The 288,358-nt window shown below is 39.6% G+C and overlaps 2 protein-coding genes and 1 non-coding gene across 3 annotated transcripts; all 3 read left to right on the plus strand.

The window, feature by feature from the left end:
- Positions 1–34,616: 34,616 nt before the first annotated feature.
- On the plus strand, positions 34,617–34,688 carry TRNAG-GCC (transfer RNA glycine (anticodon GCC)). The gene has a single exon. It is a non-coding gene; the product is annotated as a tRNA-Gly (tRNA).
- Positions 34,689–99,392: 64,704 nt separating this feature from the next.
- On the plus strand, positions 99,393–238,085 carry UBR5 (ubiquitin protein ligase E3 component n-recognin 5). The gene is made up of 59 exons (XM_052651971.1): positions 99,393–99,484; positions 144,200–144,244; positions 144,847–144,928; positions 145,405–145,481; positions 146,182–146,301; positions 157,148–157,337; positions 157,901–158,060; positions 158,667–158,816; positions 160,558–160,751; positions 173,085–173,201; positions 173,286–173,396; positions 173,988–174,142; positions 175,698–175,815; positions 180,289–180,473; positions 182,644–182,753; positions 183,888–184,000; positions 185,307–185,450; positions 185,545–185,656; positions 185,825–185,979; positions 186,233–186,430; positions 190,651–190,861; positions 191,851–191,977; positions 195,903–196,054; positions 196,482–196,577; positions 196,950–197,073; positions 202,430–202,527; positions 203,166–203,314; positions 203,632–203,723; positions 204,566–204,712; positions 204,806–204,924; positions 205,015–205,141; positions 205,224–205,353; positions 206,249–206,409; positions 206,528–206,767; positions 208,459–208,582; positions 209,198–209,309; positions 210,324–210,455; positions 210,826–211,083; positions 211,623–211,891; positions 212,065–212,276; positions 213,051–213,281; positions 213,778–213,851; positions 215,024–215,196; positions 215,287–215,400; positions 216,290–216,510; positions 217,959–218,079; positions 218,203–218,301; positions 220,568–220,811; positions 222,175–222,286; positions 222,894–223,038; positions 224,277–224,407; positions 226,243–226,303; positions 228,179–228,354; positions 228,552–228,636; positions 229,969–230,124; positions 230,474–230,587; positions 231,984–232,128; positions 233,672–233,757; positions 237,011–238,085. Exons 1-59 carry the CDS (start codon positions 99,423–99,425, stop codon positions 237,221–237,223), a joined length of 8,379 nt encoding a protein of 2,792 aa, XP_052507931.1. The 5' UTR covers positions 99,393–99,422; the 3' UTR covers positions 237,224–238,085.
- Positions 238,086–246,343: 8,258 nt separating this feature from the next.
- Positions 246,344–276,881, plus strand: RRM2B (ribonucleotide reductase regulatory TP53 inducible subunit M2B). The gene is made up of 9 exons (XM_052651826.1): positions 246,344–246,400; positions 255,331–255,486; positions 260,449–260,565; positions 261,308–261,441; positions 262,014–262,108; positions 265,634–265,767; positions 269,206–269,310; positions 271,066–271,179; positions 276,636–276,881. The coding sequence occupies exons 1-9, from the start codon at positions 246,353–246,355 to the stop codon at positions 276,786–276,788; spliced, it is 1,056 nt and encodes a 351-aa protein (XP_052507786.1). The 5' UTR covers positions 246,344–246,352; the 3' UTR covers positions 276,789–276,881.
- Positions 276,882–288,358: the final 11,477 nt, after the last annotated feature.

The following is a 288,358-nucleotide window of genomic DNA, read 5'->3' on the forward strand; positions in this document are numbered from 1 at the left end:
AGTGCTGCATGGCTAACTGTCCTACTGCAAGCATCTCGGGCACCTCCAGCCCAAGCTCTGACCGCGGAGGACCGCTCTTGGCCGTGGGCGTGGCTGTGGGCGTGGCCGCGGCCGTGGGCTGGTCATAGGGCGGCACCGGATCAGGGCCCGCCCCTCCTCTAGGCGCTTTTGGCTTCGATTTCCCCACCCTCTCCCTACCGTGTGCTCCCGACCCCAATATTACCAACTGAGACGCCTTGGTGACTCCGACAGACGTCAGTCTGGGACGGAAGATACCAACGAATCGTGACTCTGAACCGTGAGTCCCTCCCGACTGCCGGTCTCTAAGAGGAAGGAAGCAGTGAAGGATGCTGGCTCTCTGGGTAGGCAGGAAAAATCCCGCCCCGCCGCTCACCTGCCAGCTCTGACCTTTGGGGCACTCGTCTCCACGTGCCTCAGTTTCCTTATATACAAAATGGGGGTGGTGCTAACATTTAAGAGGGTCGCTGACAATTAAATGAATTAAATACAGAAGAGTATGTTTGGACTTGGTCGTTGGCAGAAGTTTCTTAGATTTAATCTGTTCAAAGTGCCTAGAATATTTGGCACAAAGTAAATACTATTAAATATTAGCTGTTTTTCTCCGTAAATATGCATACACCCTCACCTTCATCTCCTAACCCCACCCCACCCCATGAACATGCAGGAACAGCTATGGTCCACTTGGTTTTGAATTATATATTTTTATCTGTTGTTTTTGAGTGGCTGGTGGTGGTGGTTTAATTGCTAACTCGTGTCCGACTCTTGCGACCCCATGGACTACAGCATGCCAGGCTTACCTGTCCATCACCAACTCCTGGAGCTTGCTCAAACTCATGTCCATCAAGTCAGTGAAGCCCTCCAACCATCTCATCCTCTGTCCTCCCCTTCTTCGCCTGCCTTCAATCTTTCCCAGCATCAGGATCTTTTCCAGTGAGTCAGTTCTTTGCATCAGGTGGCCAAAGTATTGAAGTTTCTGCTTCAGCATTAGTCCTTCTGATGAATATTCAGGACTGATTTCCTGACTCTCTCTCAAGAGTCTTCTTCAACACCATAGTTCAAAAGCATAAATTCTTTGGAGCTCAGCTTTCTTTATAGTCCAGCTTTCACATCCATACATGACTACTGGTAAAACCGTAGCTTTGACTAGATAGACCTTTGTCAGCAAAGGTCTGTCATTGCTTTCTAATATGCTGTCTAAGTTGGTCATAGCTTTTCTTCCAAGGAGCAAGTGTCTTTTAATTTCATGGCTAGCCATGAAAATCTTGGGATTTTGGAGCCCAAGAAAAGAAAGTCTGTCACTATTTCCAGTTTCCTTATCTATTTGTCATGAAGTGATGGGACCAGATACCATGATCTTAGTTTTTTGAATGTTGAGTTTTAAGCCAGCTTTTTCACTCTCCTTTTTCACTTTCATCAAGAGGCTCTTTAGTTCTTCTTTGCTTTCTGCCATAATGGTGGTGTCATCTGTGTATCTGAGGTTATTCATATTTCTCCCAGCAGTCTTGATTCCAGCTTGCACTTCATCCAGCCTGGCATTTCACATGATGTACTCTGCATATAAGTTAAATAAGCAGGGTGACAATATACAGCTTTGATGTACTCCTTTCCCAATTTGGAACCAGTCTGTTGTTCCATGTCCGGTTCTAACTGTTGCTTCTTGACCTGCATATAGATTTCTCAGGAGGCAGGTAAGGTGGTCTGGTATTCCCAACCCCTTAAGAATTTTCCATAGTTGGTTGTGATCCACACAAAGGCTTTGGCATAGTTAAGGAAGCAGATGTTTTTCTGGAACTCTCTTGCTTTTATATATATATATAAATATTTATATATATATAAGTATATCTTTTATATATGGCTATACGGATAGCTATGTATCTGTAGCTATATCTAAAATACCAGGAGAAAATATTTTAATATGTTGGAGGCGGATTAAGGCACTTATTTTCTCCTTTTATTTTCTTTTGTGCCTATTCAGGTTTTCCAACTTTTGTACATTGAGCATTTGTTGTTTTTGCAACTATGAAAAGTGCAAATTTCTTTTTGAGAAGAAAGCCAAGAGAAGCCCTTTGGGATGGTAATGGTGTAGGTTAGGCGAAATCTTCCCCTTGTGTGTCAGTGGATTAAACCCTCAAGATCAGGCATGGCTCCTTGGGAAATGCGTGGATCTTTAAAGTTAATGATTCCTTGCTGTTTGCACTTCAGAAGGAATCTGTGATTATTTCTTGCTCTTCAGACCTGCCATTTCAGCATCTAAAAAGAAACCAAACAAAGAGAAATTAAAGTTTGTGACCTGAGTCCTTCCTACAAACCTAATTGTCCTGAAAATTTCCCCTTGGATTCCTAGATTTTAAGAGACTTAAGTGGCTTCCTGGCCCCTAATTGCTCTATTAATTTAATCTGCTCAAAATCTCCCAAGGGTCTAATCATCAGCCTTCAGGGCTGGTTCTGGCTGGTCTGGTCTCTTCCACAGAGCTGTGCGCAGCTATTTTACATGTCATTCTGAGTTCTGTTTTGCCAGCTTTTTCCTTCTGAGAGGGTTTCTCTTGACCTAATTAAACAAGCTCTGTTATTTGTGAGAAGGAACACTCTAAGTGAAATGGTATGATTCCTCCAACGGAGACCCGGAACTGCACATTTGTGCTAATTTTTCTCTGTTCGCTCCTGATCGTTTCTCTTTAGCAGCAGCAGTAGCAGCAGCTGCTTCATGTTTACCCACTCCAGTGTTCTTGCCTGGAGAATCCCAGGGACGGGGGAGCCTGGTGGGCTGCCATCTATGGGGTCGCACAGAGTCGGACACGACGGAGCGACTTCACTTTCAGTTTTCACTTTCATGCATTGGAGAAGGAAATGGCAGCCCACTCCAGTGTTCTTGCCTGGAGAGTCCCAGGGACGGGGCAGCCCAGTGGGCTGGGGTCGCACAGAGTCGACTTGGCAGCAGCAGCAGCTTCGTGTTTATCTAGTGTAATTTGGCGTTTTGCATAAAAACATACCCTAAGCAAGTTAGCTCACTTTCATTTCCTCATCTGAAAAGTCAGGTGATAACATATGTATTAGTTTCCCAGGGCTGCTGTAACAAATGGCCACAAACTCAGCCCAAAACAGTAGGAATTCATTCTCTTCATATTTCTAGAGGCCAGAGGTTAGACTTGAGGTGTCAGCAAAGCCATACTGCCTCCAAAGGCCTCAGGGGAGAATCCTTCTAGCTCTGAACTTCTTGGTTTGTGGCAACATAAGTCCCATCTCTATTTCCATCGTCTCATGGCCATCTTCCCTTCTCTGGGTCTCAAATCTCCTTCTCGTTTCTCTTATAGACACCCACCATGAAATTTAGGGCCTAAAGTTAAAATGATGTCATCTCAAGATCCCTAACTTAATTACATCTGCAAAAAAAAAAAAAAAAAAAAATTACATTACAAAAAAAATTACATCTGTTCCCAAATAAGGTCACTAGTCACAGGTATCTGAAATTCTCATTTGGACATCTTTGGGAGGGGGGTTTGGATACTATTCAACCGCTGCAGCTTATCAACCTCATTGAATTGGTGGGTGAAGATTAAGATATCATATTAATGATATGAAAATGTGTGTAATACAGCTACCACTGAGCCTGATGCACGCACAGTAGGTCCTGAACCAATCCTCACCATCATCATAGCTATTACCACCGAGGAGTGCTTACATTGGGCCAGGCCTGATACCCAGCCTAACTGTGCCTCAGCCCACTTTCTCCACATAGTATCTCTCTGAAGGGGATAATGCCCCATTTTGTAGGTTAGCAAACTGATGCTTCAGAAGCTAAAGGGGGCTGATGACAAGAGGCAGAGCTAAGACTCAAACCCAGGTTTTTGTGACTCCAGAGCCTGTGCCCTTCTCCCCTGCCCTTGGTCCCCTGGGTATTGATTGTCTGTGTCTCCTCGGCTGTGACCCAGCGCCTCCCCCTGCGCTGACGCCTACCACGCTCTGCACTGTAAACCAGAACTGTATCTGGTGGGAGGAATTAGTAGTGGCGAAAGAGAAGAGTGAGGTTTCTCTTGTGTGTCCTTTGACATGGCAGGCGGCCTGGTCCAGGGTGAGTGAGCTGAGAGGGAGGAGGAAGCCACAGAGCCTTTTATGTGCTCACCTGGGAAGTCGCGTGTCCCTTCTGCCACCATTTCATTCCTGGGAAGTGAGCCATCGGATTTAGTTCCCACTGCCGGGGAGGGGAATTAGGTTGCCAGCCCCTGGAAGGAGAGGTCTCAGAGGGTCTGTGGACGCCTTTAGAAAAGACTGCACCAGTCAGTCCATGGCAGGAAGACAGTGTCTGAGGAAGCACTTGACTTGGCTGTGTCAGCCAGGTCCCTAGCAGTGCACCAGGAGGCCAGGCGCCAAGTTTAGGGGCGGAGGAGAGCTGCATTTTCCCACATAATCAAATGGGATGAATTTGAACTTTAGGTCAAAAGAAGGAAAGAGGGGAAGTGAGAGAGGAGAGGAAGCAACGAGCCTGGCATCCCAGGCCCCTGGAAGACTTGTGGAACAGGTCCCCCTGGTGTCATCTGCTGTCATGTAGGGCGAGTGTTAGAGTCAGACCCGTCCATTTTACCAAGCCACCAGCAGACTCTGCTACACACACCCATGCAGGCACACCCACACACACACACTGTGAGAGAGGCTTTCAGTAGTGGCTATGGAGAGGGGCAGAGTTTCAGGTCTGGTTTGCTAATCTAAACAGGGACCACGTGGGATAGTAGTGAGCCCATCTGTGAATCCACCCTGTTTCAGAAGCACAGGCTGGAGACAAGGAGCCCCTGGGGATTCTCAGAAATCTCAAAAGAGGCAATGACATCTCCGTGAGCCTGGAAAGGGAGACAACTTAGTTCTTGCTGTGGTTTTGGCACCCAGCACAAGGCAGGTGTGGAAGCAGTGACAGGTTTTATTTTGGGGGGCTCCCAAATCACTGCAGATGGTGACTGCATCCATGAAATTAAAAGGCACTTGCTCCTTGGAAGGGAAACTATGACAAACCTAGACAATGTATTAAAAAGCAGAGACATCACTTTACTGACAAAAGTGTCTGTATAGTCAAAGGTATGGTTTTTCCAATAGTCACAGGCGGATGTGAGAGCTGGACCATAAAGAAGGTTGAGCAGTGAAAAACTGATGCTTTTGAACTGTGGTGCTGGAAAAGAATCTTGAGAGCCCCATGGACTGCAAGGAGATCAAACCAGTCTATCCTAAAGGAAATCAACCCTGAATATTCATTCATTGGAAGGACTGATGCTGAAGCTGAAACTGCAATACTCTGGCCACCTAATGCGAAGAGCTGACACATTGGAAAGACTTCAATGCTGGGAAAGATTGAAGGCAAAAGGAGAAGAGGTTGGCAGAGGATGAGGTCATTAGATAGCATCACCAATTCAATGGACATGAATTTGAGCAAACTCCAGAAGATAGTGGAGGATGAGGGAACCTGGCATGCTGTAATCTATAGGGTTAAGTGGAGGAAAGAGTGGTATAAAGCTTGAATGTGGAACATTTCTCCAAGACTCTGTTTCACCAGGTCACTATATTTAGAAGTCATGCCTAGGTTCTTGTGAGTCACTGTCAAGAATGAGTCTAGGTCTTGGCTCTCTCGGGAACCCTAGTGCCTGCCATGGTCAATAAACATGTATTGACTTGGTCTTTCACAGGAGATCATTAACACTGAGAGATCAGTTTGATCTAATTCTAAAAAATACCCAAAGATAAAAATATTTTAAAATAATGATGTCCCTGATCAGAAGGTCCTGGATTTCCTTATTCCTTATACTAATTTAATCAATAATCAGGAAGGCAGAGGGGGCAGTTCCAAGGGGAGGATTTGGAGGGATTATGGGGGGAAATGGTGGCTGCAGATGGCTGGTGCATTTGTTCATGTGGTGTACACACATCAAAGATAGTGGTCTTACCCATCTTTTTGACTACTTTCAGAGGCTTCACTACTAAATGTCATTCAGCACAACTAAATGGTGAGTAGACTTTGAAAGGGATCCACCACCCACTGAATGAGATACTAGCTCGTATTCCTCTCCCCTGCTTTTATCTCTACATTTTGGACCCCCAGATATATGTTGATGCTATTTAATCAGTTGATGAGGATGGGGACTATATCTCTCCCATCTTGACCTCCTACAGCAGTCCACCCTAGCCCCACCCTCCAGGCACACCTTACTACCAGACTTTCCCCTAATTCAGCTCATAGCTCCTGCCTCCAGGCTGAGTACACTCACCCAAATCTTTAAAAGGATGAAAGTGTCAAATGCAGCCTTCTTGCCCCTTAAGATTGTCTCAAATGCCTCATCCCACAGACTCTGAGAAGCCCCGTGCCTTGTCTAACATTTCTACAAGTTCCCAGGGGACCTAAGTTCTGAGTCACGTCTTATTTTGACCTTCTGCTTCCGTTAGTTAGTTCGGTTTTGGGCTCATCTCACAGTTTCGTATAACCCAGACTCGAGACTCAGCCATTTCCTATAGATTCACACTGACACATCTTTGTGACTATGGCAGACATTTGTTTTTATTAAAAATTCAGGAAGATGGAAGAATTTGTATCACAGAAAATTGGACATGTTTTAAGTAAACATTAGCCATCCTTCATGGCCTCCTTGGTCATGTTCTTAAAAAACACTCATCAGGCATTTCTGCTGCTTTGTGCCAGGTTATGTAACCTCCTCTCCACCTCCTTCTTCTTTTTCATCTCTCAGGAAAAACAAAGCAGTACAATGCAGAAACCACCACCACCTCATGCCTCTCTCTCTTTCCCTCCTCCTGTGCCAGGCCTCCCTTGTATATTCAAGATCACACCAAAGTTTTGTAGTTATCACCCCTAAGGCAGCGCTCTTCTTGAATTCTAAGACAAATCAAACCCATCACTAGTTTCTGTCTGGATATTAGTAGGGGAATGTGGTCATGGGTTACCCTGATTCCCAGTTTCCCCATCTATAAAATGAGGATATGATAACACTGGCTTCATCCAGGTGATGTGAGAATGAGTAAGTTAAGTCATAAAGTCCTCATTAGCACAGCGCTTGGCACCTAATCCCCAGATAAACATCACCGGTTTTTGTTCCCTCTCTTCCTGCCCACTCAGGTTCCGTTCATACATTTAGGCCCAAGTCAAGTGCCAATGCCTTAACTCTGAGTTCTCCCTTCCAATTTATTCCCTCCTGGTGTTGGGTTTACATTTCACTTCAGTCAAAGAGGAACATGACAAGCCCCTGGATGAATTTGGGCTTCCCTGACGACTCAGTAGGTCAAGAATCTGCTTGCCGTGCAGGAAGCGCAGGAGATGCAGGTTCGATCCCTGGTCGGGAAGATCCCCTGGAGCAGGAAAATGGCCACCCACTCCAGTATTCTTGCCTGGAAAATTCCACGGACAGAGGAGCCTGGCAGATGAGTTTACAGTCTGGAGGGAAAGATAGATGTAGGCGTATAGAAAGGGAATGATCCAAGCTTGTTAGGGGTGGGATGGAGGAATAACAAACAAAGAGGTGAGTCAGCCAGCTTCAAGGTCTTAAATTCGAAATCAGCCTTGTGATCACATTGCCCGTGTTGTCAGCCCAGAATCCCGTCACGCAGTTCTTCAGTTGGTTTTCCATCAGTTGCAGATTTTACCAAGTGCAAATTTCAGGCTTGCCTCTGTTATGTTGTGTTGATTATTTCAGCATATGTGGATCAGTCAGGGTTCCATCAGAAGAAGCACAATCTCTGTGAGCTATGGGATAAGGAATTTATTATAGGAACTAGACCTTACCCAATTTGGGGAAGAGCTGGGGAAATAAAGATCTGGAGTGGGGAGCTGAAGAATCAGAGGAAATCACTAACCAGCCCCCGGTCACAGGGAAGTCTGGAGCTCAGGCACGTCCAGCTGCTGGAGTGGGATGGGGTGGGGTTGGGGAGCTGGAGCTGAAGTCTAGGGAGGAGTCCGAGATCTTCATGACACACCTCTGTGTGTTCACAGCATCTGCTGGCTGGCCTGGGGGTGCTGCTCTTGGCAGAGTCCCAGGCAGGAGGGAGAGCTGGATGCAGAGTCGGGGAGAGTGGGGCACACTGGAGCCTGCTTGCACATCTCGGCCGGCTCTCGTCGTCTCTCCCCATTGTTGACCTTGAGGCCATAATGGTGCCTGCTTCATTTCTGCTCCCTGAATCTCTCACAACTTCACTTTTGGCTGACTCCACCCAGAATCACACAGAGAAAAGAATTCTAGGAAACACAATTCCCAGTTGAACAATCCAGCATGTAACATTTATTATAAATCTCAGTGTTCATTGAAAATTGGAAGCATGACTGATTACTATATCTGCTTCTTGGAACAGAGAATGAAAAATTTTAAGAGAGAAAAGCTGTAAGACTGGGGTAAATGACAGGGTCAAAATTTTAGAACAGATAGCCCATAATCAGACTTATACATAAACATGCAATATGTGTTAGAGACAGTTCTGCAGAACAAGGGGAAAGGAAGCATTGTCTCTAATAACTGATGCTGGGCCAATTGGATGTCCAAATGGAATACACATTAATCTTGAGCTCCTACTTCAAAACGTGTATAAATATCAACCCCAAGCATATTGTTGATCTAAGTGAAAGATAAAACAATAAATCTTCCAAAATAGAAGACTAGCTCCATGATTTGAAGTTAGGTAAGATTTCTTAAACAGAACATAAAAAAAGCGCTAATCCTTTTTGGAGAAAATACAGAACAACTGTCAAGTACAATTACTGGATGGAGTACAGTCATTGTTTAGTATCCACAGGGGATTGGTTCCAGGAGCCCCATGGATACCAAAATCTGTATTTGTTTACAGAGGACTGACTATATAAATTAGTCCAACTACTTTTGAAAGCTGTTTAATGGTATTTACTAAAACTGAATATATTCAGAACCTATATTCCAGCAATTTCACTTCTAGATATGACTTAAGATAAATGCAGAGGTAGGTATTCCAAAAGAGCTACATGAGAATGTTTATAGTTGCTTTATTAATCATCAAAAGCAGGAAGCAAGCTAAATGTCCATCAACAATAGAGCAGATAAACCATTTGGTACATTCACACTGTGGAATACTATACGGTGATGAAAAGGAATAAACCACTGCCACATGCAACAACATGGATGAATTTCACAAACATAATTTTGAGCAAAAGAAGCCAGGCACAACTGAATATACCACATATGACTCTATATGGAGCACAAAATGAGGACCTTCCTGGCAGTCCAGTGGTTAAGAATCCATAGTTCCATTGCAGAGGGCAGGGGTTCTAAGATTCTATGCACCATGCAGTGCAGGCAAAAAATAAAAATAAATGAAAAGCTCAAAACGGGCAAAGTGAATCTATAATGTTAGCAGTCAAGACAGTGGTTTCCCTTATAGTGAAGGTTAATGATGGTGAGTAACGTGAAGTAAGTAATGAAGTTAGTGATGGTGAGGGAGGCTTTGGATATGCTGGGAATATTCTGGTTTTTGATCTGGAAGGTGGTTGCAGCCTGTAATAATTCACCATCTATACATGTATGATGTGCACTTTCTGCATGTATGTTTTTCTTCATTTTTTTAAGAAGCCTTATTTTTAGAAAAAGTTTTAAATGTCTTGTTTTATCCATCACCAGTTGTCATACCTGGTGGGTTTTTTTTCTTACTTCTCAACCTCTTTTATCCCTCCTACACTATTTCCTATCCTCATTCTCTAAAAATGTTTTCTTTCCGTAATTCTTATTGCACTTTGGATCCCTAACCTGGCTACCCAGCAAATACTTCTTGAGTATCTATGATATTTCAAGCACTGAGTCAGTCCTAGAGTTTATGTTGGTAAGTAGACTAGCAAAGATTCTGACATCTTGGAACTCCAGCTTCCACTGGAAAGAGGCTTCTCAACAGGTGATTCCATCCTAACCAACTCTTCTTCCCATTTCACCAAATTTAAGTGAAAGTGAAAGTTGCTCAGTCAGGTCTGACTCTTTGCGATCCTATGGACTGTAGCCCCCCAGGCTCCTCTGTCCATAGAATTCTCCAGGCACGAATACTGGAATGGGTCACCATTCCCTTCTCCAGGGGATCTTCCCAACCCAGTGATTGAACCCGAGTCTCCTGCACTGCAAGTGAATTCTTTACTACTGAGCTATCTGGGAAGCCCCTCCCTAAATTTAGGTCTTCCCCAAAGTTCTAGGTTAGAGTCAGCTTCTCCAAATCTGGTGTTTAGGGCTGTTAATGACCCCATCACTCCCCACATCACTGCATGAAACTTCGGCATCAACTCTGATGATTTCCTCCAATCCCAAGCCCAAAGATCTATCCCATCCTGCCCATTTCTACCTCTGAAATGTGTGCAGTCACTCCTTCTTCCTTCCATTCCTGTTGCTTCCATCCATCTTATTTATTGAAGTCAAGTTATTGCCATCTTATTTAGGGTTTCTATGCAGACATGGAAGCCACTCAAGCTAGTCTGAGCGGAATTCAGGTGTAGGTGGCTAACGAAGTGTTGAAAAACCTGACAAAGACATTAGAAACAGAGCTTCTGGGAACAACACCCAACTCCTGGAATCCTCCTAACTCTGTCAAGAATTAGAAAGTGGTTTCTTTTACTGCAGAAGTCCTCCAACCAGGAAGCAAGTGACCCCAGTCCCACGCTGTCTCTGTGCCTTGTGTGTCAGCAGAATGGATCCTTGTCTAGAAGCTGAGCTCCTGGGAAGCGTGTGAGTTGTTGTCTCTAGTTTTCCAGTCTCGTGGTTCTGGTTAGAATGGATGTGAGCGTGTGAGTCCTCAGCGTCTCCCTGCCCTCCCAGCTCCTCTCCCACGGTCTTTGGGCTTCCCCTACAGTTCCATTCTTTTTATTGCTTCTAACTGATCGCATCAGTCCGCAGCTCAAGCCTCCAGTGACTCATCCCCTACTGTGATCAGATCGCAGCCTGTTTTCCTGGTTTACGTCCGGCTCCACTCCTCCAGTTTCCTCTGCTCCAGTCGTTTCCCATTCCCCAAACACATGCTTCTTTTTCCCCCCTCATATCTGTTCACCCGCTATGCATCCCACCATCCTTTCCCAATAAAATATGAAGCAGCCTTCTAGACCTTCTAGCCCTCCAATGGCACTTCCTTTCTGCCTTCTCTTCTCTTCCCCTTAACCAAAGTGACTTCTCACCCCAGCTCCACAGAGAGCTCGTCCTACCACTTTGGTGACAAAGAGATGTGGGCTGGAATCCTAGCTATGCCTGGACACATGAGGTCATGCTGAACTCAGAGCCTGCGTGTCCTGCCCTGTAAAAAGGAGATAATAACAGTACCTTCTTCATAGGCCTGCTGGAAGGACTGGTTAAGATAAGAACCTGAGCTGCCAGTACCTGCCCAACAGATGGCAACCATGTTGTGTGGTTTATCTGTGCTCTCTCATCCAGGTGCTCCATAAATACTAGTGTGATAAACGGACAAGCCGGACCAGGAAGCAAGATTGACCTTAGGTAGTTGAGGTCAAACCAGCGTCATCCTTGGTCCTTCTCTGGGCATGTCAGGCCCGTGGGTCGGGTCAGCTTAGGGCATAGGTATGAGTGGATGAAGAGTTCTCACTTGTTTTATCAAGTGAGGAGAAATAGAAGCTAAAACATCTAAACAGAAAGGCTGAGGCATAACCCCGATTCCCGCCCCCAGGCCCCACCCCACCCTGCCACAAAGCCTTTATTTGGAAGGCTCTCATCTCCATGCTTGGAGACGTCTGAACACAGAAAGGTGGAAAGAGACAGGTGTCAGACCAGGAACATTCCCATCTGAGTCCCCAGTGGAAAATATTCCTGCGATCTCAAAGGCTGCTGGAGGAATGAAATTGCTCTCCTGCACTTTGGAGACCCGTTGGGCAGTACTTTATTAATTCACAGAGGCACATGCCCTATGGTTCAGCAGTTTTGCTTCTCAGTCTCCACCCTAGAAAGACACTCTCACAAGGAGATTCATTCAAGGAGATGCAGTGCCGCATTGCTTATGAGACCAAGAAATTAAAAACAATCTGAGTATCTATCAGTGATGAATACATAAAATGTGGTACATTGAAATGTTAAAGTACAAAACAGCAAATGCAAATGCATGAACTAGATTTTCGTATGTCAGTATGGATAGGTTTTAAAGTATAATTTTAAGGAAAGAGAATAAGTTGCAGACTGATGCATTCAGGATGATACCATTTAAAATATAAAAGGAACGCTATTAATATATATTGTTCAGGGCTACATTGAGGTACAAACTTTAAACAATGAGCTGAAGGGATACATGTTATATTCATCATTGCAGTTACTTTTGGAAAGAATTTGACTAGGAACCAAATTTTATCTCTAATAGTTTTTCTCTTTTATTTGAAAACAAACAAACAAACCTTAAAAGGACTTCCCTGGTAGGCCAGGGATTAAGACTCTGTGCTTCCAATGCAGGGGGTGCAGGTTTGATCCCTGGTTGAGGAACTAAGATCCCATATGCCTTGGAGGATGGCCAAAAAATTTTAAAAAGAAAGAAAAAAAACCTTAAAGCCTTAAGGGAAAATGTTAATAACTAAGTAGTGATTGGGGTATAAGAACATTATTCCATATTACAAAAATTTTTCTCAGAAAACAAAAATATTGCTTATGAGTCTGATTTTCGATATATGCATGTGTTGTGTTTTTCTAGATGGGGAGACATTGGTGAATAACCTTAACCATCATCCTTCAGGAATATTGCAGGCAACAGAAGTTAATCCCTGCCACAGCATCTAAATTTCAACAGCTTGCTGAAGCTCTTCAGTTCAGTTCAGTCGCTCAGTCATGTCCGACTCTTCGCAACCCCATGAATCGCAGCACGCCAGGCCTCCCTGTCCATCACCATCTCCCGGAGTTCACTCAGACTCACGTCCATCGAGTCAGTGATGCCATCCAGCCATCTCATCCTGGGTTGTCCCCTTCTCCTCCTGCCCCCGATCTCTCCCAGCATCAGAGTGTTTTCCAATGAGTCAACTCTTCGCATGAGGTGTCCAAAGTACTGTAGCTTCAGCTTTAGCATCATTCCCTCCAAAGAAATCCCAGGGCTGATCTCCTTCAGAATGGACTGGTTGGATCTCCTTGCAGTCCAAGGGACTCTCAAGAGTCTTCTCCAACACCACAGTTCAAAAGCATCAATTCTTCGGCGCTCAGCCTTCTTCACAGTCCAACTCTCACATCCATACATGACCACAGGAAAAACCATAGCCTTGACTAGACGGACCTTAGTTGGCAAAGTAATGTCTCTGCTTTTGAATATGCTATCTAGGTTGGTCATAACTTTTCTTCCAAGGAGTAAGCGTCTTTGAATTTCATGGCTGCAATCACCATCTGCAGTGATTTTGGAGCTCAAAAAAATAAAGTCTGACACTGTTTCTACTGTTTCCCCATCTATTTCCCATGAAGTGATGGGACCAGATGCCATGATCTTCATTTTCTGAATGTTGAGCTTTAAGCCAACTTTTTCACTCTCCTCTTTCGCTTTCATCACGAGGCTTTTTAGTTTCTCTTCACTTTCTGCCATAAGGGTGGTGTCATCTGCATATCTGAGGTTACTGATATTTCTCCCGGCAATCTTAATTCCAGCTTATGCTTCTTCCAGCCCAGCGTTTCTCATGATGTACTCTGCATAGAAGTTAAATAAGCAGGGTGACAATATACAGCCGCGACGTACTCCTTTTCCTATTTGGAACCAGTCTGTTGTTCCATGTCCAGTTCGAACTGCTGCTTCCTGACCTGCATACAGATTTCTCCAGAGGCAGGTCAGGTGGTCTGGTATTCTCATCTCTTGAAGAATTTTCCACAGTTTATTGTGATCCACACAGTCAAAGGCTTTGGCATAGCCAATAAAGCAGAAATAGATGTTTTTCTGGAACTCTCTTGCTTTTTCCATGATCCAGCGGATGTTGGCAATTTGATCTCTGGTTCCTCTGCCTTTTCTAAAACCAGCTTGAACATCAGGGAGTTCACGGTTCACGTATTGCTGAAGCCTGGCTTGGAGAATTTTGAGCATTACTTTACTAGCATGTGAGATGAGTGCAATTGTGCGGTAGTTTGAGCATTCTTTGGCATTGCCTTTCTTTGGAATTGGAATGAAAACTGACCTTTTCCAGTCCTGTGGCCACTGCTGAGTTTTCCAAACTTGCTGGCACATTGAGTGCAGCACTTTCACAGCATCATCTTTCAGGATTTGAAACAGCTCTACTGAAATTCCATCACCTCCACTAGCTTTGTTCGTATTGATGCTTTCTAAGGCCCACTTGACTTCACATTCCAAGATGTCTGGCTCTAGATTAGTGATCACATCATCATGATTATCTGGGTTGTGAAGATCTTTTTTGTACAGTTCTTCCATGTATTCTTGCCACCTCTTCTTAATATCTTCTGCTTCTGTTAGGTCCATACCATTTCAGTCCTTTATCGAGCCCATCTTTGCATGAAATGTTCCCTTGGTATCTCTAATTTTAAATACCTTAAAACCCTTTGACCCCTTGACAGAAGTTGTGTGCTCTTGATCCATGGGTGCAGAGATGCACAACTGGTATGCAGTTTCACAAGTGTTACAGCCCTGGGGTTGAGTCTGCATAACTGCAGCATATCCAGAGGTTGACTTCTTTCGACCTCCAGAATAGCTAACTTAAAAATGCATGGCAGAGAGACCAGGGAGACTTGTTAAAAATATATGAATACAACGTTCTCTTTGCAGAAAGATATGTGCTTGTGTGGGTATGTGTGTGTAAAAGCTGCCGAAACCCTAAAAAAAAAAAAAAAAAGCACAGCTTCTCAGGCACTCTCAGTTTGCATACTGAAGTGTAATGTCAATAAGTCAGATGCTTCTGGGAAACCTGATACTTAGGAAGCTCAGCTCCTGCCAGTGTAAATGCCAGCACCCTAGTCCCCCGGATCAGCTTCCCTTAGCCTGGAGCAGAGAATTCAGAGAAGCCCGTTTAGCCTTGCAGGACTGTGAAGTCAGTCGCTCCACCCACCCAGGGACCACATGGTGCAGACACCTGTTTCGCATCCAACCTCTGTCTCCTCTTGCTGGAAGGCCTCAGGGTTTCACCCAACATTCTTGAAGGGACAGAGCCTTCCTATTCAGGGCCCATACAGCCCCTTTTTGCCTCTTGACCTCAGGCTGGGACTAAGATGGCTTTTTAAACTAAACCTTTCTTAATCATTTTGATATTTGGATTTTTTTCATTTGACTTCTAGCTTTCGAAGGAAAAAAAATAGAGGGAATGTAACTGAAAGATAGTTTTGCAAATATTTCGAATTTGCAGAAAATTGCACCTTTTCCAGTGGATGCAAAAGTCTGTTAAGTGGGGTGGGGGTGAGGGTGACAAGCTGCCAGCACCCTGGAGCTCATAGCTTCCCGTCAGCAGCATTCACACTGGCAGCGCTGTGGCCAAAACCCTAGAGAATGCATCAGACATTAGAGGAAACATAATCTCTCCCAAAGACCCAAAGTCAGATGGAGCCTTAAATATTTTATAGGAAAACATTTGCCAAAAAATGTGACTTGGTGGTAAATTACAAGATGGTACTCATTAAGGTTACTTGCTGACAGAGACAGCTGAAATGATAATCCACGATGCAAATTATTTTGGAGCCATGAAAAAAAAAATCTGTCAATAGTTTATATATTCTTGTTCTTCCATTTTGCCAAGATGAAGTGTTTTGGGATTGGCTAAGTAAAGCCCCATTAGCTCAACTCTGAAATCCAGAGAGGTGGAGTGACTTGAGAGAGTGCACGCAGAGCCCCCGCCCTGCTTATGTGCAAGGAAGAACAGCCTCCCCTGCAGTTAACAGTTCTTCTTAAAAACCCCACCTCTGCAGATGGGGACGGAGCTTTAAGAATTCCTTGCCTGTAGACTAAACATGGTTTCAGAGCCTCCCCTCAAACCTCCGGCAGGAGGTGCACTTCAGAAAAACCACCCGGCACTCTGGTGCCAGCTGTCTGGGGAAAACATTGCTTCCCCACAAGCACTCAGCCGGAAGTTTTAGCATCCAGATGGTGTTTGTAACTGTGTCCCCCTACCCCGGAGAGTATCTGAGTGCCTCTGCTGCCCTTGGCACCTTCTTCTGGCCTCTCGGCTCCTCTCTGCTCTCTCGGATGCCATGGCAGGCGGCGGCGGCTCTGACTGACAGCAGTGGTTCCGTAGGTGTAATGTCACCTGCAGGGCTTATTAAAACACAGACCATTAGGCCCCGTCCCCAGAGTTTCTGATTGTGTGGGTCTGGAGTCAGTCAGTTCAGTCGCTCAGTCTTGTCCGACTCTTTGCAACCCTATGGACTGCAGCACACCAGGCTTTCCTGTCCATCACCAACTCCTGGAGCTTACTCAAACTCATGTCCATTGAGTTGGTGATGCCATCCAGCCATCTCATCCTCGGTCGTCCCCTTCTCCTCCTGCCCCCAATCCCTCCCAGCATCAGGGTCTTTTCCAGTGAGTCAGTTCTTCGCATCAGGTGGCCAAAGTATTGGAGTTTCAGCTTCAGCATCAGTCCTTCCAATGAATATTCAGGACTGATCTCCTTTAGGATGGACTGGTTGGATCTCCTTGCAGTCCAAGGGACTCTCAAGAGTCTTCTCCAATGTCACAGTTTAAAAGCATCAATTCTTCGGGTCTGGGGTGGGATCCCAAGAATTGGCATTTCTAAATTCCCAGGTGATACTGATGCAGCTGGTCCTACGACCACACTTTGAGAACCACTGGTCTGGGCTTTAATCTAAGGTGCCCCACCTTCCTCAGTTTGGGCTCAATCCCAGAATGTAGCACTCAGCACAACCCTACACAGACATCTTGGTTGGGAGAGGGCTGGTGCAGATAATTAGCCAGACACAGTGTCCAAAGTTACATATAAAACAGCCCTTTTCTTAAAAAAAAAGTATTTATTAATTTGGCTGACTTAGGTCTCAGCTGTGGTGTGCAGGATGTTTCTTCGTGGTGTGAAGTCTCTCTAGTTGTGCCATGCGGGCTTAGTTGCCCTACAACCTGTGGGATCTTCGTTTCCCGATGAGGGATCGAACTCGCATCCCCTGCACTGCCAGGCAGATTCTTAACTACTGGACCGACAGGGAAGTCCCCCTTCTCATTTCATGTTCAGTGAAGATGCTGATCTATTCTAGAGGCCACTACGGGGCGGAGATTCTGGAGTCACTCCTCTGCCCCCTCCCACCAGCTCGCCCTTCTTGGGGTACTTGCACTAAAGAGGGCCTGACAGCGACCCTCAGGCTCCCAGATGGCAGCTCCCTCCCTGTGGAAGAAAAGCCTTTTCCTCTGGACATCCTGCCCCCAACTCCCCCAGCCTCTCTCTTGGTTCCTTTCTTCTGCTGGGCTGTGATTCTTCATTTCCACCTTGCTATTAAATGGCTTCAGGACCTAGGAGTGGAGATAGAAAAGAGGAGAAGCCTTGTCTGCCCTGCAGGATGTATTGTGTGTAAGATAATCAGAACTTTTATACAGCCTGATGAACAGTGCCGTGGCTGTGCCCTGTGGTATTATGCTAGCAGGGTTTCCCTCTGTTATCCTGGTCTGAACTGTATCCAGTCCCAGGATACAAGACCGGGTAGGGGGAGGGGCAGGCTTGCTATTGCACAAGAATGGGTCACTGTGCTGCTCACCTCCCTGGTAACGCTGCCTTATGCCTCAAAATGTAGGTTTGACACTAAGAATCTCTGCTCTTAGCAGCGGAGATGTTTTCAGACAGGGATTCTTTTTTTAATATAAATTTATTTATTTTAATTGGAGGCTAATTACTTTACAATATTGTATTGGTTTTGCTATACATCAACATGAATCCCAGACAGGGATTCTTGTTGCCCTCAGACCACACCTGGTAGGCAGCAGTTTGCAGTTTACCCTTACCCATGCCAGGAGGTGGCACACACATGGGACATATTAACCCTGATTAATAAATTCCCTAGCAGTGGTTCCCCTACCTGGCTGTCATCAGAATAACCTGTGAGACTTTTTTTTAATATACAGTATTCAAAAAAATATGTATAACACAGAAAGCAAGAGTGTCCTTGTTTTCTTAATATATAAAGAGCTCTTATGAACCAATAAGAGAAATATTCATAACTCAATAAAAAAGGACATATGGTTTGTATAGGCAGTTCATATACAAACAAAAATTCTAAATTCTTTTATACATATGCAAAGACAGTTGATGTCATTCATAATTAAAGTCATGAAATTTAAACATTTGAACATTGAGGTATCACTTTTCACCTATCAGATTTGTAAAAAATAAAGTTTAATAATACACTTTATTGTCAATAGTGTGGACAAAAGATATTCTTATACATTGTTGGTGGGAGTGTATGTTGCTAAAACCTTTTTGAATTGCAGTTTGTCAATATCTATCAAAATGTTACAGGCATATACCTTTGACTCAGTGATTTCACTGCTCTGAGTTTAGCATAGTGATGTCTTAAAACATGTATTGAAAAGTATATACAGGAATTAAACATGTATTAAAAAGCATATATAGCATTGCTTGTAATGGCAAAACTCAGAGACACCCTAAATGTTTATCAATAAACAGTGGGTAAATAAGTTTTGTTGTGGCTACCCACTGAAGCTCCCTGCTACTTTGAAAAGGATGATGTTAATCTGTGTTCGTATGACAATCTCCAAGATATGTTAAGTGAAAACAGCAAGGAGCAAGAACGTGATAGTGTACTATCGTTTCTGTAAACATATGGGTGATATATATGTATGCACTTACATTCATATGCAGAAATGTGTATAGCTTATTTTTTAAAGAATTTGTATGAAACTGATGATAGATTGCCTTTGGGCAGGCAGGCCAAGACTCTCATTTTAATATATATTCAATATATATCCCCTTTGCATTGTTGGAGTTTATTTTTGCTGTGGGTATGTTCTACTTCATTTAATAAAAAAATATATATATTCTTGGACTCCCTTCCTGAACCAGCTGGGTTTGCTTCTCCAAGGTTGGGAGGCAGAAATTTATGTTTTAGAAAAGAACTCTACCTGAAGAAATGCCTGTGTGTAGTCTGGGGTAGGGAATATACAAGAGGGGCTTGGAGCATCTTGTTTTGTCTAAAAGCAGCGAGCAAAGTGGGGGTGTGTCAGAGGAACCCAGGAACCAGCCTGGAAAACCTTCCAATGGCCAAAGCTGGAAAGCTCGAGCAATAAAATAAATAGCATACTGTTGGATTGTAACCCAGAGTGTAAATATCCATGAGTCCATTTTGGTATGCATAAATGATTAAATAAATAAATGGGGAAAGAGAAACCCATCTCCCTTGCAGAATAATTCCAGGAATTCCAAATTATTTATGTAGATAGTCTCCACTCCAGGAAGTGAAGCTTAATTTCCACCTCTTCCTTGACTGTGTGTTGGGCTCAGGGAGCGATTTACAGTGAAGAAAACTGGTCAACACTACCTCCAGGCCGAGTAACCAAGATTAGCATCAATAGTGATAAATCTTGTTGAGAATATCTACCTTTGATAAGAATGGTACTTCATCTCTGTAGTATTGTTCCCTAAAACCCATAACCATGAGAAAAACAGCACAGAAACCCAAATTGAAGAGAATACCTGGCCTCTACTATTCAAAGCTACCAAGGTCATAAAAAAAATAAACCAAGGAAACTCTAAGAAACTGACCAAGACTGCTGCTGCTGCTGCTGCTGCTGCTGCTGCTAAGTTGCTTCAGTTGCGTCCGACTCTGTGCGACCCCAGAGACACCAGCCCCCCAGGCTCTGCCTTCCCTGGGATTCTCCAGGCAAGAACGCTGGAGTGGGTTGCCACTGTCTTCTCCAATGCATGAAAGTGAAAAGTGAAAGTGAAGTCGCTCAGTCGTGCCCGACTCCTAGCAACCCCATGGACTGCAGCCCACCAGGCTCCTCTGTCCATGGGATTTGCCAGGCAAGAGTACTGGAGTGGGTGCCATTGCCTTCTTCCTGACAAAGACTACAGGAGACGAAAGAGACATGATGATTAAGTATAATGTGGTATTCTGGATAGGATCCTGCAACAGGAAAAGGATGTTAGTGGAGAAACTAGTGAAACCCAAATAAGTATAGAGTTAATAATTAAAAACAACAATAAAAGCCTGACTCCAGGCTGCCATTAGGTACTTGAGAGTCCCTTCAGTTGAGGAACAAGAGACTTTATTGACCTCTCTCCCCTTCCCTCTCTCTTTCCTCTCCTTAACCCTTCCTATCCTTCCCTGTTTTTCTAGTCCCCTGGTCCTGGATGCAGAAATCTGGTCGAAGGGCCCTCAGCATGAGCTGAGGATTGGAGACTGATCACCTCCTCTTGGCAGAGAACTCGAATTCTGGTTCTGGTCTGGTCTGATTTCTGGTGGGGCCGAGTTCCAGTCTTCCCTTCTCTGGAGGCCCAGAGAAAAGTCCCATAATGCCTGGGTATCTGTAGGTGGCAGGAGACGTCTGTAAGGCCACCCCTTTCGCCTCCCCTCTCCCACCTCCTCCCCCTTCTTCTTTCAACCTGGCTTCCTTCCTCCCTTGATTCTTGTATTTAAGGGCTTCCCTGGTGGTGCAGAGGTTAAAGCATCTGCCTGCAATGTGGGAGACCTGGGTTTGATCCCTGGGTTGGGAAGATCCCCTGGAGAAGGAAATGGCAACCCACTCCAGTATTCTTGCCTGGAGAATCCCATGGATGGAGGAGCTTGGTGGGCTACGGGTCGCAAAGAGTCGGACACGACTGAGCAACTTCACTTTCAATTTCAGTTGAATGGAAGTGGCCTCCCTGGTGGCTCAGATGGTAAAGAATTTGTCTGCAGTACTGGAGACCAGGGTATGATTGCTGGGTGGGGAAGATCCCCTGGAGAAGGAAACGGCAATCCACTGCAGGACTCTTGCCTGGAGAATTCCATGAACAGAGAAGCCTGGTGGGCTGCAGTCCATAGGGTCACAAAGAGTTGAGCACGACTGAGTGGCTAACACTTTCACTTTCAATCGAATGGACTTTTTCACTTTGGTGTGCAATAAAAATACCCAGGGAGTTTGCCAGCCCTGTGTGTGTGTGTGCATGCTCAGTTGCTTCAGTCCTGTCCGACTCTTTGCAACCCCACGGACTATAGCCCACCAGGCTTCTCTGTCCATGGGGATTCTTCAGGACAGACTTCTGGAGTGGGTTGCTATGCCTTTCTCCAGGGGATCTTCCCAACCCAGGGATCAAACCTGCGTCTATGTCTCCTACATTGGCAGGTGGGTTCTTTACCACTAGCACTGCCTGGGAAACCCTGTAAGCCCTATAGACACCACCAACTCTGATTCACTAGGTTCATGGTGGGCTTGGGGATATGCATTTTTAAAAGACAAAAGCCATGTTTTTTATTCTTTTTTTTTTTTGGTATTTGGAATACTCTTTGATGACATCCTTGGGATTCTTTGCATAGTCCTTTACTTAAACCACCTATCTGCAATCAACCTTTCTACAGGAATTTCCATCATGAATCTCAGGGAGGTTGATTTTTGTTAGCACAAAGGTCCTCCACCAACTTGACATAAACAGACTCATCACAATTGGATGGAAGCACTCAAAAATGGGCTTGGCACTAAGAGATGGGCAGCTTCACAAATGCCATGTGCTGGGTCATCATGGAAGAAGGCAGTCTTCTGTACCTTGTAAAGGAGCAATGCTGTGGTGGTGGGTTATGGAGTCAGATCTTGAATGTGCTTGAGCCCCTGCCTCTGCCCAGGGGATGGCAGGGAAACAGGACATGCATTTTAATTATTTATAATTTTTTTTTTGATGTATAGTTGATTTGCAATTTTGTCTTGGTATTAGGTATATAGCAAAGTGATTCAGTTATATTTTTTTCAGATTTTTTTCCATTGCAAGTTATTACAAGATACTGAATATAATTCCCTATGCTATATAGTAAATCCTTCTTGCTTATCTGTTTCATTTATAGCAATTTGTTAATCCCATACTCTTAATTTATCCCTCTTCCCCTCCCTCTCCCCTTCAGTAACTTTAACTGTATTTTCTATGTCAGTGAGTCTGTTTCTGTTTTGTGTATAGATTCATTTTTTTTTAGATTCTATATATAAGTGATATAGTTTAATATTTGTTTTTTCTCTTGTTTTACGTAGTGTGATATTCTCTAGATGCATCCATGTTGCTGCAAATGGCAATATTTCATTCTTTTTTGTGACTGAATAATAGTCTATATATATAAAAATGCACACACCATATATATTTATACCACATCTTCTTAAACGCATTGTCTGTTGATGGGCACTTGAGTTGTTTCTATGTGTTGGCTATTGTAAATAGTGCTCCTCTGAACACTGGGGTGCATGAATCTTTTCAAATTGGAATTTTCATTTTTTCCAGATATATGGCCAAGAGTGGAATTGCTCAGTCATAAAGTAGTTCTACTTTTAGTTTTTACTTGTTTACTTTTAAACTTTTATTTATTTAGTTTTGGCCATGCCACACTGCTTGCAGGAACTTAGTTGCCCACCCAGGGATCAAATCCATGTCCTTTGAAGTGAAAGAGTAGAGTCCTAACCTCTGGACTGCCAGGGAATTCCCCTATATTTTAGTTTTTAAAGGAACCTCCATGCTGTTTTCCATAGTGGCCGCACCAGTTTATATTCCCATCAACAGTGTAGGAGGGTTCCCTTTTCTCCACACTCTCTCCAGTATTTATTATTGTAGATGTTTTGATGATAGCCATTCTGACCAGTATGAGCTGATACCTCACTGTGGTTTTGATTTGCATGTATGTAATAATTAGCAATGTTGAGCATCTTCTCTTGAGCCTGTTAGTCATTTGTATGTCTTCTTTGGAGAAATGTCTATTTCGGGTTTTTGCCCATTTTTTGATTAGGTTGTTTGGGTTTTTTTAATGTTGAGTTATATGAGCTGCTTGTATATTTTAGATATTAGCCCCTTGTTGGTTGCATTGTTTGCAAATATATTTTCCCAGTTTGTAGGTTGTTTTTTCATTTTGTTGATGGTTTTCTTTGCTGTGCAAAATGTTTGATTAGGTCTCGTGTTTATTTTTGCTTTTATTTCTTTTGTCTTGGGAGACTGCTCTAAGAAAATATTGCTAACATTATATCCAAGAATGTTTTCCCTATGTTTTCTTGTAGGAGTTTTATGGTGTTATGTCTTATATTTAGGTCTTTAAGCCATTTTGAGTTTATTTGTATATATGGTATGAGGGGATATTCTAATTTTATTGATTTACATGTAGCTGTCCAGCTTTCCCAACACCAATTGTTGAAGAGACAATCTTTTTCTCCATTGTATATTCTTGCCTCCTTTGTTATATATCAGTTGATCATAGACGTGTGGGTTTATTTCTGGGCTGGGGATATGCATCTTTAATAAGTGCTACAAGAACTTTTCAAATGCCACAATTTGGACACACTGCACTGAAAACCCCAATCTGATATTCTGTTCATAATTACTATGTCTGTCAATAAGATGTGAGTTCAGTTGGGACAAAATCTGCTGAAAATAGAAAGATCATGAACTTCTATTATATAACATCCCCAGTCTATCTGGGGCTCAAAATGAGTTTCTATAACATCCCCAGTCTATTTGGGGCTCTCAATGAGTTTCCTAATAGAATCTTTACCACCATTTGAGATGTGATAAGAAACACATACTGAACATGAGGAATTAACAGGAAACTTCCTGACACATCACTCTTTCTGATCATCCTGACCTAGCATAGCTGGAAGAGTTTATTTCCTGTGGCACTTAATTCACATTTAAGTCATATTCTTTAATTTTTCAATGCAGGTACAATGTCAACCATGAAATTTGTTTGCAGAATTAGAGATGATGGATATGTTGTACTTCTTCCAAAGGCATCCTGTGCCCTCTTTCCTTAGGTTCTTTCTGCCCATAGTTTCCTCTCCTTGGAACTGTCTTTCCAAACCAATCCATACCCCTACTTCCTGCTTCTCCCCCAACACCCACCAACACATTCCTAGGTAATTCCTACTCAAGTCTTGGCTTAAAGATCATTTTCTCATGCAGCCTCCCACACTGGTAAGGACCTCTCCAACGTGCTCCCAGAGCACTTAGTCATTCCAGCACTACCACCATTACTTAAAAGGAAAACAAGGCCAGAATTCCTTTCTTAGTGCTTTGCTATGGGTTGTTTTTTTTTTTTCTTTTAATCTATTGCTTGCATTTTCACAAGTTCTGGTACTATCCAATAGAACTTTCTGTGATAGTGGAAATGTTCTTTATTTGTGCTTAGGTTTCAGTCCAAGAAATTGTGCCTCTTGACAACAGATAATTCATAGCTTCATAATAATGTTGCTTTTCTATTGTGTATTTCCTTCTATTTCTATCAATTTGACTAAGAGAGCAGGAAAGGCTAGAGGAAACTCTCACACAGGAGGTGATATTAGAGAAAGTCAAGAGCAGTGAAGAGGTGTTTTCCTGCAGGACAGCAGAGACTGGTCCTGTGGCAGATGGAATGCCACGGACAAAGTTTCCAAAGCATGAAACAGTAAGACAAAATTCAGGAGGTCTCAAACACAGCTAATCTCTAAGGAGGACATACAGGGAACCCAACACAGACATTTCATATAAGACATGGAAAAAAATTGATTAGAATTTGATCTTGGCAAGTGAAAAGAAAAATTATAAGAAATTTATAGTGTTATTTATAAACATTTTTTTAAAGTTAGGTAATAATTGTAAGTCTTCCCTAATTTGGGGAATAAAAAACAAAGTTCTATCATAGGATTTGGAAATCTACTTTTTAAAAAATGTGTCTGAGAGCACATCTGACAAATAGATTGAAGTCCTTCATTTTTCTCAGCTGCTCCACTTAATCTGTGACTTTCAAATATTTCTCTTTTGAAGATCCATTTTTTCCTCTTTAATTTTTAACTGCTCTAACTCTGTAACTCTTATTTATCAGTGTTCGCCTGTGGTTCTAGCATTTCTTCAACATCATCTCCATGAATTTCATGAAACACTGCATCAAAGTTATTCATATTACAATAATTTTTGTGTCCTAAACTAACCAGACAGATTTGGATGTTGTTCAGTCACTAAGCTGAGTCCAACTCTTTGCAACCCCATGAACTGCTGCACGCCAGGTTTCCCTGTCCTTCACCGTTCCCTAGAATTTGCTCAAACTCATGCCCATTGAATTGGTGATACCATCCAACCATCTCATCTTCTGTCGTCCCCTTCTCCTGCCTTCAATCTTTCCCAGCCTCAGAGTCTTTCCCAATCATTATTTGGATCATGATTACCAGCTTAAGAAGAACCTCCTACAGTTCAGTATAGCTGATGTGTTGGATATGGGATAAGGAGCAGTGGGAAAACCCTGACATTTACCAGCTTCAGCAAGTAATTCTGACTTTCTGACTTCCAGATTTCTCATTTACCTTGAGGCAGCTGTTGCAAGAGCTCAGTAAGACTGCACAGTGGAAACACCAAGCATTGTGCCAGGAACATGACCATCCCTCAGTCAGTATTCATGGTCTTCTTCTGCAATGCTTTGGATATCCCATATTGTATTTGATTGATTGATTGATTTGTGCACTGATCAGATTTCTGTCTTGTCACTGTTGTCAGATGCACTCAAAACCTGATAGATGAACTTGTGTATTGCAGAGGGACAAAGCAAGGAAACATTTGTCAATTTTTAAGACAGGGGTTCCCAAGAAGCTAGCTTTGTAGTGCATAGAGAGAGAAAGCAGAACAGGAATTTGAGACGCGACATATGCTGAAAATGACATTGCTGAGACTAAGCAGAGTTCACATTTGCAAAATATGCAAAGATTCTTATTCCAGGGCCAAGGGATTCTGGAATCTAGCCCTTCCTACGTGTCACTCATTCTAGAGGAATAAATAAATTAGGCAGGGAAATAGAAGAATCAGCATGCTTCACTGCAATCTTAAAATTGAATTTATAAATAAAAATTAGAAGATGGAGCACATCCTGGGAATTATTGACAAATGTGAGACTCTCCTGACAGCTAATCTGAAATGCAATTTTTCTGTCTATTGTTCTTAAAATAATTTTTCAGTTCATATTTTAATGTATTTGTTTTGGAATGTTTTATTTCCCTCAAGAACAAAGGGATTCTTTGGAAAGAATTATGTGCAAAAATTAGCCAAGTGGTTTGCAACCATTTGCTATGAAAATTTATATGCAGTGGTGGTGGTCTAAAGTATAATCTTCACTTTATCATATAATTCCCATTCTTTGGAAATACCTCGAAGACTAAATCTCATGAGACAGTTAAGGAGCAAGGCTCTGATTTTTTAATGAGAAACTAAAAATAATAATGAGACTTGTTATCAGATTGGAATAAAAAACTCATGAATAAAGAAACAAATTTGAGATTTTAATCTTTGTGTTCCATGATCCAACCACATAATAATAGTATCTTAAGAGAAATTTATCATGATTTCTTTGAGGTAATATTTGCAGCTATTTTCCTGGTGTGGATTAATTTCATGGAAATAAATCCCAAGGATGAATGATCTTGTCTACAGGAGAAAAATGCTGATGGGCTGTGTCTTAATCATACACATCCTTCTTCAGAAATGTTTAACCAAGAATTGTGCATGTAAGCATTAAAAGATGATTTAAGTAAGCTATTGATTTAAGAGAATTTGTTTTGGAAGAGCAAGACCAGATCTTAACAACAGCACACAGAGAAAAATCTAAGCTTCCCAGCACAAATGTCAGAAAACTTCTACTTATCCTCTGTTACTTGCCATTTCTAATTTCACAGAAGAGTGTTCTTTTAATTTCCTTATTATATAAATAAACTTTAATAAATCAGGCCTAGAAAGCTCAACAACCCAATAGAAGACATGAATAGGCAGTTCATAAAGAAACATACTGGGTTGGCCAAAAATGTTCATTCAGGTTTTCCATAACATCTTATAAATATGAAAAATACTTTAACAAGGCAATTATTAAGTCAAATTAAAAATAGAAAGTTATATAAGAAATGCAATCTTAGTTCCCAACTTGGCTCAGCAACAAATAATATTTATGTAGAAATAATAACCTAAATGCTGAACCTAATATACCTGTAAGTAGCTTATTGAACAAGAGGGACTTGGAAGGTTCCAGCTGCAAGACTCTGTTATCTCACTTTTTCAGCCCCATGGCTGAACTTTCAGACGGTATCTATCATGTTTCTAAGTACTTTGAGGTTATTCATGAATAGTCTCCATTTTTTCCAGGTTATCCAAAGTCCAGTGTCATCTAATATCAGAACACCACGCTCTTATCCAGTTTCTGCTTCTCCTGTCCCACAGCTTGGGCCTAACACAGGCTTGAAAGTCTACAGTGGGCAAGAAGTATGGGGAGGGCTGCCAAATAAAATACGGAACGCCCAGCTAAATGTGAATTCCAGAAAACAACAAATGCTTTTAGTAGAATTACATCCCAAATATTGCATAGGATGTACCTAGACTAAAAAAAGCATTCATTGTTTATCTAAAATTCAAATTTAACTGGGCATCCTGTACTTTTATTTGCTAAATCTGGCAACCTCAAGTAGAAGGTCAACATCACTTTATTCCATCTTGCTCACTGATGCTGCCTCTGGCTCCTCTGGGGTTAGATGAAGACACAGAAAGGGTAGAATGAAGGGGAAGAAGAGCTGTTGGCCTGCAGAGTTGTCATCTGCCACGAGTACGCTCTTTGTACATCAATATACCCAAGGTTGGTTCATGGGAGAACCTTCATCACTGGGATGTTTTTGCAATAGTCTCCTTGACCTAGAAGATGCCTCATTTGGCTGACCACTGACAGCTGTCCACTCAACACCTGGTTTCTGCCTGTCCACTCTGTTGGGGTCATTTTTCATCCCTCCTGATGGTACTGTTGGTTGAGAACTTTTGAAAACATACCTATTGACAGCTCTCTTGCACAGAATCTGATCGGGCCCACTGAAAACCAGATCTCTGTTCCACCAGTCCCGGGAAATGCTGGCCAGCCTTGACTCCTTGTCCTGCTACCACGTAGACTGCTCTAGCCAGCTTCTGGCTTCGGATTTTTTTTTTTTTTTCAGGTGTCAGTCATCAAGTATGTGACTGTTCCTGCAGACGATCAGTCTCTCTGAGGTTCCTTGTGAAGTCCCCCTTACTCAATTCCAGATGAGTGGAAGAAGGTGTCCTCTCCTCCAGCACTAGGGGTGGGGCAGGAAGAGCAGCACCCTGCTGACTCTCTCCAAAGCAATGCCCAACAGAGGCTCCTTCAGTTCCTTGGTTAATTTTTAAGACTGGAGGTAGTTAGTGGTGAAGACTGGAAGAATCACGTTGGGGCTACCCCATTTGCAAGCAGTGCATGGATTTCTAGAATCTCTATTTACAAAGGGGAGCTTTGTACCTTTTGTTCTCAACTTTGGAGTCTCAACTGAATTTCAGAGACTTAGGAAGTCAGTTTTGACAATGTATGACATAACTAAAAATAATTATATTGTGAAGATGAGAGGAAAAGTCTGTGTGCATATGTTCTGTGTGTGTGTGTGTCTGTGTGTGTGTGTAGGGTGCAAGGGATTGTCATAAATCCAAATCCTCTTTTATCATAATGGGAAGGCAGAAGAGTGTGTCTGAAACTGATAGATCAAGAAGTAACGGTATAAGCGCACTATTTAGAAATATGGAGATAAATACCAGAAAGAAGATCCAAGTATATCAGAATGCTTGTTTTGGGGGAGTGGGACTGGGGATTTGAAGATGGGGGAGACAAAATACTGCTATTTTTCATTATATGCCTTTAATACTATTTTAAAATTTTTTATTTTGTTTTAATTTTTTGGCCTGTGTAGTGTGTAGGGTCTTAGTTCCCCCCCATAGATCAAAGCTGCACTCCCTGCATTTGGATGCAGCAAAAGCAGTCTTTAGAGGGCAGTTTGTAGCAATGAAATATTTCAACTAAAAATGAAAGAAATAGGAATGTCCTTTCACTAATGCCATCTCACCAAGTTAGAGGGGCGACTTGGATAATATGCTGTGGAAATGTGTAAGCAATCTGTTTGGGAGGAAATGATCTAAGCGATGATTCCCAGACATCTTCTTTAAGAAAGACAATGGCTTTGAAAGACCATTTTGGTGGCTGTGTAACTTTGGATATAACTTTTAGATAGAATAGATTTAGACCATATAGAATTTATGGTCATGAGAAATAGACTTATAAAATGTTAAGAGAACTTGTGTAGATAGATATTTAGCTCTCTTTAAAAAGAATGCTGTATAGAAAAAGCTAGAAAGAAATACACCCAAATATTAACCGTGATTATTTTGAGTGAGAATGAAAGAATTACGGATGATTTTTATTTTCTTATTTTGCACTCAAGTTCAAATATGGAATTTAAAACATTTCTTAAAATGTGCTAGAAGTATTTATAGTGAGCTGGATCCACTCCTACATTGACTGAACTGCCTGCCCCAAAGAGATTCCACGATGACAGTGTGTGCCCCAGAGGTTTCTCTCCTTCAGAGTCAGCCTGGGAACCTGTCTTCACTTGAATAGGCACTCCTACCCTTAAACGACCATTTTCCTAACTTGATTCCCCCAAAGATTTTGTGAAAGGAGAGCCAGAGGTAGGAGGGTGGTCTGCAGGGTAACGGCTATCATCCCTGTAGCTCTGATAGGTGTATTCTCTTTCCGTTGGCCACAGGATGTCACCTTGCCCCGCAGGCCTAGCCTCGGCTGACCAATAGCAGCCACCACTCAAGGCTGCTCACTGTGTAACTCAAGGGTGTCATTCACGGGGATTGATGTGAGTCGTGTCTCCTGGTGAGCGGTGTGGGAACAGTCCTTATCATAAGGCTTATCTGGTTTCCTGGAGATGTTTGGACTTCCTCCCTCCCTGGCCCGTCACTTATCAGCAGACTGCTATAATAACAATCCAGTGACAGCGCTCAGCTCAGCTTCCCCACTGAGGTTACATGTCTGCGTGTTGGGCTTCCCTTGTGCCAGCTGGCACATGACTCAGACATCATTAAACTATCCTCAGCTCAAAGCCGGGCTAATTCTCCAGAGGGCTGGGGGGTAGCGGGAGGGTCAGGCCTTCAGGTCTGAGTCAATGGCCAGCAGTACTTTTTGGCTTATATTCTAGAAAAGATTTTTGATTTTTGTGGCCTTCACAGGGATGACTATATTAAACATCAGATGAAAATAAAGCCTGCTATGAAGTAAGGTAAGAGTCCTTCAGGGACTGCTAACACCCTGATCTTGAGTCCTTTCTTCTGATTGGGCCAGAAGACTCCCCTCAGCCCTGATTATTCTATTAACCAGAGACTGACGTAGCACTTAGATGTCTACAAAGGGCTGCTGACGTCCAGGCCTTGGAATGGAATGGAAAAAGTAAATTACAGAAAAGTAATTACGTGCTTGATCCCATTTATGTAATGATACTCGTAAATCAGTATGATCCTAAAGATATAGAGATATTTAGAGGACGTTCACTTAAAAATGATCAGCGGTTATCTCTAGGTAGTAGAATTTGGGGGTGGTTTTTTAGTGGGGTGTGTTTTTTTTAGCTTTTTAAATTGTAATTCTGTCGTAGAAGAATTTTGTTAACCATAAGCATGTGTGATTTTTATAGACTAAAACCAGTAAAACCATTTTTCTAAAGAAAATGTCTTTTTTTTATGTCTTTTACACATGTCTCTTTTTTAAAAAATAATTTTAATTAGTTTATTTATTTTTGGCTATACTGGTGAAATGAAACTATTTATTTTTGCCCATGTTGCTGCATGGGCTTTCTCCAGTTGCAGCACGAGGGCTTCTCATTGTGGTGGCTTCTCTTGTTGAGGAGCACAGGTTCTGGGGTGCACAGGCTTCAGTAGCTGGGCTCCTGGGCTCTAGGGCAGAGGCTCAACAGCTGTGGTGCATTTAGTTGCTCTGTGGCGTGTGGGATCTTCCCAGGCCAGGGATCAAACCCATGTCTCCTGCATGGGCAGGCGAATTCTTTACTTCTGTACCACTGGGGTCATCCATATACATCTCTTTTGACATGAGTATAATCTGGGACAATTTAGCTAACTTCTCTGTTCCTCAGTTTCCTCTGTTATAATATGGAGATAATAATACCTCCTACCTCATAAGACTGTAAGGATGGAATGTGTTAATATACCAAAGTACTTAGAAAAGTGTTCAAAACATTGAAGTGCTCAATGTTATTATTTTGGTGATAGTGGTGGTTGATGTCACTTTTTTTTTTTCCTATTATTATAACTTCACATTGTGCAATAAGGTCAGCAGGACAGGAAATACTCAGAAGCAAAAAGCCAAATTATTTCTGCAGGGCTACGAGACAGATGAGTGATAGTTGAAAAGAAAGACGTTGTTGCATTGACATGTTTCCATGGGGAGCCAAATGGTTTGTACAACTGATGATCAGTTTGCTAGTAATTCTTCAGTCAGGTAACTTTCTAGGAGACAACTTTCCAGGAAAAAAATGCAGTGATTTTTGGATTGATGAACTTCAAAGAAATGTATGAAGGTTATAATGAGACCGGAACTTCTGTATGAAATTCCTTTACAACATAGGCTCCCTGCAGCTACTCAGTCCATTTCATCAACACAGAACCTTCAGGAAGAATTTGGGAGGGATGATGAGCTGATGCTATATTAACCTCTTGGGTTTTTATTTGCCAGGGAGTGGGGGGAGGGTGGTGCAGTGGTGTCTGCCTGGCAGGTGTATGTTATGAGAGGCCGGAAAGTTATGGTTTGTAAGTGTGCATGGGTCAGGGCACCAGGCTCCCTAACCCTGAAATACTTGCTCTGAAGCTCTCCCTAGGTCGGTTCATGGCTCAGATGCCTCTGGCTCTAGCTTTCTCGTGATGGGAGCACCTAGACTTGAATCTGTCATCCAGGCTCTTTTCTCTGATGACAACTGATAGAGGGTGTGGCACCAAAGGTATGTCATCATTCAAGCTGATCTGAACTGGGAACCCAGGAGGAGGGACCAGTGTGTGTATCCTTATCATTGACAAACAAACAAAGCCGCCTGCCCATTAAGAAGGTACCACCACAAAAACCCATTCATTATCATTCCACTTAGAGGAATGCTGTGCTTAAAATTCCACAATAAATGTAAGCACGTTCACTAGCCATGTCATGGCTGGAAAGAGACATTCTTGTGAGCAGCATAACTGGATAATGGTTATGAATGCAGCCTCAAGAAGGGCGTTCGTTCCTGGTTTTGGTACGTGATTTACTTTGTCACACCATGACAAAAGTAAGACATCAGAACCCCTGGTAGAAAACAGACAAATGCAGACTCTTCAGAGGGGGATAAAACATTATCTGTGTATGTATGTGTTAGTTCTTATAAAACAGACACTAAATAACACATATTTTGAAGTGATAACACATAGCTTAGTGACCTGCATGCTATATTATTTTGTTTATTTACATCATACTGAGGATAGAAGTGCTTACTAAGAAAATAATTTGGAACCTGGTCTAATATAGACCATGGGAAAAAGCCCCAGGCCTCTACTCCCTTAGCAGTACAGAAATTATTTTGACCTTGAAGGGTTTTAGAGCAGTTATACCAATGACCACCTGGGTCAATAAAAGAAAAATCTTTATTGATTTGAGGCATGTAGCTTCTTGGAGTAGGTTCCAAGACAAACAATTTGCAGATACTTGCTTGTCAGTGTTAGTAGGCTATTATTTAACTTATATGCAGAGTACATCATGAGAAATGCTGGGCTGGAAGAAGCACAAGCTGGAATCAAGACTGCCGGGAGAAATATCAATAGCTTCAGATATGCAGATGACACCACCCTTATGGCAGAAAGTGAAGAGGAACTAAAAAGCCTCCTGATGAAAGTGAAAGTGGAGAGTGAAAAAGTTGGCTTAAAGCTCAACATTCAGAAAACGAAGATCATGGCATCTGGTCCCATCACTTCATGGGAAATAGATGGGGAAACAGTGGAAACAGTGGCAGACTTTATTTTTGGGGGCTCCAAAATCACTGCAGATGGTGATTGCAGCCATGAAATTCAAAGACACTTACTCCTTGGAAGGAAAGTTATGACCAACCTAGATAGCATATTCAAAAGCAGAGACATTACTTTGCCAACAAAGGTCTGTCTAGTCAAGGCTATGGTTTTTCCAGTAGTCATGTATGGATGTGAGAGTTGGACTGTGAAGAAAGCTGAGCGCCAAAGGATTGATGCTCTTGAACTGTGGTGTTGGAGAAGACTCTTGAGAGTCCCTTGGACTGCAAGGAGATCCAACCAGTCCATTCTAAAGGAGATCAGCCCTGGGTGTTCTTTGGAAGGAATGATGCTAAAGCTGAAACTCTAGTACTTTGGCCACCTCATGCGAAGAGTTGACTCATTGGAAAAGACTCTGATGCTGGGAGGGATTGGGGGCAGGAGAAGAAGGGGAAGACAGAGGATGAGATGGCTGGATGGCATCACTGCCTTGATGGATGTGAGTTTGGGTGAACTCCAGGAGTTGGTGATGGACAGGGAGGCCTGGCGTGCTGCGATTCATGGGGTCACAAAGAGTCGGACATGACTGAGCGACTGAACTGAACTGAAGCTGAATCCCACAAGTCTGGAGTAAGATGGTCCTCTGAGAGCTAAACTATAATATCAACACATAATGAACTGAAGTACAAATACCCAAAATCACCTTAAAGAAAGAATGCTACCCAGACAGAGCTTTACTATCATAGAAAAAGCATGAAGGGAAGTGTGTATCCAGCTAAAGGGTGCTGCCTAGGGGATCAGAAACCTTCAGTTCAGTTCAGTTCAGTTGCTCAGTCGTGTCCGACTCTTCGCGACCCCATGAATTGCAACACGCCAGGCCTCCTTGTCCATCACCAACTCCCAGAGTTCACTCAGACTCACCTTAGACCACAGTTTTTGAATCATGCCTTTTTTTCTCCTTTGGTCTGTAAAGGACATTCCCCAGTAGGGGTAGAAGCAGAGGACTGTCACCAAGTGACTGTAAATGTTCAGATCCCTAGGTTAGAACCTCCCTAATGTGAGCAGGCTGTATTGTGCTGCTGCTGCTGCTGCTAAGTAGCTTCAGTCGTGTCTGACTCTGTGCGACCCCATAGACGGCAGCCCACCAGGCTCCCCCGTCCCTGGGAGTATTGTGCTAGGTGTGCCTAACACCTTGAAATACTCTAATGATCCCAGTCCTCTTGCTCTGATTCCATGTTTATAACCTCTTGCTTACTCTGGCTTCTCAGGTCAGTGTTCCTACAGAGAAATTTTGTATGAAGAATATGAATGTCATGTTTTCCCATCATAACTGCTATTTTTGATATTGCCAATGAATTTAATTTTTAGGAGGTGGCTTCCCACACAACTTGATTAGAGGGAGAAAATGCTGCCCAGGCCCACTTAGGGTTCCAGTCTACAGTCTTTATCATGTTTTGATTGTGTAGCTTGAGTCACAGTGGGCACCTTCATTTCCTGGTTCTCAGAGAATAACATCTTCATAGGCTCAAAACACTGATGAAAGCGTGTATGGAACAGGTCTCTCAGTCAGTCAATGCATTGTTGTTTAGATTTTACGTCTAATTGCAGGTACCTGATTAAGGTGAGTGTAACTGACAAAATTAGGTTTCTAAGCCTGTAAGACCAAGGGCCTTCCCTGGTAGCTCAGTTGGTAAAGAATCTGCCTGCCATGCAGGAGACCCTGGTTCGATTCCTGGGTTGGGAAGATCCCCTGGAGAAGGGAACGGCTACCCACTCCAGTATTGTGACCTAGAGAATTCCTTAGGGTCGCAAAGAATCAGACAGGACTGAGCGACTTTCACTTTCAAGACCAAGGCCCACCCAGCAGACCATGGGAAATTGCCAAAGGTGACAGGTGTGACAGCCTGGATAACAGCCTCCCAAACAATCTGACTGTCTTGCCTGGAAAGGCACACCTGCTTGTCTCTGGGCCCAGCAGATCATGCCCCCTGTCACTCTGCTGCATAAATCTTGGACCTTATATAAATGAGCTTACCAGTTTTATGGGATTACTTAGACAAGCTAGTAAAAAAGTTGAGGGATATCTACTCAAAACAGTGAATTTGGCTTTTGAATAATTGACCTGAAGCTATTCTTTTGGGGAATAATTAGCCATTAGGACCAAATGCCTGTTAAGACTACTCCTGGGTCATGGTTAACGCACGTGTGTAATCTGCCTGTAAGAGAAATGTGTCTTTCATTCTCTACAACCAGCAGTGATGCATCCAGCTGACTCAAAAGCAGTAAAATATGATTATGATCTGTGTCTAAAGGAGGAGCGGACAAACTTCAGTTTTATCCTATCAGAGATTATTAACTGATGTTTAAACTTAGACTGGACACAGTTGAAGTCCATAAAGTCACAACCCAAGGAAAAGCCTGTAAGAACCATCGTTTATATTGCTACGGGTAGATCTCTCCTTCAGGTAGCAAAGAATCTAATAGTGGCTTATAGTGGAATATTTAATAGTTAGTCCTGAACCCGTGGTTCCTCATGTTAAGTTCTGGCCTGGAAATCCCAGATTTAACATTCTTTTTAAACAATGATAATGAGATATTTGATTTCCTTCAGTCATTTGTATTATTACTGTGGTGGAGTAGATACATAAATACTGATTTGTTCTCTTTAAAAAAAAAACTTTAAATTTTGTGTTGGGGTACAGCTGTTTAACAGTGTTATGATTGTTTCAGATAAACAGAGAAGGGACTCAGCCTTATATATACACATGTATCCATTCTCCCCCAAATTCCTTCCCCATCCAGGCTGCCACATGACATTGAGCAGAGTTCCATGTGTTATAGAGTAAGTTCTTATTGGTCCTCCATTTTAAATATAGCAGCGTGTATATGTCAGTCCCAGACTCCTGAACAATATTCCTTCTCCTCAACCGTAAGTTCATTCTCTTGAGTCTCTTTCTGTTTTATAAAGTCAAAACTGGCCACCTTTTGCCTGCAACATGTAACAAATTAATAGATCTGTAATCAAGCAAAGAAAAGAGTTTTCCACTTTTTTAACTTAAGCTTTATGTTTTGAGACAGCTGTAGATTCATATGCAGTTTTAAGAAATAATATTGAGAGATCCTGTGTCCCTTTCCCCAGTTTTCCCCAGCGGTAACATGTTGCAAACTTATAGTGTGAGATTGCAACCTGGATATTGACATAAATAAGTCAGGAAACGTTTTCGTAGCCACACCCACATCCCCCCACTCCCGCCACTCCTTAATTCCTGGCAACCAGTAATCAATTCTTCATTTCTATAATTTTGTCCTTTCAAGAATCTTATGTAAATAGTCATACCGTACGTAACCTTTAGTTAGTGTTAGTCGCTCAGTCATGTCTGACTCTTTGTGACCCCGCGGACTGTAGCCCCCCCAGGATCCTCTGTCCATGTGATTCTCCAGGCAAGAATACTGGAGTGGGTTGCCATGCCCTCCTGCAGGGGATCTTCCCGACCCAGGGATCAAACTCATGTCTCCTGTGTCTCCTGCATTGCAGGCAGGTTCTTTACCTGCTGAGCCATCTGGAAAGCCCCATGTAACCTTTGGGGACTGACTTTTTTTCACTCAAACGTAATCCTGTGGAGATTCATCTAAGTTGTTACGTCTATCCGTTTTTTTTTGTTTTTTTTTTCAGTTGCTGAGTAGTATTCCATGTCATGGATGTATGTACCACGGTTTGCTGAACTGTTTACCCATTCAAGGACAAAGGAGTTATTTCCAATTTTGAGTGAGTGAGTGAAGTCGCTCAGTCGTGTCTGACTCTTTGCGACCCCATGGACTGTAGCCTATCAGGCTCCTCTGTCCATGGGATTTTCCAGGCAAGAGTGCTGGAGTGGATTGCCATTTCCTTCTCCAGGGGATCTTCCCAACCCAGGAAACGAACCCGGGTCTCCCGCATTGCAGGCAGATGCTTTACCGTCTGAGCCACCAGTTGGACAGCTATAAACAAAGCTGCTAAAAATATTTGTTTCTAAGTTTTTGTGTGAATATACATTTTCGTTTCTCTGGGGTAAGTGCCCAGGAATGCAGTAGCTGGGTCATATGGTGGTTGCATGTTTAGTCTTTTAATAAACTGCCAAATTGTTTTATAGAGTGGCTGTACCGCTTTGCATTCCCAGCAGTAGTGATTGAGTTTCTGCACATCTTTGCCAGCATTTGGTATCGTCACTATTTCTCATTAGACATTTTGATAGGTATTAGCAATATCTCATTGTAGTTATTTTTTTCATTGTGATTTTAGTTTGCATTTCTCTGATGAATAATGATGTTGAACATCTTTTCAGGTAGTTATTTACCATTTGTATATGCTCTTGAATGAAATGTCTCTTCATATCTTCAGCCCTTTTTTTTCTAGTTGAATTGCATGGTTTTCTTTATTGTTGTTGTTTTTAATTAATTAATTTATTTTAATTGGAGGCTAATTACTTTGCAATATTGTGGTGGCTTTTGCCATACATTGACATGAATCAGCTATGGTTTACTGTTGTGTTTTGAGAATTCTTAGTATGTTCTACATCCTAGTCCTTAGTCAGATATGTGGTTTGCAAATATTTTCTTCTTGTTTGTAGCTTCTCTTTCCATCCTCTTATTTCACAGAGCAAAATGTTGAATTTTGATAAGATTCAATTTTTAATTTTTCATTTTACAGATCTTGGTTTTGGTGTCAAGTCTGGATACTCTAGTTTTAGATTCTGAAAATTTTCTCATATTTTCATTCTGAAAGTTTTATAGCTTTACATTTTAAGTCTGTGATCTATTTTGAGTAATTTTTTCATATAAGGTGTGACATTTGAGTCCCATTTTTTTGGTCTATGACGTCCAATGCGCTCTAGAACCATTTGCTTAAAATCTTCCTCCCATTGAATTCTACCTTTGTCAAAATCAGTTGGGCATATTTGTGTGGTACTATTTGTTGCTTCTCTAGTCTGTTCCATTGATCTAAGTCCCTTCCTCTGCAATGCCACACAATTTTGAAGTTGGGTAGAATGATCTTCCCAGTTGATTCTTCTTTATCAAAATTGCTTTAGCTATTTTAGCGCCTCTGTCTTTCCACATAAATTTTATAATAACCTAGTAAAATCTGCAAATCTTTCTGGGATTTTGATGGGAATTGCATTAAACCTGTCTATCAATTTGCTGAGAATTGACCTCTTTAATAGGTCGAATCTTGCAATCCATGAACACAGTATGTCTCCATTTATTAGATCTTTGATTTCTTTCATTATCATTTTTTCATTTTCAGCACTCAAGTCCTGTACATGTTTTATCAGATTTATAGCCAAGAATTTCATTTTTTAAAAATACTCATTTATTTATTTAATGGCTCTGTAGCTCTTCGTTGCAGCATGTGGACTCTCTAGTTGCGGCACACAAGCTCAATAGTTGTGGTCCACGGGCTCAGCAGGTGGGCATGCGGGATCTTAGCTCCCTGACCAGGGATCTAACCCTCATCCCCTGAGTTGCAGGGTGGATTCCTAACCACTGGACCACCAGGGACATCCGAAGAATTTCATTTTTTGAGTGATCTTAAATGGTATTACATTTTTAAATTTTGGTTTTCACAAGTTCATTGCTGATGTATAGAAATGCAATGATTTTTGTGTTTATTTTACATCTGATAGTTTTTTTTAAAATGTATGTATTTATTCATTTTTGGCTGTGCTGGCTGTTTGTTGCTGTATGGGCTGGGCTTTTCTCTAGTTGCTGAGAATAGGAGCTACTCTCTAGTAATGGTGCACGGGCTTCTCATTGCGAAGGCTTCTCTTGCTGTGGAGTGCAGGCTCTAGGGCACATGGGCTTCAGCAGTTGTGGCGTGTGGGCTCAGTACTTGCGAATCCCAATGCTAGAGCACAGGCCCAGTAGTTGTGGCTTATGGGCTTACTTGCTCTGCAGCATGTGAGATCTTCCCAGACCAGGGATCAAACTTGTGTTGCCTTTACTGGCAGGCAGATTCTTTACCACTGAGCCACCAGGGAAGCCCACACCTGGCAATCTTGATGAATTCACTTATTATTTCTAGGAGTTTTTGGGGGGTGGGGGTCCAGGGATGAATTCCTTAGGATTTTCTATGTAGGTGATTACATTATCTATAAATCATTTTGTTTTTTCCTTTCAAATCTGTATGCCATTTTTCCCTTCAGTTGCCTTATTGCACTGGCTAGAACTTCTACCATTATGTTGAGTAAAATTGGCAAATTAGATATCTTTGCCTGTTTCTTATCTTAGGGCAAAAGTATTTAGTCTTTTACCGTTAAGTATGTTAGCTGCAGATGTTCTGTTGATGTTCTTTGTAAGTTTTAGAAAGTTTTCCTCTATTCCTACTGCTTTTTTCTGAGAGCTTTTTACCATAATGGATACTGACTTTTGTCAGATGCTCTTTTCACATGAGTTTATATGATCCTGTGATTTTTGCTTCTTTAGCCCATTAATATGGTAGATTACATTGATTGCTATTTGAGTATTGAACAGCGCTGCATTTCTGGTATTACTCCATTTGATCATGGTATATCAATAATTTGGGGGGCATCCCTCGTAGCTCAGTTGGTAAAAAATCTGCCTCCAATCCAGGAGACCTGGGTTCGATCCCTGGGTTGGGAAGATCCCCTGGAGAAGGGAATGGCAACCCACTCCAGTATTCTTGCCTGGAGAATCCCATTGACAGAGGAGCCTGGCAGGTTACAGTCTCTGGGGTTGCAAGAGTCAGACGTGACTAAACCTCCACCATATAAATAACTTTATATGTAGCTGGATTCTCCTTGCTTATTTTTTGTTAAGGACTTTTTGTGTCTATATTCATAAAGAATTTTATATTTTCTCTCTCTTTTTTGTACTGTCTTTGTCTGGTGTTATACAAATGAGTCAGAGATGACCTCTGTGTATTGGCCCCATAGGCTGTTAATTTCTTCACTGCAGGCTGAGACCAATTAGTTCAAAAGCCGATTTGCACCAAACTCAAAGTTTTACACATCCAATATCCAGTTATCTTAAAAATGGTTCCAGCAAGCAAACATTAGGCCATTTAGGGCTTCTCTGCTTTGCATATCCCCTGAAACCTAATCTGGCATCTGCTGGCCTTTGATAAGATACAGCTTTGTGGTTATAAGACTGCAAGCTGCTGCCTTTCAGAATTCTCTGACCCAGACACTCTCCACTGTGTTGCTGAGTGACATCATGTAGACATGTAAGCCATTCTGTTCACCTTTTCCTCTGGGAGTTCCTTTGCCCCCCTCCCCTTCTGGATGGTGGGCCTCTTGCCATAAGCCTCTGGTTGGTCTCATACCGAGACCCTCACATGCAATCCTGTTCAAGCACAGCCTAAAAAAGCTTACATTGTTGTTATCTTTGTGATTATATCATTTTTCTTGATCATCCCTCAAATCCCCTACAGATATCAGGGTAATACTAGCTTTATAAACTGCATTGGGAAAAGCTCAGTTTTCTAGAAGAGATCATGTAGAACTGATGTTAATTTTTCCTTCAACGTTTGGGAGAATTCTCCAGTGAAACTCCATTTGTATCCAGAGATTTCTTTGAGGGATCTTTTAATTAAAAATTCCGTTTCCTTGATGGATATAAAGTTTTCCCAGTGATCTATTTCATACTGGGTATAGTGATGATGTGTTTTTGTTTATCAAACAATCCAATACTTTCTCAGTGCTGTTCTGTTTCTCCTCTTCTAAGAATCTGATGGTACCAATATTAGATCCCTTGTAACAGTCCCACGGGTCCCTGAGGCTTTGCTCATTTTTTCCCCCTCCGGTCTATTTTCTCCCTGTTGTTCAGATTGGGTCATTCCTATTTTCCTAACTTCAAGTTTACTGATTTGTTCCTTTATTCCTCATCCACTGAGTTTTTTCTTTTCTGTTACTGCATTTTTCAATTGTAAAGTTTTTATTGGGTTCTTCTTCTTTATGTCTTCAATCTTTTGATAAGATTTTCTCTGTCTTGGCTGAGTTGGTTTTGTTTGTTTGTTTGTTTGTTTCAAGACATTCTTCATTGCTTACTGAAGCATTTTATCGTGGCTTCTTTAACACCTTTGTCAGACCATTTGGACATCTCTGTCATCTTGATTATCTTTTTCCATTCAGTTTGGATCTTCCTGTGTTTTGGTGTGATGAGTAGTTTTTATTTGTTTGTTTAAACCTGGTATGTGCGGATATTTTGAGACTTTGGGTCTTATTAAACCTTCTGCTTTAGCTGACTTTTTCTGACTTTGTTCTGTCAGGGGCATGAGGGTACTACCTCATTACTGCCAAGTGGGGGTAGAAAGCCATATTTCCCACCCAGCTTTGTTGACACCTGATGAGGGAAGGTGCTCCTCAGTTCTGCTGGGGTGGGGAAGGAGTTCAGCTTTCTACCAGGCGCACACTGGAACCTCTCTTTCTGGGAGAGAGAGAGGTACCTCAGTACTGCCCCATGTGTGGCCTCCCCTGACACCACGGGGTGGGGAGTGGTCTTGTTACAGCTGGGCAGTATGACATTTCTGACTCTCCCCCAGGCCTCCCCTGACATCACTCCATTGGGAAGGAAAGGGTGGGTAGGGTATTACGGTCAGTAGGGATGTCAGTCCCGGCTCCCCAAGTGATCTCTGTTGATTCCACGAAGGGGGTCTGCCCCCTATTCTGCCCTCTCTCACACCACCCTGGCAGTGACGTTTACATTTTACATTCACAGTTTACATTACCAGCTTGTGAGGGTGGACATCTAGGTTCCCCATGTAACCTCTGCTGTCATTGGTGGGGATGGGGATACAATTCTATGAGGTTTGGCCGCAGCTGAGTAGTTTTCAACTGAAATCTTTCTCTCCCTACCAGGCTGCCTCTTTTCTGGTTCTTTGACTAGAAGAACAGGCTTTTGTTGGGTTTGTTGTTGTTGTTGTTGTTGTTTTTCTTCAGATTGTTGGCATTTCTACGTTGCTAGCTTCTTTAGCTTCATGTCTGAGATATTCGAGGCTAAGAGGAACTCGGGAAGCTCACCACGACGGTGTTCTTTGGGTCTCAGTGTCCTCAACTGGTCTGCCTTCTGCTCTCCATTTCTCAGTCTTCTTATACGTGTTTCGCATATAATGTTCAGGGTTTTGCATTGTCCTTAGTGGGGAGAATGGGGGCTTCCCAGCTGGCACAGTGGTACAGAATCTGCCTGCCAAGGCAGGAGACTCAGGACATGCAGATTTGATCCCTGGATTGGGAAGATCCCCTGGAGGGGGAACCCATTCTAGTATTCTTAAATTCCATGGTCTGGGGCTTACTCCTTGGAAGAAAAGCTATGACCAACCTAAACAGCATATTAAAAAGTAGAGACATTACTTTGCCAACAAAGGTCTGTCTAGTCAAGGCTATGGTTTTTCCAGTAGTCATGTATGGATGTGGGAGTTGGACTATAAAGAAAGCTGAGCACTGAAGAATTGATGCTTTTGAACTGTGGTGTTGGAGAAGACTCTTGAGAGTCCCCTGGACTATAAGGAGATCCAACCAGTCCATCCTAAAGGAAATCAGTCCTGAGTGTTCATTGGAAGGACTGATGTTGAAGCTGAAACTCCAATACTTTAGCCACCTGATGCAAAGAGCTGACTCATTCAGAAAGACCCTGATGGTGGGAAAGATCAAAGGCAGGAGGAGAAGGGGACAACAGAGAATGAGATGGTTGGATGCCATCACTGACTCAATGGACATGGGTTGGGTGGACTCCGGGAGTTGGTGATGGACAGGGAGGCCTGGCGTGCTGAAGTCCATGGTGTCACAAAGAATCAGACCCAACTGAGTGACTGAACTGAACTGAACTGAATGGACTGAGGAGCCTGGTGGGCTACAGTCCATGGGGTCGCAAGCAGTTGGAACACGAGTGGGAAGAATAGGAAAAAGTACATTTATTTTACTTTCCTGGAAGCTGAAGTCACTCATTTGCCATTTTGAAAAATGAACAAAACCCACGTGCTGGGTCAAAGCAGAGAGTATCATTTCCATGGCACTCACGAAGGTGACTAGGTTGATAATCATCTGAGTCTACTGTTTTGGTGTCCCTCCAGGTAACTCTGGAAGCTGGGAATCTCCTTTAAGCATTTATTCAGCTTGAAATTTTTGACCGACTATTTAAAATGAGGCACAATGACCAGGTTGCAGTCAGAGAAGGATCTGAGCAAGTTGACTTGTTTTGGAAATCTGTGGGAGTCACCCGCATCTCAAGTGGGAGCTTTGCCTTCACAACCTCAGTCATTGAGTTTATATCCTTGCCTACTGTCCTCAGAATCTACCTTCATCCTTGTCTCTGACAGCCAGATTCACATCCTCCCCCTGGGATTTATAATTCTTACTTTTTTTAGGTGAGGGGAAATTTATAATAAGCTTCAAATCTGGTGATATTTTAATCATGTCTGTATCCTCAGGCTAGGTGTCGTAGATGTTTGGAGTTGTCAGTTGTAGGTGTTTGGAGAGTGTCTGCCATCTTTACCAGAACACTCTGCAGGTAGAACTGTTTTTTATCTTATCGGTGATTCCTTGGTAATTGGTAAGAGAAGAAATTTCACCTTCAGAGGCTGAGTTTTAAGTAGATCTCAGCCGGTAATTGGTCAGCAGTTGCACTGAAAGTCCTTGAGTCTGGCCTCCCCATCCTGAGTTCATGTGTATTAGGAAGAGAGAAAAGCTCTCTCTCAGCCTCATCCAAGGCATTCATTCTAAAGATGGGGACTTTATCAGGATTAGAGCAGCTGCAAGTGACTGAAAAATCAGAGTTACAGTGACTTAAACAAGATAGTGATGTATTGCCCCTCTGTATAAAAGTCTGGAGGGGCCGTCCAGCACTGGCATGGCGGCTCTACGCTGAGCAGGCATCTGCGTTCCTTTCATCCTCTTGCTTTTCCATTCTCAGCATATGGATTTCGTGTTATGGTTCAGAAAGAAATAGGATATGCTGCAGCTGCTTAGTCGTTTCAGTCGTGTCTGACTCTGTGCGACTCTGTGGACTGCAGTCTGCCAGGCTTCTCTATCCATGGGATTCTCTAGGCAAGAATACTGAAGTGGGTTGTCATGCCCTTCTCCAGGAATTCTTCCCGGCCCAGGGATCGAACCCAGGTCTCCTGCATTGCAGGCAGATTCTTTTACCGCTGAGCCACCAGGGAAGCCTGAAGTAGGACATATCCTTCACCCATATTAGAGTGAAAATTGCTCAGTTGTGTCCGACTCTTTGCAACCCATGGACTGTGTCCATGGGATTCTCCAGGCCAGAATACTGGAGTGGGTAGCCATTCCCTTCTCCAGGGAATCTTCCCAACCCACGGATCAAACCCGGGTCTCCTGCATTGCAGACAGATTCTTTACCAGCTGAACCATGAGGGAATACCTATATTGAGACTTCCTTGAAATTGTTTGTGACTGTTCCTTCCCTCCAGCCTGACCTGGAAGTCAGTCAGTAAGTGAAGTTACGTGGCTACTGTTAATTGCAAGGAAGGCTGGATAAGATAGTGGTAGTTCTAACTGGCCAAGTGTCCATTTGTTCTATCACTGAGAAAGAAAGGGAGAATGAGTAATAAGGGGGAGAGAGCAATTTCTGTTACTGGAACTAACAATGAATAAAGATCTGTAATACTAATTATAGGTGACCACCCCAACTCCTGACTGAGCTCTACATGCTGTCATTTTTAAGTATTTAGAGATTTTTTTATTTGATGACTATATCTGTCTGTAAGAGTAGGATCCATAAGGAAGCAACCCTCTGCATTTCCAGCATCTCACAAAAAATGTGATCTGACTCACCAGCATGCTTAATGTTCAGGTCCAAGAATGATTAATTCATCCATGGAGTCTGTGTTTTAATACAGAATAAATATTATGGCAAAGAGATCACAAGTCCAAGCAAATAGCATGCCCTTGGCAGGGGAAGTATAAATATTAAAAATAAATCACATCAATTTGCCAGAGATCAAAACGGTAGGAGGCTCCAGTGTCTCTGAAGCTAGCAGAGATTCTAGTTACCAAGCCACTCTTCTCTTAATTTCCGCCCAAAATATGGAGAGAAATCCATGAATGTGCGGAGATTCATTCTAAAGTCCGACTCAGTTGTAACCATATAGTGTGAAAGTGAAGTGAAGTCGCTCAGTCGTGTCCGACTCTGCGACCCCATGGACTGTAGCCTACCAGGCTCCTCTGTCCATGAGATTTTCCAGGCAATAGTGCTGGAGTGGGTTGCCATTTCCTTCTCCAGGGGATCTTCCCGACCCAGGGATCGAACCCAGGTCTCCTGCATTGTAGACAGATGCTTTACCGTCTGAGCCATCAGGGAAGTTTCCACAGTGTGAAAACCCACCAGCAAAGCCAGGGTTAAAAGTTTTCTTAGTGTACCCACTTGCTGTGGCCCCCAAGGACTCAGAACTAAGTAACTGCATCTGTAGTTTCCAAAAATCAAAAATCATCTGCCGATATAGCCCTACTTTAAAATAAAAATTTTACCTGTTTACAACTTCTCACTTCTCCAGAGACCAGCAATCTGTAACCTCTTAGGAACACAGCTAAGAAACACACAGCTTTGACAAAATAAAATAGTTATAAGAAGTCGGGTATTTTTATTCCCTAAGGAAGTAAAGATTATCTACTGGGTCCTGACTCACAGCACATGTAGTCTTGCACTGCACACAATTCTAACAAGCGTGTTACCTGGCTTCTCATTTCTGAGCATATTGGAACTACAGGCATGCATTGGAGATGTTGTGAATTTGGTTTCAGATCCTGGCGATAAAGTGAATATCACAATAAAACAAGTCACACAAAATTTCCGGTTTCCCAGTGGATATAAAAGTTATGTTTATAACATATAGTCTTTTCAGTGTACATAGCAATATATCTGAAAAAAAAAATAGGTCCCTGAATGAAAAAGACTTCATTGATAAAAAATTCTAACCATCATCTGACAAAGCAGAGTTGCCACAGACTTTCAATTTGTAAGAAATGCATTATCTGTACAATGAAGTGAAGCACAGTAAAATAAGATACGCTGCACAGAAGCAAGACGCGGACTGTGCGGACTGGTACATGCATAGCAACAGGAAGTGATCAGCGTCAACCTACCAGCAAGAGAAGAGACAAGAATCTACAGAAGATAGAAAGGAATTCCAGTAAATCTGGTTTCCACAAATACGTAATGCAAGGACAAAGAGCCGCTCTCCTTAGCAAGCCCTGGTTACAGCACCATGTCTTTCCTCAACAAATGTCCAAATGCAGGGGACTTCCCTGGACGTACAGTGGCTAAGACCCCATGGTCCCAATGCAGGGAGCCCAGGTTCCATCCCTGATAAGGGAACTAGATATCACATACCACACCTAAAGATCGCACATGCTGCAACTAAGACCTGGCACAGCCGAATGCATACTTAAAAAAAAAAAGAAAAGAAAAGAATGCTTACACGGTTCCCCTTGCACCAGGACATGGGAATGAATTCTAGTTGATGAAATGTACATCAGAGTGCTATGTGCTGTGTTCAGATATGGCCTTTAAAATATCTTGTAAACTATTTCAAACCCTCTCTCTTATATGTCCCCAAAGGCAGAGGACTCAGGGATGGAATGTGAGGCCCTAGAAGACGGCTGTTGGAGTCCCAGACAGAAGGAGCCCACTCCCTGAATAACTGCCTGGTATGGAGAGCACCTCTACTAACCCACACGGGACGGTGGTGTCAGCTAGAAATATTTTATTGGGTCAACTCACTGAGTTTTGGGGGTTGTTTGTTATAATTACCAGCATTTCTCATCCCAGGTAATACAGACTTGGAAATATTCTTTTTAAAAAAACCTCAAAACTGTGGCATCACATAGCAGGCAGCAAGAAACAGATATGGCATGCTGATGTCTAGAAAGCCATGTCTGACAATGGCAAAAATTTTGGTAATATGACATCTGTTGTATCTTGGAGGCAGACGGTGTGCCTGTTGAACTTGCAGCTCTGTGGGAAGAAATTGGAAAATGAACATTAGTAATGTCTATTGGCTGATTGGTAGTGTCTATTGGCTGCTTAGTAGTGTCTGTTGGCTGATTAGTAGTGTCTATTGACTGTTACTGGCTGCATTTAACAGACTATCGCAAGAAAGAGATGAGCAAAGGGAAATAATGGCCAGTTTGTAACAAAAAGTGAAAAGGAATAGAGAAAATCCATAATTTTAATGTCTTACAGACTTGGAAAACCCAACGTTTTTAGGCAGGATCTTCGATCCTGGTTGCGGCGTGCAAGCTCTCAGTTGCAGCATGGGGGTTCTAGTTGCCTGACCAGGGTTTGAACCTGGGCCCCCTCCACTGGGAGCATGGAGTTCTTAGCCACTGGACCACCAGAGCTGAGATTTCTTCTTTGACCAGGTGGTATTTAGAAGCATGTTTTTTTACTCCTTGCATATTTGGGGATTTTCTTATAATCTTTCTGTTGTTGATTTCCAGCTTAATTCCTCTGTGGCCTGAGAGCAAACGTTGTATGATTTCTGTTCTTGTAGATTTCAGATGTGTTTTATCGCTCAGAATGTGTCTATCCTGGTGAATGTTCCATGTGAGCTTGAGGAAAATGTGTGTTCTGCTGACGAGGTAGATTTTAACGCTTTTTGTGTCTTGTGATTCTGCCGCCTTTTAGGGTCTGGGAGCCATCCACAGCATTATTTGTATCTGATGATAATTACACCAAAGATTTTAGGGACCAGGCCTGAAGATCCCACATGCCATAACTAAGACCTGGCACAGCCAAATAAATAAATATTTAAAAAAATTTTTTTAACTAAATGAAAATGAAAACACAATTTATCAAAATTTGTGGGTTGCAGAGAAAGCAGTGCCTAGAGGGAAACTGATTGAATTAAATATATGTATTAGAGAAGAAAATCGAAAATCAATATTCTTCTACCTTAGGAAACTAGAAAAAGAGCAGTCAAATCCAAAATAAGGAGAGGAAAAGAAATGATAAGAATTAGAGCAGAAATCAATGAAATTGAAAACAAGAAATCAGTAGAGAAAGTCAATGAAAACAAAAGCTGATTGTTTGAAAATATTCATAAAATCAATATACCTTTAGCCAGGTGAGCTAAGAAAAAAAAAAGAGAGGACACAAATCACTAATATCAGAAATGAAAAAAAGACCTCACTATAGATCCCATGTAAATTAAAAGGATGATAAAAGAATACTATAAACAGCTATGCCTACAAATTTGATAATCTAGATGAAACTGACTAAGTTCTTGGAAGACACTATCTGCCAGAACTCATAGAAGAAATATAGGATCTAAATAGACCTATATCTATTAAAAAAATTGAATCAACAATTAATAATCTTTCAAAACAGAAAACACCAGACCCAAATAAGTTCACTGGTGAATTCTACCAAACATTTAAGGAAGAAATTATACCAATTCTCTACAATGGTTTTTAGAAGATAGAAAGAAGCAGAAGGACTACTTCTAACTCATGCTATGAAGCCAGCATTCCCCTGATACCAAAGCCAGACTAAGACATCACAAGAAAAGACAGCTACAGACCAATATCTCTCATGAACATAGACACAAAAATCCTCAACAACATATTAGCAAATATAACACAAGTATAAAAAAATTCTATGCTATGACCAAGTAGCTCATAGTATCCCAGGCATACTAGTCTGGTTCAACATTTAAAAATCAACTAATGTAATCCATCACATCAATAAATAAAAAAAAGACAAATCACATGCTCATATCAATAGATGTCCCTTTCACTCCTTTTAAACATTATACTGAAAGTCTTTGCTATGCATAAAGGTAAGAAAAGAAAAAGTATACAGATTGGGAAGGGAGACATAAAGCTGTCTTTCTATTTGCAGTTTGAAAAACTGTTCACAGTTCAAAAAACTGCAGACAATAATTTATGATTATCTATGTAGAAAATCTGAAAGGATTAACAAGAACACCTGAAACTAGTCTAAATATTATAGCAAGGTTTCGGGACACAAGGTTAAATATACGAAAGTTAATTGCTTTCTTATATGCCAACAACAAACAAGTGGAATTTGAAATTAAAAATACAGTCCTGCTTGCATTAGTACCCGCCCCCTCAAATAAATACTTAGATATAAATGTAAAAAGCTGTGTGCAGGATCTATATGAGGAAAACTGCAGAACTCTGATGAATGAATTAAAAGAGAACTAAATAAGTGGAGAGACATCCCATGTTTATGGATAGGAAGATTCCATATGGTCAAGATGTTAGTTCTTCCCAACGTTCTCTGTAGAGTCAGTGTAATTCCAGCAAGTTACTTTGTGGATATCAACAAACTGATTCTAAAATTCGTATGGAAAGGCAAAAGACCTAGAATAGCCAACACAATACTGAAGAAGAATGAAGCTGAAGGACTAATACTACAGACTTTAAGGCTCAGTGTAAAGCTACAGTGATCAAGACAGGGTACTGTTGGCAGAGGGTGGGGGAGGGGAATTTGGATGAAGGCAGTCAAAAGATTTGAAAAGACCCCGATGCTGGGAAAGATTGAAGGCAGGAGGAGAAGGGAATGACAGAGGATGAGATGGTTGGATGGCATCACCGACTCAATGGACATGAGTTTGAGTAAACTCTGGGAGTTGGTGATGGACAGGGAGGCCCAGTGGGCTGCAGTCCATGGGGTAGCAAAGAATTGGACACGACTGAGTGACTGAACTGAACTGAGTCAAAAGATACAAACTTCCAGTTTTAAATAAGTTCTACAGATGTACAATAATAAGTACAATAATGTACACATGATAAGTATAATTAACACTTCCATATGTTATATATGAAAGTTGTTAAGAGTTCACATCACAGGGAAAAAATTATTTTTTCAGTTTCTTTTATTTTGTGTGTATATGAGATGACAGATGTTCACTGTGATAAGTTTTCATGATGTTTGTAAGTCAAATCATTATGCTGTATAACTTAAACTTATATAGTACTGCATATCAATTATATCTCAAGACTGGAGAAAAAGACAGCATACTATTGGTGAAAGAATAGATAAATCAATAGAAGAGTAGAGACACAAAAATAAACCCCCATAAATATATTGATCTTTGACAAAGAAGCAAAGATAGTCTCTTCAACACACGGTGCTGGAAAACTGGATATCCACATGCAAAATAATTAATCTAGACACAGACCTTACACCCTTCACAAAACTTAACTGAAAATGGTTCTTAAACGTAAACATAAAATGCGAAACTGTAAAATTTTTAGAAGGTAACATAGGGGAAATCTAGATGACCTTGGATAAAGTGATGACTTTTTAGATATAAAACCAAAGGCACCATCCATGAAAGAAAATAATTGATAAGCTAGACTTCATTAAAATTAAAATTTCTACTCCATTGAAGACATTATCAAGAGAATAAGAAGACCATCCACAGACCTGGAAAAAATATTTGCAAAGGTTATATCTGATAAAGGGTTGTTATCCAAAATATGAAAAGAACTCTTAAAACTCAAAACCAAAAAAAAGAACCCATTTAAAAATTACCTTATCAAATAAATCACCAAAGAAGATACAAAGATGGCAAAAAAGCTTATGAAAAGATGCTCCACATCATGTCACCAGGAAATGCAAATTAAAACAACAGCAAGATGCCACTGCATACCTATTAAAATGGCCAGTATCTGGAAAACTGACAACACCAAACGGTGTTGAGGATGTGACCCGGAAGAACACTCATACACTGCTGATGGGCATGCAAAATGGTGCAGCCACTTTGGAAGACAGTTTGGTCGTTTGATGGTTTCTTACAATATTAAACATGCTCTTACCATACAACCCAGCAATCATACTCCTTGGTATTTACCCAAAACAGTTGAAAACTTATATATACATAAAAACCTGCACATGATGTTTATGGCAGCTTTATTAACAGTTGCCAAACTTTGGAAGCAACCAAGATGTCCTTCAGAAGGTAAATGGATAAACAGTGATACATCCAAACGATGGAATATTATTGAGTAATGAAAAGATAGCAGGTATCGAGCCATGAAAAGACATGGAGGAACCTTAAACATATATTACTAACTGAAAGAAGCTGATATGAAAAGGCTACATACTGTATGATTCCAATGGTATGACATTCTAGGAAAGGCAAAACGATGGAGACAGGGGTTAGAGAGGAGGGAGGCATGTTAGGTGACGCACAGAGGATTTTTAGAGCAATGAGAATGTCCCATATGGCATTATAACAGTGGATACATGTCATTATGCCTTTCTTCAAACACATAGGCTGTACAACACCAAGAGAGAACCCTCATGTAAACTGTGGACTTTGGGTGATGATCATTTGACCGTGTAACTTCATCCTTAGTAACAAATGTACATATTGGTGAGTGATGTTGATAATGGAGGAGGCCACGCATGTGTATAGAAGAGGGTATATGAGAAATCCCTTTATTGTCCTCTTAAGTTTGTTACAAACCATAAATGGCTCTAAAACAAATAATCCTTTTTTAAAAATCTATGTTATTGGAAGTGATACATCTGTGAAATGCAGTGTTGTTGAAAATGCTGTCTTGGATGAGCTGCTGGGGACAGACAATGAAGGAAACTAAGGAAGAGTCAGGAGAACTAAGAAAATGAAAATCTTGTCATTGTCACAAATAGTTTGAAATTTGTTCTCTCGGTTGGGCAGGACTACACAATCAAGGCTATGATCATGGAAGAAATCTTCCTGTGGGCCTGTTGGTTTTCTTGTTCCAGTCCAGATAAATCCTGCCTGTACAGGCCACAGACTGATAGCTGTTGATAGATCAACACGAAACAGTCTCTCGTACTGTTAAAATCATACCGCAAAGCACACGTACCCTTGATGATCTGTGGTCGTGGTGCCCCCATACATAAAGCACTGTTTTACATAATAAAATTTTTTCAATGAACAGTAGATGAATCACAGAAGTACTTTTTTTAAAATTGAACGTATCTCAGTAATATCTAAGTGAGAAGTATTTGGTCATTATCTGCACAAGAATATCTTACAAATACTTTTTTGAAAGTCTTTATCTCTGTCCATCTCTCTCATTAAAAATATATCAGAAATGAATAGAGCTGGATATCCTACATGTCTTGCTTTCATTTAAAAATTATCCTTAATTCTTCTTGCCCCTGTAAATAGGAAAGATGAAAGAATAGATAAGATCATTTTTAAAAATTGCCTTACATTCCCCAACCACTGATAAAAACAAAAAGCAAACATTGAAATCCAGTTGCTAGGAGAGGAAATGGAGTAAGGTTTAGAGTTGGGGACAGTAGGTATATATGGTGCATATGTGTTCCCACTCAAAGAATTCGAAGAAATCTATGTTGATTCTTACTTAGATTTTGAAAGCTGGGATGTGACTTCTAGTTATGTCTGTGATTTGAAACATTTTTTGAATCATGGGCCACTCTTGAGAATTTAATGAGAGCAATGGACTTCATTTCCAGAAAAATGCATGTAAACACAGACACAATAATTGCATATAAATAACCTGCTGCCTTGAAAATACTCTTCTTCGAGAATTACCCCCCAAAGTTAAGCTTTTCTAATCTGAATTTTCAAGTAAACTTAATGCCCTCTTGAGTGACTTTCACTTTCACTTTAATGCCCTCTTCTTGAAAAAAAAGTTACAATAAATAAAAGTTGTACACACATAGAATAAAAAATAAGTTAGTTCTGTTTGAAAGTAATTTTAATGAGGATGATGCTGCTCCTTTGGGTTTATTTTTTGTTTATTTTGTTCTTTGTTTTCCCAAAAAGACAGCCCGCATTTATTATTTCAAGATTTCTGTCGGCCAGAAGTCTGGGCATGGTAAAGCTGAGAATGCTGCAGTGTCATCTAAAGTTTAGGGTACCCTTCAAGGCCCATTCAGATTGTTAGCAGAATTCCAATATAGGATTGCTGGAGAAGGAAGTGGCAACCCACTCCAGTACTGTTGCCTGGGAAATCACATGGACAGAGGAACCTGGTGGGCTACCGTCAATGGGATCACAAAGAGTCAGATGCAACTGAGTACTATAGAATTGAGGTCCTTGTCTTTTCAATAACTGTCGGCTGGAGACCACTCTCAGCTCCTGAATGCTGTCTGCAGTCCCTTGCACAGGGCTTTTATAGGCAGTTCTTGGCATGGATGTTTGCTTGCTTCCAGATTAGCAGGAGCATGTGTCTCTGATTTTTGGAGAGGCTCAGTTGCTTTTAAAGACCCACCTGATAAGGTCCGACCAGCTGGATCGTCCCCCTTTGGATTAACTCAGTATTACACAGGGAATTCTGCTCAATGTTATATGGCAGCCTGAATGGGAGGAGAGTTTGAGGGAGAAGGGATACATGTATAGGTATGGCTGCGTCCCTTTGCTGTCCACCTGAAACTATCACAACATTGTTAATTGGCTCTTCTCCAAGATAAAATAAACAATTAAAAAACAAAAACAGACTTCCCTGGTGGTATAGCAGATAAGAATCCTCCTGCCAATACAGGGGACATGGGTTCGACCCCTGGTCTGGGAAGATTCCACACATCATGGAGCAGCTAAGCCCGTGCACCACAGCTACTGAGCCCAAGTACTGCAACTACTGAAGCCTGCGCACCGAGAGCCTGTGCCCCTCAACGGGAGAAGCCCCCGCAGTGAGAAAGCCGTGCACTGCAGCCAAGAGGAGCCCCCACTTGCCACAACTAGAGGAAGCCTGTGTGCAGCAACAGAGACCCAGCACACCCAAAAATAAAGAAAAATAAATTAATAAAAAGCAACTGACTTGAAACCTAATCACAGGAGGGATATCCTGTCAGTCACAGGCTCTGTCTCCACTCAAGGCGGGAAGACTATACAAATTGGGTACACACCGGGGCTGGGATACTTGGGGGTCATCCTAGAATTCTGCCTTCCGTAGCTACATTCCCACCACTGCCTCCAGGGAGGCTCCTTTGGTTTAGTAAGATGCTGTATGGATTTTGAAGAGACGAGACAAACATTCTCATACGGTTGACTTGAAGTTTTGCTTCAATGGACATGAAGGCTTATACCCTGACTCACTCAAGTCTGTGGTAGCCAATGGAATCATGGTCAGTTAAGGATGGGCTGGGATCTCAAACACCAAATTCTCAACCATTCCTCAAGTTGAATTCTTGTGACTTCATTTCCTTTGTTCTGGAGTCACGGAAGTCATCTTTGGCAAAGTCAACCTCACTACTGCCATCTGTCAATAAGGAAGGGATTGTAGATTTACTTTCCACTTGAAGATTATTTGAGCAGAAGTAACACTCAAAAGTATTCTGAGGGCTTTCAGGTCACTACCATTTTCTGACTGAAGCTTTTGTAAAAGCGTCTTCTTTGTCACTTGCACTGCCAGCCCGTAGAAGCATTTGCGTCAGTGATGGAAAGTCTGAAGCTTCATCCCTCCCAAGTTTTTCTTCCAAGTGTATAGGCTTGGCCAGAAAAGCTTGTTGTGTTTGTTTTGTTTTTCAGCAGAATGAGGTTGGTGACTCCAGGACCTTGAATTGAAAGACTTACCTCATTTACTAAATTTACCAAAACTGTGTAATAAACCACACTGTGAACAAACCCCTCCTGGTAGAATTGTTTGGATAATTGACTTTCCTTTTCTTTTCCTCTTGAGTGCACACACAACTTCTGCTTCAAGTTCAGTAAGCACTTCATGATCTGTTGATAATATTCTGCTGTTGTTATTTGACAAAATCTCTTGAAAAGATGGTGATTCAAGGCCCTGGCTTGGAAGAAGATAAAGATATTCAGAGCTTAGGCAAGGCTGTTCTCAGGGTCTCTAGCACTGATGCCAAACTCCCAGCCAACATGCAGAGCTACTTCCTTCTAAAAGGCAGTGTCACCAGATGGGCAGCTGTACTTCCCAGGACACCGCTTAGAAACTGAGCTGGGAGTCCTTTTCATCAGTTTCTTTGACAAAGCCTTTTCACAGTTTTAAAGGAATTCGTGGTATCTATCTTTTAAAAAGTGGACTCAGAAAACATGGTTTTTTTTTTTTTCCCTCTGATAGTCCTGGTCAATAATAATGAACAAAACCCAGAGAAATGTTTATAGTTCCATTCTTTTCCATGCTAAAGAGAAATGTTACCACTTTCAATTATTCAAAGATCTCCTTCAAAATACAAGAAAGGAATATGACACATTTTGGAGTGTGGTCATCGACTGACACATTCCCCCTCAGCTTCAAGCCCCTAGATGGACCAGTTTCAGGGCATGTGGCTTTACCGAGGTGTCTTCAATCCCAGGGGGATTCTTGGATTCTGGCATGAACAATGGATTTTCATGAGTGATCATGCAGGATACTTCAAAAAAAGCCTTCTGATTTGAGGTGAATCCACTTGGTAAGATGCTGACATTTCCAAAAAAGGATTCTTCTCATGAATTTAAGTCCGAGATATATTTTAGGATGTAGAGTGTCAGAGCTCCTTCAGCTCCTCCAGCCTTAGGTTTACGTTGGCCGAGTCATGTTTCATCCAAAGCACCAAGGCTTGATGTCTGATTGTGCTCAGCAATGAAAGTAAACGCCACAAGCACAGAAATTTGGTCTTACTGTACTTTCCTTCAACAGTTCCAGTTTAAGCTAGACATATTAAAAACAAGAGCAAAGGCAGATATTTTTATTCAGAATGATAAAGGGTATTTTATTCTCATCAGTGGTAAACTATTTTAGAAATTCTAAAATTGGCAACAGTAACAATGGTATGTTACCCAACCACATACTCACTGAGCATGTGAAAAGATAATTTAATCAAGCAGAAAGTCAAATTTGGAAATTTACACCTGCCAAATGCTCCATTCACTAATCATCTGTGTAATTAAAGAGCCAATTGCAAAAGGTTTTTGAGTCCTTCCAGAAATCCTCGGAAGTTTCTCCCTACTGATAATGAACGATGATGTCCAGTTTTACAGGTTTAAAAAGGATCACATAGCTTCCAGTGTGTTACACTGTCCACTGCATTTATAGACATTTTTATATTGCCATTATTTTCACAGACACATGAGTAGTAGAAAACAAAGAATTGACAGTGTTCAGAAAACTGATTTTGTTTCTCTCCAGACTCATGACTAATCTAGAGGATGAGCATGGCATAGGCACATGGGGAAATGGTGGCTTTTCTTACTTACACTGCACCGCAATCCTTTGTTAACTTTCCATTCTGTTAACCTTCCATATACAGCATCAGAGGCATAGTTTTGCTTTTTATTCACATAGACTCTGATTTACTGCAAATAACTTGACAACCATGGAGGGCTAGTTTTGGCCATGTCTTTATCATGAATGAGACTCTTTAAATGTAGACTTTGATGTTTTCTGTGATCGTCTTGCATAAATCAATAATTGTTTTTTCTTTGTATCATCAGTCTTCTTGTAAAATAGAATTGGAATAAGCTGAGAAAAATGATCTTCTTATCACATCTTGCAACTGTCCTGTCATTATTATCCCAGTGATTGTGAATTGGTACATTAATAGAAATCAACTCCTGAGTGCTAAAAAATTGCTTTTATGTATAGATAAAATAAGATCCTAAAAGTAAATGCTATTTTCTAAGAAAAATAAAATGATTTTTATTTGAGCATGTCAGATATGTTATACTCTTTTTAACTTGTCTTAAATGAGTGGAGATAATCTATTATCAATGGTTTTACCATAAAAATCAGCATTCAGTCTTGAGTTGCAGTGTTTTCAAATGTTTTTTAAACTTTTTCATGCTTTATGAAATTTTTCAAAGCTACTTTCCATCTGAAATTCTTCATGACTGATTTTTTTAAGTGAGCTATATCAATTACTGGTCTTCCCTGGTGTCTCAGACAGTAAAGAATCCAGCTGCGATGCGGGAGACCTGGTTTCAATCCCTGGGTCAGGAAGATCCCCTGCAGGAGAACACGGCAACCTCCTCCAGTATTCTTGCCTGGAGAATATTGCCATGGACATGGGCTACAGTCCGTGGGGTTGCAGAGAGGCTGACACGACTGAAGCGACTAAGCACAGCACAGACCAGTAACTATAACAGAATGTTGTGTTCTTTGCAATAGCATATTCCAACCATTGAACAATTTTCTTAAAGCTTTGCAGTTTACCTGGGATGTTTTGTAATCCTTAGGTAAATTTGTGTTGATGCTGCCAATCATGTAAAGTCATGGACTTCAAACTATATATAGGATCCTAAGTGGAAGCTGACTCATTCTCTGGCCAGTAGGTAAACTGAATAATTACTGGTGACCATAAAGCCCTCTGTTGCATGTTGCTGTCGTTGGTGTTATTCTTCAATTTACAATGGAATATTAGCACATTTTGTAAATGGTTGCCAAAAACTTTTGTTCAGTTAATGTTTTAAAATAACCGCAGCTCCAAAACAAACAAAACACACACAGGGATATGCAATTGACCACAGGTGGAATAATCATGCTGCTAAAGAAGAAGAACAACAAAATGTGCATACTGAGCCTTGCAGACTGTACAGTGTTGGCAGGAACAAATAAGTCCACATGAGGACATAGGCGAAACATCAACAGCAAAAAAGATGCCAGGACTCACCATTGTTTGAGGTGAGATGCTCAATAGCACCCTGAATCCATTCAGGCTGTTATAACAAAATTATCAAAGGATAAAAATGGATGATTATAAACAGAGACATTTATTTCTCATAATTTTGAAGGCTGGAAATCCAGGATCAAGGCACCATTTGATTCAGCGTCTGGTGAGAACACACTTCTTGGTTCATTAATGGCTAATTTTTTATTGTATCCTCACTTGGCAGGGAGCTGAGTGGGGAAGCAGGCTTTCTCATGACTGGTATAAGACCATTCATGAGGTCTTCACCCTCATGACCCCATCTAATCTTAATTACCTCCCCAAGGCCCCACCTTCTAATAGCATCACACTGGGAGGTAAAGTTCCAACATGTTAATTTTGGGTGGACATTCAGCCCCTAAGACGTCCTTGGTTTTTCTTTCTTTCTTTTTTTTTTTCTTTCGTCGACATGAAAAAATGTACGTGTGCATGCGTGCTGTTGCTTCAGTCATGTCTGACTCTTTGCGACCCTGTGGACTATAGCCCTCCAGGCTCCTCTGTCCATGGGATTCTCCCGGCAAGAACCCTGGAGTGGATGGCCATGCCCTCCTCCAGGGGGTCTTCCTGATCCCAGGGATCAAACCCCGGTCTCCTGTGAGTCGTGCATGGCAGGCAGGTTCTTTACCTGCTGAGCCGCCAGGGAAGCCAAAAACCATGTATAATTTTACATTTTCACAAGACAAATAGGACCGTGACTTACATTTTGTAATTCTCATAGCTGGTTTGAAAGGTATAATTATTGTTCCATCTGGAATGTTGGGTGGGCCCATCCTCACTGCACCCCAATCTCCACCACTGCCCCCTTCTTGCCCTACATTATATTTATGCAGTTCTTTCAGAAACTGAACAATACCCACTTAGACATAAGCCTGGTTTTTAGTGTATGACATTTTTTTAATAAAAGCTTAGGTATTGTATCATTCCATGGTTAAGAAGGGGAGGCCTTGGTGTTCTCTTTTGAGGAGACAGTGAGATTTTAAAATATGTTTTCAAGTGCATTAGACAATGATTTTAGAGAGGAAATGACAGGATTATTAAAGGAGCTAGAAAGAAAGCAAAGTTTAGTAGCAAAATATCAAGTGTCTTTATTTGCCATCAATCCATAAATGAGTGGGGATATCACAGAGGCCCAGAGAACGGTTTCACAGACAATTGTAGTTAAGAATTTTAAGAGATGAGCTTCAGACAGCATGAATCATTTCACGTGCAAATCCAGATCTCAAAGCCAGTGTGTTACCCTCATAGAAAAACTGAGGAGGAGTGGCCGTGTGATCAGCTTAGATGGCCACTGTTGTCTGCTAATGACACCTCGTAGTGAGGACTGGGAACACAGCAATACCCACTAGGGCTTATAGTCCCAGGTTCCGAGGAAGAGCTCCCTGACTGGTAGTATTCCTTGCTTCATACAGTCGCACCCTTTGGGGCTTGGGCACCCATTTCTTACACAAAGGTTGTGCTCTAAATCTAACTAAGAGCTGATGTAACCAAAATGAAAAGCAGATATCTCAAATATGGACTGAGGATTCATGTTGGAAAACAAAGATGAATGAAACAAACTTTATTTTCACAGTTCTTGCTAATTTTATTTATTTTAATTTTAATTGGAGTATAGTTGATTTATTGTGTTAATTTCTGCTGTACAGCAAAGTGACAGTTATACACATACACGCATTCTTTTTTATATTATTTTCCATATGGTTTATCCCAGGATATTGAATATAGATCCCTGTGCTATACAGTAGGACCTTGTTATTTATCCATTCTATATGTGGTAGTTTGCATCTACTAACCCCAAACTCCCAGGCCATCCCTTCCACTCCCCTCCCTACCTCCGCCTCTTTGGTAAACCACGAATCTCTTCTCTGTGTTTCTGAGTCTGTTTTTGTTTTGTAGATAGGTTCATTTGTGCTATATTTTAAAATTCACATATAAGTGATATCATTTAGTATTTGTCTATTTCCGACCTACTTCACTTAGTATGATCATCTCTAGTTAGTTCCATCTATGTTGCTGCGAACGGCATTCAGTCAGTGACATCATGTCCGTAGTATGAAATGGGCCATGACAACTGACTTCATTTGCACCACAGAAATAGACGAACATAATATCAGTACTTGAGGGCTTCCCTGGTGACCTAGTGGTTAAGAATCTGCCTACCAATGCAGGGGACATGGGTTCAATACCTGGGCTGAGAAGATTCCACATGCCATGGGGCAACTGAGCCTGCAGTGAAGAGTAGTCCCTGCTCCCCACAACTTGAGAAAGGCTGCACGCAGCAATGAAGACCCTGTGCAGCCAAAAATAAATAAACAAATCTTTAAAAAAAAGTCAGGACTTGAGCTTCATTGATTTTTCTAGACTTAGGAAAGTAATGGAGAAAGTATTAATAATTCAGATTGAACTTAAAAGTACATCAAGTGTGTAGCCATTACATTGTAAATGGAACAGAAAAATGTGGAAATATTCTTCCAATATTTAAGAACTATTATCTAATTCAGCAAAGTTGTTCACATCACTGACAAATGAGTCGAGTTCAGACACACCTCTTCATTGTTTCACTTTCAGCTTACTCATTAATATAAAGAAAAATATTAACTAACATTCAGGTTGAAATTATAGTCATTAGTTGCAAATTGCTGTTGTCTACTGGTATGAGAATTAAGCAAAAATCAATTTTTTCTCATCATCTCCACTGTTTTGATTCTGTTCTTTTTTCCCTATACTCTAATTAACACATTAATGGAATATGAGGCTTTGTTACTCTCGTGTTCTCTGTCTCTCTGTCTAGTTTTTATACTTTTTGAGTGATTTCTTCAACTTCATCTTCCTTCTATTGAATTTTTATTTTTTTCTTTTATTATTTATTATTATTATTTTACTTTACAATATTGTATTGGTTTTGCCATACATCAACATGAATCCGCCACGGGTGTACACATGTTCCCCATCCTGAACCCCCCTCCCACCTGCCTCCCTGTACCATCCCTCTGGGTCATCCCAGTGCACCAGTCCCGAGCATCCTGTATCCTGCATTGAACCTGGACTGGCGATTCATTTCATATATGATAGTATACATGTTTCAATGCCATTCTCCCAAATCATCCCACCCTCTCCCTCTCCCACAGAGTCCAAAAGACTGTTCTATACATCTGTGTCTCTTTTGCTGTCTCGCACACAGGGTTAGCGTTACCATCTTTCTAAATTCCATATACATGTGTTAGTATACTGTATTGGTGTTTTTCTTTCTGGCTTACTTCACTCTGTATAATAGGCTCCAGTTTCATCCACCTCATTAGAACTGATTCAAATGTATTCTTTCTAATGGCTGAGTAATACTCCATTGTGTATATGGATCACAGCTTTCTTATCCATTCATCTGCTGATGGACATCTAGGTTGCTTCCATGTCCTGGCTATTATAAACAGTGCTGCGATGAACATTGGGGTACACGTGTCTCTTTCAATTCTGGTTTCCTCGGTGTGTATGCCCAGCAGTGGGATTGTTGGGTCATAAGCAGAAGGCAATAGCACCCCACTCCAGTACTCTTGCCTGGAAAATCCTACGGACAAGGGAGCCTGGTGGGCTGCAGTCCACAGGATCGCTGAGAGTCGGACAGGACTGAGCGACTTCACTTTCACTTTTCACTTTCCTTCATTGGAGAAGAAAATGGCACCCCACTCCAGTGTTCTTGCCTGGAGAATCCCAGGGACAGGAGAGCCTGGTGGGCTGCTGTCTGTGGGGTCGCACAGAGTCAGACACAACTGGGGCGACTTAGCAGCAGCAGCAAGGCAGTTTTATTTCCAGTTTTTTAAGGAATCTCCACACTGTTCTCCAGAATTTTTAAAATTTAATGATCATTTAAAATTGCCAAGATTTCTTTCTTGTTCTCTAATTCTACCACATTTGCAGCATCCTTTTCTTGTTTTAGAGGTATAATTTTGATTTTTCAGATAGTTCTGAATATGCAAAGGGGTATTCTTTTAATTTGTCCACCGTTCTCTGAATTATTTGTCTCTTGTTGGATTGATTTATCTGTTTAATTTGGTCCTTCTGTTTTCTTGTTACAGTCTCTTCTCCAGTCTCTAGTGGTCTTTGGTTGCTCATTTATATTTTAAAATGAGGCAATAGGAAAGCCTGTTACTTGGGAGCTTGGCGGTGTGAATGAACTTGTTGAACGACAGTCTTTGTCTTCAGGTGAGCAGTTGGAGATCAGCCAGTTCGAATTGCGGGGATCCTGCATTGTTATCTTCTTGTCTCCAGGCAGGTTAGTCAATTTCCTTAAAGAAGTAGCTCCCTTTCTAACCTTGAGGTTAAACACCGATATTCTATTACCAGGGGCAGGCAGGGTGATGATTCTACATGCAGACTCCTGTTTTCTGCCAAGCTTCATTTTTGCCCTCTTGTGCTATGCTCAGTCACGTCCAACTCTTTGCAGCCCCATAGATGGTAGCCCCTCAGGCTCCTCTGTCCTTGGGATTTCCCGGGCAAGAATACTGGAGTGGGGTGCCATTTCTTACTTTAGGGGGTCTTCCCAACCCAGGGATCAAACCTGTGTCTCTTGAGTTTCTTGCATTAACAGGCAGATTCTTTACCACTAGCTGCACTTGAAATCTCTCAGTTTCTCCAAACCTATCAGTTGCCTCCTCGTTGCAGGCCACATGTTGGATATGTCAAGAAACAGTTTCCTACATCCTGCTTCATCAGTTACTGCTCTATTTCCTGGTTTTTATCTACAGAAATTTCTGGAAATTCTCATCACTTCATGGCCTTCTTCATGTTCACTACCTTGGAACAAAAAGTTCAATTCATTTTTAACACTGTTTTAGACTTCATGCATAAGGCTGTTTCCTTTGGGAAGGGTAAGAAGAGTTTTGGGTATAGGAGTGTTGTCATTTTTTTTTAAAGACCTGAGCTAATATTACTGTAAGTATTGGTTCATGAAAGCCTTCTCTCTTGTTTTCTTAAATGTATTTATTTCCATTCCTCACTTCTCTTCCTCTCCTTCCATCAGGCAGTCATTTTACTTCAGTATATTACCATAAAATAACAATGTATGTCTCCCAGTAAAATATGTTTTATTATTCTTTGTGAACTTTTTTTAAATTTGTACAAATGATGCTGTGTTGAAGATCTTATTCTCATTTTTACTTTTTTCGGTCAGCTCAGGCTTATTAATTATATTTTCAGAAATGCTTACATCTCTATTATTTTTTCATCTGCTTGATCTATCAGTTAAAATCTCTAACTATAGTTAGTATCTATTTCTGTTAGTTTAATATATATTTGAGACTATTTTATGAAGTGCTTATATGTGAATGGTTGTATCATTTTGTATTTATTGATATGTCATTCCTTACTAATTTTAATTCCATTTTTATTTGAATTTTTATTTTGTCAGATATTAAAATTGCTGCCTCAAGTTTCCTTTAAATTTGTATTTTTGCCTGGTATATCTTTTTCTATCCTTCTATTTCTAACTTTTCTGTGCCTTTCTGTTTTGTTTTGTTTCTCAAGAAATGATCATTTATTCCTCTTGTTCTTTTCCTTCCCACTGTGTGACATGTTTGAATCAGCCTCTAGATATTCAGAAAGGGCTTAAAGCCGGGGGGAAAAATGATTTATCAGAGTAAATTCACTGCACTGACCTCTGGTGTTCCTGACCTTTGTTTGATAACCATGGGATGTTTTCAAAATTGTATGAGCAAAACACTAACAAAGAGATCATGCCCATTTGGATTCAAGTTGAAAGATGCTTTTCTGTGTAAAATGTGTATTTTATATATGATGTCTTTCTTTTAATCCTCTCTGTTTTTGAATTAGTAACTATGATGGCTAATTCATGTGTCAACTTTGATTAGGCTACAGAGTGCCCGGATGCTGACCAAACATTATTCCGGATGTGTCTGTGAGGGTTTTTTTCAGACAAGGTTAATATTCGACTCAGCAGACTGAGTAAAGCAGATTGCCCTCTGCGGGTGGGTCTCATTCAATCAACCCTCCAGAAAGTGAGAGGGAATTTCCTTCTGTCTGACTATCTTGAGCTAGAATTTTTTTTTCCCCTGCCTTTGGACTGGAACTGAAATAATGTCTCTTCTTGGGTCTCATAACTACTGAATCTATTCTAGAGCTACATCATTGGTTCTCCCGGGTTCTTGGATCACTGGCTGTAAATCTAGGGACTTGTCAGCCTCCAAAATCACACGAACCAAGTCCTTACAATCAATCTATCTATATAGCATCTATCTATCTGTCTGACTTCCCTGGTGGCTCAGATGATATAGAATCTGCCTGCAATGCAGGAGACCCAGGTTCAATCCCTGGGTCTGGAAGATCCCCTGGAGAAGGCACTGGCAACCCACTCCATTATTTTTGCTTGGAGAATTCCGTGGACAGAGAGACCTGGTAGGCTACAGTCCATAGGGTCACAAAGCATCAGACATGACTGAGCGACTAACACACACAGCTGTCTGTCTGACCTATTTATTCTGTTTCTCTGGCAAACTCTAACTCAGTAACTTTACCATTTACATCTACCTTAATTAATATTACATTAGGATTTGTTTCTTTCCTGGCATTTCTACTATTATTTTTTTTTCTTCTCTCCTGCTTTCCTTTGAGTGGAAAAAATTTTCTTCTCGTGAAGCAAGTATATCCTACAGACTGCCTCTCTAGTCCATGATTTATCAATAGAATGCTTCCTGATTTTTAATATCCAAATGTTACAGTACATAAATATATAACAATACAACTTTGGGGGGGCTGATGTTTATGTAGGAAAAAAGATTGTATTTAATTCCCTAAATTCAGTACAGTATTTTTTAACATGGAAGGAAGTAGTGAGTTGTGTTCCCAATAAGTAAGATGTCCAAATCATGTGTAGACATTTTGAAAAGTACGCTAAGTGCCAAGTAAGGGTACATGTGTTCCAGATGTTGCAGAAACAGAAAAGGAAACACAAATTTCAAAGCTGTAAAGCATATGTTGGAGTGTGAGACCTAGCAGAGAGGAGAGAGGTCATTTCAGGCAAGACACACAACCAGCAGAGCTCAAGAAACTGGCATGAGGTCATCCTGGACACAGGATAAAGCTCAGGCTGCAGACGATGGCAGAAAGAAGTGTAAGAGTCTACGTTCTGAACCATTGACCTCATGCCCAAGCTTGGCTCTCATAGCACTGAATGCTGGGCTTTTTCATATCACAGTTCCACCCTGGAAGGTTCTGGAAGATTACCCTCCAGAGAAAGTGATCAGCCACAAAGAAGAAATTTCAGACACTTTAATTGGGGAGGGTTGCCAAAAAGAGGCTGGGACCCCATTCAATTACCTTTCAGAAAATACCATCAGGACAATCCTCAGCCACTCAGAGCTTCCAATCAGTATTTATCAAAATGATCATATGGCTTTTCACCTTTCGTTTGTTACAATAGAACTCTTTTAACCAACTTATGTATAACTGACCAATACTCACCTTCTCTCAGGAAAAACTGACAGATGTTTATAGTATATTGTCTCCTCATGGCTGATAGGCTACTTTCTAATATAATCGCATACCTCTGTTGCTACAAATTGAGTTATTTGCTTGTTTCCTGTCCCCAAATTGCCTTTTGCCACCTGTGCTTGTTAGTTTGAATATTTGATTTAATAAAAAAATTTAATAATTTGGCAAGATATAAGTATGAAACAGAAGAGCTATTGATATTGTTTGGTGTAGGTAGAATTCTAAAGATTTTTTCCCCAAGATTCTCATCCCCTGATAGTCAAACACTAATCTAGGTACTGTTTTATAGGGGCTTCACGGATGGAATTAAGATTATTAATCAGCTAACCGTAGAATAGGCAGGTAGGGACTTCCTTGATAGTTCAGTGGCTAAGACTTCATGCTCCCAATGCGGGCAGCCCAGGTTAAACCCCTGCTCAGGGAACTAGATCCCACAACTACAAGTCCGCATGCTGCAACAAAGATGGAAGATCCCATATGCCACAATGAAGACCTGACACAGCGAAATAAATAAATATATATTTTTTAAATAAGCAGGTTATCTTGGATTTTCCAGATGGCCCAAGGTAATCTCTACTGCTAAGCTGCTAAGTTGCTTCAGTCGTGTCTGACTCTGTGCGACCCCATAGACGGCAGCCCACCAGGCTTCCCTGTCCCTGGGACTCTCCAGGCAAGGACACTGGAGTGGGTTGCCATTTTCTTCTCCAATGCATGAAAGTGGAAAGTGAAAGGGAAGTCACCCAGTCGTGTTCGACTCCCAACGACCCCACGGACTGCAGCCCACCAGGCTCCTCCGGCCATGCGAGTTTCCAGGCAAGAGTACTGGAGTGGGTTGCCAGTGCCTTCTCCAAAAGTAATCTCATGAACCCTTAAAAGCAGAAGAGATGAGGTAAAAGAGGAGAGCAGAAAGACTGGAAGTGTGAGAAGAAGCCCTCACTATTGCTGGCTTTAAGACTGAGAAGAGACGTTGAGAGCCGGGGATGCAGGCAGTCTCTAGAAGATGAAAATGACCCCAGTCAACAGACCACCAGGAAACAGGACTTCAGTCCTACAACCTCACAGAAGTAAATTCTGCCAATAACACAAATAATTCTGGAAGTGATTCACCTGTAAGAGCCTCCAGTAGGGAATGAAGATCTGCCAACACTTCGATTTCAGTTTTGTGGGGCTCTGAGCAGAGCTTAGTGAGCTCTGCCCAAAGACGTATGAGACAGTAAGTGGGCCTTGTGCAAAGCAACCCCGGTGGGCGTAATTTGTTTCAGCAGCAATAGGAACTAATACACTATTGATAACTAAATGAATGACCTTGAAAAGGTAAGTTGGTGAGATGAGATGCTGAAAAAAGTTTTTTTTGAATGTGATATGACCGTGACAATTGTAGAAGACTGGACAGTTCAGTTCAGTTGCTCAGTCGTGTTCAGCTCTTTGGGACCCTACGGACTACAGCATAGAAGACTGGACAGAAGATTGTAAAGTCCTGCAGAATAATACATTACATCTGCTTCACAAATGCGCTTTATGCTTTGTTCCACTTTAATAGCACCCAAATTAGAATTTGAGGGCAATAAGTGATGTGTATGGCTTATGTTGGAGAAGGCAATGGCAACCCACTCCAGTACTCTTGCCTGGAAGATCCCATGGATGGAGGAGCCTGGTAGGTTGCAGTCCATGGGGTTGCTAAGAGTCAGACATGACTGAGCGACTTCACTTTCACTTTTCACTTTCATGCATTGGAGAAGGAAATGGCAACCTACTCCAGTGTTCTTGCCTAGAGAATCCCAGGGACAGAGGAGCCTGGTGGGCTGCTGTCTATGGGGTCGCACAGAGTCGGACATGACTGAAGTGACTTAGCAGCAGCAGCAGCAGCATGGCTTATGTAGGATGGACAGCTCAGAAATCCAGTGATCTATGCTAAAAGAAAAGGACTTACTTTACATGTAAAGACTGATGTTAAATATATGCAGTTTCAAATCAGCCATATAAATTTACCTCTACTAAAAGATGATGCTGTTAAAGTGCTGCCCTCAATGTGCCCGCAAATTTGGAAAACTCAGTAGTGGCCACAGGACTGGAAAAGGTCAGTTTTCATTCCAATCCCAAAGAAAGGCAATGCCAAAAAATCTTCTCATCTCATGTGCTAGCAAAGTAATGCTCAAAATTCTCCAAGCTAGGCTTCAACAGTACATGATCCAAGAACTTCCAAATGTTCAAACTGGATTTCAAAAAGGCAGAGGAATCAGAGATCAAATCGCCAACATCTGCTGGATCCTTGAAAAAGCAAGAGAGTTCCAGAAAAACATCTACTTCTGCCTTATTGACTATACTAAAGTTTTTGACTGTGTGGATCATAACCAATTTGAAAAATCCTTGAAGAGATGGGAATACTAGGCCACCTTACCTACCTCCTAAGGACTCTGTAGGCAGGTCAAGAAGCAACAGTTAGAACTGGACATGGAACAACAGACTGGTTCCAAATTGGGAAAGGAATATGTCAAGGCTGTATATTGTCACCTTGCTTACTTAACTTATATGCAGAGTACATCATGAGAAATACTGGAGTGGATGAAGCACAAGCTAGAATCAAGTTTGCAAGGAGAAATATCAATAACCTCAGATACCCAGATGACACTACCTTTATGGCAGAAAGTGAAGAGGAACTAAAGAGCCTCTTGATGAAAGTGAAAGAGAAGAGTGAAAAAAAAAAAAAAACTGGCTTAAAACTCACCATTCAAAAACTAAGATCATGGCATCCAGTCCCATCACTTTGTGGCAAATAGATGGGGAAACAATGGAAACAGTGAGAGACTTTATATTCTTGGGCTCCAAAATCACTGCAGATGATGACTGCAGCTATGAAATTAAAAAACGCTTGCTCCTTGGAAGAAAAGCTATGACAAACCTAGACAGCATATTAAAAAAGCAGAGACATTACTTTGCTGACAAGGGTCCATCTAGTCAAAGGTATGGTTTTTCCAGTAGTCATGTATGGATGTGAGAGTTGGACCATAAAGAAAGCTGAGCACTGAAGAATTGATGGTTCTGAACTGTGGTGTTGGAGAAGACTCTTGAAGGTCCCTTGGACTGCAAGGAGATCCAACCAGTCAATCCTAAAGGAAATCAGTCCTGAATATTCATTGGAAGGACTGAGGCTGAAGCTGAAATTCCAATACTTTGGCCACCTGACGTGAAGAACTGACTCATTGGAAAAGACCCTGATACTGGGAAAGATTTAAGGTGGGAGAAGGGGACATCAGAGGATGAGAGGGTTGGATGGCATCACCAACTCGATGGACATGAGTTTAAGCAAGCCCCAGGAGTTGATGATGGACAGGGAAGCCCAGTGTGCTGCAGTTCATGGGGCTGCAAAGAGTTGGACATGACTGAATGACTGAACTGAACTGAACTCATGTATATGTGTTAAGTTAAAGCAAAATGAATAAGGTGTCTATATGTCATTTATTAAAGATTCCATGCTCGAAGCAAGATTTTAAACTGGCAGACAAATTCTGACTGCCTCTGATAAGAGAAATTCTCCTGTAAGCCAATGAATCATCAACTGCTTTCCTAAAGTTCTAGGCTTCTGTTGTTACTGGCTATACTGCTGCTGCTTCTGCTGCTAAGTCGCTTCAGTCATGTCTGACTCTGTGCGATCCCATAGACAGCAGCCCACTAGGCTCCCCTTCCCTGGGATTCTCCAGGCAAGAATACTGGAGTGGGTTGCCATTTCCTTCTCCAATGCACGAAAGTAAAAAGTGAAAGTGAAGTCGCTCAGTCGTGTCTGACTCCTAGCGACCAAATGAACTGCAGGCTACCAGGCTCCTCCATCCATGGGATTTTCCAGGCAAGAGTACTGGAGTGGGTTGCCATTGCCTTCTCCACTGGCTATACTAGGTGTGTGTAATGATGTTTTTCAGTATGAACTCTCTGCAGAATGATACCTGTTATCCTGGGGGGAGGGGGAAAGAGCAGAGGGGGTGCTTTCCTTTTCTGTGGCTCCATCTGCAGGTCCCTGTGCTGTAAGTGTGAGATAGTTTCACTGGATGCCATGAATTTTCAGTTGCTAAACTGGATAGGACCTGAAGTAATTTCCCCACTGCACAGTCCTTGAATTACTGAGATGACACGTTCCTGGCTTCAGCATTTCAGGTTTTTACTGTCTCTGGGACTGCAAACTGAAATGCTTTTGGGGTGAGGCAGGTAACCTAAATAAGAAAACCAGGAGAGAGAGAGTGACATGAACGGGTGTAAGTAACAGGGAATGGGAAGTCCAGCGCCAAACCAAAGTGAGCGCTAAAAAAGGCGTAAAGTGCCTGTTATGACTGTGTTATTGTTGTTGATTTGCTAAGCTGTGTCCGACTCTGCAACCCCATGGACTGCAGCACACCAGGCTCCTCTGTCCTTCACTATCTCCCAGAGTTTGCTCAAACTCATGTCCATTTGAGTCAGTGTTAGTGATTGTTGATGCTAATTTCATGCCCACTACCAGTTGCCTTTTTATCTCCTTTTTAATTTTCATTTTTAATGGGCATTTTACATACAAAAGTATAAACAATTTTGTGAATGACTAAAAGGTATATTAATTACAAGTAGTTTCTTAAAGTTGTATTTTGTAATATAGCAGAACATTTCCCCCAACATTTTAGTAAATAACTAATAAGCTATTTTGTCACTATACTGTACTGTCATACAGAGAAGGAACTAGAGTGTCTGAGAGGACTTACATATTTTTGTAGAGAGAAGGTTGAGAAAAGGAAAGATAAGGGGAAATTGAAGAAGGTAGAAATAAAAATTAAGAAACAAGAGCAAAATAAGAATTTTGAGAGGCAATTAGAAAAAAGCCTGGGAGGCGGGTTCAGGATGGGGAACATGTGTACACCCGTGGCGGATTCATGTTGATGTATGGCAAAGCCAATATAATATTGTTAAGTAATTAGCCTCCAATTAAAATAAATTAATTTATATTTTAAAAAGCCTTTGAAATATGAAATAGGCTTCCGCAATGGCTCAGCAGGTAAAGAATCTGCCTGCAGATTCATGTTGATGTATGGCAAAACCAATACAGTATTGTAAAGTAAAATAAAGGAAAAGAAAAAAAAAGAATCCGCCTGCAGTGCAGGAGATACAGGAGGCACAGTTTTGATCTTTGGGTCAGAAAGATCCTCTGGAGGAGGGCATGGCAACCCACTCCAATATTCTTGCCTGAAAAATCTCATGTACAGAGGAGCCTGGTGGGCTACAGTCCCAAGGGTCTCATAGAGTCAGATAAGACTGCGTGACTAAGTACACACACAATTTGAAAGAGAAAGGAGGCCTTTGACATTTGTTTTCACTAACTTGGAAATACAGTTTTCTAGATTGTAGATACACAGTCTGCTCAAAAGTAAGTTCAAATTATATTCAATGACTTTTTAAATACTGTTTTATACCCTGCAGAGGGTCATGAAAATTTTTCATGTGCTTTTGAAGAATTCTTCTTAAGAGATTCTTTTCTAATCATTGATGAGAAATTAATTTTAAATGACTTCTGAATCCCTTTGAGGAAAAGCTGCATATATTCTTTAGCACAGCTCAATTGCATTAGAACATTAGCACAGAGATTTTTGGCAGAGTAAAAATCTAGTGTATTTTGACTACTTCAGTGTTAAAAGTTTTAAGGTGAGGTTTCATTTTGTTCTACAAAGTCTGCCAAACCCCAACTAAAACAAAGCAAATAGGCCAGCAGTATAAAATTAGATACTAGTTATATATCTTTTTTTCATGAAACCTACTGTAAGTAGATAATTGTATAAGAAAATTACAGAGTTGCAGTGTTGATAAGAAATTTAAAAATATGTAACTAACTTTCTGAAATGCATCAGAACCAAAAGTCCAGAAAGAGTTCATCTTCACAGTTCAAAGCAAACAATAACCAAAGGATCTAAAAGTTAATTCACTTATTACATTATGTTTTGGAGAGTTACTGAATTTTCTGAAGATTAAAGATATTGAAACAAGTATTTCAGGCGCTGTCTTGTGATGTTATGTCGTTCGAAGCGGGATGTGATTAGGAGGGATTTTTTTTTTCACTAATAGGAAACAGAGGCAAGAATATCTAGAAAGACGTTAGAATTATTGAAAATTGGCAACTTATTCCTGAATTGATTATTAATATTGAGGATAAAAATATTTGATAGTGTAATCTTTTACCAAGGTGAAAATGAAATGTCGCTTATAGTGGGGGAGTTTAGATTTTGACATTTTGTAACTTGTGTGCATGTAAACAAGACTGTTTCACCATAAGTATTGGGTTGTTGAGGACTTATTTTAGGCAGTCAGCCAGGACAGGAAATAAAAGATTAGAGTCATGTCAACGTCAAATGCCTACAGGGGCCAGGCAGAGGACACAGTAGATGAGGGTGACCTGGTGTGAGAACAAGGGGAACTCTGGAGAGGGACCACCTGGGAGTGTGTGTTTCATCTGCAGGAGACAGCTATTGACATCTGGGAAAGCGGGTGACAGGATCTTCAAAATTTTTAAAATGATTTTAGATGTTTGGATTTTATGTGACATCTCTTGATGTTTAACTCAGCAAATAATGTCATCTATAATCAAGCCCTGGGTAGCCAAATGTCAAATAGCAAAAACGAACAACTCAAGGGGTAGATGGACCACAAATGACCTAGCATATATCTGTTGTTTAATAATAAGGGGGCGGGGATCAAGCGTGAAACTGGTCATTTAACCAAACACAAACCTGCAGAAGATTGTGTGAATAAAGTCATGTTTTTACTTAGCCTTCCTTGAGCAATTTGAACATGGAGTGAAATCTCAGCATTTGTGAATTTGATTTCCTGTTTCAAATACTTGGGTTTTAGAAGACGGCTCCAGCCTCTTTCTCTGAGTTATGATCCTGCTTTTCCTGCATTTCCACTCACAGTAGAAGAGAGGGGAATGGACCTGCAGAGATACTGTGACTCACTGCAGGAACATCCTCTCACAGCGCCTTTGAATACAAAGATACAAAAGGGAAAGTTTTCAAGGACCTCTATCTGAGTTGTTAAATACAGCACTTGAAATATATAGTAGGGATGCTGTAATCGTGGGCTTCCCAGGTAGTGCTAGTGGTAGAGAACCCGCCTGCCAATACAAGGCATAGAGACGTAAGATTGATTCCTGGGTCAGGAAGATCCCCTGGAGGAGGGCATGGCAACCCACTCCAGTATTCTTGCCTGGAGAATTCCATGGACAGAGGAGCCTGGCGGGCTGCAGCCCAGAGGGTTGCAAAGAGTTGGATACTACTGAAGTGAGTTAGCACACATACAGTAACCATAACAACATTGCATTAAGAAGTTGAGTTCTTTGCACTTTCTGAATTTTAAACATATTATTCTAAAATCAGAAATAAATGCTTATTTTTAAAGTGTAATCGGTAGACATACATACTATCCAAGCACATACAGCACAGACAATCCAAGCATTAAGTATGTAAACAGCTTAGAGAAACGGTTTTCCTGGACACTCTGGCCACTAAATGTTCCTTTATCCCACCCTTAACCCCTGAGCTTCTCAGATTTCCTGAATTCCACTGACCTTGGTCTCTTTGCAGACCTACTCTGGATGCCTTTGTCATCTGAGAACAAGTTTCCTCTCATCTTGGGCCTGGATTCCTCCATGAGCTCTGGCCAGTGTGGGTGGGAAATTCCTTCAAGATCCGCCCTAGTGATATTCCCTGTCTCCTCTCTGAGACCTCTGTGCATTTTCTTCTCTTCTGATGTAAGAATCATTCATTCAGTTTCTGTTATTATCCTGGTTATTCTTCAGTTTTTAGTTAAGCGTATGTAATTTGGCAGTCTGAGTTCATAAACATTGCCACATCTTTCTCACTGTCTTGACTCTGACCGTTCTGTCCCCAGCTTACATATTGCCTAATGTTTTAGTCTCACTTTTTAATACACCCCAAGTAGTTGCTGTTATCATTCTTATTTTTTTTCTTAATACTTATTTATTATTTCTTTGGCTGCCTTGGGTCTTAGTTGTGGCATGCAGGATCTTCATTCCTGTGCGTGGACTCTGGTCGTGGCTCGCAGGCTCGGTAGTTATGCTGTGCTGGCTTAGTTGGTCCCCGGCATGTGGGATCTCAGCCCCCTGACCAGGGATGGAACCTGGGTCCCCTCCATTGCATGGTGGATTCTTAACTTCTGGACCACCAGGGAAGCCCCTATTGTTCTTATATGATCTATACAATCATATAAAATTTGATTGTTTGGATTTTCCCCTGTTTACTACTTTTTTTGTTCACCATTACTTTAAAAAATTTTTTAATTTACTTGTTTTTAATTGGAGGAGAATTGCTTTACAATATTGTGATGGTTTCTGGCATATATTAATATGAATTGGCCAAAGATATGTGTATGTCCCCTCTCTTTTAAACCTCCTTCCCACCTCCCATCCCATTCCACCCCTCTAGGTTGTCACAGAGCACTGGATTTGAGCTCCTTACATCATACAGTAAATTTCCACTGGCTGTCTAGTTTTACATAGGCTAATGGATATATTTCAGTGCTACTCACTCAGTTCATCCCATCCTCTCTTCCTCCCCCAGCCTCTGTGTGCACAAGTCTGTTCTCTCTGTCTGTGTCTCTATTGCTGCCCTGCAGATGGGTTCATCAGTACTATCTCTATAGATTCTATATACATGCGTTAATATATGATATTGGTCTTTCTCTTTCTGACTTACTTCATTCTGTATAATAGGCTCTAGGTTCATCCACCTTATTAGAACTGAGCCAAATGCATTCCTTTTTATGGCTGGGTAATATCCTATTGTGTATATGTACCACAAATTCTTTATCTGTCCATTTGTTGATGGCCATCTAGGTTGCTTCCATACCCTAGCTATTGTAAATAGTGCTGTGATGAACACTGGGGTACATGTGTCCTTTCCAATTACGTTTTTCTCAGGGTATATGCCCAGTAGTGGGATTCCTAGGTCATATGGTAGTTTTATCCCTAGTTTTTAAAGGACTCTCCATACTGTTCTCCATAGTGGCTGAATCAGTTTGATTCCAAACAATAGTACAAGAGGGTTCCCTTTTCTCCACACCCTCTGCAGCAATTATTGTTTGTAGATTTTTGTTGATCCCTGTGAATTGATATCTCACTGTAGTTTTGATTTGCATTTCTCTAATAATGAGTGATGTTGAATATCTTTTCGTGTGTTTACTAGTGATCTGTATGTCTTCTTTGGAGAAATGTCTATTTAGGTCTTCTGCCCACTTTTTGATTGGATTGTTTGTTTTTCTGGTATTGAGCTGAATGAGCTGCTTATATATTTTGAAGATTAATCCTTTGTCAGTTGTTTCATTTGCTATTATTTTCTCCCATTCTGAGGGTTGTTTTTTTACCTCATTTATAGTTTTCTTCACTGTGCAAAAGCTTTTAAGTTTAATTAGGTCCCATTTGTTTATTTTTGTTTTTATTTCCATTACTCTGGGAGGTGGGTCATAGAGGATCTTGTTGTGATTTAGGTCAAAGACTGTTCTGCCTATGTTTTCCTCTAAGAGTTTTATAGTTTCTGGTCTTACATTTAGGTCTTTAATCCATTTTGAGTTTATCTTTGTGTATGGTGTTAGGAAATGTTCTACTTTCATTCTTTCACACTTAGCTGTCCAGTTTTCCCAGCACCACTTATTGAAGAGACTCTCATTTCTCCATTTTATATTCTTGCCTCCTTTGTCAAAGATAAGGTGCCCATAGGTGCGTGGGTTTGTTTCTGGGCTTTCTGTCTTGTTCCACTGGTCTATATTTCTGTCTTTGTGCCAGTACCATACTGTCTTGATGACTGTAGCTTTGTAGTATAGTCTGAAGTCTGGAAGGTTGATTCTTCTTTCTCAAAATTGCTTTGGCTATTTGAGGTCTTTTGTGTTTCCATACAAATTGAAACTTCTGTCATAGGTAGCGTGGTAGGGCTATGCTTGAACCTGTAGGTTGCTTTGGGTAGGATAGTCATTTTCACGGTGTTGTTTCTTCCAGTCCAGGAACATGGTGTATCTCTCTCCACCAGTCTATGCTGTCTGTAGTTTCTTTCATCAGTGTCTTACAGTTTTCTGTATACAGATCTTTTGTCTCTTTAAATAGGCTTATTCCTAGGTATTTCATTCTTTTTGTTGCACTGGTGAATGGGATTGTTTCCTTAATTTTTCTTTCTGATTTTTTATTGTTAGTGTGTAAGAATACAAGGGATTTCTGTGTATTAATATTATATCCTGGGATTTTGCTATATTCATTGATTAGCTCTAGTCATTTTCTGGCAGCATATTTAGGGCTTTCTATGTATAGTATCATGTCATCTGCAAACAGTGAGAGTTTTACTTCTTTTCCAATCTGGATTTCTTTTATTTCTTTTTCTTCTCTGATTGCTATGCTAGGACTTCCAAAACTATGTTGAATAATATAGAGTGGGCACCCGTGTGTTGTTCCTGATCTTAGAGGAAATGCTTTCAGTTTTTCATCATTGAGAATAATGTTTGCTGTGGGTTTGTTGTGTATGGCCTTTATTATGTTGAGGTATCTTCCTTCTATGCCTACTTTCTGGAGAGCTTTTATCATAAATGGGTGTTGAATTTTGTCTAAAGCTTTCTCTGTGTCTATTTAGATGGTCATATGGTTTTTATCTTTCAGTTTGTTGATATGGTATATGACACTGATGCAAATCACTGCAGATGGTGACTGCAGCCATGAAATTAAAAGACACTTGCTTCTTGGAAGAAAAGCTATGGCCAACCTCAGTTCAGTTCAGTTCAGTCGCTCAGTCGTGTCCGGCTCTCTGCGACCCCATGAATCACAGCGCACCAGGCCTCCTTGTCCATCACCAACTCCCAAAGTTCACTCAAACTCATGTCCATCGAGTCAGTGATGCCATCCAGCCATCTCATCCTCTGTCATCCCCTTCTCCTCCTGCCCCCAATCCCTCCCAGCATCAGAGTCTTTTCCAATGAGTCAACTCTTCTCATGAGGTGGCCAAACCTAGACAGCATATTAAAAAGCAGAGATATTACTTTGCCAACAAAGGTCCATCTAGTCAAAGCTATGGTTTTTCCAGTAGTCATGTATGGATGTGAGAGTTGGACTATAAAGAAAGCTGAGTGCCAAAGAATTGATGCTTTTGAACTGTGGTGTTGGAGAAAACTCTTGAGGGTCCCTTGGACTGCAAGGAGATCAGACCAGTCCTAAAGGAAATCAGTCCTGAGTATTCACTGGAAGGACTGAGGCTGAAGCTGAAATTCCAATACTTTGGCCACCTGATGTGAAGAACTGACTCATTGGAAAAGACCCTGATGCTGGGAAAGATTAAGGTGGGAGAAGGGGACGACAGAGGATGAGAGGGTTGGATGGCATCACCAACTCAATGAATATGAGTTTGAGCAAGCTCCAGGAGTTGGTGATGGACAGGGAAGCCTAGCATACTGCAGTCCATGGGGTCACAAAGAGTCAGATACAACTGAGTGACTGAACTGATGACACTCATTGGTATGTGTATGTTGAAGAATCTTCGCATCCCTGGGATGAAGCCCACCTGATCATGATGTATGATCCTTTTGATGTGTTGTTGGATTCTGTTTGCTAGAATTTTGTTGGGGATTTTAGCATTTATGTTTACAGTGATATTGGCCTGTAATTTTCCTTTTTTGTGGTATCATTGTCTAGTTTTGATATCAGGGTGATGGTGGCCTCATAGGATGAGTTTGGGAGTTTTTCTTCCTCTGCAATTTTCTGGAAGAGTTTGAGCAGGATAGGTGTTAGCTCTTCACTAAACTTTTGGTAGAATTTGCCTGTGAAGCCAGCTGGACCTGAGTTTTGTTTGTTGTAAGATTTTTTATTACAGTTTCGATTTCTGTGCTTGCAATTGGTCTGTTCATATTTTCTGTGTCTTCCTGGTTCAATTTTGGAAGGTTAAACTTTTCTAAGAATTTGTCCATTTCTTCCAGGTTGTTCATCTTACTGGCATATAGTTGCTCAAGCAGGTTCTTATGATCCTTTGTATTTCTGTGTTGTCTGTTGTAACTTCTCCTTTTTCGTTTCTAATTTTATTGATTTGTGTCTTTTCCCTTTAATTCTTGATGAGTCTGGCTAATGGTTTGTCAATTTTGTTTATCTTCTCAAAGAACCAGCTTTTAGTTTTATTGATCTTTGCTATTGTCCCCTTCATTTCTTTTTCATTTATTTCTGCTCGGATTTTTATTATTTCTTTCCTTATACTAACTTTTGGGGGTTTTGTTCTTCTCTTTTTAATTGCTTTAGATGTAAGGTTAGGTTGTTTATTTGATGTTTTTCTTGTTTCTTGAGGTAGGCTTATATTGCTATAATCTTTCCTCTTAGTACTGCTTTTAGTGTATCCCACAGGTTTTGAGTTGTAGTATTTTCATTTCATTCGTTTCTAGGTATATTTTGATTACCTTTTTTATTTTGTCAGTGATCTGTTGGTTATTTAGAAGTGTATTGTTTAGCCTTCATGTGTTTGTGCTGTTTGTAGGGTTTTTTTTTTCTCCCCTGTAGTTGATATCTAATCTTATAGTGCTGTGGTCTGAAAAGATGTTTGAAATTATTTCAGTTTTTTTTAATTTATCAAGGCTTGGTTTGTAGTCCAAGATGTGATCTATCCGGGAGAAAGTTCCACGTGCACTTGAGAAAAAGGTGAAATCTACCGTTCTTGGATGAAATAGATACCGATTAGGTTCAGCTGGTCCAATGTATTGTTTAAGGCTTGTGTTCCCTTAGTAATTTTCTGTCTGAATGACTGGTTCACTGGTGTGTGTGGGGTATTAAAGTCCTCAACTATTATCATGTTGCCATCGATTTTCCCTTTAATAGTTCTTAGCATTTGCTTTACGTATTGCTTTACGTATTGAGGTGCATATATAATTGTTATATCTTCTTCTTCGATTGATCTCTTGATCATTATCTAGTGTCCTTCCTTGTCTCTTTTAATGGTGTTTATTTTAAAGTCTATTTTATCTAATATGAGTACTGCTACTCCCACTTTCTTTTGATTTCTGTTTGCATGGACTATCTTTTGGTTTCAATCTATCTGTGTCTCTAGGTTTGAGGAGAGTCTCTTGCAGACAGCATATATAGAGGTCTTGTTTTTGTATCCATTCAGCCAATCTGTTGGTTGGAACATCTAGTCCATTTACATTTAAGGTAATTATTGATATGTACAGTGCTATTACCATTTACTTTATTGTTTGGGGTTTGTTTGTGTAGGCCTTTTCTTTCCCTTGTGTCTTCTGTCTAAAAAATTTCCTTTAGCATTTGTTGTAAGGCTGGTTTGGTAGTGCTGAGTTCTCTTAACTTTTGCTTGTCTATAAAGTTTTTGATTTCTCCTTTGAATCTGAATGTAATCCTTGTTGGATAGAATAATCTTGGTTGTAACTTTTTTTTCTTTCATCACTATAAGTATATCCTGCCACACCCTTCTGGCCTGCAAAATTTCTGTTGAAAGATCAGCTGTCAGCCTTATGGGGATCCCCTTGTATGTTATTTGTTGTTTTCCCTTGCTACTTTTAATATTTGTTCTTTGTGTTTAATTTTCATTAGTTTGATTAATATGTGTCTTGGTGTGTTTCTCCTTGGGTTTATCGTCTATGAGACTCTCTGGGCTTCCTGGATTTGGGTGGCTTTCATTTTCCATGTTGCTGCTGCTGCTGCTGCTGCTGCTAAGTTACTTCAGTCATGTCTGACTCTGTGCAACCCCATAGACAGCAGCCCATCAGGCTCCTCTGTCCATAGAATTCTCTAGGCAAGAATACTGGAGTGAATTGCCATTTCCTTCTCCCTTTCCCATGTTAGGGAAGTTTTGAATGACATATTGAATGCAGTACTTTAGCAGCAGCATCCTTTAGGAATTTAAATAGCTCAGCTGGAGTTCTGTCACCTTCACTAGCTTTGTTTAAAGAGCTGCAAATCACAGAAGTAGAAAACACACACTGGAGCCCCAGACTCCCTGGTGAGATAAGCCTCCTTGAGAATTGACCAGCTCTGCCTTTTTTTATCCCCACCCAGAGCCTTGGACTGAAACCTATACGCTTCCTCATCTCCCCCCACTGCTGGGTGGATGTTTTCTAGTTCTTCCCTTCCCCAAGGACATCACCCTTCAAGGTTGTAGCTATAGGCAGGGCTCCCAGTTCCAACTCTCTGCTGACTCTACTGTCCCCTTGTGGCCATCAAATCCCAAGGGTCCCAGTGTCCTCTGTAGGGACAGATGCCCCCATCCCAGCTACTGCAGCAGCAGTCTCAGCACTCACCTTGTAGTTTCAGATCCATCTTTCCTTTGGGCCTTTGGAGATTTCTCTAGCTTTCTCAGGAGTTCAGCTACATATTCAAGAGGGTGTTTGTTGCATTTTATCCAACAAAGGAGTTTGTAACAGGAAGGTTTTGATGTTTTCTAACCCCCTCAACTTTGACCACCTGATATGAAGAGCCGACTCAATGGAAAAGACCCTGATGCTGGGAAAGATTGAGGACAGGAGGAGAAGGGGCCAACAGAGGATGAGATGGTTGGATGGCATCACTGACTCAATGGACGTGAATTTGAGCAAACTCCAGGAGATAGTGAAGGACAGAGAAGCCTGATGTGCTTCAGTTTATGGGGTCTCAAAGAATCAGACATGACTTATCAACTGAACAACAACAGACCTCCTCAGTGGTTCTGGAAATGGAAGGTCACACAGTTTCTCTATTCTTCCTTCTTTTTCTCTTTCTCCATAGGCTCTTTCAGACCAAAGACTCCCAAGTCTAGACTATGGACAGGAGTTCCAAGCTTGGTTTGGCATCGTTCTTACGCAGTAAATCCACTGCCGATCTCCTGGATTAAATATGTTATACCAGCTACAGTTAATCAGAGAGAACCAGAAGCCACCCCAGGGAACAGATTCCAGAGAAAGTATCCCAGTACTTCTTTTATTCTAATTCTCACAGGTTCATTTAGAATTTTTTAAAAGTCTTTTGAAAAATTCATATGCCCCCTATTAGGGTTCTATCTCATCCATATTTTAGAGATTTCCGGGAGGTGGGAAGGCATATTAAAGTGAGAGGTTTAGTTCACAAAGCTGCCCTTTGACATACTGCTTTGATTTGCTTACATTTACCTTGGCTGAGATTCATTATAAAAGAGAGCCTGACAATCCTGTTTGAGGGAATTTTGTTGTTATTATTGTTGTTAAGGTCAAGAAACATTGCCTTAGGGTGTTTCACTTTCATATAGATAAATTGGAATGACCCAGCTGAACACTAAAGACAAGGAAAAATATTGGGAGCTTTGAATTCGTAGGGTGAGGAACAGAGGAAAGAAAGAGGGAGATGAGGTAGGATTTCAGCCAAGGGGCTGGCAGTGGACGGACGGGCTGAAACCTTAGGAGGAGCAGGCTTTGGGACATATAATGGTTAGGGGCCTGCCTGCAAATGGATGACACGCTCAGAAGAGCAATTACATTTAATGATGGGACTGTTTAGAAAAACCAACAAGACTTGGTGAAGGCCCTGAGGGTAAGCAAGAGCTAAATGCTGTGTCACTTGCAGCCTTGAAGAGTCAAGGGAGGGGAACAGTGGCTAGGATCTGGGGAAAGCTGGAGCTAGAGGAGAGGGCCTTCTGCCAGGAATGCAAACCCTGGGAGGGACTGTAGGCATACATGCCTAAGCTCTCTCTCCTTTGATCTCTTGCTAGTGCCACCCATTGGCCTAACACCACTAGAGACAGAGGGCAAGGGAGCCCCATGGATGCAGTCAAAGGAGGTGGGCCTCTGAGGGCAAGGGGACTGCGGAGAAGGGTGGAGAGTGGCTGCAGAGAGGGAGACTGCCCAGCTCAGGCGGGACTGCCCCGCTGGTCGCTGGTCGGAGAGCATGAGGGTTAGCATGGGGGCAGGGCAAACACATGGAGCCCCGACGCATAAACACATGGAGTCAACGCTCTTTGACTTCTTTCTTCCTTCTCCTGTTTCACAGCCTTGTTTCACACTGCATTCTGCTAATGCCTTTTCATGTCAAAAGAGTACTTTATTGACTGTTGAAAAGGCCCCAGTTGGGGAGCCTGTCTTCAGGAGGTGTAAATGCTTTCCCTGGTCCCCACTTGCCCCTCCCAGCTCCACTTCTCATGGAAAGATGGCAAAAATCAAGCTTTGGTGACATCAGAGTGGCACTGAACAGTAGAGACAGTGGTGAATTGCCCTCATAAGGGTTAAAATATCAGGGCAAATCTAGAACTCCACCAACCTGGTCATTTCCCCAGTGTCCGGAAGAATCGGGAATGTGAAAACCATAGGCTCTGACCACAGAATCAAGTGTATCCCAGGCCACCCGTGTCTAGGACACCCTCTCCAGTTTAATCTCTTGTGTCTCCCTTTTATCACTGACCTTTCCTTATCTGGTAGCTATCGAGGAAAGACAGCAAAAAGAAGAGGAAGAAGAAGAAGGAAAAGAAAGTGTGTGCCCTCGTCCTCTTCCTCTCTTAATCATTAAAATAATGTGCTTTGCACAGGGCCGTGATCGCTCGGATTGGTCAGTGCAGGGCTCCAGAGCCAACTTTCCATCACTTGTTGATTCAGTAACCATGGCCTGTAATGTTATTCTCAGCATTTGACAATGACATTACGCATAGTGATTGGTATCTTTGTGTGTGGCCATGGCGTATAGACTAAGGCTACGCTGCTGTCCCTTTTGTAGGCTGCTCATGTAAAATCTAATTTCTAGTCTGTGGAAACAGCCACTAATTGAAGCATCTGGGGCAATTGGAGAGGCTGTCTCTTGTGCCCTGTGGGAGATTACTTCCCTTTACCCCATTTCTGGTTGATCTACCTGCCCCCACTGTCATTTCACAGCTCATCACAGCTATGATGTTCCAATTCTGGTAACAATATATTAGTAGGATCAGGAGTGCAGAAATCACCGGCTCTGGCCCCAGGAACCAGTGCAGGGTCTTATACATAGGTGCTCAAAAACATCTGTTGAAAGCATAAATGGATGTTCTTCAGGTTCGCATTTACTCCCCCGAGGTAAAAGGGTATAATGATAATACGAGAATTTAAAAGCAATATTGGGGTAATTAATAACAGTATCAATTTACAGGGGTTTTTGAAAATGAACTACTATTTGTGAAAATGCCTGATAAAACCTACACACATGTTAATTATTATCATCATATATAGATTCTGTGGATAACCAGTCTTTCTGAAAAGAGCATAAGATTTGGAGTCAGAACCTGCTTCCCCTTTCAGGGTCCCCAATTGTTGGACCTTGAAAATTTGTTCAAATTTGCTTTCTGAGCTTCATTCTTATTTTTTTTTAATGTAACGTAATTGCTTTACAATGTTGTGTTAGTTTCTGCTGTACAATGAAGTGAATCAGCTATATACATACTATATCCCCTCTCTCTTGGACCTCCTTCCCTAGGTCATCACAGAGCACGAAGCTGAGCTCCCTGTGTTACACAGCAGCTTCCCACTAGCTATCTATTTTACACATGGTGGGAGAAGGCAATGGCAGCTCACTCCAGTACTCTTACCTGGCAAATCCTGTGGACGGAGGAGCCTGGTGGGCTGCAGTCCATGGGGTCGCTAAGAGTTGGACGCGACTGAGCGACTTCCCTTTCACTTTTCACGTTCATGCATTGGAGAAGGAAATGGCAACCCACTCCAGTGCTCTTGCCTGGAGAATCCCAGGGACAGGGGAGCCTGGTGGGCTGCGTCTATGGGGTCGCACAGTGTCAGACACGACTGAAGCGACTTAGCAGCAGCAGCAGCAGCAGCAGCAGCAGCAGCAGCAGCAGCAGCAATGTATCTACATCAATCACAATCTCTAGTTCATCTCACCCTCCCCTTCCCCTGCTGTGTCCACAGGCCCTTTCTCTATATCTGCATCTCTATTTCTGCCTGGGAAATAGGTTTATCTGTACCGCTTTTCTAGATTCCACATGTATGCGTTATTATGCAATATTTGTTCTTCTCTTTCTGACTTACTTCACTCTGTATGACAGACTTTAGGTCCATCTACATCTCTACAGATAACCCTATTTCATTGCTTTAGTGACTGAGTAGTATCCCACTGTGTAGATGTACCGTATCTTCTTTCTTCATTCATCCGTCCTTGGACGTTTAGCTTGCTTCCACGTCCTGGCTATTGTAAATAGTGCTGCCTCATTCTTCTCATCTTTAAAGTGGATATTACTATTGTTCTTTCCTTCCATATACAGCTCAGAGAGTTGTTGCAAAATGCTTTGAAAGTTGTAAAGCACTGCTGCTGCTAAGTCGCTTCAGTCGTGTCCGACTCTGTGCGACCCCATAGACAGCAGCCCACCAGGCTCCCCCGTCCCTGGGATTCTCCAGGCAAGAACACTGGAGTGGGTTGCCATTTCCTTCTCCAATGCATGAACGTGAAAAGTGAAAGGGAAGTCGCTCAGTCTTGTCCGACTCTTAGCGACCCCGTGGACTGCAGCCCACCAGGCTCCTCTATCCATGGGATTTTCCAGGCAAGAGTACACAACTTAACTTAAATGTTGCATTTCATTTGTTTGAATAGTTAGCTCTGTGATCCAGTGGACAGAATGTCAACAGGATACATACTATTACTCCTAGGTATGATAATAAATTTGACACTATACATGTCTCATAAAAAGTATCCATTTGGGGCCAAGGCCATACGGTTGTTGAAACTATGGACCACTCAAGGGTGGATGCCACTGCCTTGCTGCCAAAATGGAAAATTCCAGCCAGCAGAGCCAATGGAATTAAATCTGTGCATAACTCCTAATGTACCATCAGGAAACCACTCTCCCATCCAGCTCTTTCCGTGACTTCTAATGGATAGCAGAAATTTGCATTCCCTGAAGGGTTTAAAAGTAACAACAGCAGACAGAGAATCAGAAGCTGGGTTCAAGACCCAATTGTTGTATTTTCTGGCTGTGTGAGGCAGACAAGTCATTTATCATTGCTTAGCTGGAAATAGAGAATAATGAAATTTATTCTGCTGGACTGTTAGGAGGCTAAAATAAGTTTGTGTATGTAATGTCATTTTGTAGACTGGAAAGCACTAAACAAATGTGAGTATTAGTATTCTTCCCAGACACTGAGGGAGATGCTACTGGGTGGTAAAATCTCCTCACACTTAAAAAGCAGAAGCAGAAAAGAAAAACAAGCAAAAGTCCTAGGTAATTGGCAAACTGGTTTTACCAGCTTCTGAATCACATAGACTTGGTCAGGCCAGGTCCAATATAGAGCCCCTCTGGCCCCTTCAGTAGCTGGGAAAAGGGGTCTAATGAGGAAAACGGAAGGGGTTATTTCCTCTAGAGAAAAGATCCATGGGAGGGAAGCTAATGACCTCCAAGTACACACAGGACGACTGGAAAATGTGGCCAGCAGCTGTGTGCCATTTTCACAGAAAACAGGACTTGCAGGTGGCCAGGATGAGGATCTATTGGGGTCAGCAGGATGGGAGATCTCTGTACCTGGGGCGAGGGGGCAGGCCAAAACCAACACCAGAGGGACTGTGACATGGTTATGTCTTCAAGCTGATGGCCGCCCCCAGACCCAGTCTAGGGGGCAGACGCTGTCATGGGGTTTAATCGTGTTGTGCCCATGTGGGTCAACCTCTAACAGGGAAAGGTTGATCTTCGTGAGACAGAGCTTAAAGGTGCCCCTAGGACAGGGACCTTGCTTTGATAAGTAGCTCACCCCAGACCTGAACTACATTTGAATCCCTCAATTAGTTACTTGGAACAGTTTACTGTAGCCTTATATCACCTTCAAAACAAGCAAATCCAGTCGTTCATTTCTTCTCCATTGACTGGTCCTAGCTTCCCTGGTGACTCAGATGGTAAAGCGTCTGCCCGCAATGCAGGAGACCTGGGTTCGATTCCTGGGTCGAGAAGATCCCCTGGAGAAGGAAATGGCAACCCACTCCAGCACTCTTGCCTGGAAAATCCCATGGACAGAGGAGCCTGATAGGCTACAGTCCGTGGGGTCGCAAAGAGTCAGACACAACTGAGCGACTTCACTTCACTTCACTTCAGTGACAGTCACACACCAGCAGAAGAACCCAGGAACCAGTCCATCCTAAAGGAAATCGGTCTTGAGTATTCATTGGAAGGACTGATGCTGAAGCTGAAACTCCAATACTTTGGCCACCTGATGCGAAGAACCGACTCGTTGAAAAAAACCCTGATGCTGGGAAAGATTGAAGGCGGGAGGAGACGGGGACAATAGAGGATGAGATGGCTGGATGGCATCACTGGCTTGATGGACATGAGTTTGAGTAAGCTCCGGGAGTTGGTAATGGACAGGGAGGCCTGGTGTGCTGCAGTCCATGGGGTCACACATGCCTGAGCAACTGAAGTGAACTGAAATGTGACAGTCCTTTCCCTAAGGAGCCCATTCAGTGGAAAGAAGTTAAGCCTGGAAATTCCTGTGGTAGGCGGAGATGATGGTAGATGGAGAGAGAAGTATAAAGAGTGAATGGTGAAGGTTCTGGGGAAGGGAGCAGTCTCCCCTGACTGAGGAGGTGATGGATAGCATCACAGAGGAAGTGGCATTCAGTCAGGGACTGAGGATGGGCAGCTCTGGGCAGCATGTTTGCAGCAGTGGGTAGAGCATGAGTCTTTGTGGCAGTATTTGATATTTTTTTATTATTCAAGATTTTTATTGATTGTGTCTATAATCAAAGAGTGAATAAATGTTAAGAATAGTGATCATACATTGCCCTTCTTTGACGGCTGTGCCATTTCTATACACTGCCCCCTACCCCCTGCCCTGCTATGAAATGAATGTCCCTTCTCTCCAGCTTCACTGCCACAATTTCTCCTCAGAGACTCTGCTCTAAATAAAAGCCTTCCTCTAGGCTTTCATCTGTCATTCTCATGATCAAGTCATATCCATCCTGTGAGACTGCTTTTCCTCTTTTTTTTTTTTTTTTTTGCCTGGGGAAAAAGGGCTCCACCTCTAACTTCTGTTTATAAACCAGAACCACATGAAACTGTTGTTTCTGTAGATCAAAAATGGTCAGATATGGTTCAACCTAACGAATTCTCTTCTGCTGACTTGGCGCTGACGTGGCACTCACTTGACCTCACTTCTCATTATTAGAGTTTAAATGATCTGGTTTCTTTCTTTCTTGGCTTTCTTCCCGCTTCCCACCCCCATCAGGACAACTGTAAGCCCAGTCCAGCAGGAGCTGTACTGTCTTATCTCTGCTGTATCCCTCCCTCCCAGTAGATTGCGTGGTACATAGTGGAGGCTCAATATTTGCCTAAGAATGAATAAGTGCTTTGCCCAGGGATGGGTGTTAAACACATTTTCTCTCCTTGTGGAATTGAGTGAGTCTCTCCAGGTCTCGCTTCCTCAACTGTAAAAGCCAAGTCGTGAGGTACACTAGGTCAGTGGTCCCAAAACCTGACTGCTCACCAGAGTTGCCTTGGGAGAGTGTTAAAATGCAGATCCCAAAGGCCCACTCCAGGCCCATGAAACCACAGCCTGTGGCATTTTGATTTTGACAGTTTCCAGAAATCTGTAGGTGTCTTCGCCTCCTGTGATGACTCTCAGGCAGTCACTGAAACAGCTGTCAACTTGCACTTGAGAACTGCCAGTGTCCATGAAGCCACGGGGAGAGGACGTCATCTGTCTTGCTCGCTGCTAGGCTCCCAGGGCGTGGCACAAGGCCTGGCATGTGGCCGTCAGCAATGAACAGTTGTTGAATGCATGTGGGAAGCTCTCCCATTTCTGAGGGGTGTCTTAAACTGCCAAGGCCTGTTGCGTTATTGGAAGTTTTCTAGGTCCCCCTGGACTCCTAAACTCGTATCACTGTTTGCAAGTGTCACTGGGCAATTTAACCTCTCTGAGCCTCAGATTTTTCTATAAAATGAGGGCATCGGGTTAATGACCACTCTGTCTAGTCAAGGCTATGGTTTTTCCAGTAGTCATGTATGGATGTGAGAGTTGGACTGTGAAGAAGGCTGAGCACCGAAGAATTGATGCGTCTGAACTGTGATGTTGGAGAAGACTCTTGAGAGTCCCTTGGACTGCAAGGAGATCCAACCAGTCCATTCTGAAGGAGATCAGCCCTGGGATTTCTTTGGAAGGAATTATGCTAAAGCTGAAACTCCAGTACTTTGGCCACCTCATGAGAAGAGTTGACTCATTGGAAAATACTCTGATGCTGGGAGGGATTGGGGGTAGGAGGAGAAGGGGACGACAGAGGATGAGATGGCTGGATGGCATCACTGACTCGATGGACGTGAGTCTGGGTGAACTCTGGGAGTTGGTGATGGACAGGGAGGCCTGGCATGCTGCGATTCATGGGGTCGCAAAGAGTTGGACACGACTGAGCAACTGAACTGAACTGAACTGAAGGTGGCTCAGATGGTAAAGAATCTGCCTGCAATGCAGGGTTTGATCTCTGGGTCAGAAAGATCTCCTGGAGAAGGAAATGGCAGCCCACTCCAGTACTCTTGTCTGGAAAATGCCATGGACAGAGGAGCCTGGTGGGCTACAGTCCATGGGCTCTCAAAGAGTCAGACACAACTGAGCGACTAACATTGTCTTTCTTGCAAGGTCTGGTTAGCACAGCCAAAATAAATAAAAATAAAAAATACACTGCGAAGGTAGAAGCTAGCTTAGCTAACCAAAAACTGTATAAACCAATCTGAACTGAATACACTGTTAGTGGAAGTATGAAGTCATACAGCCACTTTTCTTCCCTGTTTTTTGAATAACAAATTTATTAAGATACAACTCATACCATAAAATTAATCCTTTTAAAGTATATGACTCAATGGTATTTAGTATATTCACAGAATTGTAGAGCTATCACCACTATCTAATTCCAGAACATTTCTTCATCCCCTCGAAACAATCCAGGCCTGTTAGCAACCATGTCTCATTACCTCATCCTTTCGCCCTCTGGCAATTGATAACCCATTTCCTGTCTCTATGATTTGTCTCTTATGGATACATCATATAAATGGAAACATAAAATATTTGGTCTTTTGTGTCTGGCTTCTTTCACGTAAGGTTCATTTATGCTGTGGTGTGTATGGGTACTTTATTCTTTTCTATGTTAAATAATAGTCCGTTTTATGTATCAGTTTATAGACATTTGGGTTGTCTCCACTTTTTTCTCTGTTGTGAATAATGCCTCTATGAACATTCATGTACCAGTTTTTTTCTTTGTTGTGTTTTTGTCTTGGCTGAGCCCCATGGCATCTTAGTTCCCTCACCAAGGATCAAACCTGGGCCACTTGCAGTAGAAGTGTGGAATCTTAACTGCTGGACCACTGGAGAAGTCCCTGTGTACCAGTTTTTATGTAGATATGTTTTCCATTCTCTTGGGTACACACCGAAGTGTGGTCTTATAGTAACTGTATGACATTTTGGAAACTGTCAAAAAACATTTTTCTGAAGTGTCCCCTTCATCTCACAGTCCCATCAACAATGTATGAGGGTTTCAATTTCTTCACATCCTCTCCAGCATTTGTTATTATCCATCTTTTTTTAACTTTAGATATGCCAATGGATGAGAAGTAGTATCTAATTGTGGGTTTTATTTGCATCTCCCTAATGATGTTGAGCATCTTTTCATGTGCTTATTGGCTATTTGTAAGAATGTCATTCAAATCCTTTGGCCATTTTCCCCCTCTAGGATTTTAAAACTTCATATAGACACTATGGCATATAGTTTATCTGGGGCTGAAAGCCTCACTTTATTTACAACAACCCAATGCTCTCTAATAGTCTTTTCATGTAATAGGAGCTTTAATTTTTCACCTTCACAATATTTATTTTCCTATATTTTCTATACTGCACTCTCACTTTGCTACTTGTTAGCACATTACAGCTTCACAAACTGGAGGTTTACTACTTCTTATTTCTACATTCATAAGCTTTAGCTCATTCCCAGCCTCCTCTTTCTCCTTTACTCATGTTTGAGTTGGATGTTTGTCTTCTTATTGAGTTGTAAGATTTTGTTGGGACCTCTCTGGTGGTCCAGATGTCATGAATCTGCCTGACAGTTCAGGGGACACAGGAGTGATCCCTGGTCCTGGAAGATGCCATGTGCCATGGAGCAACTAAGCCCGTGCGCCACAACTCCTGAGTCCATGCATTCTAGAGCCAGAGCTCTGCAACAAGAGAAGCCACTGCAGTGAGAAGCCTGGCAACTGCAACAAAGAATAACCCTGCTCACCAGAGTTTGAGAAAGCCCACGTGCAGCAACAAAGACCCAACACAGCCAAAATTAAAAAAAAAAAAAATAGAGTTGGTTATATATCCGGGACACTAGCCCCAGTGGCAACGCACTCCAGTACTCTCACCGGGAAAATCCCACGGACGGAGGAGCCTGGTGGGCTGCAGTCCATGGGGTCACTAGGAGTCGGACACGACTGAGCGACTTCACTTTGACTTTCACGCATTGGAGAAGAAAATGGCAACCCACTCCAGTGTTCTTGCCTGGAGAATCCCAGGGACAGGGGAGCCTGGTGGGCTGCCGTCTATGGGGTCGCACAGAGTCAGACACGACTGAAGCGACTTAGCGGCAGCCCCATATCAGATATATGATTTGCATATTATCTCCCATTCTGTTATCAGTGCTATGGCCCCAGAATCCTACTCTTGCCCCTCCCTCAAGTGGAAACCAACTGTTCTTATCTAAGTTTCAGGAGGAAACTGCAAAGAGAAAAACAAGAGCTGGTTAGAACCAACTAGGGCCAAGGTGACAGATCATCTGACTTCCGGTAGACTTGGAGCATGATTATGCATCCATTGTAATACCTTAGCATGCTAAATGACACACCCACCTGTACCAGGACCATTGACAGTTGCCATGACAGCAATCAAAATAGCCCATACAGGGAAAGGAGAATTGCATTAGTTCTGGGTCCAAACCGCACTCCTGTTCTGGATGAGTCATGAATATTCCTCCTGCTCATTCCGTTTCCCTCACGTTTACCTGTGCTCCTCCTGTATTGTTACGTGGTATCTCCACTGAGCTGGGTTGAGAAGTTGACTTACAAGCTAAGTTCCCTCTTCTCCATTCTTTGGCCATTGTATAAAGTTTGTGCTGTTTCAGTCTCAGTATTGATTTTTTATTGACTGGGTAAACCCAAGTAGGAAAAGAACCTCCTTGACCAAGACAAGGGGTCTTAGCCCTGGGCTTGAACCCTGACAAGGGTCCACTCGACTAATTCAGTAACAATTCCATGGGTTGCCTTCCTACTTTGCTAGTGGTGTTCTTTAAAGCACAAAAATATTAAATTTTGATGAAGTCTGATTTATCTATTTTCTTCTTAGTTGTATATGTTTTTGTCTTTAAGAAATGATTGGCCTATCTGAAGTTAGAAAAATTTTCTCCTATGTTTTCTGCTAAGAATCTTAAAGCTTTAGCCTTTACATTTAGGTCTATAATCCATTTTTAGTTAATATTTTTACATGACGTGAAGTTGAGCCACTTAAAAAAAGTCTAGCCTACCAGGCTCCTCTGTTCACGGGATTTTCCAGGCAAGGGTACTGGAGTGGGTTGCCATTTCCTTCTCCAGTGAAATACTGTGTAGAAAAACACACAATAAAAATGTGTAGCTAAGCTAAATAGATTATCATAAGACAGACACACTGTAACTAACCCCACAGCAGAAAAGAGAACTGTCAGCATTCAGCAGGTCTCCTGGCTCAACTTCCTGATTTATACACCTCCCTCTTCATGACGTATCTGCTACCATCTTGGTTTGCTTTCCTTAGTTTTACTACCTAAACATGCATCCCTCAAAGTATAGTTTCACTTTGCTGGTTTTTAAAGCTCCTATCAATGGATTTGTGCCATCTTTGACTTCTTTTATACTCAATATTACTTTTTGAGATTCATTTAGGTTTTGCAGGTCACTATAGCTCATTAAAATTTATTGTTGTATAGCATTACTTTGCATAGACATACCATGATACTCTACTTTTGTTGGTCATGTGGACAATTTACAATTTAGAGCCTTTATAAATAGTGCTGCTGTGGTCATTCTTTTCCTTGTCTCTTGGTACACTCTGTATGCCCATCTATTTGCTGTACACTTCAGAGTGGAATTGTATGTTTCACTTTAGTAATAAATAGCAAAACTGTTTCCAAAGTGATTGTATTGGTTTAAGCTCTCACTAGCTGTAAATAAGTGCTTGTTCCACACACACCAACATTTTATTGTCAGTCTGTTTGATTATAGCCATCCTGGAGGGTGCACAGTAATATCTCATTGTGGTTTTAATTTATTTTTCCCTGAGGATGAATGAGGTTGCTATACTTATCGGTCATTTGTGTATCTCTTATGGAGTGCCTATTCTAGTCTTTTGCCCATTAACATTTTTTTAATTTTGGTTTTCTTTTTCTCCAATACATAATATTGAAGGATATGTAATATGTAATATTCCTAGGCATTTAAAAATGTATTCAACCATTAAAAAAATGAAATTTTGCTCTTTGAAGCAACATGGATGAACTTGGACAGTGTTAGGAAATAAATCAGACAGAAAAAGACAAATACTACATATATTGCTGATATGTGGAATCTAAAAAATACAACATACTGGTGAATATAATAATAAAAAAAAGAAACAGACTCACAGATAGAACAAACTAGCAGTTGCCAGTTGGGAGAGGGGACAAAGGAGGGACAATATAGGGGTAGGGGACATTAAGAGTGACAGGCCACTAAGTACAAAATAAGCTACAAGAATATATTGTGCAAGATGGGAAATACAGCCAACATTTTGTAATATCTATACATGGAGTATAACCTTTAAAAATTGTGAATCACTGTATTGTACACTTGTAACATATAATATTGTACCATTAACTTAAATAATGCAAAAAAGAAAAAATTAGTTTTTTCTTTAATGTGTAATTTCTAGGAATTTGAAAATATGTTTTGAATGTGAGTTCTTTTTCAGTGATACGTATCTTCTATTCTGTAGCTTATTTTTTTCAGTTTTTTGTTATTTTTTTTTAACCATCTAAAAAATTAAAGTATAGTTAATTTACAATGTTGTGTTAGTTTCAAGTTCATAATAAAGTGATTCAGTTCTACATATATATATATTATTTTTCAGATTCTTATCCATTATAGGTTATTATGAATATAGTTCCCTGCACAATATAGTAAGACCTTGTTATTTACCTATTTTATATATAATAGTGTGTATATGTTAAGCCCAAATTCCTAATTTATCTCCACTCCCCATACCCTTTGGTAATCATATTTTTTTTCAATTTTTTTTGGGGGGGCCACATAGCGCAACATGTGGGATCTTAGTTCCCCAACCAAGGTTGAAATCTGTGCCTCTGACATTGAAAGCATGGTGTATTAACACTGGATCACCAGGAAAGTCATTTTCAGTGTTTTAACGTTATGTTGTCATTTTGATGAATAGCAATTCTTGTTTATAATATAGTCTAACATAGTGATCCTTTTTCTTTATGATTAGAGCTTTTATGCCCAGTATAGGAAGTTTACTCCTGTCCTAAGATTATATACATATCATTTTATATTGTCTTCTTAGAAATTTTATTATTTGCCTTTTACATGTATATCTATAGTTTGCCTGTGGGTAGGGGTTAAGTTTAATTTTCAAAAATAATGATATCTAGTCATCCCAGCACAACTTATTGCAAACATCTTCCTTTCCAAATTGCTCTTAGGTGCCTATGTTATCAAAGTCATGTGTTCATAAACTTTTGGTCTATGCCTGAGCTGTTTATTCTATTTCATTGATCTTCTTGTCTCCTCTTACATTTCCATGTAAGTTTGAGAAACAACTTGTGAATTTCTACTGGAGTGGAAGAGTTTTGATTAAGATGGCACTAAATCTATAGATCAGTTTAGGGAGACTTTACAACCTCACAGTATTAGTTGTACTAGTCCATAAACATGGTATATTCCTTCATTTATTTAGATCATCTTTGATTTCTCTCAGAAATGTTTTAAAGTTCTCTGGGTAGAGGTTTTATACATCTTTCATTGAATTTGTTCTTAGATATTAGAAGCTTTACAGTTTTTATATTACTTTAATTGCTATAATTTCTAATTCTAATTCATTTTCTAACTTTTTTATATATTAAAAGTGAAGTTGCTCAGTCGTGTCCGACTCTTTGCAACCCCATGGACTGTAGCCTATCAGGCTCCTCCGTCCATGGGATTTTCCAGGCAAGAGTGCTGGAGTGGATTGCCATTTCCTTCTCGAATATATTAAAGACAATTGTTTTTTTGTTGGACATTAACTTTACTTCTACTTATTTTGCTAAACTTGTTCATTCTAATTTGTATATATTAAAATAAGTCCTGTGAAAATAATGATGTTTTTATATTTTCCTTTCCAAAGCCTATATATATATTTTGAGAGATAAACAGTTTTTTACTGGACTCAGAAGTCTATTAGTCTTGAGGACCTCTCTTTGTTGGTTTTGTTCCCCATGTACTTCTTGGCCCATTTGAGCTACTTCTTGCTATAGTGAATCTTGGCCTCATACTTCTTCTTTTCCAGGGTGTTTGTCACTACCTGGTACTTCCAGCCAAATTCACAAGTCAGGTAGCCCAGGTGGGCAAACCTAGAAATGGCTTCAGACACACAAACTTGAACAGAAATGATCATCTGCTTTGTCTTATCAAACTCCTTGAGGTGCTTTAAGAGTTTCCTGGTCACGCTTGATCTTGTGGGGCAGCAAGCCTTGCACAGTACATCTGAAGATGTGCTTGGGGACCCAGAAGTGGAAAGGACCATTGGATGGGTTGGTGTCTATGGGCCTGTGGAAAGGGTCAAGGCCTGGCACCTCCATTTAATTCTGTAGAAGTTTGTGAGAAATGTTAATGTCCTCTCAGTGCATGACCACTGATTTCTTAGATGAGCAGTACTTGCCTGTTCACCCTGGCCTCCAGTAGCTCTGGAGCTGATTTCAACCATTGATTAGCATGAGCTGTCCCTCTGACAACTTCGGCAGCTGCCTCAGAAAATTCATCCCTTACCTTTAAAATTCATTTTCCTGTTTTATTGCACTAGCTAGAACTCTTGTGCAGTGCTGAAAAGGAGTGCTTAGAATAGGCATCCTTGTTTCCAGTCTTAGGGTAAAAGCTTTCAACATTTCCCCATTACAAAAGATACTTCCTATAGGATTTTTAAAAATACTCTTTATCAAATTAAAGAAGTCCCCTTCTATTCATAGTTTGCTAAGAAATTTTCTTCATGAATGCTTACAGAATTTTGTAACATTCTTTTTCTTATTCAATTAATGATTTTTCTCTTGCATTATGTCAATATGGTGAATTACATTTTTTGATTTCCATATGTCAAATCATCCAACTTGTTTGTGATCTACTCCTTGTTGTACATCCTGTTGAATTTGTTTTGCTAATACCTGTTTGTTTGTTTTCCGTATCACGCAGTGTGTAGGATCTTAGTTTTCCGACCAGAGATTGAACCCAGGCCCTTTGCAGTGAAAGTGCACATTCCTAACAGCTGCCAGTGAATTTCTTGTTTAAGATTTTTTAAACAGACTTTGTTTTTTAGAGCAGTTTTAGGTTCATGGCAAAACTGAAAGGAAGGTACAAAGATTTCTCATATACTCCCTGCCCCCCTGCCATAGATAGTTTTGCCCACTATCAACATCTTCTACCAGAGTGACCCAATTGTTAAAACTGGTAAACCTACATCGATAAATCATTATCATCCAGAGTTCATGGTTTACATTAGGATTCACTCTAGGTTTTGAACATTTTATTGGCTTGCACAAGTTTATACTGATATGTATTCACTGTTATAGATCATACAAAGTATTTTACTGCTTTAAGTATCCTCTGCTTTGCCTGTTCTTCCCATCTCCACTAACCTCTGGCAGTCATGAATCTTTTAGCCATCGCCATAGCTTTGCCTTTTCCAGAACGTCATATAGTTGGGGTCATCAGTATATAACCTCAGATTGACTCCTGTCACTTAGTAGTAGCAGCGTTAGTCGCTCAGTCGTGTCTGACTCTGTGACCTGACGGACTGTAGCCTCCCAGGCTCCTCTGACCATGGGATTCTCCAGGCAAGAATACTGGAGTATGTTGCCATTCCCTTTTCCAGAGGATCTTCCTGACCCAGGGATCAAACCCGGGTCTCCTGCGTTGCAGGGAGATTCACTTAGTAACATGCATTTAAGGTTCCTTCATGTCTTTTTATGCTTTATAGCTCATTTCCTTTTTGTACTGAATAATATTCCATGGTATGCATGTAACCACAGTTTATTTACACATTCACCTACTGAAGGACTTTGTTGTTGCTTCTCAGTTTTAACAATTGTGAATAAAGCTGGTGTGAGCATCTATGTGCAGGTTTTTGTGTGGACATAAACTTTCAACTCCTTTGGGTAAATATTGAGGAGCATGATTCCTGGATCACATGTTAAGAGTATGTTAGTTTTGTAAGAAACCATAAACTATCTTCTAAGATAGCTGTACCATTCTGCATTCCCACCAGGAATCAATGAAAGTCCTAATTGTTCTACATCCTTGCCAGCATTTGGTATAGTCGGTGTTTTGGAATTTTATGCCCCGTTGTTTATTCAGTCAACATTCATATACCTACATATTTTCCCTTTTTATTTTTCATCATTTTATGCCTGTCTGCGCTTATACCAGGAAATCAGTTTCCTTTTACCTGACTCATACCTTTTAGTATGGGTCAACTGCTTAAAGTTTCTCACATTTCTTTTTTATTCTCACTTTGCCCCCCTCTTCCCTGCCCCACCCCCAGTATCTTTATATTTCTTTCATCCCTTTTTTGTCTGTTTGTTTCATTCCTGATGCTATATTTTGGCCTTAGGAGTGTGCTTTGCCCACAAGTGGGAAAAGCTTGAAGTGTAAGGGGATTCACATCCCAGGAACAATCTTCAACTACTGAGAGGTAGAATTAATGGATAAATACCTCTAGCTTCCTCTCCGCTCAGTAGGCTAATTCCAAGATATGTCCTAACAGTCTCTCTGATGACCCCCAGTGGGACTGAGTTCCAGTTGTCCACAGTGGGATTGAATTCTAGTTGTCTACAGTGGCAAAACGTTCATCAACCCACTTTTATTGACTTTTCTCCATTCGCTGTCTCATTTCTCCGTTTCCATATAGTGCTTCCTGCAGTCACTTCCTAAATACTTGTGGCCACATCCTTGACTCAATGTATGTCTTGGGGGAAACCAACTCTAAGACATGGCTTATTTCAGAGCTGCAGTCCTTTGGGCTCCATACAAAGGGAGAGGAGTTCATTAGTACTCACTCACTATTGCATTAGGGAACCTTGGACATCAGTTCCTGTTGTCTTAGCTCTGAGAATTTGTCAGAACTGCTCAACTTCTTGGCTTCTTACTAGGTCTTTCTGGAACTGGCATTCATCCCAGGGGGAAAAGTGGCTCTAAACACAGGACTCACTTCTTTGGGTCTTATTCATCCCTTGGATCCTAGTGTGGTAATTCATCATTATTTTGTTAACTCTCCTGTTCCTTTAAGCAGGTTTAAAGAAATATTGTTGGTTAACTTTTTAGCTGTCCTCAAATAAATTAGTTCAAATTGTTAGAAAAGCAGCTCACTCCAGCCTTCTTTTCTCAACTTGTATTGTACTTTGGCTTTTCAAAGAAGCTTCTGCTTGAACCTTGCTTATTTCCCTTCCTTATCTGTATTCCCTCCTTCCCCATCCATGTGATGCACAACTCTGTGTCTTTATTCTTGCTCTTCCGGGTTCAAAGTGTGACCCACCATAGTGTTAGGGAGATGAATGTTCTAACACAGCAGCCTGGACAATGCCAAGATAGTTGTCAGTCAGAGACCCAGTGGGTACTTTGAATGGGCTGCCGAAGAGTGATGAGACCAGCCTTCAACCAGGATAGAAAATCTCAGTTGGTAAATCAAGTTGAAAGCAGGATGGAAGCACAATGAAAGGATGAAGGAGGGCAGATATGGAAGAAAGAGAAATGAAGCAAAGTATAGCATGGACTTTGGAGTTTGTCCAGGGGCACAACTAAAATGACCAAGTTTAAACTGGATGTTCTGTTTTCCCAGAACATTCTTGAAAGCTTAAATGAAATGACTTTTCTTAATTATCTTGGCTGGAACCACTTCCTCCTTTAACTTTCATAGCACTCTTATTGCATTTATCATATCACATTTTCCCATTGACTTTGAATAGTCTGTTCCTTCTAAATTAAGTAGATGACAGTTGTGGTATAGTGGAAAGAGCAATGGAACCAGTTTCAGCACTTATAAGGTATTTGGGCCTCAGTATCTTCATCTATATAATGGGGATAATATTATTTACTCCATAATGTGATTTGAGTAATGAAAGACATAAGTGTATAAAGTGGTATGTAGTCAAGTGGTATATTTGTCAAGTGGCACACAGTGAGCAACTTGACAAAAACACTTCTGCTTGCTGACATTACTAAATGTTATGAAGTGCTCTAGGTACTTGACATACATTATCTTATTTAGGCCTCACCAAAACCCTACATAGATCTATTACTATGGAATATTTCACAAATGAGGAAAAAAAGATGCTATGATAGGTTAAATGATATAATCAAGTCCACACAATTAATAATTATTAGAAACGGCACAAATCCAAGTCCGTCTGGCTCCAAAACTAACAGTGTCCATTGGTTTCCTCTGCTTCCCTGTGGCTCCCACGAATTTCTAATAAATAGAGGCTTTGAAATCACTTTTTAGTCTAATCTGGGCCATTTTGGAGCTGGTGACCTACAAAAGTGTTCCATTATCTGTCTCAAGGGGTACCTACTCTATCCTGATTTATAGTCATATATTTTGTTCAAAAGAACTTCTAAGCAAGTGCGTATGTGTAATGCAGTAACAGAAGAAAAGTGATATTTAAAATTAAGAACGTTTCACAGGACCCTTAATTTAACCGAACATACTGGAGAAAGAGGCTTCGTGTTTTCACTTTTTTTCTCTTGAAAGAAGTACTTGATTTTTTGAAGGGGCCAGAGAAGCCTTTGAGAAAGAAATCTATTAACTGGTTCCCTAGAAAAAGGCAGATCTATTCAAGAATTAGCCCTTATGATCCCACTGATCATAAGCTGAAGAACGAACCATCTTCGATGAAATTGATATTTCATCTTTCATTTAAAAGAATTAAAAATTCATGAGTCATTTAAATCAGGAAATCGGTGGAAATTTCCACATTTTGTCTTTGTGTAGATACGTGATGGTGGCGGTTGCGTGGGGGTGGGGGGTGGAATTGGGGAAATCAGGGTGATAAAAAGAAGTTGCTGCAAAGTCAGCTCTATAATCCTACGATTGGACCTTCTGGAAAGGCCCTTACATAACTACCTTACTTCTCCAATAAAACGCTGTCCGTTTCTTGCTCCTTAACAGATTTCTACACTTCCACTTTAAATATAACTGCGGATGTGAAGGACGAGAAACAACAACAGAAAACCCCTAAGGGTCCGCAAAATAATTAGGGCTGCCCCAAGAGAAATCAGAGCGCGAGACTGGAGGAGCCCCTGTTCCCTCCCACCACCGCCGCGCCGGGGACACACACTTAGCCTCTCTCCCGGACTCCCCGCCCCAGCCGGCTCGCCCCTCCGCCTCATCTGTCCCGAACACGTGCTCTCCGGAACACTCACTCGGGAGCGAGCCCACCCCCCCGGGGGGGGGGCCGGGCTCGGGAGCCGAACGGCCCAATCGGCGCGCGCCTTACAGCGCCGTGGCTGAGCCGCCCAATCGGCAGGGCCTCGCCGCCCGTTTCCCGGAGCCCCGCCCCCTCGCGGCCGTGCCCCACGCCCGCCGGTCTCCTCCCTCCTCCTCCTCCTCCCGTTCGCCCCTCCCCCTCCGCTCGGGAGCGGAGCCTGCGAGACGGAGAAACTGGGGCAGAAGTGAAGATGGCGGCGGCGGTGCTGGTGGCGGCGGCGGCGGCTTCTTCTCGCCAGTGACGCGCCGAGCGGGCTCATTTCCCTCCCCACCTCCCCAGTCCGGACCCGTCCGCCGCCGGGACCACACACCGGCCCCACAGCCCGCAGCCCGTCCCCCTCCCCTCCTCAGTCGGGCCCCTCTCTCCCGACGTCCGGCTGCCGGTGGCGGCGGCAGCGGCGGCGCGCCCCGGGTCCCGGCCGCCGGCCTCGCACTCCTGCGCCCTGTCGCTGAGGGAGCGGGGTGGCGTGTTGATCCGCCCTCCTGCCCGCCCCGCCGGACCGCCGCGCCTCGGACACACGCCCGGCAGGGAGGCGGCGGCGGCCCCTGCGCATTTGCTTCTCTCATTTGGGGACCGGGAGGCGGCGGCGGCTGTGGCTGTGGGTTTTGACGAGGGGAAGGGGTTCGGGGGTGGGGGGAGCCGAGCGGGAGGGGGCCGTCCTCGAGAGGACGACGAGAAGGAAGCACCATGACGTCCATCCATTTCGTGGTTCACCCGCTGCCGGGCACCGAGGACCAGCTCAATGACAGGTAATAGGGCCGGCGGGCGGGCCGGCCGGCGGGCGGCGGGGGGAGGGGCGCCTCCCCGCCCTCCCCTCCCCCACGGGGCCGCGCCGGACCGGCGGCCGGTGGGGAGGGCGGGGGTCCTCACTGCCCCCCGGCTAGGCCCCTTCCGGGGCAAACTTCTGGTCCCAAGGGCCGGGGCCGCGGGGTCCGGGGGGTGTGGGGGGAAGCGAGCTGTGGACGGGGAAGCGCACTGCACCCTCTAACGCCCCCCGGTCCCCCCGCCTCCACGGAGGAGCCGCGTTCAACTCGGTGGGGGCGGCGGGTGGGTATCCATCCAGCTCCCGGTGCGGGGAGCTTCCTCACCGCCCGGGCCAGGCCCGAGGAATCCATATTAGTCAAAGTTGAATTGAGACAGACAATGCGGATGGGGGATGGTGGAGGTTGAAAAAAAAAAAAAAAGAGGGAAGCGGAGAAGCCGGGCGAGGGGCCCCGGGGTAGGCTGGGTTCGCCCGGGCTCCCGGGAGCTGTGTCCGGTGGGGTGGTCGGACCGGCGGGGGCCTGGAGCTCCTGGGGGAAGGGGAGGCGGGGCGGGGTGGGGTCGGGGGACCTGGGTGGGAGAAGCTGATTCCCTGCAGATCGCGGGTGGGGTGGCGGGAGGGAGGAAGCGCCATGATTATTGTTATTATTATTAAATTTGAGCCCCTGCAGTGAGGTTTGCCGGTCCGGGGAGGGGATGAATTTAGGCGAGGGTGGGGGGGCGGGGAGGGAAGTGGATTGGGTTCCCTTTGCTCTGTTTTCCTGGAAACGGTGCTGGCAGCTCCTGTTTCCCAGTCCCTGTGGTGCGAGCTTTTTTGTTTCCTTTTTTTATTCTAATGATAGTGTTTTCCTGAGTTGTAATTTGACAGCTGAAAACCGTGCGTAGAGTCAAAGGAAAACTCTTACGTTTGCAGTTCGCAGTGCTGGCTTTTCTTAACACTCTGTAAATTTCTGGGATGGGTTTTGCTATGGGCGGAGGAGGCATTATGATTTTTTTTTTTTTTTTTTTGGTCTTTCATAAGGAGGCTGTTTTGACTCTGGATTCCTCCCCTTCCCTCCTCCACCGTTCCCTGCCAGTTTAGGATATTGAATTGCAAGGCCGCATGCTCTCAGGGAACTGAGATAAAGCAGGAAAAGTTCCTTCACTGTTGCAAAACAGAGATTCCGAAAAGGTTGAGGGAAACCTCCATTAGGCAAGGCTGAGAATCTAGGACTCAGATCGAATGATGGGCTAAATGTTTTATAGGGTCAGAAAGTGGGGCATTTGAAGTTTCTATCCCAACACTTTCGCTGCTCTCTCTTCCTCATAAATATAGAAGGCCGTCAGGGCCCACGTTTAGAAGTTAGATATGATTTTTGTTAAGTGACCGGGTGACATAAATTGCATGAAGCCCTGTTTGTCATGCACTTCCCTGAGGGAGGAAGAGGCCTAACTTGCTGCTGAGATACCGGCCTCTGTTTCGGGGTATCTAACTGCCTCAGGTGGGGCGGACAGCCTTTCAATCCGGGAAGCTGGAGGCTTGGTTTCTGGCATTGGGTTCGGATTTGTCTAATCTTTGCTGTTGTAGCCATATTGTATTTCACATGTTCGTAGAACTTTTGGAATACTTTCTCAAAATACTAATCATTTGGAGTGGTCACATAGTTTTTTTAAGTACGAAAATAAGTTTTAAGTCATTTATTTTATAATGCAGTCTTACTCCGATTTTATTTCATTACAAATCTTTTGTTAAGACTTTTACATAAGGTGTTTTTTTTTGGGGGGGGGGTAAATTTTAGAACCAAGCTAGTAGTGAGGATAGCTGTACTGTCTGTCATTCATAGAATCCAGTTGGCCCTGCTTGTGGGGGAACTTGTTACATTGCACCAGAAGAGACATACACGGTGTATTTTTTATACTAGTCCTAACTTTATATACCAGGAATCCTAACTAATTTACTCAATTGATCATGCATGCCAAAACCTATTTTGCGGTTTTGTTAGGCACTTTGAGCATTCTTTTTTCAGCTAGTCTAGAAATTTACATGTATCCTTTTTAAAGCTACCTTTTCTTTTTTCATTCTTGGTGTAAACAAATAATCAGCTTTGACTCCTGTACTCTCAGTATACAATATTGAGACTGTTTGGGTCATTTTCAGTTTTCATGAGAAATAAAGACAGGTGGTTTCGAAAATGAGACTGTAAAATATGTGCATCAAGAATGTAGTAGATATTAAAAAAAACAGCTGTAGATAAAATTTTAGGAACCTGTAGTTGTATCTCGTAGCAGTAGAATGTCTGGTCTGTTTTATGAAAGCAGCATTTGAAATAGTCATGCTTTCCAGTTTTGAAGTAGTTGACTTGTGGAGCTGTTCTGTGTCTCCCCTTCAGAAGAAGATCCTGTATGCATACCTAGTTGCAAAATACTAGATCAACCCTTTGCTGCATTGTTTAAGGGAAATCTTTCCCCACACGAGACTCTTTCTCTGGAACCTTTTAACTTAACTAGAATGAGCCCAGAAAACTTTTGCCTTTAGATAAAAATCTAACGAAATGATAATTGATAGTTTTGGTGAAAAAAAAAAAAATATATATATATATATAAACACATAGACGTTAGTATTTACCCGAAAAGCAGTAAGATTGGACTGGCAGCATGGTATTGAAAATAAATTGCTTAGTCAAATAAAATGCCTCAAAACACCAATATTGTGCTATACAAATAAAGTTTTCTATTTAAAATGGCTGCATCCTATTAAAAGTCATATATTTTGTTTACTGTAGAAATGTGATGTCAGCATTTAAAATGTACTCAGTATTAAAAAATCTGATTTTTTCCCTCTGTGTTTTTTCTTTTTTAGCAGGAGGAATAAAAGAAGCAGGCAAAACAAAACAAATGGTAAACAGAAGGCAGAACGATACTAACAGGGTGATGTGGAGGCAAAAAAGCTAAAGCTAAAAAATTGTTGTTTAGTCTCTAAAGTCAAGTCTGACTCTTTGCCACTGCATGGACTGTAGCTCACCAGTCTCTCTTATCTATGGATTTCCCAGGCAGGAATACTGGAGTGCGTTTCCTCTGTGTTTTTATGCTTGTTATTTTTGTGATGGGCTTCCCAGCAGTAAAGAATCCTGCCAGTGAAGGAGACATGAATTCGATCCCTGGATTGGGAAGATCCTCTGGAGAGGGAAATGGCAACCCACTCCAGTATTCTTGCCTGGGAAATCCCATGGACAGAGGAGCCTGATGGGCTACAGTCCATGGGGTTGCGAAAGAGTTGGACGTGGTTAAGCACGCACTCATGCATTTCTGCGACAGTCTTGGTATATTGGGTTAACATCTTTAATTATTGGCCCTGGGAGACCAAATAATGCAGTAGTTGAATACAGGTGGGGATGGCTAGGCATTCCTAGAGCCTAGGATATAGGTTGTGGATTTCCAGAGTGATTACAAGGTCCCTGGTGCAGAGAGCTGGCCCCTCAGCAAATATTCTTTGTATGGAATTGAAACCGCTCGGTGCTCAGATACTTGTGTAACATTTGGATTTTCTTTCTAGCAAATTCCTTGAGTTAGTGCTATGTTCCTGCTTAAAACATCTCAAGAAATAATCAGTAGTAAAAACCATACCAAGAAAATGGTACTGCATTTTGAGATTGAGAGGCGAGCTGGAAGTGCAGCTCAGCAAATCCTGGGAAGTGCCGAAGAAGTCAGTAGACCATTCTTTTCACAGATGCGCTGGAAAACCAGGCCTGAGTTTACCGACTTTATCCAGGGTACTGACAGATGAGGGCCACAGGATGGGTCTTCTAATTTTTGAAGTCCAGGTCTCTTCACTGTCCCACATGGCCTGTATTCTAGGAAATCTCTGCTTTCTGAGGTGTCCCAGCCTTTGTGCAGCCACCTGTCTTAGAGTTTTGATTTCTTCTCCCCAACGCCTCCCTCCTGCACTTCAAATTGATTTAGGCCTTTTGTCAGAGCGCGGAACCTCTTAATGCTTTCCTAGTACTAGGTCAGGAGAGGCCTTTTAAGGTGATATGTGTTCCTGAGATTAGTCCCTGTCTTGAATTACTCTTTGGGATGCAGGTTGGCTACATTGCAACGCAGTTCACGTTGTTGGTCTGGATGTGGAATTTTCCTGTGAGCTTTGCTCTTAGGCATTATAATGTGCTGTGTGACCAGAAACAATCTGGGTTGAGACTGTTACATTGAAAAGGTTTTTCTCCAAGGAGCTCCCCCTTTAGAAGCTATAAGGCTACAGAGTAAGGTAGTGTAGATAGGAGTTTAAAATTAAGAATTCCTAAATCTGGTTTGTCTCAGCCCTGCTAGTTATTAACTATGTTGTGGTAGGCGAGTCGTTTAAGCACTTACAGTCTCATTCCCTGCCGCTCCTCCCCACCCCTACAGACTCAGTTTCTAAGTCAGGTATAGTAGTACCCTTGTTGGTGAAGAATAGTTGAGATAGCAGGTGGGAAAGCACAATATTATAGGTTCTGTGGAAAATATTATAAAGAGATAGTTACTTTTTACAGCTTTTACATTTTGTCTGGTTTCCAAATAGGAAAACAGGCACTAGAGGAATTGCACTAGAATATCCTTAGCATTGAGTGCAGAATCCAGACTGTTAGTCTTAGACCAGTGGTTCTCAATTGGGTGTAGTTTTTGCCCCCCTGGGGATGTTTGCCGTGTTTGGAGACATTTTTTGGTTGTCCCAGTTGGGGCATTGTTACTGGCCTCTGGTTGGGTAGACATCAGAGGTGGTGCTCACCACCCTGCAATGCACAGGACAGCCCCACAGTAAAGTATGAACCTATCCATGATGTCAGTTGTGGTGAGGTTCAGAAACTCTTATCATAGATCATCTTGAATATATACAGATGTAAAACTAAAGGGAAATTTATGAAAAATTCAAGCAGTAGAAGTTAGTCTCAAGACATGACTTACTTAAATTGAAATTAGTTGAAAAGAAATAAAATTAACAAGTCAGTTCCATAGTAACAGTAATCACATTTCAAGTGCTCTGTACCCACATGTAGCTAGTAGCATGGTATTGGACAGTGCAGATACAGAACAGTGCCATGATCACTGCACATTCTGTTGGGCAGGGTTGACACAGAAAGAGCTTTTTGCACAATACCTGGCCTTTAGTAAGTGCATCTTATTTTATTAGGAACTGTTGGGTTTTAAAGACTCAGCCATATCCTCATCCCTTCAGTAGGATCCAGAAAAGAGGCCTGGGAGCTGAACAAAGATTGTGGTGGGTAGAGGTTATACTAGTTGAAAGCTGCCTAAAGTTTCATTGTGCTACACCAAAACACAGTATTAGGGTGGAATAGAGCATCACGTCACCAAACCAGTGGGAAATCTGACTATTTGATTATTGAGATAGTTACCTAGAAACAATAATACTAGAGTGACTTTACTGAGAAAGTCCAGGCAAGCCTCAAAAATGATTAAGTTGTTTAAGGAAAGTAAGATTAAAGACAGGGTATGGAATAGCCAAACAAAAAATTGAAAATGAAAACAAGGGAAGATTAGTTTTATAAATCAAAAAATCAGTGAGTAAATTGTAGGTCTAGGAGTAAACAGATACTTGGGAAGGCAATTACATAGTACACAGGAGTACAACTAGGAATCATGGGATGAACTTTAGAAAAGGTGAGGATTTTTCCTTAACAATGAACATTATTTAGGAAATAGTCTTTAAAGGAAAGTTTAGTCACTGAGGACTGTGTCAAATTACACGTAAGTAGATCTTGCAGAGTGTATTGAGGGGAATAATCTTATGTGATAGAATGTATTTATGTCCTTGTGCCCCATTTTCATCATACATACACTAGGCCCTTGGTATCCACAGGTTTTATATCCACAGATACCAAGTGCTAACTATTTGTACTAGTTATTTTATAAAGGGACTTAAGCAGCCAAGGGTTTTGGTACCCGCCGGGACTCTTGGAACCAGTACCCCTTAGAGACACAGGACCAACTGTATTTCTAGTTAAGAAAACAAACTCTAATTATAGTCTGTTTCTGTCATTTTGACACCTTGGCATTCTGAGCAAATGACAACAGCCTGTCTCCTGGCTCACTGTAATTTTGAAATGTTGATTTGTTTTTATAATGATTTTTAAGTTTTATTCTGAAAATTATTTTAAAGCTTTTTATTATGAACTTTAAAACATATACAGAAGTAAAGAGGATAGTATAGTGAGCACCCAATTTCAACAACCTGATTTAAAGTGTCTTCCCTCTTATTCCTTTCCCTCAGATCATATATTTGATACACATTCATTATATATCTCAAAGTTGAAAGCTTTAAAAAAATTATCTTAATCTCAGAGTTCAGTCTGTTTAGATTTTTCCTGTTGTTACATGAAAGCTTATTTTTGATGATTGACCGTTTTGTGACTTTATATAATAAAACCAATTAAATTTTAACATGTTATAAAATTTGACATTCTTAAGAGAAATTTGTTGGATAATAGCCTTAGATGGATAGGCAACATTACATTGGAAATATTCCTGACAGATGTTGTCACATCTTTAACCTCTAGTGTGATAACATTTGATCAGCAAGTTGCTTGTAATAATGATGGAAGGACAGAGTTCTTGAAAGTGGGGCACATTGAGGCAAAAGTCATGTGAAAAGTTCACTGCATTCTTCTAACTTAATATAGAGGTAAGACTTCCCTGGTGGCTCAGATGGTAAAGAATCTGCCGATGATGTGGGAGACCCAGATTCTATCCCTGGGTTGGGAAGATTCCCCTGGAGAAGGGAATAGCAACCCACTCCAGTATTCTTGCCTGGAGAATGCCATGGGCAGAGGAGCCTAGTGTGCTACAGTCCATGATGTCACAAAGAGTTGGACACAACTCAGCGACTAACACTTTCATAGAGGTAAGATTACTGGTAAATTGAATTTAGCTATTAGAAATTATTCTCTAATGAGATCATATTTTATATTATTTTCTTGATACGATCACTGTAGTGGTAATAAACCCCTTCAAAATGAGAAATATGATAAATTCTTAGGTAACTGTGGTTTCTGATATCCTGATTTTTGTCAGGATATTGAATAAAGTGTTACAAATTAATGTTACTTCACATGTAAATAAAAATATAAGCTTAAACAGCAAAGTAATGTTATTTGTTCAGTTTCCAGTGGTATCATTCACCTTAATAAAATGTTTCAACTTTCTCTATTATTTAGTTTGTAACTCAGCTTTATTGAAGTTTCACTTACATACAGTAAAATTCACCCATTTTTAGTGTACAGTTTGAGTTTTGACAAATGTGTATAGTTGTGTAACCATGATTACAATCAAGATACAGAATATTTTCATGATCCCAAAAGTTCCCTGGTGCCCTTTTGCTTTCTGAGCCCCTTCTTCCCACCACGCTCCTGAAAACAGCTATTCTTTTTCTCACTGTAATTTGGCCTTTTTTAGAATTTCGTGGAAAAGGGATCATATGTCTGGGGACTTTTCCTTAGCACATGTAACAGTTTTTTTTCTTTTGTTAATTATGGTGGTTGTTGTTTAGTCACCAAGTCGTGTCTGACTGGGACCCCATGGACTGCATCACACCAGGCTTCCCTGTCTTCATTATCTCCTGGAGATGGCTCAAACACATATCCATTTGAGTCAGTAATGCCATCCAACCATCTCATCCTCTGTCATCTCCTTCTCCTCCTGCCTTTAGTCTTTCCTAGTATCAAGGTCTTTTCCAATGAGTTGACTCTTCGTATCAGGTAGCCAAAGTATTGGAGCTTCAGTATCAGTCCTTCTAGTGAATATTCAGGACTGATTTCCTTCAGCATTGACTGGTTTGATGTTCTTGCAGTCCAAGGGACTCTCAAGAGTCTTCTCCAGGACCACAGTTTGAAAGCATCATTTCTTTGGTGCTCAGCCTTCTTTATGGTCCAACTCTCACATTCACAACATGACTACTGGAAAAACCACAGCTTTGACTGTACAGACCTTTGTTGGCAAAGTGATGCCTCTGCTTTTCAATATACTATCTAGGTTTGTCATAGCTTTCCTTCCAAGGAGCAAGTGTCTTTTAGTTTCATAGCTGCAGTCACTGTCCACAGTGATTTTGGAGCCCAAGAAAATAAAGTCTCACTGTTTCCATTTATTCCCCATCTATTTGCCGTGAAATGGGGGGACCAGATGCCACATTGATTGTGGTAGTAGTATTTCATTGTTTGGATAATCGCTATATTGTCATCTGTTTTCTAGCTGATGGAAATTGGAGCTGTTTTCAAGTTTTTGACTGTTAATAGTTTTAAAAAATTGCTTACTATTAAAAAGCATTCTCACTACAATATTGTAAAATAATTAGCCTCCAATTAAAATAAATAAATTTATATAAAAAATAAAAAGCATTCTTATACAAGATTCAGAAAACACAGTTTATAAAGTCTAGCAAGGGTGCCATCACTGGTAGTGTTTTGGTGACTTTCTGGTCTCTTTTTTCCTATACATGGATTTTTCTTTTAAAATACAGTTGTGATCAAGCTGCATATAATTTTATGTATTTGAAATTTTTCTTGACTCCAAAATGTTACATTATTTTTCATAGGAAAAAGCTACTCAAACGTACATTTTTCTTGATAGCAAATTTTCATGTTAATATATATATGTATATATATATACACATATATAAAAGATTATGTAGTCTGGAATTTCATTAGTAATAGTGGTATTCTAGATCACCAGTTATATGACAGTGTCCAGTCTAGGGAGCACTGTGAATTGAATGAATAGATAGAATTTTATTTCCTTTTTCATCAGTTCAGGCCCCATTCTTTTTTAGTACAAAAGGAAAAGTGTTGAGAAACTACCATTTCAAGAAACGGGCTCTGCCCCAGCATGAATATGCCATTCCAGAATTCATATGACAAGGTGGTGTAGCTCTTTATGACCTGCTCTAAGACTTGCTCAGAGGCCTGGTGGAGGTTCACCTGAGTGTTTTCCTGTGGAGAAACAGCCTGCTGCTGTGATGTGAAAAGTGGAGGATGATGGGTTTTTGTAAGCTTTTAGAAAAAGCCAAATTTGAGATCAGGAAGTTAACTTGATGAAGAATGTCAAAAGAGCAGAGATAATATGGTAGGGTTATTTTGATGTCTCAGTGATGAAAATAGGGTTTTATATGAAAAGCTTTGAGGGGAGGAGTATATGAACTTGTGTAGTTCATTGTCTACATTCTTCTGTTGTGGGAGTGACTTTGCTTCCTGTCCAGAGGGAATTTGACCTAGTCCAGTTGTTGCTCTGTGTCATCATCTGTATATGGAAACTTTAAGGGAAGCACCAGACAGGTGATTTTTTGTGTGTGCGTGCAAATCTAGTTTAAACATTCAGTCTCTTCGTATGCTTTTATTTTTAGTAGTTTTTAAACTTCACTTAAAACTTTTTCATTTTTAAACTTCATCTTTGAGAAGTCCCTGGGTGTTTTCCTTAAGTAACTGCATTTTTCTGCTTATCAGGTGTTGTGATCATTATAGATCAAGAATGTTGAGGGGGAAGGAGTCCTTGGATGCTGTGGATAGTGAGGGAGTCCTTGGATGCTGTGGACAGTTGCTGTGGTGGTTCTTTAGGAGAGTATAGGAACTACTTTTTCTTTGCTTCCTGCAGTTGCCAGCAGGGATGAATCCAAATTGCTTCCACGTGTTTCTACTGATTTTCTGTTAGGTTTCTGTCACTGCCGAAGGGACACAGAACCAGGAATGGCTCTCTTCTATAGGGGAGGTTGGCAGCCCGTCGTCTGCAGGTCAGAGATGGCATGGGGGCTGATTTTGTTGGCAGTTGCTCATCTTTCTGCCATTTCGGAGAGCAGAGAGATACTGAAAAAGAAATACAACACCTGATTCCAGAGACAGGAGTCAGTGTGTCATTAGCAGCCTCCCCATACCATCCGGAATGATTTTGGTTTCATAAAACTCTGTGGAATGGTAGGGATTCTAGGCCAGTTGGTCTTTTGCTTTTCTTCTCCAGGGTCTCTTGATTCCTCAGAAGTCTCTTTGGAAATGTAAAAAGCTTTCAGTTGACATGAAGATTCAATCTTCTCTTTTTTTTTTTTTTTGTAAATTCAAGGGCATTCTTGAGGGGTGATAGCATTTATCTTTGAGGATGATATATTTAAAATCTTTTTTTTAATAGAAAGTTTTTCTGGCAATAGTGTTAAAGTTTTGTAAGTAATATAACCTAACCAGATGTAGTAAAAACATTTATTCTGGTAGCCTTTTCTGATTAAGAGGTTTTTTGATATAAAGCAGTTTTTCTCATAGTATCTAAATGGACTGCCATCATCAGGAACAAAAAAGTATGAAGATCCTGGTATAAAAGGCTCTTATCCACATTTCTTTGTTTTAAAATTCATCAATGACAGCAAAACCAGTCAGTCCAAAGGAAATCAACCCTGAATATTCATTGGAAGGACTGATGCTGAAGCTGAAACTCTTAATACTTTGGCCACCTGATGTGAAGAGAATACTCATTGGAAAAGACCCTGATGCTGGGAAAGATTGAAGGCAAAAGGAGAAGAGGCTGGCAGAAGATGAGATGATTAGATAGCATCATCGGCTCAATAGACATGAATTTGAGCATGCTTTAGGAGGTAGTGAAGGAGAAGGATGCCTAGCATGCTGCAGTCCATGGGGTCGCAGAGTTGGACACGACTTGGCGACTGAACGACGACGACGACAGCAAATAGGGCCAAACTTGCCAGTTCCTCACTGCCCCCAGCCATCCTTTCTCCATCAGACCATAGGTTCTCTAACCGTCTGTCTGAGGCTAGAGTAATTTTTGTTTGTTTTTCTGTTTTTACAAATGAAATTAAAAAAATTTGAAACAAGTTACATAAAAATCAGGTCTTCCCCAGAACTGTGAGACACTGAGAGGATAGCTTTTTAAAAACGCATGCCAGTGCTTATAGGCTTACAGTCTTAGGGGAGTGACACTGACCCATGGGCGAGTAGCAAACTGTGACAGACTGGCAGAAGAGTTTGGCCTGTGTCAATATTTGCTGTGTGTTGCCGGCACAGAGTCGAGAACAATGTTAGGTGAGTTTCCCTTGTTCAGTAAACGTTTGTGTGCTTCTCAAATGTTGTGCTAGGCTTGGGGTAGCTGCACCAACCCTTCCTGGAATTTGGGTTGAGAAGCAGTTGGAACTTTTTCTAGCTCTTTTGGGAAAGTTTGTAGAAGAGTGAGGTGATAGGTTAGTGGGTCCTGGAGTGGCATCAGGTAGGTGGGCCATGTTTGTTGATTTATTTTTAACTTTTTACTTTGAAATAATTATAGACTCACAAGTAGTTGAAAAAATAATGCAGAAAAGGACCCATGTACTCATAACCCAGCTTCTCCCAATGGTAATATCTTGATTGTGCCAAGTATTTTTCACATCCTTGTCAAAGTACTAGAAATGCAAAGATGTATTTTCTGCATATGCATTTTTGAGAAGTCTTTTGTCTGTTAAGAAAATATAGATTAGAAGACACAAACAAAAGACACAAAGAAAACTTGGTATTCTTAGATGATTTTGAATTGATGGGACATTCAGTAGGCAATCCGGGCCTCTCTGGTGGCTCAGACGGTAACGAGTCTGCCTGCTGTGCAGTCTGCTGCACAGTGGTCTTTGGTTCTGTCCCTGGCTTGGGACAGATTGCCTGGAGAAGGGCATGGCTACTCCAGTATTCTTGCCTGAAGAATCCCATGGACAGAGGAGCCTGGAGGGCTGCAGTCCCTGGGGTTGCGAAGAGTCAGACACAATTGAGTGGCTAACACACACACACACAGTAGGCAATCAGTCTGTTTTTGATACAATGATAATGGGATATAAATTGGAGGAAGCAGTTGGGGATTTGTTGGTTTGCGTGTGTGTCTGATACTAATTGGCTGTGTGACCATGAATAAATGCTGTAACTCTCATTTGTAAAATGAGAGAATTGGACCAGATTATTTAGGACTTTTCTGCTCCAGTTTCTGTGCTCTTAGGATTGTGATAGGGAAAAGGATTTTTGTATTGTAGAATGGCTCAGAGGAAGAAAGGACTGTGGGTCTAAGGTTGTCCATGGTTTCTTTTACTTAAATTTTGTTGATAAATGGAAAAAATAAAGAGGCAAAGTGGGAAGATTTTACTCTTTCGCTCAATTCAATGACTATTTAAATTATATACATTGTGATGCAAAGATGATGGCCTCTGCCCGCTTGGAGCTTTCAGTTTAATGGGGAAACAGGCATGTAAATAAAGAATTAAGTGCTAAGGGAGACTGTAAGTGACAGAGAAGAAGGATCTGATGATTAAACCTCGTGCTTGCAAAAGGCTTTGAAGACAAGGTTTCGGGGTGTGGGTACTGGTTCAACCTCCATTCTCTTGAGCCTAAAGAGTTTTCATTTATAGTCATTGAAGATGCCGGTAGCAACCAGAGGTTCATCATAGATGTCTGTATTTGATACTGATAATAAGAGTTTAAATAGTAGTCCAGAACTGTCGAATTGTTTTGAGAACAGTTTACATACAGACAGTGGGGTGTTTTTTTTTTTTTTTTTTTTTCAGTTGTTGTTGTTCCTTTGCTTTTTGTTTGCAAAAGATCTGTCTAGGGATTAAAAACATAAGAGATTAATGGCCCGTTGGGGTGTGAAAACAAGTTTCTAGTGTTTTGAATTAGTTGTGGAAGAGATATTGGAAAGTGGCAGGGAGGGTCTAGGGGACGCTTGAAGAGCTTATGTGGGGAGTCTGTGCTCCTTTGTTTGTGCCTACACAGGCTGGGCTTGATGCTGTTGCTTAGTCGCTCAGTTGTATCTGACTCTTCGCAACTCCATGGACTGTAGCCCTCCAGGCTCCTCTGTCCATGACATTTCCCAGGCAAGAGTACTGTGGCTGCCTTGAATGCTGCCAGGAGAGCAGTGTCGGAGCACAGAGAAACTTCGGAATGCAACCTGGTGTTCCCTGATGCTTTCATTGTTACTGTCATTTAAGATGACAATCTCATGTAGTACACTGCCAGTGAATATTTTAAGATGATTTATGGTTCTAGATACTCGTGATCAGTTTTACGGGCTTTGCATTTCACATGGGATTTAAGACCTGAAGGTGAGATGAAATAATCAAAAATGCATTTCTGAATTTGGATGTATGTGCTTAATCTTTTAAGTTTTCTAATTTTTATCTGTTTTCAAAAGGTTTGTTTTGTGATAAAGACATTCATTATCAAGTGTTACAGTTCTTACAGTGTTATGTATCTCTGAAAGACTTTGTGTTTGATAGGCATGCCCTTTTGGGGAAGGAGCTCTGAAAACTGAGAAGACACTAAATTTGGAGTCAGGAGACATTTGGTTCTTCTATTATCAGTCATGTAATCTCGGGCAAGTCATTTCCTTGCAGGGAGTTTTAGTTTACTCATTTGTAAGATGAGGGGATGGATGAATGTGACGTCTGAAAGTTCATCTCTTTGAGTCTGTGTGGTTGTTGGTCTTTAGATACTGTTTTATAAATTGTATTTAATATGTATTGGTCAGCTTTGCTCTTCTAAGATTTCATTTTTATTTCCTGCCTCAGACCTTCTGTTCTGTTCTTTCAACTCATTCTAATGGGTATCTAGAAGCAGTGCTCAGTTGTTTGAGTCATGTCTGACTCTTTGTGACCCTGTGGACTGTGGCCTGCCAGGTTCCTCTGTCCGTGAGATTCTCCAGGCAAGAATGCTGGGATGAGTTGCCGTTCCTTCCTCCAGGGGAGCTTCCCAACTCAGGGATCGAACCCATGTCTCCTGCATTGCATTGCAGGCGGATTCTTACCCACTGAGCCACCTGGGAAGCCTCTATTTAGAAGCAGTGGACATTCTAAACTCTGAACACCTTGTTTGTTTAACTGGAGTGGATCTCTTGAAAATCAGCCCAACTCTTCTGTTTTGTTTTTTATTCCCCTCAGTTTTTTAGCTGATGGGGCTTGTGTATTTGATTTGACATGAGTAAATTTAATTAGTATAAAATTACATTATCTTTTCATTATACTTTCCATATAAATTTCATGGGGGAAGGTTCTGGGTAGCAAAAGATTATTTGAAATAACGTGTGATAAAGCAAAAACTCATTGATGGCTTATACCTCCTGGGCTTGGGAGTGTGTGCTCACCTTTGGTTTGGGGTGGGCTGAGGCTTTTCTCTTTGGGGAGGCTGTTTGAGCAGTCCTGCTACCTTTTAAGTGCTCAGTGGGAATTTATCTTCTGTTTTCTGAGGTACCTGTTATGCTGTATGGTAGGCTATAATAATTGGTCCTCCCTTTTGACTTGAGTAGATTACAAGTCTACTTGACTTTGCTGAGTAGAAAGTCATTTTTGAGATGTTCAAAATTTTACATCAAGGAGGATTTTAGGATTTTCATATTTTACAGCTGAGGGAATTGAGTGCTAGCATGCCCAGATGATTAGTGAAGTGGCAGACTAAACGCTACAGTAATACAGTAATGTATTGCTTTTTATTTTCTTCTTGGAATGGGCATGGGAAGTAACTTATTTTTCTGATACACACATACCTGTTAGTATACATATACACACACGCACACCTTTTAGTGTGCGTGTGTATATATATGCACATATGCAATTAAATATTAGTATGTATACACTGTATGTTTGCACATGTGTGTCATTAAATAGTATCTTATTGTTTAATTCAGCAGATTTTGTGGGGCTTCTGCTACATGCTGGTTCTAACCTTGGGTATATGGTGGTAGAGCTTAGTCTATGGTAAAAACAGGCCATTATAGTGCAGTATGATGATACGGGGAAAGACGAAGTAAAGGATTCCTCACCAAAGGCACATGGCCCAGTCTTGCAAAGAAGGAAAGCTTATTGGAAGGAGAAATGTTTAACAGGAGGACAGGATTCTGAAGATGGGGTAGGCTGAGGAGCTGGTGGGGATATGTGTGATGTAGGATATGGCCTGGAGGACTAGAAGAGCTTCCTAGGTGGAAGGAACAGCATGTGTGAAGCCCCTAAGGTGAGAGAATGATCAGAGTAACTACATAGGGATTCACATCAATTGAATAGTTTTCTTATATTTATGTAATGGGTTACACATACAGCAACTAAACCAGTTCAGTGCAGTTAAGGGTGTGAATTCCATCCTAGTTTTGGCCAGCTGCTTGATTTTGTGGCTACAAATAGCACCCTTAAACCTCTCCCCAGCCAAGTTGTTGGTATTTGTTAATGTTAATGGGAACAAACAAGCTTGGATAGGTGGTTTAGTTCAAATGCCTTAATGCTGTTGGGAAAATCCTGTAAACAGACCAATAATATCACTGAGATAAATAAAAGACTGCATTTTTCTATGTTAAACAGTTCATGGTCTTAACCAGGTTAAAAAATAAAAGTTTCATAAGAAGTGGTGGAAGAAAAAGACAGCGTGCTTGTTTACGGGTTAGGAGCGATTGCTTTGATGTCTTTTCAGTATGTTTTAGTGTTGTATATATTTCTGTGTGAGTATATATTATTTTAATAATAGAAAAAGAATAAATCCCTAGGAAAGTGTTTTAGTTAGCTATTCATGTAAAGCAGGAAATTTCACTGAAGTTTGTTTTTTCTTTAGAAACTTCTTACATGAAGTATAATTTCTTTGTGTAAAACTGAGGAATGATTCTACAAATAATTATTTTTAAAACTTGTTTTGAACTTTGATATTGAACAGAGCCATTAATATATGACATATATGTTATGTCATATATAATATATGTCATATATATGACATCAGATATATGGACATAATTTCTGACTTGAGTTTACAGAATATTTATTCACAGCCATGCCTCAAAGAAGTTGTATGTGTTGAAAGACTTTTGGATTTGGGGCTAAAGCTTACCATTTCCATTTTATATTCAGATATCACCCAGGGAGAAGATAGGCAAAAACATTGTGATAAAAAATTTAAGCACTTTTTTCCTCCTAGTAAATTGACCAGAATTTTCACCATAATTTAACTATAAATGAACATGAAAAGAAATTCAACTTCATTTCATTCATTCATTCGTTATTAGTCAACAAATATGTACTGAGGGCTTGTTTTGGGCCAGATGCTTGGGCTATATCAGTGAACTAAAGAGGCCAAAAGTCTTGCCCTTGAGGAGCTTACATTTTAGTGACACACTTTTTGAGTTATGAAACACTTCTTTTGAAATGTGTGGTGTTTAATTTCCACGTGTCACATCTATTTGAAATGTATTTCTGTTAAAAATGTAATCAGTTAGGAATGATGGGAAAGCCCACCAAATTATTCTTTGGGGTATCCCTAAATGGTTTCTTTAACATTCTCATTATCCTGCAGAACCACTCTTTAAATTGTCCTTCCTTCAGTTTGAGCCTGTGAGTGCCATCCGGGGAGCTGAGTGATCATCTCTTTGAAGACAGGCTGATTGTGGTCTCTGCATTCCTAGTGCTTGACATATGTTAGTACATATTTTTGTTAAATTAATCTGAACTTCAAAGTAAGCAAAATAAAGTACTTTATTTTAATAAAAATTAGTGTAGAACTGTATTCCAATCTCTAGAATAAGGAATGAATTTAGTGTATGGATTTTTTGAATGTACTGTTTTAGTAACATTGAAAGATACCACAGTATAACTTCACTTGACACCCCGTTCCGCCACCCTCCCCCCATATTTCTTTTCATGTAGGAGACCTTCCTTCAGTGAGGAAGTCTTGACTGTATATGTGTATGTAATTTTGGTGAGGCGGATATTCTTTTTCCCACCCAACATTCTATTGTAAACATTTTCAGATGTGCAGAAAAATTGAAAGAAGGTAACAGGGAGTTTTTACCTTATCCATTCAGTAATTGTTGTTTTGGTAATTATTTTTTCCAGATTTGCAGAATACACATGTATATATAAATGACTTTGTTGAGCTGTTTAGGAGTTGCAGTCATCATGGTGCTTTTTTAAATTTTAAATACATGGTAGACTTGCATTACTAACAATATGGATCTTCTTCTGTACAACCATCATTCTCACTTTAGAAAATTAACAAAGATTCCTTTATACCTTAGCTTTTCTCCACTTGTCTTTAAAATGTCTGTATAGTTAGCTTAGTTTTTTCAAACCAGAATTCAGTCAAGGCCCAGGCATTGTATTGGCTTCATTTGAATTTTGTCAGGAGTCATTAAAAAAAATTGTGATTTTTTTTTTTCCAAGGGCCTCACTTAATTATTGAAATACTAAAATTATTCTGTTTATAGCTGTGTCATTGTTTCCAATTTTTATGAAGTTTTAATTGGTCTGTGTATATAATTTTCATTTATCAGCAGTGTGTATTTTAATGAATTTTTCAGTGTTGCTTTCTGTAGATCTGGTGCAATCATGCATTTTTGCAAGATTTGCAGTTTCACTCTGCACGTCTGGCATTGGATTACATTTTGTTTGTCAGGGAACATCCTATGATTAGCACCAGCTTGACTTCAAAAGGTGTGGGCGTTGTGCAGTTGTAAAACTTGCAGGGGTTTTTGGAGACCACTTTAATAAGAGATCAGTAGATGGTGAAGGTTTTGGCCTTGCCCACTTCTGTTTCCTTATGTGGTCTCTGAACTGTAGGAATGAGGACATGAGAACATTCTATCAGTATATGTTACTGGGTGATTGACAGGAGAGTTGGCTCGTCAACATTGTATTAGTTACTAGAGTGTATAGAAGTATAGAATTTTTATTGATGTTATGTAAAGATTGGCTTTTGAGAAAAGATTTACTATTAAGGTGAGTCTAAGATCAGCCCTGGGATTTCTTTGGAAGGAATGATGCTAAAGCTGAAACTCCAGTACTTTGGTCACCTCATGTGAAGAGTTGATTCATTGGAAAAGACTCTGATGCTGGGAGGAATTAGGGGCAGGAAGAGAAGGGGACGACAGAGGATGAGATGGCTAGATGGCATCACGGACTTGATGGACATGAGTCTGAGTGAACTCCGGGAGTTGGTGATGTACAGGGAGGCCTGGCGTGCTGCGATTCATGGGGTCGCAAAGAGTTGGCCACGACTGAGCGACTGAACTGAATTGAACTGAACTGAAGGTTAAATAGATTTATAAATAAGATAGGTGATATAAACATTTAAGACAGTTCACAGGTGTAGGTATATAAAGTTTTGGTTTTTAAACTTGGCACAGTTAAAGGAAACTGGTAGGAAGATTATCAGAGATGAATAAAAAACGAGGCTTTATTCATATACTAGTGAAACTAGGACCAAAGAAAATGCTGAGATTTCTTTTGATCATCATTCTGGTTTTTTATTTTATAATCACTCCAGACTTAATGGTGTGAAACAGTGCTCATTTATTATTATTTCTGGCGATTGACAGTACTCAGCTAGGTGGTTCTTAACTAGATTTATGCAGCTGCTATCAGATGGTAGCTGGAGTCATCTGGAAGACTCAGATGGCTGGGATGTGGAATACTGATGTTTCTCAGGCATCTCTACCTTTGTGAGGTCTCCCAGGTAGTGCAAAGTTTAACAGACACTTGTCCCAAGAGACAGAGAGCCAGGCTAGAATGCCCTTTCCTGACATAGCCTTAGCAGTCATGCAGTATTTCTTCAGCCCAGATGTTTGTTCAAGAAACAAATCATAAGGCCCATATTTAAAGGAGAAGGATTAGACTTCACCTCTTGATGGCATGAGTACCAAAGAATTTATGGATTTTTTTTTTTTAAAGACTACCACAACCATTAAAAATAATGATAAACTAATAGTAAAGTGTAATTGTTCAGGAGGAGATTTGGGTACATTGGAAGTTTTAGGAAAGATTGATACCATGTATTTGACAACAGAAACAATGAAGATTTGATATTTATAGTGCTGGACAAAATGCATTTTATGGCAGTAGTAGCTGCTAGTGCACATCATATTTCCAGACCGAAGTATTAAACTAGACAGTTAAACAGCTTAATATCATACACCTCTCTCCGGAAATATCCAGGTCAGAATCATAAGGGGAACCAAGGTAAATGTATTTCTTTGACCTCACTGAAAGTGAAAGTGAAAGTTGCCCAGTCGTGTTCAACTCTTTGTGACCCCATGGACTATAGGCCAGAATACTGGTATTCCACTTAGAGTCAGGTGGTTGACTAGGTGCATTGTTTAGGAAATGTGAAACATTTGCTGTGTCCTGAGACTTTAAGATTGAAATGTGGGCCAGTGATAAGTTGTTCACTGTGACTGCTCAAATGCAGCGGTATTTCCTGTGAAACAGAAATTTCTTAGGACAGAAACTACTCAGCTTTACCATCCCTTTGATTAGTCAGCTTTAGGACTGAATGTTTTTCTATATCCAGAGGCACATCTGTCTTGAAATGACTAGGTATTGCTGCAGAATCTATTTATTTTAATAATCATTTATTTGCATACCTACTACGTACCAGGCCTTGTACTAACTACTGCCTAGTTAGTGGCATTTAAAAGAAGCTTTACACAGTTTCAGAGGAGAGTACTAAGTCTTTTGGGTAGGGTTATTGTTGGCATAAATGTGTAGGCTACCAGTAAGGTTAATATGAAGGTGACATCTATTTGTATGTAAAATTTGTTAGAAATAAATCTTGTTATTAGGTGTATTATTTGTGGTCAGTTTTAAAGTGATATTGGTCATGTACCATTTTTCTTGGTGTTTTGCAGTTTTTATTAAATAGAATATGTGAGGAAATTGCAGCAACTTTTGTGTGAATGTGAAAAAGAAAGACCCTGCATCTTATTTTTGTGCCTGCAGTACCTTTTGTTGTTTTTTTCTGTTTCGAGCCAGAAGAGGCTTTATTGTTGTTATTATAAAATGAAGATGTGGGGTTGGACAGTTTCTAAGGGCCTTCCCAGGGCTAAAAGCATGGAGGAGAGTGGGTGGAAGTTTTAGATGAGAAAGGTAGTAGGAAATGTCAGTGAAGTGTCAGTTTGAGTTGAATCATATTTTGTACTTCCTGCAAGCCACGATTAAAGCAGTGGCTAAAAAATTAACTTTTATCATGTTACATCAGAGAGAAACTTTTTCTTAATCATGCTCTAAGATACATTTTTACTGAATCTTTTTTACATTTAGGGCTACTAAAAACCCAATGAACAGTGAATTTTATAGTACACACAGAAGTTTTCTTTATAACTAAAGTGAGCACTCGTAAAATCTGAAGTTATAATGAGAAATCCTTGTTTTGTGGAGGCCCCTCTATGGGAATTGAGGATTGTAACTTTCTGGGTTAGAATTATGTAATATTTAGAGGCTGATCTCGGAAAATTATGCAGTTTGTTCATTTTAAACATTTTTAGCATTGTTACTCCTTAGCCATGTATGAAGCACTGCATTTTGGAAACATCATCTCGTTTAGCAGCTCTGAGATGTTGGCAGCCTGGCAGCGCTGTTGCAGAGGCGGTTTGTGCTGAAGGCGTTTGAGCGTGGCTCTTAGGCCGCACAGCTGTGGGGTGGTAGGTCTGTGAGCACAGGCCCTTCCTTATTAAGGCCCATTAACAGCGTCTGCTGCAGAGGCTCGTGGGTTATGTGAACTGAAGTTTTAACATTTGTAGATAAAATCAAAGTGTCATAGTAAAGGACTGTGCTCCAGGATTTGAAGGCAGTACATTAATGTTATCTTGTGCCTGCATGAATGCAGCTTTTTCATGGCTTTGAGATCTTGATCCGTTTGCAGAGGATGTAGGCTCTTCCTCCTGTGTCTTTTCTTCCCTCTGCCTGGGGTTTCATGGAGGAACGAGGGCCATCAAGTGACAGATCGTGTCTGTGTTAAGTGTGGAAACTAGGACTGTTGTTCATTTGTGAAGCCAGTATGCTGGTTCCTGTTGAGTCAGCTTTTGTTCCTTTCTCCATCTGGACACACTAGGGTGTGAGATGGTGGACTGGGGACACATTAGAATCATTACCATAGTGACAGTAAATCGTTTCCATCCTTGGTGTGTTGTTTGGCTGAGAAGGGTTGTGAACCCTTAGTCTCTGCTTTTGTGTAATATGCTAGTATCTTAGGTCAATCTGTGTGATATCTGTAATGTACTAAATACCCAGATGTGCAAAAGCTAAGTCACAGGTTTTTATCATTAAGGTTATTATTACTGTGTCATTAAAAAAATAGAAACGTAAAAAGTAGGATAGCGGTATTAGAGAGAAAGCAGTAAATGACTAATTGCTAAATTGAGTAGAACTGATAGGAAGTTCTGGAGAGAGTCAAACAAAGTGTCCACTGGGCTGTAGTATCTTAATTACACTTTCTGTAGCTGCTTGATGTATAACTGGCTAGGATAGAGGTAATTCTAAATGTAATTTGGAAAGGTTGAGATAACCAGGATTTTAATAGATGCTGTGGATTCACATGGTTTTTGCAGTACAGGTGAGCTAAGAAGTACAGTTTCATCCATGAACTTCAGTTTATGTCTAGTTGGTCTTTTGTATTAGTTACAAGATCTGTTTCAGATGTCTTTCAGTGTTTTTTAATGGGGTACAGCGGTCAATATTTGGAGTCATTCTTTGCTGTCTTCGAAGTGGTGCACGCATGCTCAGTCGCTCAGTTAGACTTTTTGCGACCCTATGGACTTTGGCCTGCCAGGCTCCTCTGTTCATGGGATTTCCCAGCAAGAATACTGGAGTGGGTTGCCCTTTTCTACTCCAGGGGATCTTCCTGACCAAGGATTGAATCTGCGTCTCCTGCATTGCAGGCAGATTCTTTACCACTGAGCCACTGGGGAAGCCCTCTTCACAGTGGTACTGCCTGCCAGTGGCTCTGGTCCCCAAATTCCTTTTCCACCAGTTACCTAGCAGCTCCTTTTCTTTCACGTTCAGTCAGAAGTGGTAATGCCAGCAAAAAGAGCAGGAGCCTCTAATATTTTGCACCAGGCTCTGTACTAAGCAGATTGTATGCTATGGTACCCTGTTGGTTCAGTGTGTAAGTAAACTTTACCATCATGGAAGTGAATTTATGGTTTATATTATTTACTGGATGTGTTGAGGGACTCAAGTCTTTTCTGGTATTTCAGATCAAAAATTTTGATTTAGTTTAAAGGTCAGGCTTTTAAGTTCTGATTGTTGTGGTTAGGTTTTTCCGTCTGGCTTGACTACTTTATATACTGTGGGCAAGCCAATAACTTGAGACACCATTAATAGAGTTTGAAAAATTAGGGTCAAGGCCCTTTAAACTTGCTGGCTTCAGGGAGAGCATGCAAGAAACGCCTGCACAAGCTCAATAGAGTGTCCCTTAGATTTTTAAAAAGAAAATTTTGTCCCTAGGGGGTCTGTTCACACACACACACACACACACACACACACACACCCCCATCCACCCACCCCAGCATACACACACCATTTCACACACACACACACACCATTTCACACACACACACCCAGCACACATAGCATTTCACACATACACACACCCCCAGCACACACACCATTTCTTTACTTGCTGTTGGTCTTTTCTCTGTTACCTGCCCTTCTCCCTCATCCCAGTCTCTGTCTCTGGACATTGAGTAATCTTGAGAATATTTAAAGATGTTTCAAGTTGCATGTATACTTTTAAAACACAAATAGTACCTTTATTTTTCTATCCACTGCTGTGAGGTTGATTGGAGAAGTGAGTCTGCATACTTTCTGTATCCCAAAAGGCAGGAGAGGGTAAATTGCTTTTGTTTCTAATTTAGTTAACTGTTTTCGTGAAATTTTAAGATTTTTGGATCTAGCTTTGATAGTTTGTTTTAAAAGTTAGTTTTTAAAAGCTTATCCCTCTTCTGTCTTTGGTGTGCCATTTTGTTACTGTATTTAGTTGAAAGCACATTTAATTTTTGACCTCACTATTATATGCTAGGTATAAAATTTCTGGCTGGGAATAATTTTTCTTCAGAATTTTGAAGGCGGTGCTTCATTGTCACATAGCCTCCAGTCCTCCGGGGTTCATTTTGAGGAGTTCAGTACTATTTTGACTCCTAATCCTTTTACATGACCTACCTCCATCCTCCCTGCGCACCCCCCCCCCCCGCCCCCACCTAGAAAATCTTTCTCAGTTTATGGTGCTGAGAAATTTCATACTGAGGTGCCTCTTCGTAGTAGGTCCTTTTCTCATTCATTGTATTTTGGGCCCCAGACACTTGGAAGGCACCTTTATTCTGGAAGTTCCTGTCATTTAGTTTTAGGAAATTTTGTCACACATTTTTCCTCTCATCTATTTTCTCATTTTTCTTTTCTTTCTTTTGAAACTCCTAGGAGTTGGATGTTTGACCCCTCTGTTGCCACTCTGATTTATTTATCGTTTCTCTTTTGTTGTCTGTCGCTTTGACTTTTTGTTTAATGTTGTGCTGAAGATTCTTTTTTCTCCCTTTGGGCCAGTTTCTAGGGAAAGGAATCCTGAAAGGTAAGAGCATGGCTGCGAGCATTGTAGTCTGGGGACTGGTCGACTCCTTATTTCAGCAGACAGCTTTTATGGTTTCCAGTGTGCCCAAACCTGCCTGGCCTGATATCCCTAGGCTGTTATTCTGGTTGAATTTCTCTAAGTACAGAACAGTTCTGTCAGGGTCTGGGAGGGGCAGTCTCCTGTCTATAGAGTGGGGATCTTAACTGCTCCTTATGCAAACTTCCTGCTTGGGATCACCCCCAGGCTTCAGAGGTACCTGGTGCCTCCCAATTTCTCAGAGTTAACCTGTTCCTTTTTGGCTTCTACTTCTGCAGACTTTCGCTTTCAGCCTTCTCTTGTTGGTTAAGTCATTTGCCACTTCTCTGTCTGCGTTCCAGATTTTGTTGGCATCTCTTGCTTTTAAGTGCTGTAGCCTTCAGACGTTCATTTGTTGTCATTTTAGGAGGTTGTAGGAGGTGATGGAGGTACACACATGTTTAACTAGAAGTCATGTACAAGAACATTACTTAATTCTGAATACTCTTGGTTCTCCATACCAGTTGTCTTAACCTGCCTGGGCTGTTGTAACAAAATACTATTAAGTGGTACATTTATTAGGTTGGTGCAAACGTAATTAGGGTTTCAGACCATAAATTTTAAATCATTATAGCTAGGCACAAACACATCTTGATTAATCAAAATAGGAACCATTACAATCAACACGTTTTTGCCAGTGAGAAATAAGTTTATTTCTGTAGTGTAAAAATCCATGCCTCAGGATTGGATGAACTCTTGGAAAGCATTTTCTGTATCCTGCTGGGTGTGGGATCATTTTCCCTGCAAGAAGTTGTCAAGATGCTTGAAGTGGTAGTTGGTTGGCGAGAGGTCAGGTGAATGTGGCAGATGAGACAAACCTTTGTAGCCCAGTTCGTTTTACTTTGTTGTGCGCTGGGTGGTCTGGTGTTGTCATGGAGAGGAATTGGGCCCTTTCTGTTGGTCGGTGCTGGCTGCAGGCATTGCAGTTTTTGGTGTGCATCTCATTGATTTACTGAGCATAAATCTCAGGTGTAGTGGTTTTGTGGGGATTCAGAAAGCTGTAGTGGATCAGATGGGCAGCAGACCACGAAACAGTGTCTATGACTACTTTTTTTTTTGGTGCAAGTTTGGCTTTGGGAAGTGCTTTGGGGCTTCTTTATGGTCCAACCACTAAGCTGGTTGTCGCCGGTTGGCATATAAAATCCACTTTTCATCACACATCACAATCCTATGAAGAAATAGGATTCATTGTTGCATAGGCTAAGAGAAGATGTCACTTCAAAATGACCATTTTTTTTGATTTGTCATCAGTTCATGAGGCACCCACTTTTCGAGCTTTTTTACCTTTCCACTTTGCTTCAAATGCCACATGACCGTAGAATGATCAATGGTGAATTCTTTGGCAACTTTTCATGTTGTTGTAAGAGGACCAGCTTCGATGATGCTCTCAATTGGTCGTTGTCACACTCTGATGGCCGACAGCTGCCCTCCTCATCTTCAAGGCTGTTGTCTTCTTTGCAGAAGTTCTTGAACCACCACAGCACTGTATGCTTGTTAGCAGTTCCTGGGCCAAATGCATTTTCAATGTTGGAAGTTGTCTCTGCTGCTTTACAGTCCATTTTGAACTCGAATAAGGAAATCTCTCAAATTTGCTTTTTGGGTAATATTTCTGTAGTCTGAAAGAAATATAAGCAATAAAGTCATTAGCAAAAAACATAAAGCAAGAAGTGTGCATTAAAATGATATATAATATAGCCACATTTATGAAGAATGTATTTCAATATCAGATGACAAATTTCACACTGCAAAAACCATTACTTTTGCACCAACCTAATAATATTTTTCACAGTTCTGGAGGCTGAAATTCCCAGGCCAGGGTGCCATAGTGGTCAGGTTCTGGTCACAGCCTGTTTCTTGACTTGTAGATAACTTGTTGTATTCTTCCATGGAAGAGGAAGCAAGCTCTTGTCCTGTTTCTTCTCTTCTCTTATTTCAAAATTTGATTAAACTTAATTTAATATTTTATTGAAGTATGATTTACAATGTTGCATTAGTTTCTGGTGTGCAGCAAAGTGATTCAGTTATACTTTTATGTATGTATGTTCTTTTTTCATGTTCTTTTCCATTATGGTTTATTGCTCTCAGGGGAGGTTTGAAGCTTGCTATTGGCTTAGCAGTGATCCTGCATTTTCCTCCTGAAAATGAATGTCCCAGGATGTGCAGGTTTGACAGCTTTCCAAAAGGGACTAAAGCCTGTCTCAAAATTTAATCTTTGGAAGCCTCTGTTGTTCTTCAGGCATGGGGAAAGTTCTTTAAAACTTACTGTAGTCAGGGCTTGTGTTTTCTTTTACTACCTTTGTTGAAATGTTTTCTCCCTCATTTTCTTCTCCGTCTAGTGAAGAATAGGGAGAAAGGTGTCTTTTCACTGTGCTTCCCCATTTATTAAGGTTCTCTTCTGGGTGCTCAGGTTCTTCTCTGAAGCCTTCATTGAGTCTGATTTGTCCACAAGAGGTAGCAAAGTGGAAAGATTGTCAGATCTTGTATCTGCTGTCCAGTTAATGAGATCTGCATCTGTGAAGTATGTTGGACTTTCTTTTTTTTCAGTTTTCATATCAGTTTTCTTGCAGCGCATGCATGCGTGCTCAGTTGCTTCAGTTGTGTCCAACTCTTTGTGACCCCCATGGACTGTAACCTGCCGATCTCTGTCCATGGGAGAGAGGTCCTTTGCCCTCCTACAGCGAGGGGATCTTCCCAACCCAGGGATAGAACCTGGGTCTCTTGCATTGCAGGCAGATTCTTTACCACTGAGCTACCAGGGAAGTCCATTTTTATATTTATTCACCCTTCTTGGAAGGGAGATTCAGTTCCTAAAAGAATAATTGATCACAGGAAGTGGTATACAATTCGTTGTTTTTTGCAGACACTCTGGCACTATCGACTGTTTAGATAATTTGTAAGAAAAATAATTTCAGTTTCTTAGGATCTTTTTCACTTTTTTGGTAACCATAGCCTTTTTATTTGTATAAGAACCATTTCTTTTTAGTTTAGTAGACAAACACTTATGTTTTCATTGACATGTGTCCCCTTTTCTGAGATGATGAATCTCAACACCCTTCAAGGCCCATTTCAAAATCCTGACTCCCCAGAAGCCCTGGCATTCACTGATTCTTCTAACCTGAAATGAATGCCGCCTTCTCTTAGTAAGTTTTGGTTGTAGCACTTATCTTGGCCCCCAGTTCAGTGTTTTATTTGTTTTCCTATGTATGCCTTTTGTTTTTACAAGTAGATTATAGTACACTACTTGAGATGTGTGGATTGAATTAGTGGTTCTCAACTTCTCTTTCTTTCCCAGGCTTCCTAAGGGGTGGATGGCACAGTTTTCCATAGCTGTGGTTCATAATTAAGGTGATCTTCCCAAGTGTGTAGAGACCCCCTCAGGTGGTGCTTTTTGTCTCCCCTTTCTTCCCAGTGTATCATGTAGTGCAGCTTATTTCCTGTAATACTTACCTCTGGGCTGTCAGGAGGTATTTGTTGATTGAATTGGACCCATGGCAAGTGTCCATGCCAAGAACAGAGGCTTCAAGAGGTTTTTCTCCCCTCTTCTCTTTCACCTCTTATTTGAGTAATTACGGGTAAATCAACCTCTTATAGTCTTTTGTTTTCTCATGGAAAACAGAGACTATTACATCAAGAATTTGATATTAAATGAAAAAAATCTGTATACTTGTTATTATGACATCAAATAAAACAGTATCAAATTAAGTACACTTGTGTTGGTGCCAGTTTCTAAGAAATTTTTCACACTGTGTATTAGAACATTTTTAAATTTCGATTTGTCTTTCTTACTTTTTAAATTTTAAATTTATCTTTCAATAAAATATTGGTACCACTAGTTTGTTGCTTTTTCCTTTAATCTTGGCAACATGAAAAGTTGGCAACCTTACATTTATTCCTTTAATTTGAAGGAGATTTTATTTGTTAAGTCTAGAAGTTAGGATATTCTTTATGCCTTAAAACCTGTGGCAGCCCGGTTTGGGGACAGATTTCTGTATATTTATTTGTTAGACTAACCTTGTTAATGTTCCTTTGCAGTAAAGTTCCAGTAAAATTTCTGTCTTTACTGATATTTTTTTCTGCTTGAACTATCAGTTTCTGATAGAAGTGTATTTCTCATTGGTGTTGACATTTCCTCAAATGGTCAGTTTTTACTAGAGATAATTTTTGAGATGTAGTATTAGGAGCATTCAGATTCTTGCATGTTACTTGTTCTTGGTGGATGATTCCTTTTAATGTTATATAATGTCTCTCATCCCTTCTATCATACTTCCTCTTCCTCCAATCTGATAATATTTGACTTTTAATATATGTGATGAACCATTTTAATAAGCAGGTTTATTTCTGCTGTCTGAATTTTATATTTTCTGAACCTTTCATTTCGCTGCCTTTTTTCCTTTGTGAGATTGCTAGTTTCCTGCATTTCTTTCTTTTTTTTCCTCTGCTTTTGACTGGAAACCATAGATTGTTATTTCTCTTCTAGTGGCTGCTATTAAGCTTTTCCGTCACAACGTTTATAACAAAACCATGAGTCTAACTCCAGCTTCCAGGATGAACCCAGTCTCTCACTGGGGAGCACTTTGAGCATCATTTCCCATCTGTGGAGGTATTTGTCTTTCATTTGATCTCAGCTATGTCTTTTGAGTTTCTCTTTTTCACAGATGTCTTTCATGGCTGTATGTTAAGAGTGGGAGAGGTTTTTCAGAGAGAGCAAAGTACACCAACTCTATTGCAGCGATTCTTCTAGCCCACTGATACGCATACCTGCACAAAATACTCAGTCAGTGTTTGTTAATTGATGCATACCTTACACATTTCTTCCTTCTGGTTTAGTTTTACTCGCTTTATTCTTTTCGGCTTTATATGGAAAGGAAAGTAGAGGGAACAGTCCCACCCAAGCCTGTGGAAGACCTTTTCATTGGCTCCCCACGCCAGATATGATGGAGTGCTCAGTGCTAAGAGAAGAAAGGAGGCGTTGAGAACGTAGTTAGTCTGGGATGAAGCATCTTTCGAGTCCTGCTGTGAATTGGTGATATTTATTGATAGTAATCTCATTGTTAGGCTGGTTCCATTTTGTTATATTTGTTAACTCGTCTGCTCCGTCAACACTACAGATGCCAGTTACTTTGTGGGAACCAGGAGAGCTGCGCTATATGTAGCTGTGTTGCCACTATGATAACGGTGACTGAGTTTGGGAAGCACTCCTCTTCTGCCTAGTGTTTGCTAGGACAGTCCCTGAGATGGTGCCTGTTACAGGAGTGCCCGGCTGGAGATGAGGCTAGTGTTGGTCTCTGCCTCGCTCTCTGCTCCACCATCTTCCTTTTTCAGGAGGTTGAAGTTAAGTTACAAAGAGAGAATTAAACCAGTAAACTTGTTAGTTCTGGATGCTGCAATATTGAGAATATTGTATCTGTGACTAGGAAGTGATTTTTGAGTGTTTTTTTTTTTTTGTTTAAAACCATGGGAAAGAAACTAGCACTCTAGGAGTGATAATTAAGGATTGACAGTTCGATAGACTGATGTCCTTCATGGTCATTCTCAGGATTAGCTCTCTACCTTTAGTTATCCACACACTGTCTAAAAGCACCACATTTGTGTGTGTATGTGTGTGTGCGTGTTTGGCTTTTGTTTTTTAAGTGGTTGGAGGTTGAGATGGGATGAGAGCCCTCTCTATCTGTGATGTCAGTCTGTAAATCAGAGACTGCCTATTGTGTCTGCTAATATTGGGTTGAGTATTTATTGTTAGATGGAGAATTGGAAACTTTTATTGGTAGATCTCTGGAGGCCAAACAGGGGTGGGGAGGCAGCCCTTTGCTGTGTTGCCAGAGAGGAGAGATTTGTGTTCATTAGTGCTCCATGGAGAAGGCAAAGGCAACCCACTCCAATACTCTTGCCTGGAAAATCCCATGGACAGAGGAGCCTGGTAGGCTGCAGTCCATGGGGTTGCTTAAGAGTTGGACACCACTGAGTGACTTCACTTTCACTTTTCACTTTCATGCATTGGAGAAGGAAATGGCAACCCACTCCAGTGTTCTTGCCTGGAGAATCCCAGGGACGGGGGAGCCTGGTGGGGTGCCATCTATGGGGTCGCACAGAGTCAGACGCGGCTGAAACGACTTAGCAGCAGCAGCAGCAGCAGCAGCAGTGCTCCATAGTGATAAAAGAAATCTGGTAGAGCTCTTTAATTTGACTGTTGTGGCTTGTAGTTCTGACCTTTTTTTTAAAATAATTTCAGTTTGTATCTTTGAATTTCTAGTTCAGAAAACCTTCCTTCAGGTTTTCTGAGCTTGAGACCCAGTGTTAAGAACCGTAGTAGGTGCAGATTTCAAAGAAGCATTCGATACAACTTTCAGACCCCCTCTGGGTACACTGATGATAATGCTTCAGGTAATAAGCAAGGTTGTTGTGTAAAGCCCACTTGGTTAGTCTGGCTTCATGAGAATAAAGATGCCCAGCATGGTCTACTTACGCTGCAGAAGGAAAATAATGAAATCTATTGCTGTCTCCTAGAAGTAGATTCGTTTGAATCATAGCTAAATATCTTTAATTTTTTCTACTTAGAGAAATAGAAATGCTGTTGCCATGTTACTTGGATTTAAAAAACTGTCTGCTGTGATATATGTTGATGTAATTTTATGTAGAGTAAGATTGTTTATGCTGTTGCTCTTTTTAATCCTTGAAGTTGCTTAAAAAGTAAGGAAATTGGAAAATCACTTTTGTTTAGATAAAGAAAAAAGGAAAGGCAGTTTGTCACTACTGAGCCGTAGCTTTCGTGGGGGTAGAGATGAGTAACACATGGTCTCTGTTTCTGGGAGTTTAGATATTAAATTAGTGTCCTCTGGTTCCCTAAAACCTTGCTAGAAAGAATGGCCTGTTTGTGTTCCAGGTTTAGTGTTTCCCAAACAGTGCTCACTTCAGTTTGGAAAACACAGGATTAAGCATAGTTAATCAGGTTTCTTTATTTTAGGACTTACTCTAATAGAGGTATGTGGATTGTGAATTTCTAAGGAGGGACTTTGCTAAGCAGCATTTCCAAAACTTGAAATAGTAGGGTCCTACATGGACTATTAATCTTGGGACTATTTTAAGCAATGCTTACATGTATTTGTGGTTTCTTAGAGTAGTGATTTCCAAACTTATTTTATCATCAGCATCACTTTGGGTTTCTTAGACCATTTTTTTTTTTTTTTTCAATTTTGAGTTGATAAAATGTTTATGTGATTTAAATTTAACCAAGTGTATATTGGCACTCAATGAAAAACTTCCCTTCCTGCTCTGTTTCCTAGCTGCCTACTTCCTTTCCTCATAGATGACTAATGTTATTCCTTCCAGAGATATTTTATGAATGTGTCATAATTTATTTAGCTAGAACATAAATTACTGAGTCTTGTATTTGGAGATTTCTGACTTAGTAAGTTTGGGTGGGGTCTGGTACTATGTCTTTTAAAATGTTCCTTAGAGATTGGATGATTAGCCAGGTTTAGACACTATTATTTTAGATGGTACACATTACTTTTGCATGTGACATATTTTCCAGTTCTTAAAATGACTCGGAGGCAGCTATGGTAGGCACCATTTCTGGCAGAGGAGGAAACATGAGAGCAGATTTTTAAATGACCTGCTCAAGGTCATGCTCCTCTTTTAATGGTGGAGCAGAGACTCAAAAAAAAAAAAAAAAAAAAGCAGGGCTTTTTTGGTATCTAGGTAGGACTTGGGTTGGCACTGATTTTGCCTTTTCATGGCTACAATGCAGATATTTGGCTAAACAACCCCCCTTCCCCCCAAAAAACCCCAAACAAATAAAAAAATAATATGAATATTTATATCCAATTCTTATTTTGGCACAGCATTAAAATGTTAAAATTTTACTGCATTACTTGCCAAAAAATAGCTAGGAATTAGACTTTCTCTGGTTTGGTTTTAAGGCGCTTAACCAGTTAGACTCAGGTTATCAATTTCAGGCACTTATATTCATGTGAGTTGCACACAGACTTTTATCTGTACTTTTACTTCCTGATGGCTGACCTTCTCTCTTCCCTTTGTTTCCAGCTTCCTTTTGGCCCCTTCAGTACATTCCTTTATACCAACCAGAATTACACTGTGGAGGAGGGAAAGATGGAGGGAGAAAGATAGAGGGAGAAAGAAGACTGTTCGCTAAGTGGAGGGATTAGGAGAAGATCCCTGGCTTACAGTACCAAGTGGTTTTCCTGTCTGGTAAATTCTTTCTGGGGATGATTCTCAAAGAAAGAGTTTAGACAAATTCTTCAGAGTATTGTAAGACCATGTGAATTAGGGCAGAGCCCCCATAGGTTTATTTTATAGGACAGTATTCCTCAGTGTGTTTTAAAAAACCTAGTCGCATACTATTGTTCTCATAGCAGAAAAGCTAAAATCTTTGAAGAACGACTATGAAAAGAATTTTAAAAGCTATGAATTCACCATTTTGAGTCAGCGTAGGACTTAGCGCAGGGATATGAACGTCTACTCATTTGTTCAGCAACCCATCCATCAGCGCACAGAAGGGTTTTACTGTGTGTTGGGTGCTGAGGGTTTAGAAATCAGTGGAAACATGATTCTTACCTTTGTAGAGTTTCAGGCTTGGAGAAGGAAATGGCAGTCCACTCCAGTGTTCTTGCCTGGAGAATTCCACGGACAGAGGAGCCTGGCGAGCTGCAGTCCATGGGGTCGAAAAGAGTCAGACACGACTGAGTGACTAACGCAACAGGCTGTTCAGTTCAGTTCAGTCGCTCAGTTGTGTCCGACTCTGTGACCCCATGGACTGCAGCATGCCAGGCTTCCCTGTCCATCACCAACTCCTGGAGCTTACTCAAACTCATGTCCATTGAGTCCATGATGCCATCCAACCATCTCATCCTCTGTCGTCCCCTTCTCCTCCCGCCTTCAATCTTTTCCCAGCATCAGGGTCTTTCCAAGAAAGTCAGCTCTTCACATCAGGTGGCCAAAGTATTGGAGTTTCAGCTTCAACATCAGTCCTTCCAATGAGTATTCAGGACTGATTTCCTTTAGGATGGACTGGTTGGAATTGCTTGCAGTTCAAGGGACTCTCAAGAGTCTTTTCCAACACCAGAGTTCAAAAGCATCAATTCTTTGGTGCTCAGCTTTCTTTGTAGTCCAACTCTCCTATCCATGCATGACTAGGGGAAAAACCATAGCTTTGACTAGACAGACCTTCGTCTGCGTAGTAATGTCTCTACTTTTTAATATGCTGTCTAAGTTGGTCATAACTTTTCTTCCAAGGAGCAAGTGTCTTTTAATTTCATGGCTGCAGTCACCATCTTCAGTGATTCTGGAGCCCCCGAAAATAAAGTGTGTCACTGTTTCTATTGTTTCCCCATCTATTTGCCGTGAAATGATGGGACCAGATGCCATGATCTTAGTTTTCGGAATATTGAGTTTTAAGCCAAGTTTTTCACCTCTTTCACTTTCATCAAGAGGTTCTTTAGTTCTTCTTCGCTTTCTGCCATAAGGGTGGTGTCATCTGCATATCTGAGGTTATTGATATTTCTCCCGGCAATCTTGATTCCAGCTTGTGCTTCATCCAGTCCAGCATTTTTCATGATGTATTCTGCACATAACACATAGGCTGGGAAAGAGATATTTCACCAAACAAGTAGTTATACAGTATAAGTACAGTGGAGGAAGTATGCCACAGGGGGTCAGAAGAATACCTAGTATAGCTTGGAGTGAAAGATGAGTTAAGGTTTCCCATAGGTTCTTTCAGCCACCCCTTGAGGGATTAGTATCTATAGATGTGTAGAGGGCAATAGAGTATAGTTTATTCTAGACTGAAGGAATGGGTGAGTACAAATAAAATAAAGTAAGGAGCTCCCTGGTGGTTTAGTGGTTGGGATTCTGTGCTTCCGCAGTTGTGGCCTGGGTTCTCTCTCTGGTCGGGGAACTCTCATAAGCTACACAGAGTGCCAAAAGGAAAGAGAAAAATAGAGTAGTTTGTGAATATAATCTGGTTAAGAACTTGGGAGAGCATAGTGATATCTGGAGTATGCAGTGCTCTGGAAGTGTTAGGAGATGAGACTGGAAGTAGTAGGGGAGAGAAGAGAACGAATCTCTTACTGTTGTGAAATAAAAGCCCAGGCACAGGACACAAAGAGTTAGTGTGCCTACAGATTTCTGATTCCAGGAATTCCCAGACTTAGTTGTCATTCCCTGGTTCTTCGGGTTCCTACCAGATCTCCAGATTCAAATTGGGCCTTGTTTAATTTGGCAACCGGTTCAAGCTAGAAGTTGGCTGATTTGAAACAGCAATCTATAGAGCAAGCTATCCAAGGGTGAAAAATATATTTCAGTGATAATGATAATGGCTGCCATTTATTGAGCATTTAAGTGCTTGGCTCTTTCCAGAGTACATTACAAAATTACCTTTAATCCTTACAGCAGCACTACCAAACAAGTGGCTGATCTTCATTTAACAGAGCAAGAAACCTTCCATGCTCTGGGAGGTTAAAGTAAACTTGCCCAAGGTTGCAGAACCAGTTAATGGAAGAGATGGAATTGAACCCAGGTTGATTTGTTTGACAGCCCCTTCTTTCCCTACCACCATGCTGCCCCTCAGGACTGCAGGATGGCTCCTGGAGCAGACGGAATGGCAGCTCAAGAATGTCCAGTGACCGTTTCAGAGGCAGTAAAACTACTATTTCACTAAAAGGGCAAACAAGAAGCCATCCCATTATCTGTTATTTAAAGAAGCTTTCCTGAGTCTAATGGCATCAGGATCCTTGGTCAGGAACCTAACCTCCTGATAGTCTTGTTTTGTGAAAAAATCAGATTTAATCATAGGTATATAGCTCTATTTAAAAAACTGAGTACCTTGCTGAACAGCAGTGTTTATATTATGAAGTGCATTAGTTTCTCATGAGACGTTTGATTTGTATGTGGAGTTAAAATGGGGTTTGTAACAGTTCGAATACATTATATGCATTTGGCAGATACTTTATTGAATGATGTTGCAGTTATTCAGAATGTGGATATGGCCTAAGGGTGAAGAAAAACCAAGACTTTTCTCTTAAAATTTTGGCTGGATGCTACATTTTTGGAACGGAAGCACTAAAGAAGTCTTCTTACTCTGTTAGCATGCAAGTTAACACAAGTTTGACTCTTGTATGTATATATAGTCTTACTGTTAAGAAATTGATATTAGGTGAGACAAAGACACAGGAAATTATAAAGAAGAATTAATGTGTAAAGGCCAAATCTTTATCTTTTCCTACCAAATTTCTTGTCCATTTGGCATGTGTATTTCCCTTTTCCTGTTTTGAATGGAGCTGAAAATAAAGTGGATGGTTTTGCTTTAAAGGAAAATGACTCACTTTCTTGTGCTAGTTTCTCAGAGATGTGTTTATCTTTTGAATGGCACAGTAAAAACTTTGGGATTTTGGTCTCCTTTTCGTTTTGTTATGAAAAATGTTATTTATGGCATTATATAGGAATTTCTAACTAGAATATTTTCCTATGTTAAGGGAAGAAATTATTTGTAAGTATAATGTCTTTTTCTTTGTTGTAGTTGCAGAGTATTTCTATAACGTGGGTTTTTCTCATCTTAGTTGTATAGAAATGTTTGAGCTGTTTCAACTGAGAACCATTTTAGGAGTAAGAATTAAATTTCCCACTTAAAATTTGTATCATTTTCTGTATTTGGAAACTTTTTTTTTGGTCTTGAATGTATCTTGAGGCTGAATATCTTGTGTTTATTTATTTAAGGTAAAATGAACACATTATATAAACAGGCATTCGTTTTCTCCATAAGCACAAAGTGTATAGAAATCCTACCTATAACTGGTTACTCGGGAGCTGACAGAAGGGTTTTTTTCCCCCCTCTATAAAAGCCATCATTTGGGTGATTTGTAGTCTTTTAAAAGTCAGGGGACTTCCCTGGTGGTCTAGCGGCTAAGACTGCTCCCGGTGCAGGGAGCCTGGGTTCAATCCCTGGTCAGGGAACTAGATCCCATGTGCCACAACTAAGACCTGGTGCAGCCAAATTAAAAAAAAAAGTTAGGTGTTTGCTGTCTGGCACCATTTTCTTTGGTCGGCAAAAAAGAGAGAAAAGTCAACTCAGATCTGAAGAAAACGTGGCTAAGACTTATGTCTAAGCAAAGATATATTATGGATCAAAGTACAAGCTGAGATTTGCATTATAAAACTGAACAGAGTACTCTTCCCGAGGAAATACCCTCTTTTAGAGGGTGGGAGGAATAATCTTCTGTGTCAGTGGTCTCACATGTAAACGCCTCCAGGTGCTAGGCAGGTAAGGGCACCTCTTGTCACCACTAGTCAATAGGAGCTTGGTTGTTAGATCTCATTTTTCAAGAGAAGCTAGAAATCTGAGTACCTGTCTGAAATTTTCCAGTTTTACATGTTGGCCAAGTTCTTTAAGAGTCTTTTAAAAATTTAAACGGCCATGTGATTCAACATCATGTTTACACCTGTAGGCTGGCAGTTTGTGACTTAGACTTAAAGCCTTCCCCCTCCCCACCCCTTTTACTGATTGACTATAGCTTTTGCATGTAAATCTTAGAAGTTCTTTCTGATCCTTGCCTCTACTGCCTCGCCTTCCCCTGTTGAAATAAGTCTTTAGTACTCATGAGAAGTTTAATGCATGGAGGCAGGGTTACATTTTTCATATGCTTTATGCTGCATTACCATGTTATTTTATATCTAGAGAATCATGCATGGACACATTTATTCTGAGTGCACAATAGACCAGTGGATTTTTAAAAATTAGTTGATTAACTGATTTTTGGCTCTGCTGGGTCTTTGTTGCTGCCCGGGCTTTTCTCTAGTTGCAGTGCGTGGGCTTCTCGTTATATTAGCTTCTCTTGTTGTGGAGCATGGGCTCTAGGGTGCTGGCTTCAGTAGTTGTGGCTCGCGGGCTTAATTGCTCTGCAGCATGTGGGATATTCCCAGATCAGGGATGGAACCCGTGTCCCCCGCATTGGCAAGTGGGTTCTTTACCATTGAGCCACCAGGAAGCCCCTGGGTTTTAGTTTTAACAGTATTAAGAGTTCATAAATAGTGTTTCAGACCCTCCATTGTAACCAACCTTTTAGAAACCATCACTTGTTGAGTTTTGGTGTAGTGATTTTTTTCTTCTATGTATGTATTGTCTAAATACCTGTACTGCTTCTCTCATTATCCACCCCTCCCCCCTCCCCACCCCCAATTCCTGAGAAATTCTGAAGCTAGGAATGCATGATCAGGGTTAAATTCAGATAGAAGCAGTACAGAATGAATTTTTAAAAACTGTATCTGAAAATTGAATGTCTTGAAGTCACATTTCAGACATACAGCAAGAGAGTCTTTCATAATCACAGAGATGAAGGGAATCACCCCTAAGTGCTGGTGCTTCTTGTTTGGGCCAAGTGAAGTGAAGTCGCTCAGTCGTGTCCAACTCTGCAACCCCATGGACTGTAGCCTAGCAGGCTTCTCAATCCATGGGATTCTCCAGGCAAGAATACTGAAGTGGGTTGCCATTTCCTTCTCCAGGGGATCTTCCTGCTTGTTTGGGCCAAAGCAACCCTAATTCTGCTAAGCTGTTCTGAGGCCCACAGGTCAAGGTAGCTCCGAATATTTTAAGTCACAACACAGTGAGCAGGTAGGCTGAAAGACTTCATCTCCTTCACCCATAAACAAATCCACAGTGCAGCAGGAGGAGGAGACTTGGTTATCCCTTCAGTCTTGACACCCAAAACTCCCTGAAGGGGCTCCCCTTGAGCAGTGGCCTGCTCCAGGACTGTGTGAAAAGGGACTTGGGATTGGGATACCCACTGTACAGGATTGAAGAAGCTAACTCCAGGCCTTCGGTTGGGGGTGGGAATGTACTTACTAAATGCTGGCACAAATAAATGACCGTCTCAAAATGCTCCCTGCACCTTTGCCGAAAGTATATTCTTTTTTCCCAGTTACAGTCCTGCTGCCAGGCAGCACCACCATATAATAGCTTGAATTTATTATTATTATTGATAATGTGAACAGTTGGCATGCAAGGAAGCATTTCACAGGTGGCAGTGTATATGGTGTGGTGCAATAGTTGTATAAAATAACTGTGTTGTGGAGGGACTCCCAATACTCAGGAAAGTGTGTGATGATACAGTGCAAAGACCATGTTCTGTGGTAGGAGGAGGGTTTGACTCCTCTCTCTGCCATCAATCTGGTAATACAGCCATTGCTGCAAAAGAAAAAAAAAAGTGCGCTTTGATTGCCTCTTGAATTTTAAGCTTTAGAGAGTTTGCTTTTGGAGAAATGCCAGAAATATTCCTACAGTATTTATTTTTCTACAAAAAGCTTATCTGGGTGCATTTAAGTTTTGGCAGTATCTGCCTTCTCTGACGTGGATGACAGGTATTCTTTAAGACATTTTCTGTAGGAATCTTATGATTTAGTGTTGTAAGTAGCCTTTCACTGATTTACTGTTGTTTCTTCATATGGATTATTAAACCCTATATTCCAAAATAAAATTATATGGATAGGTAAAAGTTTTATTTCCATGAATGGATATCTAGAGAGTGGAGTGAGATCACTTTAAAGGTAGTTTGCTAATATGATTATTGGGTAACTGATGAATTATCAGATGTTTTCACTGTGTTAACTGGTCTGTTAATGAGTTAATATGGGCAACCTTCCTAAAAAAAATCTGTATATTCATTCACACTTTTCTTGCTTGTTCTAAACTTCAATTTGAGGTAGAAGACCTGAGGAGTAGTTTTGTTTAGTTTAAGATCAGGAATCTTTTCTGCTCCTGAAATGTATTGTAACAAGTTTTATTGTACATTTTCACTGTTGGAAAGAAATGGAAGAGTGGGGAAATATACTTGGTAAGTTTTATCTCTTCTTTGCTTAAAGTCTGAAGCCAGTTTAGATGGAAACATAAATGACTGTAGAATGTCAAATAGACCATTAAAGGGTCCTGTATGAGGAAGAAGCTGTAGGTTTATCTGGGAGGAAAATTAGAGCCACTAGAAAACTTCACGGAGAGGAGGTAGTGTTTGAGCTGGGCCTGAAGAAATAAGAGCTAGACCAGAGGAAATGTATGGGTGGCAGAAGAATTAGGCCACTTTCCACCACTAAAGTGAGTACTGATAAACGTGAAACATGGATAGGTATCCCTGGTCTTACAGGTCCAGGTAAAGAACATCATCTTGTAGAAGGTGGACTAAGGGAAATACATGCTGGAAAATTGGAGCCTTTTAGGGGTCCAGACACACCTAAATTTTTTACATTTAGAAATGTAACTAGGAATCTAGCAGGTTTCATTCATTTGGGGGATGTGTTTATTGAACAGGTGGCAGGGGATTCAGGATTAGGGCAGAGAATTATAAAACTGAAGACCCTACATTAAGTGCTACTGTCAGCTGTGGGTTGTAGAAGTTATAATGTTAAATTTAGGGGAGATGAGACTGAAATTGTAGGGAATTTCAAGGTCAGCTATGAAATATGTTACTTTCTAGCAGGTACTGTTATACTTATTTCTCTTTTAATACTGGTTTGCTGTTACCTTACCTTGGTGCTTGAAAATTTTCCAGCCTGTGGTTCTGTAAATCTGTCTATAAATCTGAAGGAATAGAATAGATTATTGATTCGGAATACAGAATAAATCTTTGGTGTTGGAGTACTAAGGATTGTCAGAAACATACTGCTAACCTATCCATTGTGTGTTACAGCCACCTCACAAAGACTTTCCTGCCTGTCTCCAAATGAGATTAAATGCTGAGTTATGAGGTTATTTTGTAATGTTATGCTGTGTTCTTAAACTTGTTTCCCATCACAATCACATGTAAAGATTTATTCTGAAATGGAAGTTGGTAAGCTCTAAGGTGACCTTCCCTGGTGGCTTAGCAGTAAAGAATCTGCCTGGTGAGCTCTAAGGTGGCCTTCCCTGGTGGCTTAGTGGTAAAGAATCTGCCTGCAATGCAGGAGATTGCCTGCAGTGCAGGAGATGTGGTTTTGATCCCTGGATTCAGAAGAATCCTTGGAGAAGGAAATGGCAACCTGCTCTAGTATTCTTGACTGGGAAATCCCATGGACAGGGGAACCTGGTGGGCTACATACAGTCCATGGGGTTGCAAGAGTCATACTTGACTTAGCAACTACACTACCACCACCAGGGTGGCTTATCTTTTCTTTTAAAAACAGAAAACTTGTGTTAATATTACAATGGGAAGAAATACAGAAATGCAAAGAAATAGAGGAAACAATAGAATGGGAAAGACAAGAGATCTCTTCAAGAAAATTAGAGTTACCAAGGGAACATTTCAGGCAAAGATGGGCTCGATAAAGGACAGAAATGGTATGGACCTAACAGAAGCAGAAGATATTAAGAAGAGGTGGCAAGAATACACAGAACTGTACAAAAAAAGATCTTCTGACCCAGATAATCATGATGGTGTGATTATTCACCTAGAGCCAGACATCCTGGAATGTGAAGTCAAGTGGGCCTTAGAAAGCATCACTATGAACAAAGCTAGTGGAGGTGATGGAATTCCAGTTGAGCTGTTTCAGATCCTGAAAGATGATGCCATGAAAGTGCTGCACTCAATATGCCAGCAAATTTGGAAAACTCAGCAGTGGCCACAGGACTGGAAAAGGTCAGTTTTCATTCCAGTCCCAAAGAAAGGCAATGCCAAAGAATGCACAAACTACTGCACAGTTGCATTCATTTCACACGCTAGTAAAGTAATGCTCAAAATTCTCCAAGCCAGGCTTCAGCAATATGTGAACCGTGAACTTCCAGATGTTCAAGCTGGTTTTAGAAAAGGCAGAGGAACCAGAGATCAAATTGCCAACATCCGCTGGATCATGGAAAAAGCAAGAGAGTTCCAGAAAAACATCTATTTCTGCTTTATTGACTATGCCAAAGCCTTTGACTGTGTGGATCACAATAAACTGTGGAAAATTCGGAAAGAGATGGGAATACCAGATCACCTGACCTGCCTCTTGAGAGACCTGTATGCAGGTCAAGAAGCAACAGTTAGAACTGGACATGGAACAACAGACTGGTTCCAAATAGGAAAAGGAGTATGTAAAGGCTCTATATTGTCACCCTGCTTATTTAACTTATATGCAGAGTACATCATGAGAAACGCTGGGCTGGAGGAAACACAAGCTGGAATCAAGATTGCCAGGAGAAATATCAATAACCTCAGATATGCAGATGACACCACCCTTATGGCAGAAAGTGAAGAACTAAAAAGCCTCTTGATGAAAGTGAAAGAGGAGAGTGAAAAAGTTGGCTTAAAGCTCAACATTCAGAAAACGAAGATCATGGCATCTGGTCCCATCATTTCATGGCAAATAGATGGGGAAACAGTGGCAGACTTTATTTTTGGGGGCTCCAAAATCACTGCAGATGGTGATTGCAGCCATGAAATTGAAAGACTCTTGCTCCTTGGAAGAAAAGTTATGACCAACCTAGATAGCATATTAAAAAGCAGAGGCATTACTTTGCCAACAAAGGTCCATCTAGTCAAAGCTATGGTTTTTCCAGTCGTCGTGTATGGATGTGAGAGTTGGACTGTGAAGAAAGCTGAGCGCCAAAGAATTGATGCTTTTGAACTGTGGTGTTGGAGGACTCTTGAGAGTCCTTTTGACTGCAAGGAGTCCATCCTAAAGGAGATCAATGCTGGGTGTTCATTGGAAGGACTGATGTTGAAGCTGAAACTCCAGTACTTTGGCCACCTCATGTGAAGAGCTGACTCATTTGAAAAGACCCTGATGCCGGGAAAGATTGAGGGCAGGAGGAGAAGGGGAGGACAGAGGATGAGATGATTGGATGGCATCACTGACTCAGTGGACATGATTTGGGTAAACTCCAGGAATTGGTGATGGACAGGGAGGCCTGGTGTGCTGCAGTCCATGGGGTTGCAGAGTCAGATACGACTGAACTGAACTGAACTGAACAGTTAATAACTTTAAGCATTGTAAGCTTTTGGACGAGGATCCTTTGATGTAGATGAGTGCCTGATAATTTTGGACAAACATTCAGTAACTTAGTAAATTTAAATGAATGTGATCAGTGGCCTGCAGTGATTCTGAGTTTTGCATGTCTGCCCAGGATTCTGTAATATTAAGGGGAACAAAGTATTCCATATTTTGTAGTTAGTACTTTGGTTTTTTTTTGCTTTGAAGATTTCTTTGTTACTGTTATCTGGGATCCATGTAGAAAAAGGTTTATGGGGCCAATTTAGTTAAAATAACTATCTTGAAATTTTGAAAAATGATATATATTTTCTATAAATTTGGGGGATTGAATTTAAGAAATTAAACAAATTTGATATTTAGAGACGCATTCTTAAGTGTCTATGTAAAATCAGTTTGTGTATGAAAGTTTCAAATGGGTAAGATGAAATTGAATATGACAGTAAATACTGTTTCAATATAAACGTTAACATAAATATCTTCCGCTGATGTATTTGCTTTTCATACCTTCTTAACAGTTTCAAGATTAAAAAGAACTAGAGAGGACTGATTAGTCTTCCTTCACATAGATGAGACCAAAAACTTAATGGGCTACTAGTGGTAGATGAGCTGGGAGTAAAGCCTGGATTTCTTGTCAAGCAGTGGGTATCATTTCCAGTACAAATGGGTGTACATTTCAGATACAGTTAGGAGTCCACTATGATTTTTGATAATAGAAAGTTTTATGTCTGTAACCATTTCTTCTATCCCCTTCCTAATGTGAAATTTGCTTTTGAGTTATTGAATTGTTATTTTATTTCTCTTTATTTCTAGCATTTTGATATCCTCAAACCCTACTTTAGTTTTATAGATACTACCTGTGGTGGTATTTGGAGCCGTGAAAGCATCATTTAATTCTTAATCTCAGTTGTCCAGTTTTGAGAACACTTGCTCCCCTGTGCTTTGTGAAAACTCTGGAGAGTTTGGCTAACAGTGTTGGGCTAAGAAAAAAGGAATGGAAATGAGGGGTTTAGTTGTATGCTGGCGAACAAGTATCTTTTGACAGTGTCACTACTGTGGCTTTTGGGAAGTAAAGCCTTCCTTGGCCTTATCTCACAGTCTCTCTGCTCTGTTACCTGCTGAAGAGTTTTATACATGGCTCAAAGTGAATGTGGGCTGAGGAGAGAGAGCTCCTGCCTCCCTGCCGGGTCTCCTCGAGCCTGTGGTTACTGCCCAGAACAGAGCCTCCCAGTTTATTTTCTTCTCCCCATTTTCTAGTCAGCTTTCTTCCAGAGCTCATGAGTTCCACAGTGCGTTACTCTTCCGTTTTCTCTTGTCTTGGAGCACAGATATGTGCATTGTAAATGACCAGACTGAGATATGGTAAAAAAAGCTTGACTTCAAAGGACTGAAGAAAACATTTTTTGTTAATGAAAGACTAGGAAAATGAAAATTATTTTATTGAGAGCCAAATCAGAGATGATCAGATGCTATTTGGGAGTGAAAATTAAGTATGACATCATTCCAAAGTTACTTTTGCTTGAAAGTGTTAGTCACTCAGTTGTGTCCAACTCTTTGGTACCCCATGGGCTATAGCCCACCAGCTTCCTCTGTCCATGGAGTTCTCCAGGCAGGAATATTGGAGTGGTTGCCATTTCCTTCTCCAGGGGATCTTCCCAACCCAGGAATTGAACCCTCATCTCATGTCTTCTGCATTGGCTGGCGAGCTCCCAGGCGCTGCCTGGGAAGCCCTATTTTTGCTTAGGAATATGATTTAGTGTTGGACATTTGGTTATACTTAGAGGAGGGCATGGCAACCCACTCCAGTATTCTTGCCTGGAGAATCCCATGGACAGAGGAGCCTGGGGGCTCCAGTCCATAGGGTTGCAAAGAGTCGGACACGACTGAAGTGGCTTAGCACAGCACCATTTGCTTATACACATTTTAGTGTTTCAAAGATGCTCCTCGTAAAGAACAGAGGATAGAACTTTACTAGATAAAGTTGAAGGACAGTTGGTACGTAGTAGAATCTCTTATCAGATAATTAGCTTATTTGCCCACACATTGTATGATTTGTGGTAGCTTTTAAATCCTAAACTAGCTTTAAGTATGTTTAATTTTGAGTATCTATACCACTTTCATCAGTTGTTAGTACGAATGACTGAAATTTGATTTTATGTATTTTTGTCACTCTTTACAAAGCAAACTTTATGAAATTTCCTGTTGATTTACTGTTCTGTTCTTTTCCTGTTTTCTAAAATTCTCAGTTTATTTTTAAAAGAATAATTTCTGAAAATTATTTTTCAGTTATTATTAATAATAATAAAACAAATACTGTTTTCAAAGATCAGGCATTTGTTTAGGTAACTTAATAGAACTGAACTCTTAAAATCTCTACATTTGATTACATCTTTCTATTATAAAATGACTTCCTTAGGTTGACAGAAGTACCTAATTTAAATGAATATTACAGTTCTTTATATTAACTCAAGACTGTTTCTTTGAGAGAAACAGCAAAATGGTAATAAATAAGATGAGTTAATATCTCTGTTAGATAGCCCTTTGAGATTTTTCTAAGCATATTCAATAACTCTTAAAAATGTCAGGTGTTGTCCTTGTTTTACAGATATGGTCACTAAGGTTTTGTTTTGTTTTTTTTTTTTGCAACTCCACAAGAACACGAACCTGGGCACCAAGGTTTTAATTTGTACAATCGTGTGTCGCAAGGCCCTTCTTCCAGAACTTTTGAGACTATTCTCACTTTAAGTCAGTTTGGCTTCTGGATTGCTTCTGCCTTGTTATATTAAATTCTTTAACAGTTACATACTTTCCAAATAGTTTCACTTCGTGGTATACCTGTACCTTCGAGAATCTCTTTCAGCATATGTAGTACGGTGTTTGAAGAATTGGCTTTGCACTGGGCATTGATTCAGTTGCCAGTTCTGCTGGTTTGTTAAAATCTGGAAGCCTGTTCCTTTTCTGTAAAATAAGATGATGACTGAAGTTACAAATGAGGTGGTGAGGGAAGGCAACTGCAGGGTTGACTTACGGCTTTTTAGAGACAGAACTTAAAGATTATATACAAATCATTTTTGCCTTAGTAAATTTTTTGTGGTGGTGCGATGGTAAAGAATCCAGTTGCCAATGCAGGAGACCCAGAGACGTGAGTTCGGTTCTTGGGTCAGGAAGGTCCCCTGAAGAAGGAAATGGCAACCCACTCCAGTATTGCCTGGGAAATCCCATGGACAGAGGATCCTGGCGGGCTATAGTCCATGGGGTCACAAAAGAGTCGGACATGACTGAACGCACACACACGAGAACTCTTTTGTTTACAGAGGCTCTGTATGTGTTGTTTATTCATGCTTTGTTTTGTTTTTAAAGGTTACGAGAAGTTTCAGAGAAACTGAACAAATACAATTTAAACAGGTAAGAGTTTTTAAATATTTTGTGTTTCCTGCAAAGAATAGCTGTTTTAAAAAACAAAAATTAGGAAAACGTACTCATGTTTAGGTAGCAGCTATTAAGTATATTTTAATCTAGCTGTCAGCTTTTTATGAGTGAGTTCATTTGAATTATAGTTTGTGTTCATACTGATTTTTAAAAACTCTGCCATACCAAAGAGGTATAATGACTATAGATAATGTATTTCAATTATTGCTTTAAAATATATAAATATTAGTTTTTTTAAAAATGAGTTTTGCCAGCAATTCTTTGGTTAATTGAAATTGCAAAAACCCTCAAGGGTGTATTTGCCATTTAAAAAATAATTTTCTTATTTAAATTCCTTGTGGCTTTTCATCATAATGATAGGGTGTTATAATTTTCATTTTATATATATATACACACACACATACACACGCTCACACATACGTATGATTTTATTACATGGTATACACATACACTCACACATACACCCACACATATGATGAGTGTATGTGTATACCATGTAATAGTTTCTAGTAAATACTATGACTTTGGAGGAAAGAGAAATAATAACTTTGCTTGCATGTTTTTTTTTTATTCCCCAGCCACCCCCCTTTGAATGTACTGGAGCAGGCTACTATTAAACAGTGTGTGGTGGGACCGAATCACGCTGCCTTCCTTCTTGAGGTAAATTGTTTACTCTTAAGTTAGTTAGAGAAGTGAAGATGAGTGTCAAAATACAACTGTGCATCATCCCATGTCTTCCTTTTGGAAGGAACGAGGAAAAGAGCAGTTTCTTATGATAGTTATTTCAGAGCTCACCCAGTTCCATTTCCTTATTGTATAAATTCTCTGGCCCAGAGAAAGTGTAAATGATTTACTAGAGCTTGAAACTAGTTAGTAAGAGAATGGGGAAGTTCCTGATATCCAGTTATTTTCTTACTCTGAATTCTGTTAGATTAAGATATTTTACATTATCTTTACTGGTTTCATGGGAACGCATATAAAACATACTTCTGGCTTCAGGATGAGTGCCTTCTGGAAGGGAGCTTATATTTTGGCTTTTTGAATTGACAGTGATAGATACATAATCTGTTCATTGAATAAACTCAAGTTTTAATGCACATTTTTACTTGGGAAAGTTGTATTTTCTTTGCTTCTAGGATGGTAGAGTTTGCAGGATTGGTTTTTCAGTACAGCCAGACCGATTGGAATTGGGTAAACCTGACAATAATGATGGGTAAGACATTATGTCCTTTCTATTTAATAAATAATTTAATTCTTAAAGGTATAATATTCCATCTGTGTTTTGATTTTGGGAACCTTCAAGTTAAAAAGCATTGTAGAAAACCAGATGCTTAAAATAGAATGCAGTGGTTACTTTGTAGTTTGATTTTAATTTTTATGTAAGCAGTGATTTTTAACTAAAATATTCACATTAAAAGTAGCAGAGGAATCAATGATCACTTAACAGAATAGGTTACCAGAAGTATGATATGTATTTGGTAGGTTCCAAGTCAGATTTACTCTTTGAGTGAACTGCCTTTTCAGATCATGTTTTTTCCCCCTTAATATTCCCAAATCAGGTAACTCAATTTGAAATTAATGAAGTCTTCAAAGTTTTAGTCTTTATAAAGGATGACAGGTAAAAAAGATTGCTAGATAATGCATGATGACTTTCAATTGACTGCTTCTGAGGAAAGTATGATTACTTTTAAAAATCTAAGAAACAATTTGTTTGCAGCTAAACCATGAAAAAGTCGGACAGGAGTTTGATTGTTACCAGGTTACAAGTTGTTAGATTTGCTGTTTGTTCTGAAGTGTCCATCTCAGTGAGAGTCATCAGAATTGTTAAGCTGATATTTTATGTAGTGAAGCCTGGAATTCCTAGGCAGTTGGGGACTTTTCCGTGATTTTTCTACCTCTTGTTTTTTTCCCAGGTCAAAGTTGAATAGCAGCTCTGGGGCAGGGAGGACATCGAGACCTGGTAGGACAAGTGACTCCCCGTGGTTTCTCTCAGGTTCTGAGACTCTGGGCAGGCTGGCTGGCAACACCCTGGGGTAAGCTGTGGCCTGATGATGCATCCACTGGTCTGTGAGTGCTGTCACTGCGAGTGGTCGTCTCAGTGTTACCTAGTGACGAAGCCAGGGACCTCTGGGCAAGGTCTCCTGTTGCTCAGAATGAGCCACCATGACTTAAAAGAGCCCACATAGGCTAATTACTGTTAACCTAGGTTTTTGATCTTTTATAAATGTATAGTGGCTATATGCATTTATGTCATCTATGTTGTTTTTTAAATTTCAGTTATATTATCTTTGGTCTTATTTTTGATTAATTCTTGGGTAAAAAAAATTGTAACATTTCTTTCTAGTATCCAAATCTGGTGGTTCTTTCTGAATAAATTTAGTGAGGCTTCAAACTATTATGTAACTAAATTTTACTGCCTTTAATGAAATCTTTTTCACTTTAAAGAAATTGTGCTTTACTTGACATATAACAGTTGCAAGTGCACAACATAACAATTCAATATTTGTGTATACATGTATATAAATGTTTATGGCCCTTGAACAATGTGGGATTTAGGGCACATTTTTGATCCTGTACAGTCAAAAATCCACTTGTAACCTCTGACTCCTTCAAAACTTAACTACTGATAGCCTCTTGTTGACTGGCAGTCTTAGGGTTAACATAAACAGTTCATTAATATGTATTTTGTATGTTATATGTATTATATTCCATATTCTTATAATAAAGTTAGATAGAAAAAATAAAACATTGAGAAGAAAATACATTATACAGAGTGAAGTAAGCCAGAAAGAAAAACACCAAAGTACAGTGTGCTAACATATATATATGGAATTTAGAAAGATGGTAACGATAACCCTGTATGCGAGACAGCAAAAGAGACAGAGATGTATAGAACAGTCTTATGGACTCTGTGGGAGAGGGCGAGGGTGGGATGATTTGGGAGAATGGCATTGAAACATGTATAATATCATATGTAAAACGAATCGCCAGTCCAGGTTTGATGCATGTTACAGGAGGCTCGGGGCTGGTGCACTGGGATGGCCCAGAGGGATGGTATGGGGAGGGAGGTGGGAGGGGGGTTCAGGATGGGGAACACGTGTACACCCGTTGCGGACTCATGTTCAGTTCAGTTCAGTCGCTCAGTCGTGTCCAACTCTTTGCAACCCCATGAATTGCAGCACGCCAGGCCTCCCTGTCCATCACCAACTCCCGGAGTTCACTCAGACTCAAGTCCATCGAGTCGGTGATGCCACCCAGCCATCTCATCCTCTGTCGTCCCCTTCTCCTCCTGCCCCCAATCCCTCCCAGCATCAGAATCTTTTTCCAATGAGTCAACTCTTCTCATGAGGTGGCCAGAGTACTAGAGTTTCAGCTTTAGCATCATTGCTTCCAAAGAAATCCCACGGCTGATCTCCTTCAGAATGGACTGGTTGGATCTCCTTGCAGTCCAAGGGACTCTCAAGAGCCTTCTCCAACATCACAGTTCAAAAGCATCAGTTCTTTGGCGCTCAGCTTTCTTCACAGTCCAACTCTCACATCCATACATGACCACAGGAAAAACCATAGCCTTGACTAGATGGACCTTAGTTGGCAAAGTAATATCTCTGCTCTTCAATGTGCTATCTAGGTTGGTCATAACTTTCCTTCCAAGGAGTAAGCGTCTTTTAATTTTATGGCTGCAGTCACCATCTGCAGTGATTTTGGAGCCCCCCAAAATAAAGTCTGACACTGTTTCCCCATCTATTTGCCGTGAAGTGATGGGACCAGATGCCATGATCTTCGTTTTCTGAATGTTGAGCTTTAAGCCACCTTTTTCACTCTCCTCTTTCACTTTCATCAAGAGGCTTTTTAGCTCCTCTTCATCTCTTCACTTTCTGCCATAAGGGTGGTGTCATCTGCATATCTGAGGTTATTGATATTTCTCCTGGCAATCTTGATTCCAGCTTGTGCTTCTTCCAGCCCAGCGTTTCTCATGATGTATTCTGCATATATGTTTAATAAGCAGGGTGACAATATAGAACCTTTACATACTCCTTTTCCTATTTGGAACCAGTCTGTTGTTCCATGTCCAGTTTTAACTGTTGCTTCTTGACCTGCATACAGGTTTCTCAAGAAGCAGGTCAGGTGGTCTGGTATTCCCATCTCTTTCAGAATTTTCCACAGTTTATTGTGATCCACACAGTCAAAGGCTTTGGCGTAGTCAATAAAGCAGAAATAGATGGTTTTTTGGAACTCTGTATCTTTTTCCATGATCCAGCGGATGTTGGCAATTTGATCTCTGGTTCCTCTGCCTTTTCTAAAACCAGCTTGAACATCTGGAAGTTCACAGTTCACGTATTGCTAAAGCCTATGGCAAAACCAATACGATATTGTAAAGTAAAAAAGAAAATACATTTACAGTACTGTTCTTATCAATACTGTAAGTTTGTACCATCTGTTTGCAAAATGAATTGTCTGTCATTCCTATATGATACAAAACTCTAGATGGTATATGTATTACTAACACTAGACATCAAAAATGGGAAGATAATGTGAAAGGGAGATTGATATTTATTGTATTTACAGATACAGTGATTGATGCATTGATAGTGAAGAAGCAGCAATATGACTACTTCATGGGAGCCTAATTTAAACACTAATGAATGAATGGTTATAAAAACTTCATGGCATGTAGTATTACAGTCATATTTATCATATGACATTAGAAACATTCATTAAAAAGAAACTACTTACCTGTGATGATAGACTGAAACGCTGTTTGTCTAATTAAGAGAAAGAGACACATACTGTGTGGTAATGTAATTCTACGAAAGCAGAGTTGTAACACAGTAAGAAAACTCATTGAGCAAGCAACAGTAAGAAAACTAACATTATTAGTTTTATATTAAATATCACTCACCTTATGCCTATGTAAGCTTAGGCTACTGTCTACAAATATTTTATGCATTCATGACATAACTTTCTCTTAACTTTTTTGGAGTTTTTCCAGGCTTCGTGGTTCATCTGTGAGTTTTTAATATTCCTGTTAGTCCCCCCCCCCCCGCCAAAAAAAATCCAATATATTTATTGAAGAAAAAATTATATAAGGGAAGCCACACAGTTAAAGTCTCTGCTGTTCAAGGGTCAACTGTAATGTGAAATGAAACAGTCAGTTATTTAATACCCATCACCAAATCTGGTTACAGATTTTTTTCTTTCGATGAGGACTTTAGAGATCTACTCTCTTATCAGCTTTCAAATATACAGTACCTTGCTGTACATTTTATCTCTGTGACATTTATAACTGAAAGTTTGTACCTTATTTTTACTTTTAAATTATTTGTAAAATTTTTACTTTTACATCAGATACCTCTTAATTCCATATTCTCTAAAGCTGTTATGTCATTGAACTAAAAGAATCATATACAAATTCCAAGCCAGATGGTTTTATTCATTTTATACCTTAATTTCTGAGTAGCTAGATCTTCTGAAATTACCCATTTAGTGGTTAGATAATGTCAAAGCAATGGTGTTAGCATATGTGTTCAAAAGATAATCAGAGAAATAGAAGCAATTTAAATTGTTTCAAAATATAATTAAGGAGAGGAAGATGGTTTTAAACATTTTGACTCTCTTGCTAAAGCTACATTTAAAACTTGAGATCCCATTTTATCTGATAAACTTGCAAAGTATTTGATTTTATTTAAGAAAGCATGCTATTATGTATCATACTATGTCAGACTTTACCTGTTTAAAGATTAAAATTTAGTTCTTTTTTTAGTTGAGGGATTGTCACATTGTAGCCTACAGGCTATATCTGTCCTGACTGCCTCCTATTTTCATTGAGACAGCTATACTTGATGCTTTCTCTGTGGTTGCTTTTGTGCTAAAATAGCAGAGATGAGTTGCCGTGACAAAGACTGGTGAGCCTACAAAACCTAAATAAATGATTTACTTTTCTGTACTTTACAGTTTGCTGATCCCTGCTTTAGTTTATTCATTTACCATAGTGGCATTTGTTCCTAATGCTGTACTCTTTATTTCTAAATTTAGCTTTTCATTTGAAAATTATTTGACTTTTAAAAATCGCAAACTTTCACCCAGCTTCCCCAAATGTTAACGTTTTACATAATCATAGTACAGTTATCAACATCAGGAAATCAACAGTGATCAGTGCTTAATCTGTAGAGTTTATTCAGATTTCATCACCTGTCCCACGAGCACGTTGCTCTGCTCTGGGATTCAGTCCAGGATCCTCTGTTGGATTTGTTGTCATGCTTCTGTAGTTTCCTCCAATCTGGGACAGTTTCTCAATCTTTCCAGATAAGTTTGAAAACTGGTTATTTTGTAGAATGTTTGATTTTTGTCTCATTTCCTCATGATTAAACCCAGGTGATGCATTTTTTTTAAGTCTTTATATTTTAAGAGCAGTTTTCGAGTTCACAGCAAAAATGAGAAGGTACTGACTGTACAGGGATTTTCATACTCCCCCTGACCACATGTGTAACGTCCCTTGTTATCAGTACTCCCCACCAGAGTGGTCCATTTGTTATAGCTGAGGAACCTGCACCGGCACATCATCACCCACAGTCCATAGTTTTCATGAGAGTTCAGTCTGGGTGTGGTACCTTCTCTGGGTTTGGAAAAGTTTATAATGACATGCATCTTTGATTGCAGCATCATACAGAGTAGTTTCACTGTCCTAAAAATCCACTGATTTTTTTTTTACCATCTCCATAGTTTTGTCTTTTCTAGAATGTTGTATAGTTGGAATCATTCAATGTTTAGCCTTTCCAGATTGGCTTCTTTCACTTAGTAGTATGCATTTAAGGTTCCTCCATATCTTTTCATGGCTTAATAGCTCATTTCTTTTTAGTGCTGAATAGTATTTCATTGTATGGATGTATCACAGTTGATTTACATATTCAGCTACTAAAGGACATCTTGGTTGCTTCCAAATTTTGGCAGTTATGAGTAAAGCTGTGTGGTGGTTTTTGTGTGGATGTAGGTTTTCTGCTCCTTTGGATTAAACGCCAAGGAGCACAGTTGCTGAATTTGGCGTTCTGGATTTTGGTCATTTAATAGGCGTGTAGTGGTGGCTTGTTTTTTTTAAATTCGCATTTGCTCGATGATATATGAAGCACCTTTTTGTATGCTTATTTGCCCAATGTAGCTCTTCTCTGGTGAATTTTCTTTTAAGGTCTTTGGCTCATTTTTCCATCAGATTGTTGATATATTTTAGATAACCATTCTTTAGTCAGATAATGTCTTTTGCAGTTATTTTGTCCCAGTCTGTAACTTGTCTTTCATTATCCTCACAAGCATCATTTACAGAGCCAAAGTTTTTGACTTTAATGAAGGCTAGCTTATCAGTTACTTATTTCATTGTGCCTTTGGTGTCATATCTAAACAGTCATTGCCAAATCCAAGATTGTCTAGATTTCTTTTCTGCTATCTTCTTGGAGTTTTATAGTTTTGCGTTTTACATTTAGGTCTATGATCCGTTTTAATTTTTGTGAAGGTCTGTGTCTTTTTTCCATGTGGATGTCCAGTTGTTCTAGCAATGATTGAATCAGCTGTCTTTGCTTCTTTGTATTGCCTTTGCTCCTTTGTCAAATATCAGTATTTAAGTATTTATAGGGGTCTGTCTCTGGGCTCTTTATTCTGTATAATTGATCTATTTGTTTTTTTCTCCAGTAGCACACTGTCTTGATTACTGTTCCTTTATTAGGGTCCAATCAGTCAAAAGAACTTTGTTCTTCAGTATTGTGCTGGCTATTTAGATATTTTGCCTTTCGCTATACATTTTAGAATCAGTTTGTTAATACAAAAAACGTGGTGGGATTTTGATTGGGATTACAGATGATGCATTTTTGGCAAGAATACCACAGAAGTGATGATGTGACCTTCTCATTGCATCATATGTGGAGGCACATGATATTGACTTTTCTCATTACCATGGTGGTTATCCCTGACCACTTAGTTAAAAAGTGAGGTTTGCCAGGCTTCTCAAGTATAAAGTTACTATTAAGATTTCCCCCTTTGTATTAATGTATTTATATTAATACACAAAATAATGTATTTTGTGGGGAGATGGGCTTCCCTGGTGGCTCAGCTGGATACTTCCTGACTATGTAAATAGTCCATTTTCCATCATACTTTTGCTCATTAACTGTAGAATCCATTGATAATTTCTTCTTTCATTACTGTGGTGTTGGCCAAGTAGTGCTTTTTAAAATATGTTTTTATTATTTCTTTTACACTCATTAATTGAAATTTGACTGTAAGGAAGAACTTTTCCTCCTCTCCCATTTCTTTTTTATTCTATTTTATTCTGTTACTGTTGAGTTATTTATGTTATTATGGTCTCATGGATATTTGTTTTATTTTACGGTTTGTAATCCATTGCTGTTTCTGTTGCTTAAATTATCCTAGATTTAAATAATTGGATATAACCAATTATAATAGACTGCATGACAAGATGACTGAAAGAGAGTAGTGGAATTTTATGTCTTTGGTAATGAAATACACAACAAAGATGATAATAAAGGAGTACATTTGAGCTTGGATAAAAACCTTAGTAGACCTGCTCTAAAAGAAGGTTAAGGCTAGTTTTAAGACTTTAGAAAGCAGGGAGAATCATTAGTTTTTGTATTCCTCTTACTTATGCTTGATTATATTTGCTTTTTTGAATCATGTTTTTATAAACCTGCTCCACCTCAACAGACTCTCTGTTTTAGCATTGGGTTCATGATTGCAATTCTGAAAAACGTCACAGTGTTCCCACTGACTAAGCCATATGTTTACCTTTATTTGGTTTTGCAGATGTCCACAAAATGTAAGCACTTAAAGGCTGATTGTTTCTCTTGGCCTGTATGAACATTTTTCTCAGTTTGTTGATGGAAAAATTGTAACCAGTATTCTGTAAATTAAGAAATTTTAAAGTCAAAAATGTTACCCTTCATAATACATTTTCTTTCTCCGAGTTGTATAGTTCCCCCCTCCCCCCACATTCCTGTGTTGAAATAGTAAACTTTAAAGAAGCTTGCTATTTATTAGAGAATCTAGGGTATACAGGTGCAGTCATATATGAAAGACTGTCCCCACAGACCTTGGTCTCCAGCCCCTTCCTTCAGAGTCCTGGCTTGTTCCCTTTGGGTTCATAGAGGTGTTGTGAATCAGGTGGTGTCTGTTTGAGAACTGCATTTGAAAGATTTTGGGATAATTAATACTGTTTTTTTTTGCTGTCAGTGTGGGTAATTGAGAATTGATTATGTATTATAACTGATCATTCTTAGGAATACATAACAGTCAATGTTTCTAGGACTTTTAATGTTTTTCCCTTGGGGGTTTTGCTAATTGGCAGTGTGCTAAGGCTTTCTAGCTGCTGTTTTTTCTGTTTCATAATTACTCAGATTTATCCTGGGAGATATTTTAAAAATCTCCAGGATATTTTTGTTAAGCGCATTTCAGTTGGTCAAGAACACCAACTTTGAAGGGGAAGAACACCAACTTTGTTTGGAGAAAGAGAGTGTGTGTTTAAAGAATGTTTAAAATGGAAATATTAGTTTCTAAAGTCTCTTTATCCATTGTTTGTTATCACCCATTTTTAAAGGAGGCAGCTAAACAGTTGATGTTACCATAGAAGTCTACAGGGCCATTGTTACCAAATGCAAACTTCCATTTCTCTCCCATCCCCCGCCCTTTAATCTTAAGAAAAGCTGCAAACTTGTTTTTTTATGGGAAATCTTCTGACTTAAGTGTTGAAACTAGTTAATATTTCCGTGGAAATAAATGTGTACATATGCACAGGCACACATATACCTATCTAGTATGTAAGTGTATGTTTGTATGCATGTGTATATGTATATATTCTTTTAAATAAGCTTCATATTTTTTAACAGTTTTAGATTACAGAAAAATTACAGAGGTAGTACTGAGAATTCTTGTATGCTCCATACCCAGTTTTCACTATTAACATGTAACATAAGCCTGGTACACTTTTTATAATTAATGTATGTTGACAAATTATCATCAGCTGAAGGCTGTAGGTTGTTCACATTCCCTCATTTTTTTCTTAATGTCCTTTCTGTTCCAGGATCCCATCCAGGATACCACAGTGGATAGTTGTCATTTCTCTGTAGGCTTTTCTTGTTTATGACAGTTTTTCAGACTTTTTTTGTTTTTGATGCTGTACATTTTTTTAAACTAGCCAAGTATATGGACAGCACTTATCCCATGGGTATTAAGATTGTTATCCCATGGGTATTAAGATTGCAAACTGGATTAATTCCATATTATGAGTGATTTTCCCAGTTGATTGGAGTCACTTTGTGTATCTTGAGTATTATAATGGGGTCAAATTGTAGGATTAATTTGATGAGTGAGGTGTGGGTAGTAGAAACTGGTTTTTACATTATTTTTGAGTTTAATATTGAAAATATTTATATCTCACTATATATATATATCGGAGAAGGCAATGGCACCCCACTCCAGTACTCTTGCCTGGAAAATCCCATGGATGGAGGAGCCTGGTAGGCTGCAGTCCATGCTAAGGGTCGGACACGACTGAGCAACTTCCCTTTTACTTTTCACTTTCATGCATTGGAGGAGGAAATGGCAACCCACTCCAGTGTTCTTGCCTGGAGAATCCCAGGGACGGGGGAGCCTAGTAGGCTGCTGTCTGTGGGGTCGCACAGAGTTGGACATGACTGAAGTGACTTAGCATATATATATATATATATATATATATATATATATGGCGAGAAAGAGAGGCAGAGCTCACTATAATCATAGTATATTTAGTCAAACGCCTTGCTCTTTCTCTGGACAGCAAGCTGGATAGAGGAATGTTTAGCATCGGTTGAGGCAGGAAGTCTAGTAGGTTGTTTGGATTCCAGCAGAAGAAATCCTGCACTGTGGGTGTGAGTAGGAAAATGTGGTATCCTCCATAGTAACAGTCAGGTTAATGAATGGGCAAGCCAGAGATATTTTGACCTTTGTCTTTCAACTAACCTCAGTTGAGGTTTTGTGTAACAGAGATTGCAAATTGGCCATATAACTTACTGTCCAAACTGGGAAATTTGGGAGTGAAAATAATAATAGGCTCAGACAGTACGCTGACTCTGGTGGTACCTCAGGCAAACTGGGGACATAACAGTTACACTAGTTAAATCTTTTTAAGACTCTAGTGTGGTTCCTCCTGTTTTCAAGTTGAGATAATAAATTTAGCTTTTGACTGTTAAAAACTTATACAAGAGTAGTTCCACCTGACTTAATTTTGACAGCTTACAGGAAACCATGAAGTAGAAATGCTGATTTAATATTTTATTTTAATATCTATTTGTATCTTTCATTGATCCTTTATTATGTTCTGTTGCATAATTGTCACAAAGCATATAAGTTGAAAACATGTCTGTTTTCTAGAACATAGCTTTTTTTGGATAACACATGACTTTATATTTTTAAAATCATGTTTAGAAACACATTACATGAAATTTATCATCTTTACAATTATAACTGCACATCTCAGTTAGTATTGAATATAGTTATATTGTTGTGAAGGAATGCTCCATAACTTTTTCATCTTGTAAAAATGAAACTTTATCTCCATTAAACAGCTCCCTCTACCCCTCTCCCTAGCATCTGGCAGCCACCATTCTACTTTCTGTTTCTGTGAATTTGACTACTTTGGATATCATTTGTGATTTTGTGATTGGCTTAATTTCACTTGGCCTGATATCTTCAGAGTTTATGTTGTAGCATGTATCAGGATTTCCTTCCATTTTAATGGTGAATAATATTACAGTGTATGTGTATATACCATGTTTTGTTTAACCATTCATTTTTCATTGGATAGTAGGTTGCTTGTACCTGTTGGCTGTTATGAATAGTGCTGCTTTGAACAGGGGTATATAGATATTTCTTTGGGACTCTGTTTTCAGTTCTTTTGGTTTATACCTAGAAATGCAACTGCTGAGTCATACACGATGGTTCTGTTTTTAATTTTTTAAGAAACTTTGTACTGTTTTCATAGCATTGCACCATTTTATAGTCTTACCAACAGTGCATGAGGGTTCCAGTGTCTGTACATCCTTGCTAACACTTGTAGTTTTCTATTTCTCATGGTAGCCATTCTAATGGGTGTGAGGTGATATGTTATAGTTTTGATTTGCATTTCTCTCATGGTTAGTGATGCTGAACTTATGCTTATTTGGCCATTCTTGGCCCATTTTTTAAGTCAGGTTATTTGATTTTTGTTGTTCTTGTTGTTGAGTGTAAGAACTCTTTATATATTCTGGATATTAACCTCTTATTAGATACATGATTTACAACTATTTTCTTCCATTCTGTACGTTCCTTCCTCACTGTTGATTATGTCCTTTGAGGCATAAAATCCACTGGGATTTTGCTAGGGATTGTGATGAATCTGTAGATTACTTTAAGCAGTCTGGATATCTTAACAATATTAAATTTTCCAAGCCATGGACACAGGTGTCTTTCCATTTATTTGTGTCTTTAAAATTTAAGCTTTGAATTTTACTTTTTGCATTACAGACTGTTGGTAGTTATGTCTGATAGGTCATTCATACAAAGAGGAAATGTATTATAACTCATTTTAGAGTCATGTCTAGAAATGCTAGGTATGTGGTTCTTTAAAAAAATGCACGTGGTATTTATGTTTTAAAAGTGAGGTTATATTTAAGCATAAAAAAAATTAGAACTGTTATTTTAAAGCTCAGTTCTATTATCTTGTTCTGTCAGAATACTACTGTAACATACCATGTCAATTAGAAAAATAGCTTTTATCATGTCCTAAGAGAGTGAAAATGAGACCTGGAGGAATCTTTCTGAATGATTATTTAAAATGCTTATTCTATAAATTCTCCGATAATTTAGAAGTCGCTGGAGTTCTGGAGTGGGTGGAAGTGGAGGAGGATCCTCTGGTAGGTCATCAGCTGGAGCGCGAGATTCTCGCCGACAGACTCGAGTAATTCGAACGGGACGGGATCGGGGATCTGGGCTTCTGGGCAGCCAGCCCCAGCCAGTTATCCCAGCATCTGTGATTCCAGAGGAGCTGATTTCACAGGTATGGATCCTGTGGAACACTTAACATAAAAGCAGGACAGGGTGAGGTTTAACTAAATACAGTGGGCTGTAGCCATGATTTATGGTAGCCTGTCCCTTTTCCAGGGCATCTTCCCAACCCAGGGATCGAACCCGGGTCTCCTGCATTGCAGGTGCATTCTTTACCAGCTGAGCCACAAGAAGAGAAAGAAAGTGAAGTCGCTCAGTCGTGTCCAACTCTTTGCAACCCCGTGGACTGTAGCCTACCAGGCTTCTCTGTCCCTGGGATTTTCCAGGCAAGGGTACTGGAGTGGGTTGCCATTTCCTTCTCCAGGGGATCTTCCCAACCCAGGAATCGAACCCGGGTCTCCTGACATTGCAGGCAGACGCTTTACCCTCTGAGCCACCAGGGAAGCCCAGCTGAGTCACAAGGGAAGCCCAAATATAGTGGGCTGTAGCCATGATTTATATCATGAGTTGTGAAATACTGCTTTTCTGTTTTGATCCTAGAAAACTCATTTTGATTTTTAGAAAAGTTACGAAAAAGAAAATTAACGTAGCACTCTTCCTTATTTTTTATTTCAGGCCCAGGTTGTTTTACAAGGCAAATCCAGAAGTGTCATTATTCGAGAACTTCAGCGCACAAATCTTGATGTAAACCTTGCTGTAAATAATTTACTTAGCCGGGATGATGAAGATGGAGATGATGGTGATGATACAGCTAGTGAATCTTATTTGCCTGGAGGTTGGTAGATCACCATCATGGTTCTCTCATCTCTAGGGAGAGGTGTTTTGTTTTTTTTTTTTGACTGGGGAATGAAATGAAATGAAAGTGCAGTGGGTTTTCTTACTGTTCTTTTCAAGGTGGTAGGTATTTCTCCCTATAGGGTTTGATTGTAAAATCTTTTTTAAGGGAAAATAGGGACCTGTTTCTGCTCAGTGGACTTGTGTTTCATCCTAATAAAGGCATGGATGTATGTGCATAGCTTTATTGCTGACTGACAGATGCCTCTGGAATGTTGTTCTGATGCTGTTATTACTGAATATGTAATAACTGAACTGCATTTAGATTTTGACTGTATCATCTCTGTGATGTCACAAGAATCTTAAATAATGATCCTTTTTTCTTGTGATTATTTAGGATGTAGCCCAAGCAATAATCATGCAATTGATGTTCCTTAAACTCTATGTTAATGATGTTAACTTTATTTCTTAGGTAGTTACTGCTTCTCTTCTCAGGTTATGTCAGTAATCAGCCCCTGATTTTAATGTTTTAACTTTAAGGGATTTTTCAGTGGTCTACAGATTTTTTCTCTGTACCTGTTTCATTTATATTTGTTTCACTTTATAGAGGATCTTATGTCTCTTCTTGATGCTGACATTCATTCTGCCCACCCAAGTGTCATTATCGATGCAGACGCCATGTTTTCTGAAGACATTAGCTATTTTGGTTACCCTTCTTTTCGTCGGTCGTCACTTTCCAGGCTAGGCTCATCTCGAGGTAATTGTGCATTTATTTCTTGGTGATTATTGGCTGACTGGAGAGCTAGTGGTAGAATTCTTTGTACTTGAACTTTTAATATTACACTAGATGAAATCATTATTTATTAGTGTTCTTGGATGCTTTGGCATTAAAATAATTATTTTTGATTTTTGAAGAGCCACAGTAGAACTTTAGAGATGATTTTATCTATTAATGCATTATAGAACACACATAAAGGATTATGTTTTATCTAACTATATTTTTAAATTTAGGAATATGGATTCTGAGCTAAAAGCAGAATTCTACTTAACAGTGACATGCAGCATTCAGAAAATAAGTCTTTCTAGTTTATTTGATTAAAATAAGGTGATTATTTTCTTCATTTTAAATCCAAAAAAAACTTATTGGAATGAGATTGATCCATAATAAATATATATAAATACTTAGCTTATTAAAATAGTATTTCCAGAAGTTAAAATCTTGAAGAGCTTTAGTTCATAGTAGAATTTAGAAAGATTATGAAATCGTACAAACAGAAGCCTTTCTCTGTATATGTTGACATATATTTAATTGGCATTTTAACTTTTTAAAGGCAGTATATTTACTTTTCAGAAAGTAAAACTCCTTGATTCAAATAACAGGAAGAAATCAGCTGTATTATTTACTTAGCATTAGTAAACTGGAAAAGATGCTATTTTATATTAAGACTGTACTGCAAATGCCTACTATTTGGAAGCAGTTTTAAAACAACAGTCTTACAATAATCTTTTAGTATACTGAAACTGTTACGTAATAGCTTACAAATTCTTTAAAAATAAGTGAATATTTTACTGCCTTAAATGCATCAAGAATTACATTTCAGATATTCAGTATCTAACAAGTAGCTCCTTCTAAATTTCTTCCTTTTGCTCTTCCTTAGGGCATTCTATGTGGGCATCTCTTTCAGTCTGAACCATATGAAATTGGTGGTACTTGACCATGTTTGACCTGCATGGATGGCAGTTTTATATGGTTCAACTTAATATTGTTTTTAATCCTTAATATCCAAGTCTTAGAAAGTTTAATTGCCTAGTTAAAACAGTAACGTGTGAGCAACCTGAAAACTTGTTTTAAAAAGTTTGTAAGCCAGTTTCAGTGGTAGCATTTTTATAAAATAGTTTTTCTATAAAGATTCTTAAAATAGAAAAAAAATTCTGAATTTCTCAGAATTTTTTAAATAAGACTTATCACAAAAATCTAGTCTGTAAAATTACTCTAAACAAAGATTATCAAAAATTTTACAGTTAATGGATTTTTATTTTACCCCTTTAAAGTTTTTTCCCCCCTCTATGTGTAGAATCTCTAACAAATGCTATTTTTTGGTTTATGTATCTATCTAACATGTCAAAATTTTAATTTATGAATAGTTTCTAATAGATAAATTTTAAAAGTTACGATAAGCATTTTTAATGAAAACTAGAAGTTTAAAACTCCATGTAAAATGTCCAGAATCTAGTTTGAAGCAATTCTGCTCTAAAAGCATATATTTGGATTCAGAAAAATGCTTAAAGAACTAGTTTACCATTTTCATACATTCACTTGAAAGAGTTAAATGTTTTGAATGTTGCATGTCAGGCTTATTAGATAAATAGTTACATTAAATTCTTGTGGGTGGATAAACTGCTGTTAGTTGCATCCTGAAGGGTCTTTACTAGAGAGTGGCTTACTTTTATCCCACTGGTGTGACCCAATTGCATACCAGTTCTCCTTCTTCCCTTAGAGAGAGACTCTGAGCTGTTGCGTGAACGTGAATCCGTTTTACGTTTACGTGAGCGAAGGTGGCTTGATGGAGCCTCATTTGATAATGAAAGGGGCTCTACCAGCAAGGAAGGAGAGCCAAACTTGGATAAGAAGAATACGCCTGTTCAAAGTCCCGTGTCTCTTGGAGAAGATTTGCAGTGGTGGCCTGATAAGGTATTTGAAAAAAATCCCCATCTCTTCCATTTTAAATGGATTCCTGGCATACACATTACCGCACTCCCCCCCCCCCGCCCCAAAAGGTTTCTGTTTTATTTCAGGTTTTTGTACTGTCATTTAAAATGCAGACATAAAGTGATGTTTTTGTTTCTTTTAAAATATAAATAATCTTGATTTGACACTGCAGGAATCATTTTAACGAGATGTGTTCAGTGGTGCTATTTTTTTTCTACTTAATGAAGTAAATCAGAGGCATCGGGATGGCAGTTTCAGATAAGACATAAGCATTCTGTTTCAGGATTTCTTTTCTAGTGATGCTCTCACCAGTAACTGATGGTATATTTCTTGATAGAGATTTGTTTTGTGCTGTCGAACGGACCCAGTGTCTGCAGAGAAGGTTTCATTGATAGACATGCATGTGAGGGCAAGATTAGAAATCTGTGTTTCTTTGATTAGTTAGCTTTCCCGATTGATGTCAGCGAATTCTCACAGGCTCTTTGCTCTAAAAACTGTGGGAGACAAAGCAGGCTGGACAGGAAGAAACTGGGGGAGTGATGCTCTGCATCCTGAGGAGTGGTACATGGCGGGCTTCTAGATAGCAGCCAGGACTTAAGTGGTGTGAATCTTTAAAAATCCATCACAGCTGCAAGGACACATCCTGTTGATGGTGTGTAGGTTTCATTGTCTTAAGAGACAGGTGGTTCATTTTCGCAGGTTCCTATAGGATGCCATATGCTGTCCATGTGTTTCTTGGAGTGCCTGTTTATTTCCAGAGCCAGTTGGATGAGAGATTCTTTTAAGTAGAAGTAAAAGAAGATAAGAACTTGGTTATCTGTAGCAGATAAGGACGTTCTGATGTGCATTTCTTTTCTTTCTTTGAAGCTGAATTTGGAATATTAAAGGGAAAATATTATTTAACTTTCTGAATTTGTTTATTTTTTATAGTTATTGTGAATCTTAATGTGGTTAATTTTCCTCTGTATTCAGCTCATGTGGAAAGCTTGAATGCAAGAAGGAACATGAATTTTAATCAGTCTCTTTGTGAGCAAAAGGTTATTCTGTTTTCTTTGGCAGCTGACAAAGTTTTTCTGAATTGCATTCTCTTACTTATTTCCATAAAACCAGAAATGTTCCAGTTTCTGCTTTTACCTCATTTGGTAGAAGGTGACTTAAACCACTGGGCTTTTTCTTTCCTTTTTTTTTGTACATTGTTCTCTGTTTCCTGTTTCTCGAGAGCCTTGATCGAATTAGGGCTGCATCTACTTCATATTGACAGGAAGTAATGGAGGACTCCTGAATCTTGTTGTAATAATGCCATCACATCTATATTAGTCCAGTCTTCTTCAGCATGTATTTGAAAGTGTTTTGAGCAGTTGGAGTTTAGCAGGATTTTTTCCTGGCCAGTGTACAGTTTGTTAAGAGTTAGCCAGTCTTAGTTGGTCTTTACTGATAGGCATAGTTTTAAGTACAACTTTTTAGAGGCAGTTACTAAGTTCATCATAAAATTTTGACACCATATAGGCCTTACTTGGTATATATTTCCATGATTTGTTCAGACGTTGAATGAAGGAGAAATAGCAGTATGTGCAACAGAGTATGCCCTACCTATACCTTTTTTTTTTTTCCAATAAAGAAAAACCTAATTTAAAATGTTTTTACTGAATAAGAACTACTTTTTATTAGCTTGTGACTGAAATTTAGACATCAAAAATTTCAGTTCAGAGAAAGAAAATAGCATAAGCCTAACTAAACTGATAAGTATTATCCTGGTTTTTAGCAAACCGTTAAGATGATTTGTAAGGCTGAATGCTATAGTCAGAAAGAGAATGCAGAGTTGTTAAGGGGAAAAAAACCTTGCTTTTGGAACAATGTGCAAAATTATCATACAGGGACATAGGATAAATTCCACATGAAGAAATAGGCACTATGGGGGTCCATATTTGTCCTCTATAGTTGGAGATGGTGATCCCTGAGGAGTAGAAAAGGTTTTCAGGGGGTGCTTGATAGGAGATGGAGAGTGCAGGGAGATACAGGATGTCGGCACACACTATTTGCAAATTGTCTCTCTTTTTTGCTTTTTTTTTGTGGTAGGAGGGAAAAGGAGTTGTCCTAGCTTAATTTCAGAAATGACCTAATTCAGTATTTATAAATTGTAAGTTTGGTTAGTGTCCATGGCATTTTTCCTTCTTTTGTTAGGGTACCTGAGAAATTCCTTTGTTAAATTAATTGGAATAATCTTGACTTTCACATCACTTATTTAGAGGAACAGCTACTTCTTCACAGTTTCACCATTTTCTAGGCTAATAAAGATGCTTCAGTGGTGAAACGTGGAGTAGGAAATTGGTATAGCCACTATGGAAAACAGATTCCTCAAGAAATTAAAAATAGAACCATTGTATGATCTAGCAGTTTCACTTTTGGGTATTATCTGAAGAAAATGAAAACACTTAACTGGAAATACATGTACCCTCATGTTCATCGCAACATTGTTTACAGTAGTCAAGATATGGAAGCCACCTAAATGTTCATCAGTGGGTTGATACACATACACACACACACAAGAATATTATTCAGCCATAAAAAAAAGAATGAAATCGTGTCATTTTTGACAATATGGATAGACTTTGAGGGCATTATGCTAAATGAAGTTAGAGAAAGACAAATACCATGTGATGGCACTTAAATGTGGAATCTTAAAAAAAAGAATCCTGTATAACAGAGAACAGATTGATAGTTGCCAGAGATGGGAAGTAGGGAAAATGGGTGAAGGGATTAAAAGATAGAAAGAAAAAAATAAATCAATGAATTTTTTCCCCCTTATTAACTTTTCAGCATCTTTTTTTTTTTAATAAACATAATTGTTAATTACAGAGATGTTAAAAAATCTGTGAAGGCAGAAGTGAGAGTCATCCAATGAGTAACTGAGTAGCCTTAAGTACATATTGTGTTTTAGGCTTTTTGTTCAGGTGTTAGGGTGACAATATCGTAGGAAGGCAGAACAATGTTAAATACTCTGGCATAAATACTGTAAGAGAATTAGGTACAAGAGGCTTTGGGGAATCACAGGAGGCCACAGTGATTACTAAGAGTTACTTCCATTACCATGGATCCGTTTTCATGTCTTGGTCATTTTTGAAATTTACTTTTCTCTGATTAGAAATTTAGTTCTATGTTGCTGAATGCCTACATTTAAGTTGTAACTATATATATATGTATGTATGTATGTATATACATATATATGTATGTGTGTGTATACACACACCAACCTACTTACAGTAAGAATCTTAAAGTGACTTATAAGGGAATAAAAAAATGCATCTCCAATAGTAGCAAAGACATAAGACTGCAAAGATAAGAGCTAAGTGATAAAATGCTGAAGGTGAAAGGGTGGAGAAAAATTGCAGGGTAATTCTCGCTAAGTCAGTCTGCTGAAGTTGAACATAAGAACTTCCACATTGTGCTCTGTAACTAAACAAACCTTCAGTTTAAGAGATGCACACATCCTTTATTTTAAGTAAGCTCCCAGAGAAGAAGTGCTTCCTTGATAGCTCAGGTGGTAAAGTGTCTGCCTGCAATGCGGGAGACCTGGATTCGATCCCTGGGTTGGGAAGATTCCCTGGAGAAGGAAAGGCAGCCCACTCCAGTACTCTTGCCTGGAAAATCCCGTGGATGGAGGAGCCTCATAGGCTACAGTCCATGGGGTCGCAAAGAGTCGGATACGACTGAGAGACTTGACTTTCTTTTTTCTTTCATCAAGAGAAGGACTTGATGAAGATTGTATGGTGGGTGATGAGGAAATAACTGATTTAGTGGTCAGTATTGTTAACTTACAGTCATATCCCTTACTGTTCTGGGTGTGTTTTCATAGAGTCTACGGGAAATAATAAAATTTATTTCCCACCAGCCTTTTAAATTGTAGAGTTGTACATTATTCTAAATTTTCCTTGAATGGTGTTGAGAGGAAACAGTCCCATGATATTTGGCTCCTTAGGTTATTTGGAGCAGCTTCACTGTTGGGAACAGTTGATCAAACTTTTTGATCATGCTGCTTTGCTTTCAAGGTTCTAAAAGTGAAAGCTGGGTGATGGATTTAAATTGTCATGTAGAAGCTACCAGGAAATGTTTGTTAAAAGTTAGGTAGTTCAGTTCAGTTGCTCAGTTGTGTCCGACTCTTTACAACCCCATAAATTTCAGCACTCCAGGCCTCCCCGTCCATCACCAACTCCCGGAGTTCACCCGAACTCCTGTTCATAGAGTCGGTGATGCCATCCAGCCATCTCATCCTCTTTCGTCCCCTTCTCCTCCTGCCCCCAATCCCTCCCAGTATCAGGGTCTTTTCCATTGAGTTGACTTTTCGCATGAGGTGGCCAGAGTATTGGAGTTTCAGCCTCAGCATCAGTCCTTCCAATGAACACCCAGGACTGATCTCCTTTAGGATGGACTGGTGGATCTCCTTGCAGGAAGAAGGAAGTCAAGAAACACCTGGAGTAACAGGCAGATTTGGCCTTGGAGTACAGAATGAAGCAGGGCAAAGGCTAATAGAGTTTTGCCAAGAGAACGTACTGGTCATAGCAAACACTCTCTTCCAACAACACAAGAGAAGACTCTACACGTGGACATCACCAGATGGTCAACACTGAAATCAGACTGATTATATTCTTTGCAGCCAAAGATGGAAAAGCTCTATACAGTCAGCAAAAACAAGACTGGGAGCTGACTGTGGCTCAGATCATGAACTCCTTATTGCCAAATTCAGAGTTAAATTGAAGAAAGTAGGGAAAACCACTAGACCATTCAGGTATGACCTAAATCAGATCCCTTATGATTATACAGTGGAAGTGAGAAATAGATTTAAGGGACTAGATCTGATACATAGAGTGCCTGATGAACTACAGATGGAGGTTCGTGCCATTGTACAGGAGACGGGGATCAAGACCATCCCCATGGAAGAGAAATGCAAAAAAGCAAAATGGCTGTCTGAGGAGGCTTTACAAATAGCTGTGAAAAGAGAAGCGAAAAAGAAAAAGAAAAAAAAAAAAGGCAAAGCAAAGGAGAAAAGGAAAGGATATAAGCATCTGAATGCAGAGTTCCAAAGAATAGCAAGGAGAGATAAGAAAGCCTTCCTCAGCGATCAATGCAAAGAAATAGAGGAAAACAACAGCATGGGAAAGACTAGAGATCTCTTCAAAAAAGTTAGAGATACCAAGGGAACATTTCATGCAAGGATGGGCTCGATAAAGGACAGAAATGGTATGGACCTAACAGAAGCAGAAGATACTAAGAAGAGGTGACAAGACTGTACGAAAAAGATCTTCACAACCCAGATAACCACGATGGTGTGATCACTCACCTAGAGCCAGACATCCTGGAATGTGAAGTCAAGTGGGCCTTAGAAAGCATCACTACGAACAAAGCTAGTGGAGGTGATGGAATTCCAGTTGAGCTGTTTCAAATCCTGAAAGATGATGCTGTGAAAGTGCTGGCACTCAATATGCCAGCAAATTCGGAAAACTCAGCAGTGGCCACAGGACTGGAAAAGGTCAGTTTTCCTTCCAATCCCAAAGAAAGGCAATGCCAAAGAATGCTCAAACTACCACATAATTGCACTCATCTCACACGCTAGTAAAGTAATGCTCAAAATTCTCCAGAAGTTAGGTAAGTGTATCACAAATCTAATTTAATAATGAAGTAAGAGCAAAGGGAGAAGTGATCATAAAATAGAAGAGAAACCAGGCGTAAGGAGAAAATGGAAACAGAGATAGGTGAGGGGAAATGAAGTGTGGATAAGGACAGTTATCAAATTGAGCCACATAGCCTGTAGTTGTGTACTGTCCATTTCAGCCAGAGTGTACAGTACAGTCTGCTGTTAGAGCTAGTACTTAAGTTGGAAAACTAGTGTTTGTTGATAACAGGAAAGTGTAAAAAATAAAAAAAAACAAACAAGTTTTGTGGGGAGAAAATTAGGAGTAATAAGACCAATTTTTAAAAAACAGAAGTCAAAATTAGTACGAGTTTGAGTTGGTATGCTTAATGATTTAAACTTTGGCCACTAGGTAATTTTTGTTATATTTTTAGCATTTTTCATCCACTTTGGGAGAGAATGCTCATTTGGGTGATGACTTGTTTATTGTTTAGAGAATTGCAAATTTGTTGATTAGATTCAGCTTCTAAATGATTTGATTTTGTTTACAGATAAAAAAGCTAGCAACTACTGATCTTTAAGGAAATATGCATATCCACCTTTTCCAGGTTGAAACAGGCACTAGCTTACACAGCAGCAGCCATTAGTATTTCATTAAAACAATAAAAGCATTGTTTTCTATGACATTCTGAAGTGTGTGAGCTAAAATAACTGTGCCACTGTGTGTACTGATTGCTGTGTATTTCTCTACAAACTCATCTCAATTAGGCGAGAAACAATAGGTGATTTTTCCATCTTTCTTTGGTTGGTGGTTTGTGCTGTCCATCCACATTTGTCCATCATGGATTTTTAGGGTCTTTGGGATTCACTTACCTCAGGACTCATGAGCTGAGGAGCCCTGGCCCATCATTGAGGGATGCAGGCCAGTCAGTTCTGAGAGAGCCTCACACACCATACTCTTGCTATACCATGACTTGTTCAGGGTTGTACTGCTCTGGCAGGGCTTTTACTCAGAAAGTTTGAGTTGAGATGCGTTTGTTCAGTTATCAGTGTGCTCCTACTATGTGTCAGGTGCCAAGCTAGCCTGTGGGAACATCAGTCAGTTCAGTTCAGTCACTCAGTCGTGTCTGACTCTTTGCGACCCCATGAATCGCAGCACGCCAGGCCTCCCTGTTCATCACCAATTCCCGGAGTTCATTCAGACTCATGTCCATTGAGTCCGTGATGCCATCCAGCCATCTCATCCTCGGTCATCCCCTTCTCCTCCTGCCCCCAATCCCTCCCAGCATCAGAGTCTTTTCCAATGAGTCAACTCTTCGCATGAGGTGTCCAAAGTACTGTAGTTTCAGCTTTAGCATCATTCCTTCCAAAGAAATCCCAAGGTTGATCTCCTTCAGAATGCGCTGGTTGGATCTCCTTGCAGTCCAAGGGACTCTCAAGAGTCTTCTCCAACACCACAGTTCAAAAACATCAATTCTTTGGCACTCAGCCTTCTTCACAGTCCAACTCTCACATCCATACATGGCCACTGGAAAAACCATAGCCTTGACTAGCCGGACCTTAGTTGACAAAGTGATATCTCTGCTTTTGAATATGCTATCTAGGTTGGTCATAACTTTTCTTCCAAGGAGTAAGCGTCTTTTAATTTCATGGTTCCAATCACCATCTGCAATGATGTTGGAGCCCCCAAAAATAAAGTCTGACACTGTTTCCCCATCTATTTCCCATGAAGTGATGGGACCGGATGCCATGATCTTCGTTTTCTGAATGTTGAGCTTTAAGCCAACTTTTTCGCTCTCGTCTTTCACTTTCATCAGGAAGCTTTTTAGTTCCTCTTCACTTTCTGCCATAAGGGTGGTGTCCTCTGCATATCTGAGGTTATTGATATTTCTCCCGGCAATCTTGATTCCAGCTTGTGTTTCTTCCAGTCCAGCATTTCTCATGATGTACTCTGCATAGAAGTTAAATAAGCAGGGTGACAGTATACAGCCGTGATGTACTCCTTTTCCTATTTGGAACCAGTCTGTTGTTCCATGTCCAACTCTAACTGTTGCTTCCTGACCTGCATACAGATTTCTCAAGAGGCAGGTTAGGAGGTCTGGTATTCCCATCTCTTTGAGAATTTTCCACAGTTTATTGTGATCCACACAATCAAAGGCTTTGGCATAGTCAATAAAGCAGAAATAGATGTTTTTCTGGAACTCTCTTGCTTTTTCCATGATCCAGTTGGCAATTTGATCTCTGGTTCCTCTGCCTTTTCTAAAACCAGCTTGAACATCAGGGAGTTCATGGTTCACGTATTGCTGAAGCCTGGCTTGGAGAATTTTGAGCATTACTTTACTAGCATGTCAGATGAGTGCAATTGTGTGGTAGTTTGAGCATTCTTTGGCATTGCCTTTCTTTGGGATTGGAATGAAAACTGACCTTTTCCAGTCCTGTGGCCACTGCTGAGTTTTCCAACTTTGCCGGCGTATTGAGTGCAACACTTTCACAGCATCATCTTTCAGGATTTGAAATAGCTCAACTGGAATTCCATCACCTCCACTAGCTTTGTTCGTAGTGATGCTTTCTAAGGCCCACTTGACTTCACATTCCAAGATGTCTGCCTCTAGATTAGTGATCACATCATCATGACTATCTGGGTTGTGAAGATCTTTTTTGTACAGTTCTTCCATGTATTCTTGCCACCTCTTCTTAATATCTTCTGCTTCTGTTAGGTCCATACCATTTCTGTCCTTTATCGAGCCCATCCTTGCATGAAATGTTCCCTTGGTATCTCTAATTTTCTTGAAGAGATCTCTAGTCTTTCCCATGCTGTTGTTTTCCTCTATTTCTTTGCATTGATCACTGAAGAAGGCTTTCTTATCTCTTCTTGCTATTCTCTGGAACTCTGCATTCAGACGCTTTTATCTTTCCTTTTCTCCTTTGCTTTTCGCCTCTCTTCTTTTCACAGCTATTTGTAAGGCCTCCCCAGACAGCCGTTTTGCCTTTTTGCATTTCTTTTCCATGGGCATGGTCTTGATCCCTGTCTCCTGTACAATGTCACGAACCTCATTCCATAGTTCATCAGGCACTCTATCTATCAGATCTAGTCCCTTAAATCTATTTCTCACTTCCACTGTATAATCATAAGGGATTTGATTTAGGTCATACCTGAATGGCCTAGTGGTTTTCCCTACTTTCTTCAATTTAAGTCTGAATTTGGTAATAAGGAGTTCATGATCTGAGCCACAGTTATAGAGGTAGATTTGTTCCAGACCAGCCCACACAACTGAAGCGACTTAGCAGCAGCAGCAGCCCGTAGGGAACTCAGTATGGAAGACAAACATTGACATACAATGAAATGTGTTCACAGTGCCACCAATCCTAGGTTGAAGCTGGGAATCTGGTATTTAGGGGTTTAGAGTGGGAAATGACTAATATCCCCTCGTATTAGATTTAGATTTGGGAGATTTGGCAAAATCTTCACAGAGGAGATGACTTTTAAGCAGCATTTTTAAGGCTAAGTGAGCGTTAACCAAGATGCAAAAGCATTCCAAGCATATCAATATGGGCCTAGAGTCAGGAAAGGACAGGGTGTGCTTGTGGAACAATGAGAAATTTGGAATTATTGCTGTGTGGTGGGAATAGGAGAAGAGCAAGATGGAGCAACACCAGAGGGCCCTAGATGAAAAGTTAGGATGTTGTTCTGCTGACAAAGTTCTTAGAGAAATGACATGATGAGATTGGTGGGGTTTTGTTTTGTGTGTTTTTAAGGAGACAAGCACTATTGGCATAGGAGAAAGACAGGAATAGGAACAATTCTATGTCTATTCTTAACAGTTAAGAGACTGATAGAATTGTTGTTTATAGAGAGGGGAATTGCAAGGATCTCACCAAAGCAGAGGATGAGATGGTTGGATGGCATCACCGACTCAATGGACATGAGTTTGAGTAAACTCTGGGAGTTGGTGATGGACAGGGAGGCCCGGCGTACTGCAGTCCATGGGGTCACAAAGAGTTGGACACAACTGATCCCCTGAACTGAACAACCAAAGCAGTGACAGTGAGTTCAGAGGAAGGGAAGAATCTGAGGGGACGTTGAGACAAGGCTAGCATTGGTTTGCTAATCACCATATGGTTGAGAAGAGAGAAGTTGAAGAGAGGGCTCAGGTTCCTTCGTGGCTTTCCTATTACAGGGTGGGTGGGTAGATGTCCTTCATGGAGATAGGGACTGCAAGGGGCCTGCAGCTTTGGAGGAGGTGGTGAATTCATTTTGGAGGTGTTATGTTGCTTTTACGATATCCAGGTAGTTTAGTCTGCAGGTTAGTCTGGAGATAGGAGAATGACACGTTGAACACCATGGTGCCCAGTCACATATAAACCTTAGGGTGGAGCATAATTTGAATAAAGGGACAAGGACAGAATCTGGGTCAGGGAGTACAAGATGGTACAAAGGAAATGGAGAAAACAATCACGAAGATAAAAGGAAGACCAGAGAGAGTAGTGACAGTAGTGACCCGTGAACAAGAGAGAGGGGAGATTCTAGAACTTGTGATGCATAGGCTCACATGGTTCAGAGTTTAAAGAGAAGATGGACTGATTGAGCAAGTGCACGTGTTGGAAGTGTGTGTGATTTTCTCAGTTCTATCTCATACATCCGTTGAGTCAGTGATGCCATCCAACCATCTTACCCCTGTAGTCCCCTTCTCCTCTTGGCTTCAATCTTTCCTAGATCAGAATCAGGGTCTTTTCTAAGGAGTCAGCTCTTCTTAGCTTCCTCTCTTTATAGTTTTGTCTCTTTCCCCACTGCCCGCACCCTGCCCCCGTTTGCCCTATGCAAATTAGGGTTAGCCAGGAAGGAGGCGTGTTTGTTTCACCTGAGGTTCTCACTCAGGTCCACGGATTTTTCCTTTGTTCCTTTTTCTCTGGCTTTTCCCTTTCTTTGTCTGTCTTTTAGCTGTTGCCATTTTGGACTCCTTTTTCCTATTCTAACTCCCTGACACATGGCGCATTGATGTGGCTGTTGCAAGACCAGGTGTCACTGTCACTGAAAGCCAGTGAGGTGAAACGTATGCCGAGTAATAGTTCACTTTACTGTGAGTAAGACTGAGGGGAAGACTAGTTTGGATGGTTGTTGGGGTAATAAGAGTGAGTTGCATCCACTTGTGTCTGTGTTATCCTTAAGCAGTAGAGAGGGACACTTCTTTCTCTGAGATTGTGGGGAGGGGAGAATGGTATTTTTTCAGTAAGTATATTGGGAGATAGGGAGTCATTTGGTTCAATTCCATCATCTTTTTAACCAAGGGGTTGAGAAGGAATTATGAGGTTAGAAGTGTTAAAATTTGATGCAGTCATCCTGGAGAAAGTAGACAGGGGTTTTGAGATACCTACGGTGAAGGAAAGAGCATTGTTGCTAAGTTGGAAAACTTCAAATCTGGCCTCTTCTGCACCCCTCCGTAGGTGTGGCAGATGCGACTTGGAAGTAGAGCTGACTGGCAGGGTGAGATGAAAGGTCACAGATTAGCACTCTTTCTGTATGGCTCTGAAGTGGGGCCTGTTATCAGTCTTGGTAGGCTGTAGCTGAGTCCCATAACGCATCTGAGATTGGAATTTGATAGAAACTTTAAAGATGCTATTAGTTCCGTGTGCTCCTGAGCCAGAATTTCAAATTGAACAGAGAAGTTTTGCAGTAGCAAAAATACAACATAAAATCTGTTATTGGCAAGTTTTGCTGTGAGATTTCAGGGTAGTTTTATGACTGATCTCTCTGGCCTTAATGTTAAAAAATTTATCACTTTATCATTGATATTTATTTATACTTACTGTTTAAACTTTTGAAAATTTAGTTGCATTCCAACTTATTACTTGTACATTCTTTAAAACTAAGTGAGCTTTTATCTTTAAAAGCAATGTGGACACTTGTTTCAGCAGCTTTGAATGGCTTCCAGGGACAGAGTCTTCTGTTTTGATACTCGACTTTCCTAGCTTCAGTGCCTTAGTCTGTTTTTTCTTCATTTATTCAACATGTTTATCAAGTGTCTACTATGTTCACTGTTCTAAGAGTGGGGGATACAGTGGTGAACAAGACAAAGCTTATATCTGAGTGAAATATGCATGCATGCTCAGTCGTGTCCAACTCTTTGCGACCCCATGGATTGTAACCTGCCAGGCTCCTCTGTCCATGGGATTTTCCAGGCGAGAATACTGGGATGGGTTGCCATTTCCTTCTCCAGAGGCTCTTTTTGACCCAGGGATCAAATCCACGTCTCCTGCATTCCAGGTGGATTCTTTACCACTGAGCCACCAGGGAAGCCTGAAATAGACAATAAATGAGTAAATATAATCTATCAAGTTGTGAAATGCTATGAACCAAAAGGAAAGCAGAGTAAGAAGATGGAATATTAGAGTGCTGATTTTGGAGATAGTGTGGTCAGGGAAGATCTCACTTGAGCAAACTTGACTGAGGAGAGAGAGAGTCACCTGAAAAACAGGCTGAGAGACCAGTAAGGACCAGTAACGAGGTCCTGGCAAGAGCGGGGAGAAGACCAGTGTGGCTGGAAAAGGCGGGGAGGGGGCGGGGTCCTTGCCAAAGTGGTTCCTGTGTTCACATAATCAATCCAGATTAGATGTAGTAATTAATGTTTTATATCCAAATCATCAGGTTTGGCAGTTGTTATATTTATACTACTATGTTATCTTCATTATAGGATGGAACAAAATTCATCTGTATTGGGGCTCTATATTCTGAGCTTCTGGCTGTCAGCAGTAAAGGAGAACTTTATCAGTGGAAGTGGAATGAATCTGAGCCTTACAGAAATGCACAGGTATTTCATTATATTAAATCTTGCTTTAAGTAGCTCTCCAAATCAATATACAAAATGATAATCATTTTTCTTATGCTTTCAAAGAATCCTTCCTTACATCACCCACGAGCAACATTCTTGGGGCTAACCAATGAAAAGATAGTTCTCCTGTCTGCAAATAGCATAAGAGCAACTGTAGCTACAGAAAACAACAAGGTAACACATCCTGTGGTAAACATTTCTTAAATTCTTGATTTTCTTCCTCTCCCTGCCCCTCTTCCATCTTTTCATTTCTATCTTTCTATCTAACTTAAACCTACAAATACCAAGTGTCTTAGGCCTTAGTACTGTAATCCAGTGTATAATCTTTTCTGTTTTATCTCTATTTTATAATTCAGTTTCAGAGAGATCTTTCTACTTTAAGGGAATAAAAATATTCAAGCTAAGTGCTGACAGATGAGATACTGAAGAGCTATAATAGATAGAGGAAGTATAGCTATTATACTATCCTCAGATTATCAGTTTGACTTTAGAGTCACTAAATTCTTTTTAAAATTGTTGGAGCAGGTGTTTATTTTCAATTAATGCCTTAGAACCATCTATTTCAGTATCTTACTATTTTGATTGATTTGTGTGAAGGAAGTAATTTAGTTTCTAATCTCATTAAGAACCTTTTCCTAATTACTTGTTTTTCTATCCTGTAGAATTCTGGTCCACAGTGTAGATATTCCTTGCCCTTGTTTTGACCACAGTCCCTTTGAAAAGATTACGTGTTTTTACTTAAGCTTGTGATATTTTATTCTTCAGGTTGCTACCTGGGTGGATGAAACTTTAAGTTCTGTGGCTTCTAAATTAGAGCACACGGCCCAGACTTACTCAGAACTTCAAGGTGAACGGATTGTTTCTTTACATTGCTGTGCCCTTTACACCTGTGCACAGCTGGAGAACAATTTATACTGGTGGTGAGTATCACAGAGGGGGTATTTCTTACCAGTGGAGGCTTTTATGTGCATTATGGTTGTTGTTCAGTCATATCTGACTCTTTGCAGCCCTATGGACTGAAGTGCCCCAGGCTTCCCTGTCCTTCATTATCTCCCAGAGTTTGTTCAAACTCATGTCCATTGAGTTGGTGATGTTTATGTACATAGATAGGTGCTTTAAGTAGTCAAAGCAATAGAGAAGGTCGGTTGAAAGATAATGCTTTAGACTCACAGACATAGAAAACAAACTTGTGGTTATCAAAGGGGTAAGGGGGCAAGGGAAAGATAAATTAGGAGTCTGGGATTAGCAGATGCAACTACTATAAATAGGTAAACAACAAGCTCTTACTGAATAGCACAGGGAACTATATTCAGTAACCTATAATAAACCATGGACTTCCCTGGTGGCTCAGACGGTAAAGCGTCTGTCTACAATGTGGGAGACCTGGGTTCGATCCCTGGGTCGGGAAGTTCCCTGGAGAAGGAAATGGCAACCCACTCCAGTACTCTTGCCTAGAAAATCCCAATAAACCATAATGGTAAATAAAAAATAGAATATGAAAGGATTATATACATATTATACATATATTCTTTTTCCTATTCTATGTATATGTATAGCTGAATCGCTTTGCTGTACACCAGAAGCTGATGCAACATTGTAAATCAACTATACTTCAATTAAAAAAGATGCTTATACAGAGGGAAATTTTCACCTTGGAGCAAAGTAACATTAAAAATAAACCTTAAGATTAAAAAAAGGTTACAAAAATATACTTAGTGACTATAATTGTGAAGTTTTTAAAAAGTATAAGTAGAAATAAAAATCACTTATAATCCTACAACCTGAATATAACTACTGTTAACATTCATTTAACAGTAACATGAAATAGAAATTTATTAAAGTATTTCATTGCCTGAGTATTCTGTGCCTCACTTTATTCCTTTAATTTTCAAAAGGGACTTTAAATATGTTTTCTGTTGTGTTTTAAGAAATCAGCAACTTTGCAGTGGTAAAAATAACATAGGGAGATCTACTAATTAAAACAATTAAATTAGTTAAATTTAATTAAACAGAAGAAAATGTCAAATGATGAATTTCCTGTAAATTTTAATCCTTAATGATTAAATAAGGGTTAATAATAAAAGTTGGTCCAATTATATACTGTTAGACCTGCGATCAAGTTATTATTAATAAATTGCACACGTTAATATTATACTGAGGCAAGAATGTTAGAGAAGGAATAGTGGCTCAGACGGTAAAGCGTCTGCCTACAATGCGGGAGACCTGGGTTCGATCCCTGGGTCGAGAAGATCCCCTGGAGAAGGAAATGGCACCCCACTCCAGTACTCTTGCCTGGGAAATCCCATGGACGGAGGAGCGTGGTAGGCTACAGTCCATGGGGTCGCAAAGAGTTGAACACGACTGAGTGACTTCACTTTCAATACCAGTAATAGTTAAATACAATGTGTGAAATTTTAGATTTGTTTAATGGCTTCTTTGCTGCTTATTTGTCCAATTTTTGCTTTTCACTTTCAGGGGTGTAGTGCCTTTTAGTCAAAGGAAAAAAATGTTAGAGAAAGCTAGAGCAAAAAACAAGAAACCCAAATCTAGTGCTGGTATTTCTTCAATGCCGAACATCACTGTTGGTACCCAGGTAAGTGATTAGAATTAAGTCTATCTTAAGGGACATTGTTGCTCTTCAAAATCAATTTCTTTCCCTGTAGTTAATTCCCCTATAGACAGTTTATAAACGAACGTCACTTGAAGGACCGAGTCCCAGTAGTATGTATGGGCCACATCACTTTCTGTTCAATAACCGAGTCACGCATAGATCTTGCCCTGCTGTCAGTTGGTTTTCCTGTGGGGCAAGGATCCTAGATTTGCCTGATTTTAGGAATCATTCTGTACTTAACTGTATAGCCAGAAACTGCTTACCGGAAACATTCCTTCAGTTGGATGGTGGTGGTAGGACCCAGGCTTCATTGTGTTTAACAAACACCAGATGATTCTTAACAACCAAGCAGTTTGAAAGATTTTGTTCTCTGGTCATACTGTCAGCATGAGACAGGAGGCTTCATCAAATCCCTGTGCTTCTGCTAGTTTCTGATGTTTTGATTCTGAGATGGTTTTGAAGCAGGAATCAGAGTTCTTGTTCGCGAAGCCAAAGAATGAAATCCATGAACACACAAATGCTCACAGTAGAAAGTGAATAGGATTTATTAGAGAGGAGGAAAGTACAAAGCTCTCGGCATAGACACTGAGAGGAAGGGGGTAAAGAGTCCCCCCAAAATGTGGGGATTGCCTCAGCTTTTGACTCGGACAGCCCCTTGGACTGCAAGGAGATCCAACCAGTCCATTCTGAAGGAGATCAGCCGTGGGATTTCTTTGGAGGGAATGATGCTGAAGCTGAAACTCCAGTACTTTGGCCACCTCATCCGAAGAGTTGACTCATTGGAAAAGACTCTGATGCTGGGAGGGATTGAGGGCAGGAGGAAAAGGGGACAACTGAGGATGAGATGGCTGGATGGCATCACTGACTCGATGGATGTGAGTCTGAGTGAACTCCGGGAATTAGTGATGGACAGGGAGGCCTGGTGTGCTGCGATTCATGGGTCGCAGAGTTGGACACGATTGAGTGACTGAACTGAACCAAACTATATCTTTACCAGTATTAATCTGTACATTTTTGGTTGGTTCCTGTCCTTAAAATCCGTTATTTTTAATCAATCAATTTAAAGGTCCAGGCTTCTCTTGATCCTCGGGTTAAGTCACCACCCTTCTTTATGCCCACTGGCCATTTTATAATGGACCAAATGTATGGGTTTAAGATTAATGATCACTAGTTGTTTTTCCCTCAGCATATGAAACAGAAGTTAATTACTGCTGTTCCCTGGATCTGAGTGTTGATAATTTATCAGTCCAAGAACATAGTGCTAATTGCTAAATCTCTTCAGTTGTGTCTGATTCTTTGCGATGCTATGGTAGCCTACCAGACTCCTCTCTACATGGGATCCTCCAGGCAAGAATTCTGGAATGGGTTGCCGTTCCCTCTTCCAGGAAATCTTCCTGACCCCGGGATCCATTGCGCCTCTGTTATGTCTCCTGCATTGCAGCCAGGTTCTTTACCACTAATACTACCTGGGAACCCAGACCAAGGATACATTCCAGGAATTGGGTACAGCTTTAGACTAATGGAGGGAGATGTTTATTGAAAACAAGGTCTCAGAGTCCTACACTGCCTAACAATTTCTACCTCAGTTTTAGGCTCATATATATCTGATGGAAGGTGATGTTTCTAGTATCCCAGTGGTTCTCAAAGTGTGATCCAAGGACTCCTGCTGCCTTCTCAGCCCTTTCAGGGGATCTGTAGAGTCCTCCTTTTTCCAGTTACCTATCTTTGTTAAGGCTGAGTTGTCTTTATATACTTTAGCTAAAGTAACATATCATGGCAAATTGAATGCAAAAAGCATACCTGGGATTCCAGCTGTCTTACATTAAATTAGACATTGAGATCGACAAAAATGTAAACAGTGCCACTTTTCTTGGCTAGTATTTTTAAAAATGTAGTTTTTTTTTTTTATAAATTATGCATGTTAACATGGGGTTTATTAATTTTAAGTATATACTTAAAGTTTATCAGTTTTAATTACTAACATGTTAAATACCAACTATAACCCATATAAACAAAACATTTTGGGGTCCTTGGTAATATTTAATGGGGTAAAATAGTCTTGAGACCGAAAAAGTTTAAGAACTACTGTTATACTTCTGATTCATTAGATTTTTATAGGAATTTATCTTCAGGATAAAAGTTGATGTTTATATTATTATAGCAAGTGCTGCAATGATTGTTTAAGGACTTTAAATCTTTTTTGTTGCATGACATGGCACTAATTCCCTCATCTAACATTTTTTTTCAATTCAGCTTTTTCACTATAAGATGGTATCATTTACATTACCTGTTTCTTACAAAGTAATTACTAGTTTAGCTGTTAGTTTTGTCTAAAACTCAGTTTAATACTGTATTTGTTATTTTTGTTTGGGGCTTCATTTTCTTTTTTTGTCCTATTCGTGTTTGTCTTGTTCCGGCTCCTTTGTAACCTTCCAGCTAGGAAGTTTTTAGTGATGACCCATTATTTTGTTTATTTGTTTGTTTAGTCTTTATTAATGTCAGTTGCTTCAGACAGATCTCTCACTTATAGTAGCTACCCTTTACTTATTCAGTTCACATACTGATCTCTTACGTTTCCAGAATTCCTTATTTATTCAACTCATGTATTAGCCAGATATCCTAGCAGATGCCTTAGTAGCATGTAGGATGACATTACTGCAGACAGGGAGGAAAGAAAAAATCCTTTAAATGTGCACGGAGGAAAGCTTTAAGCAAAATAGCTTGGCACTGAATTGCTGGAAAAGAGCATATTCCAATACTTTAGTGCAGAACTAAGGTTCTGTTTTAAAGTATAGGAAGCAGGAGGATTAAGGCAGCCATGGCCACAGAATGGGGAAAGCATTCATATGTTTGCATCAGAAAGAATTGTTGATCAACTTCTCTGGTGGCTCAGACGGTAAAGCATCAGCCTGCAATGCGGGAGATCTGGGTTCAGTCCCTGGGTTGGGAAGATCCCCTGGAGAAGGAAATGGCAATCCACTCCAGTACTCTTGCCTGGAAAATCCCATGGACGGAGGAGCCTGATAGGCTACTGTGCAAAGGGTCGCAAAGAGTCGGACACGACTGAGCGGCTTCACTTCTAAGAGTTTGCAGCAGCAAACTGCATTCACAGATTTTAACTGTTGAGAGTAATATATTCAGCACATGTTCCTTGCATGTCCATTATGTACTGGATATATACCTCCTTGTCTTTAAGGTGCATTTATTTTTATTCTAAGATATTAATAACTTATTCTCTAATATAGTTTGCCATATTTCTTTTATAATTATAGCCTTATTGATCCTTTTTCAGGATTTAAGCTTTCACTGGCATTTTTTGAAAATTTATGGATGAAACCTCTCTTTTAAGTCAAGCTAAGCATACCCTTTCAAGAAGTTGTCTCTTAACTATTCATTCTGTGCCACAGAATTGTATTTAACGACAGAGTTTTTACTCTTTGTCAGTATTTCCAGTTCCTATACTCCTGTGTGCTACCTTCTTCTGTATGACTTATATTTAATTATAACTTCCACCCCCAAAATCTTTATATATGCCATTGTCAAGTATATAAGGTAATCATTAGTTATTGAATGACTGAACAGAATGTCAGTAAGTTTTGGGTTACTTTAGAAATGAAAAGAGATTTTCAGAAATAATGTTCATATCACAGTAGTAGCTTTTGTTGGTGCATTTGGCAGGGCCATGTTACAAGTTATTGGTTTTAGAGTATGACCTGGGGGTGCTCTAAGAATAAGAATTTATAGGTTTTTCACTTTTGAACTCAGTTAACTTCTAACACTAATGACCTGGGGGTGCTCTAAGAATAAGAATTTATAGGTTTTTCACTTTTGAACTCAGTTAACTTCTAACATTAATGTCTACATATTCTGTTTTTTTAATGTAAGAGAAAACTTACATTATCTAGTTAAAATTCTAGCTTATAGAAAACAGTCTTCTGAGGGAAACAAATACCTGTAGAGATGAAGTTTATGATGGAGCCTATATATAGCATCATGAATTAAGGGAGAAAATAATTTCAAATTATAAGAAACAACAAAAAAATTGTTTTTTTTACATTTTACTTTTAATAACCTTTGTAGTTTCTTCTGTGCTGTTTCTTTTCTATGTCCTTGTAGCAGAATGGTCAGGATATTTGCTACATGAAATATCAGTTCAATTCAGTCACTCAGTCGTGTCTGATTCTTTGTGACCCCATGGACTGCAGCACGCCAGGCTTCCCTGACCATGACCCCTCCCGGAGCTTGCTCAAACTCACGTCCATCGAGTCGGTGATGCCATCCAGCCATTTCATCCTTTCTTCCTGCCTTCACTGTTTCTCAGTATCAGGGTATTTTAGTTTGTTTTTAGCAAGTGTGCTAAAATTATTCCTGCTCTTTGATTTTGGGAACACATAACTCTTCTAGTTTGTTTAAAAATTATGTCATTCTGATGGTGATTTTTCTTTTGTTCGCTAGGTATGCTTAAGAAATAATCCTCTCTATCATGCTGGAGCAGTTGCATTTTCAATTAGTGCTGGGATTCCTAAAGTTGGTGTCTTAATGGAGTCGGTTTGGAATATGAATGATAGTTGTAGATTTCAACTTAGATCTCCTGAGAGCTTGAAAAGCATGGACAAAGCTAGCAAAACTACTGAAGCTAAGTAAGTACTGTGTCTTAACTAATCTTGATTTTTCTAGTTTGCTCTGTACATGAAGGAGGATAATCAAGGGAGACTTAAGAGTGGTGTACGGTGACTTATAAAAGTGTTAACATGTGGGGTCTTGTTAAGATCCACATGAGTTTTGACAGGAACTGGTAAAATTTATTATTTGCAGTTTCGTTAATATTTGTATATTACAGTTATTCTTAATGTTTAATGGCCAGAAGGGCCAATGTAGAGTTCTCTCTTAATGTCTTTGTTTGATCATTAGAGTGTATCCTTTGAAGGTGGTATATAGCAGTGGTATATTAGGCAGACTTTTTCCTACTCTCTTCTTGTGTAATCATCTTAATTTCTACCTAACATCTTGCCTGCATCTTGATCACTGGAAGGGTTTTATAGGTTAATGTACTGGAGAGGGAAATTTTATAAAGGATTTTTGTGAATTTTAGGGTGGGGGATAATGCGAACAGAAATATCACTGAATTATATAAAACCTACATTCTGGAGCTAACTTACTATTTGGGAGCCATGTACAGATCTTAATACCTGTACTTTCTAGAAGCATCTACTCATCTTTAAAAATACTGTGTATTATAATTTGGCTGTTTGGTACTTGAGCTTTAATAAAGTTTCAAAATAGCTTTTTTCTTAATTTTATAAAAATACATGAACATTATAGAAATACAGAAAATAATATCACATTGCAGAAATAACATTTTAAATCTTTTGATGTACTCTTGTTCTAAATGTATACAAGCAGTTGAAAAGCTGATTGCGACTGTACTACACATACAGGGTTTTATATTTCTATAACTTTTTAGTTCAAGTGAATATAATGATTGTACAAGGATTACTGCTAATTTTAAAAATATTCTTTTGTAATTCATGCCAAATTAAGATATTTTGCTTTGTTTTGTGCTTTAGACTCTGTCTTGTGTTTAAAATAGATGTATAAACTTTCCCTCTGCTTATATTGATTTTTTTAAAAAAATCTTAAAAGTAGCATTTATGAAACTTTGTAAAGGGTATTTGAAATCTTTTTGATATGCATAAAATGAGATTAAAAGAAGTTGTTGTGTTTATATTTTGTGATTTATTAAGATTTTCAAAATCTTCCTTGAAATTTGCCATCTATATTAATATACTTAGTAAAAGAGCTAAGGTGAAATTAAATGTTAAGACGATAATCATTTTCATGTCAATAGACTCTTCTAGTCATGGAAATGTGTTGACTTTAGGTGTGCTAGTGACGAGTCAGTACTGGCTGGCTCCCACCATCACGAGGTTTGCAGAGCAGCCATGAGTATTCATGTATGCGTGCATGGCACACATTGCTAAGATGCTTGTGGACATAACGCTGTTTTTCCCTGGACTGTTTTCTTTTTAACTCAGGTGAAATTCCTGACAGGAATAATAGCTGATGAGAGGATTAATATGATGGCCCTGATTATAATATATACCAGAATGACTTGTATATGACAAATTTCTGAGTAATACATGGCTTTTCTGTGTAAAAATTGACTTCTGCCATTTAGTGAATGAAAATGTTTTATTTTTTATCATCTGTAGTTGCTGTAGTTATCTTCTTAAGTATAGCATTAATGAAATAACTGAGGAAGAGGGATAGTTTATTAATACTATAGTTTTCCATTTCAGTTACAGCAGGTGGTTATTCTTGAACTGTCTGGTGTTTAACAAACCACTGCAAGTAGAGTTTTTCTTTCGAAATCTAGGAAATTAATGATCTGGAGGACCTTTTATTTATTTGCCTTTATCATCTTTTCAGTTAAACTGCTGTATGCAAGTCAGGGTTCAGTAAAGTGTGAAACTTGTTTGCTCAAGAGGCTTATGATAAAGCTATGTAGACAAATTGAGTGTAGCTTCTGTTGTTATTCCTAGATAAGGCTTATCTGAATCATTGTTCCAAACTGTTGATAGCTTCACATAGTGCATTTCTTTCCTGCTTTAAAACATTATTTAAAATTTGAGATGTGTACTGTGTATTTTTTTTAGTACCTTGCATATTAGAGAATAATACAGTTTGTACGAGTTTTTACTATTTCATTCTCTTTTGAGAATAAACTTGAGTCTTACTATATAAGCCATTTGATAAGTTCCTAATGTTTTATTTTCCTAATTGTAAAGAGAATGTTGTTTCTAACTGCAGGCCTGAAAGTAAGCAGGAACCAGTGAAAACAGAAATGGGTCCCCCACCATCTCCAGCATCTACATGCAGTGACGCGTCTTCCATTGCCAGCAGTGCATCAATGCCATACAGTAAGTTTTATGTGTAGTATACATTGGTCAAAATTGGGTGCCAGGCACACAGCTGTGTAGCTGTGTTCAGTTTGTGTTTCTGATTGGAGACAGCTCAGACTATTTTTAGTATAAATCTTTTAGTTTAAATTGTGCTCCTGCTAGTTTGATTTTTTTAAATATGCATATTTACTTGTTTATTTACTGAACTACAAGGTTTATGGGGCTTGCAGGATCTTAGTTCACTGACCAGGAATCAAACCTGTGCCCTCTGCAGTGGAAGCTCAGAGTCCTAACCACTGGATGACTAGGGAAGTCCAGTGGTCTTATTTAAATGTATTAGCAATAGTTATAGTGTCGACTATTCTTATTTTTGAGAGTTATAATTTTCCGCAGTATATAAAATGCACTGCAGTAATAGAAGGAAATAACGGCCACTCTCTAGAATACCTGCCTATCTTTGTTGAGACTGTTATTGTAAATTGGTTATGGCCTGGTCACAACTTTTGCTCAGAATTTGTAGAATTGGCAAACTGAGGTTTGCTACGGCACCTTGGATATATAGAAGTTTTTTTTTTTTTAAGCTTTCCAAAATGTATCTTTTTAGTTGTGGTTGCTTCATACTTGAAATTGAAAGTTAATAGTCATTTTAATAGTCTTGTGTTAATTTTAAGGAAGCCCAGCATACCTTCCTTTTTTAAACCTTGGTCCCATAGCCCTAATTTTGAGGGTCCAAAACAAGTTTTAAGTTTTTAAATTTTTTGCAGTTGTTTGCTATGTGTTCGGAGAAGGCAATGGCACTCCACTCCAGTACTCTTGCCTGGAGAATCCCAGGGATGGAGGAGCCTGGTGGGCTGCCGTCTATGGGATTGCACAGAGTCGGACACGACTAAAGAGACTTAGGAGCAGCAGCAGCAACTATGTGTTAATATCGTTAAGCATTAATGGATTTTTTTTTTTTTTTTAACCATGAGTTCATCTAAGTGAAAGTTAGTCATGAAGCCTCAATTCAGAAGGCAATAGTTTGTGAAATACATTCAGATATCTCAAATATGTATCCCTTTACAAATGATCTTTTTTCATATATTTAGATAAAATCTATAAAGTCTCTTTCACATTTTCTTTTTGGTACTTACCATTTTGTTGTTGTCTAAGAACGACGACGGTCCACCCCCGCCCCCAAAGAAGAGGAAAAGGTGAACGAAGAGCAGTGGTCTCTTCGGGAAGTCGTTTTTGTGGAAGATGTTAAGAATGTTCCTGTGGGCAAGGTTTGTTCAGAATGTCTAAGAATTAATTACTAAGTGAACTCTAGTGGTATCGATTATCAAGGAATTTATGGTTGGTGAGTGCTCATCAGCCCTTTCCTCCAGGCTGCCTTGTCTGTCACCTCTGATCTCTTTGGCCCCATCCTCCCACCTGATGCACCTGTCTCCTTTGTCCCTGACAGAGGAACTGATGATGATGCTGCCGGTCCTTGAGCATTAATGGTGATAGGCTGCTTTTAAAAAAATGTTATTTTGAAATAATTTTAGATTTACAGAAAAATTGAATATAGATAACATTTTTTGGTACAGTCTGTTCTTTGGGACTGATAATATAGCGTTTTCATGGAGTTGATCTTTCATAACATTTATCAGTCTTACTGCTATCTTTAAGCTTCCACTTTCTCTTCTGTTCTTCCTAGAGAGGGTCTTGCTGTCTGAGAAGCCAAGTGGGTAGAGTTCATCAGCTGGAATGTTATTAACTTCACCTCTGTCTTCACACATTCTTAATACAAAATGGGATGATAGCTATAGAGTATCTGCAGTGTAAATCTTTTCCTGATGGCTTTTTACTTTCTTTAATGGGATGGTCTTTCCTTTATACTTAAAGGACCGATAACTTATGTCCTGCCATTTACAGAGGCCTTTCTCATATACTATTCCATTTGATTTTTTTAATAGAACTCTAGTTTATGGGCACCTTTTTTTTCCTAAGAAGAGCCCACTGGCTTAAAAGAAGTAAGTAACAAAAGTGGGACTCAGGTATTCTGATTTCAAGTGCTGTGCTCAGCTTTTTGTGCATTGCTCACTCTTATGTTGTCCATTATGGTAGGTACTGGCCAGGTATATGTAGCAAATTAAACTTACTGAAATTAGTAACATTTAAAACGTCAGTCTCTGGTCACATCAGCTCCCTGTGCTCAGTAGCCACTTCTGGCTAATGGCTGTCATGTTGGACAGCACAGATATAGAGTGTCAGACCATCATCATAGAAGTTCTTTCGCACAGTGGAGTTCTAAACTAATAATGAGGGAGGGTAGGAGGAATTTGTGGATTGTGCTTGATTGCTAAACATCCACACACTAATCACTGGCTGTGTGGGTCAGTTTTCCTACGGAAAATATGTCTTGGATATAGACATCAACAATAAATTTGGTGAGTGTGTTCAGATTAATTTTATAACTTGATGATCATTGAAGAAATATACTCATAAGGGATTTAATGCCTTCAGTGTTAAATTTACTCAATATAACTTGCATATTGGTTTCATATGAGCTAGTGTTAATATTTATCATATCTCCCTGCATTCTAGGTGCTAAAAGTGGACGGAGCCTATGTTGCTGTAAAGTTTCCAGGAACATCCAGCAATACCACCTGTCAGAGCAGCTCAGGTTCAGATGCTGACCCTTCTTCTCTCCTGCAGGATTGTAGGTTACTTAGAATTGATGAACTGCAGGTAAGTATGGAGGAGTCACCCACTCACCAGTTGAATGTGGGGACCTTGAGCATATTACAGATTTGAGAGCAAAATTCATTTTTGTGTCACACAGGTTGTCAAAACTGGTGGAACACCAAAAGTTCCTGACTGCTTCCAAAGAACTCCTAAGAAACTTTGTATACCTGAGAAGACGGAAATACTAGCAGTGAATGTGGATTCCAAAGGTAAAGATTTTGTAACTTTTCCAACTGGCGTACTCTATAAAGTGTAACAGTATGGAATGAAATGTGTCTGCATTTGAAATGTGACTAGGGGTATATAATTTGGTGGGTACTTGCCATTTACTAAAGATGTATAACAATTTATTTTTAAACATCTGTGTATTTCTGAAGGTGTGCATGCTGTTTTGAAGACTGGAAATTGGGTACGGTACTGTATCTTTGATCTTGCCACAGGAAAAGCCGAACAGGAGAATAATTTCCCTACAAGCAGCATTGCTTTCCTTGGTCAGAATGAGAGGAATGTAGCTATTTTCACTGCTGGACAGGTATAGAGGCTTATTTTTGTTTTTGAAAATGTATTGAAGCTGAGTTTGGTTCTAGTTTGCTTGTTATTAAATTAGAAGAATTAGAAGAACTAGAAGAATTTAGAATATTCAGCACATTTTTAATATTAAGTTTCTGTTTGGTCACTGTTACAAGCATATGTAAAATGTAATTTGAAAATAAATACACCTCTTGTAAAAGTCAGACATGTATTTGATTGGGAGCCAAACTTTATTATTTTCCCCTCTGTTACAGGAGTCTCCTATTATTCTTCGAGATGGAAATGGTACTATCTACCCAATGGCCAAAGATTGCATGGGAGGAATAAGGGATCCCGATTGGCTTGATCTTCCACCTATTAGTAGTCTTGGAATGGGTGTACATTCTTTAATAAATCTTCCTGCCAATTCAACAATCAAAAAGAAAGCTGCTATTATCATCATGGCTGTAGAGGTAATCTGGGTTTTTAAACTAATTGGCCTTTCAATTGAGAAGACTCTGCTGGAGTCTAGGGAAACAGTTTTCAATAGATTATTCATTGCCCCTTCCCTATAGGAGCTAAGAGTGTATTAGGATAAGAGAGAGGAGTATGCCGTTGGTCACAGTGTGATACACGTGTTGGGTAAGGCATGGACAAAGGTGTAGAAGCACAAAAGGGAGGGGTTAAATTAGACTGTGACTGGAGAGGCTTCTCTGAGGAAGTGTTGCCCGGACATAGTTTGAAATAGTCGGATAGGTGTTTCCTAGACACAGGATAAAGGTAGGAGGTGTTATTCCAGGCATGAAGAGCAGCCTTTGTGAATCTCAGTAATATGTTGGGAGAACTTATACATTCTTTTGATTCTTTAAAACTAGAAGAAAGGGTTCATATGGATCTATGAGTGGCAACTGATAAGGCAGGGAAAGGGATTGAGGTGCCTTGTGTATTAATCTACGGGACCTGAACATTCCCCTGAAAGCTAGGAGGAGAGGGTTTTAAGCTGCTGTATTTTTTTGTTTTTGTATTTAAAGAAAATGAGCAGTGGATGGAGACAGAAGTTTAGAGACCAGATAAAAAAGCTAATGTAATTATTCATGTTAGAAACAAAGTAAGCTTGAAGTCTTGGAAATGAGGAGGGGATGGACTTAAGAGATCTTAAGGAAGTAGAAGCTTTAAAGCTCGATGACAGGATGGCAGCAGTAAAGGGAAGGAAGGGGTTATTACAGCTTCGATTTAGGTGTGGTTGATGGGGAGATGAGAAATAGGAAAAACAAATGGGATAAGGCAAGATGAGTTTAGTTTTGAACACACTGTGGTTGAGATGTTTTTATTTGTTAGATGTGGAAGCAACACTGCTCTAAGTTATTGGAGCAATTTGAGCAGAGATTGACCTGATTTGCCTAACATTTTCAGAATACCACTGCTGACATGCTGAGAATACATGGAGGATAGGTTGGAAGTAAGGAGGCCAGTTAGGTTGAAGGTGCTGTTGGCTTGGCCCAGGAAGTAGAATGATGAGTGACTAGACTCTATATATACTAGAAATGTTTTAAGGGATTTACCAACAGGATTTACTTATGGCTAAATACAGGGTGTCATATAGAGGAAGTAAGAGGGAGAACGGTTTTGAAGAATGATGTTGCCATTTATCAAGATGAGGACACTAAGGATGAGTGAAGCAGGTTCAGGAGGGTAACATCCAGTTTGTTTAAGTTTCTTTTGTTTTTGGCAGCACTGGGTCTCTGTTGTGGCACACAAGCTGTCTCAAGCTGTGAAGCTCGGGCTTAGTTGCCCCACAGCATGTGGGATCTGAGTTTCCCAGTCAGGATGGAATGTGCAGATTCTTATCCACTAGACCACCACGGAAGTCTCTAAGTTTTGTATTAGATTATCTAAGAGGAGTTAGTGAAGAGAGAGTTGGGTGTGAAAGTTGGAAGACGAATTAAACGGCATGAGATTACTAAAGTCTTGGAGAAGGAAAAACCTAAGGACTTAGCCATTGGAATAGTCTCAGCATTTAAATGCCAAGAGATAAAGAGGAACCTGTATAAAGGCACTGAGAAGGAGTTGGAGGAAAACTAGAATGAGTGTTGTCTTGGAAGCTAAGCCAAGAGCATATGTCAAGCAGGATGTGTTGTTCAAGTGTATCATGTGATGCTGTAGGCCAGTGAGCCTTCACATCATTTAAAAATTCTTGATTTGTTGCCAGCATTCCAAGTCACAGGATTTATATTTAAAATCCAGATTTTCAGTTGCTCTTAAAAAATTAGAAGACCTGGTAACATTGGGCCATCACAGAATATTAATCTGCTCCTTTTAGGGGGCTATGCATGGTCTCTCCAGTTCATTGCAGAGAATGTTTAAAATTTGTTGCTCTGCGTTCAGTGTTAGTCACCATTTATTACATGATTTATGTTACCTTTTTTTTTCAGCCAGCTTCCTCTATTCATTTTATACTATTTCAAGTGCTTCTGTAGGCCTAATAATTCCATGAACCCTGCACTTTGTCAGCGTCTCAATGGTAAAGATAAAACATGCCATCATCCTAGGGGTAGGGATGAAGTGTGTCATCATTTATCTTTGTACCTCATTTACCAGGACTTGATGCACAGTAGACATGCAAGAAATTTTTGCCAAACTCTATGCCTTGTTGGACTTCCCAGGTAACTCAGGTAAAGAACCCATGTGCCAGTGCAGGAAACACAGGAGACATGGTTTTATCCCTGAGTTGAGGAGGAAATGGCATCCACCCCAGTATTCTTGCCTGGAAAATCCCATGGACAGAGGAGCCTGGCAGGTTATAGCCCATGGGTTTGTAAAAGAGTCAGACACGACTGAGCATGCACACATGCTGCCTTTTGTTATAAGAATAACTGACAGCATATAGTGATGTAGAATAAACTGTCTCGCTCAGACAGCGTGAGTGTGGCATTGATACTATCAGCATAATGGCCCCTGTATAGTCTAGCAGGTTGGAGATGAGAGCTCCTGTAGAGTAGCTGCTTCCAACCAGACGACTGATTTGTTTGAAAACATTCGATATCATAGCCATGTGCGGCAAAATATCTTAATTTTAGTTATTTCAAAATATACTGTGCTTTTTATTCTTTGGAGAGATTTTGACATATTCTCTCAATGTATTGATTAATGCATATCTACCACTAGATTTTGACAAATTTAGTCCTATGTGGCCCACCTCATGCTCTTGAACTGGAGTTTGTAATTTATGGGGTCACTTCAGAGCCATAGTTAGTTCCGCAGTCCAAATGGCCCGTCTCACATGCGTCACATACTGAAAACAGTTTTTCTTGTAATTTGTAAAGAGGTGGCAAGTTCAGAAGCATCTCTCTTCTTTTTGTATTTCCATATATTCTTTTCCCACCTGCTTTCCTCCAGTTCCTAATTTTAGTTAAACAAATTTTCTTGTTTTCCTTAACTAATGCTTCGCATTCAGTCCAGTAAGTATCCTATAACTACAATTTACATTCTGAAAAAATACATTTCAACTCTTTGATATATTAATGCTGTGTCTTTGTTTAGGCTCCTAAGGTCAAAGTGACTTAACTGAAATTTGCTTTTCATAGTTCGGGAAGGTGGGAAGTTCAGAATCAAGGCGAGGTGGATTTGGGGTCTGATGTGTGTTCTTTCCTGGTTCATGGATGGCCGTGTGTCCTCACACAGTGCGAGAGGGGAGCTCTGGTATCTTCAGGCCCCTTTAAGGTCACTGATCACCTTCATGAAGGCTCCACTCATGACCTAATCACTGTCCAAAGGCACTGCCTCCAGATACCATCACCTTGAGGATTATTAGGCTTCAGCATGAATTGGGAGGGAGGAAATACTCAGTCCCTAGCGTGCTGTTTCTCGGGTAGAAAATGGTATGATCCATAAATAATTTATCCTTGCTACCTTGTCTTTGACAATGAAGTGTGTATTTAGCTGTCACCTTTGGGGAAGTGCACATGTTGTGATTTCTGGGGAGGTAAAGGTTTTCGTTTTTAGTGTGATGTAACCTTAGAGAGCACAGGAGGGTGAGAATAAGCTTGGAGTGAAATGTATACCCTGAGCTTAATTGGCTGACAGTAGGGTTCTAGTTTGCTAGTTGTATATGACGTAAATAAGAGTTCTGTAAACTACCATCTGTGGGACTTCCCAGGTGGCGCTAGTGGTAAAGAACTCACCTGCCAATGCAGGAGACTTAAGAGATACGAGTTCAGTCCCTGGGTTGGGAAGATGCCCTGGAAGAGAAAACGACAAGCCACTCCAGTAATTCTTGACTGGAGAAAACCATGGACAGAGGAGCCTGGCGCGCTACAGTCCATAGAGTCGCACAGAGTAGGACATGACTGAAGCAACAGCACACACACAAACTGCGATCTGTAGGTCCAGTCCAGCCCCTCCCATTCATCATTTGCACATTGTATATCTGACTGATTGCCTGCTGCAGTTACTGAGTTGAGTTAGTTGCAGAAGCTGAAAATGTGTATTGATCCTTTGCAGGTCACTCTTCCATTCCTGTCAGTTGTTGTCTCCGCTTAAGGGTATCTTTAAGTTCAGCTCCTTGTGCCAGGTCACCTTAAACTACTTTCTGCAGAGCTGCTTTTATTATTGTGTTGGCCATGTGAAATTTTTGACACGTGTATTGTGGTATGCAAATACATTGAAGTTTTTTTCCTAATTTGTCTGAGCACAGAAACAAACCTTGATGCAGCACATCCTGCGCTGTGACTATGAGGCCTGTCGACAATATCTTATGAATCTTGAGCAAGCGGTGGTTTTAGAGCAGAACCTACAGATGCTGCAGACATTCATCAGCCACAGATGTGATGGAAATCGAAATATTTTGCACGCTTGTGTATCCGTTTGCTTTCCAACCAGCAATAAGGAAACTAAAGAAGAAGAGGGTGAGATTAAGAACTATAACATGATCTTTAAAAGGAATTTTGGGCAATTTTGAAAATACAAAAATTACTGAAAGAAAAGAAAATCACTGTGAAGAATTGGTGTATGGCTTTGTATATGTATTTTCACTTGGCTTTGTAAAATCTTGGAGTTTCAGAAGGTAACATTCTCAAAAGGTAAAAATGCCTGTTCTCTTGATAGGATGAGTATATAACATGAGTAAGTAAATTTTTCATTAGTGTGTTTCTTTTGTCTTAAATTCTCTTCTCTTTGTTTAGTATAAAACTATATATATAGAATCCTTAAGAGCTTTACTGGTTTTATAATTGCAGGTAACTTTTATTACCATGGGACTTATTTAGCAAGTTAAGTCAAATTATATGGAGGCAACTTTTATCCCAGTTTTTAGAATGTAGAGGAGAAAATGAAATAGTGAGTTTTTAGATGTTTTTGGAAAAGAAAATAAGCCTTTCTTTTTGCGGTAAGGTTTTTAATTTGCTGATTAAAGGGGGAAACTGAAAACCTGACATGCAATTGTGTAATTCATAATGGTTTTCCTTATTTTGAATTCTACTGATGACATTCTGGTAGCTACATTTTTGAATAGTGGTTTGCGAGTTTCTGACTTCTTATTCATTATCATTAACTGACTAAAGGATTATAAGTAGTGTAGAAACTAAGACTGAGATACTGATATGTCAGTCTTTTCTTCCTTGGTAGTGAGAGCTACATTTCAGCCTACTTGTGAATAATACTTTTTATCTTTGGGGTTGAGAAATAAGGCAGAGTAAGGAAATAATTCATGTTAAAAGTCATAGTTCAACCTAGCTTAAGTGTTTATTCCTCCAAGGAGGCAAAATTAAGCTTTTATCTCTAGTATGTGAATTAGAACACTAAAACAGCAGGTAGCATTTGATGGCTTGTACATACTTAATCTCTTAGTTATTTTTTGAAGTTTAAATTGATTGTGATTTTCTCTCTTATGTTTCAGAAGCGGAGCGCTCTGAAAGAAACACATTTGCAGAAAGACTTTCTGCTGTTGAGGCCATTGCAAATGCAATATCAGTTGTTTCAAGTAATGGCCCAGGTAATCGGGCTGGATCATCAAGTAGCCGAAGGTAATGTGATTTTTACCAGGGAAGTTCAGTTGATGGAAATGTAATCCAAGTACAGAAAGAAACATATCTGTTATCTCTCATATGCATGAATTGGTGGGTCCTTTTGTTTTGTTTTGTTTTGTTTTTGTTCCTACCAATATCAGTCTGGGAAAAATATTTGACAGTATCTCATATTTAAGTATAGAATAGTAGGACCTAGGATCTTTAAAAAATTTGAGGTAATTTAGACAAGTAGTTTAAACTTGATTCTTTGAATGTGTTTTAAATTTTTCATCATTCTTTTTTCCTAGGAAGTTATTTTCTTTAGTTGGAGAACAAATAATAATTGAAAGAACCTCAATCTTTTATTTTCAGATTGTTTACGTAGCTCAGTCTCTCAGATGTACTAATGATCTGGGAAGAAAAGAAAAGCTGGTGTATATTATGAATGTTCGATATTTAAGATTTTCAGGCCTTCAGAGTTCTGGGATGGACAAAACTTACAACACATTAAACATTACTAGATGTTTGAATAGATGAAGACTATAAAGAATTCAGGATATAGATGTTTCTTATTTTTCCTGAAGAGAAAAAGCACATTTATATTAGACATGAGAGCCAGAATTCTTGGATGCTTCACAAATCATTAATGTGGAAGCACTGCTTACTGTGCTCATGTTGTAAAGTCAACTTAAAATGAAGACTCTCTTGGCCTATTTGCTGTTCTATATTCAACTCTCCCTTTAAAAAATGATTCTTCTAAAATTGGTTCCAACCTGAGAGCTTCCCAGGTTCAAAAACATTCTGAGGTGAGATTTATCAAAAACTATTTATGGATGACCAAATTATAATTTAAAACCATACAGAAACATTATATAGACTATGCAAAATGGAAATTATCACCAGCTTATTTATTCAGGACTTCACTAGGCAGACAAAGTGTTTGGTCTAAAATGGAAAGCAACTTAAATTCTTCATGAAGAAATTAGTGTTTGAATTATTTCAGGTATTTCATTTCCTCAGGGAAAATACAGGTTGAAATCAAGTTGGACTCTGATATGGTTGGTCCAATACCAGTGCTGCCATCTTTTTTTCATGTAAGGATTATTTTGAAGGCAAAGACTAAAAGGAGCTTCAAGAGTGGGTGATGTGTTGCTCACAGAAATAATTTGCAGAGTAAGCTCCTTTGAGGCATTTGCCGAAGATTTCACTGCAGTGCTCTTAACCAGTTCAAACTCAGGGCTGCCGGTTGAACAGATGAAAGCACAGGAGTCTTATTATCCACGCCGGGCAGTAGGAAGTCCACAGACTCTGCTTCATTGAAGTGAAACCCTCCTCTAGCCTACAATGGATTTTCTAGGCGATGCCCCTTGATGAGTATGCAGGCTGGGATTCATGAGCTGTAAGCTCAAAACCGATGCAGTTTCAATATTGAATGGAGTACTGTTAAATGCCTTCAGATGATGATTTGACTGAGAAGTTTTGTTATGTGACTGAATAGTGCCTGAGTTCAAAGGGCAGATTTAGTGGAAGGCTTGATTGATGCATCTGATTACAGGTGTATGTACTCTAGAGATTATTAATCTGGAAGACACATGACCTTCGCTTTTTTGTCACAGTGGTATGTTTGAACATGACTGGATTCTAAGGCTTCTGTAGCATGGATATAACGTGCTTACAAAGAGGAAATTACATCATCCTTGAATTCTTCCATATTGTCAGAAAATACGATGACTCCAGGCAAGCCTATACGAAGAAATGTCAAAACTCTGAATCTTAGCAGCCAAGGTGGTATCTCCTCAGTATTGTCCTCAGCCACTGAGGATACAGGTGAATCTTCATGAATTGTGTACAACATCTTGAAGAATAATTTTCTTTTTTTTTTTGTTTTTTGTTTTTTTTTTTTTGTTTTGAAAGAATCGGTAAGAGGAGCTGGGCATTGTATTTAAAAATGTTCCCAAGACCCAATGAAGAAAAGAGGTTAAGGACAATTTTTTTAAATGACAAGGAGTGACCCCTCATTTAATATTGAATTGACTACATCACAACAACAAAGTTGGGAGTTTGCAAGTTCAAGATGAGACTATGGTCTCAATTTATCTTCATACTTATTCTTAATCTGCTCTAAGCTAGAGATTGGAGAATAGCCCATATGTTTTGTTTGGCCTGTGCAATGTTAAAATTTTTTTTTTCTTTAACATTTGAATGCCTTTAGATGAGCATGCACACTTCTAGTTTGCCATGACCCCCTACTTCTTACACCTAACTGTCCTTTGCTCAATTTATTTTACTTTCCAGGCCCAGTAGGCATTGCGTTTGTGACCTTGGTGTAAGCCTTCTTCTTGATAAGCCCAAAACATGCATTTATTTTCAGGTGATTTGCACTGCTTCCCAATTATTGCTGACTCTTTCTCTCTCTCTGTGTTTTGAGTAAGACACATTAGGACACTAAATGTCTGTGTTGAGCTTAATTACGATTGTGTTGGAGCATCACAGTGTGAACAGCCACCCGGGCAGTGCTGTTTGGGTAGCACTGCCGTGCTCTGCGGGTCATGTCTTGGACAGGAAGTGACCTTGACTGAAATAAATCACTGTGCTCTGCTCCTGTCCATATTATAAAAGCTTCTAAATTGGGAGAGAGAAGACATGTTACCATAAAACAATTAACTGTAGGTATTTTTTAATAGTGCATACTGTAATGACTAACATATTTTTTAGACATTAAAATTTACTTTGCAGAATCTTCCATAAAAGTTACTCTAACAAAAGATATATTATCATACACAAGCCTTATAAAGTAGGTATGTTCCTGAAGGTAGCTTCTAAAAGAAATTTAGGTAAATGCTTTAAAAAATTTTTTTCTTTATGAAACTGAAAGTATATTGGTCTGGAGAAACACATTTACCCTTGGATTAAATTCAAGCATTAATACAAATTACTCTGAATTACTTATTTGCAGACATATAATGTGTACGTGGTAAGATGCTAGGTTTTTCACATCAGAAATGTCATGTCTTTGGGATTAAATCTGCCTGGGAGAAAGAAGTCCCTGATGTGTGGCCTGGCCCGTAAAACTGAATTCTTTTTATTCATTTAAAAGCTCTAAAATTGTGGCCGAGTGAAGGGATTTGCCTTATGCGCTCTCTCAATTGCTGCTAGGTCTTATTGTATTAATTTTGTAGCCTTTGTAAGCTTTTATTCAGAGGTACAGATTTTTGTACAGGTAATACACTAGTTCCCCTAATGAAGTCTTGTGTTTGTGATTATTTTTTAGTGATGTGCACAACTGTGCCATATTTTTTTCTGTATAGCAGGAAGAAAAATATATCCATGCCCAAACAGTATTCTAATAACATAATTTTATAAGCTCCAATTTCATTATTTAATTTCCTTGGGATGAAGATGTATTGTTAAAAAATTTTTTTTGTAAAAAAAATTAAATCTAAATTGGTCTTGTTTGAAAAACTACTTACTGTATGGATGTTAGTTCACTTGCTTTTGCACAGAAAAGGGATTTAGTGGGCTAACAATATTGGTTTTGTGCTAATACATATGTTTTGTTAATGTATATATTAAACTTAATTCTTACTGGTAATAAACAGGGGACAGAATTTTTTTTGTTTTAATGTTTAGGTGTTCGTTTATCCTAACTGTATAAAAGATTATTTCTAATTTTACTTCACTGCAACTTTTGTTCCCTGTGCTTAAGTTTGTGTGGGAGCTTAATACAGTGGTTTTAAGTGCTGAACTCCGTTCTGGGATCCCCCAGTTGAATTTCTATTCCTTGCTGACTTATTTCATGATTCCAGAATTGGCATTTGTGTCACTTTCCTGCCTGGAGTATTTGCTTGTAGAACAAACTTTGATCTCAGATGAGAAGTTCTGTGCACCTTACTGTTACATTTAGACATAGTAGTGAGCTCTGATTTTGTCCATGTTCTTCTAGTTTGAGATTACGGGAAATGATGAGACGTTCGTTGAGAGCAGCTGGTTTGGGTAGACATGAAGCTGGAGCTTCATCCAGTGACCACCAAGATCCAGTTTCACCCCCCATAGCTCCCCCTAGTTGGGTTCCTGACCCTCCTGCAATGGATCCTGGTAAGACCTATTATTTTGTTTAGTGTTAAACAAAAAGATAATGTCATGAGAGAAAAGAAACATTTCAGTGGGGTATTTAGAAATCTGAAATAGTTAAAAATTGGCATAAAGAGTATTATAACTAGTCTACGAAGATTTGGTTTAAGGTGTTTGTAAGTTAAAAATTAAAATTCTAGAAAGTCTCGTTAGATAGCCCTCTCCTACTGAAGTATATATTTCTATACTGATAAGCCAATTAGTATTATATCAAGTCAATAATTTGTCTAGTGGATTCATCCTCTTACAGTTTGGGAAAAAAGTTTCCACTGAAACCTCTGTCCGATTTGACCTTTGGCTTGCAGAGAAAAGCCTTAAGGCCAGTTAAATGAACATGGTAGGGATATGTTTCCTATAATGATGTACATCCTGCTGTTCTGTTTACTGAAAGATGGTGACATTGATTTTATCCTGGCCCCTGCTGTGGGATCTCTTACCACAGCAGCGACTGGCACCGGTCAAGGACCAAGCACCTCCACCATTCCAGGTGAGAATCTCTGTTATTCTATCTCGCTGTGTATTTGGAAGATAAAATACACACTTTGTATATATATATTTCTAGAGATCTACACTTTATCTCAAGGAGACTTTTCTTGGCTTGAAATATGTCTAATCCTCTGACTTACCTTCCATATGTCAGTGAAGTTATGATGTGTGTGTGCATGCATTTCATCAGTTGAGATTTGTAAAATGTGTTAGTGTGTTTAAATTTTCTGTCATGAAGTTATTAACTTGTTACTAATACCAGAATATTTTTCTGGTGGTATATTTTAAAGATCCTTGGTATATTATCCTAGAATAGTCTTTAACTCTTGTTTTGTATACTCTTTTTGTTACCAATGGATGTGCTTAATTACAGGTCCTTCCACAGAGCCAGCTGTAGTAGAATCCAAGGATCGAAAGGCCAATGCTCATTTTATATTAAAATTGTTGTGTGATAGTGTTGTTCTGCAGCCCTATCTTCGAGAACTGCTCTCTGCCAAGTAAGAAGTTTAATATACTTTTGAGATTAAGGTTTGGCTTCACTCCTTTTTCTGTTGTTAGGTCAGTCTTTTTGCAGTGTATGGAACAACAATTATCTTAATTGAATTTAAGATAATTTATCACGATCTAGCATTGTATTCTCTGTTACTAACCTCTCTTTAGTGAAAAAAATCTTCTGAATATAATATAGATAAACTAAGTGAATACGGGGTGTATCTTTTACGTTAGCTTGATCAGGGTATATATTTATTTGTTAAAAAGATCATGGTATAGTTACCTGTAAATGTTGAATCCATAAGTTAGTTATATCACTGTCACCTGGAGAACTTTAAAAATGATACAGATTCTTTCCCAAACTTTATACTAGAATTATGACTTTCTTGGTAAATATTCTGTTGTAAATGCTCATTAACCATTAATAGGTTACATCTCTACTTTTAGTATGCTTGTTTATCTTCCTTTACAGACTCATAATAATTATATAATAGTTATTAATCTGTGCCAAATTCTACTTGCATTAATTCTTTTATTCTAGATATAACTGTCTGGACTAGATAGTTTGCAGCAGTGGGCTTAGAGATAATTAACTTGCTCAGGATCCCAAAACCTAGTGAGTGGCATAGCTGGAATTCCAGACCTCGTCTGTGTCTTTACTACAGAACTGAAATTCCCAGTTATGAACCTTATGCCACTTTCCCTACTTAAGTTCAAGAAGATGTTTGGAGTTTTTTGTATTTTTGAGGGCAAGGGAGTTTTCCTGTTTAAGCCTTACTACTCTTAGGATGAAAATGACCACATTTATGAAATTTTGATTACTTTAATGAAGGCTTGCCCCATTAGTAAGATAAGTCTTTGGATTGTAAATATAGTTGTTACTACAGAAGCATCTTACTAATTTGTAGTTTGAGGCACAGATAAAAAAAATATATATATAGACACACATATATCTTTCTGCTTTTATTTCAGTTGTCATTTTTGTTGCATTTATGGTATTTTTAAGTATATTATCTTTTTATGATTTTCTCGTGGTGGTGTCTGAAAAGTTATTCTCTGTTCTTACTCCCTTTCTCTTTGTTATTAATCCATCTTGTATTTCTACAATTAATTCCTTTTTTGCTAGTCCTTTATTTTAGTACCCTCACAACGATTTACTTTTTCCTCTTTATCTAAGAAAATATATGTCTGGAAAACACCAGACTAATAAACTGATGTGTTAATAAGCTGATATTAAGAGAGGTGGTGTTCTTTTGCTTACATTTAGGTGAGAAGTATAGAGATTATCTAACTGGCCCTTTTTTGCTTTTTTTATACTGCAAATATAGGAGAATTTTCTAGAGTTGCTAACACAGTTTCCTGTGTGGTGTATTGTTTACCATGGAGATAACTCAGTTTTGTTTTTTTTTCTTAGTGCAGTAGAATTGACTTAAAATTATATTTGTTTCAAGTATACGACATACTGATTTGATATTTTTTTCACATTACAAAATGATCATAAGTTTAGTTACCATCTCCCACTACAGAAAGTTATTACAGTATAATTGATTATAGTTCCCTATGCTGTACATTCAGAGAAGGCAATGGCAGCCCACTCCAATACTCTTGCCTGGAAAATCCCATGGATGGAGGAGCCTGGTAGGCTGCAGTCCATGGGGTCGCTAAGAGTCGGACACAACTGAGGACTTCACTTTCACTTTTCAGTTTTCATGCATTGGAGAAGGAAATGGCAACCCACTCCAGTGTTCTTGCCTGGAGAACCCCAGGGACGGGGGAGCCTGGTGGGCTGCCGTCTATGTGGTTGCACAGAGTCGGACACGACTGAAGCGACTTAGCAGCAGCAGCATGCTGTACATTAGGTCCTCATGACTTATTTATTTTGTAACTGAAAGCTTGTACCTCAGTCTCCCTCACCTATTTCACTCATTCCTCTAACCCACTCCCCTGTGGCAGCCACCAGTTTGTTCTCTGTATTTGTGAGTCTGTTCTTTTTTTTTTTTTTTGTGAGTCTGTTCTGCACAAGGCTTCCCTTTTCTCCACATCCTCGCCAGCACTTCTTATTTGTTGTCTTTTTGGTAATAGCAATTCTGACAGGTATGCGGTAATGTCTTACTATGGTTTGGTTTTGATTTGCATTTCCCTGATGTCTAGTGATATTGAACATCATTTCATGGGTCTCTTGGCCATCTATTGTATATCTCCTTTGGAATGTCTGTTCAGGTCTCCTGCCTAGTTTTTAACCAGATTGGTTTTTTTTTTATGTTAAATCGTATAGTTTGGATATTAACCCCTTAATGGATATGCCATGTGCAGACATCTCCCATTCAGTAGGCAGCCTTTTCCTTTTATTGATGGTTTCCTTTGGTATTCAAAAGCTTTTTAGTGTGATGTAGTCTTATTTGTTTGATTGTGCTTTTGTTTCCTTTCCTGAAGAGACAGAGCCAAAAAAAAACTTAAGACCAAAAAGAGCATTTTTTTTTTTCTAGGAGTTTTATGAGTTCAGGTCATACATTTAAGTTTTTAATCCTTTTTGAGTTCATTGTATGTTGTGAGAAAGTAGCCCAGTTTGATTCTTTTGCTGTTAGCTGTACTATTTATGGAAAAGACTGTCTTTTGTTCTTTGTATATTCTTACCTCTTTGTTGTGGATTAATTGACCATGTAAGTGTGGGTTCATTTCTGGGTCCTCTATTCTGTTCCACTGACAGAATGTGTCTGTTTTGGGGCCAGTACCACACCATTTGATTACTGTAGCTTTGTTAGTACTGTTTGAAATCAGGGGACATGATAAATCTAGCTTTGTTATTTTTTTCTCCTCAAGATTGCTTTGGCTGTTTGGGATCTTTCATGGTTTTTTTTATTATTTTGTGAAAAATGTCATGTCTGTTTTGATAAGAGATTGCATTAAATCTGAAGATTGCTTTGAATAGTATGGTTATTTCAGTAATATTAATTCTTCCAGTCCATGAGCAAGGTTAATTTTTCCATTTGTGTCATCTTAAATTTCTTTCATTAGTGTCTTACTGTTTTCCAAGTATAGGTCTTCTGCCTTCTTGGTTAGATGTATTCCTAGGTAGTTTATTATTTTTGATTAGAAGTGGGACTGTTTCCTTAATTTCTTTTTCTGATAGTTAGTGGTTAGTGTATAAAATGCAACGGATTTCTCATATTACTTTAGTTTCCTGCAACGTAATTCATTTATTTGTTCTAATTGCTTTTTGGTGGCATCTTTAGAATTTTCTGTATGTAGTATATATGATCTACAAATAGTGGTAATTTTACTTCTTTCCAATTTGGATACTTTTTTGTTCTTTTTCTTGTGTAATTGCTGTGGCTAGGACTTAAAATACTTGTTGAATAAAAGTGGTGAGAGTGGGTATCCTTGTTTGATCTGAGAGGACTTGCTTTCAACTTTTCACCTTTTATTATGATGTTAGCTGTGGGCCTGTCAGTTCTAGAGAGTTTTATCAAATGTTAAATTTTGTCTCAATCCTTCTGTTTCTACTGAGATGATCATACCATTTTATTTTATGATTTGTTGATATAGTATATTATATTGATTGATTTGTGGATATTGAACAGTACTTGCATCCTAGGATAAATCCACACGTGCCACCCCCCACCCCCCCCCCCACCCCCGCCAACACACATACACACACACACACACACACACACACACACTTCATGATAGTGTATAATCCTTTTAGTGTATTGCTGGATTTGGCCTGCTGGTATCTTATCTAGAGTTTTAGCCACTAGACCAGGGAATCCTGTGATTCAGTTTCATTCTTGATAATCATTCTGTTCATGTTTTCTATTTCTTTCTGATTCAGTCTTGGGAGATTGTATGTCTCTCAGTTTATCCATTTCTTCTAAGTTGTCTATTTTGTTGGTGTATAGTTGTTGGTAGTAAGTCTCTTATGATGCTTTGTTACTTGTTTGGTGTAACTTCTCTTTGAATTCTGATTTTACTTATCTGAACTCTTTCCTTGGTTGACTCTGGCTAAAGGGACACATAAGTATACTTTGGAGTAACAGGAGGGAGAAATGTGTTCATTATACAGAAAGCAGCCTTATGAAGATTAAGTTTGAGTAGAACCATGAAAAATAGGGAGAAGGAACAACAACATGGAGAAGTATCAGTATTTTAAGAAATCATAATTCATCTAGTTCAGAGTGAAGGATTAGAAGAGAACAATTGTGAGTGGATCTGAAAAAAAAATAGGTCAAAATCACCACTTTGGTCTCTGTTCTTTGGGTTTAGTGCTCTGCATAACTGCCTTTGTTAGACTGTAATATTATCAAAGTGGGATTATAAGAATAGTAATGAGATGGTGGTATAAAAGAGATTAAAATAGGCATGAGTAAAAGTGAGTCAAGTCAAGTATGTTTTATATGTCTGTATAGCCTTTAATATGTGTGTTGCAATAAACAATTACAGAGTTGTTGAAAGTGGAAAAGAAAGATGCCTTAAAACATGGTTTAGGTGAAAGACTTCGTGAAGAATCCACATTTTTTTGTCTGAAGTTACTTGGGACAGTAATACTGTTGGGTGACATAGATAAGTTAGGTAGAAAGCGGTTTTGAAGAGAAAAATTATTTGAGTTTTAGATATGTTGAATGTAAAGTATCACTGCTGCTGCTGCTGCTAAGTTGCTTCATTCGTGTCTCTTAGTGACCCCATGGACTGCAGCCTGCCAGGCTCCTCTGTCCATGGGATTTACCAGGCAAGAGTACTGGAGTGGAAAGTATCACTGGGAAATCTTAAATAGGCTTATCAAATACACAGGTGTAGATGTTGGAACTGAATTATTGTGAGAGAAGTGGTAGTTGCTATAATGGAAGAGAGGGAGGTACAAATGGCTGAGAAACTGACTTTTGGGAAATGCAAGGGTCTAGAAGGGAATAGAAATTCAGTGAAGAATATTTAAAGTACATTTTAAAGTGGAAATTCTTAGTAATAATAATAGCTAACACTTAATGAATACATGTTTTTTGCTAAGCAGTCTGTTGAATTGAAGTAATAATTCTTTTACTCTTCCTCAAAATTGTATGAGATAGAGCCTGTTACTATGCCCACATCTAGAAAGTATTAGTTTATTCCAGAACCCTTGCCATATTCTTTAAAGTTACTAAAGCGAAGAAAGGAAAGCATGGTTTAGAGACACAAAGATTCCACAGAAGTGACTACTTAAGAGAGAATATGAGACCAGAAAATACCACCAATGATTTTCTTTGAGCATTGACATTATTTACTAAAATATAACTAGTTTTTTGTTTCATCCTGAACATATCTTTCTTTTATAATATCAGAAAGGAAAATAATTGATACTATTTTTGTGTACAATTTTTCTTATTTTAGGGATGCAAGAGGTATGACCCCATTTATGTCTGCTGTAAGTGGCCGAGCTTATCCTGCTGCAATTACCATCTTAGAAACAGCCCAGAAAATTGCAAAAGGTAATTTATTTCAAGTTCTAAATGAGTTGCTTATTTTTTAATTTGACTAGATTCTCTTCTGTAATTGATTAGAAGCTATCAAGATAATTCTTTTGTGTATATGTATAAAATTCATGTACTTTTTTCAAGCATATATTCTGTCAGCCTGTTAATTGGTATTGGTGATAAAATTTTATGGAAAGAACAGACCAGATGTCTTATTGTTCTTTCTGACTGGGATTTACCGCCTAATAGAAAGTGTTAAGGAATATCAGTTCTTGCCATCCAGCCTTTAAAAGATTGAGTAGTTATCTTTTGAAAAATAGTGGCTATGAATAATTTATGTGATTATCTGTAATTTGTTAAATAGAGCTAGAACTTGAATCTTAACTGCATAATGTAGAGTTGAACACTTAGATGGCTGATGTTTGATGTATTTGTATTGTTCTCTTGTGTGGTTATGATGTAATTATACTTTGCTTTACTTTGCACCAGAATTGACTGGATTTCTTCGCAATGTTACCTTTGTATGTCATTTTATTTTATTAATATGTAGTAGTTTCTGATTTATACTGTGTAAATGTTAGAACTTTTCCATTTGAGGAAAGTAGTGCTTAAGTTCTTTCTTGATGTATGAACTACTGTATTTTTAATCTTAGCTGAAGTATCCTCAAGTGAAAAAGAGGAAGATGTGTTTATGGGCATGGTTTGCCCATCAGGTACCAACCCTGATGACTCTCCTTTATATGTCTTATGTTGTAATGATACCTGCAGTTTTACATGGACTGGAGCAGAGCACATTAACCAGGTAAGTTATTTTACATTTACCTATATTTGTGCTATCTTCAGATTTTCTTTTCTTCTCTTTGACCATCACTGGAGTTACAGCTCTTAGCTTTGGAATTGGAAGTCTATTGTTTAATTATACTACTTTTTTTGGATGATATAAATTATTTTCGCTCTTCTGGTAATTTTTGATTCCCATTGGTGTATCCATTTGTGACTGTTTCCAGAGCACGTTAATTTTGCTCTACTGTTGTTGTGATTGAATTTAGAAAATACCAGAAATAATCCGTTTGAGGTATACATATCATTCTTTTAAAAAGTATATCCTTTTAATTTTAGGATATTTTTGAGTGTCGTACTTGTGGCTTGTTGGAGTCGCTCTGTTGTTGTACGGAATGTGCAAGGGTTTGTCATAAAGGTCATGATTGCAAGTGAGTGCGATTTTAGTTTCTTAATGCTGTAAACTACTTAGATTCATACTGCCATATTAAAAATAGCCTGATATGCAAGAAATATGTGATCATACATTGTAACTAGGATCAGTCTTTTAGGAAACATATATATACAGAATGTTTTTGTCTGTATTCTCCAGCCAAAGTCACAGGTCCCCTGTACAGCGCAGTTCGTTAGCTGGCATTAAGGCATTAAGAGAGTCATGGTTGGCCTGTGCCTTGTTTATTTCTTAAACTAAATATAATAACCTTCATCTAGCAATAGAGTTGCTATGGCTAGTTTGTTAGTTTTCACATTCATAGACCTAAGAAGCATAAAATACCCCAGCACTAACGTTTGCAGTGCCTCTAGGTCTCAGTAGGAACATCGCCTATGGCTGTGCTATAGATGTAATAGTTAATAGAGAATTGGTTTGTAAAAACCCATCTATTGTGCTTTAAAAGAAATAATTATGTGGGACAAGTGGAAATTTTTTATAGATACTATACTGATACTTACAATTTTTATTAAAAGAATTCTGGCTAATATGTTTATCTTATTTAAATATCTCAAAGTGATAATCTGCTTATTTATTGATTGCTTACTAACAAGTGCCATCACTGTGCTAGATGCTACGTGGTGGTGGACAAAACAGTTAAGATGCCTCTTCTCACATACTGCTTTACAGACTGTATACCACTGAAGTGATCCTTGCTGCATTATTTGAAAGTTAACAAGGTTTCTCTTGAGTTTTAATGAGTTAGGCCTCTGTAGTATCAATATAGACCTTTGTATTTTTAAAAAATTTCTGTGTTTGTACTTGTATATGAATTCTTTCTAGACTCAAACGTACATCACCGACAGCCTATTGTGATTGTTGGGAGAAATGTAAATGTAAAACTCTAATTGCTGGACAGAAATCTGCTCGTCTTGATCTACTTTATCGCCTGCTCACTGCTACTAATTTGGTCACTCTGCCAAATAGCAGGCAAGTTGTGGGATTTTTAGGACATAAATTAAGTTGTGAAAGCACAGCATAGGTAAGTAGCCCTCTTCCTCATAACAATGTTCTGTCTTGCAGAGGAGAGCACCTCTTACTTTTTTTAGTGCAGACAGTTGCAAGGCAGACGGTGGAGCACTGCCAGTACAGACCTCCTCGAATCAGGGAGGATCGTAACCGGAAAACAGCCAGTCCTGAAGGTGAGTTGATTTGACACTTACGACACCTAGGAAAATCAGTATGTGTATTTCTGCACACGAATTACCCACAATTTCTTCTTTTCTTTGTAGATTCAGATATGCCTGACCATGATTTAGAGCCCCCAAGATTTGCCCAGCTTGCTTTGGAGCGTGTTCTGCAGGACTGGAATGCTTTGAAATCTATGATTATGTTTGGGTCACAGGAGAATAAAGACCCGTATGTATCCATTGAAAGTTTTTTAGACTCATTTCCTGTGTTAGTGTAGGCAGTTACAGTGCATTCTTTCTTTCCCCTCAAGTCTCAGTGCCAGCAGCAGGATAGGCCATCTTTTGCCAGAGGAGCAAGTGTACCTCAATCAACAAAGTGGCACAATTCGGTTGGACTGTTTCACTCACTGCCTTATAGTCAAGTGTACAGCAGACATTTTGGTAAGTCCTTTGAATGGTTATTTACAAGCACATGAAAAAGATATGTGTTACGTAGTTTCCCATAATTTTACTAATTCAAGCTCCCATGTACCAGTAAGCACTCACTAAATACTACATTAAGCGGGATGGAATTTTGGAGGTGATTTAAATTTCTCATTTTAAATTAATCAATCGGTGAGAGCTCCTTTTTTTCATTCTAAATACAAATCCTAGAGTGTATTAAAAATACAGTATAAAAATGTGTGAAGCAGGGTTCTAAATTAGTAATAACTCAGTGCAGATTTTTTAAAAATATCTCCTTTTGCTGTGAATTTAGAAAAGAGTGTAAACTGTTAAACCCACTGCTGGAGAAATTATGGCAAAAAGAACATACTTGTACACTGATGAGGTGACCCTTCTTTTGGTACTCCTTTAGAAAACAACTTGGCAATGTCAGGAGCCATAAAACTAACGTTGCCCTTAGAAACTGTCCTAAAGAAGTTATCTGTGGTATGAGAAAGAGAAATATTGTGTCATAAAACAATATGAAATGGATGGGATTGTGAATTCATTAAAATAAACATCTGAGTCTACTTTGATGTTATTTTAAGTATCCTATATATTGAGTGAAGTATATTCTTTCTTTGATTGGACATATTAGATATTGGTCTTCTAAATATTAGTTGTTATACATAGGCGTTTAAGGCAAGAAACAAGAAATCAGACATTTGAGACCCACTATAAGTCCAGCATAGTAGTGGGCATGTGGCACAAAGTTAATCACTGGCATTCTGTTGATTCAATATATTTTTATCATGAAATGTTAATATTCAAAACATGTTAGAAATTTTTATTTATGAATGCCTACATCTTACAAGATGTCTCAGCATTAACAGAATGATTACTGGTTTTAAAGCTTTTAGATACTCTGCTAGGTACACTAGTAAAAGAACTCCAGAACAAGTACACACCAGGACGTAGAGAAGAGGCGATTGCTGTGACAATGAGGTTTTTGCGATCAGTTGCAAGAGTTTTTGTCATTCTCAGTGTGGAAATGGCTTCATCTAAAAAGAAAAAGTAAGGCATTCTTTTTGATTTTGGCTTTTATATTTTTTATGCACATTTTTTGTGATAATGATAAAATTATGTATATGAAAAGATTCAGAAGATTTCTGTATTTCCCTTTTTGCTCTAGCAACTTTATTCCACAGCCAATAGGAAAATGTAAGCGTGTATTCCAAGCACTGCTGCCTTACGCAGTAGAAGAACTGTGCAATGTAGCAGAGTCACTGATCGTTCCTGTCAGAATGGGTATTGCTCGTCCAACTGCCCCTTTTACTCTGGCAAGCACCAGCATAGATGCCATGCAAGGCAGTGAGGAATTATTTTCAGTGGAACCACTGCCACCACGGCCATCATCTGATCAGTCTAGCAGGTAAATTTCTATCTGGTAACACATTCTGATTATTTCTCTGCAAATAATTATTTCTCTGCAAGTTACAGATGTTACTAAAATCTAAAACTGAACTAAACCTGAGGCATAGGCACTCTGGTTATGTACAGGATCATTTGTTTAACAAATGGTAAAGATTTTATCTTGTTTGGAACATGTGAAAAGCACTTTAAAAACTATATGTCTGTACATCTAAAGTAATAGACATGTAATGGGGGGGGGGGTGCGATTTGGTTGGTTTGTTTGTTCAGAATGGCACTTTTTATTATACCGAAAAAGTAATCAGGTGAGAAAGTTTACTTTAGGCTTCTGTGCTTCATTACTTTTGTTTTTTTTCTTACCTTTAAACATAGCGTGCTAGAAGGCCAAGCTGAAGAATGAAAAGACTTCTTACCTTTCTCTGTGTCCAAAGCTTTGGGCAAGGGGGCAGGTTATTATATAATCTAAATAACAACAGAATGATGGAATTTTAAAATATTCTGTGCACTCATACAGTAGTGGTCCCCAGCCTTTGTGGCACCAGGGACCGATTTTGTGGTAGACAGTTTTTCCGTGGACTGGAGTAAGGATAATTTAAGCACTTTACATTTATTGTGTACTTTATTTCTGTTATTATTACAGAACTCCACCTCAGACTATCCCACATTTGATTCTGAGGTTTGGGGATCCTTCTTATATGGGATAAGACTAAAACAATTCAATTCTAGTTACAGCATTGATCTTAAATCTCATTTTTCCGTTTGTTTAATAGTTTACCTAACTAGGCTCTAAGTTGGCTGAGTGAGAGTGTTTAGCAACTGAAATATTCTGATGTCTTTTATCACAGTGCTTCTCAAATTTTAACATGCATGCAGAACTCTTGGGTGTCTTACTAAAATGCAGAGGCTGATTCTGGAGGTCTGGGTGGGGCCTGAGAGTCTGTATTTCTTGTGGACTCGGCAGATAGGACCGTGCCAGTACTGCCGCTCTCAAGGCCGCACTTTTGAGTTGCAGAGTTTCTAAGATGTACAAGAGACGTCTTAGACATCTTTTATAATGGAGACATCTGTCCATTCTTGGCTGTTTCCGAGTCACATTTTTAAGAAAGCAAAATTACTGGGTTGGCCAGAAAATTCGAACTTTTTGGCCAACCCAGTATTTTGCCACCCCATCTTTTGTTATGATTTATTTTATAATTGTACTTCTGAACTTATTTTTTTCCCCACACTCATCAGCAAGTCAGTGGTTAATAAGCTGATGCAAAGTAGGTCATGTTAGTCAAGTCTCTTAAAGAGTAGGTTACTTGTAAATAAGGGACTCTCCTTAGTGGGTGAATGCTGCTACCAGAGCCTTTGAAAGTTGAAAGGTTTAGCAATGGAAAAGGAAACATTGTCTCTGTAGAAATATTTCAGTGGGGAGAACGGGAAAAAGTATGTGCATTAACACAGACTGGAAATGTCTTACTACTAAAAAGTAAAAACCATTCTGAGATTTATAAGTTAAATCTTAGGTAAGATGATTTCTTTGGGGCTACACATTTTCTGATATACCATAGATTAATTATTGTTGCTTTCCAAGAAACATTTGGTCAGATTGGAAAGAGCAGGTTGTGAACCACGTTGAATAACTCTGAGGGGTCTGCGCTGTCTGTCAGGGTGGTGGCCGCAGCGTGCTCATGAGCTGCTTCCTTACAGCTCCAGTCAGTCTCAGTCGTCCTACATCATCCGGAACCCACAGCAGAGGCGCATCAGCCAGTCACAGCCTGTCCGCGGCCGGGATGAAGAACAGGATGACATCGTTTCAGCAGATGTGGAAGAGGTGGTTTCAATTGTTTTAACTGTGGTACATGAGAGGCTTTTATTTGGGAGGGAAGGGGAAAGTAGTTACTAGAAGTTTTATTAATGGTAGCTTACCACTGTTACATGTATATGCTTCTACCTTTTAGACTTCTGTTATATGTTCTCATTTGTAGTTACACATATTAAAATATGTTAATAATCCTTGTTTCATTGGCTAATGAGAAATTAGAAATAAACGCAACTCTACTTAAGGGTTCACAGAAAAGATATTCTCAATGTTAAAAATGTTTTAGTAGTTTTGTGCAGTGTATTCGAAGGTAGAGAGGCTGCTGCATATTTATTATATAAATTTTATAATTGCCAAAGTTTAAAAAACATATTCCCCACACAGTTTTTATATTTCTGATTTTAAGCTTTTGTGTATGGATAGTAATAATAAACTTTGGGATATGTTGGCATAATTTTTGATACCAAATTTTTGCTAGCAAATGAAAAATTTCAGAACTACTTAGTGTTACAGTTCCCTGTAGTTAGTGATCTTTGTATTTTAGTTACTAAATGCTGTGGGGGCATACTGGTAGAGATGTGGGTTTATTATGTACTTTGATTGTCTACAAATAAGATCTGGATTTAGGTTGAGGTGGTGGAGGGTGTGGCTGGAGAAGAGGATCACCACGATGAACAGGAAGAACATGGCGAAGAAAACGCTGAGGCAGAGGGGCAGCATGATGAGCATGATGAAGACGGTAAGCAGGTTATTGGCGAAATTAGCTGTGTGAGAAAACCGGGCGCCTTTAAAGAGGCACTAATACAGAGGAAACAGTACTTGATGCATAGTGAAATGCTCAGCATACTTCTGCCAGGGGATTCTGTAGTATCTGACAGAATTTTACATACGGAAATATAAATACTGGATTAGCCAAAAAGTTCACTTGGGCTTTTCCACATCTTCAGAAAACCCAAGCAAGCTTTTTGGCCAACCCAATGTATAGACTTTTATATGTTTACATGTATAAAATAATTTATCATCTCTCCATTTACCATTTGGTTTACACTTTCTATTTTCTTAAAAGTCTTTTGAAAATCAAAATAATCATAACCAACATAACATTTGAAAATTGAGGTAAGGGAAGACAACCCATAATCCCACCCAGACGCTAACAGTTTTTACTTTCAGTCCTCCCCTGTACTGCCCCATTCTCATGCGTGTCTTTCATATTATGTGTAAATTTTTTACTTTGATTTTTCATGTAGGCCTTTTTGCTCCATAGTCATCATTCTTCTTAATAGCCATAGGATAGACTTCTGGGGATCACCTTTATTGAGGTTTAATTGACATGCCGTAAACTATACATGTTGAAAATTCATAACTTAGTATGTTATGCCATTTGTGTATATACAGTGAGATACAAAGGATGCACGTTTATTAGCCTTCTTCCCCTCTTGGAATCCCAATATGTAAAATTGATGAAAATGAAGCAGTGGCCCTAACCCCGAGCTCTGTCCACTTGTTGAAGTCCTCCTGCCTAACATTTTTTACCTAAGGCTATGCAGGCCAAATTTTGTGTCTGTGTTCACTGAGTACCATGATTTACCTGGTCATTCTTCTGCTAAGTGGGCAGTTATGCATACTCTAGCATTACCAGTCCTCTGCCCCGCTCCCTTCCCTTCTCACCCTTACAGTATTCTGTCTTATCAGCCTGTCTTGATCGATAGTGTGTTTGTACCTTATTTTCTTGTTACTTAAATATATTTGCTAGGGAGCGACATGGAGCTGGACTTGTTAGCAGCGGCTGAAACAGAAAGTGACAGTGAAAGTAACCATAGCAACCAAGATAATGCTAGTGGGCGTAGAAGTGTTGTCACTGCAGCAACTGCTGGCTCAGAAGCAGGTATGTTACCTTCTTTCTAGCAGTTTTCTTGCTTATACTAAGGTTGTGTGTGAAGAATTGGTTAAGCTGCTCAGTATGATATTCCCAAGGGTGGTTAACCCTTTTTTTAAAACTTTGTTTCTCTAGAGATATTAGTGAAAAAGATTATTATTTCAGTGACACTTTTTTCTGTTTCATTTTTCTGATTTTTAAATAATGAATCAATTTTAAGGTTCACTGAAGAGTTCCAGAATATTTCAATGATGGGTTTTGTGAAATATTGGACATAGTCTGGCATTCTGTTTAATATAATTTCCTAAATGAGGAGTACACTGTAATTTTAAATACAAACAAACTCACAGTGGTTTTGGTTTAAAAATTAAAAATTTAGGTGCAAGCAGTGTTCCTGCCTTCTTTTCTGAAGATGACTCGCAATCAAATGACTCAAGTGATTCTGATAGCAGCAGTAGTCAGAGTGACGACATAGAACAAGAGACATTTATGCTGGATGAGCCGTTGGAGAGAACCACAAATAGTTCACATGCCAATGGTGCTGCCCAAGCTCCTCGGTCCATGCAGTGGGCTGTCCGCAACACCCAGCACCAGCGGGCAGCTAGCACAGCGCCTTCTAGCACATCCACTCCAGCAGGCAAGTCTGTAAACTTGGTGTTCCTGAGAGTGCTTAAACAGGTTTAAAAATTACACATTTTCCTCTAAAGAGCAAATTAAATAATTTCATAATAGTTTTTCTTTGTTTTGCTGAGTTCAAATACAGAATTATTTACTTATTGCTTATAGCAGGGTTTCTCAGTCTCTGCACCATTGCTACCTTGGGCTGAATAATTAATTTATGATCATGCCCTGTAGGGTGTTTAGAAGCATCCTTGACCTGTACTCATTAGATGCCAGGAGCACTCTCTCCCCAGTTGTGACAACCAGAAATGTCTGCATCCCTGCCTGTGTCTGCATAGGGAGGCAGTGGCAGAATTGCTCTAGTTGAGAACATTACAGTATTAATAATTCTTCCCTTCATCATTCCCTTCCCCAAATTAGTGTGGCTTAAAGGAAATGCTCATTTACCATATTTACTAATGTAATTAACCTTTTACTTCAAATATGTACAGTGTTAGAGAAACACTGTTAGCAAGTGACATTAATTTATTGTGGTTGTCTTTTCTTTCCTGATAGCAAGTTCAGCGGGTTTGATTTATATCGATCCTTCCAACCTACGCCGGAGCGGCACCATCAGCACAAGTGCTGCCGCTGCAGCAGCTGCTTTGGAAGCTAGCAATGCCAGCAGCTACTTAACGTCTGCAAGCAGTTTAGCCAGGGCGTATAGCATTGTCATCAGACAAATCTCGGACTTGATGGGCCTTATTCCTAAGTATAATCACCTAGTTTACTCTCAGATTCCAGCAGCTGTGAAGCTGACTTACCAAGATGCAGTAAATTTACAGGTATGAAACCACTGAAAAATTACTCATTCAAATATATTTTTTGGCCATATGTTATGAGAATTCCAGTATGATGGGAGTGAATGTTACAAGTACTTAAATGTCTATATCATATTTACTCTCTCAAATTTAACTTTATCTGGGTAGTTTTAACTGTTTTAGTTTGGTCTTTGTAGAACTATGTAGAAGAAAAGCTTATTCCCACTTGGAACTGGATGGTCAGTATTATGGATTCTACTGAAGCTCAATTACGTTATGGTTCTGCATTAGCATCTGCTGGTGACCCAGGACATCCCAATCACCCTCTCCATGCTTCTCAGAACTCAGCTCGAAGAGAACGGATGACCGCACGAGAAGAGGCTAGTTTACGAACCCTTGAAGGCAGACGGTATGAAATTCTTCGTCTGTTTAGACAGAAACCTTCTAGCCTAGAAATTGAGAGCTTTTTGATTGCCATTATATAAGACCCCACTCTGTTGTAAAGGAGGAAATACATGCCTTGTGTTACTTCTTTTAAATTGTTGTGTAGTTGAAACAAAACAAGTTATAATCCAAGCTGTTATTCAGTTTTATGAGTTCTTTATATATTCCAGATGCAAGTTCCTTATCAGATACAGGATGTGCAGAAACTGTCCTGTTCTGTGGGTTGTCTTTTCACTTTCTTGAGGTGTTCTCTGAAGGACACATGTTTTTTAATTTGGGTAAAATCTAGTGCTCTTCATTTTCTTTTGCTTTTGGTGTCATTTTAGGCAGTGGTTCTCAGAGTGTGGTTCCCAGAAGAGCAGTATCAGGATCACCTAAGAGCTTGTTAAAAATACAAATTTTTGGTCCCACCCCATTCTTCTGACATTATAGGGCTGGGTCCAGCAAGCTGTTTTCACAACCCTTCCAAGTGATTTTGGTGGACACAAGTTTGAGATCCATTGTCTCTAGGGAAGGAGTACCTTCTGACAATCCAGAGGACATGGGAATTTCTTTCCTTTATAAATGTACAAAACTGTAAATAATACTCAGTGATTCTAATTCTAAAGTAGAGCCCAGGCGTAATTAGCTTTTATTTATGGATAGTCTCAGTTCCTGATTTTGCATGTTTATAACAGTGGTAAATTTCACAATTCTGTTCTTTTTGTAAACATTTTCTATTTTTTTTTAATCCTTGTAGACGAGCCACATTGCTTAGTGCCCGTCAGGGAATGATGTCTGCTCGAGGCGACTTCCTCAATTACGCTCTGTCTTTAATGAGGTCTCATAATGATGAGCATTCCGACGTTCTTCCAGTTTTGGATGTCTGCTCACTGAAGCATGTGGCATATGTTTTTCAAGCACTTATATATTGGATTAAAGCGATGAATCAGCAGACAACATTGGATACACCTCAACTGGAACGCAAAAGGTATTCAAACCTGCTGTGAAATTGATATAAGAAATACTTGATCAGTGTGATCTTTATTAGTACACTGTCTGATTTTTGGAGTAGGGAGAAATAGTACAGGAATATTTCATGTAGGTAGGATATTTCATGTAGGTAGGTTGGCTTGAGTCCATCTAGCCTTTCTGTATAGCTACTCCTCACTTAAATTATGAAACCTAAGAATCCATTTAGGCTTTTTGTTGAGATAGTTTGTCCTGATTTGTTTATCATGTCTCTGAGTTTGTTTAAGGACTCACTATTTCTAGATGCGATTAGCCTTTTGCTTCTTTTGAGCCTATTTTGTAATTGTAGTACATTTGGCTGATCAGTCTGCCATCCCTAGAATCTGAAACTTTTATCGCACTAATCAAAATTGGTTAGGTACTAAACTGACCTCTTCAGTATTTGTGTATCACCTTTGCTTCTGTTCATACAGCATGAAGTACTTCATGTAAAATGACTCACTTGTCTTTTTAAGGACACGAGAGCTCTTGGAACTTGGCATTGATAACGAAGATTCAGAACATGAGAACGATGACGACACCAATCAAAGTTAGTGCACAGAACACCTGCTCCCCACTTCAAGAGATGGCTGCCTCAGTGTTCCCCTCCAAGCTTTTTAACTCCATTATTTTCTGTCTGGGTGGGGATTCCTCTTTTCTTCTCTATGTCCCGTTTCTTGCATTTTCTGTCCATTTTTCCCTTATACATTCTTGCATTAATTACTTCATAAATAAGAATTAATGAACTTTTTAATAATTGATATTTTTTGTTTTGATTTTGTATCTCTCCTTTGCATCTTTTATGTTTACTTTTACGTGTGTTGGTAATACATACATTTAAATAGAATTTAACAGAACTTTTGTTAATATTGCTGCAAAATACCGTGTGTCAAGAAAATGGAACTCATAAATTTCATTGGAACTTAACAGTTAATGCAATTAAAAGAGAGAAAATATTCCATATTCGAGAAATTTTGGGACCTTCTGCACTCATAGTTTTCTGACATTATTTCAAGTAGAATTAAAATACTTTTCTAGTGCAGCCCACTTACCTGTTATTTAATATCACCTTGTACTTTATTACTTTATTCAGCCCTGGGAAAGACAGCTTTCCTTTAATTTCTGCTTTTTGAGAACCCAGCCATAGCTCACTGTTATTTTCACGGCATACTGTAAGCACTGACAAAAGTTTTATTCCTTTAATGGGAGTTGGTGTTGGTGGGCTGATGTCCTGTTGGGTTACTTGAGTTGCCCAGACATTTCTCTTTTTATCTGCTTATAGAGGAAGCAGAACTTAGAAGTAAGCAAATGCTTAAATTTTAGCTCCTTATTTTCTCCTTCTTTTGGAGTCATCAGTGTGCCAGATCCTGAATATGCTCAGGAAATTGGCTATATTCAGATCTGAATCTCCAGGGAGCTAAGAGGTAGATGTGGCAGGTGTCCATCCAATGCAAAATGGAACAGTATTTGTTACTGCTAATATTTTTTGCAAGTTTTTATTATATTGAAATACACATAAATTTTATCAATGTAATAATTTAAAACCAGTATTTTGAATTACCACTTTAAAATATCAGCACAATTTTAGACTGTTGTTTTTGAGTGACATTAAAATTTTATCAAGAGATAATAGGATTTTTGGATTGAGCAGATGAAGATTCTTTTACCCTTCCGCAATAGGTAATTTTCTAAAAAGAACACATTTTATCTCTTCGTGTTTAGGTGCTACTTTGAATGATAAGGATGATGACTCTCTTCCCGCAGAAACTGGCCAAAGCCATCCGTTTTTCCGACGCTCAGACTCCATGACGTTCCTTGGGTGTATACCCCCAAATCCATTTGAAGTGCCTCTGGCTGAAGCCATCCCTTTGGCTGATCAGCCGCATCTGTTGCAGGTGATATAAAGGAACTAGCCTTAAGGTTTCTTTTCAGTTGAACTTATTTAAGTGTTCAGTGTAACTGTAGTATTTTTGTTAAAATTCCAGCCAAATGCTAGAAAGGAGGATCTTTTTGGCCGCCCAAGTCAGGGTCTTTATTCTTCATCTGCCAGCAGTGGGAAATGCTTAATGGAGGTTACAGTGGATAGAAACTGCCTTGAGGTAAGAGAGTAACAAATGATTGCAATATGATACTTGTAAGCTGAACACTTATCTAGGCATTCAGTTTTTTGGAAATGCATTAATTCAAAATATTGTATTTACCCAAATAGAAGTATCAGAAATTCTTTCCTTACGAATTCAACAGTATTATTAGTCTACTTTGAGGCTTGCTGTATGTCAGGCTACTGCACCTGTAAAATGGTAGTTTCATTATGTGCTTCACCTATTTCAGGGTCTTTTGTTGTAATGCTACTGAATATTTAAATTTTTTGCACATATGAGCATATATATTGACTTGTAACTTTTCTTTTTGAATCCAGAATGGGAATAAGTAAAGTAATATTAATAATGATACCTAATATTTGTTGAAAAATTCTATCTCCCGGGCACTGTCTCAATTAGTCTTTATAACCATGTTGGGTAGAAAACATTATTATCCTGATTTTATGGGTAAGGCAAAGAAAGGTTGCAAGAATTTCATGTGGGGATGCCTATTGTTAGACAACAAGTGGAGCGACAGATCTAGTTTTTGAGTCTGAACTTACACTGTCCTGTTTCTCCAATGAAAAAGTGATAATGTCTTTAAGAGCAGGCATATAGAAGAATGGAATTGAATGGACTTTTCTTCATTATCTAAGTGACAAGGGAGGATTTGATGTACATAAGTAACCTTAAATATTATAAAGATGCCTTTTAAAGTTCTCTAAGGCTGCTGTGGTAAATGCATGAAATTGGTGCTCAGCTGTGGGATTCAGACAAGAAATAGGTTGCATCTTCCTAACTAGAAGTACCAGAAAGGTATTATTGAACTTCCATGTGATTTCTGTTGAAAAGGAAATTATAGTCAATTTGTTCTTAATATCTAACATTTAAATGTAACAATTCATAGGTTCTTCCAACTAAAATGTCTTATGCTGCCAATTTGAAAAATGTAATGAACATGCAAAATCGTCAAAAAAAGGAAGGAGAAGAACAGACTGTGGTGCCAGAGGAAGCTGAGAGTTCAAAGCCAGGCCCGTCTGCTCATGACCTCGCGGCACAGTTGAAAAGCAGTTTACTGGCAGAAATAGGACTGACCGAAAGTGAAGGGCCACCTCTTACATCTTTCAGGTATTTGTTAAGTGAAGGTAGTTTTTCTGTGCTATTCATTTATGGCTACTATAATTTTTATAAGAATTTTTCTTTAGGAAATTTATAATCTCTGTGTTTGATTTGTATATAAATAATAGGATGAAATATTATTTTTGTTTTCCTAGTTTATAATCAGATATTTAAAATATTAAAGAGTTTTCTCGATTTGGGGGGAGGGGGTTTTGACTGTTTTGTCACTGATTGGCGTTCTGATTTTCTCTGTTTATTGAAGAAATTCTGACTCTGTTTTTAATGTTCAGTGCTGAGTTAAAGTATATATCCACATCAAATTGCCAGTTACACACTTGTTAGCGGGAGCTCAGATGTGGTGGTTGGGGGGAGAGGATGGCGTGTTAAAAACAGGAGTTTCTAGGTTTGTGACCTACACATTTGCTTGGTTTCACTCCTTTGCCAAGTTCACATTTAGTAATTCTCTTGCAACAAGAGGGTAGGTTCTTTGCTTTCCCAGTAAAAATTTGCCTTAGTATATAGTGTGACTCGGTATGGCTCATCACCTAATGATCTGTTTAGTAACTGTTTTATGCTCTTTGGTTTTTTGGTTATGTAATGTCAGGTTTTTGTTTTTTTTTTTTACTTAGGAGTGAAGCTAGTTTAGGAAACTGTGTACAGCATATATACACAGTCTAGCAGTCTACAACCACAAAAAAACAGGAATTGTGGACTGAGATGGCCCCAGCTTCCTAGAGACAGTATGGTTTGAACTGAGATGGTTAGAAAGTGTAGAAGCAGATAGACTGAAGGAGAGAAGAATTAGAGGTAGAGAGAGAAGCTATTCATTCTGGCTAGTGGTGAAAGAGGGACAGAAGTAGAATATTGTCTTTGGGGATGAAAAGGAAACCATGGGATAAGAAAAGAAACTCATGAAGGGCTTGATCACTCCGGAAGAACCGAGGGAAGAATAAAATTTGTTGAAGTCTGTGCAACAGAAAAATAGGCAGTACTTTTGAAGGAAATTAGGAGGCAGTGTCATTGTAGTGAAGAGGTCATGCTCAGTTTTACTAATTCTGAGCATGAGTTAAGTGTGATCGAAGTTGGATATATTTCACACAATGAAATTCTGGTCCATTGTGAAAGTTTGAACTAAAGAGGGGTCTGGGAATCACCCAGTGGAGATGGACACCGGACTTTAAGGAGAGGAGGTAAATTAAAGATGAAGATATGAGGCAGCCTGGGGATGTATCCTTACATAAAGGACAGAAGGAATAATAGAGTAAAAATGAGAAGTTCTGTAAGGAACAAGTAGTAATAGGAAAATTATAGTCATACTCTCCATTAGAGAGTATGTGGTTATAAATTAAGATCTCAGAATTTTAAAAGACCAAGTAAGTTACTGTTATTGACCAAAAACCAGGAAATTTTTAAGAGTTGGCTAAATTGCTCTTCCTCTCCCCTTAAATTTCTCACAGGCCACAGTGTAGCTTCATGGGAATGGTAATTTCCCATGATATGCTGCTAGGACGTTGGCGCCTTTCTTTAGAACTGTTTGGCCGGGTGTTCATGGAAGATGTTGGAGCAGAACCTGGATCAGTATGTATTTAGAACACTCTACATTCTATTCTGCCTGATAAGTACATATTCGGAGAATAGTTCTGTCATATATTTATGGGTTTTTTTCATTTTGTGTTTTTTTTTTTCCTTTTCTTTTAAAAGATCCTAACTGAATTGGGTGGTTTTGAGGTAAAAGAATCAAAATTCCGTAGAGAAATGGAAAAACTGAGAAATCAGCAGTCAAGAGATTTATCACTAGAGGTAAAGGTATTTAGAGTTTCTTATAATATACATATAGTATACTATTCAATACTGTACATGTAGCATTTATATAAAGTTTGAAAACAAAAATACTAGATGCATACTATGTAATTAAAAATTTAAAGAAAATGAATGGTAGTCATCGAATTTAGAGTAGTGGATATCTCTGGCAGTTGGTTTCCCATTATCATGTAATGAGGAACAGTAGGTTTGTTTAAGTATCGTGAATACACAGTTTAAACTGTTGATGTGCTTCATTTCATTGATGCTCAGACTGTTTTCTTTAGCTGAGAAAGTGAGACTCTCACTGTAGTGAGAGTCCATCCAATCTTTGGTAACTTCCCTGCTATTTGATGTGTCTCATTTTCTGTTATTTTCTGTCCCAGACTTTAAATCAGCCATTCCTTTTAACAGGAAATTGTATTTTGAGATTATAATCTGGACTTTAAATTGTTCCCTGCCTATAGCATTGGTCATTGTTTCCAGGCCTTTTAGTGGATAGAACTAGGAATTGCTTCTTTAAAAAAAATAAGAAAATTATACCATGTGTTCACACTGATACTGCTGTTTCATATTCAAGATTTAGAAATACAAGTTTTGTTTTCACCCTTTAGTCTTCCTTTCTTCTGAACTGAATAATATCCAGCTTTCCAGCAACACCACTAAAATCATTCATTTGCTTTTATCCCACTGCATGCATATAGCAGTCTTAGAATCATAATGTCAACACTACTACTAACAAAATGATTATTGAAAATAGAGTTAAGATTTACTTGCAGTTTTCATTCTTAGAGCATTTCCAATTGGAGATTTGTAGTCAAATTACATGTTTTAAAGTCACTTGAGATCATTTCTTTTGTGCGGTTTTGGTACCTACCATCTTATCTCCACACAGTTAAGGTCTTTTGGTTCATTCTGCCTTCATTTTTTAGGGATTGCTCTCCCTTTTTTTTTTTTTTTAATTTGTTTTGTTTCATAATGTAAAATATCTACAGTTGCAAAGTGAAGTCTGTAGAAGTTTATATTCAGAGAAATCTAGTTTACATTCCTATCTCTTTACTTTGGGTTCCCCCTGCCCACTTTTGGGATTTTTTGCTTTTTGATCCCCCCACCCAGCTTATTTCCCTCCCACTTTAAAAAATATAATCGTGCATATGTGTTCATCTCTGTCCCTCACTCCCTACCCCGAGCATTACACCCCAAGTAAAATTGTACTCCATCTTGATTTTTCCAATTAACACTATATCCTAGAGAGAAAACCGTGGCTATAAAGAGAGAAATGTTCTATTTTACTCTCTATTTTCTAACTACCTAGTAGTCTTAGTACCACATTTTATGACTTTATCAGTTTTTTTTTCAACCAGTGTCCTGTTGATAGACATTTGGTCTTTTGCTGTTACAAATAGTGCTGTGCTGAATTGGTTTGTGTGTGTTACTCTATTTGGCTTGCATGTCTTTGAGATAGAATCCTAGATATGGGTTAGAGGACATGTGTATATATAATTTTGTCAAATATTGGCAAATACTCCTATATAATGTCTGTATATTTTTGCATTTTCTGCATCAATACAAGAGTGCCTGATTCTCCAAAGTCTTGCCAGCAGTTTGTTGTCAGATTTTTAGATTTTTGCCAATCTGATTGGCAGTATAATTTTAATTTGTATTTCTCTTATTTTGATCAAAGTTAAACATTGTTACATAGATTTCATGTACCATGGCTGCTTCTTTTTCTGGGAACTATTACGTATGTTGACATATTTTGCCCATTTTTCCTATTGTTTTTTCCTCAGTTTTTTTTAGAAGCATGAAGTGATACATATACACTATTCATGAATCTTTGTTGGTAATAGAAGGTGCAAATATTTTTCCCAGTTTGTCATTTTTCTTTTACTTTGCTATGGTATTCTATAGCAAAGGAATATCCTATCTTTTTTTTTTTAAGGATTTGGTATTAAAAAAATTTCACACTTTGATCTATTTGCAATTTATCTTGCTATATACCCAAACTGGATGAATTGCTGTGTTCTGGTAGATCTTTTAAGATAATGTTCTAATTGAGTTAAATTCCATTATCTTGATTTAATGTAGGATGTTCTTGTGTGATTTAGAGTCCTATTTGGAATATATAAGCTTTTGAGAACCCAGATACTTTGTAGCTATTTCAACTGTCAAGGAAAAGCAAAAATTAGATTTTCAGATTTTACACAGAAAAATGTCAAGGTGTTTTCCAGCACTGAATTTACTGCTTTTTGTTGTGTTTCAATAGGTTGATCGGGATAGAGACCTTCTTATTCAGCAGACCATGAGGCAACTTAACAATCACTTTGGTCGAAGATGTGCTACTACACCTATGGCTGTACACAGAGTAAAAGTCACATTTAAGGATGAACCAGGAGAGGGCAGTGGTGTAGCACGAAGCTTTTATACAGCCATTGCACAAGCTTTTTTGTCAAATGAAAAACTGCCAAATTTAGACTGTATTCAAAATGCCAACAAAGGCACTCATACAAGTAAGTACTCTAGAGGTAGTAACAAGCTCATAAAAATTCTTTCCTTGTTTGATTGAAACAATGATCATGGTTATATGTGTGTTTAGTTGGAGAAGTTTATATTTACACTTTTATACTATTTTATTTTAGATCAATTACTTAACCTTGTTTAAACTACTCTAATCGGCAGTTTACTGGTTGGCTCTTTTACTGCCCCATTCATTTTCATAAATGGTTATGATTGTACAATTGAGTTTTTCATCTCAATTTTAATGTTTGGGAAATGGGAGGTTTAAGGTAATATAAAAATTCAAAGAGCAAACTGCAGGATTTCCCAATTAGTACAGATACTGAGAAGAAAATGCTGTTATCTAGAACAGTGCTTTTTAAAGTATGATTTGCACGGTTTCTACCAGTCTCCAGGGAGGTGGATTTTGCAACCAAAGGTAAATTGGCTATTTTACCTTTAAACAGTGAAGTTACTAACTTCACTGTTTAATTTAGCAAGACTTTGTTTTTTGGCAATAAAGATTTTCTATGTTAACATCCTGGTGCAAGTTCTACCTCCTCAATGATCACCACTTTGGGGTTAGAATTCTCACCTGATTTTCAAGATTACGATAGTGTATTTTAAAATGTGAAAACTACAGAAGGTTGAAACTCGGGATTCATGTAAGGAAATTGTCAGTCTCGTAGGTGAACGGATACACTAATTGAGGGAGAAGGAGTTAACTAACAGAGTCCTGTGTTTTATTAATACCTAAGCTATAGCTGTATCTTACTGTGGTTCTGTAAACTGCACCATAGAAGCTGAATGAGCTCTAGAAAGAATTAAGGATGAAAAGATGGGGGGCGTACCCCAGCCTTTCATTATTAGTTTAACCATTTGACTTTCTATAGTCTTATAGTTTTTTTTAAAAAATTGTAAAATGTGAATGAGGAAACCTAGGAAGTCATGACATTTCAGAAATAATTTTTCTGCGCAGTCGTTAGGAAACCATACCCTGGTTTACGCTTAAGGTTTTAAAAAGAGTAATAGCTGAGTGTCTTTAAATGCTTTTAATGCCAAAAACTAAGAATAGAGAAGATACTCAAATATGTAAGAAATACCAACATTGTTTATGTCAGAACTAACATAGTCCTGGTTGCTACATTTTATTTCATAGCTCTGACATGACAAGGAGATAAATTCATTCTATAGAATCACTCCCAACACTCAGAACCATTGGGAGAATAACAGAAAGGCACTAACACACATGCTAAGGAAAATGATCTTCAGCTGTCATGTTCTTACTGTGTTGTCTCATTTCCTCACATTGACTTTAACATTTAAAGTAGTTGTATTTACATTCATCTAAACAAAGTGTATTTTACTTTTTTCCAGGTTTAATGCAGAGATTAAGGAACAGAGGAGAGAGGGATCGGGAAAGAGAGAGAGAAAGGGAAATGAGGAGGAGTAGTGGCTTGCGAGCGGGTTCTCGGAGAGACCGGGATAGGTGAGATGATTTTGTATCTTTTATTGAGTACCATCATTTTGGATGAATTGGAGGTAGGCCTGAAAATAAGAGTCTCAATTATGAATTTTTAGAAAATGAAAGTTAATAATTGGATAAGTGATGCATTGTAACTAAAATAGTCTAACCAACTGTTAATTAGTATGTTCTGGTTTAAAAACCCAGGGCCAGTTGAAATTACATTGGCTTTTTATTTATCACCCAAGTTCCTAAATTTGTTTTAAAAATCTTAACTTGTGGCAATTGTGTTATTTAAAACGTTCAGTTTTTCACATGTTAGAATGAGTGGCATTTTACTTTTGTCTTAAAATTTCCAGGAAATATGGGTGGGCTCTTGATTTCTGGTATTTTAGGGTCCTGTTCCCTTAGAATCAAATTAATACATGCATTGCAGACTTACAGATTTTCAAGTGACCAAATCTAGATAAATTTTATTTTCCAAGCATCATTCTTTTTAGGCATTCTTCCACCCTGGTAGCATAACTGGAGCTAACTAACTATATGCTCTGATTTCCCACTTTGTTGCAGTGATGTTTTCCATTTTGCAGACAAGGGGAATGAAGTCATCATAGCTTTGTTAATCTTTCAGGGATTTTAGAAGACAGCTTTCCATCGACACTAGGCCCTTCAGACCAGCCTCTGAAGGAAATCCTAGTGATGACCCCGACCCTCTGCCGGCACATCGTCAGGCGCTCGGAGAGAGACTTTACCCCCGTGTACAAGCAATGCAACCAGTACGTATGGCGTGCTTAGCTACCTCTTAACTGGCTGTGCTATTTTAGGTTTTGAATTAAGGCTGATACCTTAAGAAGTTGTCAGCTACTGGAAAGCCATGTGATTTGAGGACTGCCGAAACAGGAAGCTTAGGAGGGAAAGAAGCAACACTTACTGGAGAGTAATTGTATATAGCTTGATGTTTATTTTACTATATATGCCAGGTTAACATTCTACCTAATAATTTCCTTTTGTGCTAGGAAATTGTCTGTGCATTGTATTTATTTGTACAAATTATTGTTGCTTTTTAAAGCTAACTTTGTTATCAGCTTATAGCTGGAACATGTTGCAAATAGTGTACTTCACTTCATAAATATGACAGGAAGGTTTTATTTTGAATGTTCTGTCAGGGGTTTCTTTCATATAATATGAAACATAACCTAGTTTTCTTTTTTGTCTTTGTACATAACTACATGTACATACTAGAGCAAAAGAATAATAAAACAATAAATGAATTATATTTCAGTAAATCCTTAACCTTAAATATGGGCATCTTTTTTCTTTCTGCTTCTCCTTCCTTCACTTCTTCCCTCTCTTTTTTCCTACACTAAATGGAAAAAAAAAATGTTTCCAGGCCCCTGATGAAGAAGGGGAAAAAATGGACCTTGAATATTTTTATGTTTACTCATGAATATCAGAAGTCTTTTAAAAAGGCTTGTCAACAAATAAATATTAAACTAGCTTTAATAAGACTGCTAATGCATAGACTACTTGTTCCCTACCAAAGTTTTCTGTAATTAAGCTTCTAATGTCATAAAATAAACTCATGTGTTGCTAGTTCTAGTGACTTCTTTGTAGAGTCTGTCATTGTTTTCTACATGGAGAAACTGTTGTCTGTAAAAAAGGAGTTTTACTTCTCCTCTCCAATCTGGATTACTTTTATTTTCTCTACTTGCCTTCTTGTACTAACTGAAACTTGCAGTACAGTGTCAAATGGGAGGAAACATTACAATTCTCATCATCAAGTATCATGTTGGCTGTGGCCTTTTTCATAGATGTCCCTTATCAGGTTAAGAAAATTAATGTCTTCTCCCTTTCTCTTCTTCACAGATTCCAATTAGAAAATATTTCAGAAATTTTTCTGTTTGTTATCCGAGTTTCTATATTTTCTTTTTTTCCCCCCCTTGATAAAACATTGCTAATTTAGACAAGAGGTTTCAGAGAGTAGAGGCAAGTAACATTTGTTTGTCATTTACAGGCATTTGCAAGTAAAATCACTGGCATGCTGTTGGAGTTATCCCCAGCTCAGCTGCTGCTGCTTCTAGCAAGTGAAGATTCTCTGAGAGCAAGAGTAGATGAAGCCATGGAACTCATTATTGCACATGGACGGTAATATGCACATTTGGGAAGACGTTTTAGTTTAAACATTAGCTACTTTATTTTTAGGATACAGGTGTTATCATATCTTATAATCTGTATTAAATAGTGCAAGACTTGAATGGTTTTAATTTTAGGAGATGGCTTAAAAATCTGAGTGAGACAGTCAAGTTTTACATGTTACTAGAAGGGCTGAATTTTAGCAGTCACTTTAGGTTTGAAGATAAATTTTATGAACCTTATTTAGAAATTAACATAAGAAAAACACCAGTACAGTATACTAACACATATATATGGAATTTAGAAAGATGGTAACCATGACCCTGTATGCGAGACAGCAACAGAGACACAGATGTGTAGAGCGGACTTTTGGACTCTGAGGGAGAGGGAGAGGGTGGGATGATTTGGGAGAATGGCATTGAAACATGTATACTGTCATGTAAGAAACGAATTGCCAGTCTATGTTCAATACAGGATACAGGATGCTTGGGGCTGGTGCACGGGGATGATCCAGAGAGATGATATGGGGTGGGAGTGGGGTTCATGTTTGGGAACTCATGTACACCCGTGGTGGATTGATGTCAATGTATGGCAAAACCAATATAGTATTGTAAAGTAAAATAAAGTAAAAATAAAAATTAAACAAAAAAAGAAATTAACTTATAAGAAGTACATCTTGTTCTCCACCTGAATACCTCTAATGCAAAGGCCAGATACCTCAAGGAATTGGGTGTAATCCCTGAGTCTTTGTAGTAAATAAGAAATTTATTTTAGGCATCCTGATTTATCTTGGAAATCATGCAAGTGTTTGCTTTTATTGTGCAATTATTTGTCTTAATATAAAACTTAAAAATATCTAACAGTTAAATTACTTACCCTTCTTTTCCCCAAGTGACAGGTTAAAGTGATAAGAAGATACATTTCATCTGATGCCACATTTAATCTGTGCCCTTCCATCCTGGGGCTACTCTGATATCCAGTTTGAGGCTTTGAAGTGTTATTTTAAATGAAGATGTGTTTGTTTGTTTATTTGTTTTTCCCTCCTAGTCATGATATTGAATGAGGAACTTCAAGATTAGATATGTTCCTAGAAATGGATAAGTGAGTTGGCTAAATCCTGAAGTAAACAGCCACTTAATTTATTCTAGCTATTTACCATTCTCAGAGCCTTTGACTGGTGCAAGCCAAAGACTGTTGCTAGAAGTTTCTTTTCTTTGCTGTTAACTATTTTTCATTTCTTGACTTTTATGTACTACATTTTCATTCCTCTTCTTCATTTCTGGATACAGCAACACTAATATAGCTTAGCCCATTATATAAAAAATTGCAAATACTGTGCATTTTGGGGGGGGGAGGGGGAAGACATTTTGTCAATATATGTAAGGGTTGCTATTTTAGTAGGATTTCCTGTTGAATACAAGAATATATGACTACTTTCACTGCCTTTATGGATTGAACAGTGAATTTCTTAGTATTCTAGAACAATTAAATACGCTGGAACATTTGATTCCTATTGTGGTTGCCTTCTGAACTTTTTCCTGTTCTTTTACAATGTTTTCCCTGAGCTCAAATTTCAGCCCCCCTATGAAGACTGCATTTATTTTGTCTTAAATCGGGTAGCCTTTAGTTCATTGTCTTGGATCGTACATGTAGTATCTTTGTGTATATTATTGACATTTCTGCTCCTAGAACTGCGTTTAGACTAGTTAAGTGTCCTAGATACTTACTCACTTCAAAACGTAAATATACTGATGAAGTCTTAAAAATTTAAATGCATATGGTTTTCTCTACACTAAATTCTAGAAATTTCAGTTATCTGGAATATGAAAAGTATTGTTTGTTTTTAGGGAAAATGGAGCCGATAGTATCCTGGATCTTGGATTATTAGACTCTTCAGAAAAAGTACAGGTAAGGGATGTTTTGTGGGCTTCCCTGGTGGCTCAGGTGGTAAAGAATCGACCTGCAGTGCAGGACACCCAGGGTCAGTCCCTGCATCAGGAAGATCTGCTGAGAAGGAAATGGCTACCCACTCTGGTAGTCTTTCTTGTCTGTTAAGGGCATGCTGTGTTTCAATTTGTGCATGCTTACAAATTGAAATATCAGTGCCAGTGACAATCATATCTCTTTAACTGAAAACAACTTAAAACTCTGGAAAAAATTAAGAAAGGAACTGCTTGAGAATTCTGAAAAGTAAACAGCACACAGATTGGAGGGAAGTCAAAGCTTGAAAAACAACCTTTGGGGCATTATTTCAGGCAGGAGAGTAAAGCTGATCCCCATTGCTCCATCTTAACTGGAAGACAGCACATGCTTTAAGTAAACTATACTACCAGACTGTCCCACATGGTGCATATGCAGAACAGACCCATAGTAGAATTAAAAGGCTTTTAGTGATGGAACCACTGACTACTCATTGGAAGGACTGTTATTGAAGCTCCAATACTTTGGCCACCTGATGCCAACTCATTAGAAAAGACCCCGAGGCTGGGAAGGATTGAGGGCAGGAGGAGAAGAGGGGTGACAGAGGATGAGATGGTTGGATGGCATCACTGACTGAGTGGGCATGAATCTGAGCAAACTTCACAAGATAGTGGAGGACAGAGGGGTCTGGAGTGCCACAGTCCATGGGGTCACAAAGAGGCAGACACTAGGACCACTGCACACAGAAGATACTTCCAGTCTGAACCTAACCAGGTTATTAACTACCAAGGCCAAAAAATTTAGCATTCTCCATATCATTTCAACAAGACCCAGAGCTGTAACTTAGTAAAAAAATGTCCAGGATACACTCCAAAATTATTCAACTTACAGAGAACCAGCAGAGACTCACCAATTCTGGGAAAAGAACCAAGTGATACTAACCTTGAGATGACCCCACTTGTTGGAATTATCAAAAACTTTATCTCATGTTCTATAAGATAAGCAAATGAATGGAAAGGTGAAGATTCACAACAGAGGAATAGAAAAAGAGAACCAAGGGAAAATTATAAAAAGTACTTATAAAAATTCAAAAGTTCACTAAATAGGTTAATAGCAGAATGAAGATGATACAGGAAAGTATCAGTCAGTTTGAAGACAGAAACTATCTGTTTTGAAGAATAGAAAGAGAAAAGATCTCAAACAACAGTTTTCCGGAGACCTGTTGGACCATGTTAAACATTAATGTCATTGGAGTGCCCAGAAGAGGAGAATGAGATTGCTACAGGAAAATATTTGAAGAAATAGTAGCTGAAACCTTCCCAGATTTGGCGTACAACATATTTATTTGCAGATTCAAGGAGGTCAGTAAACCCTAAACAGGATAAACTTGAGAGAAAACTATGACTAGGTATAATCAGGCTGCTGTGAAACTAATAGGAAACTAATCGTGCCTTACACAGAGACAGGAATGTGCAAGGCAGCGGATTTCTCATCAGAGGGCCAGAAGACAGTTGCAGCAGCATCCTTACAGTGCCTTCAGAATTGTCAGCCCAGAATTCTATCAAGGGAAAATAAATCTAAGGAATCAATGTAAAAGAAGCTACCAGAGTTTCATTGAGTGATTTTACTTAAATGGACCGAGAAGTTAACAGCACAAGCTTTGTATATCATAATTCTGAAAGAATGAATTAAAGTTGATTTATATTTAAATATGAAACTTGCTTTACCTATCGAACTTTACATTTAAGTGATATAAGAGAACCAGTTTGTATGCGTTATTAAATAATAATCATTCTCTTGTATACACATACACTAAAATATAAATAAAATCTTGGGACTTGATCTCTGATACTCTGTTATTAGGAAAACCGAAAGCGTCATGGTTCTAGTCGAAGTGTAGTAGATATGGATTTAGATGATACAGATGATGGTGATGACAACGCTCCTTTGTTTTACCAACCTGGAAAAAGAGGATTTTATACTCCAAGGCCTGGCAAAAACACAGAAGCAAGATTGAATTGTTTCAGAAATATTGGCAGGTAAAGTCATTCTAATCTTATATTTGAATCTTTTTTAAATTTCAGTTTATGAAATTTTTCTAAAATATTTTAGTCTGTAAAATGTGTGTATATATGTTCTACTATAAAAATTTATTTAAATGTGTATATTATGTATATGGGGTTATGTAGTCTAGAATTTTTAAATTTAATTACTATTTGCTTGTTTTTATTTTTAGGATTCTTGGACTGTGTCTATTACAGAATGAACTGTGTCCTATCACATTGAATAGACATGTGATTAAAGTGTTGCTTGGTAGGAAAGTAAGTGATTTTAATGAATCTAACTGCTTTTACAGTTGCAAAATTTTTTAAATAAAATATATAGTTATGGCATTAACTTAATATTAAATTTTAAGGCATTCTAGTCATAAAGTCATTTTCAAGCATTTAATGACATGGGGAAAAAATCTCAATACATGGAGGAGACAGCATAGGAGAATGAGTGACACAGAGGTGAGTTTAGAGGGACTGACGGACCTGGATCCCGTTGGCAGACAGATCCTTGGACATTTATTTCTCATTTATACAATGGTAAAGACAACAGTATAGTGCCTGGCACATAGTAAGTGCTCAGTAAGTTTTATTATTTGTTCTAGCAAGTAATGGCAGTAGAAGCAACATTGTATTGAAAAGAGCACTGCTAGCTTCAAAACTGTATGTAAGATGTATGTTGGTAGAAGGGAGAAAAGAAGGTAAAAACATCTAGCTCAGCAATGCTTGATAATTATCTCTTGGTGACAGAATTAGCTTATTTTCTTTTGTGTTTTGATAGTTTGACAGCTTGTACATTCCTTTGTGATGGGGAAGGTAGGAGGAGAAAAACACATTCTTTAAATTAATGCATAATACTAATTATACACTATAAACAACAAAATATTATATGGTCTTTGCTACAGATGCACACCACCCATCTAATATGAGTTATCATTGTTAACATTGTGGTCTATCAATAATTTTCTCTGCTCAAACCCACTGGTGAATATTGTTTTCTATTACAGCATTTCATACTATGATATGTATTTTTTCCTTTTTTTAAAAAAATGCTGACTCTGTTGACATCTTAATGTGTTCCAGGTAAAATGCTCTTGTGCAGAGAAAGAACTGGACTTAAAAGCTAGCAGCATAGAAATGTTGAGCCTTTAACAAGGTTTATGGAAAAGGTCATGAAATCAATCAGACTCAAGTTACAACCCAATGATATGACCTTCAGCAAGTTACTGAATTCCTTTGAGCATTAGATTTATCATCTGAAATTACAGGATGTGTATTTAGGATCAGCTGCTCAGCATAATCACTTTTTAATAATTAGTGCTGGTTCCTGCAAAAAATTTAGAACTTAAAGCTATTACACTCCTGGCTTTAAATTAAAAATATATATATACTTTTCATACTTTGAAAATTAAATGTATTATCAGAGCCAAAGACATTAAAACTTTACCTCTTTAGATCAGTTATATTAGTGGGAGATCATTCTATATCAGTGTATCATGTATCTTCAAATTAGATAAAATTTTATCATAGATTTCAACTTAACTAACAAATTCAATTAAGATGTTTCTTTCATAATTCATTTTCATATGATTACTCTCTTAGGTCAATTGGCACGATTTTGCTTTTTTTGACCCTGTGATGTACGAGAGTTTGCGGCAACTTATTCTTGCTTCTCAGAGTTCAGATGCTGATGCTGTTTTCTCAGCAATGGATTTGGCATTTGCAATTGACCTGTGTAAAGAAGAAGGTGGAGGACAGGTAAAACAAATGAATTTGGTTAATCTATTGTGCTTGGTACATAGAAAATCAATTTAGATAGATAGGGACCAAGAAAGAGCAAGAGAGAGACACACACACACACACACACACACACACAAAGACACAGTAGGAGATGGAGAGAAAGATATGAATGGATGGAGAGTTAGTGAGACAGAATGAGAGGTTGAAGAGTTTATAGTTACTTAGGCCTAGAATGTCTGCATTTCTTAGTTGTCAAATACAGAATTGTCTTTAGATTTTAAAATTTTAGGAAATTGTTTTATGAACTGGTAACTTACTCCTGCTTTGTCAAAATTGGTTTTAAATGGCACTGCTAAATTTTCCACAGGTTGAACTTATTCCTAATGGTGTAAATATACCAGTCACTCCTCAGAATGTTTATGAGTATGTGCGGAAATATGCTGAACATAGAATGTTGGTAGTTGCAGAACAGCCATTACATGTAAGTTTTTTCCAAAAAATGTTACTTGATCTGATGAGGCTATTGGTATCTTCTGTGTTTTAAACTAGCTTACAATGTATTCAGCTTGCTTATGAAGGGTCAAAATTTTTAAAACGAAAATGAGTTTATGTACAGTATAAATTGTACCTGAGTCCAGACCAACTCCTTTCTTTTGGGTAAAACTACTTGGAAAAACCATGTAATCATCAGAAAGTAGATCTGGTGAGTAAAAATTTGGAAAGGATTCTTTATGGGACTCATCGTTCTAGAGTCCTGCAACCGTCCATGCCTCTGGTGACGCACTAGGTGGACTCCTTAGACTCAGAGGCAGTTCATGGTATGGTTTATAGCAAAAAGACTCTCACAAGGGGAGATTTACATCAGACAGAGTCTGGAGGAATCCAGGTACAAGCTTCAAAGTTCTCTTTCTGGGGGTATGAGTTGTCACAAAAGAACAGTATGTTCTTCCTCCAGCAGTGAATTACAGCAATGTGTATGCAGTATTTGTGTTTAGGGCCTACTTAAGAGTCAGGGCCCAGCTTTTTTATTGGACACCAGTCCTACTAGCAGAGGAAATATCAGAGTCCTGTCAGACTCCCAGAGGAAAAACACATGTTCATCATAAATCACCTTTGCACAGATAGTCTAGGCAAGCTGTTACAGCAGAGCTTATTGCCACATCAGTTAGGAATAATGTAGGGAGCATTCCAAAAGCCTAGTTTCCAGATGCCTGTCAAGGACCATCTCCCATCAGACTCTTCTAAAGAACAACATCAGGCCCACTATGTTAACTGTTTCCCCTCCTGGTGGAAAATGTTTATGAAGTGGTTTTGATCCCTGTGCTGGGAATAATTGTGTGGGCTCTGGAATTAATACTGTCAGGGTTCAAATCATGAGTGCAGCCTGCTCTAGCTGTATGACATTAGCAAACAACTCAAGTACTTTGTGCCTTTGTTCCCTCCTCTGCAAAATGAGGATGAGGTTAATGTTAATTAATTAACATATATAAGGTGCTTAGAACAGTTCTTGGCATTTCTCAGTAAGTTTGTGTCAGGGATATTGGTTTTTGTCATCATCATACTTTTCCTAGGATATTGACAGGATAACATGATTAACAGATTCTTTCTTAATGACCAGTCTGTTACTAACATAATTTTAAATACTGTTTAACTCCTGAGATAAAATAATACTCCTTTACTGTTGAACCTGTAGCCCTTTTTCCCTTCTGCCTGTGTTTTGAATTTGTTAATAAACTCAAAATACAGAACTTCACTTTTTAGTAGTATTTAGTATTCTTAGGCTGTTAAAATTAGACATTGGGCTTTAATGATAATAACTGCTATGTAGAAAATAAAGTACTGATAGTAATAAATAGGTAATTTTTGAAATCCTCTAGGCAATGAGGAAAGGTCTGCTGGATGTGCTTCCAAAAAATTCATTAGAAGATTTAACAGCAGAAGACTTTAGGCTTTTGGTAAATGGCTGTGGTGAGGTTAACGTGCAAATGCTGATCAGTTTCACCTCTTTCAATGATGAATCAGGTATGAAATTTATTAAATGTTTACATAAGAAATAAACTATACAGATAATTTGATCAGTCAGTTTTCTGGGTTTCTAATTCTTAACCTATTTATAGGGACTTAGAAATGCTGTTTATTACTCAGGTTTTGAACTATGATAGCTTATTATTAGGTTATTCTTAATTCTTTTATTGCTTTATTTTTCTATATTTTAAAGAATGGTTTAGTATGAAATAGTAAAAATTCTTTGTGGTGAACAACTGTGTTGAAAGGGTTTTTATTTATTTAGAAAAAAATAATCCATATGACAATTCTGTTGGTAAGCCCTCTGAAGAATTTGATTGCATGATGTAGCCTTTTTTCCTTTCTGCTTCTCTTTTGAATTTGTTAATAAGAAGCTCAAAAATACAGAACTTCACTTTTTGGAACTTCAGAACTGAACTCAGAACACACTTAGAAAGATATATAACACACAACCACATGAAAAATCTAGAACGAGTAACAAGAGGTAGTGATAATCCTAGAATAACATTTGTCTTCAGTGCTTAATTTGTTGCACCTTTTTCTTTTCAAAGTCCCATATTCTAGGAGTAGACTTTTTAGCTGTGACTAGACAATAAAATGGGCTTCCCTAGTGCCTCAGATGGTAAAGAATTCACCTGCAGTGCAGGAAACCAGGGTTTGATCTCTGGGTTGGGAAGATCCCTTGGAGAAGGGAATGGCAACCCTCTCCATTGTTCTCGCCTGGAAAATTCCGTGGACAGAGGCACCTGGTGGGCTACAGTCTCTGGGGTCCCAAAGAGTCAGACAAGACTGAGTGACTAACACACACAATAAAATACTGGAGCTTCCAAGAAATTCATGGGAAGACTATGCCTCTAGTCCAAGATTAATGCCATACATGAGGGTACCAGTTTTTTTCCCTTTTATTCTTCATATTTTGCAAACAGCTTCAGCCAAATTATAGTAAGTTAAATTTGGGTAAGTTTTCTTGTTTTTCCTTCATGCTTGGTAACATGCAGATCACTGCATAATAGTTTTTGTGCTAAGTAATAAAACAGTTTTCAATATTCGTGACATAAGAATTTGGTTTATTTACTGATATAAACCACAAACCTAGAAGGGGAAAAAATATCTAAAGACACTCCAAGTATGATCCTCAAGTCAACAATATCAGCATCATCTGGAAGCTTTTTAGAAATGCAGAATCTTTGGTTTCTTTCCACTTTCTTCCCCATACCTAATCAATGAGAATCTGCATTTTAAAAAGATCTCCCAAGTGACTTGTAAACTTATTAAACTTTGAGAAGCACTGGTTTAACATCATGAGAAGAATCATGACTTAGTGATGGAATTAAAGTCATGTGATTTTTGAGGCTAGTGGTTTGTTTTCTTGTCTTGGTCATTGGGATAGGCTAATGAACTATAGAAGTTTCACATTGTACAAATGGTCTTAACTTCCTGTATTAGGATTAGACTCCCCCATTCACATTTTAATTTTATAAATAGTATTCTAAAAATACAACTGATGCAGAATATTTATTGAATTTATATTTATTTGTAGGAGAAAATGCTGAGAAGCTCTTGCAGTTCAAGCGGTGGTTCTGGTCAATTGTAGAGAAGATGAGCATGACAGAACGACAAGATCTTGTAAGTGTTTTCATAAAATTTGTAGAAAAAACTAAAAACCTTAAATACTGTATGAAAGACAGCCTTTTGTTTCAAATTGGTAATGATTTTAATTTTGGCTAAGGAAATAAAAGTCAATTTTGTTTCTCTATAATAGGACATCTGAAGTATGAGTAAAACTATAAATAGAGTGAAGTACATCTTAGCTATTAAAATGCTATCCTTAGTCCCGAAGATATAATACCAGCTTACTGTTGAGACCTGTTTTTCCCCCTGTAGTGAGTGCTAATGTATGTTAGTGGCCTCTTTAATCCATCCTTAATCTTTTTGACTAGTTGCAAGTGTTTGCAAAATTTTTTAATAGAATCATAATTGCTCTGTATACTATGAATAGAGTAACTTAATTACGGGTACTAGGTCTGTGATTTTAATCTTTAAAGTATTAGGACTTCCCTGGTCACTCAGATGGTAAAGAATCTGCCTGCAATGCCAGAGACCCAAGTTCGATCCCTGGGTTGGGAAGATCCCCTGGAGAAGGGAATGGTCTATGATTTTAATCTTATTACTTATTAACTTCAAGTTAATAAATTAAGACATAAATTAATAAATCATAAGTTAAGACAGTATAAACTTTGATCATATTGAAGTCTGTCAAGTCTGTGGAGTTTATGTCCAACTGTGAGTATATCCAAATCAGCCTGTCCAGTAGCCTTAAAAGGTAGTCTCCTCTAGACTTTCTTGTAGAAATTTGAGGGACATTCCTTATCCAGAAAATCTCTATTCATATTCCTCATAGTTCCCTGTGACATTTCCCCTGTTGAACCAGCCTTAGTTCCCAGTATTCTAAACCAAACCTCTATGGAATGTATAAAAAATGATACAATTTCTAGATATATCCCCCAGTTTTATTTGAGAGGGGGAAATAGTTGGGCAGGAAAGCACAAAGCTTGCAGTTTCTGATTTACCTTTAAAGGTAGTTCGTAACTTGTGTTTTGTGGGGAGGGGGCCACGCGTTTAGCATTCTTTCATCTTCACGTGGCCCCAGGCGCCTCCCAGTGTTTCCCTACGGTAGCAAGATGGGTTGTCCAGCAGTCCTGTCAGGTGGTTTTTGTTCTTGACGTAGCCATCTGGTAGTTTCCTAGGCTGATCCCTAGGTTCATTCCTTATAATTTCATGTATTTTGACTTTCACAAACTTGTAGACCAATCCTGAAGTCCCTACCAATGCAGATACTGTATCTGTACCTGTTGGTTTTAGGAGTACCTGAGTTGCTTATTAGGGTTCCTGTAGTCAGTCTGGATTCAGAGCAAAACCAGTGTGTCCTGCCTAGTCAGTCAAGTTAAAATCTCACTGCATTTCTGCCATCTCCTAGAAGAGAAATTTGCCAACTATTCAGTCTTTTACAAAAAGAGAGAGACTACCTCCCTCTGTGGGGGCCTCAACATGTCCAGCAGCAGCTTTAATCGTGAGCTTCACTCCTTAAACTCCCGTATTCTTTGGGCTTAGCAGTATATCGGAGAAGGCGATGGCACCCTACTCCAGTGCTCTTGCCTGAAAAATCCCATGGACAGAGGAGCCTGGTGGGCTGCAGTAGTCCATGGGGTCACGAAGAGTTGGACACAAATAAGCGACTTCACTTTCACTTTTCACTTTCATGCACTGGAGAAGGAAATGGCAACCCACTCCAGTGTTGTTGCCTGGAGAATCCCAGGGACACGGGAGCCTGGTGGGCTGCCATCTGTGGGGTTGCCCAGAGTTGGACACAACTAAAGCGACTTAGCAGCTTAGCAGCAGTATATCACGGTGTCTTCTACCTCCTCCTTCCTCTTTTGGGAGGTTATCCTTCACATACTTGTAGGCTTTTCCATATGTGTCTCAGGGACATAAGAAAATAAGAGGGTTTTCCTAAACTCTTCTCCCTTGAATTATTAGTCCTAGGGTTATGCCATAAAACTACATACATAGTATATTTCCCTCTTGGAAAGTCATAGTTCACTGGTAAAAGTTTTGAGAAGTCCTCTGTTACGTATTTATCTTTTTCCAACTTCGTGGAGGTCCAGCAGTGTAGTAATCTGGCTCTGGGTAACCACATTTATCCTTGGAGAAACACTTTACATTGTTTGTTCTCTACCTGTAAAATGAGTAGGTTGGGCCAGGTTTATGTCTACAGTACCTTCCAGCCCTTTTATAAATTCTTTGAAGAATTTGGAGACCCTGACACTTGCAAAGTTTTGTTTTTCCCTGCCTCCTCCTATAGAATTCTAGATGAGATTTCTCACATAACTATGCTTCAGGAACTAGTTTAGGGTTCCTAGTCACTCTGAGATAATGAATATATTTGTCTGTTTGAATGTGTTAAGTCACTTCAGTCGTGTCTGACTCTTTGTGACATTGTGGACTGTAGCCCGCCAGGTTCCTCTGTACGTGGGATTGTCCAGGCAAGAATACTGAAGTAGGTTTCCGTGTCCTCCTCCAGGGGATCTTCCCGACCTAGGGATTGAACCCACAACTCTTAGCTCTCCTGCATTGGCAGACCGGTTCTTTACCACTAGCGCCACCTGGGAAGCCCTTTTATTTGTCTGTTTAGTTGTGTACTATAAATGCAAGATTTTAAAAGCTTTACCTTAAGAGATAGTCACTGTCTAGTATCAATGAGGAAAGGTATGTATTAATAAAAATATTTCAGGAAAGTATATCTTTGGTTATATTTAAAGAAAAAGTAATTTGCGCTGTATTACACAAATTAGATGTGTTTTAAAACTCAGTGTTAGCATGGCTTATTGCATGGATTTTGATGTACAGCAGATGCTGCCTGACACTTAATTACTGTTACAAAATTATTGTGTATGATACAGTGCACCACTGAAAAGTATGGGGTGGTTTTGCTAGTAGATAAAATGCAGAATAACTTTTTGATAGCCTCTGTGAATTTTGAACCTTTTTCAGAGACCTTGTACCTTATTCCCACTAAGAGATGCCCTGCGAAATTTAGCAACAGGAAGGGCCCTTAGACAGCATTTGATCAAGTAGCCTCATGTTGCAAATGAGAAGCTGAGGCATTGAAACATAGTCACTTTTCTACATACCTGACACTTCTTTCTTTTCCAACCCTGAAACTTTCCTTTTCAATATAAGAAATTTAAAAGACACTTCTAAATAATACCCCTTTGTAGGTTTTAACAAAAGAATGGGGCTGTTTGTATAATTGCCAGAATTAAGGGTTGAATGTTAATCTCTTAAAAGCCAAGCTTGTAATTATTATACTCCTGTTTAGGTTTACTTTTGGACATCAAGCCCTTCATTACCAGCCAGTGAAGAAGGATTTCAGCCTATGCCCTCCATCACAATAAGACCACCAGATGACCAACACCTTCCTACTGCAAATACTTGCATTTCTCGACTTTACGTCCCACTCTATTCCTCTAAACAGATTCTCAAACAGAAATTGCTACTCGCCATTAAGACCAAGAATTTTGGTTTTGTGTAGAGTATAAAACGTGTGTATTGCTGTGTAATATTACTCGCTAATTTTGTAGATTTTTCCCATTTGTCTATAAGAGTTTATGGAAGTTGATGCTGTCGCATACCCTGTGGTACCTTTACCTTAAAGAGATGAATGCAAACATTCCTTGCTGAGTTTGTAGCTTAAAGGCCTGAGGAGCACTAGCAACATTTGACTATAATGGTTTGCTAGTCAACAACTTCTGGGTCTAACCCCAGCCAAAGATGACAGCAGAACAACATAATTTACACTGTGATTTACCTTTTTGCTGAGGGGAAAAATGTAAAACGTTCTGAAAACTCACTGCTGCCTTTGTGGAAAGTGTTTCAGCAAAGGTTCTTGTATAGAGGGAATAGGGAATTTCAAAATAAAAAATTAAGTATGTTCTGTGTTTCATTTTAACTTTTTTATGGTGTTTACTTTGTGGTTGGCTGCGGTTGTGTATCGTATATGGAACTTGTAAAAAAGTTCTGAACATTCAGATCTTAAGAAATGAAATCACTTTACCTATAAAAACCACTTTTGTCGCGGTTTGACTGCATTGAGCTCTAGGATACTAAATGATATCACTAATGTTTTGCATGTAATTTGTTCATTTGAGGGCACTTTTTTGTACATATGATGGGGGCCAATGCACAGTACTTTATCACAGTCAACTTTTTTCTTTGTATCCCTATTTCAGTGAGCAGTCAGTCAGGTATACTGCACTTCAGTTCTAACTAGACATTTGTACTAAGGCATTTCAGTTATGTAAACTCAGCCTGGGCACTTTCTGATAACTGTAAAATGTTTTATAAGATCATGATTACTGAAGATACATTTTGGAAAATTTTAAATGTTCGTGAGCAGCTTAACTACTTTTGTATCTAGCCTTTTTTAAGTATCTTGTTACATTTACTTTTTTAAATAAATTACAGAAGAAATGTCAAGTAATACTGAAGAAACAATAGTTTTTATTTATGTAGTTGTACATTTTTTAAACTAAGGGCAATACAGTATCCGACACGGTTATGTGCATAAAAATTTTGTTTTAAAAAACTGAATGTACACACGGACTGTAAGAAACAGAAGGAAATTGGTCCACATTTTACAGTTAGCAGAGAATCCTGAATGGCACTGGCCAGGCCACGTTTTCTTTTATACAACTGGGGGAAGTAAAATGAGCCTTACTTGGCCTCAGAAGTCAATCCAGTTATATTTAATAACTGAGAAGTTCTTTTTTGATGATCCATTAACTGTGTAGCTTAGGATCATTATCTCTAAATTTTTGTGGTTTTAGTAGCTTTATTCAGTGGCATAATAAGGAACACTTTTCTTCACCATGTCTTCAATAAAGTGACTTAAACCAGTCACTTTACATATTGAAAATGAGGAGAGAGTCTGGAGTCTCTCCTTTTTTGTCGTTCCTTTGTAGGACTCTTGGCCTTTGGGATGTTTTTCACATTCAAAGGCACTGTGCTTTATTATACATGTGTATATATATATGTGTATATATATATATATATATAAACAAACTTCCTTCAGAAGACTGAACCACATTATTTTCAGCCCTGCTGACACAATAAATATTAAAAACTAAAGCAACAGTGATGAAACTCATTGTACTACTTAAAACTTAATATGATGTATTAGATGTGTAAATTAACCAAAGGTTATTTTACAAAATGAGACATTGGTTTTTATGTCTAAATGCTATTTCTGAATAAATGAAATAGTAATTAGATTAAGAACTGATTTTCATCAGTGTGTCTGAAAAACTTCTGTATGCACATGATGGAATTGATAAAATATTAAGTGAGAACAAACTAGATATGATTAGGACATTGAAAACCTAATTGTGAACTTATTTTTAATAGTTATTGGAAGAATGAAAGTATTTAACATAATGCACAATGTCTTAAGTCTTCCTAAATCAAGATTTTGGTTAAAATGCTTTTAGGAATATTAAAAGCAGAGTGAGGTTGTTTTTTTTTTTTTTTTTAAAGTAAAGCATAAAATGGTTCTAAATGTAAAATAAAGTCATATAAAATAAAGTTCTCTTTTGGTCTTGTTTAGTGTTTAAATCTAATGGACTTGAAAACCAATTTAGGAAGCGAAGACCAAGAATGAACTTTACTGAAGGTTTTCAAAATTTTTTTACTCCCTGCAACCCCCCCCCCCCCAAATTATCTGAATATCAGGATTGTTCCCTATAAATGGCTTCCTGGGGAATACTTGAGAGGCTTTTTAAGTAGTGCAATTTCCCTACTTAGTACTTGCCCCTGAAGATAAATTTATCTCCTAAAGATAATATTTTTGTCTATTTAGAGGTAATCAATCAATGTTTAGGTCTAAAACTGAGATCTTCCCTTGAGGCAGATTGTCTCGTGCTTGTTAATGCAAATTCCTAAGCTTTGCTCATCCTCTCAATCACATTTCAACTTAAGAAATTGTTATTCTTAACAGCATCCCAGATGACTCTGAAACACTGTCCAGAGCACTCCTTCTGTTCATCAATATAAAGCCCCCTGTTGGTAAATTCCTCAGAGCTAAACCTTTCCTTCTTATTCCTTCTTATGGAAAAGTACTTTTAAATCATCTACTCCTGGATTAGGTTCTTCCTCTTGTGCCTGGGTTAAAAGATTTACACTATTTACATTAACCTAAAGATAGGCATGAACATAGAGATTAATTCTTCCCCTAAACATCGTTTGATTAATACAGAAATGTTTTTAAAATGTGACTTAGTCATATGAAAATACCATGAATTCAATATAAGCAAAGAATCTTAAATTACCTCATAAAATTAAAAATCACTGGATTGTTTGCAAACATGGAAGCTCTCTTTTATTGAGTATTTACCGTGTGCTAGGCAGCTTATCAAATGCGTTTTTATGTCATTTTATTCTATGGCACTGTTATCATCCTCACAGGAAATTTGGCACAGATTAAAATAATTTGCTCAAGGTTACAGAACTGGTAAGTGCTGAAGTCAGATGTCTCCAGCCCTTGTGGAGACTGCATTCCCAAACATCAGGTACACTAGTTTTTGGAATGTATGATTATAATTAAGTGAGTTGGTCATAGTCATTAAAAGTCCTGAGCACCCAGTTCCAATATGTAGGTGTGTATATATGGAGAGGGGTTCCCTCAAACTACCAAGCAGTGTGCTGACACCATGTGAAAAGTGAAAGTTGCTCAGGCATGTCTGACTCTGCGACCCCATGGACTGACCATAGTCTGTGGAATTCTCCAGGCCAGAGTTCTCGAGTGGGTAGCCTTTCCCTTCTCCAGGGGATCCTATAATTCAACTCAGTTCTGATACTGTCTACCTAGAGATAGCATCACATTTCAAGGCAAAAACCCAGCCTCCACTACAGAAACCAATTGCAAGCTGGAGTTGTCACCTGTACTTCTGAATATTAAATCAGGGGTTCCTATGACCACCTCCTTGGGTTTGATGAATCTGCTCAAGTGGCTCACAGAACTCAAAAAACATTGTACTTACTAGACAGCATGAAAGGATATAACTCAGGAACAGCTGGGTGGAAGATAAACAACTGGACAAAGCCTGAGCAAGGGTGTGGAACTTCCATGCCCTGTCTCTGCAACTTTGTGTGTTCACCAACCCTGAAGCTGTCTGAATCCAGTCTTCCCGGGTTTTTGTGGAGGCCTCGTTACACAGGCATAATTGATTAAATCACTGACCACTGGTGATTTATTCAACCTCCAACCCATAGGGCTTTCCTTATAGTTCAGTAAAGAATCTGCCTGCAATGCAGGAGACCTGGGTTTGATTTCTGGATTGGGAAGATCCCCTGGAGGGAGGAGGAAATGGCAGTCCACTCCAATATTCTTGCTTGGAGAATCCCATGGACAGAGGAGCCTGGTGGGCTACAATCTACGGGGTCTGCAAGAGCTGGACATGACTTAGCAACTAAGCCAACAGCCAACAGCCAATCCACAGGGAGTTCAAGGGAAAGTCGCTCGGTGCCCCTGGCAACCAGAACCTATCCTAATGAGTGGTCCAAAAGGTCATTTTATTATTATTTATTATTATTATTTTTATTATTATTTAGGAAATTCTGAGGATTTGGGGAGCTCTGTGCCAGAAACGGATAAAAGACCAAATATATACTGCTTGTTATAAATCACAATACCATAGTCATAGAATAATGAAATAGTCTGGAACTTGTCTTATGTTTGTACATCATTTTATTATAAACATCATAATATATACTAAAATTTTAAAAGAATTTAAGACATCATTCAAGTTGGAGAAATGAGGGTCTATGCATCTTACTGGTACACTGTAAGCCAATAGTAGCATGAAATTACACACTTTTGTACCAGAGGGTAAGCTGCCTTCTTTAGTCATACCACACAAATCTCTGTAAGTAGAACGGAGGCTGTTCCAATTACTATGTTGGCACAACAAATTATCCTCAAGGTTAGTGGTATAAAACAATCATTCACTATGCTCATGGACTCTGTATTAGGAATCTGTGCAGGACAGAATCGTTACGGCTTCTCTCTGATGTCCAGGGTTTCAAGTGGAAGGAAGACTTGATGGCTGCTAGCTGGAATCCTCTAATGGTTTGTTCATTCACACATCAAGAAGTTGATAGTACCTATTGATTGGGTGCCTCAGTTCCTTCCTATGGCTTCTCTATGTCATCTTTCTTTGTAGGCTAGTTTTTGGATTCCTGTAGAATGGTACCTAAGTTCTAAGGCAAACTTTCCAAAAGGTAGAAAAAAACAGGCAAAAGCTGTTCATATTGTTCTTTATGTACTAGACTTAAAAGCCATGTATTCTCTCTGTTAAAAGTCAGTCATTCCAATGGAACATAATTAAAACTCCAGAAATAAACCCATGCATATACAGTCAACTAATATCTGACAAGGGAGGAAAGAATACTGAAGGGAGAAAAAGTCTCTTCAATAAATGGTGCTGGGAAGATTGGATATTCACATGTAAAAGAATGAAACTAGAATATTACACCACTCACAAAAATTAACTCAAAATGGGTTAATAAATACTTACATGTGAGATCTGAAACCATCAAACTCCTAGAAAAAAATCATAGGAAAAAAGCTCCTCGATATGGATCTTGGCAATGATTTTTCAGATATGACACCTAAAGCACAAGCAAATAAAAAAAAAAGTGGGACTACATCAAACTAAAAAGTTTCTGCATAGCCAAAGAAGTGATCAACAAAATGATAAGCCATAGAATGTGAAAATATCTGCAAGCCATATATCTAATAAAGGGTTATTACCCAAAGTAAGTAAACTCAAATAGCAGCAAAAAAGCCAACAGACCAATTTTTAGTTGGGCAAAGGACCTGAATAAACAATTTTCCAAAGAAGATATAGAAGTGGCCAAAGGTACATGAAAAGATGCTCAACATCACTAATCCTTAGGGAAATGCAAGGCAAAGCCACAGAGATATCAACTCACACCTGTTAAAATAGCATCAAAAAGCTCAGTCATGTTCAAATATTTGCAACTCCATGTACTGTAACTTGTCAGGCTCCTCTGTCCATGGGGTTCTCCAGGCAAGAATACTGGTGTGGGTAGCCATTCCCTTCTCCAGGGGATCTTTCCAACCCAGGGACCAAACGTGGGTCTCCTGAATTGCAAGCAGCTCTTTACTGTCTGAGCCACCAGGGAAGCCCACCAAAAAAGACAGGAGATAACGAATGTTGGCAAGGATGTGGAGAAAAGAGAACCCTTGTGTGCTGTTGGTGAGATTGTAAATTGATACAACTACTATGGAAAACAGTACGGAGATTCCTCAAAAACTTAAAAACAGATCTACCATATGATCCAGCAATTCTTCTGAAACCAAGCAGGACCCTGCAGGGCCTTCTAAAGGACAGAACTCCTGTGACCCTTGACTCTTGTTGGTAGAAAAACTTTAGTCTCCTAGGCCTTCCCTGCATTTCAAAGAGCAGATTTAATAAGAGAAGCAAGAAAATGCAGAAACAAAGCAGGCAAACAAGACAAAACAATAATTTGGCTATTAAACAAAGTTGAGGACCTTTAATTGTTCTCAAAGGCTGTAGTTAATATCCTGAGCCATGTGTTAAGTTGCTTCACTAGTGTCTGACTCTTTGCGACCCCATAGACTGTAACCTGCCAGGCTGCTTTTTCCATGAGATCCTCCAGGTAAGAGTGGGTTGCCATGCCCTGCTCCAGAGGATCTTCCCTAACCCAGGGATCGAAAACATGTCTCTTATTTCTTCTGCACTGGCAGGCAGGCTCTTTACCACTAGTGCACCTGGGAAGCCCCAAACCCTGTAGCTATTCTGCAGACATTAAAATCCCAACCAGGTGGAGGAAGTTAACCGCATGCTGATAACAGCACTAGACTCCAGGCTGGCTGGATCCAGAAAACTGACAACTGAAAATACCACCAGGCCTACTAGCTTCTGCATCCCTCCAAAAGAGCAAGGGTATGTTGGCTCTACTGTGGAGACCCTCATGCCCATCCTTAACTCTGGCCTTTGTAATTATTCCACCAGCTGGGAAGGCGGATGCAACAAAGACAAGATACATGAGTATGAATGATTAACTTGAATGATCCTTCCACTTCCTTCCCTTCTGAATCCCATCTTACATAGGTTAGCTACTCCATCTCGTTCCCCTTAATGTATGTTTTCAATTAATTTAACAAACCATGTGATTCAAGCGACTCAGTTGAGCCTTTCTGTTCTGTGACCTCTAGGATAGTCTGATGAGTAGTGTACTTGAAAGCTACCATTGTAATTTTCTGCCCCAGTAGGTTCTTTACATGTAATATATTAGTAAATCCATGCAACAGTCTTATGCAGAAGGAACTGAGGATACTGAGTCTCAGAGAGGCTAAGTAACTTGTCCAAGGCAGCACAGCTAATAAATAAGGGAGCGAGAATTCATACCCAGATGACAGGGCTCTAGAATCCACATTCTTTTTCACTAGACTCATTTACTTTTGCACGTTCAATACACATAAAATGCTTGATAAACAGGAGACATATTGTCTGATGACTTAAATGGTAGAATCTTTGCTCTTATTTTCCACATGCCTGTGATAAAATTTCTAGCTTCTTTAAGACTCAGTTTCCTCACAGAACTTCTTTATTATTTAAAGTTAACCTGTGGGAATTTTCTTACTCAGCATGCGGCCCCTAGTAGTTGTCTAAGTAAGAATGGATATTGCTCATCCCCCACTCTAGGGCAGGATTGAGAATAAACCTTCATGATTTTCAAAGTTCAGTTATCTACCCTGCCTGACCCACATTTCCCTCAGCTAATCACGAAGCAGGGGCCTGTTGTCAAGGCCTGACAAGGGTTACCTCAACATTTCAGCTTCAAACGACTTAAGCAAATCTCTTTCGCCTCAGTGCTGGTTTTTGGACCCCACGATTTTTTCTTTCTGTGGGCAGTTACCTGTAGACAGTTCCCCTGAGAAACAGGCCCATGGGCACCCCAGCATCTGTCCCTCTGTCCGCTCCTCGACTCTGCGCCTGGAAAAGAGCGTTTTGCGGGGATCCCGGGCGCCTTCTACTTCGGGCTGGGTAACCTCAGTCTTTCACCCGAAGCCCGAGCTCCTGGTGGGCCGGCCGAGGGAGGGGGCGTCGCTGTGCAGGGCGCAGCGGCGTCCCGGGACCCTGCGGCCCGGCTCACAGCGCGCGCGGCGCCTCGCGAGTATCACTACAGGCTTAGTTTGGTGATCCAGGTCCACCAGGGCCTCCGTTATTCTCTCCCTCCTCCGCACGCCCCCCGCCTCGTCCCGCACACTTTCCCCCGACCTCTGCTTCTCGGGAGCTTCAGAGAAAAGCTGAGCAGCCTTTTCTCCTCTCTCGCGGAGTCACGGGGACGTCCCCTTTTCCCACCCAGAGCGTGGCTTCCCTCTGCCACCGCTCCACACTCGAAGAGCTCTTTCTCTCCTCTTTAGCTTCTCCAGTGTGCGGTCCGACCGCCATCCCGCAGCCTCTCAGGACAGGCCGTGAACTCGGTCAATCGTGTCCAACTTTTTGCGACCCCATGGACTGCAGCACGCCAGGCTTCCCCGTCCTTCATCAACTCCCGGAGCTTGCTCAATCTCATGTCCATCGAGTCGGTGATGCCATCCAACCCTCTCATCCTCTGTGGTCCCCATCTTCTCCTGCCTTCAATGTTTCCCAGCATCAGGATCTTTCCCAATGAGTCAGTTCTTCAAATCAGGTGGGGAAAGTATTGGAGTTTCAGCATCAGCATAAGTCCCTTCAATGAATATTCAGGACTGATTTCCTTTAGGATGAACTGGTTTGATCTTCTTGCAGTTCAAGGAACTCTCGAGTCTCCTCCAACACCACAGTTCAAAAGCATCAATTCTTCAGCTCTCAGCTTTCTTTATAGTCCAACTCTCACATCCATATATGACTACTGGAAAAACCATAGCTTTGACTAGACGGGCAGAGTAATGTCTCTGCTTTTTAATATGCTGTCTAGGTTGGTCATAACTTTTCTTCCGAGGAGCAAGTGTCTTTTAATTTAGGCCGAGTTAGCTCGACATATACCGTGTTCCTGACGCACTGCGAGGACTAGCTGGACAGTTTCGATCGTAAGAGGTCCGGGGACCTCCCGCACTGAGAGGCTAGAAGACGGCGACGCGGGAGGGGCCAAAGGCAGCGGACCGGGAGGGGAGGCGGGGCCGGCTGGAGAGGCGGGACCTAGTGGAGGAGGCGGGGCCCGAGGTGCAGTGGGCGGGGTTTGGCAGGCTCAAGGAGAGACCTTCACTGAGAAGGCGGAAGGCGGTGCCCGCGCAGTGGCGCTGGGCGAAGTTGGCGAGACTCTTACTCCGGCTGCGGCGGGAGGTGGGGCCGGCGCAGAGGAGTGGGGCGGGGCAGTCGGAGTGGGCGCGTCCCAGTGTGAGTGGGGAGGCGGGGCCAGGCCCGAGTCGGGCCCGGTCCTCAATGGGCAGGCGAGAAAGCGGGGATCTGCGTGCGCCGAGGAGCGGGGCGGGACCGGCCGGAGTAGGAGCGGTCCCTGCGCCAGGGGGCGGGGTCTACTCAGAGCACCCGCCGGCCACCTGGTTCTGTCCCAGTTGGAGTGGCCCGAGGCGCTCGGTTCCCTCTGCTCCGGTAGCTCTGGCGGAGTCTGCGCGATGGGAGACCCGGAAAGGCCGGAAGCGGCCAGGCCCCAGCCAGAGGAGGTAAACAGCGCTGTCGCTTCCTCTCCCGCCCCGCAGTCACGCTGGGCCTCTGGTTGCGGGCTGCGGCGGGGACCTGCAAGGTGCAGGATCTCTGTAGTAGATTTTACTCGTTGCCTCCTGAGACCCAGGGTAGGCCTGGCCTCGAGCGCTCGCTGCAGCCTGGTTTCGTCTTTTCGAGCGCTGTGAAGGCCATCCCCTCGGAGGGGTGAGGAGGGAGCCGGGTTTCTGCTCCACTGCTCTGTTCCGGGGCGACCCGAGGGCAGTGCTCTGAGACTTCACATTCGGGCAAGGCGCGCCCTCTTCCATCCTCGCCTGTTCTGGAGCCCTGGCAGGGGAGGTTGAGGCCAGGGCCGAGGACTAGTGGCTCTACTGGAGAAATGCATTCCATCTCTGGGATGGTTAATAGGACCTGGAAGGAAGCGTGTAGAAACTAACACAAGTGGATGGGGTTAGCTGATCAGTAGAAAGGCTTCGGGAAATCCTAACAATGGCAACGATCAGGTTAGGAGACCAGTTTTACTGAGACCCCGCTAAACGGGCTGTGAATCTTTGGGGGGTACCACTTTCTTCATTTCTACAGTGGAAATGATACTTCCTTCACAAAGAATTAAGTGCTTTATGCAAAGTGCCACGGAAGTTGTGGGTGCTTAATAAAACCTACCTTAACCGTGTTCATCTTCTTAGCTTCTATATTAGTGAAAGTGTTAGTCGCTCAGTCGTCTCTGCCTCTTTGCGACCCTATGGACTGTCTGTAGCCCACCAGGCTCCTCTGTCCATGGGATTCTCCAGACAAGAACACTGGAGTGGGTAGCCATTCCCTTCTCCAAGGGATCTTCCTGACCCAGGGATGGAACCTGGGTCTCCTACATTGCGGGCAGATTCTTTACCGTCAGAGCCTCTAGGGAAGCCCTTCTATATTAGTAGAGGTACGTTACAGCAGTCAACACACTGGGATTCATTAGTCTATAGAGCTGTACGGTAGTTAAAATTGTTGTGCTATAATTTTCTTAGCCTGTTATTTTGTAAATACTTCTAAACCTATTGCTGTGTGTGGTATCTTTGATTTTAATAGAGTTTCAGCTCACAGAAATTCAGCTCTCAGATTCACAGAGATTCTTACATTTCTTCAGAAAGTTGTAGATTCCAGATTTGGGATTTTACTTTATTTTGACTCTGTAAACATTTAGTAACTAGCAAATTGTAAATAGGCCTCAAACTTTCTCTTCCTCTTTTGAAACAAACATTGTCCTACTCTAATGGGACAATTCAGATATTTTTGTTTGTGGTGGTAGCTCCAACAGTTAAGACTTAAGACCTGGAAGTTAATTTTTATTTGTTACCCCTATCTTGGTACAGACCCATAAAGACAGAGGCAGAACTTTAGATCTAGAATGAAGTTCAGTGAGCACCTGTTTCACAGTTTTTAACTTGAGATGCAAGGATGCCTTAAGTACTTTATTTCTATAGATATATTGGTGCAGCTTGGGCCACCTGCATCAGAATCACCTGGAAAATGTTGTGAGAAATGTAAATATCTGGGTCTACGCCCCAGATATAGTGAATCAAAGTCTCTTGGGATGGGTTTGGGACTGCATTTTTAACAAGCACTTCAGATGATCCTGGTACACAGTTTTGTTTTGGGTATGCCAAGCAGCATGTGAAACTACTCCTATCAGGGGTCAAACATGTGTCCGCTGCAGTGGAAGCACAGTCTTAACCACTGGGTCATGGGACACATATTTTAAGAACACTGTCTTGAAGAGTTTATAGATGAGCTTGAAGGGGGTTTATGAATCTCCGGAAGTTTGTAGGTTTTATACGTGCAGCTGTGAATTTCTAGAGAAAGGGGGTCCAAAATTTTGATAGTGTCCCCAAATTAACTATCATTAATCTAACTGATAGTCCCTGTTTTCAAAATGATATGCCCAGGACCATACAACTCAAGTTTAAAACCAAGTTCTCACTCCTGGACCAGTAGTATACCTGTTTTGTCAGATTTGGTGGGAATAGGAAAATGAAAATGAAAACACCTACGAATAGTGTATAACTCTGACAGCATCCAAACATTCTACTTCACCCGAGGAGAAAGAGAGAGGTGAAGGCCAGCAAATGAAAGTAGTGTAATTGGAGGTGGATGGGAGGAAGGGACTATGTAGAATGCCAGTCTAGATCAGTGCAGGGTGAATGCTAGCTGGGGAGTCTTAACCCAGATGGCTGCCCTCGCATGTCCTGGCACTTCTTGGGACCAGGTGTCCAGAATCAGGAAGCACCATTCTGAAAAAGACAGTGGAAAGTTACCAAGGAATGCTTATGAGAAACTGTTTCATGTTTTCCTCACTTGAGCATTTGCAAACAGCAGTTACAACAAATTAGTTGTCTACTTTCAGTCTTACCAGCTGTCCAATCCTGTTTACCACTGCCAAATTAATCCATCAATAAACCTATGCCTCCATGCCACTTCCCTCAGATAAATACTCCCCAAAGGGTCTTAATTCCTGCACCAAACTGCCCAGCTCTTCGCCCTGGCAAAGCCGCTTTTTCATGTTAACCACTACATCTTAATTCAGGCTGTCACTTCCACCTCTGAAATGGACACTATCGTTGCTACCAAAACCTAGGATTTTCTCTTTTCTAATTCAGCCTACACATGGATATTCAATTTCTCTTTCTCATGGTACCCATGTTCATATTAATTCCTACTCAGAAACTTTCCATGACTCTCCATAGGAATGATTTTAAACTGTGCACCACAATGAATGCCAGCACCTGGGGCTGGGGGCAAGTGGGAAAAGTTGAAGTCTGAGCCTCCTAGCTCCCCCAGATGTTTGAAAATCTTTGACCCAGAAAATTCCTAATGCCTTAGTCCCATTGATACCCATAAAGTGGATACTTTAGGGAATTCCTCTTCATCTCATCTTGATCCTTTGCTTTAGCCGAGTCAGGTCGCCTCTGCCTTTGCTTTATGGCCGTTTCTGTCGCTTTTAATCCCAGCTGCCTCTTCCTCCACCTGCTCCGTCTCTGTCAGGAGAAATACCTGCAATCCCTGGTCTGTGCTCTCAGCTGTGCTGCTGCTTTGTATCTTCTCCCTGAATAATCACATCCATCCTCTTGGCAACTACTAATAGGATCTTCACGCCCTGAGAGAGGAGTGGAGAGCGTGCTCTCCCTACCATAGTGTTATATTTTCAGCTTCCTTCTTGATGTCTTGAAACTGAACCCCTTATCTTCTTTATTGATCAAATTGATTTTTAAAAGCTTTCGTGTTTGTTAACTTCTTACTGTTGTTAATGACTTGGGTTGGTGGGGGTGTTTATTCAGATGAAATTCTTGTTAAACATGTAATGTGAGAAGCAAGAGTTTTTGTCTGATTTATTCAGTTATTCTCCAGGTGCTGAGCACTTTCTGACATTAGAGAGACCACACGGTTCTTCAGAGCACACTTGGAAAAATTGTGAAGTGTTTTCTGCCTTCTTCTGGTTTTATTTTCTTCCATTGTCCCCCACATTTAGAAAGTTTTCCAGTTCTTAAAAATGGCCCATGCCATCATGACTTCTCATATTGTTCTTTACTCCTAAAATATGAGTTCTTAGCCCACATCCACAGAGAGTGCCCTGGAGAGCCTAGAATTTGGGGATATATGATCCTCTTGACAGTATTTTAAAATGTGTGTGGATTTTTATCATCAGGAAAATAAGCAGTATTATCATCTCTAGCCCAGTTCAAAGATCTGTGTTCGTTAAAGCCTCTCTCTTCACAAGGCAGGATCTTTCCCAATAGCCTCCTAATTCAGCTTCTTAACAATCCACATATTACCATGATGGAACAGGACGAATATATGTATTCAAATGTGACTTTCATTTGAACATCATTTAAAGATAGTTGTCGTCAGCAGTTTTTGCAGATCCAGATGTTGATCAATTATCAGCATTTTCAAACTCCATTCAGAGCAAGGGTGCTTGGTGCCAAAGGGTTGCTGCTTATGATGGCATTCCCAATTGTCAGTATGGTGCACACAGCAATCACAGTGAAAGTAAAGAAGTCTCGCTCTGCGTATAGACCTGTACCCCCGGGACAAAACACATAACAAAAAGAGAAATGCAAAACCATCTCAAAATGCTGCGTAGTGGTGATGAAAGCAAGTGCAGTCTACAAGAACTCAAGGAAGAACAATGTGGGCCAAGATAAGTTTGAAATATTCGTTGACTGCAGATCTCAACCTTTTAAATTGGGATTTGTATAGCTCACTTTTTAACCCTTTCCAGTAATTTTCTAATTACTTCATGAATTATAGAAAACCACCTTTCTAAGGCCAGAAACATCGCAACAGTTAATAGTAACACAATAGCAATTTAAAAAGTTTGTAATGCTTGAGAATATGCAAAGTACTTTTATTTATATTAGCTCCTCTGATCCTTATAACATTCCTTTTAAACAAGTAGGACACATGTTAGTCTTTAATTTACAGGTGATGATGATCAGATTAAATGACTTGCCTGAAAGCATGAATAATAACATTAAGTGCTTACTGTAAGTGAACGCAGTTTTGTACTATAATGTACACTGTGGAGTGAAATATGGTCATTTGGTTTACTTCATGATCTGATGTAGAGGTAGCAGTGTCCAGAATGCTGATTTTTTATCTCATCTTTGCTGTCTTATCATTCACCTGGGAAACACATCCTCCTCAACAACATACTTCATGATCTCGTTATACATGGTGACTTTAATCTGGTGAAGGGGAAGGCGAATGCATTCTGAGAACGTTTTCCTCTATTTTGAGTTTTACGCTATTTGTACCAGTTAAAAACCACTGCTTTAAGCCTTCTCAGTTTGGCCGGTTTTCACCAGCTTCAAATCACTTTGGTTCTCCCAACTCTATTTCTAATGAACTCATTTTTATTTTTACTTTTTCCTAAAGTCATATTTGATGACGTCCTCCTGTCAGTTCACTAGTTACATCAGCTGTTGTTATTGTTCAGTTGCTCAGTTGTGTCCAACTCTTTGTGACCCCATGGACTGCAGCACGCCAGGCTTCTGTGTCCTTCACCAGCTCCAGGAGTTTGCTCAAACCCATGTCCATTGAGTCGATGATGCCATCCAACCATCTCGTCCTCTGTCACCCCCTTCTCTTCCTTCCCTCTATCTTTGCCAGCATCACAGTCTTTTCCAATGAGTCGGCTCTTCGCATCAGGTGGCCAAAGTATTGGCACTTCAGCATCGGTCCTTCCAATGAATATTCAGGGTGGATTTCCTTTAAGATTGACTGCTTTAGTTACATCAGTACCATTTGTTTAGCAGGAGACAGTACAATTGGTCCTTGAATAACAGGGGGGTTGGGGCACTGACTTTTGGCAGTTGAAAATCCTGATATAACTTTTCAGTTGGCATTCTGTATCCACTGTTCTGCATCCACTGATTCAATCAACTGCAGATGGAATAGTATTGTTATTGGAAAAAAATCCACAGATAAGTGGACCTATGTGTTTCAAACCTGTGTTGCACAAGGGTTAATTGTAGTGTGTACTCTTTTTAGGGGCTTCCTGGGTGGCTCAGTGGTAAAGAATCCACCTGCCAGTGCAGAAAATGCAGGAGACACAGGTTCAGTCCCTGGGTGGGGAAGATCCCCTGGAGGAAGAAATGGCAACCCACTCTAATATTCTTGCCTGGAAAATCCCATGGATGGAGGAGGCTGGTGGGCAGCAGTCCATGGGGTCACAAAGAGATGGACACCACTGAGTGAGCATGCATGCACTCTTTTTAACTTTAGTTTATCTCACTGTTTTGAATTCAGGTTTTTAAATGGTTAAGAATCTGCCTGCAGTGCAGGAGACCTGAGCTCGATCCCTGGGTCAGGAAGACCCCCTGGACAAGGGAACGGCTACCCACTCCAGTATTCTTGCCTGGAGAATTCCATGGACAGAGGAGCCTACCGGGATACATACAGAACATGGGGTTGCAAAGAGTCGGACACAACTGAAGGACTAACACTTTCACGTCACACTGGCCCTAATCTAGCTGCCATCCACACATACAGAGATGTAGTTTAAGGCAAGGCTTTGAATTCCGACCTATCTCAGTTCCAATCTTATGTCTGCCAGTTACCAGTTGTGGAATCCTGGATATGTTATTTACCTACTTCAAGATTTAGTTTTCTCATCTGTAAAATCGGAATACTATAACTATTTGACTAACTTGTTGTACAGATGAAGCAGAGTAAATGTATATAAAGCATCTGTGCGGTGTCAGTTCAAAAGCAGCCTCAGTGCCAGACCTAGAGGATGTGCTCTTATGTGTCCTCCTGTTATGGAGCCTGGAACTGCAGTGTCTCAGAATCTTACAGCTTTTTTGAGATTGCAAAGTCCTCAGTTCAGTTCAGTCGCTCAGTCGTGTCAGACTCTTTGCGACCCCATGGACTGCACCACTCCAGGCCTCCCTGTTCATCACCAACTCCCAGAGTTTACCCAAGCTCATGTCCATTGAGTCAGTGATGCCATCCAACCATCTCATCCTCTGTCGTCCCCTTCTCCTCCTGCCCTCAATCTTTCCCAGCATCAGGGTCTTTTCAAATGAGTCAGCTCTTCGTATCAGGTGGCCAAAGTATTGGAGTTTTAGCCTCAACATCAGTCCTTCCAATGAACACTCAGGACTGATCTCCTTTAGGATGGACTTGTTGGATCTCCTTGCAGTCCAAGGGACTCTCAAGAGTCTTCTCCAACACCACAGTTCAAAAGCATCAATTTTTCAGTGCTCAGCTTTCTTTATAGTTCAACTCTCACATCCATATGGAAAAACCATGGTCTTGATAAGACAGACCCTTGTTGGCAAAGTAATGTCTCTGCTTTTTAACATGTTGTCTAGGTTGGTCATAACTTTCCTTCCAAGGAGTAAGCGTCTTTTAATTTCATGGCCGCAATCACCATTTGCAGTGATTTTGGAGCCCTAAAAAGTAAAGTCAGCCACTGTTTCCCCATCTATTTGTCATGAAGTGATGGGACCAGATGCCATGATCTTAGTTTTATGAAGGTTGAGCTTTAAGCCAACATTTTCACTCTCCTCTTTCACTTTCATCAAGCGGCTCTTTAGTTCTTCTTCACTTTCTGCCGTAAGGGGGGTGTCATCATTACCTGAGATTATTGATACTTCTGGTAATCTTGATTCCAGAAGTTGAGTACAAGTTACGGTTTTGAGCAAAGTCCTCAATGGTGGCATAAATAAACAAAAAACTTGACCACTTCCGTTTTAGAAATTTACCTAAATATTTGTGGAATGAATATTGAGTAAATGCCAAACTGTATGCTAAGCTCTAAGGATTCCACAAGTATAAATCTGTTTTTTACTGTTAAGAAGTAGAGTCTAGAGAAAACTGTAGACAGATAATTAAATTGCAGTGAGCTATATGCTATCTTAGGCGTATAATCAAGGCCTTTGGTGTGCTGAGGGGAGGGCTTTGTGAGGGTACTCAGAGGAGGCTTGATTTGAATGGTTTTAAATTATTTCACTGATATATTGTGGTCTTATGTTAAATTTTTTAAAATCTAAAGGTATCCAATAATCAGAGCACAGGATAAACAGAGATTAACAGTCTATTCACTTACTTGTGCACGGGTGCTAAGTTGCTTCAGTTGTGTCCGACTGTTTGCGACCCTATGGACTGTAGCCCATAGGGTACTCTGTCCATGGGATTCTCCAGGCAAGAATACTGGAGTGCATGGCCATGCCCTCCTCCAGGGGATCTTCCTGACCCAGGGGCTGAACCTGCCTCCTGCAGCTCCTGCATTGCAGGTGGATTTTTTACTGCTGAGCCACCAGGGAAACTAATGTTTACTTGACACAGTACTCTCGAAATACCACAATATGTAAAAAACTGGTCTCCATTCTTGCGATTAATATATATACATATATGTATGTATGTATGTATGTATGTATATGGCATTTTTCCCCTTTTAGAGTGCCATCCTCTTTCCAAGCAGTATGCATTTAGGTATGTGTTTCTTTATCCCACAAAGCTTTGAGACAGTCCCAGTGAGACCATATGCCATACAGAAATGTTAACATGTAAACAGCAAAAACCAATTGGTACATGGGAAGGTTCAGACAAAGACTGCTAAGTTGTTGGTAAAGAGTTTTCAGATGAGTATGATAATATTTCAGTTAAGATTAGACAAGAAAACTTTAAAATTAAAAAGCAGCTTATAATAGTAGCCTGTTCATGCCAGCCGGAGAAGGCAATGGCAACCTAGTGCAGTACTCTTGCCTGGAAAATCCCATGGACGGAGGAGCCTAGTAGGCTGCAGTCCATGGGGTGGCAAACAGTCGGACACGACTGAGCGACTTCACTTTCACTTTTCAGTTTCATGCATTGGAGAAGGAAATGGCAACCCACTCCAGTGTTCTTGCCTGGAGAATCCCAGGGACGGCGGAGCCTGGTGGGCTGCCGTCTCTGGGCTCGCACGGGGTTGGACACGACTGAAGCGACTCAGCAGCAGCAGCAGCAGCAGTCATGCCAGCATTCTGTCTTGGTGAGAGGCACTGAAGGGACATTTTGTCCACAACTTTAGAAATTTGCCCCCCGTGACATTTATGGGTCTAGTTTTTTATACTTATCCTCAGAGTAACAATAACGGCAATAGTATTTTGAGTGATTATTGTGCACCAGGCTCTATTTAAAGCCTTTTTATCATCAAAATTAATCTCTAAGGTAAGTGTTATTTTACTGATGAGGAAACTGAGACTCAGAGAAGTTAAGGAACTTCCTAGAGCCACTCACTTAAGCAAACACCATTGACCAGCTACCAGGTCACAGTAAGAATTCAAGCTGGGGAGACTAGCTCCCAAACTGTGCTGTCTCCCTAACTCTCCCCGACGTGTGTTAGATGTGAATAAAGGGGAATCTCTACATAAAACGGGTGTTTGTACTTTATTTTTCAAAGAGGTTATCTTCAGATCCCAATGAAAATGGAGCAGAGTCAGATGAAGAGCCGCTCCTAAGAAAGAGTTCTCGTCGGTTTGTCATCTTCCCAATCCAGTACCCTGACATTTGGAAAATGTATAAGCAAGCACAGGCGTCCTTCTGGACAGCAGAAGAGGTAAGTAGCATCGCCGGCATCAGCAAACATGTTCTCTAGGGTAGTGTTCACATTTTCTATTACAGGATATTAACATTTTTGAACGTACATTGTAAAGTACCCTGGATAAGATCAGTTGTATATGATAATGTTTGAAATTCCTGAGACTGAATACAGCGTTCTCCAGTGTTTTGGGTGTAGACTTCTACCTATAAACATGTTTTCTTCTGCAAAAATGTCATCTCAGTCTGCCAGATTTTTACCTCTAATATGTTTCGAACATTGTCCTGGTTTTTTTTTTTTTTTTTTGGCATTTTTAATTCTTGGTTGAGCTGAATCTTTGTGGCTGCACGCGAGCTTTCTCTAGTTGAGGTGAGCGGGGGCTACTCTTTGCCGCGGCGTGCATGCTGCTCGTTGTGGCGGCTTCTCTTGTTGCGGAGCACAAGCTCTAGGTGCCTGGGCGTCGGGATTTACAGCACGTGGGCTTAGTAGCTGTGCTGCCCTGGCTTAGCTGCCCCGCACCATGTGGGCTCTTCCCAGACCTGGGATCGGACCCTTGTCCCCTGCACTGGCAGGCAGCTTCTCATGCACTCCACCACCAGGCAAGTCCCATTTTCCATTTTTGAACAGACTTTTGGTTTGCTGTGACCAAACAAGACTAGTTTTTACTTCCAGTCCATGGAATAAGCAAATAAATAAATAAATTTGCAGCTATAGCTGATGGTGCTGAAAGAGCTGCCACACAAGGAATTTGCCCAGGCAATGTACTCAACTTCTGAACTGCTGGCCGGAATTCACCATGCTCCTCCCTGTCTGGCTCTGCCCTCAGCCACATCAAACCTGGCATAACTGCCTGAGCAGACAGGACAGCTGTGGAATGTTTTCTCTTACTGTGGCAATTTCCCCTAGGAAATGAATTGAACACAGCAAATTAGAAAATGCTCTCTGGTTTGGTAAGGACAGTTGGTCATGCAAGCAGTTGCTCCATAGTCTGCAAATAATCATTGTCTTCATATTTGAATGTGATGGATGATACCTGTATATCACTCTGTTCTCTGGGTGTGCGTATTCTCCTGTATACTGCATATAGATATAACTATTGTGTAGATATATTTGGATTTATCCATCTATTGGTATCTATGGATCTGTTTATTTACCTTTTTTTGTTGTTGAGAAGTTGATTCTTTATATATACTGTTAAGAGTGCAGGTGCTGGAGCCAGCTGAGGTACAAATCCTGGGTCTACCACGTACTAGCTGTCCACTGGGGAAGTTGCTCTGGGAAGCCGCTCTGTATCCTCGTCAGTAAACTGGGCTAATAGTACCTTGTTCATTGGGTGGTTGTGCGGATTCATTAGGTGTGTAGAATGTTAGTGGGCATGTAATGAGAACCAAGTAAATGCAAGCTACTAGTATATACAGAATGGAGGAGATTTATACTAGATATCAGAAGGCACCAATTTTTGAAGCTTCTGTTACACTAATTTTATCCACCCACCCATTTTTGTTACTTTATATTTGTTAACATTATTAACATCTTTGTTATATTGTAGTTAGCATGTAGAGCAAAAAAACCCCCAAACAAACCAAAAACCCAGTATTTTCATATCGAGCCATAGTGGTAGGCACACCTGACGGTCCCTAACTGTGATTTTTAGAAAGCTTTTTGTTAAATGTCATTAAGAGAACAAATAGGTTACACAGGTGGTTTTTTCATTCATCATGTTAAAAAGGTACTTGTGATACTTGTGGAATTACATTTCATCAAGAAATTTCTTGGATCTTTTAAGAAGTGTACTATGTGTTGACTATGACTTAAAAATACTACTTTTGAAAAATTAAAATATACAGGTTGGTACATATTTTATGCTTCCCAGGTGGCTCAGTGGTAAAGAATCCAACTGTCAATGCAGAAAATGTGGATTTGATTCCTGGGTTGGGAAGATCCCTTGGAGGAGAAAATGACAACCCACTCCAGTATTCTTGCCTGGAAAATCCCACGGACAGAGGAGTCTGGTGGGCTACAGTCCACGGGGTTGCAAAGAGGCAGACATGACTGAGTGACCTAGCACACACGCATGCATGTACATTTTTTACAGACAGCTGATAGCAAGATTCAAATACATCATTAATTGGGAAGTCAAACACATTTTTAGTTCCATATATTATTCATTTAAACAAATTATGTAAGTTACACTTTAATTATGTTTAGATTTCATTGTTTTACCAGTGATTTACCTTTTTTCTTAAATATGACTGATCGCTCAAGACTTGATTCAGAAGACAAAGTTCTGGTGTTTTTGTTTTTTTTTTTAAAGCTATTTAGGCAGTTCTGTCGGAGAAGGCAATGGCACCCCATTCCAGTACTCTTGCCTGGAAAATCCCATGGATGGAGGAGCCTCGTAGTCTGCAGTCCATGGGGTCACTAAGAGTCAGACACGGCTGAGAAACTTCACTTTCACTTTTCAGTTTCATGCATTGGAGAAGGAAATGGCAACCCTCTCCAGTGTTCTTGCCTGGAGAATCCCAGGGACGGGGGTGCCTGATGGGCTGCCGTCTATGGGGTCGCACAGAGTCGGACACGACTGAAGCGACTTAGCAGCAGCAGCAGGCAGTTCTGTTACCAATAGTTTGCAATCAATCTTCAGATTGTGAAATTGAGAATTTATTCAAGTGAATAAAGCTGGGCAAAAAAATTTACCTTTTAGGAATGGAAAATAATGTAGATAAGTTTAATATTGAAGAGTGAGCATATTGTAATATTAAAATATAGTGTCAGGAGTATAATACACAAAAACCAGGAAGATGTCAGTTTAACCTGAGTGAACTCTTAACATTATAGAATAGGACCTGACTTTTAGCTTGCATATTTTAAAAGATGCATGCAAATGTTTCCTCTCTGCTCCATTGTATCCCCAACATTTAGCACAGTGCCTGTCATGTAGTTGGTGTTCAGTAAACATTTAAAACATAAAGTAATGGGAAAAGGATTTTGGAAAAGAACACATGATTGAAGAGATGAAACTTTAGTCTTTTTTGGAATAGTCAAAGAGATTAGGGCTTTTTAGAATAAATAAATAAAGAGCAAAAGACAATTCAGTTCAGTTCAGTCGCTCAGTCGTGTCAGACTCTGCGACCCCATGAACCACAGCACACCAGGCCTCCGTGTCCATCACCAATTCCCGGAGTCCATCCAAACTCATGTCCATTGAATCGGTGATGCCATCCAACCATCTCATCCTCTGTCGTCCCCTTCTCCTCCTGCCCCCAATCCCTCCCAGCATCAGAGTCGTTTCCAATGAGTGAGCTCTTCGCATCAGGTAGCCAAAGTATTGGAGTTTCAGCTTCAACATCAGTCCTTCCAATGAACACCCAGGACTAATCTCCTTTAGGATGGACTGGTTGGATCTCCTTGCAGTCCAAGGGACTCTCAAGAGTCTTCTCCAACACCACAGTTCAAAAGCATCAATTCTTCTGCGCTCAGCTTTCTTTATAGTTCAACTCTCACATCCATACATGACCACCAGAAAAACCATAGCCTTGACTAGATGGACCTCTGTTGACAAAACACATTTCAAATGTTTGTGAGATTATTATGAAACATTTGTAAGAGATCTTCCAGCGACAAAATCTACAAGGTACATTTAGAGACAATTTTAAAATTGTAGATTCTACCAAACTCTAGAGTACTTTACTGTTAATTCCAAGGACTAGTTCCAATAAACATTTTCCAAAATATTTCTATTCCCAGAGAAAGCTGTACCTATAAATTGTTTTAAAACCCAGATTATTACCTGTCTGACATTACTTCTGGGTATAAAAGTAGATTAACTAGCAGTAAAGTAGCAAGTACAACTGCTTAACAGGTGTCTAGTTATCTGTCTAACACGTTGGTAAATATTGTATAAAATGTTAAAGCCCTAGTTGCTGAAAATCATTAGTATATTCACCTCAGTTCCTTCTTGACCAGTTTCTAGCCTCTCTTTCCATTTTGCCCCTTCCTTCATTTCTTCTAGATTGCAGTTTTTCTCCCAACTTTATTGCTATAATTGACATATAACATTGTGTAGTTATAAAGTATACAACATATTGCTTTAATACACTTATGTATTGCAAAATGATTACCACCATAGTGTTAGTTAACACCTGCATCCCATCACATAGTTGCCATTTCTTTTATGTGGTTAGAATAGATTAGGTTAATGTTTTGAAAGGACATCCTGGCCAGCTTCTCAATTAGCTAAAAGATAGAATTATTCATAATGTTTTGATTTTGTTGTGTTCCTTTGTAACTGTGTTAGTTTGAGCTGATGTGATATAATAATATCATAAAGTAGATGGCTTGCAAACAGCAGAAATTTATTTCTTACAGTTCTGGAGGCTGGAGATTCTAAGATCAAGGTGCCTACAGTTTTGATATCTGATGAGGGCTTGCTGCCTGGTTCATGTCTTCTTACTATGTCCACTCATGGCAGAAGGGGCAAAGGAGTTCTCTGAGGTCTCTTATATCAGGGCACTATTCCATTCATGAGGGTGATCTAATCACTTCCCAGGGTTTCCTGGTGGTTTAGCAGTAAAGAATCTGTTTGCCAATGCAGGAGATGTGGGTTCGATCCCTGGGTCAGGAAGATCCCCTGGGGAACAAAATGGCAACCCACTCCAATATTCTTGCCTGGAAAATACCATGAACAGAGGAGCTTGGTGGGCTGCAGTCCATGGGGTCACAAAGAATTGGACATGACTTAGTGACTACACAGCAACAACAAATCACTTCTGAAAGGCTCCACCTCCAGATATCATCACATTGAGGATTAAGTTTCAATATGGATTTTGAGCGGGCACAAATAGTCAATAGCAAGAGTGATAACTTTTCATTTTTCACATTTTGCTGCAAAGATGTCCCACTTAACGTTGGGACAGAAGTCAGTTTTCTATACTTTAAGAATAATTTAAGTTAAATTTTTTGAAAATCTTTTTATTTCAGGTTGATTTATCAAAGGATCTTCCTCACTGGAACAAGCTTAAATCGGAAGAGAAGTATTTTATCTCTCACATCTTAGCCTTTTTTGCAGCCAGTGATGGAATTGTGAATGAAAATTTGGTGAGATTTTGGTTTCTACTTTTGTTCTCATTCAGCAGTTAAATGACAGTGATGGCAGTAAGATAATCAGACTGAACCTGAAAAATGTCTAAGAAATTAACCAAATGAAGCTTAACTCTTGAAAAATTTTTTCTGATGAAGTGTCAAAGGCAAGTTTTCATTTGTATTTGACCCCACCTCCCACAAATATCATGAAACCAAGCATATTGTACCAATAATGACTGGTTACAAGGCATAAGCATGAGTTTGTGTTTAGTCTTAGATAGTAATCCCAATAAAGAATCTGCCCCTTAATAACCTTTCCAGAGCTCTTTAATAGAACACTGGGTCTGGCTCCCACTGTATTATGATTGGTTATAAGGCATGCTTTCTTACTAAAAAGAATGGGAAGATGCAAACTTTCGTTATCAACTGGTAGGGGCTTCAGTAGATCTACTTAAGGTCAATTCTACAAAGCAAAATAATTGTTTTTGGTAGATGTTCTAAAATTTATTTGGCTTTATAGGTAGTATTTCCAACTTACAGGTCAATTTATTTAATTGCTTAAGAATACAGTATGCAACTAATTGTGGAGGGTTGATGGATTAAACAGTACCACTTAGAATAATTCATAAGGTCTTTCTGACCTGTTTGTGGCATCACAGGTGATTCTTATGTGATAATTCTACTGTTCAGGTTCTGATTTACAGTGTTTAATGAGAGCCCGTAGAATCGGATATATTTATTTCCCTTGTTTTTTTAGGTGGAGCGCTTTAGTCAGGAAGTACAGGTTCCAGAGGCTCGCTGTTTCTATGGCTTTCAAATTCTCATTGAGAATGTTCACTCAGAGATGTACAGTTTGCTAATAGACACTTACATCAGAGATCCCAAGAAAAGGTATTACTGCTGAGATTTTATTTACAAAGCTCTATCTATCACTTGGTTATGTTGATGTTAGGAAACTAAATATAGGGAAAGATTATTCAAATATGGAAGTTTAGGAATACACTATTTTCTATTACTCAGTAATGTGTTGGGTTAAAAAACTTGCATAGGAACAATAAATCTTTGGAAATTATAACTTAAAAAACTGTTCATCAGCACATTTTGTTTAGAAATTAAATATTCTAATTTAGTCAGTTTTGTATCAGACCAGATTCAAACCACTAATTTGAGTTTTATTTTGACTTCTATAGTTTATGGACTTGCCAAAATACAGAGAAACTCCAGATTCTATGCATACCATAAATTGCACAGAATCAAATATAGTATGATTAAAAACAAGTGAATTGGGAATTTCCTGGTGGTCCAGTGGTTAAGACTTGGAACTTTCATTGCCGTTTCAGGGCTCAGGTTGTGATCCCTGGTTGGGGAACTAAGATCCTACAAGTCTCGTGGTGCAGCCAAAAATGAAAACAAACAAAAAACCCAAGTGAATAACTTTGCCATTAATTCTTCTGTTTTTACAGAGAATTTTTATTTAATGCAATTGAAACAATGCCATATGTTAAGAAAAAAGCAGATTGGGCCTTGCGATGGATCGCAGATAGAAAATCTACTTTTGGTATGTAACTTTAATTTATATTTGATCAAATTTGCTTAGGTTATACAATACTATTTTACATGGTGTAATATCACTATTCCTAAGAATTAATTGGAAGCTGGTGAAAAAATAATCTAAATCTGTTATATATTCTGTTTATTAAATTAAAAGTTGAAAGATTAAAAGGTCAGTGCGTAATTTCAGGTAAAGATGAATATCTGGGACAACCCAGACAGATAGGGTGGAGAGAGAGGTGGGAAGGACACATGTATACCTGTGGCCAATTCATGTGGATGTATGGCAAAAACCATCACAATATTGTAAAGTAATTATTCTCCAATTAAAATAAATTAATTAAAAAAAAGAAGAATCAAAGAATCAGTCATAGACTCGGACAAGAATATTAGAGCAAGACTATATGCTTTGAGTAATGTTTATTTTTTTCCCTAAAATAAAGCAAGTCAGAGTCCCAATATTTTTCAGAAACAAATATATAGATTAGTGCACTCAATTAAGGCAAGAACAGTTTGCAGTAACAGGCTTACTTTTCAAATAAGTTAAATGCAGACACCTTGTGGGATGAATTGAGATCCAATAACATTTTTTTAAGGAAAGAATTAACATTGTCTCATATACAGTAGTTGCTCAATAAACACTTATTACATTTAATTAAAATATTCAGATATTTAATATAAGTAGCCCTAAGTACCTTTCTTATTCTTATCTGTTTCACAATTGATTGTCTTTACTTTCTGGTTTTATTCATTATGTGTAGAAGGAGATCTCAAAATTTTCAGTTTGTACTCCTTTGCACTCTTAAAAATTATTGAGGGCTCCAAAGTGATTTTATTTATATGGTTGTATCTATGGCAGAGAAGGCAATGGCACCCCACTCCAGTACTCTTGCCTGGAAAATCCCATGGACGGAGGAGCATAGTAGCCTGCAGACATTTACATATTAGAAATTAAAACCAAGAAACTTTCAAAATATTTACTAATTAATGGATATTAAATTAACAGTAACAATCCATTATATTTTAAAATAAATAATGTATATTTATGCAAAGAAACACTGTATTTAAAAAAAAATCAGTGAGAATAACCTAGTTTTTTATTTTTGCAAATCTTTTTGTCTGCTTTATAGGAGGATGGCTGGATTATATCTGCTTCTGCATTCAATTTGTTGCAGACTGTTGTTTTGGTTGAAGTATATGAAGAAAATCTAGCCTTCTTCAGATATGTAGTTACAAAAGGGAGGAGTATTTTACCAGGTTTTTCAGATTGTTGTGATATGTCATGTAGCCTCTGGAAAAACATCACTCTATATTAATGAGAGAATGATGGTAATAATGATAAATAATGCCTTAGTATCACTATGAAAATTGTTTTCACCTCACAGACCTTCTGGTCTGTGGATCTCCAGGGATTCCTGGCTAACACATTGAGAATCAGCAATTCAGTGTAAGATGTGGACAAGTAAGTAGTATATCAGGGAAGAAACACATATGTGGCATTGCCTTGAGTTCATTTTGATAATGAGAAAAGCAGTGGTTTTCAATGTGCATAAAAATCATCTGGAGAATTTTGGAAAAATTCTGCAGATTCCTGGTTCTCACCAGAGAGTTATCTGCATTTTATACCCAGCTAATTATCTCATGTGAAGAGCTGACTCATTGGAAAAGACTCTGATGCTGGGAGGGATTGGGGGTAGGAGGAGAAGTGGACAACAGAGGATGAGATGGCTGAATGGCATCACCGACTCGATGGACATGAGTTTGAGTAAGCTCTGGGAGTTGGTGATGGACAGGGAGGCCTGGCGTGCTGCAATCCATGGGGTTGCAAAGAGTCGGACACGACTGAGCAGCTGAACTGAACTGAATTATTTCAAAATTGATTGAGAGGCACATGGTGAGAAACTGGCTTTAGAGAAAAACAAAGGGAAACATAAGTGTTCAATATGCAGTGAAGAGATTAGTGTGTCTAGGAAATGATGGACAATTATGGTGTGCCTCGCAGGAAGCATGTTTTCATGACACTACCAGAGAAGTAACCTAGAAAGAGAGAAAATACAGGAGGGCAGCAATCATCCTATGGCAATCTGCTTAGTTTTTTAAAAAGTGTCATATGCTGCTTACTTTAAAAATATCTTTAAAGAACTTTAAAACATTAAATATACAGATTAAACTTTAATATATGTAATGAAATTACGTTCAAACATCAAAAAAGTGTAAGTTCTACAATCTTAATGCATTGCATCATAGAGGTTAGCTGTATATTAAAAATACATGCTTCCCTATCTCTAAGACAAATCATGATGCCTTTGCAATTCATCATAGCTTTTATAAGAAGCATTTTGAAAGTCTCTTTGTGGTTCACATCTATTCTTGAAAATTTGTAAAAAAAAGAAAAGAAAAGAAGGCTATTCTTTTTGGAGAGGATTATAGGATGATAAGGGGTGAAGTGAAGTGAAGTCGCTCAGTCGTGTCTGACTCTTTGCGTCGGACACGACTGAGCGACTTCACTTCACTTCACCCCTTATCATCCTATAATCCTCTCCAAAAAGAATAGCCTTCTGTAATTATTTCTGTTATGATTTTCATTCTGTAGCATTCATGTGTGGAGAAGGCAGTGGTAACCCACTCCAGTACTCTTGCCTGGAAAATCCCATGGATGGAGGAGCCTGGTAGGCTGGAGACCATGGGATTGCTAGGAATCGGACACGACTGAGCAGCTTCGCTTTCACTTTTCACTTTCATGCGTTGGAGAAGGCAATGGCCACCCACTCCAGTATTCTTGCTTGGAGAATCCCAGGGACAGGGAAGCCTGGTGGGCTGCCATCTATGGGGTCTCACAAAATCGGACACGACTGAAGTGGCTTAGCAGCAGCAGCAGCATTCATGTGAATGCATAGAATAGTTAAAATGACAATGTTCCTCTTCATCACAGATGTATAAAATTATAGTCTTGTTCCCTTACAAATAAATGTTCATGTGATATCACATTTATGTTGATTAAAAATGTCTCCATTTTAACTATCCATTCTTATTAACAGTAAGATGGAAATACAGTAATCTATGTAAATAAATGATAAAGCTCCATGCTAAAACAAGCAGCTCACTAGTCTAAAGAGCTATTTTTGTTTTCAAAGGGGTCAACCGAGCATAGTATGCAAACATACCTGTATATACATACTGCATTCAAAACATCTACCTGCACCCATACCCATAGGCATGTGTGGCACAGATAAATCTCTTTTTTTTTTTTTTTTGAGTGTGGAAGGCTCTCCAGATTTCAAGACCTGCAGGAGTCCAGTGTTGAACAAAGCACCTGAAGTAGAGGTGCTTTTCTGCTCTAGTAGGTTGAAGTAGCAAATTTCTTCCATCGAAGACTTGGCTGTCTTGTTGATTTTATTTTTGGCAAAACAGTTATGATATGGTTGTTAAAAAAATATATATGTAAAAACATATATTATCCATAGGTAAGCTTGAACATGTCTGCAGTATATATTAATATTTCAGAAAGTGAAGCTATTTTTTTCTCCCCTAGGGGAAAGGGTGGTGGCCTTTGCTGCTGTAGAAGGAATTTTCTTCTCGGGATCTTTTGCTGCTATATTCTGGCTAAAGAAAAGAGGACTCATGCCTGGACTCACTTTTTCCAATGAGCTCATCAGCAGAGATGAAGTAAGGAGTAAAGTCTTCTTCTAGTTCTATTTGTATTCCTAGCTGGTGTTCATTCAGTTTTCTTTCCCTTGAAAATGCTTATGGTGACACAGATATCCTGGTAATTGAAATAAGAAGAAGTCATTTCTTCCTTGGGTTTTAAGTCTGTGTTTTCCTCCTATCTCTCTTAGTGTTTCTTCTCAACCTCTGTGCATCTTTATGCATCAAAGTACTCCTGAGTTCCCACCTTAGCCTCTTTCCTTCCCTCTACATGGCCTCCTGGTTGATCTTATTTATTCCCGTGGAATCATCTGCCACTTAGGTGCTTATAAAAACTACAACTTTATCTTTAGCCCAGTTATTCTTTCCTGAGCTCCAAACCCGTATATTCACGTGCATGTTTAGATATTTTCTCCTGGAAGGCTCCACAGATATCTCAAGCCTAGTATTTCAGGAAATCAAACTCATCATTTTCTCCCAAATTATGTTCTTCCTGTTTTCTCTATGTCATTGAGCAAAGCTATCTTCTATCCAATCATCCAAATTTGAAATCTGGGAGTCATTTTAGATTGCTTCTTTATTTTTTTAGCCACATTCAGTCAGTAACTAAATCTTGTCTCTCTCTGTCTGCAACACTCTTTCCATCTTTACTACACCTCCTTTTTTCCAGCTCTTGATTGCCTTCTCACAAGTTGCCACTTAAAACTTTCCTGACCCAATTAAGGAAAACTGACCACTCTTTCTTTTGCATATACCTTTGAAACCTGAACTTGTCCCTATTTTAGGTTCCATAACGTATATTGTACTTGTCTCTCTAAGCTCAAGTCCAGAAACCTTGTCATTGATCTTCTTTTCTCAGGGTTTAGACGGTTACAGCCATTCTGCTCACATTGATTGACTTATCCTGGCTTCTTAGCTTATTTCCATATTGACCTTGTCAAGTTATTTAATTTCTCTGAGCCTCAGTTTCTTCAACTATACATCTTAACAGGGTTTTGTTAAAATGCGATGAAATAGTATATATGAAAGTACTTTTCAAGTGCCACAAAATGCTTTGTGTAATTACATTTTGTTTCATGTCTTTAAATTTCTAGTTATTTTAATTAATGTCATGTATGATTATTACAGAGAATTAAAATAATAAAATCATTCAGTCTCAAAACACCTTTCATATTGTATTGATGTTTCCTTCTAGACTATTTTCTGCATTTCTACGTTTCAGTTCAGTTCGGTCGCTCAGTCGTGTCCGACTCCTTGCGACCCCATGAATTGCAGCACACCAGGCCTTCCTGTACATCACCAGCTCCCGGAGTTCACCCAAACTCATGTGCATCAAGTCGGTGATACCATCCAGCCATCTCATCTGTCGTCCCCTTCTCCTCCTGCCCCCAACCCCTCGGCTGAGTGCCGAAGAATTTATGCTTTCGAACTGCGGTGCTGGAGAAGACTCTTGAGAGTTCCTTGAACAGCAAGATCAAACCAGTCCATCCTAAAGGAAATCAATCCTGAATACTCTTTGAAAGGACTGATGCTGAAGCTGAAGCTCCAATACTTGGGCCAACTGATGCAAAGAGCTAACTCAATGGAAAAGACCCTGATGCTGGGAAAGATTGAAGTTAGAAGGAGAAGAGGGCGACAGAGGCTGAGATGGCTGGATGGTATCACCAATGCAATGGACGGGAACTTGGGCAAACTCCAGGAGATGGTGAGGGACAGGAAGGCCTGGCCTGCTGCAGTCCATGGGATTGCAAAGAGTCAGACATGACTAGGTGACTAAACAATAACATTTTAAAGGCCATCATTCTTACTTGTAGATTTCTTTCCAGAAATACAATAACAATTTGTAGCACCACCTAACAATATATGAATATGTCTTTTCTACCACAATTGGGAAGTTCTTCCAATTCTCCTTAAGTAATCCTTCCTTCTCCATTGACTTCTGATATCTTCTTTATTATATATTAAGGATTCAAGTATACTAAAACCTGTTTCAAGGCTTTTCCTTTAACCTGTGTGACAAATTTCATGCTGTAACGAACTATTTTCATTATTATAGTCTTTTATGTTTTAATAATTAGTAGGCTAAATCTCAAAACTTTTAAAGTATTCCTGAAAGATTCTGCTCATTTAGTCTTGCAGATTAATGTTTTAACTTAAAAACAGTCCCACTGGGATTTTGATTGGAGTCGCTTTAAACCTCAAAATTAATTTTATTCTTTTATTGATTTAACAATTACAAGTGCCTTCCTTTTTCATACTCGTCTCTGTAATTGGTAGCTAGCTATTGGTTCTAATCGATATTTACATTATCACCTATCAGCAGTATATCTGAAATTCTGCCTTTGGTCATTTGAAATATCCTCTTGAGTCAAGTGGGAGGGGTATGTTTTACTAGTAAATTTTCTAAAATTAGTTATTTAAAGAGGCTTTTTCTTTTTTTTTTTTTTTTTAATGATTTCTGCTGGGAATGACAGTTTAACTAGGAAAATAATCCTTGGAATACAGCCTTTGATTTGAGCCTCATCTTTCAATTGTCTTTGGTTTTTTGTTGAGTCTTTTAGAAAAGGGTAAACACCTGTGATGTTTAATCCTCTAAAGTGCGTATTCCTTCCTCTCCTCCCTTGTTGGCTTACAAAATTATTTCTCTTTCTGTGTAGTTTAGAAATGTTAATTGACTCTGCCTTGTTGTCAGTATCTAATTGTTAATTTTGTTTAGAACTCCATCATCCTTCTATGTCTCTGACCACCTTCTCTTTTTTGTTTTGACTTTTTGAAAAATTTTTCAGTTGTTTTCAGCTTTATACCATCTGTTCTGTGTTTTGAAATTCCAGTTATTGTAGGCTGAGTCTCCTTGCACTGTTTTCCAATTATTTAAGATTCTATAACGTTTCATGTATTTGCACAACAATTCTATTCTCAAGGTATTTCACAAATTTGTTTACTTCTGTCTTTGAGTTTGCTGCAATGTCATTTCTGCTTTACACAGCTTCAGATGGTATCCTTAATTCTTCAGTTTCCATTTTCCTCGCACTGAATTTATTTTTATCTTGAACCATTCTTGTTTAATATAACTGTTGTGTTTTTGAAATCTGAGTTTTTCAATCTGTCTTAATTTTTAAAAAGTTAAAAATAAATTAATTTTATTTTTGGTTTTTCTTACTTTGGTTTCCTTTCCAAAATGCTTTTGATTTCAGATTTGTTGGTTTTGTTGTTGTTCACTAATTCTTCTTTCACATTAATTAACTGAGATTCGCTGGCCTTGAAAATTTTTCATTATAGGTTATTATGATTGGCATTTTAATGAGATTTGGGGAAAAGAAGATCCTGGCCCTGTTAATCCTTCTTCCATCTTCCAGAAGTTCAGTGTTGCATTCCTAGCTTATATAAAGCCTGATATATTACTGTGTGAAAATAACTGATAAAACGTTCTTTGACAGTGGTATTTTTCTTCTGTTTTAGGGGCTACACTGCGACTTTGCTTGCCTGATGTTTCAATACTTGGTAAATAAGCCTTCAGAAGAAAGGGTTAGAGAGATCATTGTTAATGCCGTTGAAATTGAGCAGGTAAGCAGGGATGCTTATATAAGTAGCACATCTCTCTTTGATGTTTGACTGCTTTAGATTGACTCATGAAATGGCCATTTTGTAGGTCAAAATAGATATCAGAAATATTATATGGTCAACCTGGCAGCACCAATAGATGATGTATTACAATTATTATGTCAAGTTAAAATTTGGCTTATAAGCCAGTCTTTATTATATATTAAGATTTTATGTATACTAAAATTTGTTTCAGGATTATTTTAAAATTTCAGTTATATATCAAATTTCGTGCCATACCCAACTATTCTAATTATCTTAGCTTTAGATTTTTAGATTTTTAGCTACTAGAGGGCAGTGATGGTTTCTTGTTTTGAATTCCTTTTTTTTTTTTTTAACTTTTTATTTTAAATTGGAGCATAGCTGCTTAACAATGTTGTGGTAGCTTTGGGTATACAGCAAAGTGACTCAGCTATACATGTACATGTATCCATTCTCCCCTATTACTCCCCTCTCATCCAGGCTGCACGTAACACTGAACAGAGTTTCCTTTCCTATACAGTAGGTCCTTGTTGGTTGTATTCTTAAAAAACTAGCAAGATATCTAGCTTTAAGCATGCATCCTATGTTCATAGAATGAAGAAATAAATGAATTAGTGAATAGTAAAATGTGATTTATGGGCATGTAAAGATCTCTAAATAGAAAGACACAGATGCTTCACTTAGAATGTATTTTTATCATTTGAAAGAGCTAGTTGAAAAATAAGTAAGTTTTTACACTTAAAAAAAGTTTTCATATTTGAAGAGAGAAAAGTCATAAAATGGATTTTGGTATTTTTTAAAAATTTATCTGTTTTTTATTTATTGGTTTGGCTGCGTTGGGTCTTAGGTGCAGCATGTGCACAAGAGCTCAGTAGCTCTAAGGCATATGGGATCTTACTTCCCCGACCAGGGATCAGACTTGCAACCCCTGAATTGCAAGGCAGATTCTTAACCACTGGACCACCAGGGAAATCCCAGATTTTGGTATCTTGTATAACTTTTAGAACTAAATCCAAATGGTTAATATGTTTATTTTTCCTCTATTAACACTTCACCACTGTCATTAAGAATCTGCCTACAATGCAGGAGACCTGGATTCAGTTCCTGGGTTGGGAAGATCCCTGGGAGAAGGGAATGGCAATCCACTGCAGTGTTCTTGCCTGGAGGATTCCATGGACAGAAGAGCCTGGCAGGCTATAGTCTGTGGGGTTGCAAAGAGTCGGACACAACTGAGCGACTTTCACTTCGCTGTCATTCAATGCAGTGGAGTTCAGTTTATCTCCCAATGCTCAGATCCATTTCTAATACTTTCTCATTTTCTCTGTTAATTGTTTTTTCTTTCCCAGCTCCCTTTTAAGTCATGTTCACCACAGCAATCATCTTAGGTGAATCTTTTTCTAGATATTTCACAACAAAATATCTCCTTTCTTTCTATTGAGAAAGCATATGTATTTGGGTCCTACAAGTACTACTTTAAAAATACCAGTAATGTAGTAGTTAGTTTCAGTTTACTTTGGCTACTTGAGAATGTGAAATAGAGTGAATAGCAGCACCCCAAACCTTTTAAGCAAATGGGCATTGTTTGCCATGTTGCAAGAATTAATGCTAGTGTACTTTCCTCAAACAAGATCAGTGATTTAGAAGATTAAGAAAGCTAAAACCCTCTTTTTCTTTGGAAAATATATACTGTTTATTGTTCTTTCTTTGTACTTTATTCTGTTTTTATTTATGTCTCAGGAGTTTTTAACAGAAGCCTTGCCAGTTGGCCTCATTGGAATGAATTGCGTTCTGATGAAACAGTATATTGAGTTTGTAGCTGACAGACTGCTTACAGAACTTGGATTCTCAAAGGTAAGGTGTTTCAAATATATTACTACTAGCTAAAATGTTATAGTCAGGTAAGGACTCTAAAATACATACTATATTTCACTGAAAGCGTTTGTAACACACTAGTCTATTTTTTTTTAACGTTAAACTTTTTAATTTGTGTTGGAGTATAGCCAATTAACAATATTGTGATAGTTTCAGGTGAACAGCAAAGGGACTCAGCCATACATATACATGTATCCATTCTTCCCCAAACTAGTCTGTTTTGTAAATTGTCCATGAAAGGCTGTTTTACCCGAACCAGTTGATTTTGCAAAATCCTTAAATGAAACTTAAAATGAAATTCATTAACAGAAGTAGGAGGCTGGTAAATCATAGAACTAATAAGCTCAATAAATTATTTTATAATAATTGTAGGTATCTGTTTACTAGGACCATCTTTAAGTAATTGGATTTAACATGCCGATATGTTTACCCTGAGGTAAATCCCTATGTGTCTGTGTTGTAATTTGAGGCTTAATGCTTTTAAGTAGGAAATCATTATTAGGAGGACGTTAGCTGTCATAATTTGACCCTTTGAAGTCAGTTGTCTTTAAGTTATTTCTGTCATTTTGTTTATCAGAGATAATGTACCTGAATTTTCACGGGTGTCTTTCACATGAGATGGAGGCTGCAGCCACACTACCTGGGTTTGAATCCCGATTCCACCGCTTGCTAGCAATGTGACCTTAGGCAAATCGCTTAACCACTGTCTCAGTTTCCTTATCTGTAAAATGAAGATAATAGCAGTGATCCTTACCACAGATTATTGGAGAAGGAAATGGCACCTCACTCCAGTGTTCTTGCCTGGAGAATCCCGTGGACAGAGGAGCCTGGTGGGCTGCCGTCCACGGGGTCACAGAGAGTCGGGCACGACTGAGCGCACACGCACCGCAAACGCCTGCTGATGAGCCGGCACACCTAGAGCACTTAGAATAGTGTCACACATGCAGGGAATGAGCACCCGGTGGCCACGTGGTATTCATCATAAGTGTGACACCCATCACGGTTTCCTGTGTATTAATATTATACTGTTAATTGGAAATGTTAGGTTCTGATTTCTCATGGGAATAGAAGTTTAAGTTATTGAGAAGCCTTATAAAATCCATGATGCTTGTGGGTAATCATTAACTCTCTTGATAATGCACTTATTTTCTGGTAACTACAGAGATATTGTGATGAGAATCAGATGGGACAAAGGTTTTTGGTAACTATAAATTGTAAAATATCACTATTTATATTGTTTTAGTTGCAAGATCTTCTCTTTCGCTGATCATTAATGAGATAAAGATATGACCTCTGAAATTTATAAATTGTGTGTTAAAAGAAATTGTTTCTCTTTCTAAGTTACATGTTTATCATAATAAAATTAATTCGCTTACTTAAAGCCTTAAAATGAACTCACTATCTTTTAACCCACCACCATATGTTTACACCCACACATCCTCCTTCTACTTATTGGAAAATTACAGACCTGTGGGTCTAGTTTTTCTTGGAAAGTTTGCTAATTGTAGGTATACAAAACATGCCTCCTAAGAAAATCTGGACACAGTACAAAACCTCAGTCTCCACAGGCCTTCAAACTATCTCAGTAAATTCCAAAAAGCAGAAATTATATTGACTCTTAGATTTTAGTGCAATAAAATTAGAATTGAATAATAAAGGATTACCAGAAAGTTCCATCTACTTAGAAGTCAAAACTGTGTCCTTTAAAATGAGATTAAAAATGAAAACATAAACTAAATGACAATAAGATTACTGTATATCACAATTTGTAGATGCAACCAAACAGATCCCCAGAGGAAAATTTGTATCCTTCAAGGCATATATTAAGAAAGTGAGACAAATTTAAATGCATGAGCTAAAAAACTTTGAACTCAAGGAGCTAGAAAAGAAATTATTTTTATAATGATAATTTTTGGGTTTCCCTGGTGGCTCAGACAGTAAAGAATATGCCTGTAATGTGGGATACCTGGGTTCAGTCCCTGGGTTGGGAAGATCCCCTGGCGAAGGGAAGGGCAACCCACTCCAGTATTCTGGCCTGAGAATTCCATGGACAGAGAAGCCTGGCGGGCTACAGTCCATGGGGTCGCAAAGAGCTGCACACGACTGAGGGACCAACACACTTTGGTAAAATAAGAGGTTATTTAAATTAGCAAATGGTTGTCACTTATACAGAATTCCAAACAGAAGCCACATTAATGCTGTTTTCAACTTAGTTTTGGGTTAGTCAATAAATATTCAAGTACTTGTGTGTGTCACAACCAAGCTACTTGATTGAGGCTGGCCTTAGCTGTTTTGCTCATGCGGTGAGTGATTTGGAAGATGCTCAGTTTTAAAATCTAGTGACCCTATGACTACTGTCCAGTGCACTTTCCACTGTATCCTGCCATGAGTGAAAGCTCACATTTTTACTGCCTTTTAACGCTGTTTCTGACACAGTTTCACAGAGTTCCACTACATCAACCACACCCAGCATGTCTGCTTTTTTTGGGAAAAAATACACATAGCTTTATTAAGATATAAATGACAGAACATGCAATATGCCTATTAATAATGTACAATTCAATGGTTTTTGGTATATTTGCAGGGTTGTGCAACTATCACAACAATCTATTTGAGAACATTTTTATCCCTCCACAAAAAAATTCTATTCCCAGTTAGCAATCAGTCACTTACCTTTGTTTCTTCCATCCCCCCATAGCCCTGCTGTTGCTGCTTAGTTGCTTCAGTTGTGTGTGACTCTGTGTGACCCTATGGACTGCAGCCTGTGTGGCTACTCTGTCCACGGGATTCTTTAGGCAAGAGTGCTAGAGTGGGTTGCTATGCCCTCCTTCAGGGGATCTTCCCAACCCAGGGATCGAACCCCAGACTCCTGCCTTGCAGACAGACTCTACCCTTGAGCCACCATGGGATTCTCTAGGCAAGAACACTGGAGTGAGGTGCCATTTCCTTCTCCAATAATCTGTGGTAAGGATCACTGCTATTATCTTCATTTTACAGATAAGGAAACTGAGACAGTGGTTAAGCGATTTGCCTAAGGTCACATTGCTAGCAAGCGGTGGAATCGGGATTCAAACCCAGGTAGTGTGGCTGCAGCCTCCATCTCATGTGAAAGACACCCGTGAAAATTCAGGTACATTATCTCTGATAAACAAAATGACAGAAATAACTTAAAGACAACTGACTTCAAAGGGTCAAATTATGACAGCTAACGTCCTCCTAATAATGATTTCCTACTTAAAAGCATTAAGCCTCAAATTACAACACAGACACATAGGGATTTACCTCAGGGTAAACATATCGGCATGTTAAATCCAATTACTTAAAGATGGTCCTAGTAAACAGATACCTACAATTATTATAAAATAATTTATTGAGCTTATTAGTTCTATGATTTACCAGCCTCCTACTTCTGTTAATGAATTTCATTTTAAGTTTCATTTAAGGATTTTGCAAAATCAACTGGTTCGGGTAAAATAAGCCACCATAGCCTAGGCATTACTAATCTAGTTTTTGTCTCTTCAGATCTGCCTATTCTGTAATTCCCACTTCATATAAATGGAATCATACAATATATAGTGCATACTGTATACTGGTATATGGTATATACAAAATCAATATAATGTTTTAAAGTTCTATTCACGTTAGCATGTATCAGTACTTTTTTTCCTTGTTATGGCCAAATAATATTGCATTGTATAATTATACCTAATTTTGTTTATCTACTTATTGGTTGATGGTGGCATTTGGGTGGCATTTTTTGGCTATTATGAATAATGCTGCTATTAACATTCTTGTGTAAGTTTTTGTGGGAAAATATGTTTTCACTTATCTTGGATACATAACTAGAAAACAAACTGTTGAGTCATATAGTGACTCTATCTTTAATCGTTAGAGGAACTACCAGACTGCATTATTTTATATTAACACCAGCAGTATATGAGGGTTCCAATTCCTCCACATCCTCACTAACACTTACTGTCTTTTTTCTCCTTCCGGTTTTGTTGAGATATAACTGACATATAGTGTTGTTTAAGTTCAAGGTACACAGCATAATGATGTGACTTCCATACATCAGGAAGTGATAACCACAATAAGTTGTCTTTTTTATTACACACCTACAGCCATCCTGTGTGCTTAATGCTAAGTCATGTCCAACTCTTTGCGACCCATGGATCATAGCCTGCCAGGCTCCTCTGTCCATGAGATTTCCCAGGCAAGAATACTGAAGTGGGTTGCCATTTCCTTCTCCAGGGGATTTTCCCAGGGGATTCTCCAGGGATTGAACCCAGGTCTCCTGCATTGCAGGCAGATTCCTTACCATATGAGCCTTCAGGGAAGTGTCAGCAGCCATCCTAGTGTGAAGTGGTGTGAAATGGTATCCTATTGTGGCCTTGATTTGCATCTCCCTAATGGATAATGATTTTGAGCATCTTTTCATATACTTATTGACCTTCGGTAGGTATTCTTTAGAGAATCATTTATCCATTCAGATCCTTTGTCCATTCTAATTGGGTTATTTGAATATGTTCTTTTCTCTGGTATTCATAATTACTGCCTAAATATTCCAAATTTAAAAATTCTCTTTTATTGTTCCTCACGAATCATCAGTATGTCTCAGTTTCCATCAAGCTGTATCTCCAAGCCTGCTTCTTGAATTCAGAAGCAGTGAAAAAGCTTCTTGTCAACTTGTGTTCCATTTTCTGTTTGGGGTTACAATAGACAGCATTTAGTCTGTCTTCCCTGATGATGGTTCCTTAACAGCAATCTGAAGATTACACGTCTCCTGTGAACTGAGAAACATTTAGGTCCACAGTACATTGTTAATAACTTAATATTCTGTAGTATCACGTAGATGTGATAGCCTAGTGGTGGTGGTTCGGTTGCTAAGTCGTCCAACGCTTTGGACCCCGTGGACTGCCGCATGCCAGGTTTCCTTGTCCTCCATTATCTCTTGAAGTTTGCTTAAACTCATGTCCATTGATTCAGTCATGCCATTCAACCACCTCATTCTCTGTCGCCCCCTTCTCCTCCCACCCTCAATCTTTTCCAGCTTCAGGGTCTTTTCTAATGAGTTGGCTCTTCACATAGTAATAATACCTGTGGAAAATGCCTATAATATCTTTGGTGTTTTAGAGTTCTCAAGCTGTGAAAACATTTTAGTTTGGTATTAAATCTTCTATTTTGTGAAATAATCTTTTTTTTTCCTTTCAATTTCTGAGAACACCAGAGTTGCTAGTATAGTTCCTTTAAGAGGCTAGGAGGCGATCTTAGTCATCCTAAAATGTATCCGTCTTGGGCTGCCTCCAGGACCCTAGGGAATATGTGATCTCCAGGTGATGATACATGGTGTTGGGAGACCCAAGTTATCTGTTGCTCTTCTTATGTGATGCAATTTGCTTCTTCAGAATGTCTAACAATATTTCTTTTCTTTTCAGGTTTTTCAAGCAGAAAATCCCTTTGATTTTATGGAAAACATTTCCTTAGAGGGGAAAACAAATTTCTTTGAGAAACGAGTTTCAGAGTATCAGCGTTTTGCAGTTATGGCAGAAACTACAGATAATGTCTTCACCTTAGATGCAGATTTTTAAAACCCTCCCCATATCGAAACTAATCATTGGTAAATAGCAGCCTATTTTTCTCTTCTTAAAAATGAAACACAAACCCAAAATATCTCCTTTAGGGCTTAGGAGTTTGCTCAAAAGGAAATCTGAAACCAAATATCAATCAAGTTGATTTTATAGAAATATCCTTTAATTTGACTGTTTATCAGTCAGAGTATGACCTCCAAATAATTTTGTTTCATCCCTAAAATATAAGATGGCATTCTGTAGTTGTTAAGAGCATGGGGTGAGGGGTCAGATAGAATTTGAGATTCTGTCCTACTTTGTGTGACCCTTGGAAAGTCAGTTAATCTGTCTAAACCTCAGATGAATGTAAACCCTAAAGTGAACGTGATAACAGGTTCTAAATTCATAGCGTGTATGAGGATCTCAATCCCACGACATGGGTTCTCAGCCAATACTGCTGTTGCGGCCTCCTCCTCTCTCTCTCCCCCTTCTCCCTCTCCTGTTATTATTATTATTAATAGTGTTAATTGCAGTGATGTGATAAAATTCTCTGTCTCCTCAAAGTAACTGTGATTCTAGGTCCTAAGATCTAGAATTAGATCTTTGTGTTTTTAATGTTTTAGAAGAGTGTAAATATTTCCTCAAAAAGATTGTACTTGTCATTAACATGAGAATAACTTCTTTGACTTTCTCAGCGTTATAGTTAAGGACATTTGGTTCTTAGCTGCTTTGGGCAGAATACTCAAGAGTGGAATCCTTGAGGTTTTCATGATAGTTGACCTTGTAAGCAAAATGATTCTGCTCCTTTAGAAATTAAAAGGATCATTTTAGCCAGATGTAGCCCTGAAATGTTTAAAACCAGGGTGAATTAGCTAGAATGGTATTTCCCAAAGAGTATTATAAGAGCTGTTAGCCTGTCTAGGTCTTTTGTGGGGAGAACGAAAAAGATTCTGTGGTCAAATGAGTTTGGGAAATGTTGTATGCTCCATTCCTCTTTGGAATGTGAAGTTGGTACATCAAACACTGAGAAATTCTGCAGTACATCAACGTATACCACACTGCATATTCCAGACATACTTAATAAAGATCTGTTTTTCACCTGTTAACATCTCACCTAACATCTCACCTAATGTTCCTCAGAACATAGTTTGGAAAAAGCTGCCCCAGAACTATTTTCTACATGGAAGAAGGGCTTGTGGTCCAAGCAAGGGAGGGCCTGGTGGGGATTATTGAGCCATTTCCACTTTGTGCCAAGCTGAGAAGTGTCCCTGTAATTGACCACAGCTATGTTTCTTATACTCCTAAAACTCTCTTATGCTGTTATTGAGATTCAATTATTTTCTGGAACTATGCATGTCACAGGATAGCAGATGGAGAGGGAGACTGAGGCAAGGCCAGCCCACAAGGTCTCTGAGAAGTCTGCTCCCTGTATGGGAGGGAAGTGTCAAGAGGTAGCCTGAGCCTAAGCAAGCAGTGGGTTTCCCCACCCACAGCAAACTTGTGTACAATTCTGGTTAATAAGGATTAGAGATTTTCTCTTTGCATAACTTTTTGCTCCATTCAGTCCACAACTACCTAATGCATTACAACGGGGAGTTTTCAAGTGGATACAAAAGGAACAGGCCATGACTTTATCTGTTAGAGAGAATATAGGAAATGAGCTATTTTGGCCTATCATAATACCATATACTTATTCAAGGATTCAGGGTTTGCTGAGTGTTTTTATGTCACCTCATTCGATCTCAAAACAGCCTTATGAGTTTGATAGAGCAGGCAGGATTGGAATTTTATAGATAGAGGGGGTGAGGCTCAGTCAGGTTCAATGGCTTGGCCAAGATCTGCTCGTAGTCACTGTCACTACAATATATTGTTTTTTTCTTAGAAGTTACCATGTTTCTAATATTTAGTCCTTGCTATCCATCTTGATTTGATTTTGCCTATTTTCCCATTAAAGTATCATATAGTTCAATTAAGATATCACATTAATTATTGTATCATAAACATTATAACTATATTCAGGTAATATGTTCAAAGATATTCATCTACTGCTAATACAAAAACTTACATTTAAAGTTGATAATATATCGGTAGTGACATAAGAATAAATGAAAAAAGTTTTATATTGCATATTCCCTTTGTTTTGAATCCACCTCTTTCTCATAGGTAATGACAGGTGCCTTAATATGAAGCTTATTTATCGTAGCAATCTACCTAACTGTAGTGAGATGAAGTTTTAATACTGAAATACTGGAGTTTTTAATACACTGGTTTATTATATTCAGTACTCTATCCCTTTTTCTGAGCTTCCAGGTTTCATATTTATTTATTATGTTCAGTATTTTGGTTCTTAGTTCTTAGGGAGTCAAGAACTTGTAGAATCTCTTTTTAATATCTCACAAGCAAAGAAAATAATTCAGAACATGTTTATAACTTTTTTGTTTTAACAGCACATGTATTTAAATCATTGCTATAGTAGTTAAAATTAAGTTTATTATTTAAGAATGTAAAAACTAGTCATTCAATGACAAATTGCATTTATTAAAAATGTTTCACTGTAGCATGTAGAATCATGACTTGAAAGGACTCAGGAAGACTGTTGGCTCCAGTGCTTTCAGACAGGGCTGTTTTGCTGTTTCAGTTACATATGAAAATAAAATAAACAACTATTCTTATAATTTAAGCTTACCTCAGTCATGTTTTTATATATGAAATGTTTCCTTTCACTCATTTTGAAACATTCAGATGTTTCAGCTTCTTTTGCCATTTTGATTTTCATTTGTTCATGGAAAACATACCATCTTGTGTAGTTAAAAAATAAATTCTTTAATATTCAGAATTTTGCATTTTACATTTAAATATGTTAACATCATGTCATAGAATTCCTAAATTATAGTTATTCAGATTAAGCTAAGGGCCACATGTCAATAATTTTCTGTGATTAAGAAAGCTGATGGGCTGCAGGAATGCCAGTTTCATCCTGTAACCAGCTGTTATGTTTTTGAACTAAGATGAGTGAATGGGTAGCCAACTCAGGAACTCTTCATAATCTACATGAGTGGCACAGATTGGAAATATGGATATCTTTATTTTTCCCTTCCTTCAAATGGTCTGCTCCTTTTTTAGACAGCTACAGGTTCAAAGGAAAATCTGATAGGCATTAGGATGAAAGAATTTAAGCCTTCAAATTTGGGGCTTAATTCTATTAAAGAAAATACAGGTGAAAATGAAAGACTGAAGAATTTTTTTTTACACAGGTAAAAATATAACAGTTCAGCCTTTTTCTAAGTTTACAAGAATCTTAACTTATATATTTGACTCTGTTTTACAACTGTGTTTTGATTTTTCCAAATGTCTGGTCATTTAGCAAAGCAAGTATCTACTATGTACATAGAAAGCTTTATTGAATGTGGTATATGCAAATATTTTAAATGTATTTTACATTATGGTGAAACAAGCCAACCCTGCATATATACAATTTGATTTTTTCCAAAGAAATGAGTTGTTTTGTTCGTTTTTTTTGCCTTAGTACATTGAAATAAACTGCATCATGTCTCTGTCGTTTGGTGTATGGCCTTTTGAGTAAGAAAGTTTCTTTATAAGTGCAGAGGCTATCCTAGTGAAGGACTGTATATATTTTCTATTTGTGTATGCAGATAAACACATGTTGGTATTATGTTATTCCTCCTACCACTCTTTGACCTAAGTGGCACCCCCTTCAGCTGTCTCTCATCTACTTTCTCATAATCCATGAGCCTTTCTTCCTGTCTCTTTGTATCCAGCTGAGATTCTACAATATATCATATTACTAGTAGTAACATTCTTATCAATACCCTGAACTCTGTTCTTTATCTGTGTTTTCTACCCTACGTAGACAATTCAAAGCAATTCTCCATTCTGTTATGAAACAACAATCGAGTTTTTCCCTGTTTGTACCCCCGCAGCCAAATACTGCTAGAGAAAAAGTCATATAAGACAAATTGGATCTCCTTTACATTCGTGATTACCTACTGTCTTAGTCCATCTGGGCCACTGTACAAAAACTGCTGTAGAGTGGGTGGCTTAAGCAAGACATTTATTTTTCACAGTTCTCAAGGTTAGGAAGTCAGAGATCAAGATGCTGCTGCTGCTGCTGCTAAGTTGCATCAGTCATGTCCGACTCTGTGCGACCCCATAGACGTCAGCCCACCAGGCTCCGCCGTCCCTGGGATTCTCCAGGCAAGAACACTGGAGTGGGTTGCCATTTCCTTCTCCAGTGCATGAAAGTGAAAAGTGAAAATGAAGTCACTGAGTTGTGTCCAACTCTCAGCGACCCCATGGACTGCAGCCTACCAGGCTTCTCCGTCCATGGGATTTTCCACACAAGAATACTGGAGTGGGGTGCCATTGCCTTCTCTGATCAAGATGCTAACAAATGCAATGTCTGGTGAACCTTGTTTCTTGGTTTATAGAAAGCTGCCTACCGGCTGTCCCCTCATATGAAGGGGGGGCTCTCTGAAGGCTCTTTTACAAGGGCGCTAATCTCATTCATGGGCTTCCCTCGTGCGGTTCATTAAAGAATCTGCCTGCTAATGCAGGAGACGTGAGTTCAATCCCTGGGTCGGGAAGGTCCCTTGGAGAAGGAAATGGCAATCCACTCCAGTATTCTTGCCTGGGAAATCCCATGGACAGAGGAGCCTGGTGTGTACAGTCCATGGGGTCACAAAAGAGTCAGACATGACTTAGCAACTAAACAGCAATCTCATTCATAAGGGCTCTGCCTTTATGATCCACTCACTTCCTAAAGACCTCACCCCCAAATACCATCATACTGGCAATTAGGTTTCATTTAAAAAAAAAATTTTTTTTGTTTGGGGACTGGGTTTCAATATGAATTTTGGTGGGACCCAAACATACAGTTTTAGCACCTACGTCAGCACTGTCTGACAATCAGTACAATTTCCCGGTAAACTTGTTCTCTATTCTCCACAGCTGCTTTTTCACAGTTTCCACACTCTGCTCCTACCCTTGCTCCCCAAAGAGGTACCGCTCTCATGTATTTTTTCTTTTGGGGCTATGGGCACTTAAGAGAGATTCTCAGCAGAAAAAATTGACAATCTAGAACCTAAGAAGTTGGCAGTAGAATCCAGCATACAAATTTCTATGCATGATTTCTGCTCGATTACAAGCTGAGAGGGATTGAGGAGAATATCTCTTCTGCTCTCCCTTCCGGGAATAACAGCCACTTAATCCTGGGAGGTCTTGCTTCTGTTCCCACCACGTGATTCTCACAGCACTGCCAAAGCTCCTTCGTCTGCACAAAGCACACTGCATCTGTCTGGGCACAGCATTATGAATGTGATCCACGCGGGGCCAGGTCCTTACCTAAGGTGTTTTCCAACTGAAACTGAAAGGGAAAAGTTCACTTTTATTCTAATAACAAGGCCAGAGAAAAGGTCCTACCTCTAATGCCAAGGTCCAACCCTATCCCAATTCTTCACAACTTCTCATTGTGCAGGTAATGAATGCCTATATCTTGCCTGAGATAGTTCAAGGTAAGTTTCTTGTGTGTGCTCAGTCTCTCAGCCATTTTGTGCTACTCTTTGTGACCCTGTGGACTGTAGCCCCCCAGGCTCCACAGTCCATGGGATTCTCCAGGCAAGAGCACTGCAGTATGTTACCATTTCCTCCTCCACGGGATCTTCCGGACCCAGGAATCGAACCCGTCTCCTGCATTACAGGCAGATTCTTCCTCACTAGTGCCACCTGGGAAGCCCAGGCTTCTTGATTTGCAACCAAAAGGACCATAGTTAAAGCAGAAAATGGTTCTGGAAACAAAACCAAGTGACAGGAAAGAACCTGGGTGTTTATGTGTGTTTCAATCCAGGAGCTGACAGTCTGGAATTTGCACCTTGGGTGGTCCCCAAGAGCCAGGTGTTGGAGTCTTCAGTGAAAGGAAAGTAGTGTCTGAAGGACAATGTGACAAGGAGAAGCAAGGAGCTGAGCTGAGTTGTGAGTCTCAGAAGAGCATGGTTGTTTCAAAAGAATGTGGTGTCTGTGGCCTGTATGATCAGTCGGCAATAAAAAAAAAAAAAAAACAGCTGTCCTTGCTTTACATGACCTTTTTAGGTGACTTGTACATCTGGGCTTTCTGCCCCATATGCCACCTCTCACAACCATAGCTGCTCTCTGTTCATTTCTCCAGATTGATATGTTCACACATCAGGAAAAAAGCATCTCCAGGGTGTGTGAGTACGCTCTCGACAGTGTCTCACCAGTAACAACGGTGTCCAGGTTCTAAGAGGAAAAATGTGTGCTTCACTGTATTTTGAACACTTAATTCTTAATAAAATATTCTTTGTACATACCTTAGCATTTATAGGAAGAGGCAATGGCACCCTACTCCAATACTCTTGCCTGGAAAATCCCATGGTTGGAGGAGCCTGGAAGGCTGCAGTCCATGGGGTCACTGAGGGTCGGACACAACTCAGTGACTTCACTTTCACTTTTCACTCTCATGCATTGGAGAAGGAAATGGCAGCCCACTCCAGTGTTCTTGCCTGGAGAATCCCAGGGATGGGGAGCCTGGTGGGCTGCCGTCTATGGGGTCGCACAGAGTTGGACACGACTGAAGTGATTTTTTGCAATCGTATTATTCCAATCATTTCATTGGTTCCCTGATTTTATGCGGAATTACTGTATCATAGTAATATTGGTTTAGCCTAAAAGTTCTTTGGGGTTTTCGAAAAACCTGAAGGAAATTTTCAGCCAAACTGGTAGTTTTTAAGTGACCTGAGGCTCAGACAAGTTAAGTTACTTGCCCAAGGCCACAAAACTAGTAAAAGTTAGAGGCAGGACTCCAACCCAGCTGTCGTGGCTTTAAATCCCATTTTATCATTGAGTGCACCCAAATTCTCTTCCTTCTACTGCTGGAAGCCCTTGGCTTCCTGTGGGTGGTACCCCCCCTGGAAGATTCAGGAAACGTTTTTGCCTGGGGTCACATCTCCTGACTTCCTCATGGTGGAGCCCTTGAGCCACTGGTTTCTCAGCTCCGGTGCTGCTTCTTTACCCAGGAGCTGAGGAGTTAGATTTTAAAGGACGATTCTGTTTCCAGTTTAGCTTCGGCTGCTTGGCCGGAGCATGGCGCCCAGAAACATGCAAGAAACTCACGCTCAGCCCTGGCCCTTTAGAAGGGCAAACTCCCAGCAGGAGACCACAACGGATTTCAGTGCTGGCTGACTATATAGAGACGAATGTCGAGGGGGCTGTGCAAATTTTGGTAGCCACTGAAAGAGGAGAAACCTCATTCTATAAATGGATGCCATGCAGTTATAACACAACTGACAAACTACACACCTCTTGTGAGATATCAGGAGCCCCAGAACTAGTCACAGAGTCACCTGTGACTGTTTGCTTCTCCGTCAGTTTGGGAGGAGGGGGTGGTGGAGAGGGGAGGGTTGGGAATGACAGAAAGGGGGTACTGACCCTCTAGCCCCTTCTGGGAGGATCTGGGGATGGAGGCAATGTACTAGTTCTTGTCTGTTGCGCCTGAAAAGGTCACGTGTGCTCCTTTGGCCCTGGATACCCAAAACTCTCCTCCACTTTGGTCTGAGGAGGGTGATACCTACATTTGGGGCAGGATGGGGGTATTTTCACAATTCAGGTTATGGGAAGCAGATTTCCTGAGAGTTAGGGGCCATTGAATGATGCTTTATCCTATGAAGCCTGATTTTTTTTCCTTAACAAATTTTAGTTTTGAGGCTCTAGGTTTATTACTGGGGAGTGAATCTGTGTCCAGTATTGTGTTATTACTCCCCGTAAAGAGCAGGGCCCCACTGACAACCCTCTACCCCTGCCGCACGGCTACACGCTTGTTAAAACACAGGGTGCTGGGCCTGCCAGTGCTTGCTTCTCGTGTGCAAGAGCTCAAGAATCTGCATTTGGAAATTCCGCTCCTGGTGGAATTTGGTGGAATATCTGCTGGTCTTGGAGAGCTCCTGGAGACTGCAGCTCTCCCTGAGGACATAGACACTGACGGACACCATTGTGCAATCCTCTCTCTGGCCTAAATCTGTCTTGACCCAGTTAACTCGTTTGCAGCCTGCAGAAAGCACCTCAAAATGTGGGACACTGTGCTATTGTGAGGTGTGAGAGAGCACGGGCTTTAGAGTTAAACTACTTGACTCAAATCCTGATGCTTGACCATTTACTGGCTGGACTTTGGCAAGTCGCTATCTGTAAAAGTGGGAAGAAAAACAGTGTGGACTTCTTGTGTTGCTGCCTAAGTATGCAGAACACCCAAGACAGCACCCAGCACGTAGTAAGCACTCGACAAGCGATGCTATTATCTCAAAGCTTCTGTCTAGCACTAAAATTCTGACGCTATGCTTGGAACATTCTCATTAGCTTAGAGAGACCTTAAAATCAATAGTTCCTGCAAGGCTATGTCACCTTTAATAATTTCATCACTGGCTAGGTTTCATTTCCATCGTACAGACTGGTTTTTTTTAGTATAAATTTCTAAATGATCTTAGTATCTAGCATTTTAGTTGGCGAGGAAATATATTTGTGTGCTTCCTTAGCAAATAAGATAGCTTTACTCTGCCTACAACATCAGGAGCAAGTGAAACTTAGTTCACTTTAATCACCTATACGGGTTTAGGAACTCTTACTGATACTTTTGAGTTGTGGTGTTGGAGGAGACTCTTGAGAGTCTCTTGGACTGCAAGGAGATCCAACCAGTCCATTCTAAAGGAGATCAGCCCTGGGTGTTCTTTGGAGGAAATGATGCTAAAGCTGAACCTCCAGTACTTTGGCCACCTCATGCAAAGAGTTGACTCATTGGAAAAGACTCTGATGCTGGGAGGGATTGGGGGCAGGAGGAGAAGGGAACGACAGAGGATGAGATGGCTGGATGGCATCACTGACTTGATGGACGTGAGTCTGAGTGAACTCTGGGAGTTGGTGATGGACAGGGAGGCCTGGCGTGCTGAGATTCATGGGGTCGCAAAGAGTCGGACATGACTGAGCGACTGAACTGAACTGAACTGCTGTTTTTACTAACATTCCTTTTTAAGGCTAATGAACAAATCACAACCCTTCATAATGAATAATTCCCATTTCATTTTACAAGCAGCAGAGTCAAGTAACTTTAGTGCCGTGATATATCATGGCTCTAAGAAGAGGCTTCAGTCCCACGAGATTATTCCCCTGCTGTTCCCTCAACTGGATTGAGAGGTTCAGGGTGCAGATCTGCCGCCCCTTGGCCTGTGAAGCCGCTCATTGCACCAGCTGGGATTCAGGCTGGCTTTCATTTGTAGTAGGGATCTCAGTTTGAGCCTAGGCCCTATCAACGGGGGGAATGACTGGTATTTTGAGAGAACTTGTGTGGTGGCTCAACTGAAGTTTCTTTGTATGGGGTCTCCTGGGAGGGAATCAACCCTGGGGCAAGGAGGAGACAGGTCTGCTGGGTTTGACTCAAGTGCTGAGACAAGGCAGAGATTCTGAATGTAGCATGGAGGGCATGAATCAAACCCTCCCAGGAAGGACAAGGATGAAGGTAGAGCTAGAAAGAGTGGCTTCATCTTGTCCATGTTAAGATGCAAACCACACCGAGGAGAACACAAAAAGGAGAGGTCCAGGGCCTCTTCTAGGCCAACTTGTAGCCAACTTTGGTGCCTGGCAGAGCAGTAAAAAGTGGATGTGCCAGGTTGTTCCTCATTCCTGCTGTTGTAGATACACACACATACCACACTCTAATACATGGGTACATCCATATACAACTTTATACATATTTATGATTTTCCCCTGGGACAAATTGGGTCAAAGAAATGCAGGACTCTGAAGCTGTCCTGCTTTCAAAAAACTGTATAGAAGTGAAATATGCACATATACATAGGTCTTTTTTTCCTTAAATAATAGAGATATACAAAACTTCCTTTTGTTAAAAACTAAAACTGTAGACATATTCTAAAACCTTTTCTTTGGCCTTACAAGGGGAATTTTTATTTAACCACACTTCTACTTATTCTTATGGCAGATAGTCTTAGCTGTCTACTCCAAAGCCATCCCCAACCCTTGCCTATTTTCAATGACAGAAATTGAAAAGCCATGTACTTCCTTTCCCAGATTCCCTTGTAGCTAGGCATGGCTAACTGGCCGAGTTTGGCTAATAAAACATGAAGGAAAACTTCTGGGGTTTTATAGAGAAAGTTTTCCTCTCCACTGAGAGTGAGTCTTATGAAAAGAAAAGCTCTGCCAAAAATACTTCTTTGTGCCCTGCCTTCAAAGAATCACATCCTTGGATCAGTGGCAGCCGTCTTGTGACCACAAGGCAACAAGCACGTGGAAAAACAGCAAGGGTGAGATTTTGGTGATGGAAGAGGTAAAAGGCAAAAGACGCCTGAGTTTTGAAGGTGCTGTTACGTGTCCAGGCCGTGTCCTACCTCCTATGTCCTGTTCTATGAGTGTCAAGATGACCTGGGCTATTCTTAATCACGGCTTCTATCATGCACTTATTCACTCGGTCGTGTCTGACTCTTTACGACCCCATGGACTGTAGCCTGCCATGTTCCTCTGTCCATGGGGATTCTCCAGGCAGGAATACTGGAGTGGATTGCCATGCCCTCCACCAGGGGATCTTCCCAACCCAGGGATCGAATCCAGGTGTACTGCATTGCAGGCGGATTCTTTACCATCTGAGCCACCAGAAAAGCCCATGGTTTCTATTACTTATAACAACTGTATCTTAACTGAAAAAGCTTTGCTTTTTTAAACACTTCAGAATGAGATCATTATTCCTCTTCTCTCATCCTGCATTCCTTACCCATAGTGTGGTCTCAATACTCCCACTGCGATTACATTCTTTACAAAACATTTAAAAAGGTGAAGACACCCAGGTCCCTTTCTCAGCAATTCTGGCATCCTTCACTAATGTTCATTCCAGTTCTGGTTCCACCCAGCTTTTCCACCTTTTGGCAGAGGACAGAAGGCAGCTCTGAGCAGTCAGCTATCTTCCTTGTGGCTTCACCCAGCCACCCTGCCAACTCTGCATTTCCCCATGGCAGCAAGGCCAGAAGGGGTGTGCAAGGCACTGTTGGGTCCTGCTGCTGGGCTACCCTGCATGCTTCTCATGCTGGGGGCTGAAGCCCAGTGCCTTTCCTTCCTGAGGAGGAGGTCACGGTGGATGGGATCTCTGTGCCACTGCCTCTAACTGAGACCGTGTTAGAAACACTTAATGTGCAAACCAGAACCTTTGTTCTGAAAATAGTACCTAAGGTGCTTGTGCCTGGAATACAAAGAATTCAAGGATTCTTTCAAAGACAGCCGGAATCATTTTCCCTTCCGCAGGTATGTTTGGACTGAGTGAAATGTTTGACTGTATTACCCCTGAATGGCTGGTTTCCTGTTGTGATTTAACTAATATTCAAGTTTCCTGTGACAGGAATAAATTACAGGGCTTAGACCTTTCCCAAACGGCCTAGCAGGAGGCTGTGGGAGTATGTGCTGTGTTGAGTGGGAAGGGGCAGGCTGGTAAGGAATGCCCCCTTCCTGGTTTGGGGCTAGATACCCAAGGAGAGAGTGGAAGGCCAGGCAGAGGCTCGGGTGGAGATATC

This window comes from Budorcas taxicolor, chromosome 14 (assembly GCF_023091745.1).
Source record: "Budorcas taxicolor isolate Tak-1 chromosome 14, Takin1.1, whole genome shotgun sequence".
In the NCBI taxonomy this organism is placed as follows: domain Eukaryota; kingdom Metazoa; phylum Chordata; class Mammalia; order Artiodactyla; family Bovidae; genus Budorcas; species Budorcas taxicolor.

What these genes read in the sequence shown, in the direction of transcription:
- UBR5 (XM_052651971.1), top strand. Translation starts at nt 99,423, where the DNA reads ATGACGTCCATCCATTTCGTGGTTCACCCGCTGCCGGGCACCGAGGAC. An exon ending in TGCAGTGGTGGCCTGATAAG is followed by an intron (nt 160,752 to 173,084) that starts GTATTTGAAAAA and finishes TCTTCATTATAG; the next exon opens with GATGGAACAAAATTCATCTG. An exon ending in AAGATGCAGTAAATTTACAG is followed by an intron (nt 211,892 to 212,064) that starts GTATGAAACCAC and finishes TGGTCTTTGTAG; the next exon opens with AACTATGTAGAAGAAAAGCT.
- RRM2B (XM_052651826.1), top strand. Translation starts at nt 246,353, where the DNA reads ATGGGAGACCCGGAAAGGCCGGAAGCGGCCAGGCCCCAGCCAGAGGAG. An exon ending in GAATTGTGAATGAAAATTTG is followed by an intron (nt 260,566 to 261,307) that starts GTGAGATTTTGG and finishes TTGTTTTTTTAG; the next exon opens with GTGGAGCGCTTTAGTCAGGA. An exon ending in CAGAACTTGGATTCTCAAAG is followed by an intron (nt 271,180 to 276,635) that starts GTAAGGTGTTTC and finishes TTTTCTTTTCAG; the next exon opens with GTTTTTCAAGCAGAAAATCC.